The 223,551-nt window shown below is 38.3% G+C and overlaps 1 protein-coding gene, 1 long non-coding RNA gene and 1 other non-coding gene across 3 annotated transcripts; 2 read left to right on the plus strand and 1 right to left on the minus strand.

Annotated features, from left to right (window-relative positions):
- Positions 1–21,864: 21,864 nt before the first annotated feature.
- On the minus strand, positions 21,865–213,224 carry LOC105470179 (mucin-19). The gene is made up of 185 exons (XM_071071871.1): positions 213,146–213,224; positions 207,737–207,769; positions 199,093–199,242; positions 196,906–197,055; positions 193,112–193,261; positions 190,651–190,836; positions 190,341–190,505; positions 190,072–190,254; positions 189,073–189,255; positions 188,943–188,984; positions 187,126–187,176; positions 186,051–186,110; positions 184,542–184,770; positions 183,643–183,760; positions 183,061–183,121; positions 182,762–182,859; positions 178,414–178,624; positions 177,512–177,637; positions 176,915–177,038; positions 173,698–173,833; positions 171,974–172,066; positions 171,226–171,310; positions 170,924–171,061; positions 169,772–169,921; positions 167,467–167,561; positions 166,912–167,038; positions 165,290–165,536; positions 162,817–162,869; positions 162,616–162,716; positions 162,228–162,379; positions 161,445–161,583; positions 160,286–160,390; positions 160,007–160,201; positions 158,838–159,077; positions 158,609–158,765; positions 157,511–157,636; positions 156,530–156,671; positions 155,806–155,837; positions 154,954–154,983; positions 153,648–153,689; positions 153,080–153,112; positions 152,658–152,702; positions 144,567–144,605; positions 142,950–143,045; positions 139,818–139,883; positions 139,073–139,156; positions 138,778–138,855; positions 138,065–138,139; positions 137,690–137,824; positions 137,237–137,302; positions 129,728–129,826; positions 128,165–128,266; positions 127,831–127,932; positions 127,364–127,459; positions 111,575–123,985; positions 108,872–108,937; positions 108,712–108,765; positions 106,404–106,430; positions 104,268–104,321; positions 102,754–102,798; positions 102,452–102,505; positions 101,975–102,028; positions 100,776–100,829; positions 100,101–100,154; positions 99,189–99,242; positions 98,717–98,770; positions 98,529–98,582; positions 97,801–97,854; positions 97,066–97,119; positions 96,053–96,106; positions 95,861–95,914; positions 94,856–94,909; positions 94,654–94,707; positions 94,001–94,054; positions 92,966–93,019; positions 92,788–92,841; positions 91,866–91,919; positions 91,043–91,096; positions 90,869–90,922; positions 89,870–89,923; positions 88,949–89,002; positions 88,739–88,792; positions 88,111–88,164; positions 87,937–87,990; positions 86,468–86,521; positions 85,546–85,599; positions 85,337–85,390; positions 84,709–84,762; positions 84,535–84,588; positions 83,339–83,392; positions 81,993–82,046; positions 81,791–81,844; positions 81,133–81,186; positions 80,229–80,282; positions 80,038–80,082; positions 79,747–79,800; positions 79,559–79,612; positions 78,779–78,832; positions 78,579–78,632; positions 78,011–78,064; positions 77,508–77,561; positions 76,420–76,473; positions 75,782–75,814; positions 75,467–75,520; positions 75,272–75,322; positions 74,357–74,410; positions 73,853–73,882; positions 73,530–73,583; positions 73,340–73,393; positions 72,784–72,837; positions 72,585–72,686; positions 71,811–71,864; positions 71,616–71,669; positions 70,863–70,916; positions 70,666–70,719; positions 69,750–69,799; positions 69,212–69,251; positions 68,889–68,936; positions 68,698–68,751; positions 67,158–67,211; positions 66,963–67,016; positions 66,500–66,532; positions 66,178–66,231; positions 65,981–66,034; positions 65,061–65,114; positions 63,975–64,022; positions 63,784–63,837; positions 63,232–63,285; positions 63,078–63,131; positions 62,254–62,307; positions 62,050–62,103; positions 61,255–61,308; positions 61,050–61,103; positions 60,121–60,174; positions 59,587–59,619; positions 59,280–59,333; positions 59,089–59,142; positions 58,528–58,572; positions 58,377–58,430; positions 57,386–57,439; positions 56,937–56,969; positions 56,621–56,674; positions 56,434–56,487; positions 55,497–55,550; positions 54,978–55,010; positions 54,680–54,733; positions 54,489–54,542; positions 53,943–53,996; positions 53,794–53,844; positions 52,815–52,868; positions 52,374–52,406; positions 52,069–52,122; positions 51,874–51,927; positions 49,477–49,530; positions 48,941–48,973; positions 48,632–48,685; positions 48,226–48,273; positions 47,926–47,988; positions 46,221–46,274; positions 46,014–46,067; positions 44,851–44,904; positions 44,379–44,414; positions 44,043–44,096; positions 43,027–43,074; positions 42,725–42,778; positions 42,518–42,571; positions 42,144–42,197; positions 41,945–41,998; positions 35,493–35,543; positions 35,171–35,224; positions 34,818–34,883; positions 34,555–34,596; positions 33,405–33,458; positions 32,276–32,329; positions 31,809–31,859; positions 31,467–31,520; positions 31,250–31,297; positions 29,207–29,236; positions 27,011–27,042; positions 26,760–26,922; positions 26,376–26,413; positions 24,840–24,950; positions 23,526–23,565; positions 22,769–22,877; positions 21,865–22,132 (listed from the first exon to the last, which is right to left on the minus strand). The coding sequence occupies exons 1-185, from the start codon at positions 213,195–213,197 to the stop codon at positions 21,949–21,951; spliced, it is 25,545 nt and encodes an 8,514-aa protein (XP_070927972.1). The 5' UTR covers positions 213,198–213,224; the 3' UTR covers positions 21,865–21,948.
- On the plus strand, positions 38,419–38,525 carry LOC112424668 (U6 spliceosomal RNA). Its single transcript, XR_003015507.1, has one exon. It is a non-coding gene; the product is annotated as a U6 spliceosomal RNA (small nuclear RNA).
- On the plus strand, positions 73,853–79,526 carry LOC139356804 (uncharacterized). The gene is made up of 3 exons (XR_011609234.1): positions 73,853–74,092; positions 75,308–75,558; positions 78,621–79,526. It is a non-coding gene; the product is annotated as an uncharacterized lncRNA (long non-coding RNA).
- Positions 213,225–223,551: the final 10,327 nt, after the last annotated feature.

A 223,551-nucleotide genomic window follows, 5' to 3' on the forward strand; every position in this document is an offset into this window, starting at 1 on the left:
TAAATGTTAGACCTAATACCATAAAAATCCTAGAGGAAAACCTAGGTAGTACCATTCAGAACATAGGCATGGGCAAAAACTTCATGTCTAAAACACCAAAAGCAACGGCAGCAAAAGCCAAAATTGACAAATGGGATCTCATTAAACTAAAGAGCTTCTGCACAGCAAAAGAAACTACCATCAGAGTGAACAGGCAACCTACAGAATGGGAGAACATTTTTGCAATCTACTCATCTGACAAAGGGCTAATATCCAGAACCTACAAAGAACTCAAACAAATTTACAAGAAAAAAACAAACAACCCCATCAAAAAGTGGGCAAAGGATATAAACAGACATTTCTCAAAAGAAGACATTCATACAGCCAACAGACACATGAAAAAATGCTCATCATCACTGGCCATCAGAGAAATGCAAATCAAAACCACAATCAGATACCATCTCACACCAGTTAGAATGGCGATCATTAAAAAGTCAGGAAACAACAGGTGCTGGAGAGGATGTGGAGAAATAGGAACACTTTTACACTGTTGGTGGGATTGTAAACTAGTTCAACCATTATGGAAAACAGTATGGCGATTCCTCAAGGATCTAGAACTAGATGTACCATATGACCCAGCCATCCCATTACTGGGTATATACCCAAAGGATTATAAATTATGCTGCTATAAAGACACATGCACACGTATGTTTATTGCAGCACTATTCACAATAGCAAAGACTTGGAATCAACCCAAATGTCCATCAGTGACAGATTGGATTAAGAAAATGTAGCACATATACACCATGGAATACTATGCAGCCATCAAAAAGGATGAGTTTGTGTCCTTTGTAGGGACATGGATGCAGCTGGAAACCATCATTCTTAGCAAACTATCACAAGAACAGAAAACCAAACACCGCATGTTCTCACTCATAGGTGGGAACTGAACAATGAGATCACTTGGACTCAGGAAGGGGAACATCACACACAGGGGCCTATCATGGGGAGGGGGGAGGGGGGAGGGATTGCATTGGGAGTTATACCTGATGTAAATGACGAGTTGATGGGTGCAGCACACCAACATGGCACAAGTATACATATGTAACAAACCTGCACGTTATGCACATGTACCCTACAATTTAAAGTATAATAATAATAAATAAATTAAAAAAAAATTAAGGGAAAGGCACAATGGGTTGGGAGTTAGCTTAGCTTACTGCTAGAATTTTTCTTACTGATAATTTTTGCCAACGTGGTTTCCATTATTTAACTGAATATTAAGTTCTAAGTTAAGTTTTTTTTCTCTGCCTTTAAAAAAAAGGTCATTCTGCTACATTCTGGTTTCCATTGCTAGTATTGAGAAATTATTCCCCCATTCAAATTGCCTTTTGTTTTTAGATGTCCCATTTTATTTCTTTTTTCTTTAAAGATCATCTCTTTGGTGTTTTTCAGAATCATGAAGAACAATTTCTTTTTTAGCTATCTAGCTTTGAATTTGTCAGGCTTCTTAAATCAGAGGAGTCATGTTTTTTGTCATGTCTGGAATATTCTCATTTTCATTTTGGCTGTAGCTTCTTTTCCATTTTTTTTTTTTTTCCGTTTTTATCCTGAAACAGAAGTTAGACATTTGTTGGACCTCCTCAGTCTGTGCTTCATGTACAATCTTTTTGTATTTTTTTAATCTCATTGTTTCTGTGTCAGCCTGGGTGGTTTTATTTATTTGTTATTAACCTCACTAGTTCTCTCCCAAAGTATCTGAATTAAACCTGCAATACAATTAAAAAAAAAAAAAAAAAGGCACATATAGGACACATGAGTGTCCTAAAGTTGTTTAATGAAGTTGCTGCCTCAGCATCCACTTTTAGGCCCGACATGAGTGGTTTGAAACCCAGTCCTACCCTGTCACTTTTGGCCTAGTTAAAATTTCTCCCACTGCGGTTGTTTGAGATATAGCCCACCTATTCCTTATCTCACTAACTCAAAACCCAACACACCCCACAGCTGCTACCATGATAAAATCTAATGGTCAACACCGGAGTCATGTAAATAGGTTTCCACACTTGCTCGTCTTTTCTTAAACTAGCCAATCCACAACCTCAAGGAAGTGCCTAAAAGGTAACACCATGGACCTTAATAAAGGCATAGTCCCACAAGTTTCACTCCCTTTCACTCCCCATCCACTGGTTGAGCTCCTTGTCACCTCTAGTCTTCCTGTCAGCCTCCTGCCAGTGCCCCTAGCCTCTCTGGGATCTGTAAGTAATACATTTCTGTTTCATACATTTTGGTTTTACCTGCAAATGTGTCTCACCTGAAGGACACACTGGAACCTAACTTTCCCTCAGTAAGGGCTCTCCTAGAGAGTGTATATCTTGGCTTATGCCCACTCTCGACAGAGAGACCTCAAGACCAAATGAGAAAGGAACTATAACAATGGGAATCACAGCAATGAGGCATCTGAAGACAGAGAGGCCCTTCTACTGGGGGAGGGTAGGAAAAGATAGGCATTCTGGGAGAGAGGGGGCTGTCAAAGAAAACTGCTTCAATTAGCTCAAACTGAAAAAAAAAATCCAGTAAAAAGGATGGAAGGAAATCTCTCTCTTTGCAGGAATAAAACAGATTGGGCTCTTGAAAATGGCACATTTGTGGGTTTATTATCTCTGTGACTCTTTTTCCGTAGGAAAACGTCTCTCAGTTCTGCTTCTTTCCAGACTTATTTCTCTTCTTTAATACTCTTAGTTCCTGCTTTCCCATTATTTCCATTTTCATGTGTGCTTGGCTTGCTGGTGTCAATTATGCCCACTGTTATCTGGTCTTTTCATTCCCATCACCACCATTGGTTTGTCCCATTCAGTACAGTATCTGCTTTTGCACTTCCTGAAACTGTTTTGTATAGCCCTTCAGTATTCCAAATCCAAATTCCTGGGAAAGAGAATCTGAGGAGCCTTGGCTGAACCAGTTACTTACCCTGATCCAGTTATCTGTGTCCAGGATGGAGCAGAGATTTTTGATAAGTAACATTTCTTTTCCAGGAGGTAGGCATTCTCATGAGAAAGGGCTTGTGGCACACAAGCAATGATAGGTGAGTTTGCTGGATCTGACCGGCAGACCCTGGCCGAGTGATGGATGGAAAAAAGTACACAGACACAGGCTTTTTGCCTGGCTGCATGTCTAGGGGACTGGGCCACGTACAGACACCGAGCAGGGTGCCATAAAGAGTCACAGCAGCCGCAGCCATGACAATTCAGCACTGCAGGCATTTAGTTAGCACAGATTGAAAGATAAAGGCTTTGAGTCAACACACCTTGTGGGTAATTAACATGGTCGCCCCGTAGCCCCCACCCACCTCCCACTCCACAACCACCCCCTAAGATACCAGTCCTGCTTGCAGATGATTAAAGACCAGGTTCCAAGGCCTAAGTAAACTAATCCAAATCAATTCCTTTACACTTCCTTGTTATCTACCTTTTGCTCTCAGGCTCCGGATAAGAGAATTTGGCTACCTTCAGCCAAATTATCTTTCGAAGCTTTTGCAAAACCTCGGCTTTCCAAAAGGATTTGCATTTTTCCTATAATTTCTCCCACCACCTTGACTGATCTCCTACGTGAGTTCATATTTATCATATGGACAAGGTAGGGAAGAAAAAATTATAAATGATAACACAGATGAGATAGAAGGACATGTTCAAGCAAGTGAAAGCACTTGAATATGATTATTTGGAACAAAGCATGCTTAGATATTTAGGGAAATTAAGAAATAGAAGAAAACTGAAAAGATTGAAGACAGTTGTGGTCTCTTCCTTCACATACTGTGACGAGTGAAGACCACCCAGCATAAAGAATCTTTTCACAGAAGGATGAGCACCAAAAGGAGTAGGTTAATGAATTTGCACTGAAACAAAAAATATAAAGCATAAAAGGTGACATTGAGGGTGAAATCATTTGTATATCCTAGACTAATTCTTTACTTATTTGATTGTGGTTTAGGAGAACTATCTGCTAATTCTACTATTCTTTAATATGCAAAATGTGGTGTGCAGAAAGGCATTGTTTTCTATGCTACTATCATGATGAAATTTAACCATGGATTATAAATTACCATTGGTACTTGCTAATTTGCTGTTGTGTCTATGTTTTCTTAGTTTTTAATTAAACAAAATAAGTTTCTCGTAACAAGAGAGAAGATCTCTGCAGAAATACATGTCAAATCTTTCAGAGAATGTTGAACAAGTACTGAAGGTTCAAACCTCAGGAGAATTCCTCCTACTTAGCCCTGCCATAGCAATAGACAAAGGTTTCCATAATATTGTATACATTAGTTGCTGGGTCAATGGGAAATAAATTAACCTGCCATACTCTTGCTCTAGAGAATTTATTAACTTGTCCAAGCAGTAGATAAAATAGTTTCTAAAGTCCTTCAAATGTGCATTTACTGGTCTTCTGTCCTTTTATAGAACTGAATGTCATAAAGGAAGAACCTATTTGCCCATACTTACTCTTAATTCTTTTAAACGTCTCTGTTTAAGAATTGAAAATGTATACATTGAAGAAAAAGAACTTGGAAGTACTGACTGTTGTATTGTGTTGTGTGCTGGTTGTTTACTTTTGATTACTAGTAAATTTGATAACTAGTCACTCAAGATTTAGATCTGGGATGATTTGGATCCTACTTTCTCTTTACACTACAGTTTAGGTATTATTATGTTCACTTATTCCTTGAAATCCAGTCTCCTTAGGAAAATGTTACCGAGCCTTGATTATTTTAATTGATTTTATTCTGCAAATATTTTCTCCCTTTTCTAATCAATCAAATTTAGAAAATGAATTATTAGCCCTATCTTCAGCATAAAATATTAAACAGTTTTTGACAGTTTGTTCGGATTTAAATTTGATCCACATAATAAAGTAAAATAACTCACATACATACAGGACTAGAGAAATCTAAAATATTATTATTATTTATAGACATTTACAATAATTCATCCTCAGTGGAGCAAACATCAGTTATGCCCCACTGCCCTTGTTCCACATTTCTTCATGACAGAGATCATGACTAATTTGGATTGATTGTGTCAGCTTGAATTATGACCAACTCATCAGCTGGATTACTGACCTAAAGGTAGGTAAATGCAAGTTGAGAGTTTAGAGAAGACAAAAATGTATCTGGATAATTTGACAGTTTTCATATTTAGCTGCAAGCAATCATGACTCAGTTGTGATCTGTATTCAGGAATACTTCATTGAGTAACAATATGAAAAACACATCTGTAAACCAAATGATGCATTTCATAAGTTTCTTCCTTATGAATACATAATATATAAATGCTAAGTTTAACATTTGATGTTTCTTCTCTTACCCTTTTTCCAATCCATTTTCCACACAGCCACCAGTAGGTATGTATATAGGTAGATAGATGAAATTATAATTATAATAAAATTAAAAAGCCATACTTGACATATAATGCCTCAAACATTTGGCACCTGCCTGCTCTCCAACCTCATCTCAGGACATTATCTGACTTAATAAATTGAGCAACATGAGCCATTTGCTGTTTTTTGCTTGTTTGTTTGTTTTCTGAAGATGGCAAGCTTTCCTTGTTTCTTCTGCCTGTAATTCTTTTCTCAGTACTCAGCATACCCTGCACTTTCTCATCTTTCAGGTCTTATCTGAAATCTCGTCTCCTTAGAGAGGCCCTGTGTTGTGTGTCATATTTAAAGTAGGTTCCTTTTGATCTCCTTTGTAATCACATCATATAACCATCGATGAATGTAGGAACATGCTCATGGTCCACTTACAGGGCATGAGACACAGATGCTTAACTGAAAGTTGTTGAATAAATGGATATTTAGTAATTATGATGATGCGTAAACAGAATGAGTATTCATCTGCTTTCTTGAGATACATTTATTCCTAGTAAAATGTCAGAATAACTTAAATAAGCACAGTTTTCCCCATTATCTCCTTTATAATATTTACATTCTCCATGCCCCTTTTTTCCCAAAGGTATTAAAATGAACTCTAAAACTCTGACAAAATTTCTCCTCACGGTACAAAACTAGGACAAAGCTTGTCTCTTCTCAGATCCTGTATAATTTTATATCAAATGGTTAGAGCTATAAAATTCATTGTTTATCTTTGGTGAGACAGCCAAGTAACTTAGATGTGAGCATGGGCATAATTATTATCTATTATCATCTATGTCCTGTCTTTCCTGTTCTGTCTTTTGTATTTTGGTTGTTTGGCACTAGTACAGAAATGTCTAAACCAGACCCTGGGTATGGCTTTTCAAAGGTTATGAATGAATGGACAGGGTCCTGACCTCCAAAATTCCCACTTTGGCTCCTAACTCAGTTCACTCACTTGTCAGGCCCTCAGTGTATATGATAGTGTTTTCTTACTCACAGCTGGATACTCTTGGTATTGAAATCTGTTCTTACTCCTTATCCACCCTTTCCAACATTTGCTAGGATCTTACCCAAACCACACATAGGCTTTTTATTGAAAACTCTTGTAAATAATCTTATTGCAGGAAGATGGGGGTATAATTAAAGTTTTAAAAGAAGAATTATTACTAAAGGATTCATGTATACAACAGTAATTTAGGCTTCTCTCCAAAAAAATATAAAACAACTGAGAAATAAGTCTCTCCAATATGCATTTATAGATTTAAATATCATATAAAATATTTGTGTCTCCCCAAAATTCATATGTTGGAATCCTGACCTCTACAGTAATGATGTTAGGAGGTGGAGACTTTAGGAGGTGATTAGGTCATGGGAGTGGAACCCTAATTAATGGGATAATCATCCTTATAAAAGACACCAGAGGCCGGGCACGGTGGCTCACACCTGTAATCCTAGCACTTTGGGAGGCCAAGACAGGTGGATTGCTTGAGGCCAGGAGTTCAAAACCAGCCTGGTCAACATGGTGAAACCGTGTCTCTACTAAAAATACAAAAAATTAGCCGGGCGTGGTAGTGGGCGCCTGTAATCCCAGCTACTCAGGAGGCTGAGCCGGGAGAATCGCTTGAACCCAGGAGGTGGAAGTTGCAATGAGTTATGATCATGTCACTGTGCTCCAGCCTCAGCAACAAGAGAGAAACTCCATCTCAAAAAAAAAAAAAAAAATCACCAGAGAGAGACTTGTCACCCCTTATACCAGGTGAGGACACAGGGATTAAGTGCTGTCTATAAAAATGGGAAGTTAGCTCTCACAAGACAGCCAATCTGCTAGGACCTTTTTTCATAACTGTAGGCAATAAGTTTCTACTGTTAATAATCCATCCAGGCTGTGGTATTTTGGTACAGGAGCCCAAATGAACTAAGATAGTAGTATTTGACCATTTGACCCACAAAACCAGAAACTTGGTATAACTAAACCAAAGACTTAACACTTCCTCTATGCAAAGTGCTTGCAAGATTATGTTGTGCCCATAGGACATTAACTTCCAATGTATCATGATTTTTAAAGTAAATAACCTACAAACTATTCCAAAGGAATTTTTTGATCCAATTATCATGATCTTACAAAGAAATAGCCTACAGACTATTCCAAAAGAATTTGTTGAGCTTCAACCATGTCACAGACTCATTTCCCTTCAATATTTTGGTGAAAGGGAAATCGAGAAAATATATAAGTAGCTATGTTGTTGGGAATACCTACCAAAACAGGTGCAGTAAATGTGACTGTGGCACTTAACCTGTACATCTCAAACTCCATGGGCAGGCTTGCCCATTTTTGCTCTATGTAAATTAATTGAATATGCCTATTATGACAGCAATGTCAGACAGCAAAACTTTGAAGATGGCACAAAAATAAATCTCATTTGTATTGAAATATGCAAGAACCTTTGACTTGTGAATGTATAAGCACACAATCAGGGCAATAAAGCATTCTACAGTGCTGAAGGACAGTCAAGGCACTGGCGTAGTAACAGTAAGGGTAAGATGCTCTCCTCACCCTGTGAGCTGTTGTCACACTGAGTGTGAATATCCTGCAATGTTAATAGACTCGTTTTGTATCTTCTCGGGTCTTTAAATCCCTGAAAGTGTTCAGATAGTGACTATAATAGTTGAAATATCGAATGTGCACAGAAATATTGAGAACCTAGTATAAGTTTCCTATAAAAAGAAGAAAACACAGTCTGGGCGTTTCTCTGAAATATAAGTGATTTTATTTCAAGTCATTGTGTAGTCAAAGCCTGACATTATTCCCCTTGTACCACATTGTCTCTAGAGAATCCCTTTTGCCAAATTCCACCCAGCATGTGACATAAGAAGCACACAAGAATATCACTGTTTTTTGTCCTAGAGTATTCTAAAGCAAATGATTTTACTACTAAATAGGAAAATGAATATATCTAACAGATAAGGGTTAAAAAAGAAAGCACAATCACAATAGCATCATTACAACCAATGTAATTAATATCAGTTCCTTCATATCACTTAGTATACAATCTATGCTCAATTTTTTTTTGTCTCAAAAATATCTTATTATGGTTGATATATTCAAATCAGGACCCAGACCACAGCTACACACACATTTAATTTGTGATTCTTATGTCCGTTTTAATATATATCATTTCCTCCTCCTTTATAATTCTATTACTGAAAAATCTGGGTCATTATTTCTGGTTTCTTCACTACTTGTAATATGAATACTAAAAAAGTGTAACAGGAGGTGTCAGCCTTTATAAAGTCATTCTCAATCTTTTACACAGTGGTATAAGCAGCCATTGGTGGTCATTGTCTAGATCCATTATTTTACTAGGAGCCTAAAATGCCTATTTTTGCATTCTATCATTTCTCCTATGTGTGTTAGTTTCCATTACAAAGAAATTTCTCTCATCAACTATTCGGTTTCTTACCTGTACGTATAGAACTGACTGTGAAAATACTTGATTCTTTCTGCTTATCAATTTCTAGAAAAACAAATTGATATCCAGAAACTGTTGAAATAGAAACTTTAGATTAGATAAATTTAACAGAGATTTTTGAGCAGCACTCAAAAGTGGAAAAGGTTCAGTGAGCTCTACTTCAGCAGAGTGAGCAGTGGGGCTTTTATGGGTTGAACACAGAAGTAAACAAATTGTCCTATTGGCCACAGCTAGGCATTTGCCTTATTTGGGTACATAACGGGATGAGAGGCATTTGTGATGTTTTTTGCAATCTACCATACCATGCATGGCCAAACCCACTACTCTCATATGGGTGTTTTTCATTAATAATCTGCTTCTCCTTTTGCCTTCATATAAACAATTGTCTTTATATCAGTTCGTTTGTTATTTAAAAAACATAAACCAAAACATGGCACTTCTCTTTTTAAACAAGCTTCAATGGTTTCTAATCATAGTGACGATAAAACCGAACTACTTGCTACATTGTGCCTTACATGGTCAGTTCCTTGACTTCCTCTTTGACAAAAACTCATATCATTATTTCCTTAGTGCACTGATCTTCTTTCTGTTCCCACGTTAGAACCCTTACTGATATGGTTTGGCTGTGTCCTCACCAAAAATCTTATCTTGAATTATAATCCCCATGTGTCAAGAGCGGGACCAGGTGGAGGTAATCGGATCATAGGGGTAGTTCCCTCATGCTGTTCTCATGATAGTGAGTGAGTCTCATGAAATTTGATGGATTTATAAGCATCAGTCATTTCCCCTGCTTGCACCCACTCTGTCCTGCCACTCTGTGATGACGGTGTCTGCTCCGCCTTTGCCTTACACCATGATTACAAGTTTCCTGAGTCCTTACCAGCAATGTGGAACTGTAATCAATTAAGCCTCTTTCCTTTATAAATTACCCAGTCTTGTGTATTTCTTTATAGTAGTGTGAGAATGAACTAATACAGTAATTTGGTATTGAGGTAGTGGGGCATTGCTATAAGATAATTGAGAATGTGAAAGTAGCTTTGGAACTGGGTAACAGGGAGAGGTTGCAACAGTTTGAAGGATGCAGAAGAAGACAGAAATATGTGGGAAAGTTTGGAACTTCCTAGAGATTTGAATGGCTTTGACCAAAATGCTGATAGTTATATGGACAATGAAGTTCAACCTGAGGTGGTCTTAGACAGAGATGAGGAACTTGTTCGGAACTGGAGTAAAGGTCACTTTTGCTATGCTTTAGCAAAGAGACTGGTAGCATTTTGCCACTGCCCTTGAGATCTGTGAAACTTTTAACTTCAGAGAGATGATTTAGCATATATGGTGGAAGAAATTTCTAAGTGGCAAAGTGTTCAAGAGGAAGCAGTACATAAATGTTTGGAAATTTTGCAGCCTGATAATGCAATAGAAAAGAAAAACCCATTTTCTGGGGAGAAATTCAAGCCCACTACAGATATTTACATAAGAAATGAGAAGCATAATGTTAATCACCAAGACAAGGGGGAAAATGTCTCTAGAGCATGTCAGAGACTTCACAGCAGCCACTCCCGTCACAAGCCTGGAGGCTTAGGAGGGAAAAATGGTTTTATGGGCCAAGCCCAGCCACACTGCTGCTGATCTGGGCAGCCTCAGGACTTGGCACCCGGCATCCTAGCCATGGCTAAAAGGGGCCAAGGTATAGCTGGGGTCATTGCTTCAGAGAGTGCAAGCTCCAAGCCTTAGTGACTTACACTTGGGTGTTGGGCCTGCAGGTGAACAGAAGTCAAGAACTGAGATTTGAGAACCTCTGCCTAGACATCGGGATGTATGGAAATGCCTTGATGTCCAGGAATAAGTCTGCTGCAGGGGTGGAGCCCTCGTGGGAACCTCTGCTAGGGCAGTGTAGAAGGAAATGTGGGGTTGGAGCCCTCACACAGAGTCCTCAGTGAGGCACTGTCTAGTGGAGCTGTGAGAAGAGGGCCACCATCCTCAAGACTCCAAAATGGTAGATCCACTGAAGCATACACTTGGCACTTGGAAAAGCCACAGGTACTCAACACCAGCTGTGAAAGCAGTCAGAAGGAGAGATGTACCCTGCAAAGCCACAGGGGCAGAGCTACCCAAGACCATGGGAGCCCAACTCTTGCATTTGCCTGATCTGGATGTGAGACATGGAGTCAAAGGGGATAATTTTGGAACTTTAAGATTTAATGACTTCCCTACCAGACTTTAGACTTGCATGGGGCCTGTAGCCCCTTCATTTTGGCCAGTTTCTCCCATTTGGAATGGGTGTATTTACCCAATGGCTGTACCCCCATTTTATCTAGGAAGTAACTAACTTGCTTCCAATTTTAAAGGCTCATAGGTGAGAAGGACTTGCCTTGTCTCAGATGAGACTTTGGACTTGGACTTTTGGGTTAATGCTGGAATAAGCTAAGAGTTTGGGGGACTGTTGGAAAGGCATAATTGTGTTTTGAAATGTGAGGAGATTTGAGAGGGGCCAGGGGTGGAATGATATGGTTTGGCTGTGTCCCACCCAAAATCTGATCTTGAAATGTAATTTTCACATGTCATGGAGGTAACCAGATCATAGGGGTGGTTTTACTCATACTGTTCTTGTGATAGTGAGTGAATCTCATGGGATCTGGTGGTTTCATAAGTATCTGGCATTTCTCCTGCTTGCGCTCTCACTCTGTCTTGCCACCTTGTGAAGAAGGTGCGTGCTTCTCCTTGGCCTTCTGCCATGATTGTAAGTTTCCTGAGTCCTCACCAGCAATGCAGAACTGTGAGTCAGTTGAACCTATTTCCTTTGTAAATTACCCAGTCTCAGGTATTTCTTGATAGTAGTGTGAGAACAGACTAATGCGCTTACTCTAGCTTCTTCTACCTGCACTGTTTATCACATTTATCTTCAAATGTCCCTTTTTTCTTGTTATTCAAGCATCAGAGAGACCTTCTGAGGTGGGGTATATATCACTAATGTTGTGGCTTTTTTGCTCCCATATTTCAGTGAGGGGAGGGAGTGGCACCCAGCAGTTCCTTCATTCCCATAGCTTGGCAAGTGGGCATATGTGGTGCCCAGTGCCTTTTTCAATCCCATATGTCAGCAAGCAGGAGAGAGTGGCACCCAGTGGCTTCTTCCCTCCTGTTGTTTGGCAAGACAGTTACAGTTAATTTATTCCTGCTGTCTGCAGCTTGGCAGTCAGTATCATTACAGCTCTTTCACTCCCACCATTTGGAAAGTTCCAGGTTCTTGCCCCACAACCGAGAGGAATGAGGTACATGGACACTGTGGAATGAATAATGCCAATAGAGTTTTACTGAGTGAAAGAAAAGCCCTCAACAGTGAGAGTGGACCTGAAGTGAATAGCTGTCTGTGAGCCTGAGTCTGGCGCTTTTATGGGCTTAGAATAGGGAATTGGGTGCTGATTCATCCATGAGTGGTCTTGGAAAAGGGACTAGTTGATTGGTTAAAAGACATCATTCAGAAGGAACCAGTTAAGAGGGAGTAGGTAAGACAGGGAAGTCCTCACTTCAGTTGTGGACTCTATCTGGAATTGGCAGTTTGGTTTTCAGGCTTTCAGCCCTTGACTTGAAGGTTGGGTTTCACTGGAGACCCATTTCTGTCTGCCTAGGAATTTGCCTGTCTCCTGTTGCTATCACTAGCACATACCTCTTTTTGCTAGGCACATGGATGATCATATGTCCAAACTCTCCTGAAAATGACAAGGACATTGGATCAGCTCTGGTTACTAGACTGTGAGCAGAAATAAAATGTGTCATTTCTGGGTTGAGTCACTGGGAATATTCTAATCTCACTTCTTTCTTTCCATCACAACTGGATGGTCTTATATTGAGATGTCAACGAGATTAAAGTGATCTTGATTGCTGAGTCATTACATGGAGGATTACTGTCTTGGAGAGTTTACAAAACTCATAGTAGACTTTGCATAAGTGAGAAACTTTTGTAATAAGCCACTATGATTTTGGAGTTAATTTTTTAATGACAGCATATCCTAGCCTGGCCTGATACATTTAGTACACAGTATTAAGTTGTTTGTTTGTTTGTTTGGAGACAGGGTGTTGCTTTGTCCCTGAGGCTGGAGTGCAATGACCTGATCATGGCTCACTACAGCCTCAAACCCCTAAGCTCAAGCAGTCCTCCTACCTCAGCCTCCCAAGTAGCTGGGACTTCAGGTGTGTGCCACTATGCTTGGCTAATTTTCTTTATTTTTAGTAGAGATGAGGTCTCACTGTGTTGCCCAGCCTGGTCTTGAACTTCTGAGCTCAAGCAATTTCCCACCTTGGCCTCCCAAGGTGCTAAGATAACAGGCATGAGCCACCACACCAGGTCTGTTTTAAGTAACTTCATCATGCTCTCACTTTCTGTCTTAGCAATGTGTTTCATTTTTCTCAGAGCTCCTATTTATTTATTTCCTATTATTCACACTATATGTAAATTACTGGATATATTTATTATATATACTAGTAGCACATAAACTATATGTAAACTGTACTACTATTCTGAACTAGAAGTAAACTCTGTATAAGGAATCTTTGTTTATGAGTCACTGTATTTTCAAGGCCTAGAATAGTAGCTGTTCAGTAAATAATTATTAAACAAATCAATGTGGTGTCTATTACATAATACTCTCTGGTGCAGATTGGATTTTACAACTGGACATGATTTGAAAAGCAAAATTGAACAGTAGGTGAATTCTCAGCCAAATATATTATGGGACATTAATGCTAACTTTAATGATGTCTTTTGATAACTTTCCAATTACAAAGTGTGTCAAGACAACTAGAATGCTCATTTCATTATTAGAAGCAGGTGGATACATAGGCATAATGAAAAACGTAAGAGAAATAGCTACACAAACATGCAGGCAGTATTTCACTGACACTCCATTTATTTCTTTTCTGAGACAGCCATACAATAATTGACCATAGACTTGGTATTCAGTTCACTGAAATAGATTCAAATATAGGGAATTAGGAAGATAGGGAAACACTTTGTTTCCTTGTCTGACCTCTATTACCATCCAAAGAGAAGGGAATATTTCATATATGCCACTGGGACAAGCCTGGCTAACAGTATCAGGGCAGCTTGTATCCCACTCTTATTTTTCCTTAAGCATGTAGCTCTCTCATGACCCTCATAAAAGAAATAGTTGATGCTTCATGAAGATTCTGGCATCAATAAGACCTCAATCTCAAATAGGTTAAATGTAATTCTAACCTACAAACAAAATAGGTCTATTTATGCCTGAAGTCTTTATGGACAGGCTTATATTCTTTGTCACAAGACTTCAGGGCCCCATGCAAATCAAACAATATGGCTGGACAACTCTTTCAATGACCTTCAATAATCTATAACAGAAGGTGTTTCGTGAGCATTGTATAATGGGGGAGTTATTGCCCAGGGCAATAGAATTCTTTTGAGGGCAGTATTGCCTAAGTAACGTGCTAGTTTAACAAAATTACCTGAGCCAAAATATGTTGGGAAATCAAGGCACACTACAGGTAAGAGAGAAGAAGAGTGTTTCCTAATAGCAGAATCCAAGACCCAGAGAGTGAGGTGGAGGGGAGAAAAGGAGGAGGAGGAAGGGGAAGGAGGAGGTGAAATAGTAAAATAATAAGGCCAACCTTCTGAGATGGTGCTATTTGGCGAGTGGCCAAGAAAGAGGTTCAGGCTCTAGAAAAATAGAGCCAAGAAAGAGGTTCAGGTTCTCAGAGGTTCTATTTTCCTAGAGGCTGAACCTCTTTCTTGGCCAGTCACCAAAATTGGAGAACAAAATGAGTCTCGATTTCAGGAACAAGATGAAAGTTCAGGTAGCAGAGTTGAGGCACAAAGTCAATGTCAAACTAGCAACAATTGTGTAGAAAGTTGGGTGGGAGCTGGTGCTAGAGGTGGAACTGACCCTGTTGATGCAGGACTGTAACTGGAGGTCGGCATCAAGTAACTCCAGCCCTGGAGAGGGTAAGAGAGAGTGGGAGAACCAGCCAGGGTCTCTGAGAGATGAGAGAAGTAAAGCAGGGAAAGCAGTAAGAATGGCATTACATGTGACTAGCTAGCATTTTCTAAGGAAATCCCAAACATCAAGGATCTCATTTAATCCTTACAACCACCCTATGAATTAGCTGGTGTCTTTATGCCATGGATAAAAAGAGAGAATGAACGATGATGTTGGTCCCTTCCTTTATCCTACACGGTAACAAATTTGGAATTTTCTTGCTGGCAAGTTTGGATTCCTACATATAGGTGAAAGAGAAATTGGCTTTTGATAATTCCAGAAAGATGGCAGTTCTATCTCAATTATTTACCAACCAGCCTAACAATAGAAATAAAATGAACAAAGATGATTTCCAAAACAAATTACTTCAATTTTGAAAATAGAACCATGGAACATTGTTTACAGGGACATAATAAAATTATTATAAAAGTAATTTAAAATTTTTAGATAGTTATTAAAATAGTGATATTAGCAAGACTGTCACATTTAGAGCATAATGAAATTTTGCGTTGACCTGTATTGCTACCATCTTCTCAATTCCCAAAGCTTGACATATTTCTTTATGACAAAACTTGATTATGATAATACCCTTGTCTAATTGTAGATATTCTTACGAATTACTATCATGAAATAGTTATTTCCTGTATACTTAAGAATGTTACGTCTATTTCTGTTTTGTCAATTTCTCTAAGTAGAGATAAAGTAAGCAGTACGCAAATCAGTTCATAGAACTGTCGTAAGCTGCTTTGCAAGGTTGAGGAAAAGCAGAATAATCACAGATTGCAAAAATATGATAGCAGATGTTTATACAACCTCAAACCTCAGAAGTAAATATTTTTATTCTGTTTTACAAATAAGAAAATTGGGTATAAAAGGGTTAAATAGCCTATTAGAATGGCTACAATTTAAAAAGACAATAATAAGCATTGATACGGATGTAGAGAAACATTGCTAATGGGAATGTAAAATGGTGCAGTCACTTTGGAAAACAGTTCAGCAGTTCCTCAAAATGTTAAAGATAGAGATACCATATGACCCAGCAATTCTACTGCGAGGTATATACCCAGGAGAATTGAAAATATATATCCACATTAAAACTTGAACATGAATTTTCATAGAAACATTACTCATAATGGCTAAAATATGGAAACAATGAAATATCTACAAATGAATAAACAAAATATATATTCAAATAATGAAATATTATTTAGCAGTATAAAGGAATGACATACTGATGTATACAACAAAGATGAACCTGGAAAACATTATGCTAAGTGGAAGAAGCCAGGCACAAAAGGTCGCATATTGTATGATTCCATTTATATAAAATGTCTAGAATTGGCAAATCTGTAGAAATAGAATGTAGCTTAGTGTTTGCCAGAGACTTGGGGTGTGGGAGGATGGGCAGTGCCTGCTAATCAGTATTGGGTTTACTTTTGGAGTGATGAAATATTCTGGAATTATATAGAAGTGAGGGTTGCACAACCTTGTGAATATGCTAACACCCACTGAATGGCACACTTTAAAAGGATGAATTTTATGGTATGTGAGTTACATCTCAGTAAGTATGTTATTTTTTAAAGCAAGGCTAAGTTATATAGCATTAGGTAGGGGGAACCGATATTTGGACCAAGGCAGTCTGGCTCCATAGCCTGCATATTTAACTGCTCCACATTCTATATCTCTAGTGAGAAGACATATACTAGGAGATGTCACCTTCTCATTTATTTACTCCAAGAATATAATTTAGTATATGAAGAATGGCCAGCCTGAATGCAGGCAATTTTCCATGAATAGTTTTCTTAAAACAGAGTTTTTAACAATAATTAATTAGTTATAATTAATTTTAATTACTAACAAGAACCTTCAATTTCACTGCAAAAAAAATATTTGATGAGTATATTCCTAGATAAGTAACTGAATTGTTTAACTGGCTGCCTTTGTTAGATTTTTTCATTCAAATCTCAACAAATGTTTATTGATTACCTACTCTATGCCACGTCCTCTTCTAGGTATTAGAGGCAGGGCTGTGGGATAGAGATACAAACCTCCTGCCCTCTGAAAACTTACTTTAAAAGGGATAATAAAAACAAATAAATGTTAACAATAACTGTAATTAAAAGTATATATAGGGCTACCAACTGTAGAAAGGCAGATGATGAAAAGAGAGTGACTAGTATATGGGGGGTGGATTATAGGCAGAGAAAAAGATAGAATAGTCAGAAATATTGAGTTTTCAAAGTGTTTCGACAAAATTACAGTTCTATATTTTGAGTGTCAGTAATCAACTTTACTCCTTGTCATCAATTTTACAGTAGGATCAGTTGTCTTTTGAGCCTATTAAAATAGTCTCATTGGCATATAGGAAAGTAAATATTTTTTATTTGTACAACCGAAGGGGGAAAGGGAATGAGAGATAGGGTAGTAGAGGAGGCTTCACACAATTTAGTTCATTTCGAAGCCACCATCAAAGACTTGAAAGACATAGGTAGGCCGCTTTCTCTACCTTCCCCGTTAAATTCTCAGACTTGAATGCTACAAATAATTGATGGACTCTAGAGAATGATGTTAAATTCCTATAAGCAGCACAGGTTGTGCTCCCTAGGAGCAGATTCTAAGATGGAGATTTACATGCAGCAGGTTCGTTATAAAGTGTTATTGGAATCCAAATTTGTGGAAGAGAAGGAAGGAAACAAGATTGGGAGGAGGGAGAAGTCAAGGCATCGTGCATCTTCAGTGAAAGCCCCAGCAACTTACTGAGTAAAGAATTCGTAGACCAAGTTGGGGAGAGAGTGCTCAGCCTTTCCACTTTCCCCTACCATTCACTTGATGCCCCCTTTTTTCTCCAGAAGGTGGACATATCAGTGGGGGACGTGTCTGTCTTTAGCTGAGGCAAACCCCTAAGGAGGCTGACAACTGAAAGCAGTCTTCTGGCAGCACTCTCAGCAGCTGTGGAATAAACCCTGTTTTTCTGAAGGGGAATCTGAGCAGTGCATCACAATATCCCTCACAATAATCTTAGTCTGATGATGACTCAAACTGTAGCTGTTTTTCTAGATGTTTCTGTTACTAAATGGAACAATATGGCCCCTGGAATTTTACTCGCAAAAACTGATTTAGCTACCTGCTTTCTGATCTACTGAAATGGACCTCTCAGGATGAAATTCATAATCTGTATTTTTATGAAGATCCCCAATGATTATAGACCCTCATTCTGGAAGCATTTGTTGTGGTTCCAGATAGTTGTGTCTCTAATTCTGGTCAATGGAATGTTAGTGGAAGTACGTGTGCCACTTCTGAGTTTTGCCCTCAGAGGAGGAGGAGCACACACTCACCTCTCCCATTCTACTTTCCTGTTGATTGGAATAAGAATGAGATGGTAGCAGCTAGTGGGAACCATTGTGGGTCAACAAGATGGAAGCTGGACAGTGCATTCTGCAATAAGACTGAAGAGACTAGGCACAGTCATGCCCCTCTGGGTCACCTACCCAGTTTTGTGTATGAGAGAGAAATACCTTTCTTTTTAAAGTCACTGTTATATTGGCTTTTTCTGTAATCAGCTTAAATCTTAGTAATATGAAGATAGTGGGTCCTCATCATTGAAGTGAAGGACATGCTCTCACACTTTGTTCACCTACATTAGGAAATAGACCCTAGTGGATTTTGGAAACATCAAGATTGATGGATTAGTGGATTTTGGATTTTGGATTTTGGAAACATCAAGAAACCTATACGGATATAAATGTCTTTCTTAGGTCTACTCACTGGATGACCTAAGACCTGATAACTCTAGAGGGACTCAGACAAAATATAAGATCAGTTCAGATTATCGAGGTTTTGGTAAAAGCTACCTCAATGTTTAACTCATAATCTGTGTTGATCCAATGGTTCTAGAAGAATCTGTAACAGAAAAGTAAAACCTAGCAGAGGGGCCAATGACAAGTCGTAAAATGGTCATAGCAATAGCAGCTTCAGAGCTTTGGGAGCAAGACCACGCTACCTCCTGAGGCAGTTCTTCTATTTTCAGCAAATACTAGCTTTCTGCCAATACTAAAATAACAGGTGACTGTGAACCAAAACCCCTCATCCTGGAGGGGGCATTAGCTTTTCTATGTTGCCATAGATTTGGGCATTCTCAGCAGCAATCCATCATCAATCCAAAGTCATATATACAGAATAGAGTCCATTCAGGTCTCAAAGGCACAAGTCAGAAGGTCAGATCCAAGCAATCATTTCTTAAGGCTCACAATGCACTACTATCTGGCTGCCACATTTCTCTGAATTAATGCCTTTTGCTTAGAGGAGGAATTGCTTATAACCATTTAACACAGGATGAAAAGACTCAAAGCTAGATTGCCTACAGACCCAGTGTCAGTGAAAAGTGAGCCTACCTTAGGAGTGCTGTGAACAACAACTGTAAAGGAAAATTCTCTATAGCCACTGTGCTTGGCAGAAGATTGACCTGAAGTCAGGATTCACACTGATTTCTCAGACACAGCAAATAATTTGTATAGATAGCGCAGGACTTGAGGAGAGAAAAAATGGAGAATGTCAAGAAGGGTTGGGGGAATTGTATGAATAATTCAGAATATATCCATACCTGAACGTAAGTGGATGCTTAAAGAAGAAGGTAGCAATTGTAGCAGGAATGAGGGTCATACATGGGTTCAGCAGCCTAAATTCCCTCCACTGAAGCCACTTGGGATACCACCATGCCAATAATCATGGTACTGTGATATAAATGGAAGACAGTGATCTTCCATTTTCATACTATCATGTCACTCAGATACTTGGTAAAAAGGAGACAACTTTGATCCTTTTCTGGTGGTGGGAAGACAGCATTTATTTTCTCTGAGATACCCAAGTATGGATTGGCATTTCCTTTTTATGTCTAATATGCCTAGACTAGCACTTCTATCTATAGGCTTATTGAATACTTTATTCATGCCGTGAAATGCTGTGCAGCACTGCTTCTAACCAAAGGAATTTATTTTCAAGTGAAGAAAAGTTCATACAGCATCAAATCAAAGAAAAGAAAGTTGCATACATACATCAATAAATGTATTATACTTTATTATTCACAGATGGTAAACCTTAAAGATTAGCCTACTGAGCCCTCCACTCTGATACCAGCTGAGGGATACTACCCTGTGAAGTTGGTGTGCTGTTGGCAGGATGTAATATATTAGCTAGACCAGAAATCAACATTCATTTTATCTCCCTTGTTCTGAAACTCCCAGCTAGCCATTTGGGGTCTCTCATAAGTCTAAAGCAGGCTTACTAAGCAGAAAATGCTGTCAGCTTATTATCTGGGATGATTAATTCTATTAGGTGAAAATAGAGCTGCTACCACGTGGTAAGGACTGTAATGTGGGTATAATGTTGACTCTGTGCTCTATCTACTATTTCCTGAGGTAAAAGCTATTAAAGAAACTCCTGCAACCGCAGCCATTTGGATTTTCAAGGGCTCAAGCTCCTCATAATTTTGTGAGATGATGAACTCTGGTATGCATTGAGAGGAAGGAAAACCTGCAACCAGTGATAGACATAGAGGAAAGCCAAAGGCCCTGGGACTGGCTGTAGAAGTGAGACCTGTAATGCCCACTCATAAGGAATTGTTATCCACCTTTGGTGGCAATTACCAATATACTAACACATCTATTTCCTTCTCCACCATTAGACATACAGTGTTTGATGATAGTTAAATTTACCACTAGTCAAAGTGATATAGAAAAGTAAGAACTGGTTCATCAATAGGTTATGATAATTTGGGTTTGCCTTCATGTTAGGAAGGGGGTAAGAGTGTTAATAACTGCACACATTTTACCTATGTAAATCATTTATCCAAGGCACATTTGAATATATATGTTCAGGAAGAAGGAGGTGTGTGAAATAACAAGGCAGTAGAATGTATTAAAGATGACAGCCATAATATTAGTCAACCTCAACCTCTCCCTTTTTTATTTTTTTGGATGGAGACTTGCTCTGTCACCAGGCTGGCATTCAGTGGTGCGATCTTGGCTTACTGCAACCTCTCACCTCCTGGTTCAAGTGATTCTTCTGCCTCAGCCTCCTGAGTAGCTGGGACTACAGGCGCATGCCACCATGCCCAGCTAATTTTTGTATTTTTTAGTAGAGATGGCGTTTTACCATGTTGGCCAGGATGGTCTCGATTTCTTTGACCTCTTGATCTGCCTGCCTCAGTCTAATCTCTCTTTTTAGCTACCTACTTCACTGGTACACAATATACAAGCACAGGACTGAGTTAGATAGAGAAAGATATTTATTTTGGTTTTGGCCTTGCTGAGTTTGTGGTACCTATAGAGCATCCAGTGAGAGGTGTTAAATTCAAAGTTGTATCAATGTGTCTGAAACTCAGAGGTTGAGGTTGGTGATACAGACTGGAAATCCTCAACGTGTAAATACATCTGCTTAAATTGATGAAATTGGACAAGGACTGAGTAAAATGACAAGCAGAACAGGATGCAACTGGAAAACTAAACTTTAGAGGACTGGCAGAAATAAAGCTGTCCACACAATGTAGGAGCATTAATTTTAAATGATGTCACAGAAAGAAAAAAGAAATGATGTCATAGAAACAAGGAGAAAAATGTCTCAAGAAAGGAAGAATGGAAACGCTGTCAGACCCTGTAGGCAGAATTATAAGAAGGTCACTAGTGTCCTAGCAGGAGGAGTTGTAGTAGGATGGGAGGAGTGATGCAACTGGCATAGGAAGTGAGAAAAGAAAACCAAGTCTACATTTTCAATAAGTGAAGGAAATGAAACAGGAGAAGGACATAAGAAGCTGAAGGATAAAAGGAAAATATATTGAAGAGTCATGATATGATCCAGTTTCTGCTAGACTTGCAGAATTCGTTTTGCTGTAAAATAAATACCCTTGCTCATGAATTGCTTGTCAGGTTGTGTTTATTTTTCAGATCCAGTCCACGAGAGAGCAAAATTCCTCATAATGAGAACTCATTGTTTTGAGTGAGATACAAATGTTTAGTTATTCCCACTATTTTAATGATTATTTTTCCTCACTTATAAATACCAGGCCTGTTAAAACTGGGAAGGTGATGTCAGCATTAACTGTACGTGAAAGTCGTATATGGTTGGCATATGTCTAAACAAGAGCAGGTTGTGATATGCCTGTATTGGTAAGGGATTGTACTCCCATCAGGACAGTCAAGTACAATGTCTCTGAGTTCATAGTTTTCTTCTCGGCAGCAAAGGCATGAATGTTCCAAGAGTAAGGTATCATAATTGTACCTAAAAGAAAAATTCAGTAATAAACATTTTTAGAATTTTAAAGATAAATTGACATCATTACTCAAACAGTAATTGTCTAAGTGACTTAGCAAGCCTTGTAACCAATTTATTCTTTTTCTAGACCTTGCATTTCCCCTGTCACTGTAAAGCTCTGATGTTGCTCAGTGATAAGAAATCTGAAAAGAAGTTATAATCTCATAATTGGAGCATTATGGTGAAAAAGTAAATTAAATAAAATGTTAAATATAACAATATGAGATTATTATCTCTATATTAATCTATACATAAAAGTGTACATAAAGGAAAAACATACTATCTAAATTTCAAGTGTAAGTAATTCAAGAAATTCACTTCTTTGCTTAAATATTTTCTGTAGTCACTGTATGAAGATGAGTACATTTGTTACAAAGGTATCATGCTTGGCATATTTAGAAAACTACTTCGGAATGACTCATCACTATTTTAAGTGAATATTTTAGTTCTCAGATCTTAATATCTTAGATTCTTCTTTCATTTGGTCCTTATAACAAAATAGTATTGCCCTCACATAAAAGTTTTTCCATGTAATATTTGAAAAGGTTCATTTTCTCCACAAGGTTACAAAGTTAACACACGATACACATTCAAAGAACTCACTTGACAGTCTTTTCACATTCCCCTGCGCATTTTGCCATCTGAACTCTTTTCTTGCAACCACTGTTGATAACAGTCACATTCACAAAGGAAGATCTGCAATTATTCTTACCTAAAACGAAAAGGAAAAGAGAGTCAGAAGTGAGGTTTAACATTAACAATTGCTAACCCTCCATTTTCTTAACCTATAAATAATAGCAACTACTTCACAACATGATTGAGGAGATTAACCATCTCAGCACCATTACAAGGTAGCTGGTTAATACTCAGATTACTGGTATCTTGTTCCTGTTATCACTATCACACTATCACAGGTGAAGGGGTTGAGGGGAGAAGTAAGAGGAAGGGAGAGGGGAAGAAATGGGCAGACGGATTATTTTGACATCCATCAAAAACAGGGGTGGATGAATTATTTTTGACATCCATTTTCTCATCACTGATTATCCTTATGATCTAATACACCATTTACAACACAACTTGCTGATGTCAAAAGAACAAGCTAATCTTTTCCATGAAAATTACATTTGTTCCCTTGTAAACATTGTTTTTTACTGAGAAGAATGTTGCAGTCAACATGAATACATAGCCATAATACATTATGTACAAATATCCAATGGAAGGTTACACAGATAGGCTAGGTTACCTGTTGTGTTAAAAATACAAGATACTTTCTCTTAATGATCTGCCAATTTGTTTTAAAGAAATTAAACTTTTGTCAACAGCTTACATGTTTCTCTGTGCAGAACTTAACTTTACTCACATGTATAGCAACATTTTTTTGAATCATAGATTCTGTCTTCCTGTAGGGGTAAGAAAAAAGATAAAAACGAGAAACGTTGTTCTAAATTTTTCTGTAAATAATACAACACTTCTTAATTGGTTAAAATGCATCACATCACAGAGAGGAAATGGAACAGATGGACAATCTTACCCCAGATCTAGTAAGCAAAAGGCAGGAAAGGAGAGACACCAGCTTAGTAATAAAAATATGACTAAAATTTTTCAACAATGGGCAAAGGAAAAATAAGCTTTAAACTGAATTCTTGTTAAAGATAACATTAAATAATATTAGATTATTTCTCACTTACTGAAAAATGCTTTAACAATAATATTACTACTACATACTAGAAACTCACAATTAGAAGCTGCACCTTTGAGAAATTGATAGGTTTAAAATTATAACAAAGTAAAAGCATGATAAATACTGAAATCCGGTATTAGAGCTCGAAAATAAAACATTAAACCATATTATCAATTATATCTTCAGAAAGAAAAATGATAACTTAAACCTCCCTTAATAATTGAAACTTAAGCATTCATTAATATAAAACTCAGCCATACTTGGGGAGCACAGAAATGGAGAGCACTGTGACACAAAGAAAGATCTAAAGTACCCAGACATGATTATATAGAAAAATTGGTATCCTTATAGATAATTATTTGAGCTATTTTTAAAAGTTAGTGAGTTTTTTAGTTTAGAAATAGCAAAATGCTTTCTATAATAACTGACTCCTTCTAGATGAGCACTAAATTAAGTTTTATAAAGCCTGCAAAGCATGAGAGCCTTTCTTGATATGAAAAAAACTATATACTTAACAATAAAAGATGAGCATGTCTGGAATCACCTGGGCTCTGGATATAATGCATTTGTTTAAAGAGCTATACGATCTACCAGATATTTATGTCTGATAGCCAGACACAAATATTTTCTAATGAGATTGAAGACAGGTTGATTTTTCTTTTTTTGAGAGGAAGTCTTACTCTTGTTCCCCAGGCTAGAGTGCAGTGCTCGGCTCACTGCAACCTCCGCCTGCTGGGCTCAAGCGATTCTCCTGCCTCAGCCTCCTGAGTAGCTGGGATTACAGGCACCTGCCACCACGCCTGGCTAATTTTTATATTTTTAGTAGACACGAGGTTTCACCATGTTGGCCAGGCTTGTCTCGAACTCCTGACCTCAGGTGATCCGCACGCCTCGGCCTCCCAAAGTGCTGGGATTACAGGTGTGAGCCACTGCGCCCAGCCAGGGTTTGATATGAGAACTGAACCTCAGTGTTCATTAGTTAAGATGACTTACTTCTGCACACCAGGTCTGCTCTGGGCAGTCCTGGACTACTGCAGCAAAGCCAGTGTCTTTGCAGGAATAGGAGACACAGGGGTTGCTGGGGTCATCGAATGAAGCACCAATCTGGGAGGAAAAGAGGAGGACAAAAACAAAATAATTATTCACCTTGATTTCTTTTAGAGGTTTGCAAGAATATCAGTTTAAAAATTCAAATTCATGTTTAGTGATTTTCCAGAGGCACTTTGTCATTAGGTTAATAGTAAAGAAAAGATGGTTTGAAAGTCTTTCACTTCCATGAATAAACCAAATTTGTTCATTGAGACACAAAATGTGTCAAGATTCTCAATCCTCAAATGAAGATTCACCAACAGAGACTCTATTATATTTTCAAGAAATTTTCAAGACAGGTTTTTTTATAGTGATCAAGCACTTAATTGTTATGTTCTAAGCTTAAGGGGAAACGAGAAATTTAAGTGGGGGAAAAATGGCACAAAATAGGCTTATCATATTAAAACAAATGACAAGTCTCACAAGATGTCTTGCTTCTATCTTGGCCTATATTCCTATACTTTTAAAGCTCTCTGCTGTTACTTTATAATTAGCTTATGTTAAATATTCAAACAACAGTTTGAGAAACTGCGTTTATTTCACGGCCTCAGACAAGATGAACTTTCTGATAAATTGGAATTTTACTATAAATGATCAGAAGAAAACTTTCCTTTTGTTTCTTAAATATCATCATATTTTTTGTTAAAAAACTACCACAGGTTTAAGTCAGATCAACTTTGGAAACTAAAAATTTAAGAAGTCCAGGTAGAAATGTGAGTGTGATAAATGGGTTATCAAAGTAAAACTCTCATAGGATGTTTTATCTATTGCCTAATATACCACATATATTTCATTTTAGATTTTTTAATATTTACTATCACCATTTCAAGTGTGTTAATATCAATTTGAGAATCATCTGATTTTTATGGCTTCGTTATACTTTTTTCTAAAAAGTTAAATTACTGTCCAAAATGTCAAATTAGTTGTCAAAATCCAGCCTTGAATATATTGTGTTGCTGTAGCTGCATAATAGAGTTCTAGCCCTTTGGGTTTTCTTATTTGATCTCTGACAGCTTGACCATCTGATCTTTCTGGTTATAATTACAGTTTGACTCTGTTCATTGATTTGAATGTTACAAAGTATGTCTTCTCCATCTGGCAAGGCCCATGGGAAATTTTGTTCAGAAGCTCTACTGCTGAGTAGTTAATGATCAAGAATTATGTTTTCCTCCTTTGAAGAGTCCTGGTGAGTGTTACATTTGATGTTCCTTTGGAAGTGGGTGTGGGGAAAAAAATGAATGGATTCCAATCCGTTGTTACTAGGGTTAAAAAAAAATATATACATACATATATATTTATTATGTAATTTCTTTTATATAGATAATATATATACTTACATATATTATATATATATAATAGGCTAAAAGTCCCTTAATATAGCTGAGTATTAAATTTATTCATATAATTAACAAAAACATTTTAATGAAGAAAAGACCTTACCTCATAGTCAGTATTGTTAAACAAACATGTTCTTGGTTCTGAAAAATAAATATATTGTTTTATTCTAAAATACTATAATTCTATTTATAAAACAGAAATTGTAGATGAGATCATACATAGCAACCAACTGTAATGTTTCTACCCATAATATCATAGTCTTCCTTTAATTTACTGATTATATTCATAACTTAATTCTGGGTGTCCCCCATTCTGAAGATGGTAAGTTTTAAGAACACAAATATTATTATACTAATTCTGTACTATTTATTACACCTGTCTAGTATTATGTTTGACAAAACTGGTAGCTCAAAAAGTATCTCTTGAATATGTTTATAAACAACCAGTGAACATATTCAATTAAAATAATGTATTATGAATACACACCACAGTATCCAATTTCACAGCAGGTGTCATTATATTGGAACTTCACAAGTTTTTCACCGGTTTTGCATGTGGGTGGAGAAGGGCACTCCTCAGGTTTACAGTCTATAGTCTTTGCATCAGTACAGGTACATCTGTGGCAATTGGCAGTCCATATGTCTCCAGGCTACATATACAAACCAAGTTTAGACTTCTATTCAAATACAGGAATTAGAGCACATTTGGATTAAAGTAGAGCAAAACTGTGTACTTACAGATTTCTCTTCTCCCAGTGGACCGTGACAAACTGTTAACATAAATGATAAATGGTAATTAAATTTGGCAAAATATAACCACCTGTTATTTATAGATAACCACCAGGTGGCCAATACTGTAACTGGCATTAGGATTTCAGAGTCACAGAATTAAACAAGATTTTATGGTGCCTTAAGGTGAATAAACTCAAGTCCACCTGCTTTAAGCAAACTGTTACCAACAGGCATATCCTATTTTTATAAATCTCAGCAAAGCATAATTCTTCATTTCTCCTGGCAGTGGTCAATCAATCTTATGGCTACTAACTGACTTACTGTTTTGCAGTCTGACTTCTGCTTTTCCAATCCTACAAGTCACCATGGCTTCATAATTACCAGACCCAAGGGCCCCGTCTCAGTTTAAGTTATCTGCCATAGTTGACATTGTTCATTCTTACCTTCTTGAAAAATGTTCTCCTTTCTTCAGATTTAATACTCTGAAATTTTTGTCTTCACTGGCAGTTTGTCTTACTCCCTCTCATTTTGCTCTAACTCTTTCCTCTATCTCCACAATGTGCACCGTAACATCAAAAGAATGACTCTAAAATGTCCAGCTCCAGCCCAGCTCTCTCTCATAGCTTTGGAGCCAGTTCTCTCTCTACCTCTAGACAGAATCCTGGCAGACCTATAGAAACCCAAAACTCGATGTGCACACAACAGATTGTATCATCTTCCCCCCAAAACCAGCTTCTCTTCTAGACTGGCTTCCTTCTCTACAGATAGAACTATACTTTCAATCATTCAAGCTTAAAATCAAGGAGCCATTTGAGTTCTTCTATCACTGGCATCAAATCTACTGCCAAATCCTGTATCTCACATTCATTTCTTCCTTTCCTTATTCTACTTGCTACAATGCCACTCCAAGATCTTACTACGTTTTTGATCTAGAATATTCTACTGGTTTTTTTTAGGGGATTACTCTGACTCATATCTCGTTCTGATCCAATCAGGTAACATGATTTTTCTAAAGCCTAATTCTCATCTCATTACTACTTTGATGGTCCCTTATAGTTGTGTATAAACAAACACTTTATTCTAGCAATCTAGCTTTCGAGGGCTCTCATATTGTGACTCAAACTGACCTTCTCAACTTTATCTCACTTCTCTCATTTACATGCCCTTGACTGGTCTGTTTGTGTTCTCAAATATCAATATTGTAAAGAAATTCCTGGAGATACCTTAAAATATACAACACAAGTGACAGACAATATGCACTCTATATATAATACATAGTTTACATTTTTACTTTGAAATTTATTTTCTGCCTGATATTAAATTTGCTATTTCTCTGAAGACCTTCCTTTTCCCACTATGTACTAAGGTCAGAGAATTATTTTTTAGTAATTTTTTTTGAAGATCTGACTACTTTTTTATTTTATTTATTTATTTTTATTTTTTTGTACTTTAAGTTCTAGGGTACATGTGCACAATGTGCAGGTTTATTACACATGTATACATGTGCCATGTTGGTGCGCTGCACCCATTAACTCGTCATTTACGTTAGGTATATCTCCTAATGTTATCCCTTCCCCCTCGTGCCACCCCACGACAGGCCCCAGTGTGTGATGTTCCCCACCCTGTGTCCAAGCGTTCTCATTGTGCAATTCCCACCTATGAGTGAGAACATGCAGTGTTTTGTTTTTTGTCCTTGCGATAGTTTGCTGGGAATGATGGTTTCCAGCTTCATCCATGTCCCTACAAAGGACATGAACTTATCCTTTTTTTATGGCTGCATATTTTTTAGTAATTTTGTTTATTTGCTACAAAGTTCCTTAAAATTACTTAACTCTGGCTAAACGGATTTTTTCTACTATAGCTCATCCCTCAAGTTGAAATTATCTAGTTTCAAAAGATGCTTACTATCAAGTGACAATATTTTGGTTAAGGTATCATAATTATATGAAACATTTAGTAGGTAAACCTTGTTTTGATCTGAGTAACAAGGTATATTTGTTTGGTTTGGTTTCATTGGTTTGTGAAGGAGGAAATGAACTATTTACTCACTATTAGGGGAATAAAAGCTAAGTTAATCCAATACATGTTTTCCTATTTTATAACATTTCCATGGCTGGTGACTTTTATTAGCAGGACCTCTGAAATTTGATTGATGAGAGTAGCCATTAATGCAGAGCAATTCTGAAGTCGTGGTACTCTTACCTGGAGCGGGTGGAAGTGAGGCTAGACATTCTGTGTAAAGACAGGAACCTTAAGTTAGTCTCTGAAGTTACTGGAATAGTATTGTGGCAAGTATAGTTATCTAATTCATTATTCCATTGCTGAAAATAATTGTCTACATAGCTAGTCTTACAAATCGATATATTCCCATCTATCTCCCCGTCCTGCTCCTCGCTGCATTTGAAATTCCATTGTACAGTGTTTCCTTTGGACCTCATATTTTAATGAGAGAAAAATATAAGTATCAAAAAGAGAAAACATCAAAGTAAACTCTTCAAAATTTTTTGAAGGCAGTTCTAATGAATAGGACAAAAAGATTTAAAAAGGGAAAATGATAATTGTGCTCCAGTATAAAATGAGTATTAATTACCCAGTTTTAGTCATTTAAAAACCTTTATTCTCCTTATCTTCTTGAAATACTTCAATTTTGCTCTATCTTCTCCCCCAACAAATGCTTTAAACTGGCAATATGTATCTTTTTTAGCCTTTACACATCATATATTTTGGTCAATCCAACAATTCACTCATAAATTTCAAACTCTATTCCGAAACTTCTAAAAACAAAATGAATATTTTATGCAATCTGGCCAGTCGCAGTGGCTCACGCCTGTAATTGCAGCACTTTGTGAGGCCGAGGTGGGCAGATCACTTGAGGCCAGGAGTTTGAGACCAGCCTGGCCAACATGGTGAAACTGCATCTCTACTAAAAATACAAAAAGTAGATGGGTATGGTGGTGCTTGTCTGTAGTCCCAGCAACCAGGGAGGCTGAGGCAGGATAATTGCTTGAACCCAAGAGACAGAGCTTACAGTGAGCCGAGATCACGCCATTGCACTCCAGCCTGGGCAACAGAGCAAGATTCTGTTTAAATATGTATATATATCTCTCTCTCTCTCACACACACACACACACACACACGTTTTTCTTGGTAGGTTGAGATATATATGTGTGTGTGTGTGTATATATATATATATATATATACACACACAAGATATATATATACACACACACATACACACACATACACACACATATATGTATACATATGTGTGTATATGTGTATATATGTGTATGTGTGTGTGTATATATATATCTCAACCTACCAAGAAAAAGGCTGACCTAGGAGCAACAGAATATTTGAAGAGAACTTAAAATTTCTACATGTTTAGGTAAAGTGATCCCAACAACTAATAGGCCCAAAATATAGATTACAAAATGAATTAAAGGTATGGAAATTTGGGTAATCAAATATTCCCAACTCTTTACGTAGGGAGGCTAAGCCAGATGCTAATTATGGATGCTTAGCAAAGTAACAGAAACCAGCAACAAGAGAGAAAAAAGATCAGTTAGGCATGAATACAAGAGAAAATATTCCCTGACCAGGATTGCAAGCGTTTGTTGGAGATATTTGTAAGAGGAGCCACAGAGAACAGTCTCCGAATCACCACATTTGTATCAGAGTAATTTCTCAACTATCTGATCATGTCAGGCTCTTGATCAAATCCTTAATGGTATCCCATTACTATAAGGATAAAGCCTTGTTGAAGTTTGGTTCTTCATAAAATTTCCTCTACTTACGTTTTTGCTCTCATTTCCTCCCTGAACCTTACGCAGTCATTGCCAACATCTGGTTGATTCCTGAACTCCCCCATGAGGTCTTATATCTTTATCTTTTCCAGGGCTGTTTGGCAGGAATACCCTCCCCATCCATGCCAATGTTAAACTCAATCATGCCATTTCTCATGCCTTTACTCCACACTACCAATTAACAAGCAGAAATTAACACTACTCTCACTCCACCCCCGGAACCACATATTTTGTGCATATTTTTGGTATCACTAAATATATACTATCTGTGCCCAAAATAATCTCTTCCTCCCACACACACAGAATAAAAAATGGCAAGTGCTGCATCCTGCTGATGTTTTTGCTTTTAATGTCTGCTAGAGAGTTTAGCACATATAAGGTACTAAAGAAATATTAGTTGACATAGTAACAAAGAAATTAGGGCTTTTCCTATACTGACCTGTTTTATTTTCAGTTTCTACTTCTCTGGTTGCCACGACAGTGGTTTCTGAGAGGAAATAAATGGATGGTATTGTGATTTTAAAAATTAGAATAACCTACACATATCAAGTCTGTGTTTATGTACATGCCCAAATGATGGCACAAATTCATACTCAAGGAAAGCTTTGTGTGGAACAGACAATTTATTCCAGTTCATTTGGGTCATCTGATTTTACCTGACTGGGGTACTTGTGGTCTTGTTGGCACTCCAGCTGGAACCAAGGTGGAGCCTCGCAAAAGGAAATATAAGACATTTTAGGACTAGCACCCTTCATAATACCCTGCTCAGAATTCTCAATCTGCATGAAGAAGTCTTTAGGAGGGGAGCCCCAGTGAAAACCTAAACCAAAAACTCCCAGAGGGGGGAAAAAAAAAAGGTATCCTTAGTATAATTTCAAAGTTGTGTTCTAAGAGGAAGTTGAATGCCATCATCCTGGCCTCGGTCTTTCACTTCTCTCCTACCTCTCTCCTCCTAACTCAACTTCTTATGTATAATCAAAGCCACACTGAATACTCACCTGTTTGCACTCCAGTTCCAGAAGTTATTTTGACTCCTGTGGAAGCAGTGACTGCTTAAAAAGGAACAAAAGTGGTGAGTACAGGGGACTGGAGAAGCTAAAGCTTAACTTCATTTTAAAAAAATGTTTTATTCTTCATGTTTTAGATGGACAGAAAAAAACTATGTATTTTGTACATGATGTTCTGAAGAACTACATTATGCCACCCTCTTAGCACTTTTCAAGAATATATTATTAACTATAGTCACGATCTTGTGCAATAGATCTCTTGAATTTACTCCTCCTGTCTAAATGAAATCTTGTATCCTTTCACCAACATCTCCCCACCATACCCCTCCCCATATATACAACTACCCCAACCACTGGTAACCATCATTCTACTCTTTACTTCTGTGAGAACTGCAGATAAGCTATCCTGTCTTCTGAGGGGCCACCGAGACAAATGCATTTATTACTATTTGACTTACCTGTGGTAGGAGGTCCAGGAGCAGTGGTTTCGTTAGATGCTTCCTTGGAAGGACCTAAAATGAGCAAGGGAAGAGCAATACACTTTTTCTGATCTCAGAAGAGCATTTACTTAAGACACCTCCACGTGGAACAAGAGTCTCAAAGCAGTTGGAATACACTAACACATCTACTAATGCTAGCTCACGCCCCTGCCGTGGAAACACTAAGAACTTCCTATTGTAGCAATCCCTTGTTCACAGAGGTGAAGTGAAGATTCTTCTTTGACCCTGATACATGTTTCTCTTGTGGGTTTCCTTTCTCTAAGTGATGAGAGCTTTTCTCACACTTTACTCTATACATGTTTCACTTCTGGTGCCCCTTCTCTAAATGACAAGAGTTTTTCTCACGCCTAACTCTTCATGTAACTTGGTTTCTTGGTTCTCCTGTATTAATTTTGGAGGGAGAGAGTGGGGAAAAAATGAGAAAATGAGAGACCTAATGTTGCCCTTAGCTTAACTACATTTTAGACAGGTTTGTTCCTAGCTATTGGCTCTTAACCTCCCTTTTCTTATTTACTTTAGAAAACTTGCCTTACTTTTAAATTCTTCCTCTGCCCCTTTGAGATGTAAATCTTCTCCCACTCTCTTGTCAATCTTACAATTCATAAATATCTTTCTCAAGGACCTGACAGCCACTCTTTTGAAATATAATTATCAAGAAAAATAATGTCTCTATCTCCCAATCTCTGTGGGAGGGCAGGGGCCTAACTTTGACCTGATTAAGTGCCAATTACCAAACACAGATGGCCTAATCGTATCCGTTGAAGTCTCTCCAAACATTCTTCATTACTTTTCCACTAGCTTAGCCAAGCACTAAACAATTCTCCTGCCTTTTGCTTTATCAGAGCTGAGTTCAGTCTCTCCCCTATTGCAATGGTTTTGACACTTATTGTAGTAGTCTTGAACAAAGTCTTCTTTGCCTGTTTAACTACATCTGGTGCAATTTTATTTTGCAGTTGAAGTGTGACATTCATTCATAGAGATAAATACTGCCTATCTGTATTGACTTTGTAAACAGTATTTACTTTGGTGTTAAAGACACAGAAATGTTGAGCATGTAGTCTTCATTTGAGACAATAATTTATATTACCTGCGATGGAAGTTTCTGGGATTCCAGTGATTCCACTTGATATTACAGTGGTGCCTGCAAAGGAAAATGAGGGCAAATTCATATCAGCCACAGCCCTTATTCCTATCCTCGGAGATCAACATGAGGAAGAGAAAGCAACTCAGATGACATTCTGGGCCAGTGCTGCAGCTAGCCCACAGGGCACCTTGTGAATTACAGACACACAGATAACTCCTCTGGACAGATGAGAATTCATGGATTTCAGTGTCTGCTCTCTCCTTTAGTGGTGCCCTGTGTGCCTTCACAGCCTGACCTGGGGACTCTGGCATGAGCCTGAGAAACCCCAAAACAAGAAAACAACCATAGATGGCTAGGAAATGTAAATTCCCTAATGGAACTTCATGAGTCTTATCTTTACCCCCAATATTTCCCTATGCTGAAGCAATGGATAGAAGTCATTAATGAGAACCCAGTGGAGTTAAACAGATTTAACTACTGACAGACACTCATTTAACCCTAAGAAAGGCAAAGAAGAATGAGGTAGGAATTGATGTGTGGACGCTACAGTCAGTTCCACAGAAGGGATCTTAGTTTTCCAGCCTTAGGTTCTTGTAGCTACCTACTAAATATTTACATACCTGTGTTTGAACTTCCAGAAATAATAATGCTAGAGGCTACCTCAGTGGTGCCTGTAATAAGAGGGAAGGACACAACGCCTTTCCCATCATCGGAAATGTATGGCTTTTCCACATAACCTGGTTTCTCTGAAGCAACAGAAAACAATTTAACAAGTTTTCTTGCACTAAATGCTAAGCCTAGCATGTTTTCCAATTGACTCTTTCATAATTGTATGTTCAAGGGAAATATGGGAAAGTCACAATTGCCTCATATATCTCATTTCTCTAGATCTAGAATCATCCAGACTTCAATTACTAAATTTGAGAATGTGTTTCTTATACGCACATGATTTACCTCCAGTAAAAATTTTCTACAGTAAATGTAAGAAAAGGGACAAGTACTCCATAGAAAGAAAACCAGAAAACAAAGTGTGTGTAAACTTGTGATCAAAGATTAAATATCTAAATCAAAGCCTTAATCAGCACAATTACCTGCATCTATTGAATAATCTCTTAATCAGCAAAATTACCTGCATCCATTATAGTAATCTCACCTTCTTGGCTGCTGGTGACTCCTGTTGATCCTGGGGTATTGCCTGACAAGACCAAGGGAGTAAAGAAAGGATGTGTCTAGATAATTATTAATACATCTACAATATATCTTGGAAAAATCAGATAATTGGTCTAGGTTGGCCTCACGATCTCTTATTAAAGGGAAAGCAACCACCTTCCAGCCACATTCATTTTCATTCAAAATCTGTATGTAGCAAACTCAAATGGAAAAATCATGGAGAATCTAAAATGTGAAAAAACTCACCTGATGAAATTTCTGCTTCAGTGGTTCCAACATAACCTTTAAAAGTTGTGGCCTCTGTAAGAGCAACTTAAGAAAAGTGGAAAAGATGGAGAGTTTGTCAACATGAAAATGATATGGCAATAGATGATGTTGTTATGAGATAATTTACTAGTTTTATTAATGTTTTTAATTTTTGTGCATACATAGTAGATATATATACTTATGGGGTACATGAGATGTTTTGATACAGGCACGCAATGTGAAATAAGAACATCATTAAGAATGGGGTATCCATCCATTGAGCTACAAACAATCCAATTACACTGCTAACTGAGAGCCATTTAAAGGAGAATTCCTTTCACTACTTGACTTACCTGTTCTGAAACCTCCAGGTAAGGCTGTTGTCCCAGAGCCTGTCACAGTGTAGCCTTGGATGAGAGGGAGAAGGAAGAGGAGGTAATATGAGCAGAGTCTGATAGGATAGAAATCATGGTTTAGAACAAATCCATGTGTTTCTGTGAGACAATGCATTCCTTCTCCAGGATTCCTTTCCCAAGAGGTAAACTAAACATGGTTTTCCCCGTTTTATAGTGTTCATTTTGGTTAGCTTCAGTCCTCTGGGATCTTTCTTTTCCAAGTTAGCATCATGAACGAGGGCCTTTCCCATCCTCACCTTTTTCAATTCCCCATGCTCACCTGTTTTACTTTCAGTAGGTTGGCTTCTCCCTGAAATTATGTTGGTGATCCCTAAAGGTTAAAAAATGAAAAAGATTGAGAATCTTAATATTTTAATTCTTTCAAGAGAGTTTCCCCCCTTCTACTTTCTACTTTCAAAGTTTCGTAACTATGAGGCTAGGTTCTCTGAAAAAATGAAATATTAAAAAATATGTCCCCCGCAAATTCTGGCTGATCCTGTTTGAGATTCTGAATCCCAAAATTAGAGGCAATATGGTCTCCTGGTATAACATGGTGTATCCCAGTAGTTCAGTACACAGTGCTAAGTCAAACACATTGGAAATTGCTAAACCAGAACTCCTCTCCTTTTCAGGCTCTTTGCCTATGTCCACCCTTTATGTCCTGGAGAGCCCAAGGAACTCTTTGTCTGTTTTCTCTTCTCCCTGTATGTAAATAACATACAGTGGGTTATTTAGGGCTAATATAACCCTAAATAACTCATCAGTACCCATAGTTTCAAATATTATTTGTAAGCAAATGACTGACAAATCTCTATCCCAGTACAGGCTTCTCGTCTGGGCCCCAGTCACCTTCATCAACTCTTCTGGACATCACTACCTGGAAACCTCAGAGTAATTTGAATTCAAATGATCAAAATCAGACCTTACTGTATCACTTATCAAATATTTTTATTTCCTCTAGTATATTCACAAACTTGGTAGATGGCACCATCACCTATCCACCCAAGCACTCAAATCATGAACTAGAAGTCAGCTAAATTTATTCCTCTCCTTTATCTCCTCAGCCACACTTGTTGATTCTAACTGGCTAACATATTGTACACTCTTTCTGCCTCTGTATCCCCTTATGACTAGCTTATTTCAGTCCCTAACCATCTGTCATTTCCAAGAGATTTCAAACTATACAACATACCTCCACCCTTACTCTTACTCTCTTTCATATCAATCTTCTACCTGTGAGTAATTAATATTCCCAAAAAATACAACCTGGGCATGATAATTAACCTATTTTAAAATCCCTTCTCATTGCCCATGAATCAACGTTTTAATTTTTGGTGTTATAATTGAGCCCAATATTATAATAGTCTCATAGAATATAGAATTGATGAGTGATTTTTTTCTTCATTTCATGATATTTCTGTCCCAACTTTGTAATCTAGAAGCTCCAAAAACTTCTCAACATTCCCTCTTTCAATGCTCTCTCAACATCTGGGTTGCGTTCCACAAGTATATTGTATTATTGTATTATAGTTCCCTGAAAATTCCATACTGTTTTACATCCCCCAGACATTTCAATAGAAAAGAGAAAATATTCTTTTCCATCATCATTTTTTCAAGTAAACAAAAGACGCCCAAGATGCCTTAAGTTTATTTCAGTCATCTTTTATTTATCCAGCCTGGAAATCTTGGTTAGTGGTGGCTTTATTTGATATGACAGTAGTATGAGCAAAGACAAGTGTGGAAATATTTTACCTAAAACGATTCCTGTCCCCATTTAGGTATCTACTTCTGAGAAGCTATGTCCTAACAATGATGTTCCTAATTAAATCTTTAGTCCAGGGTATTCGACAGCATTAATATGACCACCTTCAACGGACTTCAATAAGTCTTCAAATGAAAAGTTTTATCATCTCCTGTCAGGGCCTAAATTTCACTAGTAATTAATGAAATCCTCTGTAATTAATTTCTAGTAGTGGTATTATTTAGTAATTAAGTTGTAGTTCCTGGTAGTAGAGGAAAAAGTTGAGATGACTTAAGTTTGAAATCTGGAAAATATTTCATGTTTTAGTAGAAGACATATTCTCAAAGAAGATGGCCTTTTGCCTGAGGTACTCATAGACAGCTTTCTTTTGTAACTTTGACTAATCCCTGTTGAAATTTCCAGCAAGTGTGATGAAAGAAGATATTCCAGGGGATTTGAAATGAAAATGAAATTGAGGGAAAGATAGTAAAACAGAGAGAGAGAGAGAGAGAGAGAGACCATAGTAATGACTTTTTTTTTTAACCCAGAGAATAGCATAGACTTGGAAAAATACGCATTTCTTATAAGCCATCCAAGGGCTTCTCTATGCAAAGAAAAACAAAAACCACATTTTCTCCTAGGCTTTCTCATCTCCCAAAACCAACTGGGCAAAACTGTCATTCTGGAGCCCCTTTGCTGTGGTTAAATACTTTGGAAAGCAGTGCTTTTCCTTTGCTCATCAGTTTTACTTCCTGTGGTGTGGCTCACTCATGTTTCAATAGGGACTTCTTGGAAGTGTGGGGTGATTTTTTTAAATTAAATTTATTGGAACCTTATTCATGAGGATAAACCCATGAGAATAGGTTTAATACGCAATAGAAGTCCAAGATGGGCAAATTAAACATCTTTGCTAACCAAGATATGGCGTTTTCTAGGCTCCTGAAAACTCCAACTGACCATATGAAGGCAAGATGGATAAAGGATTCAGAATAACACATCATTCTTAGTTTCATAAATATCACATCTAAAAAGCTGGTGTGGAGTGGCAAATTGGAATAAAACAAAAACAAACAAACAAAAAACAAGACCCATCCATCTGCTGTCTTCAAGAGCTCCATCTCACATGTAATTATACCCACAGAGTTAAAATAAAGAAACAAGGATCTATGATGCAAAAGGAAAACAAAAAAGATCAGAAGTTGCTATTCTTAGATAAAACAGACTTTAAACCAACAACAGCAAAAAAGGACAAAGAAGGGCATTACATAGTGATAAAGTGTTCAATTCAAGAAGACAAATTAACTATTCTAGACATATATGCACTCAGCATTGGGATATCCAGATTCATAATGCAAGTACTTCTAGACCTGCAAAAAGACAGCTGCACAGTAATAGTGGGGGACTCCAACACCCTACTGATGCATTAGGTAGATCATCAGGGCAGAAAATGAACAAAGAAATTCTTGTGCTCACTTCAGCAGCACATATACTAAAATTGGAATGATACAGAGAATATTAACATGGCCCTGCTTTAAGGATGACACAAAAATTCATGAGGCATTTCATATTTTTCAAAGATACAGCATACCAGAATCTCTGGGTCACAACTAAAGCAGTGTTAAGAGGGAAGTTTATAGCGCCAAATGCCCGCATTAAACTGTTAGAAAGATCTCAAAGTAACAATGTAACATCACACCTACAGGTACTAGAGAAACAAAACCAAAGCAACCTCAAAACTAGCAGAAAACAAGAAACAACAAAAATCACAGCTGAACTGAAAAAAAAAAATTAAGATGTGAAAAACCATACAAAATATCAATGAATCTAGCAGTTTGTTTCTTGAAAGAATAAATAAAATTGATAGACCACCATCTAGACTAATAAAGAGGATCCAAATAAACGCAATCAGAAATGACAAAGGAAATATTACCAGACTCCATAGGATTACAAAAAAAAAAAAAAAAAAAAAAAAAACCTCCCAGAAACTACCACAAATGCATCTATGCACACAAACTAGAAAACCTGGAAGAAATGAATTCTTGGAAACATATAACCTCCCAAGATTGAACCAGGAAGAAATTAAATTCCTAGACAGACCAATAAAGCGTTCTGAAATTGAATCAGCAATCAAAAGCCTACCAACCAGAAAAAGCCCAGGACCAGACAGATTCACAGATACATACTACCAGATGAATAAAGAAGAGCTGGTACCATTCCTAATGAAACTATTCCAAAAAATTTAGAAGGAGAAATTCCTCCCTAACTCACTCTATGAAGCCAGCATCATTCTGATACCAAAACCTAATGGAGACACGACAAAAAAAGAAAATTTCAACACAATAATCTTGATGAACATAGATGCAAAAATTCTCAACAAAATACTAGCCAACTAAATCCAGCAGCATATCAAAAAGTTAATGCACCATGATCAAGTAGGCTTTATCCCTGGGATGCAAGTTTGGGTCAACATACACAAATGTATGTACCAATAAATGTGATTTACCATATAAAGCTAAAAACAAAAACCACATGATCATCTCAATAGATGCAGAAAAGGCTTTTGATAATATTGAATATCCCTTTATGTTAAATACTCATGAAACACTAGGTATTGAAGGAATATACCTCCAAATAATAAGAGTCATCTATGACAAATCCGCAGTCAACATCATACTGAATTGGCAAAAGTTGGAAGCATTCCCCTTGAGAACTGGAACAAGACAAGGATGCCAACTCTCCCCACTCATATTCAACACAGTACTAGAAGTCCTAGCCAGAGCAATCAGACCAGAGAAATAAATAAAAGGCATCTGAATAGGAAGGAAATAAGTCAAACTGTCTTTGTTGGCAGAAGATATTATTCTATACCTAGAAAACCCCATAGTCTCTGCCCAAAAACCTAGATCTGATCAACAACTTTAGCAAAGTTTCAAGACACAAAATAAGTGTGCAAAAATTAGTACCATTTTTATACATCAACAACATCAAGGCTGAGAGCCAAATCAAAAAAGACAATCCTATTCACAATAGCCACAAAAAATAAAATACCTAGGAAAACAGCTAACCAGGGAGGCAAAAGAGCCCTACAATAAGAACTACAAAACACTGCTGAAAGAAATCAGAGATGATACAAACAGAAAAACATTTTATGCTCATGGATAGGAAGAATTAATATTATCAAAATGGCCACACTGCCCAAAGCAATTTACAGATTCAATGCTATTTAAATCTACCAATGACATTCTTCACAAAATTAGAAAAAAAAAATCTATTGTAAAATTCATATGGAACCAAAAAGGAGCTTAACTAAGGAAATCCCAAGCAAAAACAGCAAAACTAGAGGTATAACATTACCCAACTTCAAACTATATTACAATGCTACAGTAACCAAAACAGCATGGTATTGGTACAAAAACAGACACACAGACCAATGGAACAGAATACAGAGCCCAGATATTATGTTATACGCCTACAACCATCTGATCTTTGACAAAGCCAACAAAAACAAGCAATGAGGAAATGGCTCCCTATTCAATAAATGGTGCTGGCATAACTGGCTAGCCATGCAGGAGATTGAAGCTGAACCCCTTTCCTTACACCATATAAAAAAATCAACTCAAGATAGATTAAAGGCTTTAATGCAAAACCTAAAATTATGAAAACCCTGGAATATAATCTAGGAAATGTCATTTTGGATATAGGCCCTGGCAGAGATTTCATAACAAAGATGCCAAATACAATTGCAACAAAAACAAAACTTGACAAATGGAACCTAATTCAACTAAAGAATTTCTGCACAGCAAAAGAAACTATCAACAGGTTAACAGACAACCTACAGAATGGAAGAAAATATTTGCAAACTATGCATCTGACAAAGATCTAATATCCAGAACCTACAAGGAATGTAAACAAATTAACCAGCAAAAAACAACCCTATTAAAAAGTGGCCAAAGTACACAAACAGCTATTTTTCATAAGGCATACACACATATGACAAGCATATGAGAACATTCACATTACTAATCATTAGAGAAGTGCAAATCAAAACCACAATGAAATACCATCTCACACCAGTCAGAATGGCTATTATGAAAAAGTCAAAAACAAAACAAAACAAACAAACAAAAAAAACAGATGCTGGTAAAGCTGCAGAGGAAAGGGAATTGATCGTTGATGTGGATGTAAATTAATCCAGCCACTATGGAAAGCAGTCTGGAGATTTCTCAAAGAACTTAAAACAGAATCACCAATTGACCCAGCAATCCCATTAGTGGGTATCTATCCAAAAGAAAACAAATCGTTCTACCAAAAAGACACATTCATTTGCACATTCATCGCAGGATTATTCACAATAGCAGAGACATGGAATCGACCTAGGTTCCCATCAATGATGGACTGGATTTTAAAAATGTAGTGTATACACACCATGGAACATTATACAACCATAAGAAAGAACAAAATTATGTCCTTTGCAGCAACACAGATGGAGCTAGAATGCAGCTGGAGGCCATTATCCTATGTGAATTAATGCAGGAACAGAAAAACAAATACTGCATGTTCTTACAAGTGGGAGCTAAACACTGGATACTCATGGATATACGGATAGCAACAATAGACACTGGGGACCACTATAAAGGGGAAGAAGAAGGGGGCGTTGAAAAATTGACTATTGGGTACTCTGCTCAGTACCTGGATGACGGGATCATTCATACTCCAAACCTAAGCATCATGCAATACGCTCAGGACATGTAACAAACCTACACATGTACCCCCCCGCCGAATCTAAAATAAAAGTTGAAAAAATTTAAAATATAAAAAAAAGACTAGTGTATGGAGAAAATCCATGTGAAGAGCAAGGTCCCAAGCTTGATTTACCTGACATGTCTCTTCAAGTGAAATACAAAATCCTGTTTCAGCTCATCTTCCCATTCATGCATCACTACCACAAACTCAAGCAAAGAATTGTTGAGAACCCAAAACAAACCACTCACCAGTTGCCATTCCAACTCCAGTGGCAACTCCAATGCCTGTAGAAGTCGTAGCCTCTGAGAAGAAATAGGAGAAAGTGGTATAGAATGCAGACATTTGGAAAAACGAGTAACAGTCTTACTTTATGTAATATCCCTGTGGGAGCCATCAGGTCCCCAGAAGTTCACATAGGCAGGTTTCTTCAACTCTTTTATGACTCACTTGTGTTGGAACTCCCAGATACAATGGTTGTGCCAGTAGTTATCCCAGTGGTAACTGCAATCACAAGAGGAGAGAATCAATTTATGAATTCCTTTTCATCTAAAATTAGGATTTGGTTTAGAAAAAAATAATAGGTTTCTCAAGTGAACTAAAAGGTTTATATCAGGAACTTTTTTGCCTTAAGTGATATATTAGGCATGTTCTCAGGATGTCATTGTATTGCAAATAAGCAGCAATTCACAAGGAGTAAACTATTTATATACCAGTAATTTGTATACAATGATTGAGGAAAACATCCACTAAGTTCATTATAGCCAATTTGATTTAGTTTAAGATGAAAAGAAAAAAATAATTATTTGATTGCTAGTGCCCACCTATTTTACTTCCAGCCTCAGTGGTTCCACCATTGCCCAAAGAAGTTGTGGCTTCTAAGTGAAGGGAGAAAAGAAGTAAATTCAGAAGAATCCTATAACTGAGAAAATCCCGTGGTATTCCCATGGTACGGTAGAGAGTGTGTATGTTTCTGGGGAGGGACTCAGTCATATTCCATGACTAAAACCCCTCATTCCCTATTAGGTTACCTGTGTTGGAACTTCCAGATGCAACTGTTGTGCCAGAGACTATACCAGTGGTACCTAAAGCAGGGAGAGGGAAAGAGAGACCCCAAATTGTGATGCATTTACCATCCCAAGAAGAACATGGACGCCAATGACTGTCTATGACTTGAAAGCAGCAGAAAGCTTGTGCTATCCTGTCATCATGAAGTGTGTTCTCCATTTTTAAATTCAGAGTCACAGTAAACACATTAGTTTGTAGTCCAGCCTTGATTATTTGGCTCCTTAGAGTTTAATGTCAGAGGTTTCAGGGTATTTTTCACGCTTATCTATTTCACTTCCAGGGTTTGACCTCTCAGATGTGCCACTGGTAGCTTCTAGTGACAAGAAATGAAAACAATATTTGTGTAAAGGTATTCAACTGCATTCAATAAACTTATAACATCCAAATTCCAAAATATGAAAGATCTAAACCTCTAGAGTAACTTCTATCACCTCTGCTGCCTTAAATAGAACAATACGGATTTATATTTCCTCTGTATGTACTGGGTAATAGCTTAAATGTTAAAAGGGGAATCTTTCTGGACTCTGAGCCTCTTTTTCTATAATTGTAGTATAAGGTTTGGCCCCAGGAGAAATGATATGATTTTTATAAATACAAGCTTTGTTTAACAAATATCTCTATGAAAAGGCAAAAGCCCAATGTAGATTTGTAGAAACTCAAGAGTTGCCAATTCTTTGGCCAGGCGCAGTGGCTCACACTTGTTATCCCAGCACATTGGGAGGCCAAGAAAGGCAGATCACTTGAGGCCAGGAGTTCAAGACCAGCCTGGCCAACATGGTGAAACCCCATATCTACTAAAAATACAAAAAAAAAAAAAAAAGATAGCTTGGTGTGGTGGTGCACACCTGTAATCCCAGCTACTTGAGTGGCTGAGGTAAGAGAATTGCTTGAACCCTGGAGGTGGAATTTGCAGTAGGCTGAGGTCATACCACTGCACTCCAGCCTGGGCTGGAGACTATCTCAAGAGTGAGACTATCTCAAGAAAAAAATAATATATACATTTGTCATTTTTTCTCATTTCTCATTTTTTCTCATGTATATTAATATATGTGTGTATATATATATTTATTTGTGTGTGTGTGTGTGTGTGTATTTGCCAATTCCACTTTCATTGATTATGCTTCCTTCCATGGAAGTTATATCTTCTGAGAATAAAAAGGAAGAAAGTAGTGAGGGCTAACAGAAAATCATCAAAAGACATAATGTGCCATTGCTGCAGAGTTAGCACCCAACCAAAAAAAAAAAAAAAACCCAACAGTATCTGTTTCCTCATTGACTCACCTGTGTTGACACTGCTAGGTGAGATGGTGTTGCCAGAGACCACTGCAGTAGTACCTAAAAACAAAATGGAAGGGTACCACTATATCAATTGTTTTCTTATAATAAAAGCCCATTCTATAATAGAATGAAGCAACGACAGAATTCTTTATTATGCAAGAAAAAAACATTTTCAGGGACAGCTTGTTCCAAAGTTATTTTGTATTTTGCAAATGTAATGCTCCATTCTCACTATAAACTTGGTGGGGGAAGGGTGCAATGTGAGGTAGTGGTGGAGTCTCAATGAGAACGTCTCTTTTTCTGGACTCAATGTCAGGAAAACAAAGGTACTTTACTTACCTAGTGGAATGCTAGTGACTTGGCTACCTGATACCCCTAGAAAAAGGAACAAAGCAGGACTGATTACCTGTTGAATTTTCATTTGGGTAAAATATTGGTATCGTAGAAATTGTAGTAGTCTAAAAGAGTTGAGATGTGACAAAAGAGTGTAGCGGTATAGTGTAGTGGTGATTTAGTATCACGGTTAAGAGGATGGATTTTGAAGCCAGAGTGCCTGAGTTGAAATCTGTTGTTTGCTCGCTGTGTGATCTTCATTCAGTTAGTGAATATCTTTGAGCCATAGGTTTTTCTCATCTGGAAAGTCTGTGAGAACAATAGTGCTTACCTCACAATTTGGGATGAGGGATAAAAGCAATAATAATGAGAAAAACGTGGAGTAGTGCTTGGAACATAGTTCATGCTAGAAAGTGTTAACTACTATGGCTATTATTTTAAGTGAAAAGTGGACAGGTTAGGAAGCTCGTGTGCTCACCTGTATTCATTCCACTTCCTGTGGTCTCAGTGCCTCTAAAGGACGTCATAGCTTCTTAGAGAGGAAAGGTAGGAAAATATGAAGTGAGAGGAATTAGCATTGTGAGGAAAGTGAAGGATGCACTGTTCTTGATAACAGTGCCATGGGAGGCACTTTACTAGTAAATCATTCTGTGGAGTCTCACCAGCTGGCTGGCTCACCCGTGTTTGAACTCCCAGGTTTAGATGTGTTGCCAGAAGCTACCCTAGTCTTTCTCTGTCACCCAGGCTGGAGTGCAATGGCACAATCTCTCACTGTAACCTCCGCCTCCCAGGTTCAAGTGATCCTCCTGCCTCAGCCTCCTGAGTAGCTGGGATTACAGGCTCATGCCACCACACCTGGCTAATTTTTGTATTTTTAGTAGAGAAGAGGTTTCACCATGTTGGCCAGGCTGGTCTCAAACTACTGACCTCAGGTGATCCACCCACCTCGGCCTCCCAAAGTGCTGGGACTACAGGTGTGAGCCATCGTGCCTGGCCTGTGTTTTCTCATGCATAGTTTTATTCTCAAATCAAAAAAAGATACAAATTCCTCAAAAGAGGACTCCATTTGTCTGGAATTCAATGGCAGTAAGAAAAGTGGCCCTCTTTCCTGCCATTTTTACCTATTGTGCTTCCAGTTCCTTGGTTTGCTGACCCTCTAGTGGTAGCTCTTAAAAGGATAAAAATAGAAAAACTTTGGAATATAAATGTAGACTAGAGTTATAGGGATAACTACGGTACATTTCAGTCATTATTGTGCTCAAGGAAAAATATATCGTTCGAGGCAAATCTGTGTGCATTTTGGCCTTCTGTTGACCTGAAATAGAATCCTCTGAGCCAGTAATTCATTTTTCTGATATACCTAAAATGGAGATAACTAAAATGGAAAAAGAAAACTTTTCATACAATTATCACTTTCACTCTCATTTGCAGAGACTTATATATGTGAGGCTTGGCCCTGGAAATGGAAGGAAATTTGCCCAAGTTAATTCAAAATTAAGTAACAAAACGCTGATCTTAGATGAGAGTTCCTCAAAAGCTCCTCCTTGAAAAACTATCCTATTAAGAAGCAAAGTATAATTGTAATTTATTATCACTCAAAAGTCATACATGCATGCACAAATACACACCATTAATTCTCACCTGTCTTCCATCCCACTACAGTGGTTCTATGGACTCCTGTGGAAGTTGTGGCTTCTGGAAGAAAAAGAGAAGCAACGAGTAAAGGATGAGGACTTAGAAGGATGGGGAAATATACTGTGATGCTCTTATAGAAGAAGAGCAATGTGAAAGACATTTTTGCCATCTTATTTCCAGAAAGGGAGCTTTCTTCTCAGCTTGTTAGCCTACCTGTACTGGAACTTCCAGGTGCAACAGCCGTGCTCAAGGCCACACCAGTAGTGCCTGAAATGAGAAGGTTATGGTGTTATAAAGAATCTTTTGCAGGCCGGGCGCGGTGGCTCAAGCCTGTAATCCCAGCACTTTGGGAGGCCGAGACGGGCGGATCACGAGGTCAGGAGATCGAGACCATCCTGGCTAACACAGTGAAACCCCGTCTCTACTAAAAAAATACAAAAAACTAGCCGGGCGTGGTGGCGGGCGCCTGTAGTCCCAGCTACTCGGGAGGCTGAGGCAGGAGAATGGCGGGAACCCGGGAGGCAGAGCTTGCAGTGAGCTGAGATCCGGCCACTGCACTCCAGCCTGGGCGGCAGAGCGAGACTCCGTCTCAAAAAAAAAAAAAAATTTATTATCAAGCCTGTAATCCCAGCACTTTGGGAGGCCGCCAGACACGGCGGCTCACGCCTGTAATCCAGCACTTGGGAAGGCCGAGACGGGTGGATCACGAGGTCAGGAGATCGAGACTATCCTGGCTAACATGGTGAAACCCCGTCTCTACTAAAAATACAAAAAACTAGCCGGGCGTGGTGGCGGGCACCTGTAGTCTCAGCTACTTGGGAGGCTGAGGCGGGAGAATGGCGTGAACCCGGGAGGCGGAGCTTGCAGTGAGCCGAGATCACGGCCACTGCACTCCAGCCTGGGAGACACAGCGAGACTCCGTCTCAAAAAAAAAAAAAAAAAAAAAAAAGAATCTTTTGCAAGGAGGCAGTCTAGGTATAAACTAAATCTGTATTTCCAGGGCCATATCACTCATATTGTACACTGGCCAGCTCCAGGAGGCACCATTCACACAGCCTGCTTTGTCTATGTGGCAGTCCTTTGAGCATGTTCTTCCACTGGCCTTTTTGTTCCTGGATTGAATTATATATTTTTCCTATATTTTAATTATTTCATTCATTCAATAAATATTTATTGGGCCCTGTTTAGTACTAGGGATCATTGAACAGAGACTTTTTTCTCAAGAAGCCTACCTTTTAGTAGGCTTTCCAAGCATATATAATATAAAACCCTCAAATGTGAGACAAAAGAATTTCTTTAACATATTTGCCTGTTTTACTTCCAGTGACTTGATTGTCTGATGCATCAGAGGTGGTTCCTGATGACTGAAAGTAGGAAAAACGATTCTGAGTATGTTTTGACCTATAATCAATCACTGAGGCAACCCTTCAGCAACTTAATACTTAAATCTCAGGATGGAGAGCAAACCATTTCTGAATTCATTTTAGTCATCTGTTCACCTGAGACAGACCTTCTGGGCCAGTCTTGACTCCTGCTGATTCTGTAGTAATATCTATAATATCCACTGGGTTAATTGTCCAGGGAATTACTGCTCCTGCTACCCTCTCCAGAAATCTATGTCCTAAGGCCAGGCATTGGAAAAGGCTGGCTCAGAAGTCAGCTCAGGGGTTTGGATGGGAGGACCTGCCCTCCCTATACGATAATCTTTCAGATCCAGAGGCAAACTCATGATACTACTTAATGGCCATGCTAACCTTTGAGACCCCTAGTTCTCAGTGATTTCACAACAGTGACTCTGATTACTTCTAAGGAAGCTTTGGCCTCTGCAAGAGGAAATGAAGCAGAAAGGATGTTTGGGGTTACATATTCCTCCTTGAAATTAAACAAGTGATGACTGCCATTGAAAATATTCACTTACCTATAACAGAACTTCCAGGTGCAACAGTTGTGTGAGAGATGATGCCACTGGAACCTGGAATCACTAAGAGAAGGAAACTTACATCATTTCCTTTACATTAACAGAAGGGCTAAGAAGAAAAACATATGTTTTTTGTTAACTCAGAGGACGTATTCCATTATTCCTCATACACCTTTCAACAAGGATACTTCATTCAAAAAAAAAAAAAAAAAGCCAAGGCTAAGGACTCACATTAGAAGTATCCTTATTATCTGAATACTGGTAAATATCAGGAAGATATTTATACTTTCCCATGCTCACCTGTTTGACTGCTGGAGAGTTGGCTCCCCAGTGCAGTGGTCATGGATCCTGTAAAAGAGAAAAGAGAGAGAACATTCTGCTATCTATAAATGTAAAAATTTTGGTAAAACACTAATATTCTGAAATTTGGGGGCTTGGACAAAGATTTCCATAGGAAATCACTCTGTATTTATTTCAATCAATTTGAATTGTTAGAACTATTTTACAAACTTCCCATTTTCACCTGAGACTGTTACTGCTTCAGTGATTTTAGAGAAAGTTATAGCCTCTGAGAAAAAGGGAAAAAGAATAGCGGTGAGGTCAAAGATTTGAAGAATCTGAGAACTCATGGTAGGATCACCCAGGCAGAGACACCTCATTGAGGAGCCCTTCCCAAGCAGTGGTTTCTCCCAGCCTGGTGCTTTACCTGAGTTGGAGCTCCCAGGGGTGACTGTTGTCCCAGAGGGCACTCCAGCTGTGCCTAGGAAGGAAAGAAATAAAAAAGATCAACAGATTGACACATTTGTAACCCTTAGAAGAATGTGGCCAGCATCACGTCTACCTGGACCTTGGAGCAGCAAAAGATGCTTCCTGGACCTATAACTGACAGGAGGTGGTATTTTCTATGTTTACCGTGTGCCTTTGTAAGGCCAAGGTTAATGCAGTGGCTAATGTGCCTGCTCTGATTATTTTTGCCAAGATTGAAAGTCATATCAAAGACGTTCTCCAAGTTTACCTGTCTTACTTCCTGGTGTTCTGGTGGTGGCTCCTAATGAAAAGGAAAAGAGAGAGGAAGAAGGAGGAGGAGGAAGAAGAGGAAGAAAAGGGAGAAAAGAAAGAAGAAAGGAAAGTTTGAATTTTTATCCCTGAACTAAAATGTGAAATCTTAATGATTTCTCTGCTGAATACAAGTCAGTACTGTAATGATACACACACTGAGTTATTTTCAAAGGAAAAACCTTTTCAGAGCCAGAGCTACTGTAACTCTCCTCTCTAGAGGCCTCGAACCCTGAGGCTAGTCCTAGAGAAGAAAAAGCCTTTTGGAAATTTGGGCCCAAGTTGTTCCAAATCTGAAAGGAAATCTTGGTTGCTTTGAAATAGCTTCAAAAGGAAAGGAAAAACTCTATTCCACATTAAAGAGATTATTTGCATAATCTATTCAACCCTTCTATAATTTACAATTATTCCAAAATAAGTTCATTGAAAAAAATGTTTCCTCTAACAAATTTATCAAAATACAACAGTAAATAATGAAACCCCCATAATCTTCACCTGATTTTATTTCTGCTCCAGTGGTGCTACTTCCTCCTAGGAAAATTGTGGTCTCTTAAAGATGGAAAGAAAACTAAAATTAATTGAGTGCTAAGAAAAAGGGATGAGCTAAGCTGATATCATTACATGAGAGAAGCCCAGTTCAAAATGTCTTGCCACCTACTAAGTTAGAAAAGAAAGTTTCCTGACTGTAAAGGTGATGTAAACCTTCAATTCACAGGGGTATTTTTTTAAAATGGGGAATGAAAGAATTTTAACTCATATGGTTATTAGACTTTAGGTAGTTCTTAATTGGAATACGATATATAAACCTCTTAATAAAAATGGTTATAGAAAGGAACTCATCAATGATAGATAAGCTCACTACTATTATCATCATTTTCATTGATTTAAGTATTAGAATTTCCTTTTTTTAAAATTATACTTTAAGTTCTAGGGTACATGTGCACAACGTGCAGGTTTGTTACATATGTATACATGTGCCATGTTGGTGTGCTGCACCCATTGACTTGTCATTTACATTAGGTATATCACCTAATGCTATCCCTCCCCCCCTACCCCCACCCCATGACAGGCCCTGGTGTGTGATGTTCCCCACCCTGTGTCCAAGTGTTCTCGCTGTTCAATTCCCACCTATGAGTGAGAAACATGCGGTGTTTGGTTTTTTTGTCCTTGCAATAGTTTGCTGAGAATGATGGTTTCCAGCTTCATCTATGTCCTTACAAAGGACATGAACTCATCCTTTTGTATGACTGCATAGTATTCCACGGTGTATATGTGCCACATTTTCTTAATCCAGTCTATCATTGATGGACACTGGGGTTGGTTCCAAGTCTTTGCTATTGTGAATAGTGGTACAATAAACATACATGTGCATGTGTCTTTAGAGCAGCATGATTTATAATCCTTTGGGTATATCCCCAGTAATGGGATGGCTGGGTCAAATCGTATTTCTAGTTCTAGATCCTTGAGGAATTGCCACACTGTCTTCCACAATGGTTGAACTAGTTTACAGTCCCACCAACAGTGTAAAAGTGTTCCTATTTCTCCACAACCTCTCCAGCACCTGTTGTTTCCTGACTTTTTAATGATTGCCATTCTAACTGGTGTGAGATGGTATCTCATTGTGGTTTTGATTTTCATTTCTCTGATGGCGAGTGATGACGAACATTTTTTCATGTGTCTGTTGGGTGTATAAATGTCTTCTTTTGAGAAGTGTCTGTTCATATCCTTTGCCCACTTTGGGATGGGGTTGTTTGATTTTTTTCGTGTAAATTTGTTTGAGTTTCTGTAGATTCTGGATATTAGCCTTTTGTCAGATGAGTAGATTGCAAAAATTTTCTCCCATTCTGTAGGCTGCCTGTTCACTCTGATGGTAGTTTCTTTTGCTGTGCAGAAGCTCTTTAGTTTAATTAGATCCCATTTGTCAATTTTGGCTTTTGTTGCCATTGCTTTTGGTGTTTTAGACATGAAGTCCTTGCCCATGCCTATGTCCTGAATGGTATTACCTAGGTTTTCTTCTAGGGTTTTTATGGTTTTAGATCTAACATTTAAGTCTTTACTCCATCTTGAATTATTTTTTTGTCTAAGGTATAAGGAAGGGATCCAGTTTTAGCTTTCTATATATGGTTAGCCAGTTTTCCCAGCACCATTTATTAAATAGGGAATTCTTTCCCCATTTCTTGTTTTCATCAAGTCTATCAAAGATCAGATGGTTGTTGATGTGTGATATTATTTCTGAGGGCTCTGTTCTGTTCCATTGGTCTATATCTCTGTTTTGGTACCAGTACCATGTGCAAGAATTTTGCCAGAGGGAGTGGGGACAATCTCAGGGCTGGCCACAAATTGCCTTTGCTTGGATGTCCTCTCTTCAAAAAAAACAAAAAAAATTGCCAGCACCTACCACATTGGAACTTGGAATTAGAAAGTGACAGGATTCATTATCTTTATTCTTTGCCCAAAATAAGAAAGAAAATGGCTTAGGATGAAGGTGAGGAAACTGTGTTTTCTCAATGTGCCCACAAGCTCTTTTTTAGATGTTTCTAGACCCAGGAGTTGAATCTGTATATGTCTTCCATGCACCATTTCTATCTCAGAAAACTTAATGACAAAATTTCATTATCTCAATTACTTCCTTTAGATATCAATGAGAGAAAGAAAGACATTTCTCTCCAATCACCCAACTGATTCTCTGTGCCTCAGCTCCATGGTGAAGTCTCCCTGAAGCAGAGGAAAGGACGATGAAGGAGGCTGAGTGTCACATTTGGTAATTAGGTAAAATCCTGCCAATATGATAATGCTTGTTCTGATAATACTCTTCACAGGAAGTACAAACATTAGATGTGATTCAGGCAACGTTGTCTACTGAGAAGCAGGTCGTGCTTCATCAGGGCTCACCTGCAGTGGGTCCAGTGCCAGTCACTCTGCTTGCTCCCGGAGAAGTTGTAGCTGCTGAGAGAGTGAAAAAAGTATGGAAAACATTCTGGGATTTAGAAAGGGAATGGTCCACTTTTGCACAGAGGCAGCAAAAGGAAAGACACATTATTGTAGAAAGCATCCAAGAAATGGCTTTGTGCCAAATTGTGTACTTACCTGTGCTGAAACTTCCAGGAGCAACTGTTGTGCCAGGTGCCACCCCAGAGGTGCCTGAAACACAAAGGGATTGAGGTGACCATGATGAGTGAGTAAGTCAAATGAACACCTGACTCTAAAAGGTATATACTATATTTATTTTCTATACGAGAAGTCATTTTCCCTGAGGATATGGCAGTTAGTGAACTAGATGCATTTGCTGGTTGTCAGTGCTTCACAACTAGAGCAGATAGACAGTGTCCTCAGCTTCAGGCACTTTTGGAGTTTGATAAGAGGGAAACTAGATGGATTTCCCCAATGCTTACCTGCTTGCTTTCCTGGTGCTGCAGTGATGCCTGCTGTGAGATAGAAAGGAGGGGGGAAATGTTTTAAATGTGCTGAAACCATCAGATGTAGGAGAAGATAAAAAGCAAGAAAATGTGTAAGCATGCACACACATATAAGCGCATGCGTCCTGGGTCCATGAGGCTCTTTTGTATTTCACACACTTTCATGGAAAACTTTCTGAATTCCACCTCAAGTGCTAGTGACAGTTGTAACATGAATGGAGAAATTCCATTCCATCCTTAGACATAAAGCTGTCAGTCTCCATTCTAGAATTATTATAATTCAAAAAAAATTGTATCTCTACCAGCAAAACTATCTTGAATCATTTCCAGCATCCCTAAATAAAACACAGACTCTCTCATGCAAAGCTTAAGAAACCTAATACTTATGATGCCAAATCAGGGGCTGTTTCTTCTCACCGGTTTTGAATCCAGTTCCAGAAGTACCAGTCTCTTCAATGGAAGTTGTGGCCTCTGAGGGAAGAAAGAGAGTGGTAAAGTCTATGAATGTGGAATACTGGGAGAGGATACTCGGGTGAGATTTTATCATAGCAGCCCTAAAATACATAGAATGACATTTGACATTAAGTACAACACATTAGAACTTCCAGATATAATGGTCATTCTAGAAGATTCTCCCGTGATACCTGAAATGGAAAAAGAAAATGGAAATGGAATAATAGAGCATTGTCTCCCAAATTAAGCTTGGAAGGATCAACATGGCAACCCTAAAGCACTGAAGCCCTTTCCTGAGAACATTCTATTTCTATAATGAATGGAAAATGAACAACTTCCTAGCACTTCATTTTCCAGGCCAACCAGAGATGAATGTGTTGCTACTGGGTTTCTCTTTCACTATGTCACAAGGGTAGAATAGAGTTTAAATCACCCTAATCTGTTTGCCTTCTAGGAGCATATCCCCCTTGTATGACAGAGGTGCCTACAGAGGAAACAAAGCATAATTTTATCTTTATAAGTAGAACTCTTTGATACAACTTGGGGCGTTTTATAATCAGTTGTCTTCATGAAGCTTTCTGGTGAGGGGAGAGAGGAAACAAACATCTTGTAAAAGTAAATGAGAAAAATGACAGAAAGTGTCAAGCTGCGGGTGGAAAAGTACACTGGGAAAACAAGGACTGGAAGTTCTGGAAGGTTGGAATACATGCAATAGACTCTCAAGCCTCCTATCAGAAAAAAATGTCTCCATAAGCCAGGATACTGGAGATAGCCTGGCTGAGCCCTTTGGGGTCATGGAATCACAAGCAAAATCACGGGCCAGGTAGATATGACATAATATGGCCCCAGAGAAAATCCCCCTCCCTCAAAAACCTTCATGTTATTGTTCACTGCAGCCACCCAAATAGAGAGATGAGAGCAGGCCTCAGCCTGACAAGCTCACCTGGTGGGCCTGCTCGGGTGGTCCGGTTGCCTCCTGAGAAAGTTGTGACCTCTGAGAGAGAAAGGAATTGGAGGTATAATGACTACACATGACATTCTGTGGCTCTCAGAGACTAGACTGCTCAGCAGGTCGTGATTAGAATTCCTGACCTGTTTGGGCACTTCCAGTTTCCAGAGTTTTGCCAGAGATGCCCTCAGTAGTACCTGAAATAAGAAAAGATTATGTGGTCAGTTGGTCAATTTGTCCTCCTTAATGATATGAGAATAAGCTATTAAAGGAAAAAGAAAATACTTATTTGCATTAATATACTAAAAATTTATTTTTCTGGATTTTGTATTTTAGGAGTTAATCCATTTACTGCCCATGGAACATACAGTTTCCTCAGCAAGTTTACAAACATCACAACTGAGGCCCTTTTTTAAGCTTTAGACACAGGAAGATAGATTTGGGCTCAAGTCACCTCTATAACTATCAGGGAATGGGTCCCATGATGCCCTGATCAAGTGCCTTTAAGCCCAAGGCAGATATAAGGAGGGAAAGTTGAAATTTATGAACCATATTTAATGATGTTAAATGTTGAACACCTGCTGAATTTGTGTCTAATATGCCAGATACAGGAATCAATGAGTTCTGCTATATTTCTAGCAACACATGGGAAACTTACAAATTACACTTAGTTCCTTAGGAGAGCTCACCTGTGACTATTTCAGCACTTGTTATTCCACTTTCTCCTACAGAGGTTGTGGTCTCTGAAAAAGATGGAAAAAGAATAGCAGTGAGGGCAAAGATTAGAAGAATCTGAGAAAAGTATGGTAGAATTGCCCAGGCAGACACCCCACTGAGGAGCCCTTTCCAAGCAGTGGTTCCTCCCAGCCTGGTGCTTTACCTGAGTTGGAGCTCCCAGGGGCAGCTGTTGTAGCAGAGGGCACTCCAGCTGTGCCTAGGTAGGAAAAAAGAGAAAGATGGGCACTCTTTTGTAATGCTTAGAAGAATGTGGTATAAGCAACATGCCTGTCTTTGACTTTGGAGCAGGAAAAGACACTTCCTGGACCTATAACTGACAGGAGGACAGACATGTTTTGTGTTTTCTGTGTGCCTTTGCAAGGCCAAGGATAATATGACTGCCCTGATGACTTATTTTTGCCAATGTTGAAGGTCATATAAAAGGCATTTGTGAAATCTACCTGTCTTACTTCCTGGTGCTCCAGTGGTGGCTCCTAACGAAAAGATAAAAAAGAAGAAGAAGGATGAGAAGGAAAGAAAGAGAAAGGAGAAAAAAAGAAAATTTTGAATTTTTATCTCTGAAGTGAAGTATGACAACCTAATGGTTTCTATGCTGAATACAAGTCAATACTATGATGATAAACAGACTATGCTCTTCTCAAAGGGAAATAATTGCAGAGCTGAAGCTACTGCAACTGTCCTCTCCAGAGGCCTAGAACCCTGAAGTTAGTCTCTAAGAAGGGAAAGCCTTCAGGAAATTTGGGCCCACATGTTTACAAATCCAGATCTAAGAAGAAATTCTGTTTCCCCTGAAATATTACAGCCTTAAAAGAAATTTAGAACTGCACTCCACATTAAAGTTATTCTTTGCATCATCAATGCAAATTTTCTGTAACTTAAAAACTCATTGTTAAAAAATGTTTCCTCTAAGAAATCTATCAAAATACAACAATAAATAATGAATACTACAACATATTTACCTGATTTTATTTCAGTTCTAGTGGTGCCAATTCCACCTAGGGAAGTTGTAGTCTCTTAAAGATGGAAAGAAAACCAAAATTAATTGAGTATTAAGGAAGAGGGATGAGCTAAGTGGATGTCAAGACATGCAATAAGCCTAAATCAAAATATCTTGTCACCTACTATTAAGTCACAAGAGAAATCTTTCTGACTGTAAACGTGATGGAAACCTTCAATATCCAAGTATAATTGTTAAATGGTGAGGTAAAACATTTTCAAATCATATTGTTCTTAATTGAAATGTAAGTGTTTCTTAATTGGAATAAGTTATTTAAACTTAATTTCAAAAGGTATACGGTCAGAACTCATAAATGATTGATATGCTTATTACTATTATCATCACTATTTATTGCTTTAAATATTAGATTTTTCACGTGCAAGAAGTTTGCCAATGGCTGCCACATTGAAAGTTGGAATTAGAAAGTGATAGGAATCAAAATCTGAATTCTTTACCCGTAATAAGAATGAACATGTCATATCATGAAGGTGTGGGAACTATGTGTTTTCTCAAAGTGCCAAGAAGCTCTTTTCAGTGGTTTCTAGAACCAAGATTTAACCTACGTATGTTTTCCGTGCACCATTTCTGTCTCACAGAAAATTTAATGACAAAACTTTCCATAACTCAATTATTTCCTCTAGATATCAATGAGAGAAAATAAAAACATGTCTCTCCAATCACACAACTGATTCTCAGTGCCTTAGCTTCATGGTGAAGTCTCCTTGGAACAGAAGAAAGAAAAATAAAGGAATTTGAGTGTCGGGCCTTTAGTCATTTAGGTAATATCCTGACTATCTGGTAATCCATGTTCAGAAAAGACTCTTTACACGAAGTACAAATACTGCATGTGATTGAGGCAATGTCTACTGAGAAGGAGGTAGTGGATTGTCCGTGCTTACTCGAAGTGGTTCTAACCCCAGTCATTCCACTTGCTCCAGGAGAAGGTGTGGCTGCTGGCAGAGGAAGGACATGAATAGAAAAGATTCAGAGGGCATGGAATGGAATGGTGATGCTTCTGCATTGAAACACTCAAAGACATTATGGCAAGCACCCATGAAGGGATTCCCCATCACACAGTGGACTCACCTGTGCTGAAACTTCCAGGGGCAACTGTTGTGCCAGGCGCCACCACAGAGGTGCCTGAAACACAAAGGGATTGAGGGGACCATAGTGATTCAGTAAGTTCTAGGAAGGCCCAAATCTTAAAGGGATATGCTGTATTGATGTATTTATTTATTTCCTACAACATACATCTCTCTCTGAGCATGAGACTGATGGTGAACAATATATATTTGCCTGCTTTCAAAAATTCATAACCAAAGCACATAGAAAATGTTTCCAACTTCAAGCACAACTACAAAGTTGATAAAAGGGAAACTAGATGCATTTTCTCGATGCTCACCTGCTTGCCTCCCTGGGACCGAAGTGATGCCTACTGTGAGGTACGTAAGAAGAAAGAAAAAAGATTTAAATGTGTTGAAACTTCAGATGTTGGAGAAAATTTTGGGAAAGCCAATTGTAAGATACATACACACATATGCATGCATGCACCCTGGTTCCATGGGGCTCTTTCCTACCTCACACACATTCACACATGTACACACAGAAAACTATCTGGCTTCCAGCTCAAATGCTGGTGGTAATAGTAACACAATGGGAAAACCCTTCCCATCCTCAGCCTCAATAGAGGGAGACTCAATTTTACAATAAGTAGCCTTTCAAAAAAGATTTCTCCCTAGTAACAAACCTATATTGAATCACTTGTAGTGCCTATAAAAACCACAAACACCCTCAAGGAAAGTTAAAAGACCTAATCTAGATGACCCCAAATTATGCGCTTTTTAGTCTCACCAGTTTTGAATACAGTTCTGGAAGGACCAGTCTCTTCAATGGAAGTTGTGGGCTCTGAGGAAAGAAATAGAGTAGGGAAGTCTGTGAATTTGGAATACTGAGAGGAGATACTGGGGCGTTATTTTATCACAGCAACCCTAAAAGAGATATCATTACATCTGACGTTAAATATGAGGCACTTTATTCTTGTTAAGCTATGTGTGTTAGAACTCCCAGATATAATGGTTGTTCCAGAAGATTCTCCTAAAAAGAAAAAGGGGTAAATGCAGCAATATTTTCTTCCCATTTATGCTTGGAAGCATCAATGTGGCCCTAAAGCACTGGAAGCCCTTTCCTGAGGATACTCTGTCTCTACAGTGAATGGAAAATGAACAACTTCTAGCACTTCATTTTCCTTGGCCAAACTGAGATGGATGTGTTACTGCTGGGTTTCCCTTTTACTATAAGGCAAAGGTAGACAAGGGTTTAAATCACCCTGACCTGTTTCCCTTCCAGGGACATATCCTTCTGATGTGCCAGAAGTGCCTACAGGAGCAATACAGCATGGTTTTAACCTTAAGCAGGACTCTTTGATACAGGTAGGGGCATTTAAATAATCATTGACTTCACAAAGTTTTCTCATGAGGGGAGAGAGAAAAATCAACATCATGTATAGCTAAATGAGAAAAAGGATAGAAAGTGTCCAGCTGTGGGTGGAAAGGTAAATTGGGTAAAGGACAGCTGGACATCCTGGAAGGATGGGATAAGTGTAATAGACTCCCAAGCCTCTTCATATCAGAAAAAAATGTCTCCATAAGTCAAGATACTGAAGACAGCCTGGCTGAGCCATCTGAGATCATGGAATCACAAGCAGAATAACCGACCACATATAGGACACAATATGGCCCCAGAGAAAATCCCCCTCCCTCAAAAGCCTTCACATTATTTGTTCCCTGTATCCACCCAGAGAGAGAGATGATGAGAGCCTCAGGCCTCAGCCTAACAAACTCACCTCCTGATGGTCCTGCTCGGGTGGTTCCGCTGCCTCCTGAGAAAGTTGTGGCCTCTGAGAAAGAAAGGAATTGGATGTATGAAGACTGCACAGGACATTCTGGGGCCCCATAAGCTGTATTGCCCAGGGTGCCATGTTCAGAATTCCTGACCTGTGTGGGTACTTTCAGCTGCCAGAGTTTTGCCCTCAGTAGTACCTGAAATAAGAGAGGATTGTGATTAGTTGGTCAATCTGTTGTCATTAATGAAACGGCTATAGACTCCTATAGAAAAAAACATTTTTTATTAAACACACCAGAAAATTTATTTCTCTAGAGTTTTTGTCTTGTTTTGTTTTGTTTTGTTTTTAAGAGTTAATCCATATACTGCCCATGGAACATATAGTTCCTTTGGCAAGTTTATAGAGAAAGTCCTCTACCATGGAGTTCCTTATTTAGGGTATTATTACAGACAGAGAGATTTGGGCCCACATCACCTCTATAACTGTCAGGGAATGGGCTCCATGATGCCCTGATGAAGAGTCCTTAGACCCACAGCACAAGACATAAGGAGGAAATGTTGATGTGTCTGAACTATATTTATTGATGTTAAATATTGATCATCTGCTAAATGTTTTTCTAATATGCCAAATATGGGAAATTCAGATTTTGCCATATTCTAGCAAGACATGGAAAATCATAGCAATGTATACTTAGTTCCTTAACTGAGCTCACCTGTGGTTATTTCAGCCCTTGTTTTTCCACTTTCTCTTAAAGCAGTCATGGCCTCTGCAAAAGAGGGAAAAAGAATAGCAGTGAGGGCAAAGGTTTGAAGAATCTGAGAAAAGCATGGTAGGATCACCCAGGCAGACACCTCACTGGGGAGCCCTTTCCAAGTACTGGTTCCTCCCAGTCTGGTGCTTTACCTGAGTTAGAGGTTCCAGGGGCAACTGTTGTCACAGAGGGCACTCCAGCTGTGCCTAGATAGGAAAGAAAAGAGAAAGATCAACATAGAGACCCTTTTATGACCCTTGAAAGAATGCGGCTGACAGCATGTCCATCTGTGACTTCAGAGCAGGAAAAGATGCTTCCTGGTCCTATAACTGACAGGAGAGGCATTTTTCATGTGTATTGTGTTCCTTGGCAAGGCCGAGGTTAACACAATGGCTAATATGCTTGTCTTTTTTTTTTTGCCAATGTTGAAGGTCATTTGAAAGGCTTCCCCAAGTTTACCTGTCTTACTTCCTGGTGCTCTGGAGGTGGCTCCTAATGAAAAGAAAAAGAGAAGGAGAAGAAGGAGGAGGAAAGAAAGAGAAATAAGGAAGAAAAAATATTTTTGAATTTTTATCTCCAAACTAAAATGTGGGCATCTTAATGATTTCTACACTGATTTGAAGCTAGTACACTAATGTTATACAGACTATGCTCTTTTCAAAGGGAAAACCATTTCAGAGCCAGAGCTGTTATTGTAACCCTCCTCTGCAGAGTCCTAGACCCCTGAGGTTAGTATCTGAAAAACAAAAAGCCTTTAGGAAATTTGGGCCCACATATTTACAAATCCAAATCCAAGAAGAATCTCTGTTCCCCTTAAAATATTACAGCTTTAAAGGAAATTTAAAACCACTTCCACATTAAGGTGATTTTTGCATTATCAATGCAAATTTTCTGTAACTTAAAATTATTTCAAAATTAAAAGATCATTAAAAATGTTTTTCTCTACAAAATCTATCAAAATACAACAATAAATATAAATACCCTAAAGTCTACCTGATTTTATTTCTGCTCCAGTGGTGCCACCTCCTCCTAGGGAAGTTGTGGTTTCTTAAAGATGAAAAGAAAACTAAAATTAATTCAGTATTAAGGAAGAGGGATGAGCAAGTGGATGTCACTACATGAGATACGCCCAATTCAAAATGTCTTGTTACCTACTATTAAGTCAGAAAAGAAGACCTACTGACTGTAAAAGTGATGGAAACCTTTAATACACACATTTAATTGTTAAAATGGGGAGATAAAACATTTTAACTCACATGGTTCTTAGTTGGACCTTAGTTATTTCTTAATTGGAATAAGATATGTAAAATTCTTAATAAAAAAGCGTATATAGTAAGGAACGCATAAATGATAGATATGCTCACTATTATCATCATCATTATTTATTGCTTTAAATATTATACTTTTCATGTGCAAGAATTTTGCCAGTGGCTACCAAAAATGAACTTGGTATTAGAGAACAATGGGAATCAATATCTCAATCTTTACCCATAATGAGAAAAAAATGGCCTACGATGGGGTTAGGGAGCCATGTTTTCTCAACATGTCAACAAGCTCTTTTCAGAGGTTCTAGAATCAAGAGTTAATTTATATATGTTCTTCACACCATTTACATCTCATGGAATATTTAATGACAACCATTCCAAAAACTCAATTACTTCCTTTAGATATCAATGAGAGTAAGATATTTCTTTCTAATCACTCAACTGATTCTCAGTGCCTTAGCTCCATGCTGAAGTCTCTTTGAGGCAGAGGAAAGGAAGATAAAAGAGTCTGAGGATCTGACATTTGGTTATTACGTAAAATCCTGCCTATCCAGTAATCTGTGTTCAGAAAATGCTCTTCACAGGAGGTACAAACAGTAGATGTCATTCAGATAACCTTGTCTACTGGGAAGCAGTTAGTAGTTTATCAGTGGTTACCTTCAGCGGGTCCAGCCCCAGTGGTTCTACTTGCTCCAGGAGAAATTGTGGCTACTGAGAGAGGAGGGACATAAATGAAAAAGATTCAGGGGCCTAGGGATGGAATGGTGGTGCTTCTGCATATAAGCACCAAAGGAAAGACATTATTGTAGCAAGCACTCAAGAAATGATTCCTGTGGAATCAGTAAAGAAACTGTGGACTCACCCGTGGTGAAACTTCCAGGGGCAACTGTTGTGCCAGGTGCCACCACAGAGGTACCTGAAAACACATTATATCTCTTTTAGAGTCAGGTCTTCATTTGACTTACTGACCATTATGACTCAGTAAGTCAAGTGAAGACCTGACTCTGAAAGGGATATAATGTATCTATTTGCCATAACTGAAATCTCTCTTTTTGAGGTTATGGCAGAGGGTGAACTAAGTGTATTTGCTTGCATTCGACAATTCATAACCAAAGCAAATAGAGAAATACTGTTTGCAACTTCAGGTGCTTCTCCTGGAAATTTAATAAAAGGGAAACTAGATGCATTTCCCTAAGGCTGACAAACTTGCTCCCCTGGCACTGCAGTGATGCCTGCTATGAGATAAAAAGTAGGGGAAATAAGTTTTAAATGTGCTGCAAACTAGATGTAGGACAAAATATTGGCAAAGCGAAGTTTTATCCATATACAGATACACACATATGCATGCATGCATCCTGGTTCCATGGGCTTTTTTTCTATTTCACACACACACACTCACACACACACACGGAAAACATTCTGAATTCCAGCGCCAATTCTGGTGATAGGTGTAATACTGCTGGAGACATCTCAACCCATTCTCAGACCTGAAGCAGTGAGGCTCAATTCTAGAATTAGTAGATTTCCAAAAAAAGTTATCTCTATAGCAAATTCATTTTTAATTACTTGCAATGTACCTAAACAAAATATAAACACTCTTAGGAGAAGCTTGATTCCTAATCTTGATGACCCTAAATCATGGACTGTTGATTCTTACCAGTTTTGAAGCCAGTTCCAGAAGTACCAGTCCCTTTTGTGGAAGTTGTGGCCTCTGAGGGAAAAAAAAAGTAGGAGAATAGTGACATCTGGGAATTTGGAATACCACAGAGGATATTGGGGTATTCTTTTATAATAGCAGCCCTAAAAGAGATATCATGACATCTGGCATGAAATAAGAAGCATTCCCTTCTTGTTAAGCTACCTGTGTTAGAACTTCCAGATATAATGGTCGTTCCAGACAATTCTCCAGTGGTACCTAAAATGCCAAAAAAGGGAAATGGAGTAATAGATCATTATCTCCCCAGGTTAGCTTGGAAGCATCCGTGTGTGGCCCTAAAGTACTGGAAGCCCTTTCCTGAGGACACTGTATCCCTACAGAGAATGGAAAATGAGCAATCTCCAAGCACTTGATTTTCCAGGCCAACCTGGGCTGTGTGTGTTGCTACTGGGTTTCCCTTTCTCTATGAGGCAAGGGAAGAATAGGGCTTAAATCACCCTGACCTGTTTCCCTTCCAGGAACATATCCCCCTGGCGTAACAGAGGTGCCTACAGGAGAAACAAAGCACAATTCTATACTTATAAGCAGGACTCTTTGATACAACTTGGAGCATTTTAATAATCAGTTGTTTTCATGAAGTTTTATAGGAGGGGAGAGAGGAAACAAATACCATGTGTAAGTAAAAGAGAAAAATGATAGAAAGTGTCTCAAACCGTGGGTGGAAAGGAAAACTGGGTAAGGAGAGTTGAAAGTCCTGGAAAGTTGGAATATATGCAATATACTCTCAAACAATCAGAAAAAATTGTTTCCATAAGCCAGGACATCGAAGACAGCCTGACTGAGACACCTGAGGTCATGAATTCACAAGCAGAATAACTGACCAGGTTGATATGACAAACTATGGCCACAGAGAAAACGCAGGACCCTCCCTCAAAAGACTTTCACTGCATTACTGTTCATGACTGTTCACTGCAGCCACCCAGATCGAGAGCTGATGAGAGCCCCAGGCCTCAGCCTGACAAGCTCACCTCCTGGTGGTCCTGCTCGGGTGGTCCCGCTGCCTCCTGGGAAAGTTGTGGCCTCTGAGAGAGAAAGGAATTGGAAGTATAAAGATTGGACAGGACATTCTGTTTGTTTCCCAAAGCCGATATTGCCGAAGGGGCCATATGCAGAATTCCTGACCTGTGTGAGCACTTCCAGGTTCCAGAACTTTGCCAGAGGTGCCCTCAGTAGTACCTGAAATAAGAAAGGTGGTCAGCTGATCAATCTGTTGCTTCTCATGAAATGGGCATGGGCTCTTAAAGGAAAGATAATAACTTTGTTTCTTCAATATACCAGTACATTTATTTCTCTGGGCTTTCTAGTTTTAAGAGTTTATCCATATATTGCTCGTGGAACATATAATTCCCTCAACGAGTTTACACTGAAAGTCCTCCACCACTGAGATCCTTTTTTAGGATTTAGTTACAGGGAGATAGATTCAGGCCAAGTCACCTCTATAACTGCAAGGGAATGGGCCCCATGCTAGCCTGATGAAGAGGCCTTTGACACAGGGAACAAGACACAAGGAGGGAACATTGAAGTGTTGGAACCCTATCTATTGATGTTAAATATTGAACATCTGCTAAATATTTGTAATATGCCAAATGTTGAAAAGCCAAAGAATTTTGCTGTATTTCAAGTGAGACATGGGAAGTTATTACAAAGTACACTTAGTTCCTTAACGGAGCTCACCTGTGATTATTTCCCCACTTGTTTTTCCATTTTCTCCTATAGAAGTTGTAGCTTCTGCAAGTGAGAGAAGAGGAATAACAATGAGGACAAAGATTTGAAGAATCTGAGAAGAGTATGGTAGGATCACCCAGGCCGACAACTCACTGAGGAGCCCTTCCAAAGCAGTGGTTCCTCCTAGCCTGGTGCTTTACCTGAGTTGAAGCTCCCAGGGGCAACTGTTGTACCAGAGGAACCTGCAGCTGTGCCTAGGTGGGAAAAAAGAAAAAGATCAACACAGGAACAATTTTGTGATCCCTGGAAGAATGTCGGTAACAAGTCTATCTGTGACTTTGAAACAGCAAAAGATACTTTCTGAACCTATAACTGACAGAAATATAGACGTGTTTCATGTCTACCATTTGCCTTTGTGAAGCCAAGTTTAACACCATGGCCAATATACCTGCCAATCTTTGCCAAGATTAAAGGTCATATCAAAGGCTTTTTCCATATTTACCTGTTTTACTTCCTGGTGCTCCAGTAGTGGTTCCTAACAAAAAGAAAAAGAAGGGAGAAGAGAAGGAGGAGGAAGATAAGAGGAATAGGAAGAGGAGAAGGAAGAGAAAGAAGAGAAGGACGAGGCAGAGGAGGAAAAAAAGAAGCCGGGGGAGAAGAAGCAAGAGTAGGAAGCAGAGGAGAGGAGGAGAAAGACGAGAAGGAAGAGGAGAAAAAGGATGAAGAAGAGAGAGAAAAAGAAGAAGAAAGAGGATTAGGTAGAGAAGGAGGAGAAGAAAGGAACAGGAGAAAAGGAAGACAGAGGAACAGGAAGACAAGAAAAAGGAGGAGGAGGCAGAGAAGGAAGAAGAAGAAAGATTTAGAATTTTTTCTTTGAACTAAAATGTGACATCTTAATGATTTCTCTGCTGAATAAAAATCAGTACTGTAATGTAACACAGACTAAGCTCCTTTCACAGGAAGAACCATTTCAGAGCCAGAGCTATTATATCTGCTCTCTCAAGAGGCCTAGAACCCAAGGGTTAGTCCCTGAGAAGGGAAAGCCATTAGGAACTTTGGGGCCAAGTGGTTTCAAATCCGAATCCAAAAAGTATTGCTGGTTTCCCCGAAATACTATAGCCCCCAAAGGATATAAAAACTGCATTCCACATGAAAGGATTTTTGCTTTATCTTTGTGCATTTTACATAATGTAATATTTCAAAATAAAAGGCTTGTTTTCCCTAAGAAATCCATGAACTTGGAATCAAACTATAACAATAAATAATGAAAATACCCAAATCTTCACCTGATTTTATTCCTGCTCCGGTGGTACCACTTCCTCCTAGGGAAGCTGTGGTCTCTTAAAGATGGAGAGAAAACCAAAATTAATTGAGTATGAAGGAAGACGGGTGAGTTAAGCTGATGAGACTACGTGAGACAAATACAATTCAAAATGTCTTATCATCTACCACTAAGTCAGCAAAGAAGCCCTTTTCCATGTAAAAGTGGTTATCTTCAAGACACAAGTTTAATTGTCCATTTTGAACTCATGGATCTTCTTTGGACCTTAGGTAGTTGCAATGGTAATAAGGTATATAAAGGCCATATGTGATATGTATATAGCAAGGAAATCAAAATGATCAATATGCTCATTACTATTAACATCATTATTTATTGCTTTAAGAATTAGACTTTTCATGAGAAAAAATTCTGCCACTGACTACCAGTGTATAATAATTCCAGTGTGGGATTAGAAATAGGAATCAATATCTCAATTCTTTACCCATAATGAGAAAGAAAATGGCCTAGGATGGGATAAGAAAACTATGCGTTTCCTCAATGTGTCAACAAGCTCTGTTCAGAGGTTTCTAGAAGCAGGAGTTAATCTGTGTATGTTTTCTACACATCATTTGTATCTCATGGAATATTTAATGAATAAAATGTCAATAACTCAATCACTTCATTTAAATATCAATGAGAGGAAGAAAAATATTTATCTTCAATCTCCTAACTGAATCTCAGTGCTTTGGCTCCATGGTGAAGTCTCCTTGAAGCAAAGGAAAAGAAGGTTAAAAAGTTGAGTGTCTGGCCTTTAGTTATTAGGTAAAATCCTGCCTATGTGATAATCTTTCTTCAGAAAATGTTCTTCACAGAGAGTACAAACAGTAGATGCAATTCAGGCAACGTGGTCCACTGGGAGGCAGGTAGTGGTTCATCAGTGCTTACCTGAGGTGGGGCCAGCCCCTGTTATTCCACTTGCTCCAGAAGAAGTTGTGGTCACTGAGAGAGGAAGAACATAAATAGAAAAGATTTAGGGGACTTAAAATGGAAAGGTAGTTATTCTGCATAAAAGCACCAAAAGGAAAGGCATATTATCATAGCAAGTACCCATGAAAGGATTCCCCACCACACTGTGGACTCACCTGTGCTGAAACTTCCAGGGGCAACTGTTGTGGCAAGAGATACCCCAGAGGTGCCTGAAACACAAAGAGACTGAGGTGATCATGGTGCATGAGTAAGTCAAATGAAGAACCGAATCTAAAAGGAATATGCTCTATGTATGTATATATTTATTTATTTATATGCCACCACAGAAATCTCTCTCTGAGCACGAGGCAAATGGTGAACTACATGTATTTGCCTGCTTTCAACAATTCAAACCAAAGCACATAGAAAATATTCCCAACTTCAGGCACACCTGGAAATTTGATAAAACAAAACTAGATGCATTTCCCCAATGCTCACCTGCTTGTTTCCCTGAGGCGGAAGTGATGCCTGCTGTGAGGGAGAAAGAGGAGGGAAAAAATGGCTTAAATGTATTAAAACTTGAGACATAAGAAAAAACATACTGAGTCAGCATTTTTATTCACATATACACTTGTAAATGCATGCGTCCTGGGTCCATGGGACTCTTTACTGTTTCACATACACACACGGAAAACTTTCTGAATTCCTCCTAAACTGCTAGCAATAGTTGTAACACAAATGGAGAAATTCCATCCCATCCTCAGAAATGGAACAGTAATGCTCCATTTTAGAATTAGTAGATTTTTAAAAAATGTATCTCCACCAGCAAATCTATTTTGAATCACTTGCAATGTCCTAAATAAAATAAACACAAACTCTCTCAAGAAAAGCTTGAGACACCTCATAATTATGATGCCATAATTATAATTATGATGCCAGATCATGGGTTGCTTCTTCTCACCAGTTTTGAATCCAGTTCCAGAAGTACCTGTCCCTTCTGTGGAAGTGGTGGCCTCTGACGGAAGAAAGAGGAGAATGAAAAAGGCTGGGAATTTAGAATACTGGAAGAAGAAATTAGGATATTACTGTATCATAGAAGTCATACAAGAAATATGACATCTGACATTAAATAAGAATTTACTTCTTGTTAAGCTACCTGTGTTAAAACTTCCAGATATAATTGTCATTCCAGACAATTCTCCAGTGGTACCTAAAATGTCAAAAAAAAAAAAAAAAAAAAAAAAAGTAGGGGGGAAGGAAATAAAGGAATAGAGCATTTTGTTTCCAGTTAAGCTTGAACCATCAACGTAGCCCTAAAGCACTGGAAGCCCTCTCCTGTAGACAGCATTTCTATAGAGAATGGAAAATGATCACCTTCCTAGCACTTGATTTTCCAGGCCCACACGATGGATAGGTTGCTGCTGGGATACACTTTTACTAAGGCAAGGGGGGAATAGGGCTTTAAATCACCCTGACCTGTTTTCTTTCCAGGAACATATCCCTCTGGTGTGACAGAGGTACCTACAGGAAATATAATTCATTGTTTGTATTTATAAGTAGGACTGTGTGATACAACTTGGGGCATTTTAATAATCAGTTGTCTTCCTGAAGCTTTCTAGTGAGGGGAGAGAGGAAATCAACATCATGTGTAAGTATATGAGAAAAATGATAAAAAGTATCAAGCTGTGAGTGGAAAGGCTGGGGAAGGGGAATAGGAAGTCCTGGAAGGTTGGAATATGTGAAATATTTTCTAATATGTTTAATTAGAAAAAAATAATGTCTCCATAAACTAGAATAGTGCAGACAGCTTGGCTGACAATCCAAGTCATGAAATTTACAAGTCCAATAACTAACCAAGGTTGATATGACACAATACGGCTGAGGAGAAAATGCAAGCCCTTCCTTCAAATGCCTTCATATTATTTGTTCCCTGTACCCACCCCGACAGAGACATGATGAGAGCCCCAGGTCTGGGCCTGCCGGGCTCACCTCTGGGTAATCCTGCTCGGGTGACCCCGCTACCTCCTGAGAAAGTTGTGGCCTCTGAGAGAGAAAGGAATTGGAGGTATGAAGACTGCACAGGACATTCTGGGGTCTCATAAGCTGTACTGGCCAAGGGGCCATGTTCTGAAGGTGCCTGACCTTTGTGGACACTTCCATCTTTCAGAGTTCTGCCAGAAATGTCCTCAGTAGTACCCCAGATAGGAAAGGATCATGGGCAGTTGGTCAATTTGTTGCGCCTTATGATATAAGCATAGGCTCTTAAAGAAAAAAAAAAAAACTTTTTTCTTCAATACAACAGAAAATATATTTCTCTGCTGTTTCTATTTTAAGGGTCAATCCATATATTATTCATATAAACTATAATTCCCTCAGCAAGTTTACAGAGAAAGTCCTCTACCACCAAGTTCCATTTTTTTAGGGTTTAGATAGAGAAAGATAGATTTGAGCCCAAGTCACACATATAGCTGTCAGGGAATGGGCCCTATGATATCCTGATAAAGGGACTTTAGAGCCAAGGCACAAGAAACAAGGAGAAAATGTTGAAGTGTCTGACCTATATTTATTAATGTTAAATTTTGAACATCTAAATTTTTGCCTAATATGCCAAATATGGAAAATTCAAAAAATGTCATATTTCAAGCAAGACATGGGAAATTATAACAAAGTACACTTCGTTCCTTAACAGAACTCACCTGTGATTATTTCAGCTCTTGTTATTCCACTTTCTCCCACAGGAGTTGTGGCCTCTGCAAAACAGGGAAAAAGAACAGCAGTGAGGGCAAAGATTAGAAGAATCTGAGAACAGTATGGTAGGATCACGCAGGCAGATACCTCATTGAGGAGCCCTTTCCAAGCAGTGGTTCCTCCCAGCCTGGTGCTTTACCTGAGTTGGAGCTCCCAGGGGAGACTGTTGTAGCAGAGAGCACTCCAGCTGTGCCTAGGTAGGAAAGAAAAGAGAAAGATCTACATGGGAAGTCTTTTGTGACCCTTAGAAACATGTGGCCAACAGTAGGTCTATTTGTGACTTTGAAGCAAGAAAAAATACTTCCTGGACTTATAACTGACATAAGGACAACCATGTTTCAGATTTATTGTGTTTCTTTACAAGGCCAAGGTTAATGCAGTAAGCAATATCCCTGCCTTCATCATAATGATTATTATTATGCCAGTGTTGGAGGTCTCATGAAAGGCTTTCCCCAAGTTTACCTCTCCTACTTTCTGGTGCTGTAGTGGTGGTTCTTAATAAAAAGCATAAGAGAGAAGGAGAAAAAAGAGGAGGAGAAAACAAGAAAGAACAAGAAGGAAGAAAGATAATTTTGACTTTTTATCTCTAAACTAAAATATGACATCTTAGTGATTTCTACACTGTAGAAATCAGTATACTAATGTTATACAGACTATGCCCTTTTCAAAGGGAAAACCTTTTCAAAACCAGAGCTATTATTACAAGTCTCCTCTCCAGAGACCTAGAACCCTGATGTTAGAACCCTGATGTTAGTCTCTCAGAAGACTTTAGAAATTTTGGTCTCAAGAGTTTACAAATCCAAATCAAAGAGCAAACTCTGCTCTCTTGAAATATTACAGCCTCAAAGGAAATTTAAACCCACACTCCACATTAAAAAGATTCTCTGCATTATCTGTAATTTAAATTTATTTTCAAATTAAAAGCTCATTAAAAAAGTTTTCTCTAAGAAATCTATCAAAGTACAACAATAAATATAAATACCCCAGAGTCTTTACCTGATTTTATTTCTGCTCCAGTGGTGCTACTTCCTCCTAGGGAAGTTGTGGTCTCTAGAAGATGAAAAGAAACCAAAATTAATTATTAGGAAAGAGGGATGAGCTAAGCTGACGTCATTACATGAGATAACCTCAATTCAAAATGTCTTGACACTTTCTATTAAGTCAGAAAAGAAGGCCTTCTGAATTTAGAAGTAATGAAAACTATAAATATACAAGTTTAATTGTGAAAATGTGAAGATACATCATTTATAAATTTATTTTATGAATTGAACCTTAGATATTTTTTCATTGGAATAAGATATGTAAACCCGTAATTTAAAAAGCAGATACAGTGTGGAACTCATAAATGATTGACATGCTCATTACTATTATCATCATTATTTATTGCTTTAAGTATTAGATTTTCGTGTGTAAGAACTTTTCCAGTGGTTACCACATTGGAACCTGGAATTATAGAGGTGTAGGAATCAGTATTTTTACTCTTTGCACATAATGAAAAGAAAATGGCCTTCGATGGGGTGAGGTGAATCTGTGTTGTCTTAATGTGTCAAAAAGCATTTTTTCAGAGGTTTCTAGAACCCAAAGTTGATCTATATTTTTTCATGTACCATTCCTATAGATTATTTAGTGAGAAAAATTTTAATAACTACTATTTTCTTTATATATCACTGAGGGAAAGAAAGACCTTTCTCTCCAATCACACAACTGATGCTCAGTGCCTTAGCTCCATGGTGAAGTCTCCTTGAAGCAGAGGAAAGGACGACAAAGGCATTTGAGTGTCCAACTTTTACATATTAGATAAAATCTTGCCTATTTGTAAAATTTTTTTAAATGCGCTACACAGGAAGTACAAACGGTAGATGTGATCAAGGCAAAGTGACCTACTGGGAAGGAGGTAGTGGATTGTCAGTTCTTACTTGCAGTTGTTGTAACCCCAGTCATTCCACTTGCTCCAGGAGAAGTTGTGGCTGCTGGGAGAAGAAGGACACAAATGGAAAAGATTCAGGGGGCATGGAATGGAACGGTGGAGCTCCTGCATAGAAGCACCAAAAGGAAAGACAAGTCACTGTAGCAAGCACCCGTGAAAGGATTCCCCACCACACAGTGGACTCACCTGTGCTGAAACTTCCACGGGCAACTGTTGTGGCAGGGGCCACCGCTGAGATACCTGAAACACAAAGAGGCTGAGGTGATCACAGTGAATGAGTAAGTCAAATGAGGACCTGAATCTAAAAGGGATAAGCTGTATTTCTGTATTTCATTGCCATAACAGAATCCTCTTTCTCTGAGCAGGAGGCAGGTGGAAAACTTGGTGTATCTGCCTGCTTTCAACAATTCATAACAAAAGAAGATACAATGTTTCCAAGAACAAGCACAACTGAAAAGGTGATAAAAGTGAAACTAGATGCATTTTCCCAATGCTCAGCTGCTTGCTTCCCTGTTGCTGCAGTGATGCCTGCTGTGAGATAGAAAGAGGAGGAAAAATAGTTTAAATGTATTGAAGCTACACAGGCAGGAGAAAATACTGAGTCAGCATTTTTGTTCAAATATACATGTTAAATGTATGTGTCCTGGTTCCATAGAGGTCTTTTCTGTTTCACACACATGCATTGAAAACTTTCTGAATTCCACCTAAACTGCTAGCAGGAGTTGTAACATAAATGGAGAAATGCATCATATCCTCAGAAATGAAGCAGTAATGATCCATTTTAGAATTGGTGGATTTTCAAAAAAAAACATACCTCTACCAGCAAATCTATTTTGAATCACTTGCAGGGTCCCTAAATAATACAAACACAAACTCTCTCAAGAAAAGCTTGGGAGACCTAATATTTATGACGTCAAATCACGGGATGTTTCTTCTCACCAGTTTTGAATCCAGTTCCAGAAGTACCAGTCTCTTCTGTGGAAGTGGTGGCCTCTGATGGAAGAAAGAGGAGAATGAAAAAGACTGGGAATTTAGAATACTGGAAGAAGATATTGGGATATTACTTTATCAGAGAAGGCTTTAAAAAATCATGACATCTGACATTAAAATAAGAGGCATTTCTTGTTAAGTTACCTGTGTTAGGACTTCCAGATATAAAGGTCATTCCAGACAATTCTCCAGTGGTAACTAAAATGAAAAAAAAAAAAAAAAAAAAAGGAAAGGAAATAAAGGAATAGAGCAGTTTGTCTCCAATTAAGCTTGGAAGCATCAATGTAGCACTAAAACCCTCTCCTGTGAACACTCGATTTCTATAGAGAAAGGAAAACGAACAACTTCCTAGCACTTCATTTTCCAGGCCAACATGGGATGGATGTGTTGCTGCTGGGATTCCCTTTCACTGTGAGGCAAGAGAAAAATAGGGCTTAAATCAACCTGACCTGTTTCCCTTCTAGGAATATATCCCCCTGGTGTGACAGAGGTGCATACAGGATGAAAAAATCATTGTTTTATATTTATAAGCAGGACTGTGTGATACAACTTGAGGAATTTTAATAATCAGTTGTCTTCATGAAGCTTTCTAGTGTGAGGAGAGAGAGGAAATCAACATCATGTGTACGTATATGAGAAAAATGATTAAAAAAGTATCAAGATGTGAGTGGAAAGGCAACCTCAGTAGGGGAATAGGAAGTCCTGAAAGGCTAAAATATATGAAACGTTTTAAAATATCTTTTATGAGAAAAAATAATGTCTCCATAAGCTAGAATAGTGCACACAGCCTGGCTGACTATCCAAGGTCATGAAATTCAAAAGCAGAATAACTGACCAGGTTGACAGGACACCATATGACCCAGAATAAAATGCAGGCCCCTACTTCAAATGCCTTCACTATTTGTTCTCTGTAGCTACCAGCTAGAGACATGATGAGACCCTCAGGCCTAAGTCTGACAAGCTCCCCTCCGGTTGGTCCTGCTTGGGTGGTTCCACTTCCTCCTGGGAAAGTTGTGGCCTCTGAGAGAGAAAGGAATTAGAGGTATGAAGACTGCACTGGACATTCTAGAGCCCCATAACCTGTATTTCCCAAAGGGCCACGTTCAGAATTCCTGACCTGTGGGGGCACTTTTAGCCTCCAGAGTTCTGCCAGAGATGCCCTCAGTAGTACCTGAAAAAAGAAAGGATTGAGGTCAGTCAGTCAGTTTATTGCTCCTCAGGATATGGGCAGAGGCTCTTAATGAAAAAAAAATTCTTTTCTTTAATAAAACAGAAAATTTATTACTCTGGAGTTTCTATTTTTAAGAGTTGATCCATGCATTGTCTATAGAACATATAATTCCCTCAGCAAGTTTACAGAGAAAGTCCTCTGCCACTGAGTTTTTATTTTTAGAATTTCGGTCCAGAAAGATAGATTTGGGCCAAAGTCACCTATATAACCATCAGGGAATAGGCCCCATGATGCCCGGATGAAGGGTTCTGAGACCCAAGGCAAAAGATATAAGGGGAAAATGTTGAAGTATCTGAACTATATTTATTGATATTAAATATTGAATATCTGCTAAATTTTTGCCTAATATGCCAACTATAGAAAATTTAAAAACTTTTGCCATATTTCTATTGAGACATGGGAAATTATAACAAAGTAAACTTAGTTCCTTAGCAGAGCTCACCTGTGATTATTTCAGCTCCTGTTTTTCCACTTTCTCCTATAGAAGTTGTGGCCTCTGCAAAACAGGGACAAAGAACAGCAGTGAGGGCAAAGATTAGAAGCATCTGAAAAAACATGGTAGGATCACCCAGGCAGACACCTCATTGAGGAGCCCTTTCCAAGCAGTGGTTCCTCCCAGCCTGGTGCTTTACCTGAGTTGGAGCTCCCAGCGGAGACTGTTGTAGCAGAGAGCACTCCAGCTGTGCCTAGGTAGGAAAGAAAAGAGAAAGATCTACATGGGAACTCTTTTGTGACCCTTAGAAACATGTGGCCAACAGTAGGTCTATTTGTGACTTTGAAGCAAGAAAAAATACTTCCTGGATTTATAACTGACATAAGGACAACCATGTTTCAGATTTATTGTGTTTCTTTACAAGGCCAAGGTTAATGCAGTAAGCAATATCCCTGCCTTCATCATAATGATTATTATTATGCCAGTGTTGGAGGTCTCATGAAAGGCTTTCCCCAAGTTTACCTGTCCTACTTCCTGGTGCTCCAGTGGTGGCTCCACATGAAAAGAGATTAGGAGAAGAAGGAAAGAGATTAGGAGAAGAAGAGGAGAAGGAAAGAAGAGGAAAGAAGAAAGAAAATCTTAAATTTTCATCTATGAACAGGACATTAATGTTTTACAGACTATGCTCTTTTCAAAGGGAAAACCACTTCAAAGCCAGAGCTATTATTGCAACCCTCCTCTCCAGCAACCTAGAACTCTGAGGTTAGTCTCCCGAAGGGAAAGACTTTAGGAACTTTGGGCTCAAGAGTTTACAAATTCAAATCCAAGAAGAAACTCTGTTTCCTTGAAATATTATAGCCTCAAAGGAAATTTAAAACCACACTCCATACTAAAGGGATTCTCCACATTATCTGTGATAATTTTCTGCAATTTCAATTTATTTCCAAATTAAAAACTCATTAAAAAATTTCCTCTATGAAATTTATCAAAATACAACAATAAACATAAATACCTCAAAGTCTTTACCTGATTTTATTTCTGCTCCGGGGGTGTCACTTCCTCCTAGGGAAGTTGTGGTCTCTTGAAGAAAACCAAAATTAATTGAGTATTAAGAAAGAGGGATGAGCTAAGCTGATGTCATTATATGAGATAACCTCAATTCAAAATGTCTGGACACTTTCTATTAAGTCAGAAAAGAAGGCCTTCTGACTTTAAAAGTAATGAAAAACATAAATATATAAGTTTAATTGTTAAAACCAAGAGATACATCACTTGTAAATTTATCTTCTTAATTGGACCTTAGGTATTTCTTAATTGGAATAAGATATGTAAACCTCTAATTTAAAAAGTAGATATAGTAAGGAACTCATAAATGATCAATGTGCTTATTACTATAATCATCATTATTTATTGCTTTAAGTATTAGACTTTTCATGTGTAAAAGTTTTGCCAGTGGCTACCACATTGGAACTCAGAGTGATAGGAATCAATATTTTTATTCTTTACACATAATGAAAAGAAAACGACGTTTGATGGGCTCAGGGAACTCTGTTTTGTTAATGTGTCAGCAAGCTCTTTCAGAGGTTTCTAGACCAGGAGTTAATCTTTATGTTTTGCACGCACAATTTCTATAGAATATTTAATGAGAAAAATGTTAGTGGCTATTATTTCCTTTATATATCACCGAGGGAAAGAAAGACCTTTCTCTCTAATCACACAACTGATGCTCAGTGCCTTAGCTCCATGGTGAAGTCTCCTTGAAGCAAAGGAAAGGAAGATAAAAGCATTTGAGTGTTGACGTTTACGTATTGGTAAAATCTTGCTTATTTGGAATTGTGTTTTTTCCCCAACAAAAATGCTCTTCACAGGAAGTACAAATGGTAGATGTGATTGAGACAATGTGACCTACTGGGAAGGAGGTAGTGGATTGTCAGTTCTTACTTGCAGTTGTAACGCCAGTCACTCCTGTTGCTTCAGGAGAAGCTGTCACTGCTTGGAGAAGAAAGACACAAATGGAAAAGATTCAGGGGGCATGGAATGCAATGGTGGAGCTCCTGCATAGAAGCACCAAAAGTAAAGACATGTTACTGTAGCAAAGCATCCATGAAAGGATTCCCCACCACAAGGTAGACTCACCTGTGCTGAAACTTCCAGGGGCAACTGTTGTGGCAGGAGCTACCACTGAGATGCCTGAAACACAAAGAAACTGAGGTGATCACAGTGAATGAGTAAGTCAAATGAGGACCCAAATCTAAAAGGGATATGCTGTGTTTCTGTATGCATTTGCCATAACAGAAATCTCTTTCTCTGAGCACAAGGAAGGTGGAAAAATTGATGTATTTACTGCTTTCAACAGTTCATAATAAAGGAGATAGAGAGACAGTGTTTCAAGTACAAACACAACTGAAAATCTGACAAAAGAGAAACTAGATGCATTTTCCCAATGCTCACCTGCTTGCTTCCCTGTTGCTGCAGTGATGCCTGCTGTGAGATAGAAAGAGGAGGGAAGAAAGGTTTAAATGTGTTGAAACTTCAGATATAGGAGAAAATGTTGGACAAGCCAATTGTTAGCTACACAATTATGGATGCATGCTCCCTGTTTCCATGAGGCTCTTTTCTACTTCATGCACATTCACACAGAAAACTTTCTGGTTTCCAGCTCAAATGCTGGTGAGAATTGTAACTCAATAGAAAAATCCCATCCTGTCATCCGACTTGAGGAAGGCAGGCTCAATTCTAGGACTGGTAGTTTTTCCAAATAAATTAACAAATAAATAACAGCAATCCTATTCTGAATTACTTGCAATGTCTCTAAATGAAACACAACTCTCTCAAGGAAAGCTTGAGAGTACTAATCCTTATGAGGCCAAAGTATGGGCTATTTATTGTCACCAGTTTTGAGTTCAGTTCCACTAGTGCCACTCCCTACAATGGAAGTTGTGGCTTCTGAGGGGAAGAGTAGAATAGTGAAGTCTGGGAATTTGGAATACTGGAGGGGATTTGGGGGTGTTATTTTATCATAGCCGTCCTAAAAGAGATACTGTGACATGTGACATTAAATAAGAGGCATTTCCTTCTTGTTAAACTACCTGTGGTGGAAGTTTCAGATATAATGGTTGTTCCAGATAATTTTCCAGTGGTACCTAAAATGCAAAAAAGGAAAATGAAACTATAGAGTATTATCTCCCCAACTAAGCTTGGAAGCATCAATGTGGCCCTAAAGCACTGGAAGCCCATTCCTGAGTACACTGTTTCTATAGAATAAAAATGAACAGCTGCTTAGCACTGGGCTTTCCAGGCCAACATGGGATAGATGTGTGGCTACTGGGTTTCCCTTTTACTACAAGGCAAGGGGAGAATAGTCCTTTAAATCTGTTTGCCTTCCAGAGACATAGCCCCCTGCTGTGACAGAAGTGCCTACAGGAGAAACAAAGCATGGTTTTATCTTTATAAGTAGAACTCTTTCATACAACTTGAGGGCATTTTAATAATCACTTGACTTTATGAAGCTTTCTAGTGAGGGGATACAGAAAATAAGCATCATGTATAATTAAAGTAGAAAAATGTCAAGCTGAATAAAAAGGAATGAGATCATGTCCTTTGCAGGGACATGGATGAAGCGGGAGGCCATCATCCTCAGCAAACTATCACAGGAATGGAAAACCAAACACCGCTTCTTCTCACTCTTAAGTGGGGGGTTGAGCAATGAGATCGAATGGACACAGGGAGGGGAACATCACATGCCAAGGCAAATTAAAGGATGGGTCAATAGGTGCAACAAACCACCATGGCACACGTATCCCTATGTAACAAACCTGCACATATCCCGGAACTTAAAGTAAAAGAAAAAGAAAAAGAAAAGAAAATGTCAAGCTGTGGGTGGAAAGGTAAACTGGCTAAGGAAGACTGGAAGTCCTGGAGGGTTGGAATGCATGTAATATACTCTCAATCCTCATATCAGACAAAAATGTCTCCATAGGCCAGGATACTGGAGATAGCCTGGCTGAGACATCTGAGGTCATGGAATTTATAAGCAGAATAACTTTTCAGACTGTTATGACATAATATGGCCTCAGAGAATGCCGACTTCTCCTCAAATGCTTTCATATTATTTGTTACTGCAGCCACCAAAATTGAGAGATGATGAGAGCCTCAGGCCTCTGCCTGAAAAGCTCACCTCCAGGTGGTTCTGCTTGAGTGGTCCCACTGCCTCCTGGGAAAGTTGTGGCCTCTGAGAGAGAATGGAACAGAATGTAAGAATTAACAGCATTTGAAGTGACCTGGATGAGACTGGAGACTATTATTCTAAGTGAAGTAACTCAGGAATGGAAAACCAAACATCGTATGTTCTCACTGATATGTGGGAGCTAAGCTATGAGGACACAAAGGCATAAGAATGATACAATGGACTTTGGGGACTTGGTAGGGAAGAGTGGGAGGGGGCAAGGGATAAAAGACTACAAATAGGGTGCAGTGTATACTGCTCAGGTGATGGGTGCACCAAAATCTCACAAATCCCCATTAAAGAACTTACTCACGTAACCAAATACCACCTGTACCCCAATAACTTATGGAAAAATAAAATAAAAAATAATTTTTTTTTAAAAAAAAGGCTGCACAGGACATTCTGAGCCTCCCATAAGCTGTATTGCCCAAGAGGCCACATTCAGAATTCCTGACCTGTGTGGGCACTTCCAGCTTCCAGAGATTTCCCAGAGATGCCCTCAGTAGTACCTGAAATTAGAAAGGATTGTAATTGGTTAATTTGTGGTCTTTAATTTAACGGACATGGGCTCTTAATAATAAAACAAATTAAATGTTTGTTTCTTTAATATACCAGGAAATTAATTTTTCTGGACTTTAGTTTTGAGAGTGAATCCACACTTTGCCCATGGAACATATCATTCCCTGAGCAAGTTTACTGTGATTTGTTCTGAGAGAAAGTCTTCCACCACTAGTCCCTTTCTTAGGTTTTAATGATAGCAATGTACACTTGGGCCCAAATCATCTATGTAACTGTCAGGGAATGGGTCTCATGATGCTGTGATGAAGGATCCTTAGACCCACGGTGCAAGACATAAGGAGGAAAATTTGAAAGGTCTGTACTGTATTTATTGATGTCAAATGTTGGACATCTGTTAGATTTTCCTTAATATGCCAATTCTGGGGAATTCAAAAAGTATTTACATATTTCAGGCCAGATTCTTGGGAAGTTTTCAGGAATAGTTAATACCTTAACAGAGCTCACCTGTGATTATTTCAGCTTTTGTTGTTTCTCTTTCTCCTACAGAAGTTGTGGCCTCTGAGAAAGAGGAAAACAGGACAGAAGTGATGAACAATATTTCAACACCATGGAAAACCTATGGTAGTTCTCCTACCCAGGGTAACACTGGAGGAGAATTTGTCATAGATGGACTCGTGGAGGAATGTGCCATCTCAGGGACCCACCTGTGTTGGAACTGCCAGGTGCAACAGTTGTGCCAGGAGCTACCCCAGTGGTGGCTGAAACACAAAGGGTCTGAGATCATCACAGTGACTTGTGTTTGTCTTCTGAAGACCTGCCTCCAGAAGAAATCTGGGCGTATCTTTGTTATATCAAAGAGCCCTTTCACTGCTTCCTGATGAACTGAGAATTGTACGCCTTTGCTGTGACCCATAGCATTAACAAAGCAGTGGAAATAGTAATGTGCCCAAATTGAGATCCCTCCACTGAATTTCATACATTCACTCCCAGACAAGGAAACGGGGTGGTTTTCTCTCCCCTTCACTGGTCAGGCTCCCAGTTGCTTGGCCTCCTGAGGCTGCCGTGGTGCCTGCCATGGGATGAAAACCAGAACAATGTTTTCATGTGCCAAGAACACTGGAAAATATTTCACATCATTATTGCTTTTTTGAGTGAGAAAACTTTTATATAGGGTATGCCTGCTTCTAGAACTTATATTGTTTTCTTTCCAGAAATACACTGTTTTCCAGCTCCCCTACACCATAGTGGTATGTATGACTTTGCAGGAGAAATCTCTTATGCTGATTGCACCACCAGCCCCTCTTTAGAAAGTTACAGCTGTGGGGCTAGATGTTGGTTTTAAGAGTTTTCCAGAATATGTTCAGTGTGAGAAAACACTGAAAGTAAATGCAAACCACTACCTAGGAAAACACACTCCCAAAAGATGAGCCTACGGAGAGTCACAATGTATGCTAAACCCTAAGCTGTGCTCTGCTCATTCTCACCTGGGCTGGATCCAGATGGAGGAACACTGCGGCCTTCTATTAAAGTTGTGGCCTCTGGGGGAGGAAGTGATGAATGGTGAGATCAGAATTTGGGATATTGGGAAAAGAATGAGGTTGGTATTTCATCAAAGCAGCTCTAAAACTATATTATATGGTTAAACATGGAGATTTCCTGCTTATCAACCTACCAGTGTGGGACGTTCTAGATATAGCAGTTGTCCCAGATAATTCTTCTGTAGTAACTAACAGTGGAAAAAGAAAGGGATCAACATGGCATTACTTCCTAAATCAGTTGTGGAAGTAGCTATGTGGCTTTAATCCACTGGAAGAACATTCCTGAAAGCCTCTATTTTGTAAGGAAATAAACTATAAGCGACTACCACTTCATGTTCTGGCCCACCTATCCATCACTGTTGCTACTGGGGTTCCCTTTCCATAGAGCACACTGAATGTGGATGGGAACCCTATCTCCTCCTCACCTGTTTCACTTTCAGATGCTGAGCTCTCTGGTGTGACAGAGGTACCTTCAGGAGAAAAAAAAAAGCAGATGACATTCATCTTTCTGAATTTTACTCATCAATTACCTCAGGCATTTTGATACTGAGAATTTGAAAATAGAACTTGTTAACTCTAATCCTAGCATATGAGGACTGTATTTAGTCCTTCCTACCTGGTCTGGAGCTCTGTGAACTGCTGCTGACTCGAGCTGAAACCATAGTTGTACCTATTAAAGAAAGTGGAGTGAAGGCCGGGCGCGGTGGCTCAAGCCTGTAATCCCAGCACTTTGGGAGGCCGAGACGGGCGGATCACGAGGTCAGGAGATCGAGACCATCCTGGCTAACACGGTGAAACCCCGTCTCTACTAAAAAATACAAAAAACTAGCCGGGCGCGGTGGCGGGCGCCTGTAGTCCCAGCTACTCAGGAGGCTGAGGCAGGAGAATGGCGGGAACCCGGGAGGCGGAGCTTGCAGTGAGCTGATATCCGGCCACGGCACTCCAGCCTGGGCGGCAGAGCGAGACTCCGTCTCAAAAAAAAAAAAAAAAAAAAAAAAAAAGTGGAGTGAAAAAATCTTCAAATAAAACATTTCACCTTTCAACTAAGCTTTATTAAGTATCTCTTTCATGTGATATTGTTTTAGGCCCTTGGGATGTATGAGTGAGCAAAATGTTCAAAGACCTCTCTCCTAATGCACCCTACATTCTAGTAGCTGGAGGACAACAATGAACAATAAATGTAACAAAGAAGTCAGTGTGAAAGATGTTAGTAAACACTTTAGGAAAAAGGCAAATTGTATAAAAGGGTCAAGGACCCTGATAAGCAGGGGTTATCCAGCAGCTAACCCTCATCCCTGCTACATAATAACTAGCTCTGCAAACCTGGGCTCCTGGAAATCCAGAGGGATAAGTCAGGTGAGGCCAGGGAATTCCTAGGCACACCCAGGTTTTGACTCTGGCATGTTATATTCCCAGAGGAAATGCAGGCTCCTTTCCTCTGCCCACTTTCACATCAATGTCTTCACTGCAGAGAACAGGGATTTGATAAAAGCACCAAGGCCTCAGAGTAAAAAACTCACCTCCTGGACGTTCTGCTTGGCTGGTGTCACCCCCTACTATGGAAGTTGTGGCGCCTGAGAAAGAAAAGAAAGGAAGGGGCAAAGATTAAGGTTTGGGAGACCATACACAGTGCTGCAGGCAGACTATGTCAACCAAGGTGCCCATGTCCAGATTTTGCATGTATTTTCAGACTCGCCTGTCTTGTAACTTCCAGGTTTCAGTGTTTTTCCAGAGACTACGCTAGTAATACCTACAATAACAAAGAGATGGTGTCACTAGTTCAACAGTTTGTCCACTGATTTGAATAGGAATCTCAAATCCCCACTTGGAAGCAAACTATTATTCTGACACTTGCAGTGCTAGAAGTAATTCGTATTTGTCCATGCAATACTTCTTTCCACACAGTTTCACTGAGACAGTTCCCAACTATCATGTCCTTCTTTTTGGCGGGGAAATTGGAATTTTCTCCCTATATTACCTATTTTTCTGTCATGGTTTTACGTTACGATGCTTTAATGAAAGCCCTTGTAAGCCCAGGAAATAAGGAGGCAATATAATGATTGTGTAGTCTTTGTCTCTGAATTTTCACAATATAGCATAGACAAATCATGTAGATATTTTCGGAAGACTATTGAAGGTGTCATTAGGAATTACAGGTCTTAGTCTAGCAGCACTCACCTGTAGCTCTTCCAATGCTTGTTATTCCACTTACTCCTAGGAAAGTGGTGGCCTCTAAGGGAGACAAAGGGATAAGAGTTACCTGGAGTATATTTAAGGATTGTGGAGAAGATATGGTGCTACTCCTGCAAAAAATAATATAAAGGAGATATCTAATTATGCGAGGGCACGTGGAAGATTCCATGTCAACCTGTTGACTTACCTGTCTTGGAACGGCCAGGGGCAACAGTTGTGGCAGGAACTACCCCAGTGGTGGCTGAAACACAATGGGAACTGGCATCACCACAGTGACTCCTGTTTGTCTCCTGAAGACCTGCCTCTAGAAGGAATCTGTTTACATCTTTAAGATGTCAAAGGTCACTTTTTCTGGCTGCCACTCTGATGTGTTTTCCCATTCATTAATAAACTACCAAGTTGGGGCATTATAGCTGACATCCCATGACAGCGAGACAGACAGTTTTCTCCCATATTTACCTATTTCACTGCCAGGAATAGAAGACAAAAAACATTTGCTTTATAATAATTGTATCTATTTCTAATTACATTTTTAATTGACCTATAATTTTACATATTTCCAGTGCGAGGTTTTGATCTAGATGTACATACATTGCATAATAGTCAAGTCATGGTCTTTAGCATAACCATAATCTCTGACATTTATCATAGCTTTGTGGTAAGTAAATTTAGAATCCTCTTGATCTGCTTTGGCTGTGTCCGCACCCAAATTTCATCTCGAAATGTAGCTCCCACAATTCACATGTGTCATGGGAGGACCCGGTGGGAGATAGTCGAATCATGGGGGTGGGTCCTTCTCCTGCTGTTTTTGTGATAGTGAACAAGTCTCACAAGATCTGATGGTTTTACAAAGGGGAGGTCCCCTGCACAAGCTCTCTCTTGCGTGTTGCCATGTAAGTCATGCCTTTTGCCTTCCACCATGATTGTGAGGCCTCCATAGTTACGTGGAACTGTGAGTCCATTAAACCTCTTTTTCTTTATAAACTATGCAGTCTTAGGTATGTCTTTATCAGCAGCATGAAAATGGACTGATACATCTCTCTTCAAGGTATTTTCAAATATATACTATAATACTGCTTACTGTAGGCACTCCACTACACTATAGACCACCAGAACTAATGCCTGCTATCTAATTGTGATTTTGTCCCCATTGACTTATTACTAATTATTTCTATCACTTTAGGGCAAAAAAATCTATGTAGGCATGACTCCAAGATTCATATACCTCTACTTCCCAGGGTTAAAACTGCTTTTAGTTCCTACTACTATGCTGAAAATATTTCAATATAATGTTATAGGGAAATTTCTCAAAACAATTACATTCCATTTACACCCCAACTAGAAGAGTCAACCCATTTGAAAAGTGTATATTAAAAGGTTAAGGAAAATATTAGATTAAAAAATATATTTGTCCTTAGACAGATTGTCCCTAAATAAATTACTTCATATTCTGTAGGAAAGCCTACTTCCAAACAAGTCATCCTGAAAATCATGATTCTTGGTAACTCCCAAATCTTGAGCTGCCATCCTCACCTGTTTTGGATTCACTTCTGGTACTGCTCCTGTCTCCTGTGAGAGTTGTGGCCTCTGAGGAAAGAAAGAGAAGAATCAAGAGGTCTAGGAAATTTGAGATGCTGGTAAAAAGTACTGAGTTGCTATTTTATTACTGAATTTCTACAAAGTTATCACCCATGCAAGATGATGATATCTTTCTTATTGAACTACCTGTGTTGGAACCTCCTGATGAAATGGTTGTCCCAGAGAATTTACCAGAAGTCCCTAAAATGAGAAAGTAAAGGAGCTAATAGAGCAAGCAGTACTGGAGTCAGCAATGTGGTCCTGAAACACTGAAAGACCTTTCTTGAAAACTTGTTTCAGAAAATATGAACCACGAATAATTTTTTGCCAACTTACTAACGTTTTTATACTGACTATCCCTTCCCCTGTACTCTACTGAAAAAGGAAGCTTAACTTCACTTTCTTGATTTTACTTCAAATATTGTGCTTTCCTTGTGCTCCCAGGAAAGAGAAAAAGACTTGAACATTCTAAATGTTCTCATATCGGTAACTGGCGATATTGTGCTTATCAGATGCTGAGCAATGCCCTACTATGAGATATTTATACCCTCCCCTGCTGATTTTAAGTAGTTCATCCTACCTTGCTTCAGACCCTGTGAACTGCTGCCGACACCAAATGAAACTGTGGTGGTAGCTGCTAAATTAAACATAGTGACACTCTGCATAAGAATATACCAGTCACCCATCTCACATTATGGAAGCATTTTCTCTGTGCCTGACATCCTCTTCTCAGAGAAAAGAATAGACAAACGTCTCTGCCTCATGTGATTTACGTTTATGGGAGAGGGAAAACATGAAATAAGAAGTGTAATAAATATGTTCGAGAGATGGCAGCAGGTGATAGTGCTATGCAGAGTGGTGATGAGCAGAGCAGGGAGAATCAGGGTTCTGGGGAGGCTGCTGCAGGTCAGTGGGCCTCAGACAGGTGTTCAGAGAACTAACACTGTCACACAGGCCATGGGACAATGCCTGGCTTAGATAACCCAGTGTCTGAAACTCCTTAGCAGAACTACTCAGGTTGGCCAGAATACATGTTGACCTTCCAGACAAGAATGAAGCCCCTTCCTTGGCCCCGTTTCTCATGTATGTGTTATCCTGAGCACAAAACGGCAATGATGAGAACTCTGAAGGCAGGGACTGACGAAGCTTACTTCCTGGAGCTTCTGACCTGGTGGCCCTGACCCCTCTGGTGGAACTTGTGGCCTCTGAGAGAAAAGAAAGCAGGGATGACATCTACAGTATGGGAAGTACAGGGTTATGTAACCCTACGAGCCTGTCACCCGAGCAGCCATGGTGTAGCATTCCCTGTGTGGCTTTGAACTTGCCTGTGTTGTCGTTCCCAGGCTCCAGAGTCTTTCCAGAGAATGCCCCAGTGGTAGCTATTAAGAAAGAGATGGGTAATCGTGGGTCAGTACCTTGTCATCATCAAGTGGGCAGAGAATAACAACCTCAAAGTGGATAAATCTGTATGCTTATTCAATATTTCAGGAAACCGGGCTTTAAATCCCAAAAGGTCATCCATAGACTCCTCATTTAATATCCTTCCCATGGTATAGTACCAAAGGAACTTTTACTTATTGAGTCTCCATTTCTCCAGGTTTCAGGAACAGGGTCCTAGCAGCTACCACCCTAGATTCTTTATATAACTATCAAATGGCTGCATGATTATCTTGGGAACTAGTGGGAGGGTCGCTTAAAGTATAGAAAGAAATTAAATTTTGAGTTTCTGATTTGCTATTACTGATTTGCTAATTTTGAGTTTCTGATTTGCTCTTACTTTCAATAGCAAAACCACAGTTACTTTTGCAACAACCTAATATAATTAATGAACGAAGGTAAGATTTTACCTAACAATGCTCAATGTTGCAGAAATGGGTAGCATGCATACATTTCAAGCAATAACCTTTAATGGATATTATTAAAAAGTGAGTCCAATGACCCAGCAATGCTCACCGGTGGTTATTCTACCTCTTGTTTTTGTACTTCCACCTAGAGAAGCTGTGGCCCCTGAGAGACAGAAAAATGGAAAGGCATATTAAGAAATATTCAATAAAACTGAAAAGAACATGATACAACTTCTTGAAAGAACAGCTCCAGAGGAGACATCGAACATCGAAATACGGGCAGAGCTCAGAAGGTTTCCTGGCAACCTGCAGACTCACCCGTGTTGGAACTGCCAGGGGCAAGAGTTGTGCCAGGAGCTGCCCTAGCGGTGGCTGAAACAAGGAAAAGTGGGATCACCATGGTGATCAACTTTTCCCTTTCCTGTAGGCCTGCCTCTAAAACTACCCAGATCTACCTTAATTATTTATAAATGGCGCTTTCCATGATCCTCCCTGATGTCATGTCCTGTATATTTTCTCCATATCCATTTTACTAGCAAAACAATCAGAAGGTCCGGTTCCTCAACCTAAGGCAATATTTCTGGTCTTCCATCAGGAGACAGGTGGTGGAGCCCATGTTTACCACTTTACTCCCCAGAATGTGGAAGGCAAAAACAATTTTCCTGGGACTCTTACGCATCAAGAATATATTTTACATTTCTGTTGCTTCTGAGGTTTGAAAACCACTATTTCAGTATGTTTCTAAGGCTCATTTCAGTTAATTCTTCTGCCCTAGATAAAAACTGTTTATAGTTCCTAGTAATACCCTTGCAACATTTCCAAGTATCCTCACAGGAGAAACGTCTCAGAACAAATGCAACAGAAATCTCACTTTAAAAGAGGCTACTGGTAAAGTTTTATAAACAGTAAAATCTAAAGAAAATTCTGTGGGACCTAAGATCCATTATACTTAAATAGATGCATAATATTCTGCAGAAAAGTCCACGCCCAAACAAGACATTCTAATGAGAGTCAAGATTCCTGGTAATATGTGAATTATGGGCTGCTCTTCCTCCCCTGCTCTGGATTCAGTTTCTGTACTGCCCCTGCCTCCTGTGAAAGTTGTGACCTCTGAGAAAAGGAAGAATAGGATCAAGAGGTCTGGGAGACACTGGTAAAAAGCATGAGTTGCTATTTTGTGATTGCAGCTCCTCAAAGTCATCATGCATTCAAGATGAGGATTTCCTTCCCATTCAACTACCTGTGTGGGAACCTCCAGATGTAATTGTTGTCCCAGGTAATTCACCAGGAGTACCTAAAATGAGAAGGTAAAGGAGCTAATAGGACAAACAACACTGGAAACAGCAATGCTGCCTTGATCCACTGGAAAACCTTTCCTCAGAATCTCTGTTTCTGAAGGAAATGAACCATGAATAGGTTTCCCTGCAATGTATGCACTACTGTTTTTTTGTTTTGTTTTGTTTTTTTGTTTTGTTTTGTTTTGTTTTGTTTTGTTTGGTACTGACTATTTCTTCCATCACAGCCTATTCAAAAAGAAGGAAGTTTAAACTCACTTTACAGATTTCATGTCCAGTGACTTGGCTCCCTGGTGTTCCAGGAGCAAGAGAAACTCTTGAATATTCCAACTGTTCTCCTTTGTGGAACAGGTAATCCTGTGATTACCATGTTTTTAAGAATAAACACATAGGAGACATTTATAGCTTCCTTTAGTGTTTTTCTGTAGCCTATGCCAACTGGCATGGGATCCTGTGAACTGCTGCTGACAGGAAGGGAAACTGTGGTGGTAGCTACTGAAGTGAACAGACTGACATTCTACATAAGAATATGCCTATCACGACTGGATTAAGAAAATGTGGCACATATACACCATGGAATACTATGCAGCCATAAAAAAGGATGAGTTCGTGTCCTTTGTAGGGACATGGATGCAGCTGGAAACCATCATTCTCAGCAAACTATCGCAAGAACCAAAAACCAAATACCGCATGTTCTCACTCCTAGGTGGGAATTGAACAATGAGATCACTTGGACACAGGAAGGGGATCATCACACACCAGGTCCTATTGCGAGGGCGGGGGGGGAGGGATAGCATTAGGAGATATACCTAATGTAAATGACGAGTTAATGGGTGCAGCACACCAACATGGCACAGGTATACATATGTAACAAACCTGCACGTTGTGCACATGTACCCTAGAACTTAAAGTGTAATAAAAAAAATAAAAAATAAAAACAAGAATATGCCTGTCACTTCTCTTATATTCTAAATGCATTTCTACTGTGCCTGATAGTCCTGTCAGTGAGAAGAAAGGACTCTGCCTCATGTGATTTACATTTGATTTACGGAAAACAGAAAATTAACAAGAAGGATAATAAATATGTTTGAGTGATGGCATGAGGTTATAGTACTTTGCGGAATCATGATGAGCAGAGCGGGGAGAATCAGTATTCCGGGAAGGCTGCTGCAGGTCAGTGGGCCTCAGACAGGTGTCCAGAGAACTAACACTGTCACACAGGCCATGGAACAATGCCTGACTTAGATGGCCCAGTTTCTGAAACTCCTTAACAGAACTACTCAGGATGGTCAGTTGTTGTGCTTCCAGACAAGAAGTAACTGCTTTTCCTTGGCCACCATTCTCATTTATGAGTTCACCTCAGCACAACACGGCAGTGAGAAGAATCTCAAAGCCTGGGAATGGCGAAACATACCTCCTGGAGCTTCTGACCCAGTGGCCCTGACCCCTCCTGTGGAACTTGTGGCCTCTGAGAGAAAAGAAAGCAAGAATGAAGTCTGCAGTATGGGGAGTGCAGGGTTATGTAACCCTAGGAGCCTGTCACCCAAGCAGCCATGGTGTAGCATTCCCTGTGTGGCTTTGAACTTGCCTGTGTTGTCGTTCCCAGGCTCCAGAGTCTTTCCAGAGAATGCCCCAGTGGTAGCTATTAAGAAAGAGAAGGGTAGTCGTGGGTCAGTACCTTGTCATCATCAAGTGGGCAGAGAATAACAACCTCACAAATGGCCAAATCTGTATGCTTATTCAATATTTCAGGAAACCAGGCTTTAAATCCCAAAAGGTCATCCATAGACTCCTCATATAACATCCTTCCCACGGCATAGTACCAAAGGAATTTAACTTATTGGGTCTCCATTTCTCTAGATTTCAGGAAGAGGCTCCTAGCAGCTATCACTCTAGATTCTCTACATAACTATCCAATGGCTGCATGATTACCTTGGGAACGAGCGGGACGGTCTGCTTAAAGTGTATAAATAAATTAAATTTTGAGTTTGTGATTTGCTATCACTGAATTGCTATTTTTGAGTGTCTGATTTGCTATTAATTTCAATAGCGAACCTGCAGTTACTTTTGCACCAACCTGATATACTTAATAAATTAAGGTAAGATTTTACCTAATAATGTTCCATGTGGAAAAATATGTGACATGCATATATTTCAAGCAATAACCTTTAATGGATATTTTTTAAAAGTGAGTGCAACGACCCAGCAATGCTCACCGGTGGTTATTCTACCTCTTGTCGTTGCACTTCCACCTAGGGAAGCTATGGCCCCTGAGAGACAGAAAAACAGGGAAGTCATATTAGGAAATATTCAAGGACCATGAAAAGAACATGATGCAACTTCTTGAAAGAACAGCAGCAGAGGAGACATCGAACATCGAAATATGGGAGGAGCTCTGAAGGTTCCCTGGCAACCTGCAGACTCACCCGTGTTGGAACTGCCAGGGGCAAGAGTTGTGCCAGGAGCTGCCCTGCTGGTGGCTGAAACACAAGGAAGAGTGTGATCACCATGATGATCAACTTTTCCCTTTCCTGTAGGCCTGCCTCTAAAAACTATCTAGGCCTATCTGAATTATTTATAAATGGTACTTTCACCGATTCTTCCTGAGGTGGTACTCTGTATAATTATCGTTATCCATTTTACTAGCAAAACAATCAGAAGGTCGAGTTCCTCAACCTAAGGCAATATTTCTGGTCTTCCATCAGGGGACAGGTGGTGGTCTCCATGTTTACCATTTTACTTCCCAGAATATGGAAGACAAAAACAATTTTCCTGGGACTCTTACACATCAAGAATATACTAAACATTTCTCTTGCTTCTAAGTCATCAAACCACTCTTTAGGAACGTTTCTAAGGTTCACTTAAGTTTTCTCTTCTTCCCTACAACAAAACTGTTCATAGTTCCTAGTAATACCCTGGAAACATTTCTATGTAACCTCACAGGAGGAAGTTCTCAGAACAAATGCAATAGATATCCCAGTATAAAAGAGGCTATTGGCAAAGTTTTAGAAACTATAAAATCTAAAGGAAGTTCTACTGGGCCTAAGATTCATTATCCCTAAATAAATGCATAATATTCTGCGGAAAAGTCACTCCCAAACAAGTCATCCTAATGAGTCAAGATTCACAGTAACATGCGAATTATGGGCTGCTCATCCTCATCTGCTCTGGATTCAGTTCCTGTACTGCCCCTGCCTCCTGTGAAAGTTGTGGCCTCTGAGAAAAGAAAGAATACGATCAAGGGGTCTGGGAGATACTGGTAAAAAGCATTGAGTCACTTTTTCACGACTGCAGCTCTACAAAGTCATCATGCATTCAAGATGCAGATTTCCTTCCCATTCAACTACCTGTGTGGGAACCTCCAGATGTAAATGTTGTCCCTGGGAATTCACCAGAGGTACCTAAAATGAGAAGGTAAAGGAGCTAATAGGACAAACAACACTGGAAACAGCAATGCTGCCTTGATCCACTGGAAGACCTTTCCTCAGATTCTCTGTTTCAGAGGGAAATGAACCATGATGGTTTTCCCTCCAATGCATTGACTATTGTTTTGCTACTGACTACTTCTTCCATCACAGCCTATTTAGAAAGAAGAAAGTTTAATCGCACTTTACAGATTTCATGTCCAGTGACTTGGCTCTCTGGTGATCTAGGAGCAAGAAAAAGTCTTGAACATTCTAAGTGTTTTCCTTTATGGAACAGGTAATCCTGTGATTATCATGTTTTTAAGAATAAACACATAGATGTTTATAGCTTCCTTTAATGTCTTTATGTAGCCTATGCCAACTGGCATGCAATCCTGTGAGCTGCTGCTGACACCAAGGGCAACTGTGTTGGTACCAATTGAAGTAACCAGAGTGACATTCTACATAAGAATATGCCTGTCACTCACCTCATATTCTAGAAGAATTTTCACTGTGTCTGACAGTGAGAAGAAGAAAGTCTCTGCCTCATGTGATTTACATTTGTGGAAGAGGGAACACAGGAAATAAACAAGAAGTATAACAAATATGTTTGAGAGATGGCAGCAGGTGATAGTGCTTTGTGGAATCATGATGAGCAGAGCAGGGGCAATCAGGGTTCCAAGAAGACTGCTGCAGGTCAGTGGGCCTCAGCCAGGTGTCCAGAGAACTAACACTGTCACGCAGGTCATGGAGCAATGCCTGACATACATAAGCCAGTGAATCAAATTCTTTAGCAGGACTACTCAGGATGGTCAGAATACATGTTGTGCTTCCAGGCAAGAAGTAACCCCCTTTCCTTGGCCCCCATTCTCATTCATGTGTTCACCTCAGCACAACAGGGAAATGAGGAGAACCCTGAGATCTGGGACTGACGAAGCTTACCTCCTGGAGCTTCTGATCCGGTGGCCCTGACCCCTCCTGTGGAACTTGTGGCCTCTGAGAGAAAAGAAAGCAAGAATGAAGTCTGCAGTATGGGGAGTACAGAGTTATGTAACCCTAGGAGCCTGTCACCCGAGCAGCCATGGTGTAGCATTCCCTGTGTGCTTGTTGACTTGCCTGTGTTGTCATTCCCAGGTTCCAGAGTCTTTCCAGAGAATTCCCCAGTGGTAGCTACTAAGAAAGAGAAGAGTAGTCACGGGTCAGTACCTCATTACCATGAAGTGGGCAGACAGTATCAGCAAATAAAGAGACACAGTTTGCATACTTATTTATTATTTCAGTAAACTGGGATTTTTTTTTTTTTTTGAGACAGAGTCTCACTCTTACCTAGACTAGAGCATAATGGCACAATCTCAGCTCACTGCAACCTCCACGTCCTGGGCTCAAGCCATCCTCCAGCCTTAGCCTCCCGAGTAGCTGGGACTACAAGCAGATGCCACCATGCCCAGCTAATTTTTGTATTATTATGATGATTATTATTATTTGTAGAGACAGGGTTTCACCATATCACCCAGGCTGGTCTCAATCTCCTTGGCTTAAGTGATCCTCCCACCTCGGTCTCTCAAAGTTCTGGGATAATAGGCATGAGTCACCATGCCAGGCTATAAACTGGGCTTTTTATGTCTAATAGTAATCTGCATATTCTTCATAAAATATACATGTGACAAAATATTTACCAAGTAATTTTTTACTTATTGGGCTTTCTTTCTTCTAGAGTTCAGGACTAGAGAGGTAGAAGCTAACTCTATCTCACAGCTTCTGTTCAAAGCTGTTCAAAGCAGAGGAAATAAGAACAAAATCTGAGAATCTGAAACCTCAGTCAATGAATAATGGTAAGATTATCTTTAATAATCCTCAGTATTGGAGAAATGATTAGCATGGATACATTTCAGTCTGTAATCCTTTGGGGGTATTAATGGCAGGTGAATGCAATGCTCACCTGCGGCTAATCCACTTCTTGTGATCCCACTTCGTCTAATGTATGTTGTGGTCTCTAAGAGAGAGAAAAGCAGAGAGGACATATTTGGAAAATATTGAAAGGCCATGAAACAGATATATTATTCATGGATAGAACTGCACCAAATGAGGCGTCTAACTATGTAAAGATCCTTGAAGAGTTTCCTGACAACCTGTAGACTCACTTGTATTGGAACTGCCAGGGGCAAGAATTGTGCCAGAAGTTATCCCAGTGGTGGATGAAACATCAAGAGGACTGTGGTCATTATGGTGAAAGAATCTAAGCATATCATCATTATATCCAAAAAACTCTTTTTCTGGTTCTTCCCTGATGATAGGCCAGATGTATTTTCTCATTAACAAATTTATTATCAAACTAGTAAGAGTGATCAATTTCTCAACATGTGGCAATAGTCTTGGAATTCCATGAGAGGAAGATAGGTGGTTTCCTCCCATATTCATTGGCTTTACTTTAAAAAAATTAAGCTTAATGAGAATTTTAGACATTCATAAAATAATTATTATTTGTATTGCTTTGGGTCATAGAAACCTTTACCAGCCATGATTTCAAGGTTCGTTTACCTTGTCTCTACTTCCCAAGAACAAAACTCTTTTAAGCTCATACTAAAACCCTGGAAGTGTTTATAACCTTATAGGAGAAATTTCTCAAAACAAATTGAAGAGGCATCACATTCAAAAGACACTATTGGTAATTTGTGTGTATTTAAAAAAAAAATGTAAAAAAAAGTTCTTCGGGCTTAGATTCATTTTCCCTAAAAATAAAATAAAATAAAATAAAATAAAATAAAAATGCACAATGTTCTGCAGCAAAGTTCACTTCTAAACAAGTCATAATAATAAAAGTCATAATTCAAATAACTCCCAAATCATAGCCTGCTCCTCACCTGCTATGGATTCAGTTCCAATACTGCCCCTGCTTCCTGTCACAGCTGTGGTCTCTGCGGGAAAAAGAGAATCAAGAGGTGTAAGGAATTGAAGATACAAGGAAAAAGTTATTTTATGATTGCAGCTCTAAAAAGTTATCATACATTCAACATGAGGATTTCCTTCTTGTTGAACTACCTGTGTGGGAATCTCCAGATGTAATGGTTGTTCCTGGGAATTCACCAGAAGTATCTAAAATGAGAAGAGTAAAGGAGCTAATAGAGCAAAGAATAGTAAAAGAAGTTATATGATCCTGAACCACTAGAGGCCTTTCCTAAGAACATGTGTTTTGGAAGGAAAGGAACCGTGAATGACTACCCCTTTATTTCTTTGCCCCTCAACTGAACATTGTTGCTTCTGGGATTCCCTTTCCATAGATCCCAGAGAATGTGAAAGGAGACTTTATCTCCCCCTCACCTGTTGAACTTCCAGAAGCTGGGCTCCCTGATGTGACAATGATGTGTTAAGAAGAAAAAAGCAGACTACCTTCTATCTTTATAAATATTTCTCATCAATTACTTGAGGTATTTTGATATTCACATGTTTAAAAAAGAACTCTCTAACTCTAATATTGCCATGTGATGACTTTATTCAATCTATGCTACCTGGCTTGGAATTCTGACTTCCGGTGAAACTATAGTTGTACCAATTAAATAGAATGAACTACTTCAAAATAATTTATTTCATCATTCCACTAATATTTATTAAGCAACTCTTCTGTGCAATATTGTTTAGGACCTTGGGATGTATCAGTCAGCAAAATGTTCAAAGATCTTTCTCCTAATGCACCTTACATTCTAGCAGCTGGAGGCCAGCAATGAACAAGAAATATAATAAATAAGTCAGTGTGAAAGATGTTAGTAAACACTTTGGGAAAAAGGCAAATTGTATAAAAGGCAAATTGTATGCCCTGATTGGTGGGGGGTATCCAGCAGCTTGCCTTATCCTTGCTACATAATAACTAGCTTTGCAAGCCTGGGCTGCTAGAAATCCAGAGGGATAAGCCAGATGAGTGCAGGGAATTCCTAGGCACAACCAGCTTTGTGATTCTGGCATGCTGTGTTCCCAGAGAAAATGTAGGCCCCTTTCCTCAGCCCACCTTCACATCAATGTCTTCACTGCAGAGAACAGGGATTTGATAAAAGCACCAAGGCCTCAGAGTAAAAAACTCACCTCCTGGACGTTCTGCTTGGCTGGTGTCACCCCCTACCATGGAAGTTGTGGCCCCTGAGAGAGAGAGAAAAGAAAGGAAGGAGTGAAGACTAGTTTTTGAGAGAGTACACACGGCGCTGTGGGCAGAGTATGTCAACAAAGGTGCCTATGTCCAGATTTTGCATGTATTTTCAGACTTGCCTGTCTTGTAACTTCCAGGTTTCAGTGTTTTTCCAGAGACTACAACGGTAATACCTACAACGAGAAAGAGATGGTGTCACTAGCTGAACTCTATTTCCACTTGGTTTCTATAGGAATCTCAAATCCCCACTTAGAAGCAAACTATTACTCTGAACTCACAGTGCTAGAAGAAATTCATATTTGTCCCACGCAACATTTCTTTCCACAGCAATTTTACTGAGACAGTTATCAACTATCATGTCCTTCTCTTTGGGGGAAAGATAAGAATTTTCTCCCCATATTACTTATTTATCTGTCATTGGTTTGACATCATGATGGTTTAGTGAGGGACTTTGTAAGCTCAGGAAATAAGGAGACTGTCTAGTCTTTTTTATGAATTTTCTCAATATAGCATATACAAATCATGTAGATATTTTCAGAAGACTATTGAAGGTGTCATTAGGAATTACAGGTCTTAGTCTAGCAGCACTCACCCGTGGCTCTTCCAACACTTGTTGTTCCACTTACTCCTAGGAAAGTGGTGGCCTCTAAGGGAGACAAAGGGATAAGAGTTACCTGGAGTATATTTAAGGATTGTGGAGAAGATATGGTGCTACTCCTGCAAAAAATAATACAAAGGAGATGTCTAATTATGGGAGGGCACGTGGAAGATTCCATGTCAACCTGTTGACTTACCTGTCTTGGAACGGCCAGGGGCAACAGTTGTGGCAGGAACTACCCCAGTGGTGGCTGAAACACAAGGGAAAGTGGCATCACCACAGTGACTCCTGTTTGTCTCCTGAAGACCTGCCTCTAGAAGGAATCTGTTTACATCTTTAAGATGTCAAAGGTCACTTTCTCTGGCTGCCACTCTGATGTGTTTTCCCATTCATTAATAAACTACCAATGCAGTCAAAGGGGCAAAATTTGGAGATTACACCTGACATTCCATAACAGCAAAACAGGTGGTTTTCTCTCATACTTACCCATTACACTGCCAGAGCTAGAAGACAAAAAATTCTTTATTTCATGATAATTTAATCTATTTTTACTTTTCTTTCTAATTTTTATATAAGTATACATATTTCTGGGGGTTGTATGGGAGGTTTTGATATATGTATATATTATGTAATAATCAAGTCATGATATTTAGCTTATCCATCATCTCACTTATCATTGCTTTGTGGGCAGAACATTCAGAACCTTCTTGTCAAGGATATTTGAATGTACACCATAATATTGTTGACTATAGGCACCTCACTGCTACAAAACACCAGAACTAATTACTCCTAATTGTTCCCCATTGACCTAATACTATAATTATGTCTCTTGCTTTGGAGGCAAGGAAACATCTATACAGGCATGTTTTTAAAGTTCATTTGTGTTATCTCTACTTCCTGGAATCAAAACTGTTTTCTAACCTCTACTATTACACTGGAAATATTTATACATTATATTATGTGGAAATTTCTCAAAACAATTACATCCCATTTACACCTCATCTAGAAGAGTCAACCCATTCAAAAAGAGGATTTTAGGATATTTATAGGGAAATAGTAAATTAAAAATATATTTGGCCTCAGTTACATTGTCTGTAAATCCATATTTCATATTCTGTAGGAAAGCCTACTTCTAAGCAAGTCATCCTCATGAGAGTCATGATTCATGGTAAATCCCAAATTGTGGGCTGCTCTTCCTCACCTGTTCTGAATTCACTTTCAGTGTTGCCCCTGCTACCTGCGAGAGTTGTGGCCTCTGAGGAAAGAAAGAGGAAAATCATGAGGTCTGGGGAATTTGAGATATGAGTAAAAAACATCGAGGCGCTATTTTATGACTGCAGCTCTACAAAGTTATCACGCACGCAAAATGAAGATTTCCTTCTCATTGACCTACCTGTGTGGGAACCTCCAGATGAAATGGTTGTCCCGGAGAATTTACCAGAGGTAGCTAAAATGAGAATATAAAGAGCTAACAGAGCAAGCAGTACTGGAATCAGCACTGTGGTCTTGAACCATTGGAAAATTTTCTTGACAACTTCTATTTTAGAAAAAATAAACACCATAATTTTTTGTGAACTTATTGTTTAATGTTCTCGCACTGACTATTCCTTCCACTGTACCCTAGCAAAAAAAAAAAAAAAAAAAAAAAGAAGGAAGCTTAATTTCACTTTACTGATTCCACTTCCAGTGATGTGGCTCCCTGCCATTCCAGCGGGAAAAGAAGGAAACATTTTGATATTTCCAATGTTCTTATTTGTATAACTGGTGATAGTGTGATAATCAGGTATTTAAGAATACACTTATGTCGATATTTTTACATTTTCATGGTGTTTTAAGTAGCCTCCTTGACTTCCTTCAGACCCAATAAACTGCTGCTGACACCAAGTGAAACTGTGAAGTAAACAGTGACTCTCTACATGAGAATATGCCTGTCACTCATCTCATATTTTGTAAGCATTTCCTCTGTGCCTGACATCATCCTCTCAGTGAAGAGAACAGACAAAGTATCTGCCTTGTGAGACTTGTGTCTGTGAGAGAGGAAATAGAAAATATGCAAGAAGTGTAATAAACATGTTAGAGAGATGGCAACAGGTGAGAGTGCTTTGTGGAATCATGATGGCCTGAGTGGGGAGAATCAGGGTTCTGTGGAGGCTGCTGCAGGTCAGTGGGTCTCAGCTAGGTGTCCAGAGAACTAACACTGTCACACAGGCCGTGGAGCAATGCCTAACTTAGATGACCAAGTGGCAGGAATTCCTTAGCAGGACTACTCAGGATAGTCAGAATATATGTTGTGCTTCTAGACAAGAAGTAACCCCCTTTCCTTAGCCCCCATTCTCATTTATGTGTTCACCTCAGCACAACAGGGCAATGAGGAGAACCCTGAGGTTTGGGACTGGCGAACCTTACCTCCTGGAGCTTCTGTTCCAGTGGCTCTGACCCCTCCTGTGGAACTTGTGGCCTCTGAGAGAAAAGAAAGCAAGAATGAAGTCTGCAGTATGGGGAATACAGGGTTACATTACCCTAGTACCCTAGGAGGTTATGTTACACCTGTGCAGCCACGGTGTAGCATTCCTTGTGTGCTTTTTGACTTGCCTGTGTTACCATTCCCAGGTTCCAGAGTCTTTCCAGAGAATGCCCCATTGGTAGCTATTAAGAAAGGGATGGGGCAATGGGGGGTCATTACCTCATTACTATGAAGTGAGAAAAGAGTATTAAGCAAATAAACGGACACAGGCTGTATACTTATTCATTATTTCAATAAACTGGCCTTTAAATGCCAAAAACTAATCTCTACACTTCTCAGATAATATTCTTCCCATGGTCTATTTACCCAATTTTTTTTTAACTTATTAGGCTTCCTTTTCTCAAGATTTCATGAATAGGGAGATAGAAGCTAACTCTAGATTTTCTATGTAACTGTCAGTCAAATGGCTGCATGATTACCTTGGGGGGCAATAGAAGAGTCTGTTCAAGCACAAGAAATAAGAATGAAATTTGAGATTCTGTATTTAGTCAGTGAAAAATGGTAGGAACTTTCCTAACAATGTTAATATGGGAGAAATGAGAGTATGGATACTTTTCAAGCCACAGGCTTTATTGGATCTTATTAGCAAGTGAGTGCAATGAACCAGTAATGCTCACCTGTCGCTATTCCACCTCTTGTCTTTGCACTTTCTTGTAGGGAAGTTGTGGACTCTGAGAGACAGAAAAACAGAAAAGACATATTTGGAAAATATTCAAAGGTCATGAAACAGATAGGGAATTACTCTCATAAACAATAACACCAGAAGAGATATCTAATTATGAGAGGAGCTCTGAAGAGTTCCCTGTCAACCTGCAGAACCATTTAATTCTCAATGCAATCAGAGGGGCCAGTTCTTCAGCTGGAAGCAATATACATTCCATGAGAGGGAGAGACACAATTTTCCATACTCACCAATTTACTGCCAGGAATGAAAGACAAAAAATTAAGTTTGCTGGAAATTTGAGATGTCAAGAAAGCACTAATAATTTTATTGTTTTTAGGGCATGGAAACCTCTATTTACAAGTATTTCTAGGATTCATTTACATTATCTCTCCTTCCCTGGATCACAAATGTTTTTTACTCCTACTAATATCCTGGCCATACTTACATATAACATTACAGGAGAAATTTCTCAGAACAATTACAAGAGACATTTCACTTCTAATAGGATATTGGTAAATTTTTGGGAAAATATTTAATTTAAAGGCAGAACTATTTGTGCTAAGATGCATTGTCCAGAAATAAATGCAAAATATTCTGTAGGAAAGCCTACTTCCAAACAAGTCATGCTTATGAGAGTCATGATTCACGGTAAATCCCAAATCATGAGCTGCTCCGCCTCACCTGCTCTGGATTCAGTTCCAGTACTGCCCCTACCTCCTGTGAGAGTTGTGGCTTCTGAGAAAAGAAGAAAATAAAGAGGTCTGGGGAATCTGAGATACTGTGGAAAACTATCACAGTGCTAGTTTTTTATTGCAGCTCTGCAAAGTTATCATGCATTCCAGATGAGGAACTCATTCCCATTCAACTACCTGTGTGGAAGCCTCCAGATGAAATGGTTGTCCCAGATAATTCTCCAGAAGTACCTAAAAAGAGAAAAATAAAGGAGCTAATAGGACAAATAATACTGGAATCATCAGTGGGTTCCTGAACCACTAGAAGCCCGTTCCTAAGAGCTCTGGTTTCCGAAGGAAATTAACAATGAATAATTTTTCCCCAACTATTGACAGATGATTTGCTACGGATTATCCTTTCCCCTGCAGCTTATTCAAAAACAGTAATAGCTTAAATTCAATTTAAAAAAGAAGGATACTTAAATTCACTTTACTAACTTCACTTTCAGTGATGTAGTTTCCTGGTGTTCCTGGAGGAGGAAAAATGTCTTGAACATTCTAAATGTTCTTGTTTGTGTAATTGACAATATTGTGATAATCGGATGTATAATAATATACTTCTATGAGATATTTATACCTCCCGCTGGTGATTTTAAGTAGTTCATCTTACCTGGCTTGGGACTCTGTGAACTGCTGCTGGTAACAGGTGAAACCGTGGTCGTAGCTGTTGAAGTAAACAGAGTGACACTCAAAATAAGCATATACTTGTCACTCATCTTATATGCTGTAAGCAATCCTTTGTACCTGACATTCTCTTCTCAGTGAAAAGAACAAACAATGGTCTCTGCCTTGTGAGATTTCCATTTGTGGGAGAGGGAACACAGAAAATAAACAAGTGTAATAAATATGTTCAATAGATGTCAGCAGGTGATAGTACTTTGGAATCATGAGGGGCAGAATGAAAGAATTGGGGGTTCTGAGGAGGCTGCTGCAGGTCAGTGGGCCTCAGCCAGGTGTCCAGAGTACTAAAGTTGTCACACAGGAAATGGAGCAATGCCTGACTTAGATAACTCAGTGATAAGGTTTGACTCTCAGTCCCCACTCAAATCTCAGGTTGAATTATAATCCCCAGTGTTGGGGGAAGGAACCTGGTTGGAGCTGATTGGATCAAAGAGGCTGGATTTCCCCCTTGCTGTTCTTGTGATAGTGAGTTCTCACGAGAACTGCTTCTTTAAAAGTGTGTAGCACTTTCTCTTTCACTCTCTCTCTCCTGTCACCAAGTGAAGATGTACTTGCTACCCCTTCGCCTTCCACCATGATTGTAAGTTTCCTGATGCCTCCCCAGCCACGCCTCCATACAGCCTGTCTCAGGTAGTTCCTTAAAGCACTGTGAGAATAAACTAATACAACCAGTTTCTGAAATTCTTTAGCAGAACAACTCAGAAGATCAGAATACATGTTGTGCTTCCAGTTAAGAAGTAATTGTCTTTCCTTGGCCCTCATTCTCATTTATGTGTTCACCTCAGCACTCCACAACAGGGCAAGGATGACAATTCTGAGGCCTGGGACTGATGAAGCTTACCTCCTGGAGCTTCTGATCCAGTGGTCCTGACCCCTCTTGAGGAACCTGTGGCTTCTGAGAGAAAATAAAGCAACAATAAAGACTGCAGTATGAAGACATACAGGGTTATGTAGCCCTAGGAGCCTGTCGTCTGAGCAGCCAAGGTGTAGCAGCCCAGTATGCTTTTGGACTATCCTGTGTTGTCATTCCCAAGTTCCAGAGTCTCTCTAGAGAAGCCACCATGGTATTAAGAAAGTGGGTAATGGGCAACAAGCAAATAGATTGATAAAATCTATATTCTTATTCAATATGTCAGTAAACTGGGTTTTGAATGCTAAAAGGACATCTGTGTATTTCTCATATAATATCCTTCCCACAGTATATCTACCAAAGACATTTTTACTTATCGAGTCTTTTTTTTCTAGAGTTCTGAAACAGGGAGATGGGGGCTATCTCTAGATCATCTATGTAACTGTCAATCAAATGACTGATGACTGCCTTGGGTGTGGAAAGAGAACCTGCTTACAGCACAGGAAATAAGAATGAAATTTGAGTTTCCGACCTTTCATCAACGAACAACGGTAATTTCTTGATCAGTACTCAATATGGGAGAATCCAGTCACATGGATTCATTTCGCACCACAGTCTTTATTGAATATTACTGGCAAATGAATGCAATGACCCAGCAATGCTCACCTGTGGCTATTCCACCTCTTGTTGATGTACTTCCTCCTATGGAAGTTGTGACTTCTGAGAGACAGAAAAACAGAAAAGACATATTTGAAAAATATTCAATCACTATGAAATGAATAAGATATTACTCTTAAAAAGACAAGCACCAGAGAAGACATCAAATTATGGGAGGAGCTCTGAAGAGTTCCCTGCCAACCTGCAGACTCACCTGTCCTGGAACTGCCAGGGGCAAGGGTTGTGCCAGGAGCCACCCCAGTCGTAGATGAAACACCAAGAGGACTGGGATCACCATGGTGATTAATCTTTCTTTCCTACAGACCTGCCTCTAGAAAGAATCTAAACCTAACTTATATCTAACTAGCACTTTCCCTAGCTCTTCCCTGATGATGAGCCCTGTGTATTTTCTTACTAACCATTTTATTACCAAAGCAACCAAAGTGACAATGTTCTCAACCTGTGATAATCTTCCTAGTATTCTCGGTCAGGAGGACAATGTGGGTTTCTCCCATGCTCCCCTGTTCTCCTCCCTGTGTCTTGGCTGTCAGATGCAAGAGTGGTGCCTGCTGTGGGGTGGTTGCTGAGAATGCCATGAGTGTGCTGAGAACTCCAGACGTTGTGAAAATATTTAGCTCTTCATTTGTGAAAAGGAAGCACTAACACAGGGCAGGTGTGTTTCCTGGGTTCTTGTAGCTCCTCTGTGTTTCTCAGCAAGTTTTATCACCCCCTCCTCTTCTAAAAGCTTCTAATGTTTGTAATCTCACAGCAGAAGTTACTCAGAACAATCAGTATAATTGTCCTATCTTCCAGGATTAGAAGTATGATTCTGCACTCTGTAATTAGTAGCTTTTCTGGAAAAATGTCTGTCTAAACTTATAAAGAATTTGTTGGCCAAAAACGTAGTATATTAGTAAAGTAAATACAAACTGCTTTCCAGAATCCTCCTCTCTCTAGTCTCGCTATGAGCGTCAAAATCAGTGATAACAAGAAAGACATGAGTTGCTCCTTCTCGCCTATTGTGAATGAAGCTTCAGTGGTGCCAACGTGTTCTGCGGAAATTGTGGCCTCTGAGACATGATTTGGAATTGTAAATTCTGGGGAGTTGCGATAGAGGGAAGAGAGATTTTGTGTTATTCATCAGAACAACCTACAAAAAACATCATTTCATCTGCGCATCCATAGAGATGGTTTTCTTTCAACTTTACCTGTGTTGGAAATTCCTGTTTCAACAGATGTCTCAGAGCCTACTCCAGTGATACCTAAAACAAGAAAAGCAAATTTAGCAAATTCATCATGGAAGCAACTAAAAGGGCATTTCTCAGGACTTAATGTTATAAACGGTGCAAATGCTAAATTAAGAGTGTCCTTCTCTCATTTCATCTCCTTGGCCCATTTATTCACAGGCAACTTGCCAGTGAACACCCTTACATTCTAGTCTGCTGACAGAGGGATGGGGGCTCATTTCATGCCTGCCTGTTTCACTTCCTGTTATGTCTTCCTGGTGTACCAGGGATGACTACAGAGGAAGGAAAATGAAAGATAAAGTTCTTTATAAATATCTCTGTGATACTTTTGTGGTTGATTTCATGTCATCCCTAAAGCATACCCATGCATACACATACACATGCACAAAACTCATAAACGAGTAAGAGCCAGCCTACATTTTCTTTATGGAATTTTACCTGTGTTGGAAACTTCTGAACTGGTACTGACTTCAGAAGAAATGATAGTGGTGCCTGTGGAAAAAAATTGTGTGAACTTTAAAGCAATGATGGTCTCATTCCTGACTTCAGAGAACTAGTTCTGAAAGCCAGGACTCAGGCACACTTGTCGGAGGGTCATGAAAATGTCAGTTTCAGAGGGATTCACAATTTGACTTAGCCTTGCGTAAAATGTGTCCTCAACCTTCGTATTCTTCTGTTTTAAGCTGCAATCCCAAACAATGAATCAACAGAACCCAAAGTCTTGGAATGAGAACACTCACCGCCTGACAGTCCTGCTCCAGGAGTCCCTGTAGCAGTTGTAGCCTCTGAGAAAGAAAAGAAAGGAATGAAGTAAGAACATGCTGGACGGTTGGGTCTCGTGGATCACATCTATAATCCCACACTTTGGGAGGCCGAGGCTGGCAGATCACTTGAGTCCAGGAGTTGGAGACCAGACTGGGCAACATAGTGAAACCCTGTCTCTACAAAAAAGAGCCTGTAGTCCCAGCTACTTGGGAGGCTGAGGTGGCAGGATCACCAGAGCCTAAGAGGTCAAGGCTGAAGTGAGCCAAGATCATGCCCCTGTACTCCAGCCTAGGGAGCAGAGTGAGACCCTATCTCAAAGAAGGAAAGAAAAAGAAAGAAAGAAAGAAAGAAAGAAAGAAAGAAAGAAAGAAAGAAAGAAAGAAAGAAAGAAAGAAAGAAAGAAAGAAAGAAAGAAAGAAAGAAAGAAAGAAAGAGAGAGAGAGAGAGAGAGAAAGAAAGAAAGAAAGAGAGAAAGAAAGAAAAGAGAGAGAGAGGGAGGGAGGGAAGAAGGAAGGAAGAAAGGAAGGAAGGAAGAAAGGAAGGAAGGAAGGAAGGAAGGAGAAAGTAAAGAAAGAAAAAGAAAGAAAGAACGAAAGAAAGAAAGAAAGAAAGAAAGAAAGAAAGAAAGAAAGAAAGAAAGAAAGAAAGAAAGAAAGAAAGAAAAAAGAAAAGAAAAGAAAAGAGAAAAGAAAAGAAAAGGAAAGAAAAGAAAAAGAAAAGCATGCTGGGTCAACTGTATTACCTAAGTGGCTCCCTCCAGGATGTCCTGGTATGTGGTGACTTACTGAGACATAAGTTCCAGGTTTGAGGGTTTTCCCAGAAATACTACCAAAAGTTCCTGAAATAAAGAAATGGTGGTCCACATGCCATGACTAGGGCATTGCTTTTTCAAAAATGAGTATTTCTTACAATATATTAGGATGCGCTTTCTTTGAGCTTTCCAATGGCAAAAATTTATCTGTGTTTCCAATGTAGCATCTCTTTCTTATAGCAAATTTTCTGACAACATTCTAGATGCTTTAGTGTCTTTGAGATTCAGTGCTTGGAAATGGAAGTTTTCTCAGTACATGTATATCCAGTGGCCAGGGACTTGACTTCTTAGGGCATGGAATGAGCTCCTTGAGGTAGAAGGAAGTCAGGCTCCTCAAGCTTGACATTTATTACCTAGTAACTGTTTTGCATTTTTAAAAGGTTTAGTTTATGGAATAAAGTAGTGTGGCTACATTTTAGGCAACACTGCTTAATGAAAGATGATCAAAAATGCAGTAATGGCTTAGCAGGCTGAGCTGGAGCTATTCCACCTGCAGAGATTCTACTTCCTCCTAGGAACTTGTGGCCTCTGAGGATGAGGAAAAGAACAAAGACACAATTGGGAAGACATTAAGGATTTGGGATTATTATAGTGATAATTTTGCCTAGAAATAAAACCTGAGGAGATAGCTCCTTGAAAGAAGTTCCAATGGGAAGATTCCACTCAGCTTGTTCTCACCTGTGTTAGAACTTCTAGGGGCAAGAGTTGTGCCAGTGGTTACCCCAGTGGTACCTGAAACACAAAAAGTCCAGAGGTCACTGACTCATTCTGCCATGAGAACATCTGAATCTAGATGCCATCTGTGTGTTCTTTGCTATAACAAGTAGCCTTTTCTGGGTACTTAAAAAATCTATAATTCTATGAGTTTTTCTTCTTGAACTATTCCATTTGTAAATCACAGGGAGTGGCAACGTTCTCTACTTGAGACGTCCTTTCCTGGCCTTCCCTGACAAAGATGAAAGATGATCTTCTCTTGTGTTCACCTAGTTTGATCTCAGTATGCCTTAGCTCTCTACTACAAAAGACAGTTTATACTGAGTACCTGAGGCAACGAGAAACTGCTGAGCATTACTCCTTAATGGGGTCAAAGAAGGCTTTCTGGAAAAGACAGCATCTAGATCTTTACTATTGCTTAGGATTTGTCTATGTGAAGTCCAGGAAGGGAACATCAGGCAGAAGACATAGTGAGAGCCAAGGTTTAGGGAAACATAGCAATATGTGTTGTATAAACATAGAATGAGTGAAAAATAACTGGAAATTTAGCTCAAATTCAGTGAGAAAACAACTTCCTAGTGATCAGTTTGTAACATTTTATAAAGGAACTTCTAACAGTGCCACCAACTAATTCAAGTGAGGCTAAAAGTTGTTATGTAAAGGGGGCTAATGAGAACTTTGGAAAGTAGATGGAGTCTCCAAAAGCTCTAATATTACACTAAAGCACTTAGAATTTACTTGAAGGGAAATGGGTAGCTGCTACCATGGATTGATGACAGAAATGATATGAACAGAGATAACAGTCAATAGAGGACCACTGACTGCTGTTTCAGATAGAACACATCTGAGAATAGAGAAAACTAGAAGAGAGGAAACTTGCCTACAATAGTCTAGACTAAAGGAAATGTAGAGGAGTAGAAAGAGCTCAGGTGTTGGAATCAAAAGAGTTGTGTGGTTTTAAACAGGTTAAAAATCTCTGAACCTCAGTTTCCTTACCAGCAAATTAGGGAAAATAATGCCTACATTATCCAAATGAAATAGTGAATGAAAGCTAAACATATTTCAGCTGTACTGAGTGTTCGTTATATGCAAAGCTCCCCAGGTAAGACATTAATGATACATAAGACTTGGTCCCCTTTCAACAAAGGTAGAATCTAGTGGATCAGGGAGACAAGTATTGAAATCAATCACCTCATCAGATAAGGGCCATAAAGAGGTTTTAAATCAGTGAAAAATAAGACAAAAATGCCTGTTTTCATGGAACTTATATTCCAATGTAAGCGCTAAAAGGATCAGAAGGAGAAATTTTTTTTTTTCAAAGTGAGATATTCTAAAGAATCAGCTTCTAGGCCATCTGTGGTGGCTTATGCCTGTCATCCCTGCACTCTGGGAGGCCGAGTGGGGCAGATCACCTGAAGTCAGGAGTTTGAGGCCAGCCTGGCCAACATAGTGAAACCTCATCTCTACTAAAAAAAATGCAAAATATTAGCCGGGCGTGATAGCGCACACCTGTAATCCCAGCTACTCAGGATGCTGAGGCAAGAGAATCGCTTGAACCGAGGAGTTGGAGGTTGCAGTGAGCCAAGATCGTGCCACTGCACTCCAACCTGGGCGACAGAGCAAGTCCCTGTCTCCAAAAACGAAACAACAACAACAAAAAACCCAAAACAACAACAAAAAGTCGGCTACTTTTGCTTATCTTTTAAAACTGTTTTTAAGTTTAAAAAAGAGATACCAGGATACATTAAAAGCTAAATAGTTTTCTTGTAAATAGTAGGTGACTATTAATATGCTGAGAAATATGGTGCTACCTCTTTTTAATAGGGGAGATGTTTTGGGAGTTTTTTTGGTTTGTCTGAGTTTGTATACTTGTATACAATCAGTGTAGAATTTAAGTATTATATAAAGGATTCAATACACCTTTATTATGATTTAAGAAGACATGAGAATAGAAAAATCAAAAGCCCTATGCTACAAAAATCAAATTTGAAGTTCATGTTTTATTAATCAGATAATAAAGACTTCTGGTACCATGTGTTCTATTCCATTAATGTAACATTATTTTTTCAAATGCACATTTATAATCTCATATTTTCTCACCTGCTACTTCAGGCTGTTTTGATGGCACTGAAATTTAAAAACAAATATATTTATAAATGTATATATTTGATTAATTTCCATTTACAAAGATTAATTTGTATGTTAGGTTATAATTTGAGAAGCATGTCACACACAATCCTTTAAATGTTTTTCAGTGCTCAAATGGAAAAAAATAGAAATTATATTTCAAGCACATTGTACAGAAATAAATTTTCATGTCATTGAATTTCAGCTTACCTACAATGAGTTGTGGTGGAATTCTAACTGAGCTTACTAAAGGATAAATTAAATCCATATTTAAATTAAAGAATTTATTTGAATTTCCTTTAAAAAATTTGCTTCAGTGGGTCAAATGCCTTGATAATTAAATTTTGTTTAAAAAACAGATGTTATTTCCCACAGAGGCTTATCTTAGAAATTTAAGTCAGATTAAGTGTTCTCTTGTGAGACATATTGTAAAGTGCTCTTTTAAAGAATCATGTGGCCGGGCGCGGTGGCTCACGCCTGTAATCCCAGCACTTTGGGAGGCCGAGGCGGGCGGATCACAAGGTCAGGAGATCGAGACCACGGTGAAACCCCGTCTCTACTAAAAATACAAAAAATTAGCCGGGCGCGGTTGTGGGCGCCTGTAGTCCCAGCTACTCGGGAGGCTGAGGCAGGAGAATGGCGTGAACCCGGGAGGCGGAGCTTGCAGTGAGCCGAGATCGCGCCACTGCACTCCAGCCTGGGCGACAGAGCGAGACTCCGTCTCAAAAAAAAAAAAAAAAAAAAAAAAAAAAAAGAATCATGTATGATTTCTATGATTACAGATTATCAAACTGAAAAAAAAAACACTGCCTTTTTTCCAAGCAAAATATTTATACACAGGTAATTGTTATTTGGTTACATTTAATTAAAGCTGTCTTGAAATTATAAAATGCCAAAAATGATAAAATACATACTGTGCCTCAATAGTTACACACTGTGTCCCAATGGCTACCTGTTTGTGGCCATGTGTTAACTTATAATTATGTTGCTCAATATATAATATGAATCATGCCAATTTGTTTACATTTGCATAACCATAGATTGAATAAATAATTAATACAAATTTAGTTTGAATTAAATTATTGAATTATTTTCTAGCGATCAGTTGGTAAAATTAATTTACACAGGAGACTTTATAACAGTAGTTACAATAATGTGGCATAAATCTTCATCAGAAAAAAAAAAAAAAGGTAAGCATTCTATTCCTTAAACTATTAATGAGCAATGTAGTCATTAGAGTCTGGGTTCTGTTAGGGACTTGCACATTGAGAAATGACGTATTTCTCAAGTACTGTCATACTAAGTATATTACTAGTTGAGAACCTTAAACAATAATATACTGTAGCCTTGAAATAATAATTCTGTTAATTTACTCAGTGTTAGGAAAAAGAAATTGCCCTGTAAGTATTTGTGAATCTTTTTTTAAAAAGGAAAGTTATAAAATTTGGACTTATAAAACAATAATGTTATAGTTTTGTCAAATAAAATTCTCCGAATCTTATTTCAGAATAGGAAGTGCTGTAGTTTATTACATTAAAAAACTTATTTTTCTTACCTGCTGCTCCAATTCTTTTAGTTAGAAATGGGAAACATTTAAGCTTTGTAATTTTAAAAGCGAGCTTTATTGATGATTTTGTTTGTTTGTTTGTTTGTTTGTTTGTTTTGAGATGGAGTCTCGCTCTGTTGCCCAGGCTGGAGTGCAGTGACCTGATCTCGGGTCACTGCAACCTCCGCCTTCTGGGTTCAAGTGATTCTCCTGCCTCAGCCTCCTGAGTAGCTGGGACTACAGGCATGCGCCACCATGCCCTGCTAATTTTTATATTTTTAGTAGAGATGGTGTTTCACCATGTTGACCAGGATGGTCTCCATCTCTTGACCTCGTGATCCACCCGTCTCGGCCTCCCAAGGTGCTGGGATTACAGGCATGAGCCACTGCACCCAGCCTATTGAAGGGTAATTAAATATCACTGTATATTTTGCTTTAGCAAAGGAAGGCATCACATTGAAGAGCACAGTTTTGGAATCAATAAACAATCAAGAAAAATATTGATTTCACCATTTGGCGTGCTGTAGAAACCTATCAACTTAGGTAATATCTTTGCCTAAGTTCCTCATGAGCAAAATGAGATAATCATGTTCATTCAAGTAATTTATGAGATAATATATTTAAAGACATTGTAATTAACTGGCATTATTATTATTAATGATATTGCTGTTTTAAAATAAGCAATGAGCATGAAAAAAAATCAAAAACACATCTGACATCCCCCTGCTTACTTACCAGTAGTGGTACTTCCTGGTGCAATTGTTGACCCAGGGATGGCTCCCGTGGCAACTGAGATTAAAAAGCATAAAGTCAGGAGCAGTGTTCTTATTTTATTGAAGCACTATCCAGATATTTATCAACATAACTACTTTGAGCCCAGTTGTAGTTCCAGTACCTGATGTGGAAGCTATGCTTTCACCTTCAGCTCCTAGGGAAGTTGCAGCAGGCACTCCAGTTGTAGCTGAATTTAAAACAAATGAAAAAGAATCTTAGTAGAATAATTCAAAATTTTCATATGGACTTCTCCCTAACATCTCAAATTCAACTTTCAAACATGAACCTATGATCTTCCCACCACAAACTGCTGCTCCTTCACAGTCCCTATTTTAATAATTGATAGAAACACCATCCCAGCAACTAAATATTAACCTGAAAAATACCCTTAACAAAATCCCCATCAAACCACTGCCAAATCCCCTTGATGGTTCTCCAAAAATAGGTTTTGAACTTTTCCCTTTTTTTCCATCCACCACCATAATTTATTTTAAACCATTGCCTCTTACCTTGATTGAGCAATAACTTCCTAAAAAATTTCTCTGCTTCCGTTCTCGCCTTACACAATTCTTCACATTTGCAGTCTTACTGATCTTTTAAAAATGGGAATCCTGATCATGTCACTCTTCTGTCTCACATCTTCAGTTAACTTCCCTCAGCTCTTAGCAACAAGTCTACAACCCTTAACGTGTGTGGCAAGGCTCTGTTCTATGTGATCAGGGTCCTTCTGACTTCTCTGGGCTTATTTTGTACACCCTCTGGCTTCCTAACAGGGCACTGGGAACCCTGGCCTCTTTCCACCTTAAACTTTCTAAGAGCCTGTGATTTCCCCCATGGAGCTCTTCTTAGCATTTCCCTCCCTGTCTTATCCTCTTTGACTACTGCTTCTTCATTCTTTGGGACACCAGGTGGAAAGTCACTTTCCTGGCACCCTCACCTTATTCTTAGCACTTAACATTAATTTTAATACTATTGAGATACTTTTCTCTTACTGGCTAAATCCCCCACTAGACAGGATGTCCTGAGAGCAGTGACCCTGTCAGACTCATTCACTTCTGTGCCCACACACTTATCACAGTGCCTGACACACAGATGACAATAAAAATAATTAAACAACATTTAATTAAACAGTAAATGTGAGACACTGCTGTTATAATAGAAAATGTCCAAATACTTCTGGTATAGTAGACTTTTCATTAATCTGATTTTCTTTGGGAGGTTGGCATTTGGCATATCTGAGACTCCATCGAGATATCCCCTCCAGGGAATATATTTCCTTTCTGCTCTAGTTTATACCCACTGCCACACGAGGGAGGATGGTGTAGAAGGTAAGGAATAGGCTCTGAGGACAGACCTTCCTGGTGTACATTATCACTTACAGCAGCTAACTAAACTTCTCCTTGACTTCCTCATTTGAAAATGTGAACAAAAATAGCACTTATCTCAGTAGTTGCTGTGAAAATTAGTGACATGTTTACACATCTCATAACAGTTCCTGGCTGCCCAAAAAGTGCTGAAATATTTTCTTTAAGCTTCTTCATGTAAGGTTTGTTTCCTGATAAAATCAGCACTGTAAAGACAGATAATTTGTTTTCCTTCCATCCTAGTCCTAAAACACCTAACAAAATTTAAGGTCCTAAATACTATTAGGTTGGTGCAAAAGTAATTATGGTTTTTGCCATTACTTTTGCACAAACCTAATAGATGATTTGGATCTGACTTTCTAATTTCCTTATTTACAATATACTCATTACCATAATTACATTGACCAGAAAACCTTATGTTCGGTTTGGGAGGCCAAGGCGGGCAGATCATTTGAGGTCAGGAGTTCGAGACCAGTTTGGCCAACACAGTGAAACTCTGTCTCTACTAAAACTAAAATAAAATAAAAATAAAAAAATAGCCGGGCACAGTGGTGCGTGCCTGTAATCCCAGCTATTTGGGAGACTGACGCATGAGAATTGCTTGAACCTGGGAGGTGGAGATTGTAGTGAGCTGAGATCTTGTCACTGCACTCCAGCCTGGGTGAGAGTGAGACTCTGTCTTAAGAAAAAAAGAAAAAGAAAAAGAAAAAGAAAAAGAAAAAGAAAAAGAAAACCTTACGTTGAGCTACAGTTGAGACCAAATTCTTCCAACCCCACTTGCCTGATTTTCCAGGTGTGGTTAATCTGGTCCTGCTTTCATCTGCTCCAGGGCTGGTTACATATGGTTCTTCAGTTTTGCCTGGTTAAAGCACTACTTGATTATCAGCTTTACATGGTTCATCTTAGTAAATATAATGAACTTACTGCCCCTTATGTAAAATTCGAATTTAGATATCAATAAATCTAGGTCATCTCTTAATCATTTCTCCCCAATTTAGGTCATTGGTTAAATCATAATTGATTCATCTTACAATCATAATTGGAGGTCTTAGCCAGGCTTATGTTGAACCACACCAGAGTACCCAGGTGAGCCATGCCTGCTGGGTTCCCAACTGTAGTGGCCCCAGAGTCTGGTGCTCCAGCTGTGCATCCCTTGCCAACACCTACAGTAGCCCCCATGAAAACATAAACCCAAAAAGTCTAATATTCTGGAAAGCCCCCTCATTGTTCACCAATTTGAGTTCTTAATAACATATTTAATTGTGATAAATTTACACAGATTCAAGTCTGGAAGACCAAAAATTACGTGGTTCATATTAAATGACCTATCTTTAGCTAACTAGACTTGCCTTCAGGGACTGTAACCTCACTTCCTGGCTCTCCTGTTCTGCCTGTTACAGTGGTTGTGCCAACTGATGGTCCAGTTGTCCCTGTCACTTGACCTGAGAGTCCATTTGTACCTGTTATTCCAGCGGATGGTCTAGTTGTCCTTGATTCTTCAACTGATGTTCTGGTTGTTCCTGTTTTTCCAGCTGATGGTATACTTGTCCCAGATTTTGCAGATGATCCAGTTGTCCCTGTCACCCCGGCTAATGATCTGGTAGTCCCTGTCACCCCAGCTGATAGTCCAGTTGTCCCCGTCACTCCAGCTGATGGTCCAGTGGTCCCCGTCACTCCAGCTGATAGTCCAGTTGTCACCGTCACTCCAGCTGATGGTCCAGTTGTCCCCGTCACTCCAGCTGATGGTCCAGTTGACCCTGTCACTCCAGCTGATAGTCCATTTGTACCTGTTATTCCAGCTGATGGTCTAGTTGTCCTTGATTCTTCAACTGATGTTCTGGTTGTTCCTGTTTTTCCAGCTGATGGTATACTTGTCCCAGATTTTGCAGATGATCCAGTTGTCCCTGTCACTCCGGCTAATGATCTGGTAGTCCCTGTCACCCCAGCTGATAGTCCAGTTGTCCCCATCACTCCAGCTGATGGTCCAGTGGTCCCCGTCACTCCAGCTGATAGTCCAGTTGTCACCGTCACTCCAGCTGATGGTCCAGTTGTCCCCGTCACTCCAGCTGATGGTCCAGTTGACCCTGTCACTCCAGCTGATAGTCCATTTGTACCTGTTATTCCAGCTGATGGTCTAGTTGTCCTTGATTCTTCAACTGATGTTCTGGTTGTTCCTGTTTTTCCAGCTGATGGTATACTTGTCCCAGATTTTGCAGATGATCCAGTTGTCCCTGTCACCCCGGCTAATGATCTGGTAGTCCGTGTCGCCCCAGCTGATAGTCCAGTTGTCCCCGTCACTCCAGCTGATGGTCCAGTGGTCCCCGTCACTCCAGCTGATAGTCCAGTTGTCACCGTCACTCCAGCTGATGGTCCAGTTGTCCCCGTCACTCCAGCTGATGGTCCAGTTGACCCTGTCACTCCAGCTGATAGTCCATTTGTACCTGTTATTCCAGCTGATGGTCTAGTTGTCCTTGATTCTTCAACTGATGTTCTGGTTGTTCCTGTTTTTCCAGCTGATGGTATACTTGTCCCAGATTTTGCAGATGATCCAGTTGTCCCTGTCACCCCGGCTAATGATCTGGTAGTCCCTGTCACCCCAGCTGATAGTCCAGTTGTCCCCGTCACTCCAGCTGATGGTCCAGTGGTCCCCGTCACTCCAGCTGATAGTCCAGTTGTCACCGTCACTCCAGCTGATGGTCCAGTTGTCCCCGTCACTCCAGCTGATGGTCCAGTTGACCCTGTCACTCCAGCTGATAGTCCATTTGTACCTGTTATTCCAGCTGATGGTCTAGTTGTCCTTGATTCTTCAACTGATGTTCTGGTTGTTCCTGTTTTTCCAGCTGATGGTATACTTGTCCCAGATTTTGCAGATGATCCAGTTGTCCCTGTCACCCCGGCTAATGATCTGGTAGTCCGTGTCGCCCCAGCTGATAGTCCAGTTGTCCCCGTCACTCCAGCTGATGGTCCAGTGGTCCCCGTCACTCCAGCTGATAGTCCAGTTGTCACCGTCACTCCAGCTGATGGTCCAGTTGTCCCCGTCACTCCAGCTGATGGTCCAGTTGACCCTGTCACTCCAGCTGATAGTCCATTTGTACCTGTTATTCCAGCTGATGGTCTAGTTGTCCTTGATTCTTCAACTGATGTTCTGGTTGTTCCTGTTTTTCCAGCTGATGGTATACTTGTCCCAGATTTTGCAGATAATCCAGTTGTCCCTGTCACCCTGGCTGATGAACCAGTTGTCCCTGTCACCCCACCTGATAGTCCAGTTGTCCCTGTCACTTCAGAAAATGGTTCAGTGATCCCTGTCACTCCAGCCGATAGTCCAGTTTTCCCTGTTGCTTCAGCTGAAGGCCCAGTTCTCCCTGTTACTCCAGCTGATAGCCCTGTTTTCCCTGTCACTCCAGCTGATAGTCCACTTGTCCCTGTCACTCCAGCTGATAGTGCAGTTATTCCTGTCACTCCAACTGATGGTCCAGTTGTCCCTGTCACTCCAGCTGATAGTCCAGTTTTCCCTGTCACTCCAACTGATAGTCCAGTGGTCCCCATCACTCCAGCTGATAGTCCAGTTGTCCCCGTCACTCCAGCTGATAGTCCAGTTGTCCCTGTCACTCCAGCTGATAGTCCAGTTGTCCCTGTCACTCCAGCTGATAGTCCAGTTGACCCTGTCACTCCAGCTGATAGTCCATTTGTACCTGTTATTCCAGCAGATGGTCTAGTTGTCCTTGATTCTTCAACTGATGTTCTGGTTGTTCCTGTTTTTCCAGCTGCTGGTATACTTGTCCCAGATTTTGCAGATGAACCAGTTGTCCCTGTCACCCCAGCTAATGATCTGGTAGTCCCCATCACCCCAACTGATAGTCCAGTTGTCCCCGTCACTCCAACAGATTGTCCAGTTGTCCCTGTCACTTCAGCCGACTGTCCAGTTGTCCCTGTCACCCCAGCTGATAGTCCAGCTGACCCCGTTACACCAGCTGATGGTCCAGTTGTCCCTGTCACTCCAGCTGATAGTCTTGTTGTCCCTGCCACTACAGCTGATGATCCAATTGTCCTTGTCACCCCAGATGATAGTCCAATTGTCTCTGTCACCCCAGCAGATAGTCCAGTTGTCCCTGTCATTCCAGCTGATAGTCCAGTTATCCCTGTCACTTCATCTGATAGTCCAGTTGTCCCTGTTACTCCAGCTGATACTGTAGTTGCCCCTGTCACTCCAGCTGATGGTCCAGTTATCTCTGTCACCCCAGCCGATAGTCCAGTTATCCCTGTCACCACAGCTGATAGTCCACTTGTCCCTGTCAGTCCAGCTGATAATCCAGTTATCCCTGTCACTCCAGCTGATGATCTAGCTGTCCCTGTCACTTCAACAGATTGTCCAGTTGTCCCTGTCACTTCAGCTGACAGTCCAGTTGTCCCTGTCCCTCCAGCTGATAGTCTTGTTGTCCCTGCCACTCCAGTTGATGATCCAATTGTCCCTGTCACCCCAGTTGATAGACCAATTGTCTCTCTCACCCCAGCAGATAGTCCAGTTGTCCCTGTTACTCCGGCTGATACTGTAGTTGTCCCTGTCACTCCAGCTGATGGTCCAGTTATCCCTGTCACCCCAGTTGATAGTCCAGTTATCTCTGTTACCTCAGCTGATAGTCCAGTTATCCCTGTCACCACAGCTGATAGCCGAGTTGTCCCTGTCACTCCAGCTGGTGATCCAATTGTCCCTGTCACTCCAGCTGATGATCCAATTGTCCCTGTCACTCCAGCTGATGATCTAGTTGCCCCTGTCACTCCAACAGATTGTCCAGTTGTCCCTGTCACTTCAGCTGACTGTCCAGTTGTTCCTCTCACCCCAGCTGGTATTTCATTTGTCCCTGTCGCTTCAGCTGATAGTCCATTTGTACCTGTTATTCCAGCTGATGGTCCAGTTGTCATTGATTCTTCAATTGATGTTCTAGTTGTTACTGTTTTTCCAGTTAATGGTATACTTGTCCCTAATCTTGCAGATGAAATAGTTGCCCCTGTCACTCCAGCTGGTGATCCAATTGTCCCTGTCACTCTAACTGATGATCTAGTTGCCCCTGTCACTCCAACAGATTGTCCAGTTGTCCCTGTCACTTCAGCTGACTGTCCAGTTGTTCCTGTAACCCCAGCTGATAGTCCAGTTATCCCTGTCACCCCAGCTGATAGTCCACTTGTCCCTGTCACTCCAGTTGATGATCTAGTTTTCCCTGTCACTCCAACAGATTGTCCAGTTGTCCCTGTCACTTCAGCTAATTGTTCAGTTGTCCCTGTCATCCCAGCTGGTAGTCCAGTTATCCCTGTCACCCCAACTGATAGTCCACTTGTCCCTGTCACTCCAGTTGATGATCTAGTTGTCCCTGTCACTCCAACAGATTGTCCAGTTGTCCCTGTCACTTCAGCTGACTGTTCAGTTGTCCCTGTCACCCCAGCTGATAGTCCAGTTATCCCTGTCACCCCAGCAGATAGTCCAGTTGTCCTTGTCACCCCAGCTGATGGTCCAGTTATCCCTGAAACTTCAGCTGATAGTTCAGTTGTCCCTGTTACTCCAGCTGATACTATAGTTATCCCTGTCACTCCAGCTGATGGTCCAGTTATCCCTGTCACCCCAACTGAGAGTCCAGCTATCCCTGTCACCCCAGCTGATAGTCCAGTTGTCCCTGTCACCTCAGTTGATAGTCCAGTTATCCCTGTCACCACAGCTGATAGCTGAGTTGTCCCTGTCACTCCAGCTGGTGATCCAATTGTCCCTGTCACCCCAGCTGATACTACAGGTAGCCCTGTTGCTTCAGCTGATGGGCCAGTTGTCCCTGCCACTGCAGCTGATAGTCCACTTGTCCCTGTCACTCCAGCTGATGGCCCAGTTGTCCCTGTCACTCCAGCTGATGATCCAGTTGTCCCTGTCACTTCAACTGATGGTCCAGTTGTCCCCATCACTCCAGCTGATAGCCCAGTTTTCCCTGTTACTTCTGCTGATGGTCTAGTTATTCCTGTCACTCTTGCTGATGATCCAGTTTTCCCTGTCACCTCAGCTGACAGTCCAGTTGTTCGTGTCACTTCTGCTGATAATTCAGTTGTCTCTGTCACTCCAGCCAATGGTCCAGTTGTCCCTGTCACTTCTGCTGATGGTCCAGTTATCCTTGTCACCCCAGCTGATAGTTCAGTTGTCCCTGTCACCTCAGCTGATGGTCTGGTTGTCCCTGTTGCTTCGGCTGATAGTCCAGTTGTCCCTGTCACTCCAACTGGTGATTCAATTGTCCCTGTCACTGCAGCTGATTGTTCAGTTGTCCTTGTCACCTCAGCTGACTGTCCGGTTGTCCCCACCACCCCAGCTGATGGTCCAGTTGTCCCTGTCACTCCAGCTGATAGTCCACTTGTCCCTGTCACTCCAGCTGATAGTCCAGTTATCCCTGTCACTCCAGTTGATGATCTAGTTGTCCCTGTCACTCCAACAGATTGTCCAGTTGTCCCTGTCACTTCAGCTGACTGTCCAGTTGTCCCTGTCACCTCAGCTGATAGTCCGGTTGACCTTGTCACACCAACTGACTGTCTAGTTGTCCCTGTCACCCTAGCTGATAATCCAGTTGTCCCTGTCACCTCAGCTGATAGTCCAGTTTTCCCTGTCACCACAGCTGATAGTCCAGTTATCCCTGTCACTCCAGTTGATGATCTAGTTGTCCCTGTCACTCCAACAGATTGTCCAGTTGTCTCTGTCACTTCAGCTGACTGTCCAGTTGTCCCTGTCACCTCAGCTGATAGTCCAGTTGACCTTGTCACACCAACTGACTGTCTAGTTGTCCCTGTCACCCTAGCTGATAATCCAGTTGTCCCTGTCACCTCAGCTGATAGTCCAGTTTTCCCTGTCACCACAGCTGATAGTCCACTTGTCCCTGTCAGTCCAGCTGATAGTCCAGTTTTCCCTGTCACTCCAGCTGAGGATCTAGCTGTCCCTGTCACCCCAACAGATTGTCCAGTTGTCCCTGTCACTTCAACTGAGTGTCCAGTTGTCCCTGTCACCCCAGCTGATAGTCCAGTTGACCCTGTCACACCAGCTGACTGTCCAGTTGTCCCTGTCATTCCAGCTGACAGTCTTGTTGTCCCTGTCACTCCAGCTGATGATACAATTGTGCCTGTCACCCCAGTTGATAGTCCAATTTTCTCTGTCACCCCAGCAGATAGTCCAGTTGTCCCTGTCAGCCCAGCTGATAGTCCAGTTGTCCCTGTCACCTCAGTTGATAGTCCAGTTATACCTGTCACCACAGCTGATAGCCGAGTTGTCCCTGTCACTCCAGCTGGTGATCCAATTATCCCTGTCACACCAGCTGATACTACAGGTAGCCCTGTCGCTTCAGCTGATGGGCCAGTTGTTCCCGTCACTCCAACTGATAGTCCAGTTTCTCCTGTCACTTCTGCTGATGGTCCAGTTGTTCCTGTAACTCCGGCTGATGATCCAGTTTTCCCTGTCTCTTCAGATGATAGTCCAGTTGTCCCTGTCCCTTCTGCTGATAATTCAGTTATCCCTGTCACCCCCACTGATAGTCCACTTGTCCCTGTCACTCCAGCTGATAGTCCAGTTATCCCTGTCACTCCAGCTGATAGTTCAGTTATCCCTGTCACTCCAGCTGATGATCTAGCTGTCCCTGTTACTCCAACAGATTGTCCTATTGTCCCTGTCACTTCAGCTGACTGTCCAGTTTTCCCTGTCACCCCAGTTGACAGTCTAGTCGTCCCTGTCACTTCAGCTGATAGTCCAGTTATCCCTGTCACCACAGCTGATAGTCCACTTGTCCCTGTCAGTCCAGCTGATAGTCCAGTTATCCCTGTCACTCCAGTTGATGATCTAGCTGTCCCTGTGACTCCAATAGATTGTCCAGTTGTCCCTGTCACTTCAGCTGCCTGTCCAGTTGATCCTGTCACACCAGCTGACTGTCCAGTTGTCCCTGTCACTCCAGTTGATGATCCAATTGTCTCTGTCACCCCAGTTGATAGTCCAATTGTCTCTGTCACCCCAGCAGATAATCCAGTTGTCCCTGTCACCCCAGCTGATAGTCCAGTTATCCCTGTTGCTTCAGCTGATAGTCTAGTTGTCCCTGTTACTCCAGCTGATACTGTAGTTTTTCCTGTCACTCCAGCTGATAATCCAGTTTTCCCTGTCACCCCAGTTGATGATCCAGTTATCTCTGTCACCCCAGCTAATGATCCAGTTGTCCCTTTCACCCCAGCTGATAGTCTGGTTGTCCCTGTCACCTCAGCTGATGGTCTGGTTGTCCCTGTTGCTTCAGCTGATAGTCCAGTTGTCCCTGTCACTCCAACTGGGGATCCAATTGTCCCTGTCACTGCAGTTGTCCCCGTTACCCCAGCTGATAGTCCAGTTATCCCTGTCACCCCAGCTGATAGTCCACTTGTCCCTGTCACTCCAGTTGATAGTCCAGTTATCCCTGTCACTCCAATTGATGATCTAGTTGTCCCTGTCACTCCAACAGATTGTCCAGTTGTCCCTGTCACTCTAGCTGATAGTCTGGTTGTCCCTGTCACCTCAGCTGATGGTCCAGTTGTTCCTGTCGCTTCAGCTGATAGTCCAGTTGTCCCTGTCACTCCAGTTGACGATCTAGTTGTCCCTGTCACTCCAACAGATTGTTCAGTTGTCTCTGTCGCTTCAGCTGATAGTTCAGTTGTCCCTGTCACTCCAGCTGGTGATCCAATTGTCCCTGTCACTCCAGCTGATGATCTGGCTGTCCCTGTCACTCCAACAGATTGTCCAGTTGTCCCTGTCACTTCACCTGACTGTCCAGTTGTCCCCCTCACCCCAGCTGATAGCCCAGTTATCCCTGTCACCCCAGCTGATAGTCCCCTTGTCCCTGTCACTCCAGCTGATAGTCCAGTTATCCCTGTCACTCCAGCTGATGATCTAGTTGTCCCTGTCACTCCAACAGATTGTTCAGTTGTCCCTGTCACTTCAGCTGACTGTCCAGTTGTCCCTGTCACCCCAGCTGATAGTCCAGTTGACCCTGTCACACCAGCTGACTGTCTAGTTGTCCCTGTGACCTCAGCTGATAGTCCACTTGTCCCTGTCAGTCCAGCTGATAGTCCAATTATCCCTGTCACTCCAGCTGATGATCTAGCTGTCCCTGTCACCCCAACAGATTGTCCTATTGTCCCTGTCACTTCAACTGAGTGTCCAGTTGTCCCTGTCACCCCAGGTGACAGTCCAGTTGACCCTGTCACACCATTTGTCTGTCCAGTTGTCCCTGTCACTTCAGCTGATAGTCTTCTTGTCCCTGCCACTCCAGCTGATGATCCAATTGTCCCTATCATCCCAGTTGATAGTCCAATTGTCTCTGTCACACCAGCAGATAGTCCAGTTGTCCCTGTCACCCCAGCTGATAGTCCAGTTATCCCTGTTGCTTCAGCTGATAGTCCAGTTGTCCCTGTTACTCCAGCTGATACTGCAGTTGTCCCTGTCACTCCAGCTGGTGATCCAATTGTCCCTGTCACCCCAGTTGATACTACAGGTAGCCCTGTCACTTCAGCTGATGGACCAGTTGTCCCCATCACTCCAGCTGATAGTCCAGTTTTTCCTGTCACTTCTGCTGATGGTCCAGTTGTTCCTGTCATGCCAGCTGATGGTCCAGTTATCCCTGTCACTCCAGGTGATGATCCAGTTGTCCCTGTCACTCCAGCTGATAGTGCATTTGTACCTGTTTTTCCAGCTGATGGTCCAGTTGTCCTTGATTCTTCAACTGATGTTCTAGTTGTTCCTGTTTTTCCAGCAGATGGGATACTTGTCCCTGATCTTGCAGATGATCTAGTTATCCCTGTCACTCCAGGTGATGATCCAGTTGTCCCTGTCACTCCAGCTGATAGTCCATTTGTACCTGTTATTCCAGCTGATGGTCCAGTTGTCCTTGATTCTTCAACTGATGTTCTAGTTGTTCCTGTTTTTCCAGCAGATGGGATACTTGTCCCTGATCTTGCAGATGATCCAGTTATCCCTGTCACTCCAGGTGATGATCCAGTTATCCCTGTCACTCCAGCTGATAGTCCATTTGTACCTGTTATTCCAGCTGATGGTCCAGTTGTCCTTGATTCTTCAACTGATGTTCTAGTTGTTCCTGTTTTTCCAGCAGATGGGATACTTGTCCCTGATCTTGCAGATGATCCAGTTATCCCCGTCACTCCAGGTGATGACCCAGTTATCCCTGTCACTCCACCTGATGATGGCCCATTTGTATGTTTCACTCCAGCTGTTGGACCAGTAGTCCCTGACCTTACAGCTGATGGTTCAGCTGTCCCTGATTCTTCAACTGATGATCCGGTTTTTTCTGTTTGTCCAGATGATGGTCTAACTGTCCCTGATACTGTAAGAGATTGTACAGTGGTTCCTGATATTGCAGCTGATGACCCAGTTGTCTGAGTCACTGTAGGTGATTGTCTAGGTGTCACTGTCACTCCAGCTGATGGACCAGAGTTTTCCGTTAATCCCGTAACTGGCCCTGTTGTCGCTGATCCTGAAACTGATTGTCCAGTTGTCTCTGTTCCTCTAACTAATAGACTCGTTGTACCCTGTCCTCCAGATGAAGTTCCAGTTGTCCATGATTCTGTAACTAATGGTATGGTTGTTCCTGATCCAGTAATAGATGGTCCAGTTTTCTCTAATCCTTCAGTTGATGGTCCAGTTGTCCCTATAGCTTCAGCTGATAATCCAGTTGTTCCTGATCCTACAAGAGATTTTCCAGTTGTCCCTGAGCCATCAACATTTAGTTCTGTTGTTACTACCACTCCAGCTGATTGGACAGATGTCATTGTCACCCCAGCTGATTGTGCAGATGTCCCTGTCAATCCAGTAAATGGTCCTGTTGCCCCTGATATTTCAGGTGATTGTCCAGTGGTCCTTGTTCCTCCAACTGATGATGTGGTTGTACTTAATCCTCCAGATGAAGTTTTTACAGTTGTCTCTACTCCTGTAACTGATGGTCCAGTTGTCACTGATCCTACAACAGATTGTTTAGTGGTTCCTGTTACTCCAGCCAATGGTTCAGTTGCCCCAGTCACTCTATCTGAATATCCAGATGTAACTCTCACTCTAGCTGATGGTACAGTTGTCTCTCCTACAATAGGTGATCCAGTTGTCCCTGATCCTTCAGCTAATGGTTCAGTAGTCTCTAATCCTACAACAGATGGTCTAATTGTCCCTAATCCTTTACTTGCTGGTCCAGTTGCTCCTGTCACTCCTACTGATGGTCGAGTTGCCCCAGTCATTCTAGCTGATTGTCCAGATGTCACTGTTACTCCAGCTGATGGTCCAATTGTCTGTGCTTTTACAACAGGAGGTCCAGTTGTTCCTGATCCTACAGCTGAAGGTCTAGTTGTCTCTAATCCTACAGTAGATGAACCAGTTGTCACTAATCCTTCAACAAAATGACCTGTTAGTGCCACTCCAGCTGATTGTGCAGATGTCCCAGTCATTCCAGCTGATTGCCTAGATGTTCTTGTCAACCCAGTAAATGATTCTGCTGTCCCTGATTTTACAGCTGATTGGCCAGTTGTCTCTGTTTCTCCACCTGATGATCTTGTTGTACCTGATTCTCCAGATGAAGTTACAGTTGTCCTTGTTCCTGTAACAGATGGTCCAGTTGTCCCTGATTTGACAACAGATGATCTCGTTGTTTCTGTAACTCCAGCTGGTGCTCCAGTTGTCCCAGTCTTTCTAGCTGATTGTCCAGATGTCACTGTCACTCCAGGTGATAGTCCAGTTGTTCCTGATCCTTCATCTGATGGTCCAGTTGTTGCTGATTCTCTTGATGATGACTCAGTTGTCCCTGATCCTCCTGATGATGGCCTTGTCCCTGTCACTCCAACTGATGATTCAGTTGTACCTGATTCACCAGCTAATGGTCTAGTTGTTCCTGATCCCACAACGGATGGTCCAGTTGCCCCTGATCCTTCAGTTGATGGTCCAGTTGTTCCTATCACTCCAGCTGATGCTCCAACTGTTTCAGTCACTCTGGCTGATTGTCCAGATGTCACTGTCACTCCACCTGATGATCTAGTTGTCTCTGATTCTAAAAGAAGTGGTCCAGTTGTGACTGATCCTTCAACAAATGATCCTGTTGTCGCTGCAACTCCAGCTGATTTTTCAGATGTCACTGTTACTCCAGCTGATTTTGAAGATGTCCCAGTCACTCCAGCCAATTGCCCAGATGTTCCTGTCAATCCAGAAAGGGGTCCAGTTGTTTCTGATCTTGCAGTTGATTTTCTGGTTGTCCCTGTTGCTCCATCTGATGTTCTTGTTGTACTTGAACCTCCAGATAAAGTTCCAGTTGTCCCTGATCCTATATATAATGGTCTAGTTGTTTCTGATCCAATAATAAATGGTACAGTTGCAATTGATCCTTCAGTTGATGGTCCAGTTGTTCCCGTCTCTCCAGCTGATGGTCCAGTTGCCCCAGTCACTCTGGCTGATTGTCCAGATGTCATTGTCACTCCAGCTGATGATTCAGTGGTCTCTGATTCTAAAAGAGGTGGTCGAGTTGTAGCTGACCCTTCAACCAATAGTCCTGTTGTCATTGCCACTCCAGGTGATTCTTCAGATGTTGTTACTCCAGCTGAATTTGAAGATGTCCCAGTCACTGTAGAGGATTGTCCAAATGTTTCTGTCAATCCAAAAAGTGGTCCAGTTGTTTCTGATCTTGCAGTTGATTGTCCAGTTGTCCCCATTCCTCCACCCGATGATCTTGTTGCACCTGAACCTCCAGATGAAGTTCCAGTTATCCCTGGTCCTCTAACTGATAGTCTAGTTGTTTCTGATCCAATGACAGATGGTCCAGTTGCCTCTGATCCTTCCACTGATGGTACAGTTGTACCTGCTGTTTCACCTAGTGGTCTACTTGTACCTGATCCTGTAGCTGATGGTTCAATTCTTCCTGATACTTCAGCTGATGTTCCAGTTACATCTGTCACTCTAGCTGATGGTTCAGTTGTTCCTGATTCTGCACCTGATTGTCCAGTTGTCCCAGTTCCTCCAACTGATGGTCTTGTGGTACCTGATCTTCTGGCTGATGGTGCAGTTGTTCCTAATCCTGCAGATGTTGGTCCATTTGTCCCTGATCCTACAAGAGATGGTCCTGATTCTATAATAGATTTTCCAGTTGTCCCTGATCCTTGGCCTGATTGTCCAGTTGTTCCTGTCACTAGAACAGATGGTCCAGTTGTTCTGGAGTCTTCAACTGATCGTGTAGTTGTTCCTGTCACTCCAGGTGATGTTTCAGTTGCTCTTGTCACTCCAGCTGATAATCTAGTTGTCCCTGATCTCACAACAAATGGTCCAGTTGTTCCTGACCCATCAGCTGATGGTCCAGTTGTCCCTATTTCTCTAGCAGATGATCTACTTGTACCTAATCCTCCAGTAAAAGACACAGTTGTACCTAGTTCTGTAGCTGATAATCCAGGTGTTCTTGATCCTGTAAACGATTGTCCACTTGTCCCTAAACCTTCAGCTAATGGTCTAGTTGTCACTGATTCTCTTGATGAAGGTCCAGTTGTCCCTGATCCTCCAGCTAATGATACAGTTGTCCTTAATCCTGAAACTAATGGTCTGGTTGTCCCTGATATTTCAGCTAATGGCCCAGTTGTCCCTGATACTCCAAGTGATAGTTCAGATGTCTCTGTGACTCCTGACGATTGTTCAGAAGTCCTTGTCACTGCAACTGATGGTCCAGATGTTATATCTGATGGCCCCAATGTCCCTGAAACATCAGATGATGATTTAGTTGTCCCTGGTATTTCAGATGATTGTCCATAATTCCCTGTTAATTTAGCTGATGGTCTAGTTGTCTCTGTCTCCCCAGTTGATGATCCAGTTGCCCCTGTCACAAACACATAGTCAAAGTAGAATGATGTTAATAGCTATCTTGGTCCTTGGTTAACCTTTAAGACTCGTGTGGCTTTGTTTCTCTAGTACAGCTTTTATACCTCTTCATCTCCATAACCACCATATTATTTCATACTTTTCTTTTTGCTACATTGTAACTTCTTTTAACAAAAAGAGTCTCACTTTGTTGCCCAGGCTGATCACAAACTCCTGGGTTCAAGTAATCTTCCTGAGTACCTGGGACCACAGTGATCTTCACTGTGCCAGCTCTAGCATAACTTCTTTCTGTTTGTTTATTTTCATAAAAATAATTTATCCAATATCCCTATTGTGTGTCAAAGAAGTTGTCAGCAACTTATAAGTATCACCTCACTTTACCATTTGAATAATTCTATGAGATACATAATATTACTTTTTTATAAAATAGAAACTAAAGCAAGATTAAGTTGCTGTTCTAAGGGGATGCAGATAAATGGTTCTCTGCTCCATGGGACATTCTAGTGGGAAGAGAGAGGTAGACATAAATAAAATAACTAGCCAACCAATAACCAAATTCACAAACAAGAAAAGCTTCAGAGCATTAATATAAAGTGAATTGATACTAAGCAAATGGAATATTCTATTTTAGACTGTCTGGATAGTAAAGGCTTCTCTGAGAAGATGCTCTTTATTTTGAAGTCTGATAACAAGAAGCAACCTACTAGTGAAGCTCTAGGCGAATGGCGTTCCAGGCAGAGGTAACAGCCAGTACAAAGGTCGTAAGTCTAATGGAGCTATGCTTGCTAGAAAAGCAGAGCTAGAAGTTGAGTATAGCTGGATAATGGGAGCTGAGGTGGGGAATATTATAAGTTAAGGTCAGATATATAGGAGCAAGTGAAATGTTTATGAATCAGGGAGGGAGATTGAAGATTTTTCTAAATGCAAGGGGCTATAATTTTAAACAGGGGAGAAATAGCATAGAATTGATATACATTTAAAATCCCTCTTTACACTTTGTAGAAAATACATGGCAGGGGTGCATTATAGAATTAAGAAGAACAATTATGAGGTAATTTCAGAAGTTCAGATAATTTATGAGTGGCTTGGGTTAAAATTGTGATAAAAGAGACTGAGAATAGTGGATAGGGTCAGGATATGTATTGGAAGTAGCATTAACAGGCCTTGTTTAGATATGGGAGGTACAAAAAAAAAAAAAAGAGAACCATCAAGGATGACTATAATATTTTTACCTGAGTGAATTGAGTCAGTGATGGTAACATTTTCTAATATGGGGAAGACTCAGAGAACAGGTGTGCGCATAAAGGGAAATCCAGTATCACCCAGAAGGCTCTGGTTCTGAAGATCCTAATATATCAAGAATACCACTAAATAACCAGATAAAGATGGAAACCTTGGATCTGTGGAGACATGGATCTGCACAGCGGTGTGTCTGTGTGTGTATGGGTACATGTTTCCAGCAAAACTCAACTACTTGGGTAGAGCAGAAAAGAGTTCACTAACCCTTGATGGCTCCAATCCTTCCAGAAGGTTCCCTTCCATACGACCTGTTATTTTCCCTCATTGATGAGAATAAAACCTCTCTATCCTTTACCAGACTGGGAATTACTATTCACTTATTGAATTATTTACCAGATATCCACCAGATACTTATCAAGTAGCCAAACAGAAACCGAGCTAGGCACTAGGAACACAACTGTAAACAAAGATAGGCAATGTGACAAGATCTTCCTCCAGTTTTAACCGAAATCTACCATGTTGGTAGTCTGTCTAGTAAAAGATAATGACTGGATGAAGAATCAATAATCCAGGCCCTGACTTGGCCTAACAACATACTCATCCTGTGACTTTGGGGTAAACACATGGAGTTTTCCTAGATAAAATGTAAATAATTACTAATATATTATTGACTGCATAGGGTGTCTGTAAGATTTAAGTAAGTTAATACATGTGAAAACATTTGTGCATTTTATACTTTATACAGTTGTTTCCTGATGATCGTTTTTACCTTTGTTAAAACAGATTAAGATAACTTATACATGATATTATATAATGGTTAATGACTGCTTCATATGTTTACATTACAAATAATATTGTATTAAATATATCCAGCAGAAACTAAGATATAAGTGGCTTTATCTACTAATATTTTATCCTACTAATTATATTTTTCAGGCATTTTTGGGCTTATTTTCTGAGAAGTATTTAAATATAAATAAATAAATTGATTGGTAATGTATCTCTTTAGTCATTTCAAACAAGTTAAGTCTTATGAGACACAAACATTGTTTAGCAAGGGATCTGCAACACCCACTGTATAGCTTACATATTTCCTCAGCAAGTCAGCTTTGAAAAAATGAGTTATAGACATGCCCTACTTGCAAATTCTAGAAAAGAAGACTTTTTAAAAACGCACGTGTAGAGGTTTTAGGAAGAAAACTGATTTCTGAATTTTTAAACAATTCAGAAGGCAGTGTTACTTTCTAAATTGTTCTTAGAAATGGGGAAAGCTGTTCATTAAAGTTCTAGATCTCTGTTCAATAAAGAACATATGGGAAAATATGCTAATACTTTAAACCACAATAATTTCTAATACTAAAGACAGTGGGGTTTTGCAAAAGATTGCAAAAAAATAATTCTAGTTTGAAATTTGAATAATCTGCTGATCTAAGACAATCTTTTAATGCCCAACAGCATATTATATTATTCGTGGCAGAGAATTTATTGAACTCTTAAATATTTGTATTATGGGAAAATCATATAATCAATGATTTGCAAAAATAACTAGCATATTATTTTGTAATTATTTATTACTTTTAGCCTATATTGAATTATGTTAGCTTGTTGCATAAGTTATTTTGTGTGGAAAAATGCAGAACTTAGACAATGAAATTGTAACTAAATGAACAAATACACCCTAAGAAGCCCTTAACTCAAAAACAACAATTATGGACCAACCGTGAGATAGTGTTAGAGGGTCACTATTGCTTTTTTTTTTTTCTAATTTAACTCCATTATGGTTTTATCAAGTAACATTCTAGTGATTTCTAAATTGGCCATGTGACAACATCAGATTTAAAATGCTGCACTAGTTTAGTTTAATAATGGAAAATATCTAAACTATCAGATCATTTTTATTATCTGTGATTTGAGATAATGCACTAATTGATACCTCCATAGTGCGTAAATACTGAATAACAAAGCATGCAATGGCAACATCTTTAATGGATTCACAGAATATTTAAATAACAGTGCTCTAAGTTTCAAGCAGGAAAGATTTTCAACAGAATTAATGCCCTACTGAATAAGCTTTTTATAAACAAGTTTCTACATTGACTCCCATTTTTGTGACCTTTTAGCGCTTTGCGAATCTCACCTGGTGTATTTGAAGAGCCTGTGGTGGTACCACTGCTGGACCGCCCAGATGTGATTTCACCTCCACTAGTCATACCACCCGGTGTTCCAGGTGTACCTGTGGCAATGGCAGAAATGGAAAGGACACATTCACGGAATTTCTTAAGCTATGAGATAACCAATTCTCACTTAAATTAACTTCCACCTAAAAATTACAGAAATCTTCAGTTTTCTGTATCGATAAAAATAATGATCCTTTCCACATTTAAAAAACATACTTTGATGTACACTATTCATTATTTCCTTGGCTCCTTATCCCAAGCTCACAAAGTAGATCACTTTGACACACATTTTACAGATAAGAAAACAGAGGTTACAGAGCTTAAGTGATTTACTTGCTTAACAGCATGACATTGATTCTGAGGAACAGTATTACACGAACATCCCATATTGCCCCTTGGCAAGTGCTGGGTCCCCAATTTTACCTACCTGGTTTGCTTCCAGAGATTGTCACTGCTGTGGCTGAGGCTGCATTGGTGTGTTTATTCACAGGGCTACTGGTAGTTGAAGCAGCAGATACTGTCGGGGTCCCTGGTTATCAACAACAATGGTTCAGGCTCACTGCTGCAAATATACTGGTCCCTACTCCATGCTGATAGAACAGAACTGAGATTTCTAAAGTATAGTGGATTAACGGCATCTTCTCTACGCTTTCCCTTTGTTCTGACATTTAATGTCGGTTATAGCCTGACCAATAGTCCACATCACACACTGCTGAGGAAGGTAGGATTGAGAACTGTTAAGGAGTCACGTCCAGACTTGCCTGATTTTCCAAAACTGGTGGCCCCAGTGCCTGCTTCCCCAGGGGTGCTGCTACCTGGAGCTCCAGGAGTTGCTCCAGGTGATACCACAGGTGTGCCTGAGACTTTCGGAGAAAACAAACAGTTTAAGAAACTCACTTTTATTCAATCACTGTGACCTGAAACAACTTGGAAATCTCTTCCAGCATATTTATACTCATAATATTTACACAGTTTAGTGATATTAGGACTTCTTGCTCAGGAAGGGTATACATGTTAATCTGATAAGGCACTATTACACCATCACAATCCTTGTTTGCCTTTGACACTGAATGTGCCTCTTTCTAGAATTACCTACAAGTTATAATTCCAGAGTAAATTCTTCTCCAAACTGCACCATTTACCCAGTGCTATATTCCTTAACTTTTTGCTTTTTGCATGTGTTTAAATATTACTTTCTTCTAAAAAATTCTAAGCTTTGTAAGTATAAGAGCATCTTCTGGTACCTAACACATTACTAAGCTCTCAATAAATATTGTCTCGTCAAAATACAATGGCTTGTGTTAAGGTAGGCAGATAGCCAGAAATGAGCAGGCAAGGGAACCCCCTGGGAAAACAAGTCCTGGAGATGCTGTCACCTCATAGTCAGTGCCACCCATTGACAGGCAGCAAAAAGACAACAGCTACACTGGCTACTTCTGGCCTTGTGGTTGAGCTCCTCTTGCCTTGAAGGGGACTTACCAGGCCCTAGCTGGAGATAATCAGGTTAGGGATTTTCCCTCCTGACGAGCACACACACTCCTCCAAAAAATTGTCCTGGAGTAGACTTTTGCTCATTATAATAGTAAAAAGCACATCCCTGGGTGGAGATTTTAAATGCTAATGAGACATGCAGTGTGTGTACTGGCATGTACAACAACAGAGCATGGGCACCGAAAAGGACATCTTGAAACATGCATGCAAGTAACACCCCCCTCACGCCCCTTCATGAATAATCAGGTAAGATTCTCATAAAAGCAGTCCCCCAGCACTAGCTGCTGCTGGCTCATTCTTTCAAGCAGTCCACTCTGTCTTGTGTTTCAGAGTGCACTACATATTTAAATAAACCCTGCTACTACTATTTTTTCAACCCCACAAGCTCAGAACTGTTTTCCACTCCTCTCTAAGAATGTACTGCATCAGGATTCCCGCACTTTCCGGTAACATTTGCATGTATCTGTTTACAAGTACTAAATTCTTCATAATCTCTTGATAAATTAAATTTTGATATCAGAGCTCACACTTCTGCTAATTAAACATAACTTTAGATATAAATAATATTTCAAATGCGACTTCACGGGAGGCTAAAGAGGTTGTGGTATCTGATCTTCCAATTGTGTCCAATTTGAAAAATAACGAGGTTCTGCCTATAGATTGCTGCAAATGCTTTTTGACAAAAGTTCATTATTAAACTTATTATTGCTAGAATTGTCCTCATTCTCTTATAATTAACTTGTTTTTTAAAAACTCATTTGGACTTGCACTAATTATATATAAGACCTTTGTGTTTGACCATTGCTCTGACAACAAGATGTGCTTTGTCTTACCTGCTGTGTTTCCAGGACCAGTGGCCCTAGTACCTGATGTTCCAGCTGTGTTTCCACTGCCTGCTCTGGTGGTGGCTTCCACGGACCCTTCTGTTGAACCTGGTCAACATACAAAGGCAGCTAGGATTACATTAATTTCCAAAGTTTCTAGGAAATTAAGGCAATTGTTAAATATTCTTAGACATCCCCATTATTCATCCTTTTGTCTGAGTATTTCAATAGCTTTGTTTCTGATCAATGCAATTGATTTGAATGAATAAGCTTCTGTGATTATTTAGCTATTTACTCAATACGAAATCCCAACTCACTGCCTGGCATCCCAGTCATTCTTCCTGCCAGTGTAGTCAATTCACCCGATATTCTGGTTGTTCCTGTTTTGTTTTGTTTTGTTTTGTTTTGCTTTGTTTTGTTTTGAAGAAGAGGGAGGATGAGGAGGAAGAGAAGGAGGAGAAAGAGGAGGATAAAAGTAATATGAAAAAATTTTTAAACTCAACTTCATTATTTATGAATGATGTTTCTATGGCTGCTTCCACCACCCAAATTCATGTCTTCCTTCCTCCTACCTAAAATATTGCAATTGTTTCCTCTTTACCCAATTAACAGGTCAATATTCTTCATCACAAATACCTTCTCTGCTTAAGAATATGGAATGTAGTAATTCTTCAATATTAATGTGTGTAAGAATCATCTGGTGAGCCTATTAAAAATGTAAATTCCCTATCTCTCCCAGCAGAAATTCTAATTCTATTTTATAACATTGAAAAAGTTGGTCTTGTATTGCAATTAAACTCTTATATTCATTTTCAGTTCGCAGAGCATCCAGAGGATAAAAGAATAAGTTAATTGACATCATGGATACGAGCTAAATTTAGAATATCTAGAAAGGGATATAAGAACTTGATTAGTTTCAGGTTCATCATTTTGGGCAGGAATAATTTCTAGGATCACAAAAGGAGACACATAACATCAAGCCCCCACTATCAGTGATGCTATGTTTGATCAGTAGGTTTAGGTGGTGACAGCCAGAACTCTCCAGTATAAAGCATTTTTCGATTCTGCAATTAGCAAGTAATCTGTTGGGTGATACTTTGACATCAGGCAAACATCCAAGTCCTAGTCAACCTTTTACCCAATGTTTTCAGCATTTATTTATGCTCCTTGTCTATTTTATTCAGGGTTTCAAAACAGCGATTTTTCCAATTGTGTCTTTTTTCAACATTTATTAGTTGGAATTTTTCTTTAAATAGATTTCTCAGATCAACTGGAACTATTTGAATATCTTGATCCTTAGTTTCTAATAAAAATAGGTGATAATTGATTAATTTTTCTCTTTAATTACCAATCTCCAGAATAAGGACTCGACATGATAGTCACCACCAATATTATCAAATGTTGCTGTGGTGGTTTCTTTTTATTAATTATCATTGGGGGTATGTATGTTTCAATATTATCAACAGGTCTCAATCTATTACAAATAATTATTTTTTCAGTGCTCAAAATTCTCCAAATTTGGTCAACAAAAACTCATGCAGTTTAGTGCCCTTGTCATTTAGGCAGAGCTCCCTTAGTCCTTGAATGCTTCCTCATTTTCTGACTCAAGAAGTCCCAAGCCTACCTTGTACTTTTCTTGTCCAAGACCTGGAATTAACCATTTTTCCAAGCAAGAGTGAACACAGAAATTTATGACTGCAAACTAGCTGACAAGGGGTGCACACTACTGTTAGGGTACCACTGCTTTTAGGCCATTTCAGTGGCCAGAGGTGGAAGATACAAAGATTAATAAATATATAGATAATAAATGTATTATATTGGAAGACATATATTTCCATATGTTAGAAGTATATATATTTATACCTATATTTAGGTATATCACACATATTTGTGATGTTTGTATATATTTCTAGTATATAAAAATATACATTTTCTATATATATCATATATTTAGATTTATATAAATGATATATAGATCGTAAGTTTATATTTCCCACTCAAATGGAACATTACAGAAATTTACTTATTATTTGATCTCTTTTTTTCTTTTTTTTTTTTTTTGAGACAGGATCTCACTCCTTCTCCCAAGGTGGAGTGCAGTGGTGCAATCACTGCTCATTACAGCCTCGACTTCTGGGCTCAGGTGATTTTCCACTTCAACCTCCCAAGTAGCTAGGATACAGGCATGTGCCACCATGTGTAGTTAATCTTTTGTATTTTTTATTTTGTAGAGATGGGGGTCTCACTATGTTGCCCAGGCTGCTCTTAAGCTCCAGGGCTCAAGCAGTCTGCTGGCCTCAGCCTCCCAAAGTACTGGGATCACAGGCGTGAGCACTTTGTCCAGCCCTGATTTAATTATTGTATTTCTTTTCTCTTACATTTAAAATCTTGATTTCTAATAACACTTATATAACTACTAATTGTTTTATTCTGTAATATATAAAAAACCATTTCAAAGTGAGAACACTCATATAACTACTGAGAAGAAAATTACTGAATGAAGTTTAAAATTTCCTAGCAGTCTTTTTGCCATTAAAATACATGACACTAGCATATACTGTCTGATTACTGTGTTTTAAAGTCATGTGAAATAATTATTTTCTCCACGTGATTATAATTTGATATTCAATTAGGTTCACTTGTTTTGGTTGGTTTTCAGTTTTAGGGTTTGCTTTTTTTATTTTGATTTAATTGTGTTTTTAAAAATACATATGACATTTTCCTTTTCAAAAGCCAAAATTCTATCTAAAAGAATACTCTGAGAACTCAAAATTCTGCTGTTTTGGTTTATTCCCTATAAGTAATGACTTTCACTAGTTTTTAGTTTATCTTCTGTGTTTTTTGTATGCATATTTGCATATGTATATATAATTCATATCCTTACAAAACATATATACATATATGTACACATACATACACACACCCCTCTTTTTTCATAAAGGTATAAATGGTATATACAATTCTGATTTCTTTTTTTCCTTTACAATAAATTCTGGAAATAACTAGATCAGTACATAGAGATCTTTCTCACTCTTCTATTACGATGGCCTAGTGCTGCTTTTTGTCATCTTTTATTCAATGTGTATTTGATGAGTTGTTTCCAGGCTCTTTCTATTAAAAAAATGCCAGTATGAAAAGTTTATGTATGTTATTTTATATTTTGGTTGCCTAGCTTCAGGAGTACTAAAAGTGGGATTTCTGGGTCAAAGGATAAACAAGTCTGTAATTCTGTTAGATTTTGCCAAGTTACCCTCGTTGGAGCTGTAACATTTTGTGCTCCCACCAGCAATGCGCAGAGCACCACCTGTTTCTTTCCAGAACTGTCAACAGGGCTGTTGTCACACTTTTGGATTTCTGCCAATCTAAAAAGTGAGAAATGGTATCTCAGTGTAGTTTTGGTTTACATTTTTCTTGTGTGAAGTTGATCATTTTCTCAGAGGGTTAAGAATCACTTATAGTTCTTGTTCTCTGTAATTGAATTCGCATCTTCTATTATTCTAGTTTTTGATTTGCTTTATGCACTTTTTCCCTTTGCTGATTTTGCTTGACAATAAATCACAGCCCTGAGTATGATTCTATGTTGAGTCTTGTGAGTCCTTCTAGCGAGTCCCAAAACTTGAAGGGGTCTTGTGCACACTGATACATATTGCCTTTCCATTTGGTCAAAACTGCTTTTGTGTCTTTAAGTAGAGTTTTAATGTTTTCCTCATGTAAGTTTTATCTTGTTTGGATTATTCCAGGGTAATTTATCTTATTTGTTGTTTATATAAATTGGACTTTGCCCTTCAAATATATATTTTAACTTGTTATTTGTATTTATGTAGACTTAATTTTTATAGATTAATCTTGTGTCTTGGTACCTTATTAAATTATCTTACTGCTTATAGCTTTTCCATTGATTCTCTAGGGTTCTGCAGGTACACTATTATGCCATCTGTAAATAGAAATAGTTTAATCTTTTCTGTTTCAAATTCTATGCTTTCAATTCCTACATAATCCAATTTATTAATAACCAGAAGATATTAAATAGTAGTATGATTGTATGTCTCTTTATCTTGTTCCTGAAGATAGTGGAATAAGTTTAGAAATTCCTTATTAAGATGCTACATGTGTGGCTGAGGTATATGTACTTTACATTTATTTATTTATTTATTTATTTATTTATTTATTTATTTATTTATTTTTGTGAGACGGAGTCTCGCTCTGTTGCCCAGGCTGGAGTGCAGTGGTGCGATCTCGGCTCACTGCAACCTCCGTCTCCCAGGTTCAAGCAATTCTCCTGCCTGAGCCTCCCGAGTAGCTGGGATTACAGGCGCCTGCCACCACACCTAACTAATTTTCATATTTTTAGTAGAGACGGGGTTTTGCCATGTTGGCCAGGCTGGTTTCAAACTCCTGACCTCGGGTGATCTGCCTGCCTTGGCCTCCCAAAGTGCTTACAGGCATGAGCCACCAAGTCTGGCCCTGTTTTAAGGAAATATCCATTCATTCCTATTATTTTAAGTGGTCTTTTTTCCCATCAGAAATGATTAGGCAATGTTTATCAAATACCATTTTAGCTTCTGTGGGTTGTTTTTTTTTTCCCCTTAGATCTACTATTAATATTATGAATTACATTAAAAGATGCCTTAATTTTGAAAAAGTCACTAAAAATCAGTATTAATAAAAATAATCGAGCATTAGTTTCTTCCTGATAACTCATTCTTCCTTTTTTGTAAACTGATGCTTCTTGTACTTAGCTCATGAGATTTAAACAATTCACTTGACTACTTACTACCTGTTATCTATGAGTAAAGCGAGTCCAATTGTTTTTCCGAATACTTTACAGAATTGACTCTTCAGGATTAATTCTTCCAGGTATATGGTAGGTTCTTTCACTACATAGATTTAGGGTTTTTTTCTAAATTAAGACTATTTTTCCTTATTTATAATTTTAAATATTAGCTCTGCTTCATTGCTTTTTCTTCTCCAGATATGGCAATAATATGTCTTCGATATTTTTGTTTGTTTCCCAAAACTATATCCTTCTCTAGGCCATTATACCTTTTTTGAAAGTATCTGCAATATTTCAGGGGTAGGGTACCTCTTCTCCGTTCTATCCTCTAATAGCCTTGCTGTATTTTCAGTGTTATTTATTCTCAGTGGAGCAATTTGCTATTTGGTCTTTTGAGATAATTTTTCTTTTTCTTCCATTTTCTCCTGGGTTTTCACTAATTCCAATGTAACATTCCTGCTGTTTATCTATTTCCACTCTTAATTTTTAATCTATAATTTTGATGTCTCTTTGTAGCTGCAGTTGTTTCCTTAGTTGTTTTTTGTTTGTTTGTTTGTTTTTTTTTTTTTTTTTTGAGACGAAGTCTCACTCTGTCGCCCAGGCTGGAGTGCAGTGGCGCGATCTCCGCTCACTGCAAGCCCCGCCGCCTCCCGGGTTAACGCCATTCGCCTGCCTCAGCCTCCCTAGAAGCTGGGACTACAGGCGCCCGCCACCATTCCCGGCTAATTTTTTTGTATTTTCAGTAGAGACGGGGTTTCACCGTGTTCGCCAGGATGGTCTCGATCTCCTGACCTCGTGATCCGCCCGCCTCGGCCTCCCAAAGTGCTGGCATTACAGGCGTGAGCAACCGCGCCCGGCCAGTTGTTTTATGTTAATGTTATGTTTTTGTATTCTTTAGCTTCATGACTAGATTTTTACAATTTGCTTGCTACTGCTGCAAAGTTTTTGAAAATGTATACAAAGGAATAACTGTGTATCGATATTGGAATTTCTTTTTTTTTCTTTATTATTATTATTTTTTTCAATGTTTTGTGGGCCAGTAATAGTAGGAGATTCTATGCAGGGGGCAGCAGAGAGGCTTCCATATGCTTCCCAGATTCCTCAGATAAAGGGCTCCCCTCTTATGTTCTTACAGTGAGGAAGCTTTGTTTATAAGTGGCACTTTTTCCTTGTCTGTCTTCTGATGTCTTCTTATTATCCTGTTTTACTGAGACCTTTATTTTCACATACTTATTTTTTTCCTTTGACACCCAGGTTCCAAGGGTTGCTCCCCCTTCCAAAAACTTCCATGCACTCTCTAATACTCTTTCAACTCCATTCATGAGGGCTCTCTGACCTGCCAGGTCCCAGATTTTCTCTCAGCATTTTCCACTCAAGTTGGGGATCTTTCCTTTTGAGGCTCAACTCTACTTGATTGAACCACTAGAATCATAGTATTCTACCACTCTTAGGACCTCTCTATACTTCTCTATTTTCTATGACGCCCTTACCTATATCTCAGCCCCACGGTGAGCCTCAGAGCCATCATTCCCAGTTTTTGGAGTCTGGCTCTTCTCTGTCTCCACTAAACACCGTAAGTGTGGGCTCTGTTTTGATCTTTATGATTTGAAGAAAGAGGTACCTATAGACTCCAATTTATGCAGCCACCATTTTCCTGTTTTTGTTTTTGTGTTTTTCCATTGGTTTCTTGAGCTTAAATCCTATTCGAATCTACTAGTGTCAGTGCAAATTAAGGATCAGGTTGATACTATGACTAATTAAATTACATTCTGCTTGTGATAAAAGGATTTTTGGTGTGTTTGAATATTTAACCAGGTCATCAGATTATTTACAACAGAGATACAATATGTAAGAAATTCGGTTAAGGAAGGCTATTCACTGATTCAGCTGTGAACAACTTACTTGCTTCATTTCCAGAGACGAATTTAGGATGAACTATGTGTAATAAATGTTGCTCTCAAGTCCTGCTACTTGAAGACTATAGTCATTTATATTGAGAACATGTGTGTAGTAGGTCATATCTGCTTGGCTATATATTATAAAAGAGTGATATATTGCTTTGATTTTGCAATCTCTTAACAGACTGCCTCTGATGTGCATCACATTCTGTTTTAATGCTTATTCAATAGTTAACCTATATTTTATTCTGTACTACTTTTGTGCAGGGGGTTCTGGATTTGAAGAATATTTTGTTTTTAATCCTCCTTCCCCAAAACCTGAATAACTGCTTTTTATTCCCTTGCAGTTGAATAGATTTTTAAAATTTCACTCAGCTTCCTTGTATTTTGAGTTTTTGTTCAAGTTGGGGCATATAGACATAGCTCGTAGTGCACTGATTATATTATTTTCAAAATAGAATAATTCCGTTGTTTTAAACAAATTAATCAGTCACTTTACTAGAGTTGACTCTCAAGTCTTACTCCAATGCGTGTTATTGAACAATTCCTCCACTTTGATTATCTTTTGCCTTTGTGTGTATTATAAATATTAATTTCTTTTGCTCAGAAATGAAGTTCTATGAGAACAAATGCCTTACTCTACTCCTCTTTTATGTTGTCTGTATCCCCCAGGATGATATTGAACACACAACAAATATTTCTTGATTTATTTCTGATCTTCTGCAGTTTTGACATTACACAAATAATAATTAAATTCCCCAGGCAACCTTGTCTCTGACAAAATTTTAAGTAAAAAAAATTATACTTCTACTGTCTGGATTTATTCTAATTATGCTCTTTCCATACCCGATGCTCCAGAAGTGTTTTCACCAGCAGCTCCAGTGGTGGCTACATTTCCCCCTTCAGTTGTTCCTAATTGAAAAGAGCAACAGTGCTCAGTCTGCATCAGAGTTTTCAAAATCACGAAATAAAAATACAGGACACCCAGTTAAATATGAATCCCAGACAAACAATCAACACTGTGTTTTGATCATTGCATGGGACATACTCATCCAAAAAAAAAAAAAATTGTTCCTGATTTGTGTGAAATTCAAATTAACTGGTATCCTATATTTTCTCTGGCAAGCTAGTCTACATAAATGGTTATAATGAAGTACTCTTCGAACAAATTTCAGGGTTTCTTTAAAGAGGTAGGGGGTCTACTTAAACTATCCATGATCATTTGTTGTAAAATTAGATCCCTTCTAAATTCGCTTAAATTTATAAGAATTTGAGGTTCCAACTAGGTTTGTGACTCACCACCACTAAAGTGACCAGGTGAGCCTGGGCTTGGCCTGGTGAGTTTCCCAGGTAAGCTGGAACCAGTGAAAGATGTTCTCGCTGTGATTTCACTGTCAGATCCAGCGGTAGATCCAAGAGGCTGTCCTGTTCCACCTGGCAAACACAGTGTTGGGAGAGCACATACATTATTGTGACAACCCAGTGCCATAGCAGTTTTGAAGGAAATACTTGGAGAAAACCTAAATTAAAACTTTTCTTGAAAATGTTAATAACTTAGATACCTTTCTATCTTCTGTTGGATGGCATTTATACTTAGTGAAATTTGCAGAGGTCTGATGAAAGATTGTCCTTTTCACCAAAAGCCATGGCCTCGGAATGACATCCTCTACTCACCTGACACGCCTTCAGATGATGTCGCTTCACTGCTTGTGGCTCTAGTTTTTCCACCTACTGAGGGTCCAGTAGTTCCTTTCAAAATAGACAATAAATATGTATCGTGATCTTTGATTTAGCAGAACAGAGGGTGCTACTCTCTGCTTTCAAAATATCTTTTGTTTACACTTCTTCATTTCCAGGAATGGTTCACTCTTTCCAAAAATTCATTATGAGAATCATATACAATTGTTGGCATCCCTGAGAGTGCTTATTTACCTCTTCCTTGTAAATAAGCTTGTTTATTATTTACTTGTTTAATATGCAGATATTTGAACCTAGTGGTTCTCAACCCAGGTTGCATGTGGGACCCGTGAGGCTTTTTAAAAATACTTAATGCCTGGTCCCTTCTTCCAGGGACAGATTCAATTAGTCTGTGACGGATTCTTCAATATGTATTTTCAAACATTTATCTAGTTGATTCTAATTTGTAGTTAGGATTGCAAACTATGACCCTAGCCCCACTCCAGACTCACAGACTCAGAAGTTCCAGAACAGGAACCTCTGTCTGAATCTGTATGGCTGATTACTCCCTGCAATACCGGTGGTCAGTAACTGGGCTTCCTAACTCCAGTTCTTTTCGTTCTTTACAGCACTGCTAAAGAAAGAAAATGTGGAGATCCACACGCTCCATTTTACTCCTGCATACTCACTGACTTTTCCCTTTTACTTACCTGATTTGCTGCTTTCAGAGGTTGTGACTGAGGCTTCAGGGCTGGCAGTGGTGGAGCCTGCAGAAACTCCTGTGCTTCCTGAAACCAAGAGAGGAGCAGGTATATATGTTATTACTTCTGTTACGATGACTACTTGGAAGGTTCCAGACAAAGGAAGTGAAAGAAACTATCCCTCCAACTTTCCTCAGCCCTGCATCCTAATACTAGTTCTAGCCTGAATTTACAGAGCATCACTTAGTGTAGGAGGTATGGTTGGGAACTTCGGAGACATCATGTCCAGCTTGGTCAATCTTACCAGAAACTGTGGCTCCAGGGCCTGCTTCCCCCAGGGTACTGCCACCTCCGACTACAGGGGTTGCTCCAGATACCCGCAGTGTGCCTAATTTTTTATCATGGAAAAAAACAATGTCTGCTAAGAAAGTTAAATCCTTATAAAAGTGACCTAAAATATACATTTTTTCCTTTAAAAAATGAATCTATCTCATACAAATACACATTTTTTTCTTTCAAAAAAATGAATCTATCTCATAAATGTCATGACAAGTTCTTGTTCAAGGTAAATCAAATAAATCAGGAAACTCTGATATTGTACTGATTACAATAAAGGAGTTTTTCTTCGTAAAATAGAGTAATCGTGCAGATAATTCACTGTTCAACACTGAATAGTTCAACATTGAATTATCTTGTCTCTTCTTACTAGAATTGCCTTATGCTCCCAGCATGCACCTTTTATTTGCTTGATTAACTCCTGCCTTTCTTAGTCTTTATCATCTATGTCTGTAGGAATATTTATTCCTTCCTCTCCAAAGTGAAGTAGAGTGAGAACAAATATATGGCCCTATTCTTTTCCTGTATCCCACAGAGCATCTATCACAGTATTAGGTATACAGCATATGCTTGTTGGTATAGTTCTGATCTTCTGCACACACAGCCTTACGTAATGTTTGGATTCACCAACAAACCTTGTTTCTGACTAAATTTTGAGCAGAAAGCTCACGTGTCCACAGGACAGCATCGTGATGTTTTTGCTCTTCCAGTACCTGCTCTCTCAGATGTATTTTCACCAGCAGCTCCAGTGGTGGCTGCATCCACTCCTCCAGTTCTTCCTACTCGGAAGAATAATGGTGCTTAATGTATATGGATAGTTACCAAAAAAATTATTTCAGGATATTCAGTTTCATGTTGTTTTCCTAAAATATTGCCCTTGGTTATATTTACTTAATCTCATTATCGTATTCTGGGGTCTTGGCAAAGCTTGTGTTGGACCTCAATTACAGCCCCCAAAAGAGTCTTTGTCTTGCCTGCTGGGTTCCCAGGGCTGGTGGCCCCACTGCCTGATGCTCCCGGTGTGCTTCCCCTGCCTGCTCCTGTGGTTGCGCCCAGGAATCCTCCAGTCGTACCTAACAAACACAGTAGCAGTAATTTCAACATATGATGCTTCTAAAGGAAAAGACTGGGAGATTCTAGTCACATTTCAAGCTTCTTGAGCAGCTTACATGTTTTGATTATGCCCATTTATCAGGCGCTAAAGCATGTTTTGACTACGCCCATTTAACAGGAGCTAAAGCACATGTCCTAACTTGCCTGATTGTCCAGGGCTTGCAGCTCCTTTGCTTGGTTCCCTGGGTGTGGGCAGGATGGCCTCCGGTTACTTTTGATTTAAAAAAAAAAAAAAGTATTTAAAAAAATGCCCTCGCCGGGCATGGTGGCTCATGCCTGTAATCCCAGCACTTTTGGAGGCAGAGGCGGGTAGATCACCTGAGGTCAGGAGTTCGAGACCAGCCTGGCAAACATGGCAAAACCCTGTCTCTATTAAAAATACAAAAATTAACCAGGCCTGGTGGCAGGTGCCTGTAATCCCAGCTACTCGGGAGTCTGAAGCAGGAAAATCGCTTGAACCCAGGAGGCAGAGGTAGCAGTGAACTGAGATCGCACCACTACACTCCAGTCTGGGCAACAAGAATGAAACTCCATCTCAAAAAAAGAAAAAAAAAATGCCCTACACATAAACCAACTCATTTACTCTTATTAAATTCCTCTGAAACAAGTCATATTATTATTCTTATTTATTAGATGTGATTAAATGACTTGCTCCAGGTCACCAAGTTGGTCGTCAGCAGATCCAGGAGCCAAATTCAAGCAGTCTAACTACAGTTAATACTCTAACCTGTGTTTCTCAAACAATATGTAGCAAAAGATCAATTTTGTAAAATTTCCAAACTATGCTAGATTAATACTTTGAAAAAGGCCATAAAATAGAGAAATGAAATTTTTAAAAGTAAAACCTTACAAAACACAAGTCTTTATTTAATAGACATAAAAATCATCCTGTGAAATTGCTATGTTTTTAAATACTTACTCCCTGTTTCAGTTCTTAATACATCAAAAACTGGTAACAGTCTGGCGAGTATCCATCTGTTGACCAAACTTTGAGTAGCCCTGCTCAAAATCCTTATACATACTGCCTCATAACCAAAAGAGATAGCTGATTGGCTTATCATTATTATCCAAGTAATTTCCATGCAGGTTTTAAGAAATGTAAGCAAATGGTCATCACTCTAAAATTTAAGTTTACTGACCTGATTGGAACCAACCACTTTCTTAATTTGTGCTATTGTACATTGATTATATCCTTTAAACCATTAATTTCTATGTAAACTATATCTTATTCCATAAAGTGTTTAAGTTATAATGTTTAAATCAGGAAAATTGCTAGGGGATAGTAACTGTAGAAAAAATAAAATTAGGCCATGGATTAGTTAGCAAGTGCATAAAGAGAAATAGTTCCATGTATACACTAAAGAAATGGCTTTTAACCCAGTATATATGTAAAGAAGTTTTGATTTATCTTAAAAGCAATCAGAACAATTGAAGAATTATAAGTAGTGGAGTGACATGATGATAGGTGAGATTTTGGAAGTCCATTCTGCCATGGTATTGACTGCAGCGTAGATTGGGAGGGAAGTGAGGAAGGAGTGGAAATGTTAGAGCAGTAGTTTTCCACTTTGATGAGCATCAGATGCATGGGCTTGCTAGTAAAATGCTGGGCTCCATTCCAATCGCTTCTGATTTTAGGCAGGTGGGCCCAGACATTTACATTTCTAACAAGTTCCCAGAAGATGCTGATGCTGCTGTTCCAGAAACCACACTTTAAACACCATTGTGTTGGAGGAAGGTGAGCAAGGTGGAGGCTAGGTGGAAAATGTTTAACACCTGAACAAAAGCAGAAGCAAATTGATGCAGAGAAGAAACTTAAGAGATACTTGAAATTAGTAGCTGATAGCATGGTGGACAGGGGTGAACTTACGCTTTTTTGTTTTCTATCAAAATGATGTCTCGTTAAGGAAACCAATAATATTTTATTCATGAAACCAACAGTAGTTAAAATTCAGTCAATGATATGTAGGGCAAGCATATTCTCATTGGCTTTTGTTGGATCTACGTTTTTATACACACACAGAGCTGTGGAGCTAGCTATTCCACACCAGACTTAGGATTATGTGTTCTAATCCTGCCTCTTCCAGCTTGGAGACCTTTTATTATTTTCTCACCGAATGGGAATAACGACAGATAACTACCATGGTGTAATTGTTGATTAAATTACGTACTATCTATTTGTAGACAATTCAGAAATATTCCTGTGCCATAGAAACATATCATTAGTATTTTATTAAATATTAATCATTGAATTTTTCCCCAAGGTCATTTAGCTGACTTCAATATCTCTGAAGTCAGCTGTTGTACTCAGGGTAAAAGTTGTTGCCAAGTTGAAACAGAGGATTCCTAGTAGAAATAGGCTGTGGAAGAGACAGCATTTGACTCATTTCTTTGTCTCACCTGTTCTGAAGTCACTTAAATTTCCATGTTCAGCTCCGGTGGTTATACCAGGTAACACTCCAGTTGTCCCTGACAAAGGTAAAGAAAAAACAAATATCTGGCTAAAAAAATGCATAGGCACCACCAACTATCAAGGTCATCAGCACATATAATTTTAACATTATACTTTAAGGAAGCAACTTGTGAAAAGACTAAAGATACGATATTTCAATTACATATAAGGAATAATCACCTAGCTCTAATACTTTTATTTTGCAAAATATTGTTCTGAGTAACATCACCTAAAATGAGTTTCTTAGCTGAGACTGGTATACTTTGTTCTGAATTTAATTTACCTGCCACACCTGCAGCACCAGTGACAGTGGGGCTCACTACTGTCGTGCCTGCATTTCCAGATGTTGAGATGATGGGAACTGAAGTTTCAGTAATGCCTGAGAAAAACATAAAATAAACGTCTCATCTAAAGTCTATTAGGACTTTATCACCATGGAGTGAGTTAACTGTTTAATCAATTTTACCATAGAAAATAGAATCAATAAAGCCAGTGACTTTCTGCCTAGAGTTCCCTAAGAATTTGTTTTAATATCATTGCCTTTTTTTCTTTTTTACAAATACAGCTTTCTGCATCTTGAACTGAGCCACACTAGGTCTTCATATATTTTTCTAAATAAGTGTTTTAAAATAAGCAGAACCTACAGCCACTGTGGAGAAAAGTTTGGAGGTTCCTCAGGAAACTTAAAAATTGAGCTACCGTATGATCCAGCAATCCCACTGCTGAGCATATACCCAAAAGAAAGAAAATCAGTGTATCAAAGAGATATCTGCACTCCTACATTTGTGACAGCACTGTTTACAATAGTTAAGATCTGGAAGCAAGCTAAGTGTCCAGCAACAGATGAATGGATAAACGATACATGAAATGGAGTACTATTCAGCCATAAAAAAGAATGGGATCCATTCATTTGCAAAAACATGGATGGAATGGGAGATCATTATGTTAAGTGAAATAAGCCAGGTACAGAAAGACAAACATCACATGTTCTTATTTTATGGGATCTAAAAAAATCAGATCCATTGAACTCATGAACATAGAATGTAAATGGATGGTTAGCAGAGCTAAGAAGGGTAGTCAGGGGTTAGGGAGAGGTGGGGATGGTTAATGGGTATAAAAACATTTAAAAGAATGAATAATACCTACTATTTGATAGCACAATGGGGTGACTATAGCCAATAATAATTATACATTTTAAAATAACTTAAAGAATATAATTGGATTATTTAGAACACAAAGGGTAAATGCTTAAGGGGATGGATTCCCCATTCTCCATGATGTGCTTATTTCACATTGCATGCCTGTATCAAAACATCTCATGTATGCCATATATGTATATATCTACTATGTATCCACATTTTAAAAAATGATTTTTAAAATTTAAAAATAAAATAAAATAAGCAGATCCTTATGCCTTAATCACTGTGGCCTGGGGCTGATAATAACAATAAAGAAACACTATCATGAAATAGTTAATTGCTACATTTAGGCTTAGAACAGCTAAGAGAGCTGTTATTAGATGTGCACATGTTTAAACTTTAAACATCTAAGACAGTAACGTATGTTATTAGATGTGCAACCCATAGTCTTTAAAAAAATTTAAAGATATTTACTACTGTTGCAGATATTATGTTAATAGTTAATGATAAAGAAGAAAATCAAACTAGAAACCATGTTTCTATAGCCAGTCAATATAGACTGATCAAAAACAAGTAAAATTCAAGGTTTTTAAAGAAAAATTTAAAGTCAGCGGTAAAAACCTAGTAAACTACTTGTTTGAAATATTTTTTCTAAAGCCAAACTGTCCTATACATTCTTTCTTTAAAACCCAAAGTGACTAATAATTTAAACTATTGAATATTTTTATTTAACATATAAAACCAGGAATTAATATACTGGCCTGTAGTAAAAGGCTCGGTGAGAAGACCTAGAGTTGTTCCTGAAAAGGAAAACAGAAATGATGTGAATTTTTCCAACCTCAAGGAAAAAATACTAGAGAGATTGTTCAGCTGTTGTGTAGTTTTCAATATAGAGTAATTTGTAATATATTTAGTGTTTAGAGTTAATAAAAAATTTGTATTTCATTTTTAAAATAGTGACATACATGGTGTACTTTCCAATGTATACATACACACACATACACATATGCTGAATTCTACTAAATACAAAGTAAATGGAATGTATATCAACAACGGCAATACATCCTCTGATAAGCAGAGGCTGATTCTGCAGTTTATGGTTTCTTCAACTTTTCTCAGCTTCTGGTTGTCTGCAGCTTGGATATTTTTATATTGAGTAACACTTAGTCTATAAGGACTTGGAGGGAAAAGGATAAATATTTTTTAAGATTTATGTTTATGATTTGACATAGCAGGTTTATAAAAATAAATTTGAATTTACCCTAAACAGCTGTTGTGGATTATCAGTGAACTCCTGAAGGAAAAGGCCATGTTTTACCTTTGTATTCTCAATGTCTGCCCATTGCTAGGGATGTGATAAAAGCTCATCACATGTTTACTGAGGACCTGTGCACTTAAAAATAAGCCTTTATTAATTTGGGGTTTTCATAAATAAAAAAATAGTCAGGCATTTTCTCTATTTCAATGTTAATTTTCATTGAAAATCCATGGAAATCCACTGCTTACTTTATGTAAACAATACTACTTTGCAATTTTATAGTGTTTTGGAACTTCAAAAAAAGAAGGAGAGAAACAAACTTCTCACATAATCTATTTGATCCTCACTCCTCGTCCAGCCACACTTGCCTTTCTATCTTTTCTACCTGCTGTTTGCAGTTCTCTGTACTTGGAACATGGTTCTTTCCTCCTCTTATCCTACTTGAGCTTTCATTGGTCAGTTCTCAACTCAATCATCTTTTCTTCAGTCCTTCCTGAGCTCTTTGACTGGATTAAATCCCCTGCCTCTCATCCCAGGCCCTTTTAGATACCCCATAGCTCTTGTGTTGATGTAAGTTTCCATTTGTTTTTGTAATTACTTAATTGATATCCACATTCCTGACTAGGCTGTAGGCTTTATAAAGGCAGAAACCATGTAAATTTTAATTCACTTTAATATCTCCAAGGCCTATAAGAGTGCCTAGCACATAATAAGAGCTTGAGAAATATTTGTCCATAGAATGAATGAATGAATGAATGGAGTAAAAATATTTTACCCATTTTCCTATAAAGAATGGGGCTCAGAAAAGTTGAGTGATTTGTTCAAGATCATACTGCTGGTTAGCGACAAAACTAGGACTCAAATGTAAGTCCCCCAGTATCTAGGACTGTGACCCATACTGCTTTTTATGTTATTCTGCCTGTATGTATAACACATCACCACCTGCAGTTTTCAAGTTTTCTTAATTACCCATTCACCATGTTAATGGAAATATTAAAAATTAGACTAGAAATTATAGAACACAATATCAAGTAAAGAATAAAATATCCTGTCTCCCTGAATTACTTTACAGAATGTATATTTAAATAAGTATGGTAACTAGTTTCAGAGAAAATTTTTGTGACAGTTATCAAGAGCTGACAAGGTTTAGTTGAGAAGAATTTTCAAAATCGGTATTACACAGATTCCACCAACTGACCAGCTCAGATCTTGATCTTTTCTCACTAATGAGCACAATAGTTGGACATTTGAATCAAAATATCTTGCTGATCTAATTGTAAGAATAGCATGGAAAGACTGTTATGCCATGAACCCCAGAGACGATCAAGATTAGAATGATGTGGAAGAATAGATAGACCCTGATATTCCCAAAGATTTTGGTGCAGATTCCATTTCCTAGTATTGATTTAACCTTTATGGAATTCCAGTGATCCAATTTGAGCACTTTCAAACTGAAGACAATTGCATTTAATTAAAAGCAGCATTATCATATGGAATAAAATCAAATCTCCAAAATTTACACATCTAAATAAATATGCGCTAATCAACATGGATTCAAGAACATAGTTGCACATCATAGGTGGTAGTGCTCTGATCATCACTATTTTTGCCATATGCACAAGAGAACATATTTATAGGCCTTTCCTTATAATTGATGTTGCTGAGATGGCAACATGCTCATGTGCATCTCAAGGACCGATCTTTAATCAGGGTCATAGAGTTATTTAAACTAGGCACAGATTGGAGTACAGACCAGTCAGGCTACTATGATATAGCTCCCTTTCCCCATGAATGAACTTCAGAAGATGTAAGTCTGAAATTATTGATACAGCAATATAAGTAGGGATAAGCCTTTACTAACAGGAATACGTGAGAACTCACTTTTCTTCTGGGTTTAATTACCAAAACTGATAGAGACTGCATTCTCATTCTCATTAATTCTGACATCCATAACCATTACAGTTTCAACTGATTTTTCTGTTACTTGCAAATGAACACACATGCTGGAAGTACTTGATACTGTCAATTATTATGTGTCAGCTTCTTTGTGTACAAGACATAAATAGTAATAGGAGGAGCTGCCTTCACCAAAACACTAACTCCACCCTAAAACATTTTTTCAAGTGGCTTTGTCCACTTGGGTTTCACCTCGCTACAAACTTAATATAAAGTCTTTTAATTAATTTTCTAGCTACCACTAAGTTTTTAAATTAATTCTAAGAATCATTTTAATTTTTACAAGGAAAAAATATTTTGGCATTTTTTAATGAAGTTTATTTTACTTAAAATATATGTCTGAAAGATAAACTTCAGGAGTATCCATAACATTTCCCCTCATAAACAACAAATTCAGTACTGCAGAGTCTACAGCTTTTGCAAAATATCTTATTCTGAAAAAGTTTAAAAATTCATAAAATTGGCTTTAATTCAAGAAGCAGTATGTTTCTGATTAGTAACCTATAAAGTATTAAACTCCCCAACTAAAATATAAACTCATTCACCTAGTTAATCATTCCTTATAAAATTCACTAATAATAAAGTTGCCTTTACTGAATCCTTCCTATGTATTACACTAAGCTGCACTATCACATTTACTGTTTTCTCAAATCTTTCCATGTAGAGATTATTTTTAGTTCCCACTTCACAGATGAGAACACTAAACCTCAGGCTGCTTGAGGGACTTAAAACAGGGTCAAACCTTAAGGGGAGGGATTCAAATTCTTATTTTTCTAATTCCACATTCCACTATACTCATCTACCTCCCTTTGCCTGATGCGATTTTTTTTATGATTGATGCTATTTTATAATAAGCACATTGTATAAACAAAATTTATACATAACTTACAGTTGTAACATTCTAAGTTTTTAAATTTTTGAGTAAATATGCATTTTAACAGATTATATGGTTGTGTAACAGAAACTCACTTTTAAATTATATGTCAGGATCCCACGTATTCATTCACAGGGGGGATTTTTTTGTTGTTGTTTTAATATAAACCTACTAAACAACCTATGATTTTATCATAAGTTCCAATTTGAAATCAGAATCTGTAATTACATGTTGCTTCTTCAATAACTGATGTAAATTAAATTCAACTTCATCCTCTTCTTTAAACATGGAAACACAGGGGCATTAGGACTGGAGTCTAGAAAATATGTTCTGAATTTTAATTATCTCTGCAACTTATTAGCAAGTAACCTTGAATGTATAACTTAACCTCTTTGTGTTTCCATTTACTCATTTGTAAATAGGGGGAAATGATGGCACCACTTCAGGGAATTTTCTGTATCAAATCACATAATATATGTCATATAGGTAGAGTAGTGCTCAGTAAACATTAGCTCTGTATCAAGATCAGTCAATCTAAAAAGGAAAAGCCCCATAACTGCATAATGTTTCTTCTAAAAATAGCATGCTTATTAGAATGGTTAGCTAGGCATCTCTCAGGGTATTTTAGCCCTCTGAAAGCATTCACTGTATGGAAAAGATGATAGATACAGAAAGCACGTGGAGAAATTAAAGTCTGCACACTGCTTCCCTTTCACTTTAGAGTTTTCCGCAATGTTTTTCTAAACTGCTCAAAAGTACCCTTTACTTCTATGCTATTTACCTCAACAAAAAAGTTAAGGTCTATTCGACAATGAAGTCATACCTTGTCTTCTATGCAGTACTTGGTCAAAAGTACTTTATCCAGAGAACAAGTCAGTGGCAAAAGCCTGCAGCCCCTACCCCACTGCCCCGCCGAGACTCTTTTTAAAATAAACGTTATCTTTGTGTTCAATAATTATAGGTTTTTATGTTAAAATGATTTATTTTTAAGACAAAGCAAAAAGTAAAAGTAGGAAAGTTTTAACCAAGTTAATTTATCCCACTTATCATATTGGTTCTGCTCAAAAGCACTAATACATTATCCACAATGAAATGGGTTTCCATGTCCAAGAAACAAATCCTTTCATTTATTATAGATAGTTCATGGAGAGGAAATACATATTTGAAATAAAGTGTCTTCTTAGCTATATTATATCTGAAATATAATCTTTTACTTTTCAATCTCTAAGTATCTTCGGTTGATGCATACTATATTTTGAAAGAAACAGAAAAAAACACCCTTCGCTAGTGATGGTGTCAAAACACTTATTTTAAAATAAAACAAATATGGGATTCATTGTTCTCATAACTGATCAAGTGAGGCTTACCACCAGAAAACTTAAAAACAAAAATCATTTTGTAGTTAGGGATTCATCACAATTTGAAAATGCCACTTTTAAACCACCAATGTCAGTGAAAGAAATAGGATGCATCTTTCAAGCCTACAATTTGTGCAAGACAATTGCTCTACAAAAGACCTTTTTTTCTTTTTAATTCTAAAAGCAAACAACTTAAACTGTTTCGTTTTCACAATGACATAATGTTTATTGGATGAATTTAGAAAGAAAAAGAGTGTGAAAAGAAAAAATAAGTTGGTGTCTCTTAAAGGAAAATGTTTTATTCTTACATGAAAAATGAAAAATAATAGATGTGACTTTTTTTCCTTTGGAGCTCCAAAATAAAAATACCAGTAAACCCTTATCTAGCACTTTCTGGGTTTCTTCTGATTACCATCCTCACTTTATATAAATTATTATGATTCCTCAGCCAGAAGAAAATTGGCATATCATCTCTTAGTTGTTAAAATTCAGAAATATCACATTTTATTTTGAATAGTTTGTACTCAGTCCAAGTCCCTAGCACAAGTTGAAGTATACTATTTATGATTTCCACTTAATCGAATGAACAAAGATGACCAACTGGCATGCGCCAAGCCCTGAAGTCACAGGTTTTAAGGAAAACTAAGTTAACCATTATTTGAATGATTTCTAAATTCCCATCTGTATAGTGTGATATGGTCATAGCCTCAGAAAAGATAAGGAACTAAGAATTACCTCTAATTCTTACCACTAATTGTTATTTTTTAATTGAAATTTGATACATTTAACTAAAATTTAATTAAAGTTTTGTATGCTTCAGTTTATCTGGAAAATTAGCACTTCCTAATCTGTTCCAGCAACAAGATAAGCTATACATACACTATTAATAAATGCTGGGAATATATTATTAATTTGATAATCAATGTTTTCTGCACATTGGGATTACTTGACTAACTTTATTTGAAACACACACATTTTGTGGCACAATTGGAAAATTTTAATATGAGGGAAAAAATAAACATTTTTATACTTCTTTGTCTCCTGATTTTATAATGATGTTGACTACAGTTTCTGGCATGGATAACAAGAAAAAGAAAACCAATCCTGACTTCTCTCTAGATCATGCCAGAAAGTCCTTTTCTTTCTGATCCTTATAACCCTGAAAATGTTAGTTAAGCTCTTTGCATTTCCTCACCTTTAAAATGATGAGGTGAGGAAGACTGTGGAGAATAACAATCAGAGGATTAAGATTTAATGAGATACTGAATGAAAAATATTTAATATAATGACTAGAATAAGGTAAATCCTCAATAAAAGTCATTTTTAGCATATTTTTCAATAAAATAGTAACATAGCATTTGGTTAATTATTAATATTATACTTACAGAGCATGAAATATCTACCAGAATTTCAGGGAAATTAAATAAAACATTAGGATTCAGTAAGGCAAAGCACAAAAGTCATAAATAATACCAAATGAATTCAAGGAAAAAAATCACCCAGGTAATCTTTCCTATAATTCAACTCTGCATTTGATTTATAATTTTTAAAATGCTACCATGAAGATAATTGATAAGTTTTTTTAGTGTTTTACGGTAAATGGGACAAAATATTACATCTAAAACTTAATCAGTTGCTCACAAAAACCTTATCAGGGTAATCTACTCATGATGTTCTGATTTCCATGGACAGTTAACTTACTACGGTACAAAGTGTTGACAAAATAAAATTGAATATTACATTCAAAACCAGATGTTTGAAAAGGAAATTATATATTTTATATATTTATATACATATAATTTATATATTTTATATATATGTATATAAGCTAGAAAAATTAAACCACTTTTAATAGTTCTAGGTAAGTATTGTGATATAGGATATAGATATCATCATCATGATACTGAAGAAATAGAAATAGTTATCTAAGCTGCTTATGATTCATGCGTATCTATGCAGTTCATCAAATCAAGGAAAAAATTATTTCTTTAAATGATCACAAGATACGAAAGTTTTAATAGCTGATGAACAACTTTGACTAAAGGAAAGCTTAGTGACTGAACCAAATTAATCATCTTAGAAACAGAGCCAGGCTGAAAATTAGGGATTCAGTCCACTGCTTGCAACTGAGGTAACACGTAGCTAGAAAGTTACTCTGCGGTGCATGAGAAATAATTCAAAAAACTATTGGGATGAAATTGTTATTAGTCCTGGGAAATGAATTTATGATTACAGACTGCAGAAGAACATTTTTGAAATGTGTCAGGCTTTCTGAGATTTACATTGAAAGAGCCAGTAATGCTTTGTGTCACGAATGGTATCCAACATAAGAGAAAGTTTGACAGGAAGTAGCATGTTGTTTTCGGTATTGTTAATAATATTGTGCACTATGATAGCTGATGCTTTAAGATATACATATGTATTTACTCCTTTAATATAAAAATATATTAATTTAAAAATAGACAACACTAAGATTTACAAAATGTTCAAAATTATAGTCGCAATTCTATATTATGATATCAATTTATAATCCAATAATAGCCTTGGTTTTACACTGTATCTTTGTATTGAAGATTAGCTCCAATGAGTGAAATGTATGAACTGTTGGATTGATCAGTATAACTAATATTTAACAAATAGTTTAACCTTCACCAGAAATTCTGAGCTAAAGTTCTAAACCTGAGTTCTAAATTTTTGACAGGGAAAAAGAAAAGTCATTCATTCACTCTGTAACTACTTACTGAATACAAACTAATCTGTACCTTAACATTAGGTACAATTGGGAATTCAAGGATGGCGAAGCATGGCCTGTGACTTGAAGTAATGTATTCATTTAAGACTTGATAAGTTAATAAATAATAAAGAAAGAGAATTAGTGCTAAGTTGGGGGTAAAGACTGTAAGTATAGAAAAGTGAGTTAATGAAAGATAGTGCAGAGTTGGAAGGTTGAAATCTATGGATGATTTTCTCAGACACATAGATTCTAGAAAGAAATGACATACACTATGCATGTGAATCTTCAATTAAGTAAAAATGACATCTTTTTAATTGTATAATTAATTAGTTTAAAGAAAAGAAGGTGACTATTATATATTACAAACAACAACAACATGTAGAGTCACAATGCTAAACTGTCTGCTAGCCATTTTTTGTGAATTTTTTAATCATATTTTCATATACATTAAAGACACTGAAACATACTGAATACATTTTTAAATTTAGGTGGAAAGATAAAATAGCAAACTAAATTAGGGAAACTGGATGGTCAGAGGGAAAATTCAAACCCAAATATTTTAATGTGTAATCAAACTGATGTTGATTCTAATATTTAAGTTGTTCAAGGTTTCAGATACAAACCTTTATTCAAAACTTTATTCGTCACTTATGGATTTTCTGATTTACCTACCTGTTGTTTCACTGCTTGATGTTGTAATCGCTGGAATGGATGCTGCTGAATTTGAGAAAACAATGGAAAAAATAAGTTTTATATGCAGGGGAAATTATACTTCCAAGAACATCTATAGTCACATGCAAAATGGATCAACTTGAAATGACTGTATCAGACAAAAAATCATCATATAGGTGAAAAGAAGCCCAAATATTAGTTTTAGAATGTATAGGCCCCAAGTAAAAGGTCAAAAAACCTTATCATTTGGTATAATGCTTTTTTTCCCCAAAAGCTTTCTCTAAAAAATTCTTTTTTAAAAAAGAAACTTCGTCTATTTCTTCTAAAAATGTCATTACAAAGATATAATACTGCAAAGGAAGTTTTGGGTGTTTTTAAAAATCCGCCATTGATTAAGTTGTGGCTTAGAGGTTACAGCTTACCTATGCCTGGGCTACTGGTAACCAGTGTAATTGCTATGCAAAGAAGAAGACAAATATTTGGAAATATACATTAAACTGGTATTGAAAGATGAGGTTAACCATACCTATTTAAACATGTTTCAAGATCTCCAGAATGCAAATAAATGATTAAATGTAACAGTTAAGTTCACTTATCAGATGTTTACACATTTTAATATACTTTTGTACTCCGCTAGCTACTGTTTTAATGACAAAGCATCCAATTAAAGTTAAAGATTTCTTGGTGTTAATAAAAGAAATTGTAAATTACTTTCAAGGAATTTAACGTAGAATTTTCTGACATAGCCACTTTCTCCAAATCAGTAGAATGTAGAATGTTCTTCTTAGGACAGACAACCTTTGAAAAGGGAAGATGTTCTTTAATAATGTTACAATTACGTACAGACCTGCTATTTGGCATGGGCCTTTAGCAAATACATAAATGGAGAATGAAAACTTTGAAAAAAGTACCATGATTCCCAAACTATCAATTATCTTTGCTGCTCATTTAGGAGCTATAAAAATAGTTAGCACTTTTTAATTTATATACCTGCTCCGGTGCTTAATATGGCGGTAGCTGTTGTAGTGGAAACTGTTTAGGAAACACAATATTTATGAAAATAAATTAATTGAATAATTTTTGCTGGGAAATATAGCTCAAGAAACCAGTTGTCATCAACTAAAAGTAAAATTTCTGAAACATGTGCAGAGGTTAAGTGACAAAATAATTTTTTATTTACATCTACACAAATAACACCATATATTTATATATGTCCACCAAAAATAACTATTTCCTGTTATTATCACTTAACCAAAATCTCATAGGAACTTTATAAGGTCTCTTTATGGGCCAATAACGACTTTAAAGGAATGTGGTTCAGAACCTTGACATGAAAACTTCACTTCAGGTAAGTGACCAAAAATAACTAAAATTTAACCAGCATTTTACAGCAGATTGCATAATTTTAAATAAATTGTCAAAGCCTCGCTGTTGGAAGCTCACTGTTGGAAGCAGTGAGCCCTGATTGTGCCACTGCACTCTAGCCTGGGCAGCAGAACAAGACCATCTCTCTAAAATAAAAAATTAGCCAGGCATGGCAGTGCATGCCTTTGGTTCAAGCTACTCAGGAGGCTGAGATGGGAGGATCACATGAGCCAAGGCAATAGAGGCTGCAGTGCACTGTGATTGCACCATTGCACTCCAGCCTGGGCAACAAAGTGAGACCCTGCCTCAAAACAAGAAAGCAAGCAAAACAGGAAGCAAGAAAGCAGGCAAGGAAAGAAGGAGGGAGGGAGGTAAGGAAGGAGAAGGAGGGAGGGAGGGAGGGAGGGAGGGAGGGAGGGAGGAAAGAAGGAAGGAAGGAAGGAAGGAAGGAAGGAAGGAAGGAAGGAAGGAAGGAAGGAAGGAAGGAAGGAAGGAAGGAAGGAAGGAAATAATTTTTTATTTCTGTTTTCAAATCATCCTCTAGCATGATGATGGTTTTAAAATATTTACTTCACAGAAGGCAACATTTACTTCTACTTCATTCACTTATTCAATTATTATCTAAAAATACCAAGCTTTGGACGATGATATTTAACTAATGTGCAGAGTTAAAATATTAATGAATTAATAACATAAATATTAACTAATAATATCTATTGTATGTTTAATCATATTCCTAACTTAATTCATATGAATATAATGAAATGGTATTCTGACATATTTCTAGTAACTGTTCATTTTAATTCACAATTTTTGTATCAGCAGGTTTACCATCATACCTTTTACTGGCACAGATTCAAGTGAAACCATAAAGGATTAGCTACACGAAGAAATCAGAGATACAACATTTAAAATATAATGATGATTTTACCTGCAAATGTTGAATTGGTAGGAGCAGTTTCTGAAATAATCACACATCACTGTTATTGACAGGAACTTTTATATCTTGAAAAAATTCTACATCTCAATTTGTCTATAAGTCACATCTCTTTTTATTTTACTTCTTGCAATTTCTAATATAAAAAGGAGTAGCTAACATATTCTTTTGAAGGTTTTTGGGATTTATTTTTTTAAGATGTGTGTTGTGGCTGGGCACGGTGGCTCATGCCTGTAATCCCAACACTTTGGGAGGCCAAAGCAGGTGGATCACCTGAGGTCAGGAGTTCGAGACCAGCCCGGCCAACACGGTGAAACCCCATTTCCACTAAAAATATAAAAATTAGCCAGGTGTGGTGGCTCACGCCTGTAATCTCAGCTGCCCGGGAGGCTGAGGCAGGAGAATCACTTGAACCAGGGAGGTGGAGGTTGCAGTGAGAGATATGTGTTGCTCACGAACAATCCTTCAGTTATTTAATTCTTTTTATATTGATTCTCATCTTCTATTCCTCCCTTTCATTATCAGGGGGGAGGAATCATCCTTTCACTGATGCCTCACTCCCTCAATTCCCAGAACCTACAGTTAGGCAGGGGCACGTATGCAGTAGGTGCACCCCCTGAGTATCAGCCATGGCCCCATCTGACAGTCGTTCAGCATATCTTGGCAGCACTGGTTTCCAACAGCAACTGATCATGGACAATCGCTCTGGGATGGAATTGTGCCAGTCCTCTGAGGGACAGCCTAATGCATTTAAGTCCCTGCCCCTCTGGTGATTAGCCTAAAAATGATTCCCAACCCCTCCTCTGATTTTTCCTAAATCAATTAGTGTAAAATGTAATGACTTACCACTGCACTCCAACTGCCCTGCAATACAGTAGCTGAAAGTTAAATGTAAAAAGAAAAAAAGAATGAATTGGAAAATTTGACTCTTAATTGCATACAGCTCACAAATTTAAAACAACAAATTGTCTGATTGAAAACAAGCAGAACCAAATAGAAGTAAATATTTGTTTCCCCAAGAGAATACTATTCAAATTGCTTGTTTTTCCATGTGCTGCTATACCCAATCATTTCACTGAGGAGCTCCGGGCACCTGAAGAAATGGTGTGCAGGTAACCCTTAAAGGTAGTTCTTACATAGTCAATTTCAAACACGATGTTATTTGATGGCCGTGGTGACCTACTATGAACCCGTCAATTTGCTTCCATGTAACTGTTTGAAAACCTGTGAACATAATCTTACATTTAAAGAATTAAAATTCTTTTCCTCTACAACTACACAATGACATTTTCTGTCCTGTGTTCTGCGTTATTAAGTATAAAATTCCACAAACCATTTGTTGACATGCGAATTATCTGAAAATAAAAATAACTAACATAACTGATCTAAAATGAACCTAAAGCTGGCCTTCTTATTCAGAAATGGCAGGATCAAAAATTATAGATATATATACATGTATACATGACATATATATTATTGACATAATATATTCATACACGTATTTAGTTTTCCTCCTAAATGAAAAGGCAAAAGTCAAAATTGCTTATTGAAAAGTTAGTAGAGAATATACCATGTTCTTCCACAATTATCTTCAATCACTTCCCCTGCTGGTATGATATCATTATAGAAGCAGCTGCACTCAGATAAACTGACACATTTCATGGTGTTCTCATCCAGGTAAGGAGCACTATCTGGGCACTTAGCATAACAACCTGTGTGTAAAAATGACCCACAGTTCATCTCTATCTACTGAAACTCATTATACTGAATATTATATATTTGTAAAGTTACTTAAATGACTCCATGAAGTGAAGTAGACAACAGCAAAACAATATCACACTCCTAATGAAAATATATAAATAAAACAAGGTTCAGATCTTCTTGCAGTGAAATGTCAGACTAAGAACTTAAAGATTTTGGTTGATTTATTTTTTTCTAAAATGATTCTTGAAGTAATTTTAAATGATTTGCTACTTTCATAATGGGCATGATGCTGTAACATAAAATAGGCTCTGGTAAATACATATCCTGAAATGTGAAGGCCAGTTTCAAATATCTGTCTTTGCAACAGTAGGTAAAGATAAAGTCATAGCAAAATAAGCTAAAAATACACCAAAGGATTTAACACAGTTGTGACTTTTGGAAGAGTTTCATGTTATACTGTTTTCTTGCCTGTTTTTTGTTTATCTCTGAAATAAATAATGCTAAGAATAAAATGCTGCTTAAGTGTAAGATATAGTTCATTACTACAGTAATTATACTACTCAAGCAAGATTGTATTATATGTTGCATTCTGAAACTGCATTCACACTGAACAACATTGTCTAATCAAAGATCTAAAAGTGACAATAGAATCAGAGTGCTGTCCCCATCCCCCACTAAGCTTATGTTTAGAGAAAGTGTTTCTAATGTAGAAACATTAATGACATAATAAAGATAACTATTCATTAAATTACCAAGTGTTAGACACTAAATTGGGAGAAGCAATCCTTTCCAGTTAAGATGAATAGCATTTGCACTACTTTATGGATATTCTTAAAGTATGTGTTACCTTCTAAAAGTGAAGAAAATTTCTGGCCAATGACCTGATCTTTGCATGTTTTTGCAGTCACTGTGCCACAAGGTTCATAATGCCATCTGCATTCCCCAGGTGCATTGTAATAATCACAGTAGACAGCTATAATTGAATTATATCAAATTACTTTCATTCATTATATGACAATTTTCACCTTTCATTTTCCAAAGCATTTTAATAAGGGATTTGGGATGATATTAATAATAAACATATCTAAACTATATCAGGTCTTATCAAGTTCCTTTGGCTTTATCTAAACTGTCATATAAGCCAAAATAGGTCACAAGGGGAGTAGACATATAAACTCAAAATAGAACTTTGTTTTGCCATCTCACACTCTGGTTAGTTTGAGATTTAACAGGTAAACTTTCATTTTATCATTTGGAGATATTTTAGGTCATAGCCTAGATTCATGGTTTCAATTTCAACTTTAAATTGGAAAACTAAATCCTAGACAATTAAGCTCTTTAATATGTAAATAACAGTTCCTAAATGAAGTAACTAAAGATGTCAATATAATCTAATCCTGTGCATAAAAAACTGAATAAAATGAGGGTTCTGTTTTAACACTTCTCATATTTTCTCTCATAATACTTAGAAGAAAAAGAGCTGACTCATTTCTATTAAGGTTATTACATTCTATATGTATCGAGATTCAGTCTATACTCAATGTACAGTTCATCTTCAATAGGGCTCTATGAAAGTTTTCAAGGAAACGTGTGAGCACTTTAAGCAAAAGTAATATATTCGGTAAATATTGAAGGATATGTAAATATACCAAGATAAGTAAACAGTTCATCATCGAAGTATGAATGAGAAATATTCTCCATCAGTATTCATTTTTCCCCCTGTGAACACATGAATTTTTAAACTAAAATTGAACTTGAAGCGCTGGGCCAGGTGCTTTATTTTTTAAGTTAGGTATTTTTGCACACCATAAACAAAAATATCAACATGTTTCTAGGTACACAAACGTGTGTTTTATAGAAAATATGAGAGGAAGACTGAGGGTCTAACAAAATACTTCTATCTAATTACATTTTGAAAGAACAACAACATATGGACTTCACTTACGACACAGATTTGGTTTTCTCCATGAGACACAAACTCCAACTGCACTACACGCCTCTGCGTACATAGCCACGGCAGTGCAGAATCCCAGGTACTTCCCCTCCATGTCACATGCGCAGGCTTCTTCAATGCATGCATCATAGTAAGCACTGGGGTCAACCTAGGCAGAGCACAGCACATGAGTCTCTGGGAGGAAACCCTGTGTAGGTCTCTGCTTTCAGAACAATGCTACCTTGCTGTGGCAGTCTCTGAAGGTGCTGTCTCTGAGGATCTCACATTTTCGCACAGCCCAGGCTTTACAGTATGGGTTTGAATCACATGGGAAAGTCTCAGCCACTGTATCTGAACACTCTTGGCTTGTTTTCCAACTATTCCCAAATTCCAGTGCTCCAGAAGCTACTGAAGAGTATCTTGTTGTGAAATCATCCTTGAGATCACCATTGTTATTTCCACAGAGACCACACACCTTGCCCTGTATTGATCGGAAAGGGAAATTTAAAAATTAGTTGTACTAGGGACATTGAGATAGATAAACAGATGATAGATGAACAGATAGATATCATGATTATGTATATTGGAGCATGAATCTATGTAAAATTCCAATTTTCATGGATAAGATTCCAGAATTTGTGGATAAGAGTATTCTCCCATTTAAGGTACCCCATGTCACAAAATGATCTAGTACCACACAGAATAAATGTCTAAAGAACCAAAACAGGTATGTCTGCTAGTTTCAAATTACACGTGAGACTACTTTGGCTTCTTAAAATATTTGCTCCAAGGAACACATTTAGTTCAAAATATATCAAATACCTGAAAATCACATCATGTGATAATCTCAAGTAACCAAATATAGGCAAACTACAATGCCTCAGGTTATTGTATTTACTTTTTTTTTTTTTTTTTTTTTTTTTTTTTGAGACAGAGTCTCGCTCTGTCGCCCAGGCTGGACTGCAGTGGCCGGATCTCAGCTCACTGCAATCTCCGCCTCCCGGGTTCACGCCATTCTCCTGCCTCAGCCTCCTGAGTAGCTGGGACTACAGGTACCCGCCACCACGCCCGGCTAGTTTTTTGTATTTTTTAGTAGAGACGGGGTTTCACCGTGTTAGCCGGGTGGTCTCGCTCTCCTGACCTCGTGATCCGCCTGTCTCGGCCTCCCAAAGTGCTGGGATTACAGGCTTGAGCCACCACGCCCGGCCTTGCATTTACTTTTTAACCAGATTTTGTTATCTTTGATTACATTTCATATTTCATAAGAAGGTTGAAGAAAGGTGGAGGGCTTGTTACTCTAACAGAGACCCTGCCATTCCCCTATACTCTGCCTATCAATACCTGTCTTTAATTTTTAGTAACAGAAATGATTTTGCTTCCCCGTTATTCAGTTGTTAGCGATATACATACATTCCAGTTTGGATCCAGAATAACAGACAGTCTTGTATTTTTGTCCCAAATCATGATTATTCCATTTTGAAATTTCAGAATTAAGTACAGGCCAACAGTATGTATGGAGTATGCATTTGTATTGAGTTCACATTTCTTACTTTCTGTAGATTTGACTGCTGTTACTTTACCATCTTGCAAGACAACATTCTGATCCTGTAAATTCAGACAGATTTATAATAACAGTTTTATTTGGCTGTCACAATGTGAGAGGAAAAAATAAAGAAAATAGTACTGTACCTGAAAAGAAACTATAATTTTTCTTGAGCATGTTAGTCCATCTTCACAGCATGGAACACTCTCTGTTAAAATACGAAATGTGCCATTTTCATGACCACAATAATCCTTTAAAATAAAAATTATAATAGTTTGTAAATATTAGAGACACAGAACTCAACTACAGTATTTGTGTCAGACAAATATTCTTAGAGAAAATATTTGCCTTAAACTCAATAAATTGCCGTATGTTGTGTTACGGAATTTCCAAAAAAAACAATAGTTTAACACATTTACAGATAGTTAGCCTTGACTAAGTCCACTCTAGCTAATTTGTTTTGACTCAGTTATTTTCCCATTACTTCTGCACAAGTTCAGAATTATTCCATAAACATGTAAGTATTTAAAGTATAGACGTTTGTAATCACAGATTTATTTCTAGACTAGCTAGGTAAATTTGGCCTTATTTCCTCAAAGACTTACATGAAACTTGATATTCAAACAAAACTAATGCATAAATACAACAAATTTTACCCCTTAAATGTTAGTTAGGAAGCTTGCAGCTTGATAAGATGAACTCTGGAATGTATGTAACAAGCATGAACTCTGTAATCAGACAGGTCTAGGTTTACTATGACATTTTCTATTTGGTAGCTTAAGTTGCTTAACCTCTCTAAACTTCAATTTCTTCATCTGCATCATAGGAATAATAATATCAGTCTTATAGTATTATAATTATTAAATGCAATGAAATATATAAATTTGCTTGACAAAGAAGCACTCATAAATGTTAGTTGTAATTTTTGCTGCCAGTGCTGTTGTTGGAAGAATCATATCTAGCATTTATTTATTGAGCACTAGTATGTCCTCCAGTGTGTGCTCTAGTGTGGTTTCAAGTAGGGGCTATTTTCATGCCCATTTTGTAAATACAAAAACTGAGACACTGAGAGGTTAAGGAATGTCCCTAAAGACATGCATCTGATAAAAGATGGAGCCAGCATTGAAATCTAGTCCTAGTCTCCAGAGCCAGCAGTACACAATATAACATTTTACTGCCTTCTGGAAACATATAAGGGACCTTTTAAAAATATTTCCCATTTGAAAATAAAAGTATTTGGAACTAATCTACAAATGAACAATTAAGAATTATAGAAAAATTTTAGTAAGACATATCCATAATTACCTCAAGAAATGAATACTGGCAGAGACCGTCAAAACTGTAACTTTTCCCATCAAAAGTTCTAACATGACCTTCCCCATAGATGTGGCAGATGGTTTGACATTCATTTTGGGTACAACTCCAAGACCCTTTAATGCAGGTACTAAAAGGAAAAGATGACACAGCGTAGTGATTATATTATGCCGGGATTCATACACTAATATTGCTTTTGTAAAGAAGCACAAAATTATGTTTCATATTGATTTAAATTTTGTAGTAGTCTTCGTTATAATGTAGGATGTTCAATATATACAATGCTACATAAACTTCTGTTTTAAAAATAGCATCTTGGCCGGGCACGGTGGCTCATGCCTCTAATCCCAGCATTTTGGGAGGCCGAGGCGGGCAGATCACGTGATCAGGAGATCAAGACCATCCTGGCTAACACGGTGAAACCCTGTCTCTACCAAAAATACAAAAGATTAGCCGGGTGTGGTGATGAGCGCCTATAGTCCCAGCTACTTTGGAGGCTGAGGCAGGAGAATGGCATGAACCCGGGAGGCCAGCTTGCAGTGAACCGAGACCATGCCACTGCACTCCTGCCTGGGTGACAGTGCAAGACTCTGTCTCAAAATAAATAAATAAATAAATAAATAAATAAATAAATAAAATAGCATCTTTTTCTAACTGTATTTGGTCATTTTTTTCCCAAATATCCCAAAGTGTGAATTCTTTCCTATGAAAATAAGAACAGACTGCATTTTCTAATATCTAAAACAAATAAAATAAAAATCCATTATTAAGCACCATTCATTGCAGCCAACAGAAGTGACACTTCCTTCATCATATTCTCGTCCACCAAAAGAGCACGGACAGTCATCAGGAAGGATGCATATCCCTTTAGAATTTCGAACCATTCCTTCTGGACAAAAGCACCCACGTTTGCAAGGCAAGTTCTCCTACAAGAATAAATATAAAATATACACCATGAGGCACCATTCTAATCATGTCATATTATCAGCATTAATTTAAATGCTTAAATATATCATGTATGTATTTGGAGTCAATCTTTGACAACTGAAAATAACACGCAAAAAGAGTATGACCTTCTAATTATTTTTCATTAAAATTATAGCTTTCCTAGGCCCCGAAACAAAACCTTTAAATGGCTAAACTCTAATACTATGTTACTTACATCAAAAACAGGTATGTTCCGAGTACTGCATGTTCTGTCGGTTCTTCTCTGCGCTTTGGGATCCCTACAGTCTACATACTCAGCCCCTCCAGAACAATTTTCTGCAGAATAAGAAGAATTGTCACTGATCAAGAGCCTGTCGATCTGTTTTCTTTAGCAAAAGTGGATATTTTAAATTTGCACCGTGATTTTAACACTTACGTAGGGTTAAATCAATGGGAATCTGGCAAAGAAGAATTCCATCCCGACAGACACTGGAAATAAAACAAAACTATAAATTTAGACATAAGTTTCAAGGACAATTAGTTCAATGAGTGAGACACCATCCCCAGAAGAGGCATAAAATATACCAAAGGATAAGATATCATCTTGTAAATATTACAAGAATGTACAAACAAGGTTTTATGGGCATCAGAGAAAACCTTGTGGAAAGGATGGCTGGATCTTGATGAGAAGTGAAATTTAATACTTCTGATAAGATGCCAAACTGTGGTGTAGGAGAGAACAAGATATGTTCCAGTGACTCAAATGATTCATGTTTGGATGGAAAGAAGGGAAAATGGGGGAAGCAGTATATGTAGATTGGGGCCAGACTTTAGATGGTCTTAAATGACTTGCAAGTTTGTATTTGTTCTCCAGGTAACTGTCAGTCACTAAAGTTTCTGAGCAGGGAGGCGGCCCTATCAGAATAGTGCTTTAGGCTACATAGTCTTTATTGTTGTTGTTACTATTATTATTATACTTTAAGTTCTGGGATACATGTGCAGAACGTGCAGGTTTGTTACATAGGTACGCACGTGGCTTTAAGCTACACATTCTTGCAGTAGTGCAGGAAACAGGAGACAGAGAGACAGAGCAACAATGAGCAACCAAGTTAGCTATCACAGTGGTGCCAGCTGAGGAAAGTCTCAAATATGGTGAAGGGAACATAATTTGGAGGTACTGGCCTGATTCACTGAAAAGTGAATGTATTGATTCCCATGAAAATAAGAGCAGACTGCGTATTTTCTAATGTCCAAAACAGATAAAATAGTAATTCTTTATTAAGCACCATTAAAAAGTTAATCTATTGATTCCCCAAAACTACAGAGAAAAAGGAATTATCATTATCAAACCCCAGCCAAAGGCTCATGGGCTTTGATATAAAGGGGTTACCTAGGCTTTCCTTTTGAATGATCAAGAAAAATTACTTATTGCTAAATGATAGCCTCATGAAACCAAAGAAAAGAGAGGAGGTGTATTCAAAGTATTTTTGAATGGCTATTTCATTTTGGCAATTATGTTGTCAAGAATTCCTACATCTCTCTATGGAATTAGAAACATGCTTAAATTACTTTGCTCCAGGCTGAGCACAGTGGCTCATGCCTGTAATCTCAGCACTCTGGGAAGCCAAGGCAGGTGAATTGCTTAAGTCCAAGACTTTAAGACCAGCCTGGGCAACATGGCAAAATACTGTATCTACTAAAAATACAAAACATTAGCTGGACATGGTGGCATGCACCTGTAGTCCCAGCTACTCAGGAGGCTGAGGTGGGAGAATCACTTGAGCCCAGGGAGGTTGGAGCTGCAGTGAGCCAAACCTGTGCCACTGAACTGCAGCCTGGGCAATTGAAGTGAGACCCCATCTAAGAAAGAAAGAAAGAAGAAAGAAAGAAAAGAAAGAAAAGAAAGAAAGAAAGAAAGAAAGAAAGAAAGAAAGAAAGAAAGAAAGAAAGAAAGAAAGAAAGAAAGAAAGAAAGAAAGAAAAGAAAGAAAAGAAAGAAAAGAAAGAAAAGAGAAAAGAAAGAAAAGAAAGAAAAGAAAGGAAAGAAAGGAAAGAAAGGAAAGAAGGAGAGGAAGGAAAGAAGGAGAGGAAGGGAGGAAGGGAGGAAGGGAGGAAAAAGGAAAGAAGGAAAGAAAGAAAGAGAAAAATTACTTTGTTCCAAACTGTAGAAATCATAGCCTCCTTGGCCAAAATAGTCAAAATTCTTCAATTCTTCAGAAACTAATTCCAAATTCTTGGTTATGATCTGACCACTGTCAGTGTTTCGAACCCAATCTTGTACAAAACAACCCACATGTGTAGTTTTTTTCTAACATTTCCTACATCTGTGCATTCTGTTTACAGGAAATCATCCTCTACATTTCATTTTTGTCTGGAAAAAGATTCATTCCCTCGTACAATTTATTTGCCTGTCTTCTCTGAGAAGTTTTCCTTAATCTCCTTAGGTAGTACCTGGCTCTTTCTGCTACCATATTCTAGTATACAAAGCTCCTTCTAATAGTTTGTGCCCTGCTTACTTGAAGTCCAAGACAATGTTCCTTCAGCTTTGCAACTCCAGCACTCAGCACAAGGCCTGGCACACTGCAGACACTTAATAAGTGTTTGTTGAATGATGACTACAGAGAGACAGCTAGAGAGCATCTTCTGAATATGAAATCATTTCACATTGTCTGTATATAGAATTTACCAGAATATTTTTCTACTGGTGTTTAAAACAAAACCAGAGTGGGATAATCTATATCCATTAGGATGCAATGAGCCTTCCAGAATAAAAGAGATTTATATTAAGAAATAAGAATCATAAGTATGACCAGTCTAAAAAGACTTCATACTGACAAAAGACCATTTCTCTGAAAAGAACACAGTCTGTTGATTTCAGTGTCATAGCAAGTATACATGTAATTTCCATACCATTTATTGTCATCAATATGGATGAGTTTGCCTGGTTGCATGACCTCGTCATTTATGTAGCAGTCACACTGAGATTTCAGTACACAGTTTCCTTCATTATTCTGGTACATTTCATCAGGGCAGGTGCATCCATCAACTGGAACATCTTCTACATCACAGCTCCTATCTCTCTCTGACAATGATCGGCAAGAACTATTACAGGCTTTTACATTGTACTTGAAAACTAGTCCACTTGGACAAGAATGTTCTGTTGGTACAGAGACAAAAGAAACAATGAATATGTACATATTCAGGGAAATAAACAATTTTATTTCAGCTCGATGTTTATAGATATCGTGAATTTTCATAAGAGAGATTATGAATTTTTTAAGTCCTTGTTCATTGGGTTTTTAAAATTCTTTTTTGTTTTCAGTCAATACTGAATTCCTATTAATGTGTTTAAAAACTTTGCTGGGGGTTAAGCCCATAAACAGGAGAAGCAATACATTGCTTTCACGTGGCTTATATTCCCAGTGAAAGGACAATCATGGTACGTGCTATGAAGAAACAAGAGGGGAAGCACTAACTGTGTACAGATGAGGATCTACACTTAGTGAAGAGCGTGAGTAGATGAAGAGCAAGAAGACAATCCAGGGAGAGGTGATTCTGTCTGGAGAATAGCCTAAATCAGAGGGAGAATGAGTCTTTCAAAGAGTACGTAGAAGAATAGAAACTATATGGCCAGAGACAGAATGAATCAGTGGTTAAAATTTATAGGGCCCCCTTAAGGAGTTTGGTATTTAGCCTTAGAGCAATGAGACACCATTAACTTATTTTAGCCTGGAGTGTCACATGATATGCTTAGTTCCATTTGGCTTGGTTTTAAAGATTACCCTGGTTTTTCTGTAGAAAATGGATTAGAGGAAGCCAAGAGTAAATATTGAAGGAGGCTGCTGAAATCACCCAGGAGAAAAAACAATGGTAGTTTCTTGAACCTGGTTGGTGGCAATATAGATGGAGAGATGTGAATAAATTTAAGAGAGATTTTGGAGGTGAAATGGACAGATCTTATTGATTAACTAGATACAAGCAATGTGGTGTTAAATATGATCTACAAGAGGTTTGTTTCTACAAAGTTTGTTGTTTGTTTTTGTTTTTCTCTTGGTAAATCAAGTGTTTTTGTGAAGTCATAGTCAAACAGTGCAATAAACATTTTAAAACAAAGCAAGATTTTTAAAATATCATAGTTGAGCCCTTAATTTATTGGTTCATTTTTGTTTTTTCTCAACATAAATTATTCATATTAAAATGTCATTTACAAATGCATTAGCAGTCAGAACATTATTTAAATTTCAGCACACAATAATTGAACAGAAACATATATTTATATATAAATACATATATATTCTGGTTTTTCTCTATATGTGAATATATTAAATCAAGATCAATAAATCAAGAAGTAAAATATGTAAGGATTGCACAAGGATATTAAAAATAAAACAACAAAATCATCTTTGAAAGAACTAGTTAAAAATTTGTAAACACATATGCCTACACACGCACACAACACACACACACACACACACACACACTATAGCAAAACTGGGAAGGAAGTAGTTATTGCAAGCTTCTCTGCGGCTTACCACATAGGCCAGTTCTCCATTCTACTATGTATGTTTCCTTCTCAGCACACGCTTTCACATAGTTACCTAAAACTGTACATAGGCAGTCTTGACTGTTTTCACAAGAGCAAGTATATTTTTTGCATTCCTTGAAAATAAGAAACAAATTTATATTACATTATGAAGTTACTCAGAAGAACAGGTAAACTGAGTATAATTTAGTTCCTAACCACTCTTCTACTCCAAAAAAAGCTTTTTTGAAATGTTTGAAAACATTTTTAAATATTCAAAATAGTGAATGAATTATTAGCCTGCTTGTCAAAACATTTTTAAAAAGGCAGAAAGAGAAACTTATTCAAGATTTTTCTCATTTGGGGTTATTTTCCGCACCACTTTTCTTCTGAAGTTGGCATATCTAACACAAGAATGAATTAATAGAATCTAATACATATCGAAGGATATACTTTAATCTACTGACAATGGCTGTTATTCGAAAATATTTAATATCTACATGCTTTTGTCAATATCAGCAAAGTATTTGTCAACAAGAGGTGTTAATGTTAGAGCCTCACATACCTCATGATAGTGTTTAGGGTTCACAATTGGGTGGCAGGAAGCAAAAGGCCCACTTGAATCAAGAAGAATTCCACAGTGCCTTTCAGCAAACTTTTCTGGAAGAAAATCAGTGCACTCAAAATTAGTTTCAATAATGTCATAATCCTTTCCTTTTTTTTTTTTTTTTTTTGAGATGGAGTCTTACTCTTTCGCCCAGGCTGGAGTGCAGTGGCATGATCTCGGCTCACTGCAACCTCTGCCTACTGGGTTCAAGTGATTCTCCTGCCTCAGCCTCCTGTATAGCTGGGATTACAGGTGTGTGTCACCAAGCCCAGCTAATTTTTTGTATTTTTAGTAGAGATGGGGTTTCACCGTGTTGGCCAGGGTGGTCTCGATCTCCTGACCTCATGATTCGCCCACCTCGGCCTCCCAAAGTGCTAGGATGACAGACGTGAGCCACCGCACCCGGCCATAATTCTTTAATTGAAAGAAAAGATGTACAATTTTAACTGTTCTCTCTATTAAAACAATTTTTAAAGTGTTCTGCTGTAATACATCTAACTTGTCACTATATGCAAAGATGGCATGCTATAATTAAAAAATCTTACACTAAGAGGCAAAGTCTTTGTTAGCTTTGGAATTTTGGATTAAATCAATTTACCTTTCTCTGAAATGCAGTTTCTATATAAAAATGGAATGAGGGGATCGTATTATATCTTTAGATTCCTTTTAACTTTAAAATATATATTTATAGCTAAATTGTGATGAGTTGGTAAATAAAGCAACCACAACAACGCCCCGCCCGCCCAACCACCACATGATCCCAGTCACCTCAGAAGATTATAGAAGATTATATCAGTTTTCCTGAAGGTCATATATTAGCACAACCAGTATCAATAATTCCAACACACCAATTTTGTTTTGTTTTTTAATTGATATTTCATTGGCCTATAAATAACTAGCATAGTATTAAATTAACAAAAATAAAAATCATAACAATAGCATCTGAGTAATAAGTGCTTGGCCTAAAGATTTTTGGTAATAGAGGAAGCTGTCTCTATTAAAAACAAACTGAGACCAATTATTTCCAAAATTTTAACAAATTGGCAACCCAGTATCATCACTTTTTATCTAAATATTACTAACAGCTTATTAAAATACAGTTTAATTTTCTGTATTTTACGTTAAGTTAAATGTAAAGCACTGAAAATTAAATTTAATTAATTTCTATATCTCTCCAAAGTGGTGGCATATAGTCTGCTTAACATAAATTGACTTGGTATCTTATGAGATATACATTCTCATTATAACTGTTTTCATTGCAACACTCCAAAATCAAAATAATATGATAATCAAAACCCTGAAATATGTATTATGATGTTTACATTAATGCTTCTACCAACTCTTTTAAATCAAAATTAGTAGACAAGGCTTCAAAAGGAATTGCCTTAGTAATGTTAAAATATTATTATAATCTGATAAGACTATTTCAAGTATATATTAATTTAGAAACAACTAATTAACATGTCAATGTAATATATTTTAACTTAGCTTCCATTGCACTCTTTTTTTTAATGAAAGAAGCAACACAAAATGAAGCATTTATTAGTATCAGCAATACCAGAGGAGCGACCAAAGCATGACTCGGATTCAAAATACTTGAATTTCTCATCTGTCATCCTTATTCACTAGGGATCTTTATTAACCCTCTCTGTGCTCCATTATCCCCACTATCTACATTAGTGGGGATAATAGTCCCGCCCATGCTGCTCATGAGTTTTGGTAGAAATAAATTGAACTAATATTTTAAAAGCCTTTTGGTAAGCATAAATGTAAGCTGAATCATACCAGTGTAAAGTTTAATTAATGTCTGTATTGGGGCTTGCACAGCAGTAGTTAGGACACCTGGACCCAACCACAGCTCTATCATCAAGTGGCTTCACCAGTTTGGGCGAGTCTTGCTAGTTCAACCAATGACTATTTTTATAACTAAGTTAAAGGAGGGAATAATTGAAGAACTAAATGTGCCCCAAATCTCTTCTAATCTTGTTATTCTATAGTGACAGTGAAAATTGTGTAAGAAGGAAAGGAGTAGGTATAGAAAAGCAAACAACCAAGATGAACTCCCATGAACTATTTGTTTTGTAGGAATAAGATCAGCCAACCAGACTGCTTCTCTGCTGTGTCCTCCAAAATTCAGACAGTACAACAAAAACTAACTAAAGCCAGGATTATCTGACGTGTTCATATTATTACCAAAATAAGTACATAATATGTAATTACACCAAATATGTAATTACAGATTTCAGTAGTCAATTAACATTACCTTTTTCTATACTAATACATGAAGAGGGGTTTCCTTTAGGACAGGACATCATTTCCCAAGAATTAGCAAATGCTTGAGATGTCTTCTCCAATATATTCTGACTTGACATGAAATCATCCTCTGCTTTGTTGTTGTAGGAACCACAGAGTCCTGTATAAAAGCACACAGCAAAGTTTCACACCTCACCTACTCAATTTTTTGGATTCACATCCTCACTGCACATTCAGTTCTTTGCCCAAGAGAAAACCTGTAGAAGCTACCTGAGAATATGCCTTGTTTAGCCTTCATACATTAAGTAAAATGTCATGGCATTTCAGATTTCACCCAAATTCCCTTTCATTCGCATTCCAGGAGCACTGAAACACCATTTGCCATGAATACTGTCTTTTTCCTATTTGTCGCTGTAACTTGTATCTCTTTGGAGGAGCCAACAGAAAGTGTGCTTCTAAGTAGGAACTTATGACTCACATTTGCACGATTTCAGTGTGGATAGCTGAATCATATTGAGTGCTATATGCCTTTTTAACCCAGACCCTTCTGACCTATGAGTTACATCTATTCCTTTGTGTAAATAAGTTACCTTCTCAAGTACAGGTGTGTTACAAAAGCTTCTGCTGTTTATTAGGTACTAGTCTTTGTGGCACTTGCCATAATCTTTGTTTGTTTTGCTCAACATTTATGGCTGTAGTTAATAACTGATTTATAAGACAGAAAACATCAGTGACAGAAATGATCATATGATCTCCCAGAAAGACAAGTCACAGTGTAGCTTTTATATAAACTGTGATGTTCAAAAGATTTATATCTATAATATTTTCATTTATTCAACTACGGTTTAAAGCCTTAGTAGCACACACTAGCAAAGTGATACATTAACACATATATTATCAAATCTCATTTAAATAAAAGCGTTAATTTAAAATGTTTAAAAATTTAAATTGTTAAAATCTTTAGGGAATAGATTTTGTAATAAGTAAAGTCATCTTTACTATGACGAGTAAGTTGGAATTATTTTACTACAATGTGGAAGGAAAGATTAAGTCAAAATGGTTTATTGGCTTACTGTTATTAATTAATTATCTAATTAAGAAATTAGAATAAGTGATGGTAATATTTCAGCCTTGGGAATAAAACTTATTCCAGAGGACTTACCCACAGTGTCTGTGAATTGGTTGGGTGGCATAGAAACATATAATTGCATCACAGGAACAATTTGTATTTGTAGTTTTACGTGAAAGTATGTTTCTACTTGAAGGTATGAGGAAGATGCGTTGAAAATCTGTATTTTATCTGTTAAAATAATTAAGAACATTAATTACATGTTCAACAGTTCTTACTTTCTTAAAATACTTTAATATTTTGATATCTGTTAAAAATCAGAAATGTAATAGCTTTAAAAATTGAAAAAATGACTTCATCTTACACTTATTTTAAAATGTTGTTATTAAACTTACCTGAATAGTAATAACCTTGATTTCTAATCTTGTCATTTGTGACTGTTCCATCACTGCTGAATATGTATTTGTCAACTGGAACAGACTAATATTTAAAACACTTTGTTAGTTAATATTAACTTATAGTATTAATTTTAATGTAATATATGAACCCAAATTTTTATGTATAAGATGTTTAATGCTATGGGATTAATTAATAAATATCTAAAATACATTTTTAAAGCATTTTTAAGGCACACTTTGCTTCATTGTTTCTCATACCAACTCTGTGTACCAGATTGTAAATAAATCTTCATCCCCAACATGTGAATGCAGAAATGGAAACCCAAGACGGTAACTTGGGTATCCAAAGGTTAAACAGCCTGTGAAGGTCAAAGTCCAAACTACTCATCCTCCCTTCCCATTTAGGTCTATTTCCACTTATAATGTCAATTCCAAATAAATAAAGCTCTAAACAAATGCTATTGCCTTCCTTCATAAATGGTCTGCAAAGTTTAACATTTCAATGAACACAGAAATTTGATCCATAATCAACATATTAATTGTATATCTATGGTGATTTTGATATACTTCAGGACTTTTGCAACTAGCTGGCACTTCCAGAGACTTTATCAATTTTCTGTGCAATTTTACTTAAGCTTTGAGTATACATAGTAAAGCTTCTCTTCTTCAACCTCAAAAATCCTGAATTTATAAAATAAGTGATATGATTTGACTCTGAATAAGCCTTAGGAAGCTGATTACTTACAGAATTCAAAAGAAGTGTAACGCTATTTAAGCATGTTCCTGTCTGACCACTTGGGCATGGACGGAGCTCAACACTAATAGACCAATCTTCATTCTGTAAAAAATACATTTCATTAAAATGTTTATTAGAATGTCATTTAATGCTATTTATGGTATGCTATTACTATGTAATTCATTCAAAATGAGTGTTTGAATTTTAAATATGTACAATTCCTACTACAATCAGAGTGCTCTAAGAATAGAAACCAAGTTCAGCCCATAGTACAACCTCAGGACTGGCCAAGAGCTTAGTATCTTGCATAAACTATATCCATGTAGTTTACCATTGATGAATTTTCATAGTCATCATTTTTTAATTTTATTTTTACTTTTTGTCTTCCCAAAGGGAATGTACTGCCATGTAAGGACTCTTAGGAATTAGCAGTAACACAGTTTGCTTCTTCTCTGGACAGTTCACAATGTCTATTTAAATCCAATGTGAGAGTCATTTAATTTGTTAAACTGTAATATAAGTCATATCAAACATAGACTTCCATCTCATTTCAATGTCTGGAAATCTGTAATCTATAAGAAGCAAATGTTCCCTATGCTTTGTCATTTTCCCCTCTTACTTTCCCCATCCTGTATCCTAATGGATTTAGAGGAGCATAAAAAGAAGGAATGGCAGGCCTGGCACAGTGGCTCACGCCTGTAATCCTAACACTTTGGGAGGCCAAAGTGGGCAGATCACCTGAGGTCAGGAGTTCGAGACCAACCTGACCAACACGGTGAAACCCCGTCTCTACTAAAAATACAAAAATTAGCCAGGCGTGGTGGTAAGCGCCTGTAATCCCAGCTACTCAGGAGGCTGAGGCAGGAGAATCACTTGAACCCAGGAGGCAGAGGTTACAGTGAGCTGAGATCAAGCTATTGCACTCCAGCCTGGGCGGCAAGAGTAAAACTCCATCTCAAATAAATTAAAAAAAAAAAAAAAGAAGAAGAAGGAAAGGCAGATTATGTTGGTAGGCAATCAAGAAGCTTTATTTTGGAAGAGTGACTTTTAGTAGCAGCAACTACATTTTGTAGCTTACAGGACATTAACCAACATTTATCACTTCAGGATTCACAAATTCTGTTCATCTTCATTTCTTACCAAAAAGATTATATAAAATCACTAACTCTCAGGTGGACTAGATTGCTAGTTCTTTGTAGCACAAACTACAAAACGGAATCACTCTTTTACTGAAATTCAAGTGACTTAAAATTTTAGTACTGAAAAGAATGTAAATGTAAGAATAGCTTCTATCATAGTGATACTGTTGTATTATAAAAACTAAAAATAAATTTAAGGAAATAATAATGAAAGCAGAAGATGCTTCATGGAATGTAAAATATTATTTTATTTGAAACAGTAGTGACCACACACAAAGAAAAGTAGAAGAATGAAATAAATTCCCTGTGTATTCATATGAGTATTAGTGAATGAAAAGGGTTCTATTTGTTAGGTTGTTTTTTTGCAAGGAATTTCCAAGGAGGACAGGTAATGTTAATTTAATACTGACAGGTAATACCATCAGTGCCAGTATGTGATAGAAAACATACTGACATACATAACCAGTAATTGAAGGATTGTTCGTTTTTTATTTCTTTAAATACTAATTCAAGGTGAAGACTGTGTTTTAAACTGGTTGAAGGATAGCTTTGTTTGTATATCAGTTTGCTCAAATATTGCAGGCTATTACATACGTGAATGGCCAGGAAATGGCAGTTTCCAGGAAGGTTGTACTTAACACCATCAAAGGTGGTAAGGGAACTTCCTTCCACCTTACATCTTCCAGGGCATAATGCTTCAGTGCAAGACCATTTTGCATCTTGGCATGTGCTGTTAAAATGTAATGGTTATATTAAGGGTTATCAATTGTATTTTCTCTATGGTTCAGATAAAATTTCACACTAAAAATTCATCACAAGTTAAGACATTTGGTTAAGCTTTATTCGACCATTTTTATTTTCCACCCAATATCTCAGCTCTAATAAAACATCTCATTGATGGTGGTATCCTAATATTTTAGAAGCCTTGACTATAATGATAACTTCTCATGAATTAAGTATATAAAACTTATAATCTGAATTTCAGAGATTTTTTTAAATGGAACACAGTTCATTATCAGTGTTAAAATACCTGCTACAAACCACATTGTAGAATTGCACCGCACAATACATCGAGCGAGCTTTTGGAATGTGTCTCATCTCAATTGAGACCCACTATAAATGTAAAACACATACAGATTTTGAAGACTTATAGGAAAAAAATATTGTAAAATCCCTCACTAACTTGATTTCATATTAATGTTATGTTTAAATAATAGTATTCTAGATATATTGGGTTATATAAAATACATGACTAAAACTAATTTCACCTGTTTCTTCATGTCTTTTAAAAATTTGTCAACTAAAAACTGTTAAATGATATAAGTGGATCATTTTTGTAGCCTAAATTATATTTCTCTTGAACAGTACTGTTATAGACATTCAATAAATTACAGGTACTATTATTTATAATTCTTCATACAAATTAAAATTAATTATTAATATAAACATAATATAAATTAATATTGATTATTACTACCAAAATAAAACATTTTCCATTTGTAGAGAAAATGCATTTTGTATTGAGCCAAATTATGTCCCCACAGAGACACAATACATTTCAGGAAAAGGAAGAAAACCAATATTGTGAAAATGGCCATACTGCCCAAGGTAATTTATAGTTTCAATGTCATCCCCATTAAGCTACCAATGACTGTCTTCATAGAATTGGAAAAAACTGCTTTAAAGTTCATATGGAACCAAAAAAGAGCCCGCATTGCCAAGACAATCCTAAGCCAAAAGAACAAAGCTGGAGGCATCATGCTACCTGACTTCAAACTATATTACAAGGCTACAGTAACCAAAACAGCATGATACTGGTACCAAAACAGAGATATAGACCAATGGAACAGAACAGAGCCCTCAGAAATAATACCACACATCTACAGACATCTGATCTTTGACACAAACCTGACAAAAACAAGAAATGGGCAAAGGATTCCCTATTGAATAAATTGTGCTGGAAAAATTGGCTGGCCAGAAGTAGAAAGCTGAAACTGCATTCTTTCCTTATGCCTTATACAAAAGGAATTCAAGATGGATTAGAGACTTAAATGTTAAACCTAAAACCATAAAAACCCTGGAAGAAAACCTAGGTAATACCATTCAGGACATAGGCATGGGCAAGGACTTCATGTCTAAAACACCAAAAGCAATGGCAACAAAAGCCAAAATTGACAAATGGGATCTAATTAAACTAAAGAGCTTCTGCACAGCAAAAGCAACTACCATCAGAGTGAACAGGCAACCTACAGAATGGGAGAAAATTTTTGCAATCTACTCATCTGACAAAGGGCTAATATCCAGAACCTATAAAGAACTCAATCAAATTTACAAGAAAAAAACAAACAACCCCATCAAAAAGTGGGCAAAGGATATGAACAGACACTTCTCAAAAGAAGACATTCATACAGCCAACAGACACATGAAAAAATGCTCATCATCACTGGCCATCAGAGAAATGAAAATCAAAACCACAATGAGATACCATCTCACACCAGTTAGAATGGCAATCATTAAAAAAATCAGGAAACAACAGGTGCTGGAGAGGATGTGGAGAAATAGGAACACTTTTACACTGTTGGTGGGACTGTAAACTAGTTCAACCATTGTGGAAAACAGAGTGGCAATTCCTCAAGGATCTAGAACTAGAAATACCATTTGACCCTGCCATCCCATTACTGGGGATATACCAAAAGGATTATAAGTCATGTTGCTATAAAGACACATGCACACATATGCTTATCGTGGCACTGTTCACAATAGCAAAGCCTTGGAATCAACCCAAATGTCCATCAGTGACAGACTGGATTAAGAAAATGTGGCACATATTCACCATGGAATACTATGCAGTCATAAAAAAGGATGAGTTCGTGTCCTCTGTAGGGACATGGATGCAGCTGGAAACCATCATTCTCAGCAAACTATCGCAAGAACAGAAAACCAAATACCGCATGTTCTCACTCCTAGGTGAGAATTGAACAATGAGATCACTTGGACACAGGAAGGGGAACATCACACACCGGGTCCTATTGTGGGGAGGGAGTGGCATGGAGGGATGGCATTAGGATATATACCTAATGTAAATGACGAGTTAATGGGTGCAGCACACCAACATGGCCCATGTATACATATGTAACAAACCTGCACGTTGTGCACATGTACCCTAGAACTTAAAGTATAATAAAAAAAAAAAAAAAAGAAAAGTATTTTGTAGTATTGCAGAAATTTAGAGCTTCAGAGAAAAGCCATAATGAAGAATGGGGAAATCTCAATGGTCATTACATTGTTGTAGAACTTAGAAGGAAGACTCAAGCTGAGTATTCAATTAATAGTGAAATAATCTACAATAACTTTTGGTACATTAGAATTTACTGCTGAATAGATATATTATTCATCTTCACCAATCTCGCCACATATAAAAACTATTTGAACAGTATTTGGCTCTTTCTAACTGTATGTTTTATTAAATATTCTTGGCAGAATTAGCATCACTATTGTTTCATTATTATAACCAAAATCTTATACTATACTTTGCTCTATATTTGCAACTACCAAGTGGTTTACTATTGAAAACACTGTTTCTGTTAGTGAGCATTATCTTCTAAAGATACACAGAAAGATAATATATTTTATAATAAAAAACACACTGAGTCTAAAAACAAAACACCAACAACACAGAAAATGCAGTGATATTGCTTTTGATTTCTTAAAGGTTTATTTTAAGGGTGCATTTAGGAATCTTTCCAAATTATGTAAAAATATTGGTATTATTTTACCATCAATAATATGTGAACAAAAAGCACACACGTACCACTGAGAACCACAAGGACCTTCTCGGACTTCTCCTGGCTGATACACGTTTCCACTGGATTCACAGGGACATTCAGCTTTTAATACACATTTTCCTTTCTCTCCAATATCATCCAACAGATAACCTAGAACACATTGTATAAAGTTGACCTCAAAACTCTACAAACATCAGTAAATTGTTCAGCAGCTTATTGTGAAATCACTCTTGAGATAGTTCTTTCAAGCGTAACATGCACCGAAAATGATAATTTCTTGTTAAAGCAATTACTCCTAATTTGAGAACTGGCAAGAGGATAGAAAACAATTTTCTGAGTCTGAGTTACTGCTACACAGTGCACAGACCCATTGCACTCAATTTGGGACTAAAGCATATTCTGTGTAATACAGAAGCCCTCAGGTATTGTAGAGATGGAAATACACATTAGCTTTAAAATTCTCTCTAACCCTCCTCTGCAGTTTGCTAAGAGAATATATTAGAAATAGTTAAATTGTTGGAATGTCATGCTATAAATAAGATATCACTCTGACATGACTTAAGTCTCACTTTCTTTTTAGCTTTTGTTTTGTTTTAGTGTAAATACTCTCATTGGTGTACTACCTTCTGGGCACGTGCAGCCGCTCACACAGTCACTGTCTTGAAAAGGAGCCACATTAGAACAAGTTGCAGGGTTGGAGGGTCCACATTCTTTGTAGATATGTTGTTCTTCTGGACATCTATGTGTTTCTGAAGAAATATAAAAATATGTATACACGGATATTAGAGGAAACTAAATATAAGAAATACATACTCTTCTAAGGAGGAGCTTCTCAAATGGAACTCTTTGAGTCTGAGTTACAAGGTACAAGTCAGTCTTTAAAGATACTCAATACGACTAAATTATGCCAATTTCCTGTGCATTATTTATGACACAATATTTAATTTAGAGGAAATATATTTTTTCTGTAATTTCATTTCATCTTAAGTTGATATTTATATTCTACTTGTATTATGAGGATTGACTTAAGCATATGTGGAAAGTATGTTTGCATATGAACCTCATATTTACATTTTTTATTAATCTTTTTGAAAAATGATAGTACTAATCAGTATACATTTGATAAACTTTCCAGTTATTTTCTATAGAACTGACTCATCGTTTTCTGTGACTTTAACTGATTGTAACAAGTACAACATTTTAAATTAAGATCTTAACACAAAGCACTGCAACTTCAGGCGAGTCACATCACCTAAACAAATCTATTTCCTTGTAAGTATATGTGACAAACAAGACTTCATCATCTCTACGATCCCCTTCCAGGGCTTAGAATCATTTGAGATTACATTGCAATACAGCTTAACTTTAAAGTACTGTATACCTATGTATCAAACCTGCACGTTGTGCACATGTACCCTAGAACTTAAAGTATGATAAAAAAAAAAGATAAATAAGAAAAAAAATAAAAAATAAAGTGCTGTAGAAACTTACAGAGTTGTAACCTACAATGAAGGTAAAAACCTACCACAAACCACATCAGAATCGCTTCGCCAGGATTCAAAGGTGCCAGGACCATCTGAGGCACAGAGGCGGGACAGTTCTGAGTAAGTGTCACATGTAGATGTTTTGTCTCTAGTTTGGCAGTATTCATCAATGCAGATCATTTTGTAGTCATTGGCTAGAGCGGCAACCTTTCCACATTTCTCAAAGTAGGTTCCAATAATTTTGTTACAGTGCTACAAAATAAAGCATGATATTTTATTAAAATGGGCAACAAAAGTAAGAAAAATGGGCAGTAAGATGAATTTTTAAAGCATAAATACAGAAGTTTTTGGTTTTGGTTTTGTTTTGCATCATATCCTGTAGCTTTGACAAGGAAAGTTCTTGGATGCTGTTTGAAACAGAGCTTTTTGAAGTATTATAGTTGGTAAAATGACTCCTAAAATGAATACTGTTGGATTCTCGGCATTTTGGATTGTTGTATAATGATGTTGGTTGAATTGAGGTTTTTGAAGTATTACAGCTAGTAAAGTGACTCCCAAGAGAATACTTCTGGATACTTGGCATCTTGAATTGCTATGTAATGACTTCAAAATTTATTGTACTTAAACTTATCCAGACTGTCTTTAAAGGTGACGTGAATTTTAGAACAGAGAAAATGGAAGGGGCGAGAAGAGAGTTGATTAATGCCAAAGACTGGGATGGTACCTGATAGAATACCATATTAGACAGAAGGGATATTGTCCCTTTAACTGTTAATCTGCCCATAGTTTATAATCAAACAGATGACCATAAAATAAAGTGACTCTGTCCTTTCTTAGTCAGAGTCATGTGTATTTGCTCTGGGAACAACATACTCTGTTTTAGTAAAGGAAGTAATGACATGTATTATTGAATGAAAAAAAGCTCAAATTTCAACACAGTTCAACCACCATATAGCTGTTTTCTATTTTAACAATTTGTTTATTTTTAGAGAAGCAAAAAAGCTACTGTAGAACAAATGTACAATTTTTTAAATTATTGTTATTTTTGAGATGGAGTCTCGCACTGTCTCCGGGGCTGGAGTACAGTGGCATGATCTCGGCTCACTGCAACCTCTACCTCCTGGTTCAAGCAATTCTCCTGCCTCAGCCTCCCAAGCAGCTGGGATTACAGGCACCCACCACCACGCCCAGCTAATTTTTTGTGTTTTTAGTATAGACAGGGTTTTACCATGTTGGCCAGGCTGGTCTTGAACTCCTGACCTTGTGATCACCCACCTTGGCCTCCCAAAGTCCTGGGATTACAGGTGTAAGCCACCGCGCCAGGCCCAAGTGTACAATTTGTACCAACTAGGCTGGAGGCAGGCTGATGGCATTCTCCAAATGACGTATAAAATTAAGTGAAATAAAATCTTCAAATATTACTCTTCATCTATTATTTTTTGTACATTTTTCTCACTATATTACAGATTTCTCTAGAGTAAGAAATACAACTTTTTATGCTCTGGGCTTAACACAGTATCTTGCACATAAGTTGGTCCTTAGTAAATATACATTGGTTTGATTGTAAATTGATGTAATCATTTAACTAACACTTTTGAGCAACAAGGAATAAGTTTTCAACATATTATGCAACTACCACAATGCATAATCTCTATTATCATGGAACATCTAATTTTATAGGGAACATATGAGAAAAACTTGGGCAATTTTTATAGATGGTATCTTATCAGAAGTACCAATGAGAGCCATAAGGTAACAAAAGAAAGAGAAAGCAATTCCAACTGCAAAGATCAAGTAAGATTTCACAACGAAGATGGTAGATGATCTTGTATAATGCCATGGTGTGATTTGCTTTGCTGTAAGATGACAGGATGGCTGTAATTGCAACACCCTCTTCCAATAAAACAAAAACATATTTTATTAATGCTATCCACACATTTCTTGATCTTGAGAATTCTATTCTAGTTGAAACAGGAATGTGTGAACATTCATTCAGTCACCAAATGGATGATGCAGTCAATCAAATTCAACATAATAGCTTACATAAGTGCAGAAAATGCACAAAGTAAATGATAACTATCTGCAAATGCTGTTGTCAAAAATATTATCTGTAACTTTCTCAAAAAGAAAGTAAAAGATATGAGGGATGACAATTCAGAAAGGATATCTGGGGCAAAAGTAAGGGAGTGGGACATAGTACATGGATTTCCAAACTGTAAGAGAGGAATCAAGACAGTACCCATCAAGAGATGATAGTGGAAAGGTGAAGCATGTCAGTTTCCATACAGACAAACTAAAACACTATGCAAAGGAAATTATAATTGTTACACTAATATATGGTAAATATCATAGTATTTGGGGGGAAATTATTTTGGCATGTGCAGCTAGACCAAAGCTGAAAAACAGAAAATAGGAACATTGGAGAGGAAGTAGTTGCAGAATTCTAAGAAGAAGGTATGAGTGCTTAGGAGAATATGGAACCAAGGGCTTAAATTGGAACCAAGGGTTACAAAGCCATGTTAATAAGAACAGCATAATAATGGCGTAAATACAGCCACACAGACCAGTGGAACAGAATAGAGAACCCAGAAATAAATCCAAACATACACTGCCAACTATCTTTCACAAAGACACAAAGAAGACACAATGGTGGAAAGGATGGGTTCTTCACTAAATGGTGCTGAAAAAACTGGTTTTCCATATACAAAAGAATAAAATTAAACCCATATATTATACCATACACAAAAATCAATTCAAAATTAATCAAAGACCTAAATTGAAGACCAGAAAATATAAAATCTCAAAAGGAACATAGGAGAAAAGATCCTGCACATTGGCCTTGGCAGTGATGTTTTGGATATCACACCAAAAGCTCAGGCCACAAAAGCAAAAATAAACAAGTGGGACTGCATCAAAACAGTGCTTCTGCATAGCAATGAAACAATTAACAAAATTAAAGCGTAGCCTAAAAATTAGGGGTGAAATTGTAGACCATATATCTGATTGAGGATTAATATCCAAAATTTATATAGAACATATAAAACTCAAAAGTGGAAAAAGAAATAACCCAACTTAAAAATCAGTGAAAGACTTAAATAGACATTTCTCAAAAGAAGACATACAAATGGCCGACAGGTATATGAAAGGTGCTCAACATCATTAATCGTCAGGGAAATGCAGCTCAAAACCACCAAGAGCTATCACCTCACACCTGTTAGGATGGCTATTATCAAAAAGTTAAAAGATAACAGAACTGGCAAGAGTGTGGAGAAAAGGCAAGGCTTACACACTGTTAGTGGAAATGTAGATTGGTACAGCCATCATGAAAAACATCATGGAGGTTTCTAAAGAGATTACAAATAGAACTACCTGCCAGGCACAGTGGCTCACGCCTGTAATCCCAGCACTTTGGGATGCCAAGGCGGGCAGATCACTGGAGGTCAGGAGTTTGAGACCAGCCTGGCCAACATGGTGAAACCCCATCTCTACAAAAAATACAAAAATTAGCCAGACCTGGTGATATGCAACTCTAACCTTAGCTACTCGGGAGGCTGAAGCAGGAGAATTCCTTAAACCAGGAAGGCGAAGGTTGCAGTGAGCAGAGATCACGCCACTGCACTCCAGCCTGGGCGACACAGTGAGACACTGTCTCAAAAAAAAAAAAAAAAAAAGGAACTACTATATGACCCAGCAATCACTCTTTTGGGCATATACCCAAAGGAAATGAAATACCACCTTGTAAAGATATTTGCACTCCTGTGTTCATTGCAGCATTAATCATAATAACTAAGATATGGAAACAACCTAAGTGTTCACAAATAAACAAATGGAAAAAGAAACTGTGGCTCATATATGCACAATGGAATATTATTCAGCCCTAAAAAACAACAAGATCTTGCCATTTATCATAACATGGATAAGCATGGATGACATTATACTAGTGAAATAAGCCAGAAACAGGAAGAAAGATGTTGCATGACCTCACCTATATGTGTAATCTTTTTTAAAAAATTAAGTCTGTAGAAATAGAGAACAAAACAATGGTTACAGGGGCTGGAAGAATCTTGAGATCTAATGTACAATCTGAAGACTATAAGTAATAAGATTGTACTGTATCTGTGATTCATGCTAAATGAGCAGATTTCAGCTGCTCTTACCACAGAAACAAACAAACCAACAAAAAAAAGTTGAAGTATCTTTCAGATGAGATGATGGATATGTTAATTTGCTTCCCTGTAGTAAATATTTTACTATCCATATGCATCACATACCAGACAAACACGTACACAGGTTGTGTACCCTAAATATACACAATAACATTTATTTTAAAAAAGAAACCAAGGGAACTATTGCTAGAATTTGCTACACAATGAAATATAAATTTCTTACCTGTATTCCATCTTCACAAACTTCATAGCTTTTACCAACAGCATTGGGACAATCACCAGGAATTTTACTATTGGCAATGTGCTCATTAATATCTTGCCCTTAAAAAGAAAGCATTGTTTAGTTTCAGTTATTCTTTTTATGTGTGCATTATTTTCAAGCTACATATGGACTTGGCAATGTAAAATGTTTTCATTTTAACAAGTTCTCATTCTTTAGACAATGGCAAAATTGAAAATGATTTGAGTTTTTAGTTTCATTTTGGAAAGCAGGTTCTTAGGAATTATACATTGGAATGTTACCTGGAGTGCTGTTGAAGTTACCACAAAGACCACAAGTTGGATACTGCTTGTGAAGAGTGAGCTTTAAAAATAAATTACATGTATTAGATGTTCATGAAATGTTAAACACATCTCAAAACAAAATGGACCCAAACCAAAGGGCCATGCCTCCTCAAATTCAATTCTATCTAAGCTGCTTACTTAGAGGTGGTAGAGGGCTTTTTCTTAAGGACCTGGTTCTGGAATTTGAATAGGTCCTAACTCCACCATTTACTATGTGTCTGAAAATATTATTTGGTGCAAAAGTAATTGCGGTATTTGCCATTTCAAAGTAACGGTCAAAACTGCAATTATTTTTGCACCAACCTAATAACTTTTTTTACTTTGCATTTCCTGAGTTTCATCATCTGCAAAATATGATTATTAATAGCATGTATTTTAAGATGTTTTGAATACTAAATGAGATAATATTTAGTATAATGACTAATACATAGAGATTTCTCAGGAAGCCTTAGCTCTTACTTCCCTAATAGTGTATTGTTTTTGTAACTTAACTAAAGGACAAAAAACACAGGATTACATGAAAATCATAGATAGACTTACTGAGAGTTTGTTATTTTTGTCCCACATTAAAGTCAGGATTCCTCTACGGCTATTCAGAACATTATATTCTCCATATTTTTTAATGTGAATCAACTTATTGTTATATGGTATCTGTATGCTGAAAAATACAAAATATAAGTATATGTAAAAAGGTAAGAATCATACTATTATAATATGTTTTCTGATAATTCATGTCACCTAACAATTTAGTATCCTATAGATAGAATACTTGCTGGTAAATACTAAAGTTTTTTTTATCAATTCAGAAAAAGAGAAACAGTAGCTTTTTTGAACACTGGAAGAACTTCTAAAAAACAACTAATAGATCCTTGGCGCTTTGGAGACATTAACAGGATGAAACATTGGTTTGGTGTCAGAAAAAAATAAATTGAAATGTTCCCAAGTAGAATATCATGCCTCATTTTCTTATTCTGGAAAGTATTCAAATATGCCATCCCTTCCAAATCTGAATTGCTCCCTCTAAAAATCATGGACTAACAGTTTTAATCTCCTCAATTTCTAACTTATAAAATCTTAAATTTATACTTGGTGTTAAACTTGCAAATGAAAACTGAAATATCCTGAAACATTCAACAAAAATAATCGGATCTGTTGAATACACACAATTCCCATAATCTAGATAGTCAGTATACTCAAACAACAGAATTTTTTTCCATCTTGTTATGGGAATAAATACAATGTCTTACAATCCCAAATATGTCAAAGTCTTACACATTTATCAAACTCTTGGCCAATAATCAATTAAAATATCAATATGAGCATCAAAATGGGAAGAAAGTATCATCTCCCTTTTCGTCTTTTTTTTTTTTTCTTTCTTTTTTTGCTCAGGTCACTTTAAATAATTTTATATCATTTACCCAAAACACTACAGTATTTACCTTTCTCCATTAACTAAAATGGTGTCACCAAAAATAGAGATGTCGTTATTGTCAATTAGAACTGTTATTTTTTCAGTCTCACTATCATTGTTTCGTTTGATTTCAATATTGAAATCCCCTCCAGATTCAACGCAGTGACGGCAGAAAGTGTACGGGCATGAAGATTCGAACAAAAAGATGCGGCCGTTGAAAGATTTATATGCTCCTTTGCTCCAGGTAGATGCTTCACCTACAAAATATTCAGAGGAACATATACATAATTATTTAGAACAATTAGCATACCTTCTAGGTCTGTTTTAAAGCATTTTTGTCCTAAGGGAAATAAAATCACTGAAAGGTTCAATTCTCACAGCCACCACCTTAAATCAGTGCTTGCTTTCTTTCACTACTGCAAAGACTCACTAAAACTAGTACATGAGTACTTCTTTAGTGTACCCTAAGTTGGCTATTCCAGCTAAAATAAAGCAAGATTGAAAACATCTTGCTTCCCATAGGAAAACAAAAATTGTCTCTAATATGGGATGGAATATACGGAAGGAAGCAGTGGTTTGTATGCTTTCTTGCTTTGCTTTTTTGGTAGAGATAGTTTTTCTAAGTCTGAATGAAGTCCCATTTATATTGAATGACGATAAAGAATTATATCATTTATCTCTATACATATAAATGTGTGTATATATGACTGTGTATAGGTATATGCGTATGTGTGTGTGTGTGTGTATACATGTTTTCTGGAGAAAAAAATAGTACAAATGTGGTATCATTCAAACATACAATGATTAAACAGACAGATGATGGGGACATTTTCAAAACTAGTTTCAGGTTGGGCTCATGCCCGTCATTTCAGCATTTTGAAAAGCTGAGGTGGGAGGATCATTCGAGGCCAGAAGTTCAAGACCTGACTGGGCAACATAGCAAGACTCTGCCTCTACCAAGAAAAATGAATATCCAGGCATGGTGGTGCCTTCCTATAGTCTCAGTTACCCAAGAGGCTAAGGCAGGAGGATTGCTTGAGCCTAGGAGTCAGAGGTTACAGAGAGCTATGATTTTTCTTTTTTTTTTTTTTTTTTGAGACGGAGTCTCGCTCTGTCGCCCAGGCTGGAGTGCAGTGGCGCGATCTCGGCTCACTGCAAGCTCCGCCTCCTGGGTTTACGCCATTCTCCTGCCTCAGCCTCCTGAGTAGCTGGGACTACAGGCGCCCGCCACCGCGCCCGGCTAATTTTTTTTTTTTGTATTTTTAGTAGAGACGGGGTTTCACCGTGGTCTCGATCTCCTGACCTTGTGATCCGCCCGCCTCGGCCTCCCAAAGTGCTGGGATTACAGGCGTGAGCCACCGCGCCCGGCCAGAGAGCTATGATTTTACCACTGCCCTCCAGCCTGGATGACAGAGTGAGACCTTGTAAATAAATAAACAAAACTAGTTTCAAATTTTGTAAATTTGTTTCTGTGATCTCATTAGGTACTGGCGTGGGTGTAAATATATGAATGAATATCATAACCATTTTTACTTACCAATAATTGCATTTGTTTCTGAGTATTTTGGAGTTGCTTCTGGAATGTGGGATCCTTTTTCTATTCAACACAATGCATAGATTATTTCAATGTTAAGACATATATTCATTTTAAATATACAAGATATTGGAACTTCTACATGGGAACTTAAAAGTTGGCATTGAAGGCCATCAATGAATTTTTTATACAGTATATTATATAACATATATAATGGATAACTCTGTGAGAGCTGGGACTTGCCAAAGTCACATACATGATTAACTCTGCAGTCCACACTTTTTCAGTATGTTCATGAATCATTAAGAGCTTATGTATTGGGGGTCCTGTACAATTACTAACATATGCTGCACCCCTGACAGAAATATTTTTCAACTTTAGAAATAAAACATTGCATGTTCATTTCTATCAGGAGCTGTGGCACAAATAGGACAGAGGTACATTTTAGTCAATCAGTCTATTATCTAACACTAATAATTTATCTATATATGAGGAAAAGTCAGTTCTCCCATTCACAGGGAAAAATCTGTATACTTTAAAACTTTACATTTCCCATGATTGTTTATATCTAATGACCCTGGTATGTAACCAAGTAAATTTATATTCAATTGTAGGGTAAAGCCTAAAAACAAGAAACAACAATAACAAAAGTGGATGTTCTGATAGAATTGTAAACTCTTTTCCAAAATGCTCTTTATCATCTATCTTGAAGTTTCTTCTCTTTACTACAGGTTGTATTTACTCAGACTGAGTGGAAACAGATTGAACTCCTAATTTGTTTATGAAGGCATTTTAAAAATACTATGTCTAAAATAGTAAAGGAGTTGTAATATGTTTTATTCAAATTCCCTTAAAATGTGGTTTAATCTCTCTTATTCATGAAATTGTTTCAAATACTTAGTTGGCCATCTAAACTTTAGTATCCAAAGAGAAGTAGCACTTAAGAGCTCAATATGAGAAAAAATAGTAACAAGTTCTAGTAAATCAATAATCAGCAGAACATTACAACATTGTAAGTGTATGTATGTGTGTGTGTATGTATATCTTTTTAAACACTCAAAGTCATAAATCAGATTACCTGGAGTATTGAGTGGTCCAGATGTACTGTATTCAGACGAGTTTGTGACACCTATTTCAATACAAAATGATTAAGCTATTTTGTGTGTATCATTTTACTTGGTAAAGTGATTTTTAAAGAAAATCTGATGGATAGACCATAGATCCTAGTCCAGCAATGCTAATGCTAGCAGACTAAGACCGTGTAAAGCTGTACAAGAAAAAAAAATGTCAACTCAAAACTTTGCTGGCGTAAGAAAATTAAATGCCTTGCCTCTAAATTAACTGACACCAAATCAATTTTTTTCTAGATCATTTGTCTTAAAACTTGTCAAGGGTAAGAGAAAAAGGTTCATTAGACAAAGTTCTAGGTCTCCTATCCCACTGTCAACCAAACTATTTCCCTTTCTGAATTGTTTTACTTTTAGGAAACCGGGGTACTATTTCAAGAGGTCAATTAAGCAAAAGATTCTGCACTCACAGAAACTAGAAATATGAAAAACACTAATCTAAATGAACTGACACCTTCATTAATGTCAAGAGATTCAGACTTCCCATTGCAAAGCCACTGGATTTACTGCCATTAGAAACACTACCAAAAATAACACTTCTTAATAAAGTCTATCTCACATGGAAAAATCAAAGCAGTTAAAGTCTAACATCCAAATAGCAAAAAAAAAAAAAAAAAAAATCAAATCGGTAACCACTCCACACTAAGAAACATAAAATGTAATTATTCTGAATACATTTCTCAGGAAGAAAACCTAAATTTGAATACCTGAGCTAATGGCAGCCTAGCTGGAGTTCCTAAATTAGATGTCTTTGAAACCGTTTGTAACAACTGTGATTTTTTAAAAATCCGTGTCAATAAATAATAAACGAATTTCTTAGTTCTTTGGAAGTGTTGACTTCAAAATTGACGACCAAAGTTTAAAAACAACCAAAATTAAAATTATTATTTCTGTATGACCAGGCCTTTCTTGGAATAGGTTCATTGATAGTCAATCCCGTGTCAGGTCAACTGTTACTACACTACACTGTATCTCTTGCTAATTACATTTCACTTTTTAAGAAAAAGATATTAATCCTGAAGCTGAATTCTAAAGATGAATCCTGAATATTTTCCAGAACCTCCATTTTACTGTAAGTGATCCACTGTCCCCAGTTCTATTGTCATCTACTCTAATGGTTCCCAGGTCGTTCCAGCCCTGGTAACAGCATCAAAACAGTTTCTGCATCAAGAGTACATATTATTTTAAAAATTTTTAATACAAATTCCAAGACCATACAATCGAATGTTTTCATTAAGTGGAAATATTAAAATGTATAAGGATTTCAAAAGTGGATGCAAGTCTTAGTCTTCTCAGTAATGGGCTTGCAAAGAAAACTAAAGCCGCCAAGTCCAGATTCGGGATACAAAGTTTGAGACCAACAGTTCAGCTGCTACTTTATCTCTTCAACTGACTCCAAATCAATTTTACATAATGGCAACAAAAAGAATTCTACATTGACATGTTCACAGCCATAAAACCAGTTCCACATCTTATGCCAACAAATGTTAAACATCATTTGCCTGATTATATCTAAGAATATTTCAACATTTGAGAATGCAGAATTCCTTTTAAATTACTATTAATAATGTTTACAATTTTCATTGTCATTGTAAGATGTTTCTTAGAATTCTGATTTTCTGATAATCAGAAATCTCAATGCCTATGCCATAGGAATAAGATCCAGTAACATTGCTTCCATTATCACAGGTACCTGAACCACTAAGGCCAGTTTCACCAAATGCACTTAGTCCAGAAGCACCAACACCAAGGCCATCTGCACCCTTACTTCCTCCACCACTTCCAGAACCAGAAGACCAAGTGTTTCCTCCTAATCGAAAATCAAAATATGATTAAAAGAAATAAAGAAGAAAGAAATTTATTGGAATTTCTTGGAAATAGAGTCCAGGTTAGGATACCTGAGTCACGGACATCAGATCCAGGACTCAAGTTTCCAGCCTCAGCAGGTTCACTGCTTCTCTTTCTATTCCCACCAGTTCTACTGACTTCAAATCCATGTTGATCAGATGACCCCAATATGACTCCTGAATCTTCAGAGATATCACTAGAATTTTCAAACCCATTTCTTGCACTTGAGTCACCTGTTGAATACAGAATTATGATCACTAGAATTACTTTCAATGCATACCATGATTCAGAATTGTCCGTGCACAGAAATTAACAATCAGTACCTAGCACTATAGCCTCTAGAACTACCTACTCCATTTCCATCAAAATCTTTACTACTATTGCCATTGTCACCAAATTGATTTAAACCAGAATCTCTAAAGTCAAATTCAGCTCCACCCTTCATTTATCCAAGCCCAAATTCAAATAACCATGACTTTCCCACTGGTGAAGAAGTAAAATGTTAGTAAAATAATGGATGAAAGGTTGAAATCAATTTAGATTTCACCAGAGCATAGTCCAGGACTAAACCACCTGTGCCACTGACATGAGATTTACTGCTGCTCTGCTCATTCCAACCAGAGCCACTTCTTCCAAATCCCTTTTGACCAAATTTCTCCAAACCAAAACCCAAATTTTCTCATATATCACACACAAAAAATCCCTTTTTTATTGTTCTGGTACCAATTACATTATATAAAATGATTATCATCGGAATGCATTTCAATAAGTTTATGATTCAAACTTTTATGCAAAGAAATTAAATATTGATACCTAACCACCGGAACTAGATTCTCTAGTAACTTTTATTCCATTTTCACTAAGCTCATTATCACCAAATTTCCTTGAATCAGAATACCTAAAATCAAATCCAGCTCCAAGTTTTTTTCTTCCAAGTCCAAATTCAAGAGATTCAAGCATTCCCACTAACAGAAAATCAAAATAGTTTTAAATAAATGAATATTTGGAATTCAGTTGTATATCTCAGGAACAGAAACTGGCTAGAATACCTGAGCTACTGGCATCAGATCCAAAACCTTTGAATCCAGCCTCAGCAGATACACTGTCACTCAATCCATTCCCTCCAATTTCATTGATTCCAAATCCCTCTTGACCAGAATCCCATAAATTGGATATCGAATTTCGAGAGCCACCACCAACAAATTGATTCTCACTTCTTAAACTGGTATCACCTGCAGAATATAAAATAATTGTCACGGTATATTGAAACTATTTTATGATTCAGACATTTTTATGCACAAAAGTCGGATATTAATACCTAAATCAATGGAAACAGATCCTCCAGAACTACTCATTTGATTTCCTTCAACTGTTTTGCTACTAATGCCACTGTCACCAAATGAATTCGAATCAGAAACTTCAAAACCAAATGCAGCATCACCTTTCCCTGCTCCAAGTTTCAAACCAGAATAACCAGTTCCAACTAATGGAAAAAATCAAAATATGATTAAAGTTAATATTAATTAATTAATCTCTTTGCTATTAAGTGACATTAAAATAAAAGTATTTTAACCAGTTAATTAATTGAATCAATCTAAAATTTTGAGGAGTGAGTCTTGTTGGAATACCTGAGCTACCTGTACCAGATCCAAAGACTATGGTTTCACCCCCAGCAGATCCGCTGCCTCTAGTTTCACTCCCATCAGCTCTACCGACTTCCAATCCCTTTTCATCAGACGTCCCCCAACCAAATCCCACATTCAGAGAAGCACCACTGCTACTAACGCCAGCACCAGATCTTGTGTTGGTGCTATCTGCTGAAAACAAAAAAAGAAAGAAAAATAGAAAAAAAATCATTGTGGCCAAGGGAGTATTTTAACACATCTTATGATTCTTTATTTTGATGCAAAAATCTGAATAGTAATATCCACATCACTGGAACTTGATTTCCAGTGTTCTGTATTTCATTTTCACCATAGCCTTTTGTTGAAGACCACTGACAACAACTGAGCCAGAATTTCCAAAACCAAATCCCAATTCATTCTTCCTTTCACCACCAACTCCAAAATCAAAAGCCAAAATGTTTCTGCCTAATGAAAAATTAAACTGTTATTGAGAGTAATATACAAAGAATAAGAATTATTTGTATTTTGTATTAATAGTCTCTCAATCAGAATTCCTCAGTCACTGACATGAGCACCAAGGTCTGTGGATTTACCACCAGTGAACTCCTTGTTCTTCCTGTTTCTACCAATGTCCACGTCTTTTATGGTAAATTGTTCTAAATCAAAAATACCTAGAGTTACTATACTTTCTTGACACTCACTTCCTTCATTGGCTCTAGTTTCTGAATATGAAATGCTATTCATCCATACTTTTGTAAATTTATTTTCTCCAGCCTTCTTTTTCAAGAAAACTAGTTCAAATATGAGTAATGGAATTTTAAAAGTTAATGTGGTAGATGTCATTCAAACCCAAGAGCACAAGATTTATCTGTTCCAGATGACAAAACTTGTGAACAAGAGAGGTTAAATGGTTTCCCCAAAGGTTAGTGTGAAAGACTGGGGATCGAAACTCCTTGTCCCAGGTCTAAGCTCCTGGGAAGCCTCAAACCTACTTGCCTCTTCACTAAATTGTTTAAATTACTGATTTCTGTTGAAGTTAATATAGATTTTTGATGAACCAGACAAAGAGTTTACAAATTTTTTTCATGAATTCCTCTAATATTAAATCTGTATTTGTCAAAGAAAACCACCAATTCCTGCTTTGCTAATTAAATCAGTCAATTAATTGATTATTCTGACAAAAGCATAAACTAAGAAACAACATAGAATGCCTGTTTCCCTGGCAGCAGAATCAGAGTCAGCTAATCCATTTACTGCACCTACATCTAATCCATTTTGATCGGGGACCCCTACCAATTTTATTTTGATTTGAAGCAGTATCACCAAACAGTACCACCTGCTGAACTGATTTCATCCACCAAAATACAATCATTACCACAGAAAAGTTGTATTCATTCATACAATACAAGAAAGTAATCCCTGCACACTGCTTGAATCAGAGCTGCATTTTAGTTTCTGATATATTCCTTGATCTCCCTTATTCCATATCTTTCCATATATATTTCTATGTAGTAGAATCAGGAGTAAGAATGGCAACCAATTTATCATGAGATTTGAAAGATTCCATAAGAACGATGAAGCTTTGGGGCCGTTGATGATAAGCTTTTATTGTGCTCTATGGAACATGAGAAAATGACTAACACCTAATGTAAACAAGAGTAGATGGATCTGTCTTATCTCCGTAGTCCTACTGAGTTTGTCAGTCCCAAAACAGGTGAGTGGAAAATAAAAACTTGGTATCCTTCATAAAGATACTACATCCAAAGCTGTTTCTGCCTTTTCACCTCAGAGACAAAACTACTAATTTTTAATGTAAAATATAGAACTTATTTTCCTCACTGGGACTGCTTCCTTCCCATTTTGTAGAGGTACAAACTATAGAGATTTCAGGGGTCAGGCAAATATAGTAAAAATGTGAGTAGAACAGTAGGAAAAATTGTATTGAACCAGCAAGACCTCAACTCACCTAAAGAAATTTAAATTTTTTCCCCCAAAAAACAAAATCGCAGGCCACAAACTGCTTAGGAACTCTTCCTTATCATATCACTCAGCAAACCGGGTATGTAAGTTCAGTAGAGAATCTTGATATAGAAAATCAATTGTAGTTAGATACAGAAACATGAGTGGAGAGAACCTACTCTACATTTGGACCCAGGAATCATTTTTTATTACTTATACAGTAAAAAATGTCAGAAAAATAATTCATCATTAAAATAATAGTACCAAGTATGAAGAGCACATATGAAAATAATTATCAGGAGAATAATTAATTTAATGTATACATCTTTACCAAAATCCTCTAAAGACAGAATTTATCACTCTCATTGGCCCTGAAATCAGTGCTTTTAGAGTAGCTATGACTATTAAAGCCATGTGCTGCAAACAAAAGAAAGATTCTCAGATTATCCAAAATGACAACCAAAAGCACTTGTTTGCTAGGTACATATTTTTTCTGGAACGGTACCTGCTGGGCTGTCTTCTGACCTTGAATTCCCAGCATCCCGACGTTCTCTGGACTTGTCTTCAGCCTCTCCTGTAGCACCAAATTCAAAGCTAAAGAGTGACTTTTTTCTGTCTGAGTCATCAGAGGATGGACTACCATAAAAAAAGCCACCTACAGTGAAGAAAAAAACATTTACATTGCTAGCACAGACTAAAAAGGTAGTCTAATTATGACACCATGAAGAGCCACATTTTATTTTCAGTAGGTCTCATTATCCTGACAACACTTGGAACAACATACACCACTGGTTGACTTAATCACCTTATCTGTACCTTTTGGTCATGTTTCTGAAACTTCAATCAAGGAGAATTGAGCTATGAAGATTCAATAATTGATGTGTACTAGATACTCTTCTCCTGGGCAGAGCAGAAACTCCCCAGTCTGCTTCCTTCCCCATTCCTAAGCTCCAAGTTCCAGCATCCCACTTCCCCCAATCAAAATTTTCTGCCTTGTTGAATCCACATTGTCCTTGGCTACTGTTCATTATAGCTGCTTTTCTGTATTTCTGCAAGGAAGAAAGCATGTAAACACTCATGAATTAATTGTACTATCCACCTCCTTAAGTTTCATCTCAATGAGGCACACTCTGACAACTTAAAATTGCAACCTCACTCCATTGTTACACTCCCAGTTACCATTATATTATTCTATTTTATCCCACAGATTTGTCATCTTGTAATATACAAGGTAAAATATATCCCCTTGTGATACACCTTTTATCACTGTCTTTAATACTTATGGAGTATTGACTGTATCCTTCTTCCACATTTTAAGCTCCATAAACTCAAGTTTTCTTTGCCTGTTCTATTGAGAGAGGGATTTCAGGTGTCCAGACCAGTACGTCAACAATAGAGGGCACTCAGTATTTATTTAATAAATGTAGTCACCAACAAAGACCACTTCTTAAGGTAATAAACACCTTGTTACAGGAAGTATATATGCTTTCTGTCATGCCATTTGTATATTTTTTGAAATCTCTATATAAAATTTAAATATTTCAGAATTATTAACATCTTAACTGTAATATTCCTGTAGAGTTGTGGAAGACATAAATTTTGGTCACCAAATAGACAAAAACATGAAGTGAATGATTTGTAAGTAACACTTGAAGACTATGTAATCACAAATACAAATAAAATAAGTGGCTTAATTCTGCATTAAAATAAGGAAAGAGACTTCTCCCTCCACAAATACCTTTTCTTTGATCATTTCCTAAAGAAAACTTGTGAGTACTTTCTCTAGCTCTCTGAAATGTACATAGACATTTTTAAAGACTAAATAAACACCCTGAGAATGTTTCTTCAAGGGGCGGGGGCCAACACTTTGAAATATACTCATGAAAGAAGATGCTTCCCTATATCCTAAATTCCTGGGAGGTAGGAGCCTAACTTCCACTGGTGTTTGGCTACAAATCACAAACCTACCTCCGGTCATAATACACAAGAAACTTCTTTTTTCTTTTAAAAGCAATCAGCAAACACAGGTGGTTACCCAAACCACCATGCAAATGTAGGATGAACCCTATGGCTAATGATGCTGTCAAATCCACTTGAGAACTAGTTATTTCTTATATTCATAACTTACATGTAATGGGTTTTATCTGCGTGTTTTATAAAAGAGAAATATTTCTGTGTGTCTGCAATCTTTTTAGTGAGATGCCTGTCAGGACAGGTTTTCAAAGGGGGCAGGAGACCATTTTTAAAGACATTTCCCCAACAACCTCTCTTGGAATTCTTAGCCATTTTCCAAGTTTCTAGCAAGTGTATCTCTACTTTTCTAAAGCAAATAGTAAAAATAAAATATGCCTGTGATTATGAGAATAGTCAAAATAATAATCTATTATGTAGTATTAGGGAAAGGCATTCAACATTTAAGAGATTTTGAAATTATAAAATGTGCATGTAGGCGTTTGTTTTAGGACTAAAACAATGTTTAAATTATGAATAGCCAATATATACTATTGTTTAATTACCTAACCCTTCAACCACTGCTACCTGTACTACTCTTCCTATATACAGTATTTCACCTCTTTCTCTCCTCTTTCCCTCTATCTACCCTTCTTCACTATACACTCTTCTTCTTTTTCTCTTTTACCATCTTCCTCATTGTCTTTTTCAATGTCATGTAGTTTCAGAGCTGCACCTTAATATATAAATATTTTAGTTTGCTGGCAAAGCAGAAGGAAGCAAAGCAGTATTCAGTCACAGCAAAAGTATAAACTCTTAACGCAAACCCATCTGGTTCCTCCATTTGCAATTGGTAGCCTTGGATAGTAGCTCTCTTGCTCTCAGGCAACAGGGATTCTTGTTCTGTTCTACCCACATCTTCCTCTGGCCTTCCTGGGGTCATGGCACTCATCAGAGAGCACAGAATACAGGCCAAGAGTGAAGGGATTATGCCTACCCAGGGCCTGTGCTATCCCAGTCTCCCTTTCTGGATCACATTTTAGGGCCACAGGGCTGCAGTCCCTAGTTTGCTACATGGGCATGCATGGGCATGTTTCCTAAGACCTTCTTCTCCAGGTGAGACCACATTGCAAATACGATCCCCTAGGTCTGAGGGATGGGGAAGGAGTGGTTAGTGTGCAGAAGGAGATGGACTGAGATAGAAAAGCTGGGATGTCCCTCCCAGTATGCGAATAAGCCAGAGACGGAAGGAGCATGACTGTGGGGACCTCAGCTAGGGCACAGTCAACATTGATCTTGCATTGAATTCCAATAAACCCGAAAATCCTGCATTGGATCCTGCCTTCCAGGTTGTCACAAGTGTACTTTTGTCAAGGTAGAAAAAGCAACACATTTTATGTCCTATTATGTTTCTTTATTGGTAACTTTTAATTATGTATATACCTGCATTTATACTCTTGACCATGACTGTGCCCTTGGCCTGTCCTTGGCTAACCAAATTAACATTTCTAAAACAAAGTTTCCTTAAACAAAGTTTATTTCACCATTAAATGGACACTACATAATGTATGAGGATAAAATATTGCCAAACTCATGAAAAGAGTTTTTTATGTCCTGCCTAAAGATATTACAACCACACCCCTACACCCAAAGCTTTTTCTGCCTTTTTATTACATGGACTCAGATATCAACTTTTCATATAAAATATTGAAGTTGTTTATTTCACTGAACCTCTTTCTTTCCCATGTAGAGGTATAAACTCTAAAGATTTCAGAGACGAGGCAAGTACATTGAAAGTTTAAATAGGCCAGCAGGGAAAGATATGTCAAACGAGATTAAATGTCTCACCTAAAGATACTTAAAATTTTTCTTTAAAAAAATAAATAAATAAAAATAAATTGCAGTCTACACACTGTTTAGAAACTCAGCTTTATGTTACTATTTAGTAAACTAAGTGTGTAAGAGAGAATCCTAGTGTTGAAAATGAATGGTGATGAGATTATAGAAATGTGAATGGAGAGATTCTACAGTACATTTGGGTCCAGGAAGCATTTTAAATAATTAATTTATATACTGAAATTGGTCATAATAACAATAAAGATACTAAATATAAAGATAGAATTAAAAATAAATTTTATCAGGACCATAATTAATTTAATGTAAACTTTTTTACCACAATTCTCTAAAGACAGAATTTATCACTCTCATTGGCCCTGGAAATAGTGTCTTTAGGGTTTCCACTATTTCTATGCAGGCTTTGTCTTCAATAAAACATAGGGTATCAGATTATCCAAAATGAAAATCAAGAGTACTTGCTTGCTAAGTACATATGTTTTTCTGGAACAGTACCTGGTGGGGTGTCTTCTGACTTTGAACTTCCAGCATCCTGACGGTCTCTGAACTTGTCTTCAGCCTTTCCTGGAGCACCAAGTCCTAAGCTAAAGAGTGGCTTTTTCCTGTCTGAGTCATCAGAGGATGAACTACTGTAAAAAAAGCCACCTACAGCAAATGACAGAAGATGTTATTTGAAAACAGCATTATCAGCACAGAATAAAAAAGTCATTTGATTATGACATTATGAAAAGCCACATTTTATTTTGTATAAATCCCATCATCCTAGCAGCACTTGAAACAACATATACCACTGGGACTTAATCATCTAATCCAAACATTTTGGAAGTTCCTAATCTGATCTATGCAAGTCTCACTCTGGCCTTCCTTGGGTCATGATGCTCCCCAGAGAGCAGAGGCTACAGGCTGAGGGTGAAGAAGTCATGCCTACCTAGAGTCTGTGTCATCCCCTACCCCATTTCTGGACCATGTCCTAAGTCCCTAGGGCTACAGACAAACCCACGATCTGGGCCTACATGAGCATATTTCCCAAGACCTTCTTTTCCAGGTGAGACCACATTACACTGATTGAAACCCTAGGTCTGAAGGATGGACAGAGGATGGCCAGTGTGTGGAAGAAGATGGACTGAAATAGTAAAACTAGGGCATCCCTCTCAGTATGGGAGTAAGCAGGAGATAGAAACAGAGAGGCTGTAGGGACCTTGCCTAGGGCACAGCCAAACTTATTCTCTTATTGAATTCCAATAAACATGAAAATTCTACATTGGAACCTGCCTTCCAGGTTGTCATAAATATATTGTTGTCAAGGAAGGGAAAAAAAGTATTTTATGTACTATTTTGTTCTTTTATTTATAACTTTTAATTTTGTGTATACCTGCATTTATACTCTTGACCCCTGACTGTGCCCTTGGCCTGTTAAACAAAGTAACACTTCTAAAACAAAGTTCCCTTAAACAAAATTTATTTTACTATTAAATGAAGACTACATAATGAATGTGCATAAAATAGTATCAACCTCATGGAAAGATATACAATTTTATGTCCTGCCTAAAGATATCATAACCACACCCCCACAACCAAAGCGGTTACTGCCTTTTCATTACATGAACTCAAATATTAAATTTTCATATAAAACATTGAAAGTATTTATTTCACTGGACGTCCTTCTTTCTCTTTTTTGTAGAGGTACAAACCATACAGATTTCAGGACCAGGAAAATAAAGAAAAAGTTTGGACTGGCCAGGGGGAAGAAATGTGTTAAACAAGTGATATGGTTTGGCTCTGTTGCCACTTAGATCTCATCTTGAGTTGTAGTTCCCATAATCCCCATATGTGGTGGGAGGGACCAAGTGGGAGGTAACTGAATCATGGGTGCAGTTTCCCCCATGCTATTCTTGTGATAACGAGTAAGTTCTCAAGATCTGATGGTTTTATAAGGGGCTTGCCCCTTCACTCAGCTCTCATTCTTCTCTCTCCTGTTGCCACGTGAAGAAGGATGTGTTTGTTTGCCCTTCTGCCATGCTTGTAACTTTCCTGAGGCCTCCTCAGCCGTGCAGAATTGTGAGTCAATTAAACCTCTTTTATTTATAAATTACCCAGTCTTGGATATTTCTTCATAGCAGCATGAGAATAAACTAACACAAAAAGAGATGAAATACCTCACCTAAAGACATTTAAAATTTTATACAACAAGAGATGAAATACCTCATGTAAGGACACTAAAAATTTTTCCTCCCCAAAAAATTGCAGGCCATGAACTTTTTAGAAACTGCTTTATAATATTGTTTAGCAAATTAAGGGTGTAATTTAAAAAGAGAATCCTAATGTAGGAAATGAATGGTGGTTAGATTACAGAAATGTGAATAGAGAGATCTTATACTACATTTGGGTCCAGGAAGCACTTTAAATTATTAATGTATATGCTGAAATATATTATAATAACAATTAAGATACTACATATAAAGATAGCATACAAAATAAATATTACCAGGACAATAATTATTGTAAACCTCTTTGCCAGAATTCTCTAAAGACAGAATTTAGCACTCTCTTTGGAGCTAGCATTAGTGCCTATAGGGTCTTCACATTTCTATTAAGGCTACGTCTTCAATAAAACAAAGGTTATCATATTATCCAAAAAAAAAAAAAATGCTTGCTAGGTAAATGTATTCTCTGTAACAGTACCTGCTGGGGTGTCTTCTGACCTTGAACTCCCAGCATCCTGACGTTGTCTGGACTTGTCTTCAGCTTCTCCTGGAGAACCAAATTCCAAGCTAAAGAGTGGCTTTTTTCTGTCCAAGTCACCAGAGGATGAACTACCATAAGAGAAGCCACCTACAGCAAATAACAGAAGATTTTATTTGAAAACAGCATTGTTAGCACAGACTATAAAAGCGGTCTGATTATGACACTAAGAAAAGCCACTTTTTTATTTTATACAAGTCTTATTATTCTGGTGGCACTTGAACAACATATACCACCTATCCATGTCTTTTTGTCATGGTTCTAAGACCTTAAGAAAGAGAGGAGAATCGAGCTGTGGAAATTCAATCATTGATGAGTGCTAGAGAGACTCTTCTTCTCCTGGACAGAGCAGAAACTCCCCAATCTGCTTTCTTCCCCATTCATAAGTCCCAAGTTCCAGCATCCCACCTCTTCCCACTGCTATTGTTTAGGAGTTTGTCTCCCCACAACCCATGTTGAAATTTGATCCCTGTGATGGAGGTAGGGCCTGTTGGGAAGTGTTTGGGTCACGTGGGCAAACACCTCAGGAATAGCTTGGTGTTGTCCTCCTGGTAATGAATGAGCTATTGCTCTGTTAGTTCCCACAGAACTGTCATTCCTCATCTCTCTCTCTTTTTCTTGCTCTCTCATGGTGCACCGGCTGGCTGCCCTTGGCTGTTGCCATGAGCGGAAGCACCCAGAGACCCTCACCAGAAGTAAAGGCTGGTGCCATGCTTCTTACACAGCCTTCAAATACAGGAGATGAATAACCCCCATTCTTCATAAATTACCCAGCCTCAGATATTTCCTTATGGATAGCAAGGCAAATAAACTTAGATGCCCAGCAAAATAATCTGCTATGTTGAATCCACTCTGTCCTTGGCTACTGTTCCTTATAACTGACAAAATTAAGATAACATATCTGACTCTCTTTTCTGTATTCCTGCAAAGACGTAACCATTTACTCATAAATTAATTGTAGAGTTAGCCTCTTTCAAGTCTCAGCTTAAATTTCATCTCAATGAGGCACACTCTGACCAGTTAAAACTGCAACTCCACCCCCACCATTATACTCCCAATTACCACTATATTTAATATTACTCTATTTTATCCCACAGATTTTATCACCTTGTAATATAACATGTTTACTGCTTATAATGTTTTTTGTTTATTGACTGTATCCTTCCAGGTTTTAAGCTGCAAAAACTCAATGTTTCTTTGCCTGTTTAATTCACTCAAGTATCCCAGGTGATGAGAGCAGTGCCTGAACTACAGAGGACACCCAATTCATATTTATTTAGTAAATACATTCACCAACAAGATTACTTTTAAGAGAAGAAATACTGTCTTACATGATGCATATGTGCTTTCCGTCATTCCCTTTATTTTTTTAATCTTTACAATAAAATTGAAATGCTTTAGAATTAATGTCATAATAATGATGATATTCCTGTAAAGTTGTGGAAGACATACATTTTGATCAATGAATAGAGAAGAGAATGAAGCACATTACTTGTAAGTAAAATTTGAAGAATAAGTAAGAGCAAATGCAAGTAAAACTAAGTAGTTTAATTCTCCATATTCAAAATAGGAGATGAGATTTCTCTCCCTACACACTTTTGCTTAGATTATTTACTTTAGAAAACTTGTGTTTTCAGCCAGGCACGGTGGCTTATGCCTGTAATCCCAGCACTTTGGGAGGCTGAGGCGGGCAGATCACAAGGTCAGGAATTCAAGACCAGCCTGGCCAACATGGTGAAACCCCGTCTCTACCAAAAATACAAAAATTAGCTGGGTGTGGTGGTGCATGCCTGTAGTCCCAGCTACCAGGGAGGCTGAGGCATGAGAATCGCTTGAACCCAGGAGGTGGAGTTTGCAGTGAGCCAAGATTGCACCACCCTACCCCAACCTGGCGACAGAGTGAGACTCCCTCTCAAAAAAAAAAAAAAAAAAGAAAAGAAAGAAAGAAAAGAAAACTTGTGACTTATTTCTCTACCTCTCTGAAATGTATATAAATATTTTTAAAGACTGGATAAGCACCCCAAGAATGTTTCCCCAGGGGCCTGGCACCATCACTTTGACATGTCATCACAGAGGAAGATAACTTCCCATCCCCTAGGTTCCTGGGAGGTAGGAGCCTAACTTCAGCTGGTGCCTGGTTACAAATTGCAAACCTACCTCCAGTCATAAGATACAAGAAATTTATTTTTTTTCTTTTAAAGACAATCAGCAGACACAGGTGGCCACCCCAACTACCCCGTAAATTTAGATTGAACTGTATGGCTAACGCTGCTATGAAATTCACTTGAGAACTACTTGTTAATCTTGAGAACATGTATGTCATAGATTACATCTACTTGGCTATGTCTTTCTGTTTTGATAGTCTCCTTAACCTGTATGTGCATCACATTCTGCTTTAATGTTTATTCCATAATAAAACTTTTTATTGTAGGAATACAAGTGCTTAAATCATGTATAGTCTATTTATATTATTACCTATATTAGGTAACCTTCCAATGACTACACTACCTTTCTCCACAGACAGCATTGCCTCTCATTGTCTCCTCTTTCCCTCTATCAACCCATGTTTTCCACATACTCTTCTTCCTTTCCTCTTTTACCCTCTCTCTCTCATTGTCTTTCTTCAATGCCATGTAGTTTCAGAACCGCACTTTAATATATAAATATCTTAGTTTGATGACAAAGCAGAAGGAAGAAAAGAAGTATTCAGTTGTGTGTAAAGTATGCACTTTTCAGCAAACCCATCTGGGCTCACCCTCTTGCAATCAGTGTGGTCTTGGCCACTACCTCTCTTAGACCTAGCAACAGAGGTTGCTGCTCTGATCTATGTCAGTTTCATGTGGCCTTCCTGGGTCATGGCCTTCCTCAGAGAACACAGAATACAGGGCGAGGGTGAAGAGCCTTTGTCTACTCAGAGGGTGTGCTTGCCCCTCCTCCCCATTACTGGACAATATTCTAAGTCCCCTGGGCTGCAGCTCCAAGCCTGCTACTTGGACCTTCATGGGCATCTTTCCTGAGACCTTCTGCCCCAGGTGAGACCACATTGCAAAAATTGAAGCCCAGGCCGGGCGCGGTGGATCACGCCTGTAATCCCAGCACTTTGGGAGGCCGAGGCGGGGGATCACAAGGTCAGGAGATCGAGACCACGGTGAAACCCCGTCTCTACTAAAAATACAAAAAATTGGCCGGGCGCGGTGGCTCACGCCTGTAATCCCAGCACTTTGGGAGGCCGAGGCGGGCGGATCACAAGGTCAGGAGATCGAGACCACGGTGAAACCCCGTCTCTACTAAAAAATACAAAAAATTAGCCGGGCGCGGTTGTGGGCGCCTGTAGTCCCAGCTACTCGGGAGGCTGAGGCAGGAGAATGGCGTGAACCCGGGAGGCGGAGCTTGCAGTGAGCCGAGATCGCGCCACTGCACTCCAGCCTGGGCGACAGAGCGAGACTCCGTCTCAAAAAAAAAAAAAAAAAAAAAAATTGAAGCCCAAGGTGTGAGGAATGAACAGAGGGTGGTCAGTTTGCAGAAAGAGGTGGACTGAGATAGGAAAGCTGGCCTGTCTCTCCCAGTGTGACCAAGCCAGAGAGAGAAGGAGCAGGGCTACTTCTTGGATAGGGCACAGGCAACCCTGTTCTTGCATTGATTTCCAATGAATCTAAAAATTCTGCATAGGAAATATCATTCCAGCTTACACATTTTATTTGCTACTTTGTTCCTGTTATTTGTAACTTTTTTATTATTTACACACTTGCATTTGTACTTTTGCCCCTGGCTGTGTTTTGTGTTCTTGACTTGTCCTTGGATAGACAATTTAACATTTCTAAAACAAAGTTTTCTTATCTACTAAATGGGGAGTACATCATAAACAAGGATAAGATCATGTCTACTTCATAATAGAAGTATTAATTAAATGACAGTGTTAAGTGAGGTGAGTGTACCTAGTCCAGTGTCTTACACACAGCATTCAACTGGAATAAACCCTGTCCTTTAATACATTTGACTTGTCTCAGCAAACTTACTGCATCAAACTCGTTTAGATGCATTTTATTTCACTTATTTAATTCATGATGTGTTTGTTCACTATACTCATCATACTTCTCCTGAGCTCAACCCCGGAGACATATTAGATTCTTCATTTTATTAGACCAGTATTTCTTCATTCTAATGTTGACATGAGTAGACCTGGCATCCTAGATATTCAATGTGCCACATTTGTCTTCACTAACTTTATTAACTTTATTTTATCCCTTTTGTTTTTATTATATAAAACTTGCTCAGAAATACTTGCTGCTGAAGTTATGGTCAGTATGTTTTTCAAATGTACAACATCTGTATAACAGTACTTTATATACCTTATCACTTTAGTAGCCTCAATTCTATGGGATAGGTGCCATTAAACTACTTCATTTGTAGATGAGAAAATAGATATTTAGAAGAGACTGAATAATTTGTCCAAGATCACGTGGTTAGAAAAATCTGCCAAGAAATCCTTTGCTCTTAACTGCAATGTACACTGCCTTCATCTTGCTTAAAGACAGATTGCTTATACAATGCTCAAAGATAAATAAAATGTTTACTTTATAGCTTAAGGATAAATGAAAATGTTTATATTTTCATAATAAAGTCATATTAGATTTTGAATACATTTTGCACAAAATTTTGGAAGGTTTAGCTTATACTTTAAACCATAGAATGGAGTAGAAAATAAAAATAGACATAATTCTGCTTCTTCATCCCTACCTCATGGAGAGAAAGGGCTGGATAAGAGAGGTGAACATGATTCCGCTGTGTGGATAGGAAGATTTTTAAAGTAATGGGAACAAATGAATTATGTTTCTGACATCAGTAAAAATCAGTGGATATCAAAAAACATGAAGCCCTGTATTGACCTATAATCCTTTTTCTCAAATGTAGGAGTCTTGATCTCATTAAATGAAGAGTTTGAGGGATACCAATGCCCTGAAGTTTGTCCAGTTTTTTTGTTTGTTTGTTGTTTGTTTGTTTGCTTTTTGAGATGGGGTCTTGCTTTGTTGCCAGGCTGGAGTGCAGTGGCGCAATCTCGGCTCACTGCAAGCTCTACCACCCGGGTTCAAGCAATTCTCCTGCCTCAGCCTCCTGAGTATCTGGGACTACAGGCCCCCACCACCATGCCCGGCTAATTTTTCTCTTCTTTGGAAGAGACGGGCTTTCACCATGTTGGCCAGGATGGTCTCAGTCTCTTGACTTCGTGATCTGCCTGCCTCAGCCTCCCAAAGTGCTGGGATTACAGGCCTGAACCACCGTGCCTGGTCAGTTTGTCCAGTTTTATGTTGACTGGTTGAGTGGTTGATGGGGACTTTCTTGCTTGCCATTTTTATTCACTTAAGACAGCTCTAGCCTTGGAGAACCTCATGTCCCTCCTAAATAATACCCAGACCTGGAAGTTCTCTGAGACACATGGGAATAAATTCAATTCCTCAGAATTTTAAGGAACTTTCATAGAACTATAAAATCCCAAGCATACCCTTACCTCCCTCTCATTTGTGAATGGGGGCTTCTAAAGGAATGCTGAAGACTCGTATACCCCCATTTACAAAAGTAACAACCAGATTTTGTAGAGAAACTCTTACTATATCACTATGATGGAATTTAATGAGTCTCGTCCATAGCTGTGAAAAATAATCTTGCTGTCTTCCTGACTCAACTGAGCTGCTGCTTAATCTCAGTTTATATTTTCCCTCAAAGAAGACTTTTTGAAATTACATTTTATTTATGTTGTAGACTGAAGTAGGGATGTAAAATGCCTATAAGAAAAGCACAGGAAAGTATATTGGGCTATTTTGATTGCTGTGTACAATAGATCAGAATAAAATTGAATCTAAGTTGATATTAGCAATAATCTTAATGCTGGATTTCAGAAAAACTTCATTAAGCAGTCTTGTTGATTTGCTATGGCTCATTTTTCCATTTCAGTGGGTAGAGAAACAAAAAACAGTAAAGGATAATGGTGATATTCAATCACCTGATGGGATCTAGTAAAACTGCTGAAACTAGATTGATTTTAAAGCAGATCACTAAGGAATCAATCTTGGAAGAGAAAAGCAACAGCATGTCCTGCCAATGAAAATATAGGAAAGTAAAGTCTTAAATTTGCATACACATTTCTATCACAGGTTTAAGATATTTTAGGTTAAGCAAATAACCAGAGCAATTTTCCATTTTAAATTTCACCACCTTTAAAAGTATTGATCAAAGATTAAAATGTCTGGCCCAGATTATACGAAAACACATTAAAGCATGTCTGTAATAATAAGAGAGATTATATTTTAAGCATTTGAAGGATTTTTCCAGGGGAGATACGCCCTAGGTCCAAAGCAAAGCACTACCATTCTATTGCTTTTGAGTATAAACAGTATAAGAAAAGAGAATAAAGTAATTTACCTGATCTGCTTGCTGCTATTTTACCATCTGAACAAAGAAAGGAAGAATTGCTGTCATTAGTGGTGTCTCTAAATGATAGATTTGCCAGTAGAAAGTGAATATTGATTACAGTCATTTCTTGTCTTTGGGAGGTGCTCCCAAAGAGATATATTCATTGAATTTAATACTCAGGCATAAATACGGTAATTAGCCATTGCCCATGGTACATTTCTGCATCTTCAGAACACTGCCATAAAGGAGAAAGTCTGGGCTAATCTTCCAGTCACTCTCATGCCCAGTCTAAATGCATAAATTAGAATGCAGCAAAACTCAATAATTTTTAGACGCCTGAACAGGTGCTTCAAAAGACTAATTATTCTTTTGGTAAAATGCAGAAGTTTTAGTTAAAAGATATTTTCATGTGACAAAGGTACTGAATAAACTACAATTACTTAATCTGAATCAAATGTCTACAATTTCTAGTTTACAGCTGAATACTAAAATTTACGTATACACAACTTAAAAATTATTTAAGTGTCATTATTGTAAATCAAGGTAAACTTTCTCCATACTTAAATAAATGACATGTAAATGTACAACCTTGTCAAGCTATTGTAAGTACAGCTGAGTCAAAAACACAATAAGAATGGGTACTTTACAACAAAAAGTATAATTTACATATACACGCACTTATTAAGATTTACAAATATAAAAATATTTGTATTAAATACATCAAGTCATTGGTTTCCAAAATAATTTTCTCAATAATTCTGTGAAATAAAACACTTAACAATGGTAATCGAATTTTGCATAAAGTTGCATGTTGATTGCATATTAAAGAAACTTCAAAGATGTTTTCGGTAACATTTTTATTTGGAGATTTACAGGATTGTGGTTTGTTTTAAATGCTTCTCTATGCTCTATAACCTTTAAATTTTCTAAACCCAAACTGACTGCATTATTCAAATAAAGAGTCAAGGCACATGGTCTGATACTAAGATAAACTTTTAGAAATTTGAACTAAAATCCAATTCAGGATAATCCAGGACTTATGGTTAGTAAACCTATCCCAGAGATGAAGGGGTAAATTAAGACAAACAGTAAATAGCACATTTAAAAGATAAAGTATTTCCCATATGTTCTCATAAATTTGTTGTCAAAACCAAATCTTATGTATTGCACAAACAAATGCACACACACATGTCTAGCCAAAGGCTAAGAAGAAATGGTTTATAGATGTGGCTTGGAGACACTTAATATAAATGCTTCAAAAGAAAACTGCACAGTAATATTCTCTGTGTAAGTTAAACACCTGGAAAATTCTAACTATCTGAAATGTAGATTGCAGTTAAGAAGTTGTCCCGAAATCCTCTTGTGGCAAATAGAGATATCATCGAGCCCACGTATAAATTCTTGCTTATTCAATGTACCCATCAGGAGAAATCTTTTGAGGCCTCACTCAGAGTGCACATCCTTACCACAGGTACAAGGCTAATGAGCTTGGATCGATGGTGTTCTCAGCCCAGTGGACTGAAAACAATGAGTAAGAATTGGAACTGACTGCTAAAAGTAGACATGATGATCCTATGAATATAGAGTTAGTTGTTGAACAGAAAAGAGAGGACAGAAAGGCAAATCAAAAGCAAACACAGAAACTCAGAAACAATCTCCGGAACAGGGACAAACTGTTTACACAAGTCAGTAGATTCCAAGGGCATCATTGTATAGAATATAATATGATAATGGACATGCATTTTCATGCCCTTAAAAAAGATTAAGCTATTTTCAGAAGTTCCTCGTCTTCTTTGGTAAGAAGTTAGGGCATCCTTGGTTTATTTCAGAAAGTTTACCTTGCAAAGCATTTGGTTACTTTCAAGTAGAAAATTCTTGTAGGCAAAATAAATCTTATATTGATAATCCCAATTTATTTTATTCACTTAAAACAAAAATGTACTGAGGACCTACTCCATTGCAGCCACTGCTCTTGGCATTATGAATACAGGGTGAGCAGCATAGACCAAAATCTGTCCTTAAGGAGTTCAGAGTCACGTGAAGTAAACAGGGTGGCATGGGAGCTCATTCACAAAACCAAGTGTGTAGGACACACATTAATTTTCTGATTCCAAAAGCAACCTCACAATGCAGCATAATGTTTCAAAGCAAAGATTAATTCCTGAAAGATACTGACCTGATTTTTGTCGGTAAAGTAGGGCTTCCACATCTATTTTTAAATGAAAAAAAAAAAAAAAAACAAGTCATTTTATAATTCTCTATAACATATTTTAAGACAATGAAAAAGATGTTCTTTTTGTTTTCATTCTTCCTTAAAATTCAATATAAGCAATCCACTGTTTTTATCTGGTAAGTGTAATATTTTAATGGTAATTTACTATTTTGCAGCTTTTCTATTTAATAGGAAATGATCTATGTAATACAGACCTACCAGCATACTTGATATCAAAATTTTCAATGCCAACTCAGACTTGAAAATATGCATGACCAAATAGATTAAGTTCACAAATTAATATTAGCCAGTACTTTATATCTTTTTCATACAACTACAGCTGTTTATCTAAAGTATGTTTTCTGATCTAAATTTCACATGCTTTTATTTCCCCTAAACATTTTCTGGGTAATGTGTTCATAAGCAGTGAATTATACAAAAAAGAAACAAGAATAAAAGGACAGAATCAATTATATGGACTTTAATGAGAATATAGGATAGCCTGAGGAAAAAAAAATAAAAGTAGATTATGCATATTCACGCCTGAACTATGTCTCTTATAACTGTTTTTATCTACTTAACCAGAAAAATTGTTTTTCAAATTTTTTTCTTTCTATATAGTTATGCTTGATTAAACAATGCAAATGTTTCTTCCAATTGATTATATGGATACTGACTAAATATTTGCCTTCAGCAACTTCCAGGCCCCAAGATTTATCATCCTATAACCTGCTGAAAACTATGAGAATCTGTATATGAAACATAAATCAGACTAACAGCAACAAAAATTCATTTCAAATAAGGCACCTAGGATTTCTGCAAAGAGCAGTTTTCCAAGTATGCTTCTCATTTCCCACAATGACATCTTGAATAAATACATAAAATCTTTGAATTTTGTTGATAAGTCGCCTATGGAAAGCCCGTTGAAATACTCATAATCATTTTCCAGATCTACAATGGATGGATATATAGGAATTTACCTTAGAAACATGAGCCAATTCTTCAGGAAATTTAATATACTTACAACAAGTACTTTTAAATTATGTTTATGGTGATACGACGTATAATAAATGCTTTGAAAATAATGTACTCGGGCCGGGCACGGTGGCTCACACCTGTAATCCCAGCACTTTGGGAGGCCGAGGCAGGCAATCACGAGGTCAAGAAATCGAGACCATCCTGGCGAAAAAACACGGTGAAACCCCGTCTCTACTAAAAATACAAAAAACTTAACTGGGCGAGGTGGCGGCGCCTGTAGTCCCAGCTACTCGGGAGGCTGAGGCAGCAGAATGGCGTGAGCCCGGGAGGCGGAGCTTGCAGTGAGCTGAGATCACGCCACTGCACTCCAACCTGGGCAACAGAGCGAGACTCTGTCTCAAAAAAAAAAAAAAAAAAAAGAAAGAAAGAAAAGAATATGTTCTGTGCTCCATTACTTAGGAAACAAGAAACACATTTATGCAACAGGAAAAAAAGAATATAACAAAGCACTATGTAAGATTTTGAGGCCGGGCGCGGTGGCTCAAGCCTGTAATCCCAGCACTGTGGGAGGCCGAGATGGGCGGATCACGAGGTCAGGAGATCGAGACCATCCTGGCTAACACGGTGAAACCCCGTCTCTACTAAAAAATACAAAAAACTAGCCAGGCGCGGTGGCGGGCGCCTGTAGTCCCAGCTACTCCGGAGGCTGAGGCAGGAGAATGGCGTGAACCCGGGAGGCGCAGCTTGCAGTGAGCTGAGATCCAGCCACTGCACTCCAGCCTGGGCGGCAGAGCGAGACTCCGTCTCAAAAAAAAAAAAAAAAAAAGATTTTGAAAATCACTGTTACACAAAGTAATCATTTTCTAATGGTTCATCAATTTCCCAGAGAGTTGGATTAAACGTAGAAACATTTTATCTTAATTATAACAAATAATTGCAGTTCTCTATATTCTGGCATCTCAGAGAAAAGTAAGATGTATGTTTTGTGTTCTACTTTCAGATTTAGAGAATAGATTTTTAAGTTTAGATATGGAAAAAAATCTCCTGCTCTTTGCAGACTTTTCCCCTTACGTTTGGATAATGTTATCTTTTCTGCCCTTTTCAGGAACAGAACAACGTTTGTTTCTAGGCACTTTTTCATTTTGCTTAATGTTTAATTTTCTCAAAATGAATGACATCTTACCTTTAATTTGTGAAAGTAATTAATGAACTTTCTAAAATATCCAGGCAAGTCGTTAGTTTAAAAGTGTTGTTTTTGATGATGACCCTGTTTTTAATTGGTGATAATTTCTCGATTTGTGAAAAACATGATTACCTGTTTGTGTCTTTAGTCTTAGTAGGGATATGCATTCAAGATAGAAACATCAAAGCATAAACTGTGATGAAAATCAGTAACAAACAACACTGAATGTATGTTGCGTGATCTTCTTAGTAATAGTTCTAGGCAGTTGCTAAACAAATATATCTAAATGTGTATACATATTTTAAAAGCATCCTTCATTTTATTGTGCTTTACTTTACTGATGTTTACATATATTGTGTGCTTTACAAATTGAAGATGTGTGGCAACCCTGTGACTAGCAACTCTGCTGACACCATTTCTCCAACAGCACGTGCTCACTTCAGGTCTTTGTAACATATTTTCATAATTCTCCCAATATTTCCAATTTATTATTATTGTTATACCTGTTATGGTGATCTATGATCAGTGATTTTTTGATGTTGCTCCTGTAATTGTTTTCAGGCATCACAAGCCATTGCTCAATAACATGGCAAACTTAATATAGACTTATGTTCTGACCTCTCTACCAATAGGTCATTGCCCCCATCTCTCTCCCTCTCTTTGGGCCTCCCTTTTCCCTGAGACACAACAATATTGAAATTAGGCCAATTAATAACCCTACAATGGCCTCTAAGTGTTCACATGAAAAGAAGAGTGGCAGATCTTGCATTTAATATCAAAAGTTCAGAATGATTAAGCTTAGTGAGGAAGGCACGTGGAAAGCCAAGACAGGCTGAAAGCTGAGTCTCTTGTGCTGAACACTCGGCCAATTTGTGAATGCAAAAGAAAAATTCTTGAGGGAAATTAAAAGTGCTACTCCAGCGAACACATGAATGATAAGAAAGCAAAACAGCCTTATTTCTGATATGGAGAAAGTTTGAGTAGCCTGGAAATATCAAGCCAGCCACAGTATTCCCTTAAGCCAAACCGTAATCCAGAAAAAAGGCTTTAACTCTTTTCAGTTCTCTGAAGCCTGAGAGAGGTGAGGGAGCTACAGAAGAGAAGTTTTAAGTTAGCAGAGTTTAGCTCATGAAATTTAAGGAAACAAGCAGTCTCCATAAGATGAAAGTGCAAAGTGAAGTAGCAAGGGCTGATGGAGAAGCTGCAGCAAGTTCAGAACAGAAGATGTAGCTAAGATAATTCATGAAGGTGGCTGCACCAAACAATAGATTTTCACTGTAAACAAAACAGTTTTCGATTGGCAGAAGATGCCATCTAGGACTTTCGTAGCTAGAGAGGAGAACTCAATGCCTGGTTTCCAAGCTCCAAAGGACAGACTGATTCTCTTTTTTAGGGTCTAGTGCAGCTTCTGACTTGAGGTTAAAACCACTGGTCATTGACCATTCTGAAAGTCCTAGGTCCCTTAAAAATTACGCTAAATCTATTCTGCCCATGCTCTATATATGAAATAACTCAGCCTGGATGATAGTACGTCTGTTTACAACAGGACTTATTGAATATTTTAAGCCCATTGCTGAGATCTAGTGCTCAGTACAAAAGATGCCTTTCAAAATATTACTGCTCATTGATAAGAGTTGAAGAGCTCCGGCCGGGCGCGGTGGCTCAAGCCTGTAATCCCAGCACTTTGGGAGGCCGAGACGGGCGGATCACGAGGTCAGGAGATCGAGACCATCCTGGCTAATATGGTGAAACCCCGTCTCTACTAAAAAATACAAAAAACTAGCCGGGCGAGGTGGTGGGCGCCTGTAGTCCCAGCTACTCGGGAGGCTGAGGCAGGAGAATGGCGTAAACCCGGGAGGCGGAGCTTGCAGTGAGCTGAGATCCAGCCACTGCACTCCAGCCTGGACGACAAAGCGAGACTCCATCTCAAAAAAAAAAAAAAAAAAAAAAAAGAGTTGAAGAGCTCTGATGGAGATGTACATAGAGATTAATGTTGTTTTCAGGCTGCTAACACAACATCCATTCTGCAGCCGACAGGTAAAGGAGTAATTTTGACTTTCACATCTTCTTACTGAAGAAATAAATACATTTCTTAAGGTTATAGCTTGCCCTAAATAATGATCCCTCTGATGAATATAATCCAAGTAAATTGAAAATCTTCTGGAAAGGATTCACCTTTCTAGATGCACATTCATGATTCATGAGAGGAAGCCAAAATATCAACATTAAAATAATTTGGATGAAGCTGACTTTTAGGGGTTCAAGACTTCAGTAGAAGAAGCAACTGTGGATGTGGCAGAAAGAACAAGAGAACTAGAATTAAAAGTGGAGCCTGAAGATGTGACCGAATTGCTGCAATCTCATGAGAAAACTTGAACAGATGATGAGTTGCCCCTTGTGAATGAGCAAGGAAAGTGATTTCTTTAATTGAGAGCTACTTCTGGTGAAGATGCTGTGAACATAGTTGAAATGACAACAAAGGATTTAGAATATTAGACAAAGTTAGATGCTAAAGCAGTAGCAGGATTTAAGAAATCTGACTGCAACTTTGAAAGAAGTTCTACTGTGGGTAAAATGTTGTCAAGCAGCATTGCATGCTACAGAGAAATCTTTCATGAATTGAAGAGTCTATCAATGTGGCAAATGTCATAGTTTTCTTATTTTGAGAAATTGCCACAGCTCCCCCCTCTCCACCTTCAGTAGCCACCACATTGGGTACTCAGCAGCAGTCAACATCAAGGCAAGACCCTTCACCAGCCAAAAGACTACAACTCAGTGAAAACTCAAATGATCATAGCATTGCTTAGCAATAAAGGATTTTTAACTGAGGTATATATACATTGTTTTTTGTACATAATGCTATTGTACACTTAGTCTACAGTAGAGGGTAAACATAACTTTTATACATGTTGGGAAGCAAAAAAACTGTGTGTGACCTGCTTTATCACAATATTCACTTTATTACAGTAATCTAGAAGCAAACTCGAGATATCTCCAAGGTGTGCTTGTATCCACACCCTTAAGACAGGATTGTTAAAGCTGAGGTAATACACAGTAAGATGAGAAATCCAGTTTTCTTATCCTACTCTAAAGCGTAGTCTAAGAAAAATTGCTAGGAAGAAAAATGTTTGATGTACAGAACACTAAACATTTAAACAAATATATACTTGGGGTCATCACATTTGAAAGAATTCTTTAAATTAGTTTCTTACCTTTGCAGAAGCACCAAAGAGCCACAACCAAGTACCATAATATCAACTTCATGGTTGTGATTTGAGACCTAGAAATGGAGCATAGTCATTCTGAAGAGACAAGTCCACAAGGGCCCCTGTAACTTTGGTTTTTATACCCACTCATCCCACTGTCTGCCATCAGGGGCTAGGTGTGGTAAACTTGGTGACGAGAGAGCAAAGGTAAATGTCATAGCCTGCCAAAGATGAAATCCATTTTCAGCCAGTTTAGTGCCTTATTCCTATGACATCTTCTATCTTGGACCAAATCCAGCTCATACCAAACCCAGAACATGCCTTCTTGCCGCCCTGTGCAAACAGCAAAGCCAGGAACTAAAAGCCCCAGGATTAAAAACTAAATAAGCTGAGGATACACACATTTATCTGTCCTCCATTAATCACTGCAGAAGTCTTAATACCTCAAGAAACTCAAATATTGTGATTAAATATTGTAATTGTCTTTCCCTTAACAACAAAATGTGTTTTAAACATTAACCTACTTTGAAACAAAGAACTCTTTACTTACCAATATGTTAGATAAATGCATTGCGTAAGTATAGGTATAGATGCACTAAGATGTATAAATATACAGTAATAGCTTTATAATTCAAAAGGATATGTAAAACTCTAATGATATGTTTTTATTTTACAATAAGATATATAAATAAGTAGAAAATATATTAAAATGAAAACAACATAAAAAGAATGTTTTAGGACAAACACAAATTTAAATAGAAAATGTCATTCATCAATACATATCTAGATATCCTGGGTAAAGAGATAAGTTCAAGTTAGAATCTCAGAGAAGTTCTGATCTGGTCTATGATGAACAGGGTAGAGAGGATTGACAAGGGAGGAATCTCTTGGGCCAGTCAGGTGGACCTGGAAAATGGAAGGCCAACTCCACAGCTTCAATGATGCCATTTGCTCCTCATCTGCTCCCAGCTGCTCCCAAGGAAAGACTTCAGCAGCTAAAGTGAAAGCAGTCCTTAGTTTTTTCTCCCCAGAAAAGCAGAAGAATCCAGGAAAGGGGGAAAAGGTATGGCCCAACATCCTTTTTCTTCCCCTTTATTCACTCATGACTCAACTAACTTAGAACAAATAAATAATTCCTACCTTTTCAGAGGGCCTCACCAATGCATATTGAATGCTTTTACACATGCTCCTTGGCTGGCCAAATCTGTTTAGTCTATTTGTTGAGCCTTAAATTATTTCCAAAGGGGACAGAATTTAACAGATTTAAACATTTTAATTGCATTTGCCTGATCAAGGTGGCACATTTACTGAAGGCCGTGCAATATTAAATCTGACACCAGTATAAGTATCAGAGCTTTTTCTGAGTCAGGCTTTTGGAGATGGTAAACAATAGATATTTTCGTGCTGGAGAAGAGGACTCACTCCAAGAACAGAGAAAGAGGTAACAAATGGAGGTTAAAGAGACTAACAACTGACTCACTGACTTTGTCAATTTTCCAAAACCCAGCCTTGTTTCTTTCAATGATTCACAAATTTATTAAGATGGTACATAAAGGACTTTTCTCCAATATAGAAAAAAATATAGTTCAGAGGGAACTATATTATACACTGAGACATGTGACTCACAGTAACACTGCCATTGATGATGTTCTTTTCTTTATCATACATGACTTCATTGTGAAGAAGATTTAATCCCAGGAAAGCCATTTTTTTTAGATTATCATTATGACATAATTATTCTGCTATATGCTTCACAGTAGGCTTAGACATGTAAGAGACTAGAATGATACAAAGTTATCAGGGGCTGTTAAGCAACTAAGAATATATGCAAAATAGAACATTTCAATAAGCAAGATTGAATGGAAATGGTATGGAAGCTCCGAGGAAGGTGAGATTACTTTTAGCTTAGAAGAATCAGGGAACATTTCATTACACTTGCTTGGCACAACCCTAACCATGGCTTAAATTAAACTATTTCCTGTTCCCAACTACACTATGCAGATGAACACAACTTGTTCATGTACAAACCACATGCTAACTTGCCTCTCTTAAATCCATTACCCCAAATTGACCCTTAAGACAGCTAGGCAATTATATTTTCTAGTCCATTTGCTGTCACACTCTTCCATTTCATATCTTCTCTCCTCTCAACATCCAACACCTCTTTCCCATCATCCCTTTCTGTTAATAGCTTATTTCCAGTTTTACTGAGAAAACAAAAGCTATCAAAAGAAAACTCTACCAGATTTCTACTCAATTACCTACCTTCTTATTTATCCAGATGAACTCTCTGTGCCACTATCAAAGGCCAACTTTTTCATTTGTATACTGGATTCCATCCAAGAATATTATGCCAGCAATTCATTCATCTCTAGTTTGTCCCCCCTTTTGGATTATTCTCAACAGTATAAATGCATGAGCTTATTTCTCCTAACTCAAAATAAATAAATACGTACATGAAACAGTGCTATGAAATGTGAATTATATCTCAATAAAGCTGTTTAAAAAAAAACTGTGGAACTCACTTCCTTTCTGGCTCTCTTCCCATTTCTCTGTTCCCTTTAATGATTAAATATCACAAAAGAGGTATTTGTGCTCATGGATTCACTCATGAACTTTGTTCCTTCAAGTTTTCACTCCATCACTCCACAAGATGTGCCCTTGGCAAGGACACTGGAGATTGATCTCCTTTTGTGAATCTAATGCTTTTTATTAACCTCTCAACAACAGCATTGAACACAGTTGATCAATTCCTGCTTTTCCGTACACCTTATGTCACTTCTGCAAATTCCAAGCTTTTTTCTATTTCTTTTGTTGCTCCTTTTTATCCTCTGTTGATTCCTTCTCATATCCCAAGGCCTGTTAACATGAGGACCCTGAGGTTCAAATTTGCATCTCTCTTTTTGTTATTCACTCCTTGGGAGGGATTCTATTCAAATTCTATGAATTTAAATACCATGCATATGCTCCTTACTTTCAGGTTTATATATCTAGCCTGGCCTTTTCCTCTGAGCCCCAGGCTCATATTAATCATCTTCACTTGAATGTCTGCTAAGCAGCTGAAACTCAGTGTGTCCAACATGAAACTCCAGTGCTATGTTCCATCCCTTCCACAGATGTGCTTCGCCTAATGTCTTTTCATCTCAGTTAATGGAGCCTCTGTTCTTCCAGTTACCTCTACCCACAATTTGGAGCCATCCTTGACTCCTCTTTTTCTTTCACCCATCCCCTACTCATTCCATTGGAAGATCGTCTTAATTTTCACTTTCATCTTGAGTTCAACCTCTTCTCAGCACCCCCACTACCACTACCTTGATACCCCTCATTTATGCTGCTATCACCTCTGGCCTAGATTACCATAATGGACTTTCAACTAGTCTCTCTACTTATCTACTTATTCACTGTGGCTAATCTCAGGACATCAGCCAGCATGGTCCTGTGCAAACTGGCTTTTATGCTGTGTTTCTCCACTCAAAACTCTCATGGCCTTATTTCATTCAAAATAAAATCAACACCATTAACATGGCTTACAAGGTCCTGCTCCATCAGCCCCAACTCTCTCATCTCACCTTCTACCTACCTACTCTTACTGTCTCTACTCCAGTCCCAGAGGCCTCCCTTCTATTGGTGGAGCTTACCAGGTACAATCATACCTCAGAATCACACTCAGAATCTGATGTGGTTTGGCTGTGTCCCCACCCAAATCTCATCTTGAATTGTAGTTCCCATAATCCCCCTGTGTTGTAGGAGGGATCCAGGGGGAGGTAATTTAATCACGTGGGTGGTTACCTCCATGCTGTTATTGTGATAGTGAATGAATTACCATGATATCTGATGGTTTTATAAGGGCCTTTACCCCTTTGCTAGGCACTTCTCCTTCCTGCCACCATGTGGAGAAGGATATGTTTGTGTCTCCTTTTGTTACCAGTGGGTCTTTGCTCCTAGGGCTCTCAAGGTGGTGGCAGGCTGCTCCCAAGATGGGGTGGGCTGTTCCCAAGATGGCAGCAAGCCTTTTGTTCTCTGACCTGGGGTTCTTGGCCTCACAGATTCCAAGGAATGGAACTTTGGGCCATGCGGTGAGTGTTATAGCTCTACTAGAAGCTGTGGGTCACAGAAGAGAACCGTGGAACCCAGTGACTAGTGTTCAGCTTGATTAGGATGAATCCGTGCACTTAGCTGCACAGGAACAATGGTGAGCTTCTAGTGTGATAGGGAGTGGCAATGATGCCTTGCTAAATCAGAAGCACAGAGGACACCCTGCCGGATCTGGAGGGGTGGGAGTCAATGGCGGGTCTGCCACAGTGGCATTCAACAATGGTTGACAGTGAGTGAAAGCTTAGCTTGAGCTGGAACAAACATGGACCAGAAGAGTGTGCAGTTCCTAGATGTAATGGAGTGAAAACAGAGCTCCCATTCAATGGGAGGGAACCCAAAGGGGGTTGCCACTGCTAGCTCAAATGCCCTGGGTTTGTATCCCTATCATTGTCCTTCCCCTTGTGCTCTCACGCAATAGATGATTTGACTATTTCTTTACCTCCTGCTCTTAGCCTAATTTGTATTTTAGTGACCACTCTTTACTATCTGATTGGTTGGATGTGAGCTGAGTTACCATCCTTGTGTTTAAAGGTGGGTGCCGTCACCTTCCCCAGCTAGGCTTAGGAATTCTTATAGGAAATTCAGCTAGTCCTGTCTCTCAGTACTCCCTTTCAACAGGAAAACCCAAGTGCTATTGGAGAGGTTGGCTGACGACCACTGTAACTGCTTCCTGCTGAATTAGAGCATAGCAGGGGTCATGCAGTTGATATTTCCTTGAGAGGGGTACCTTCAATGTTATCAACATTGGAGCATGGGCTATTAGGCTGGCCCAGGGGTCCACAGTAGATCTTAGTCATAGACTGCATCTGGGGCTCCATTTGAAGAGCCATTTGTACTTTTACAGCTTTGATTCTGGAAGACACAAACTTAACAAGGAGGTTAAAGATACAGGGATGCAGAAAAAGGCATCCATAAGGTCTGGGACTGTAAACCACTCTCTTTCTCTGGTATTTGGGAAAGCAGGGTATAAGGGTTAGGTACAGTTGGGTATAGAGGGACATCGGCCTTACTGATAATCCTGAGACCTTGCACTAACCTCCACTGTCGGTTGGGTTTCTGTACTCCTAAAATTGGAGTATTGCAGGGGCTATTGCATGGTTTTACTAGGCTTTGGGCTTTTAGGTCTTTAACAATCTTTTGGAGCCCTTGTTGGGTCTCTGCCTTTGTCGGAAAAGGAGGTGGAATCCTTTAGTTTAGCTTGAACAGGACGGGCATACTTCGCTTGTCCATATTGTCCTTCTGTTGCCCAGACTTCAGGATTAATTTCTTCCTCAAGTAGGGGACAACAAATAGGTGTTCCTTCTCCTATTCTCGGGTGTATAATGGACCTTGCTTTTGCTAGGATGTCTCTCCCTAACAAATGAGTGGTGCTTTCAGGCATAATTAGAAAGGCATGTGAAAAGAGTAAAGTTCCCCAGTCACAACTTAGTGGCTGGGAGAAGTATCTAGTGACTGCCTGTCCTAGGACCCCTCGGATAGTGACAGATGTAGAGGACAGTTGTCCAGGACAAGATAGTAAGACTGAGAAGGGGGTGCCAATGTCCAGGAGACAGTTAACCCCATGGAGCTCAATGGTCAAGCATACCCAGGGCTCTGTGAGGGTAATGGCATGGCCTGGCACTTGCCCCAAGCACCCTCAGTCCTGCTGCTGGATTATCTGGTTAGTGGCTTCTGACTCAGAGGACCTTAGTCCCCTGGGGCAGTGGGCCTTCCAGTGATTCCCTTGACATAAGGAGCATGGACGATGGGGGCATCTTATTTCTATTCGGACAATCTTTTTTAAAGTGTCCTTGTAGACTGCACTGGAAGCAACCCCTATTAGGTATTTGATTTGCCCAGCCTTTCCCTGTTCCAGAGCCTGTAAAGTCCACTTGCCTGAGGGCCATACCTAAAGCAGTGGCCTTTTTCTTATACTGTTTGTCCCATTCTGCCTGCTCCTCCTGATCTCTATGATAAAAAAACCGAGGTTGCCAAGTTCAATAGGGTTTCCAAGTTTTGTTCCAAGCCTAAGGTGGACTTCTGAAGTTTTTTTCTCATGTCTGCAGCTGACTGAGTGATAAACTTATACTTTAAGATTAGTTGGCCTTCAGTAGAGTCAGGTGACAGAGAGGTATGCTTCCTCAATGCCTCCCTTAGTCTCTCCAGAAAGGCATTAGGATTTTCTTCCTTTCCCTGTGTTATAGTGGACATCATTGAATAATTCATAGGCTTCTTCCTAGTTTTCCTTAGTCCTTCTAGCACATAAGTTAGCAAATGTCTGTCGCAGCAATCTCCATGTTTTGATTCTGCGTCCCAGTGAAGGTCTACACTGGGAACTGTCTGCTGGCCTGTGGGGAATTTTTCTCTTTCCTCTGCTGTCATCCTATTATTGACCTGACTGAGATACCAGAGACTGCCAAACTCTTGGGCTGCAGGTATGGCAGCACTTTTCTCATTTGGGGTTAGTGTCTGATCTAGCAGTAACATTATATCTCTCCATGTCAGATCAAAGGATTGTCCTAACCCTTGTAAAACATAAATATAGCCATCAGGGTTATCTGAGAATTTACCTAGGTCTATTTTCATTTGCTTCAAGTCTGAAAAGCAAATGAAAATTGGCACTCTGACTGGGCCAGATTCTCCAGAATACATCTTAGGGGCTCTTTTGCCTTGGGGGGAATGTTTCCCATCTGAAAAAGTAGCATAGGAATGCCAGCACCCTTAGTCATTTTCCAATGAACATCAGTCTGAGAGCATCCTCTGTGGTCCTAATGCTTATTCCTGTCCAGGGTGCATAACCACCCATGGACCTCTGCTTATCAGATTAGTTATGCTCGCTGATGTAGCAGTCCTGCACCTGTTTTTCCGCCTTTCTTGACCACAAAGAAAGGGGTCCAGGCTGCTGGATTCTAGTGGTCCTTTACCAGCATGCCCAACATTGCCTTTGTGCTCAGGGGTGACTTCTAGAGCTGGGCTGGGTTTCCGAGTATTTCATAACAACCCAGTTGCCCCATCAAGATGCATTCCCATAAACAACAGTTTTATGCAAATTCGCTTCAGAGATTGTGTAGGTAACCTTTTGAGTCAGGATTGAGATAAAGTTTTTGCCCACCAGGGCTTTTGTCCTTCTTTTCCTTTGTAGGAATATGCCCTAATTATCAATCTTAAACTTTTTGTTGTCCTGGGTTAAGTCCTTTTGGGTACAAAATATGAGAGATGGATCCTGTTTATCCTATGCCTTTTTCCTATGAGAAGGAGAGTGAGGAGAAAAAGATGGGTTTGCGGGTTTTGTAAGCACTTTAAGGCTTGGCTGAGTGCAAACAGCTCGCACATTTGAGAAGACCAATTATCAGGCAATTTTCCTAACTCTACTTTTACAAGAGTTTCCCCCAATTACTGAATACCAATTGTGTTCTTTTCCTCAATCACCCAGGAGGAACCATCTATTGCCCTGTTCTGAAGGGAGTTCCTCCTAGGTCTGGTTGGACCTTTGCATGATAATTAAGATTTAAATCCCCTGTTAGGAAATTTGCTGGGTTAAGGGAATTATCAGTGGTTAGTGTTAAATCACCTTTTTCTAACAGAATAGTCCTATACTTTAAGATTTTTGAGTTAGTAAGCTACCTTTTTGCTTTTTTTGACTTAGAATAGCTCTGAATTGGTGAGGTATGCTCACAATGAGGTTTCCTCTAAAAGTTATTTTTCGACTTTCTTCTGTTAGCAAAGCAGTTGCTGCTACAGATTGAATGCATTTGGTCCATCCATGGGTTACTGGGTGAAGGATTTTTGATAGGACGGCTACGGGTTGTCAGTGGTCTCAGTGTTTTTGGGCTATGTCCTTGTTTACACTGACAGCAAGGTAATATTGGAGTGTTATAGGGTCACGGAGAAGACCTTCAATTATCAATTATAGGTTTTAAATCTACTCTGGCTTTTAAAGGAATAGGGCACACTTTTTATTCTTTACTACTTCTATCTTTCTCTCTCCTCCCACCTCCCCCGCTATTCCCTTTTTTCTCTCTCTTTTCTCTCTTTCTTTTCTCTGTCTTTCTGCCTTTCTCTCTTTCTCTCTCTCCCTTTTTCTCTCTTACTCTCTTTTCTCTCTCCCTCTCTCTGCCTTCTCTCTTTTTCCTTTAATTTACTCAATTTGCTTTCATCCTGATCTATTATGTTGTTGTAGACCCAATTCCAGCTGCTAAAGTACTGGGTCATCAGTTCTAAGGCCCTAGCCAAGGAGCCAAGACTTGGAGATTGTATTGGGAGAGGGGGTAAGCTGGGTAGAAACTGGGGAGGAGAGCATCTTGCACAATGAGAGAGCAATTCTCCTAGCCATTTACAAACTTGGGGCCCTGGCAAGGGTGATGGGGAACGGGTCCCACATAGCTGCCCATGTCGAGAGCTGTATACCTAAATTAGGAGGGACACGAGGGGCAAGACTCCCTGGATTCATAGCCTAGATGCCTAAGGATGCAGCATTGAGCTTCCTTAGATCACTTTGGCGATACAACTTGCTCTAGTACTTGGGATAGGAAATGAAAGTCTGAAGCATTAGTACCTAGGAGGCAGGGATCGGAGGAAGTAGATTCAGAGGTAAGGAGAATTTTGGGGCTACACTTTCAAGAAAATCATGGTCAGGACCAAGGAGGTATGGGTCAGAGGAGAGGTAGGGGCACACGCATGGGCGACTGTGGAGTAGAGACTTCTGTCTGTGCCATGAAAGTGTTCGGAATGACAGCTTTCTGCCTCTAGTTGGCCCTCGGCTTCCCCCAGGAAATTGGGAAAGCAGAAGCTGGTTCCAGGCAGACCAATGCTCCCAACCCAGAAGGGTTGAGGGTTGTTAGAAAGCCTTTTTCCAGGAAGCCTCACACCTGAGTCTTAAGTCTGGTGGCCATGCTAATACAGGTGCCTGGTATTTCCTCCAATTCTGAGGAAGAATAGGACAGAATAGCAAGCGAAAGTGGTCCAATATTACTCACCGCTTTGGAGAATCCCCGTACAGGCCACCAGATGTTACCAGAGGGTCTTTGTTCTTAGAGCTCCCAAGATGGTGGCGGGCTGCTCCCAAGATGGTGGCAGCTGCTCCCAAGACGGCAGCAAGTCTTTTGTTCTCTGACCTGGGGTTCTTGGCCTCATGAATTCCAAGGAATGGAACCTTGGACCGTGTGGTGTTATAGCTGTATTAGAAGCTGTGGATCATGGAAGAGAACCTGGAACCCAGCAACTAGTGTTCAGCTCAATTATGATGAACCTGGGCACTTAGCCACACAGGAACAATGGTGAGCCTCTAGCCTGATCAGGAGCAGCAATGGGCACCTCGTTGGATCAGAAGCACAGCGGACACCCTGCCAGATCGGGGTGGGATTTAACTGTGGGTCTGTGACAGCAGCATTCAGCAGTGGTTGGCAGCAAGCAAAAGCTCAGCTCCAGCCGGAACAACACGGACCAGAAGAGTGTGGAGTTGCAAGATTTAATAGAGTGAAAACAGAGCTACCATACAACGGGAGGGAACCCAAAGGGGGTTGCCACTGCTGGATCAAATGCCCTGGGTTTATATCCCAAACATTGTCCCTCCCCTTGTGCTCTCAGGCAATAGATGATATGACTATTTCTTTACCTCCTGCTCTTAGCTTAATTTGTATTTTAGTGAGCTCTCTTTACTACCTGATTGTTTGGGTGTGAGTTGAGTTACAAGCCTCATGTTTAAAGATGGCTGTAGTCATCTTCCTCAGATAGGCTTAGGAATTCTTATAGGAAATTCATCTAGTCCTGTCTCTCACTTTCGCCATGATTGTAAGTTTCCTGAGGTCTCCCCAGCCTAGCTGAACTGTAAGTCAATTAAACCTCTTTCCTTTATAAATAACTCAGTCTCAGTTATGTATTTATTAACAGTGAAAGAACAGACTACTATACCATCCCACCTTTATACTGCTGCTTCTGCTCCTTAGAATACCCTCTTCAGATATCCACACAATATGCTCCCTTACTTCACTAAAACTCAGATTTTTATGACATATTTTACAAATAGCTAGTACTTACTTCTGTTCCCAGATCAAACTGAGGATTGGGCTGCTGTTTCTCATGGCCCAATAATGAAATGCAGATGAACTGGGGAGGAAGAGAGTTTTAATTTCTGCAACCAGTTACAGGGAGAAGGCCTGGAAACTATCACCAGGCCAACTCCAAATTACAAATTTTTCAAGAGCTTATATACCTTAATCTATATACTATATAAACTATATGTGTAAGTGTGTATTCATCTAAAGACAAGTGATTCACCTCCTTTTTTTTTTTTTTCAAGATGATGTCTTGCTCTGTCGCCCAGGCTGGAGTGCAGTGGC

This window comes from Macaca nemestrina, chromosome 10 (assembly GCF_043159975.1).
Source record: "Macaca nemestrina isolate mMacNem1 chromosome 10, mMacNem.hap1, whole genome shotgun sequence".
NCBI classification, from domain to species: Eukaryota; Metazoa; Chordata; class Mammalia; order Primates; family Cercopithecidae; genus Macaca; species Macaca nemestrina.

Bases quoted from the DNA above. Each gene is read 5' to 3' on its own strand.
- LOC105470179 (XM_071071871.1), bottom strand. From the start codon at position 213,197: ATGAAGTTGATATTATGGTACTTGGTTGTGGCTCTTTGGTGCTTCTGC. The intron at 84,589-84,708 runs GCAAGTTCAAAG...CTTTTCTCTCAG, and splicing joins GCCTGGGAACGACAACACAG to AGGCCACAAGTTCCACCAGA. The intron at 23,566-24,839 runs GTAAGTCATCTT...TTACCCCTACAG, and splicing joins AGCAGACCTGGTGTGCAGAA to GAAGACAGAATCTATGATTC.